General features: G+C 37.0%; 1 protein-coding gene and 2 pseudogenes across 4 annotated transcripts; 1 reads left to right on the top strand and 2 right to left on the bottom strand.

The window, feature by feature from the left end:
* Nucleotides 1-6,689: 6,689 nt before the first annotated feature.
* On the bottom strand, nt 6,690-7,795 carry LOC306660215 (ATP-dependent RNA helicase DDX50-like; annotated as a pseudogene). The gene has a single exon. The product of its transcript is annotated as an ATP-dependent RNA helicase DDX50-like (transcript).
* Nucleotides 7,796-7,797: 2 nt separating this feature from the next.
* LOC306660214 (ATP-dependent RNA helicase DDX50-like) lies at nt 7,798-47,070 on the bottom strand (annotated as a pseudogene). The gene is made up of 3 exons: nt 47,026-47,070; nt 8,477-8,697; nt 7,798-8,391 (listed from the first exon to the last, which is right to left on the bottom strand). The product of its transcript is annotated as an ATP-dependent RNA helicase DDX50-like (transcript).
* A 30,665-nt stretch (nt 47,071-77,735) lies between these two features.
* On the top strand, nt 77,736-279,913 carry MCU (mitochondrial calcium uniporter). Of its 2 annotated transcripts, none has more exons than XM_079137123.1 (8): nt 77,736-77,906; nt 229,258-229,327; nt 247,815-247,985; nt 249,052-249,156; nt 258,740-258,900; nt 260,801-261,004; nt 276,516-276,632; nt 278,007-279,913. In XM_079137123.1, exons 1-8 carry the CDS (start codon nt 77,760-77,762, stop codon nt 278,025-278,027), a joined length of 996 nt encoding a protein of 331 aa, XP_078993249.1. In that variant the 5' UTR covers nt 77,736-77,759; the 3' UTR covers nt 278,028-279,913. The 2 variants fall into 2 exon arrangements, with proteins under 2 accessions (XP_078993249.1, XP_078993248.1); XM_079137122.1 differs by having other exon boundaries at nt 77,738-77,906; nt 278,003-279,913.
* Nucleotides 279,914-285,210: the final 5,297 nt, after the last annotated feature.

Here is a 285,210-nt window from a genome sequence, read left to right as displayed (position 1 = left end):
AGGGGTAATAATAAAAATTTTAAAATACAGTCAATATAGGTAGGTAAATTAGGTTAAATCACAAAAATAAGGGCCAGTTTGGGTCCAGAAAGTTGGAGGCAAATGACCTCTGAGAGATTAAAATGTTAATGCTTTCAGAGCCCTTCCTCCACCCTTACCAAGAACCTGCTCCTGTTCTAACCTATTGTTAAGTCTTTCTAACAGGTTCAACTTATGAGAGAACCAGTCCCAAGAGATCACTGATTTCCAACACCCATTTCAGTCAGAAGACCATGTCTATGTCAAAGGGTTCCAGAAAGGACTAACACCCGGCTGAAATGGAAGGGACCTTACTCACAACATGGACTCAACACATCTGAGTTAAGACAACAGAAAAATGGACAGCCCTCAGAGACCCCAACCACCATCTAAAGATAAGACTAAAAAAAATGTTAATCATGTGTTTTTCTCTTGCTTGGACTGTCAGGAATACGAAATATATCAGAGATAGAATCCAGTCTGTTAAGCTAATGGAGTTGCACACTCATTATAATCACCTATACACTACTAATAAATCAATGATTTGATTATGTACAAAAAACCAGTGGGGAATGTGATAAGCTGACAGACCTGACTCCATGAGAATGTTATAGGCCAGACTCTAAGGGAAATGACTAAACAGACTCCATTTTGCTCTGAGACTCCATGTTATGTAGGAAATAAGCTTCTTCCATGGTAACATCCCACCTCTGTGCCCATCATCAGTTACTTGGTGTGACATGTTTAATAATATACAATGGCAACTCCTATGTAGTAAAGAATTGCTCTCTTTTGATTCCTATTGCTCCTAAACAATGTACCATGTGAACAATGATTATGTGGATGTTAGTAACCATTCTTTAGTTTGTACCTAGGTAAGGGTCATTTTGACCCACTTCCCCCTCTGTTGATGATCTCATGATGTTAATGTGTAATTTCAAATCATAGCAACAGACACTTATGATTAATGTGATTTTTGGTATAAGAACCCCTACAACCCTGTGGTCGGGGCTGTTCTCCCAATAGCCATTTTTGGGGGCATTGTGTGAGACAGTTAGCCGGCCAGCTTAATAAAGACTCTCAAATTTGGACTTCTCAGTGGTTATCAGTCTGTTCTTAAATTGCACCCCATAACACCCACAAAGATAGCCACAGTTAATTTTAGTATCCCTCTAGACTTTATTCTATGCTTATGGTAATGTATGTATCTGTATATGTACATTTTTTAAAACTGGAGTTGTAATATAATATAAAGCTGCTCCCCTGCCCTTTATGCTGCAGTCATTTCCCCGCCTCCCAACTTCTTGTCAGTCTGTGAACATCCTAGCTAGCTATTGGTTCATCAGTCAGTTTGCAAGTATCCCTCTCCGTTGTTGGTCCCGTTAACCCACGGAATTTGACTGCTTAAGGATAACTCCCCGCCATTTTCTCTCTCTTCTTCTCCTCACATTCATGCTTTATCTCTCCTACTCACTTTCTTTCTCTCTCCTCACTTTTCACACTCTTGTGTGCACTCTCTCTCTTTTCCTCTCATTTTCTCTCTTACCCTGCAGGGAGACACTCTGTTTGCTTAATAAACCCTCTTATGTGAGTTCCTGTGTCCAGAGTGGTTTCTGGGTTCTTACAGGAGTTAATTCTATACAATAGGAGGTTTTTTTTCTTATTTAACAGATACATTTTTGTTAATTTAATTTTTATTTTATTAAACCTGTGCCAGGTATGATGACACATGCCTGTAATCCCAGCAATAGGACAGGCTAAGGCAGGAGGATCCCAAGTTCTCAGCTGGTCTGGGCAGTGAAGCAGGACTCAGCCTCAAAATAAAAAATTAAAAGGGATTTGGATGTAATTCAGTGGTAAATCACCCCTAAACCCAATCTCCAGGACCACAAATAAATAAAATTTAAAAATAAAATAAATTTAAAAAAATACAAAGATGTCTAAAAATTTCACTTCCAACTTTTGTCTCTCAGACGCCCAAGTCTACTCGTAGGCAACCAGTGACATTTGTTTTTCTGGATCTTACAGTCTTTTCATATCACTATATAAAGGCCTCCCTTAGTTTTTAATACTGTTTCATAGCATTCCATTGTATATATGTATGTATGTGCATATATTTGTGTTTATGTGTATACAATATACATATGTACCTATGAGACTTTATTTCATCCATCACCTGATTTGTGTAATCAGACATTTAGATTGTTTCCAGTTTTTGTTCTTACAAATAATCTGCAGTAAATAACCTTGAAAATACAACATTTTGTCTCTGTGTGAGTCTATGGAATAACTTCCTTGAAGTGGAATTCTGAGGTGAAAATTTTCACAGACTGAATTCTCTGGGAAGCAGATTTGGAACAGAAATTTAGAGTTCAGGATGTTTTCTAGGGGGAGTGCCCTTGGGTTCAACAGCTTTGGAAGAGGAATTAGGCAGAGGGAGAAGTTGACCTGTGATGCACCCAGGGCAGCCTCCATCAACCTCACAGGGAAGCCCGGGAGCCGAAATGACTCATCAGAGATGTCCGGCATTGGGAGGAAATGACAAGGCCTTTATATCAGTTGTAGGATGTGGGCTGTCTGCTTGTATCCTTTGCACACTTTCCTGTTATGCTGAAATGTTTAAGTGATATGTAGCAACTCTTTATGTTAGGCAAATTAGCCATATTCTCAGCTTAAACCCTCCCAATATAGCTGTTGATAGTATTTTGTTAAATTAGCATTTTGTGTTTACACAACTATGACTCTGTAAATGTTACAAAGGAGTCATATGGTTTGCCATACTTATACCATTTTGTATTTTACTTCAGTTCATAATTGACACTTGACTCATTACATTACTTAAACTCTTTTTTTGTCACAAATTCTTCCTTCAACTTTTCAATAGATTTACCCCTATAGTCTGTACTACCATCATCTCTTGCCTAAATTATTAGGATAATTGCTTCCTTATTAAGCAAAACAATTGTTTCCTTATTATCTCCAGAGCTCTTTCCACCATTATCTGCTAATAGTTTATTCTCAAATGGCAATAAATGATCCTTTAAAAATGTAAGCCAGTGTTTTCACTCCTACCATGACTTTCAATTTTCCTAAGGGTCAAAGCCAGTTATCATAGTATATCCATAAGGCCCTACCAGATCTAACATATCACCCCAACCTGTGACAACCTCTGACCCCAACCTCTGACCACCCCACCTCTGACCTTATCTCCTACTGCTCCTGCATCTCTGCCTCTCACACTTCTCCACCCGAACTGTGGGATCCTTCTACCTGGAGAGGTTTTTCATATTCCCACATGACTAATTCCCTGGTCTTGGCTGAAATAAATGTCACAATGAAGTCTACCCTGATTATCCTATTTGAAATACATACTTTACCTGTTTCTCAGCAATTTTAACCCTCCTTTCCCTAATTAACTTTCTTTCTTTTTCTTTTCCTTTTGCCAGATGGGGGTAGAAATGAGAGGAATCTTGTTAAGTTACCCAGGCTGACCTCGAACTTGCAATCCTCCTGCCTCAGTCTTCTGTGTAGCAGCTATTATATGCATGCACTACCACACACAGCCCCTAGGTAGCTTTTCCTTTTTGCCTAGTCTTCATTGCCTTCTAATATATTATACAGTTTTTTTTTGTTTGTTTGTTTGTTTTTTAATCTTCCTCTGCTGGAATGAAGACTCCATGAAAGTGACTCCATACCTGTTACTCAAAGCAAGTACTCAATACGCATTTATTGTGGATGAATATATTTTTCTCTTAAAATTCTGAAACTCTTCAGAAAAGCTTTCATTTCCAAATTTTGTCCCTCTTGGAGTCCCCTCTTTTTGTTCCACTCTCTACCATTTGTTTTCTTTGTCTACCTTATAGTTCTTGTTAGGTCGGATTTGAGCGGCTGCATGGGAGGGAGCAGGACAACTGGCAACCCACTGCAAGTGCAGAGAGGAAGGCAGCGCGCCAGAGTGACCCATCAAACTCAAGACAGATAAACCCCACTGACCCTTAGGTCCACCTATCACTCACAGGACCAACTGGCCTATTTCAGCCTGTAAAGATCCTGGGCAGCGAGGGCCATGTGCGACTTTCTCAGGCTCTCCACCCTGACCTTTACCCCAGAAGGCTGGGAATTTCACCCCAGAGCCAAATTCCAATAAAATTTGGTTCAGCGGCTTTTGTCCGACTCCAGTTTGGCCACTCGCCCTCGAGCTTACATTTCTCATCCATGAACTTGCTTTTGTCACAGGAAAGCGGGAAGCTGAAACTCTGAACCTCGATTCTTTAGTTTTGACTAAAGAAAATTTAAAGTCAGACACCAAAAGTCATGCAAGAGAACTTTAATATAAGTGAAAGTAAAGTAAAATCAAAGTGAGGCTTAAGCAGAGAACACGCACAAGACAGAGTGGGCCATTTCTGAGCACAGGATGACAAAGGGGACGATGCTGTCTCCAAATTTATTACCAAGAGAACTGGGGAACACCTTCTGTATTCTTTGCCAATCATGTGTTCAACTCCTCCTTCACATCAGGTTTTTGACCTCAGTCGGTCCTCTCCAGAACTGTTATGGCAGCCATCCTATTAAGGGAGTTTTCAGCTACAAGTCAATCCCATGTTAATGTGGGCACTGGGCTCAGTGGCCAGTCAGAAATTATCTTAGTGTGCCTGCACTACTAAAGGAATTTTCCTTCCCAGACAAATGGAGACACCTATAGACATAATTCCTAGCCTCTCTCCAACCTCAATGGACCCTGTCAAGAGTTAGTTCTGTTAATCCTTTTCCTTTGACATATTTTCCCATTAGTTCCTTTGCTTCTATTTATTTTCTACAAATTAACTACCACACTTTGCTTTCTCAGTCACTTCGAAAGTAGTTTAGCTAAGACCCTAAAGTAATTTAAAGAGCCTTGTCATGCTCATTGCTAACTACTACCTAACACTTCCATTGATGTGAGAATTCCTTTCACCTCTTTTCTGTGGTTCTCCTTGTATCTGGACTCTTTGTCTTTCTTGTTCTTGCTTTTTTCCCTTGGTTTTCAAAGAGCATTTCTTTTTTTTTTTTTTTTTTTTTTTTTTTTTTTTTTTTTTTTTTAATCCTTCCTTTTCAGTGGTAGTCCATTAAGAAAGAATGCAAGGTTTTTGCAATGTTGTATGTCTGAAATTGTGTTTAGTTCATTCACCTGTATGTTTAATTGATAGTATGATTTGGTATAGAAGTCTCAATTAGAAATACTTTTCTGCTGGACGTAATCCTAGTGACTCGGGAGGCTGAGGCAGGGACATCGAGAGTTCAAAGCCAGTATCAGCAAAAGTGAGGTGCTAAGCAACTCAATGAGACTCTGTCTCTACATAAAAAAATTAAAAAAAAAAAAAATAGGACTAGGGATGTGGCTCAGTGGTCCAGGGCCCCTGAGTTCAATCCCTGGTGTCCCCTAACCCCCCCCAAAAAAAGAAATACTTTTTCTTGAGGATTTTTTTTTTTTTCCAGGAAGCAGGGCTTTATTCTGCAACACGGAGGAAACATGCTTTGCCCACCTGCCCCAGACATAAATTGTTATGACTCAGGTACTGGCCAGCAATGCCCCTTGTGGACCCCAGACAGGGTTCTAAAGACAAACCAGAGCAACTGTGCTACTGTCTTCTAGCTTCCAGCATTGAGCTCAAGAAATACAATGTAATTTTGATTCTTGATTGTGGGAGGGGGTTGTTTGCTTATTTGTCTTTCCCTAAGTAAATTCTTAGAGGACTGGGAATGCAGCTTGGTGGGAGAGCACACAATTAGCATGCACAAGGCCAGGGGTTTAATCCCCAGCAACACCACACACATATACATACACACACACACAGGAAGAAAAGAAGAAAAAGGAGAAAAAGAAAGAAAAGGAAAGTTCTTCGTCTTCTCATTTTATTCCCCAGCATATGATGTGCCATGTGTAAACACAGCATTGTCTTTAGACATTCCCTTATTTTTATCCCTAAAATAATTAAAATTTAATGTTTACATTTTTGTCACATTTCTTTCTCTGTCAACCTGGAATCACAACTCACAGTCACAGGGGAAAAGGGAACTATTTTGTAATACTGTTTGTCTTCTTTCGCAGTACTATGGATTGAATTCAGGAGGGCTCTGTCATTGAGCTACAGCCCCATCCTTTTTATTTATTTATTTTTAAATATTTTTTTAGTTGTAGGTGGACACAACACCTTTATTTTGTTTTCTTTTTATGTGGTGCTGAGGATTGAACTCACACATGCTAGGCAAGCGCTCTACCACTGAGCTACAACCACAGCCCTATTTTTTTTTTTAAAGAGACAATAAAAGAGGGTTTTTTCTTTTATTCAAAGGTATAACTGGATAAGTAAATTTGTTTACAACCATTTTTGTGAAATACTTTTTTAAAAATATGACCAATTTCTTTGTAAACAGCAGACACATACCTCAACAACGATGACCTAATTTTTGGTGGATAATGTACATGATGAGGCAGAAATAGGCAAGCTCACACTGGTAGATTAACTGTCAAATGCTCAGTCAAAACTCCGTTTATGGCCCCCGCTTCTTGATCAATTTCTCTTTCTACTTCGTCTTCTACCATCTTATTGACTTCCTGACCGACTCCCCTGTGGACTCTGTCTACCTGACCGGCCAGACCTGCAACTTGACCAGACTCTTTTGTCTGGAATTAGAAGATGTATTTCCATCATAATATTCTTCAATTTCAGGTAATTTGACTGACACTAAGAGTATCTAATCTGAACCATGTCACTCTGCCTGTAACCTTTCTGACCTGGTTGTAGGAACATCAAAGCAAACACCCATATTTCCTTTTAGGAGGCACATTCTTGTAATTTGGGACATAGCATTACTACTTAGCTTTCTGTTAAGTTCTTTCCAAGCACAGCTGACATCTTGTATTTCTTCAGGGCTTTCCAGAGTCATAGTCACAAATCCCTCATCAGAGGTGATCAAAGACCTTGGTTCGAAGCTTGATGCAGCAGAAGTGCGGGCTAATGCTGCAGCCAATGCATCCACTGCCCCTTTCTCTTCTATCTCCGAGCTGATGGTCGGAAAAAATCAACAGCAGCAAAAGAAACAGAAGCCAGAGAACTGATGGCATCCATGCTTTTAGATTTAACTAAATCCATTGTGGAAGGAACACCTACACGTTTAAAAGTAATTCCTGTTTTTTGTTCCATGTATCTTGATTGACCTCTTTCTCTTGGTTGATAAAAACATATGCAAATCCTGTCCGGCCAGCTCTACATGCATCCAGAGTGATGGATATAGGACTCAACATCCTGTGGAGGAAAATTTTGAATCACCAGGTCAACCTCAGGAATGTCCAAACCACAGGCAGTCACATAGGTTGCCTCCAAAACTTTAAAACTACCTTCTCTGAAGTCTTTTAGTGTATTTTCTCTTTGAGACTGTGCAATGTCCCCATGCAAACACTGGACATTCTGTTTTATGTGTGGATTCCTTGCCATTTCAATTACATTCTTCTTGGTCTCACAGAAGATAATTGCCCTCCCTTCAGACTCTACTATAGACTTGAAGGACATCTCCAATAACTGCTGGTCTCTGAGACCAGTGATGCTGGATAGCCAAATGTTCCACAGTAGTTGCAGCCTTTTGAGACATTTTTTCCAACAAGGTCAACCTGTTCGTATCTGGATTTCATGTATTTTTTTGCAACCTTGTATACCCACTGTGGGCAAGTTGCAGAAAAAAGTAAAGTCTGAGGATTGTCTTCAGAATCAGTTTTGTAGGATTCGTGGATAAAGTCTGAGGATTGTCTTCAGAATCAATTTTGTAGGATTCGTGGATAATATCTTCAACTTGTTCAGCAAAACCTAAATCTAACATTTGATCCACTTCATCAAGCACAACATGGTGCAGTTTAGAAAGATCCAAACGGCCGCTCTGCAAATGGTCTTTGATATGACCAGGAGTCCCAACCAAGATGTCAATACCATTTCGAATATGATTAATTTGCTTTTGATATGATGTACCACCATGAAAACACGCCACACTGAGTTTCCTAGTTAAAGTCTTTAAAGTCTTTGGCTACTTGATTTACCAGTTCCCTTGTTGGAGCCAAAAGAATTATCTTTGGTGAGTGACTTTTTAAAAATTATTTCTTGATTTCTTTGGAGTCTTCCAATCAAGGGTATGGCAAAAGAGAATGTCTTTCCTGTTCCTGTCCGGGCTTGTGCAATTAAATCTTTTCCTTCATATACAGGACCAAAGGTTTTAACTTGAATAGGAAAGAGGTATGTTACCCCTCGACCTTTCAGAAGCTTTATAGTTTCCTCAGAAATAGAGAAATTAGAAAAGTCTCCTTCTTTCTGTTCACATGTTAGGGACTCCTCTAATTTATTATCACTTGATTTATGAATAGAACTTTCTAAGGATGATACTCACTTTGATTTTTTTTTTCATAGTCATCAATATTTCTGTTTGGAAGAACTTTTCTTCTTGACTTATAAGATGTAGAAAATTCATCTGAAAGTCTGTTAAATCCTTCTTCAGTTTTTTGGGCTTGGGAGCATCATCCTGGTCATCTGTAACACCATTTTCTTTTGTTTCTGTTTTCTTATCTGAGTCACGATGGCACCTGGACTTCCTCCTATCACTCCAGCATTGTGTAATGTGTTTTTGGCTTATCTTATTTAAATCTTCATAACAACCCTATGAGTGAAGCGCAGCCAAATTCCTTATCCGAAATTCCAAAATCCTCAAAGCTCTTTTGGTTTTCCTTCCTCTGGCTCTCAGACTCTTCCAAGGGTGCTTCCAGCTCCATAATGTTCCCCCAGAGGAGTTTCCCAAGTATTACTGGCGGCCACCAACTCCCTCAGGGCACGGTGACCACTACTACCTATGGGCAGTGACAGTGTGACAGGAAGTGGGGGCAGGACAGCTGCCCTGCCAGGGCCACGTGTCCCAGTGCCTTATTTTTAATATTGACACAGAGTCTTGCTAAATTGTGGAGAAACTTACAATCCTCCTGCCTCAGCCACCTGAATAGCTGGTGTGCACCGCCATGCCTTGCTTAAAAGTATCATTTTGGATATCATAATGTTTAACAGTTTGATGTCATTAACAATGTAATGAAGGGGAATCTTTTTCTGATTGTGCTAGATATTTTACACAGCAAGGGAGTTAAAAGTATTAACCCCCCCTAAATTCAAAATGGTGGCCACATTTGGACATAACCATAATCCCATTGCCTGTAAGAGAAACTTAAGCTATCCTGAGTACTCCAAAATGCCAGCTCTAAATATAAATAAAATATAAGCTTCTCTTTTTTGACAGCATGATTTGACCAAATTGAACCAATCAGCTACAGAAAAATAAACTTATATAGCTCTACTTGCCCTAAAAAGAGTGTACATTTATAATAGCCATTCACAATAAAGATCAATGCCATTGCACATTTATGTTTTATAAGCTACACTATTGCCACTGTGAGTCAAACTTCTTACTACATTTAGTTTGAATTCTCCCCATTTGTAAACTTGCAAAACAAACTTTAAAATTTTTCAATATGATATGCCTGATTTTTCTGACAGTTTAGTGGCAGAAATGGGAACCCCAAAAGAATCTTCCTGAACCCTGAGACCAGATGGATCCCATTGTGCATACTGCTTTCTTTCTGCACAGAGTTCTGGTTGTGCCTTTCTTAGATCCAAGCTCTGCAATGTTTGCATTTTAAGCTTCTTGGCTTTATTGTGATACCTATGTTTCTTGATAAGTCACTCTTCTATTTATTAAAGGGAGTAAAGCTCTGATTCCCTGGGTTCCTAAACAGCAATAGAACTACTGGGCCTCCATTAACTAGAGGTGCTGTAAGGAACCTAAAGCAAAGATGGGTTCCACTTTGTCCAAGACATTTTCTCCACCTTTCTCGAAAACCCCCTGCTTCTTGCACGTATCCAGCTACTATGGAGGCTGAGGCAGTTTGATTTCAAGCTGCAGGCCAGCCTTTCTTAAAATTTGAAATTAAAAAAAAAAAAAAAGAAGAAGAAAAGAGCTGAAGATGTAGCTCAGCAGTAGAGGGCCCCTGGGTTCAATTCCAGTACCACAACAAAAAAAAACTTTGTCCTATACATATTTCCACTACAGATCAGGAATTTGTGCCTTTTTGGGAAAATGGATAAACTTCACAAAGGATTATTTGGAATTGCAGTGGCCACTGTAAGCAAACTTCAATTTAGACATAATACTTCAATTTAGAATAGCCTCAGAACCTCTCAGAGACAATGTGATATATTCTCTGGTAGGAAGGAACTTCCAAAGACAGAGTAACTCAAAATAATCTCTCTAAAAAAGAATCTTTGCAGCACATTAATAAAAAACTAAAGGCTACAACTTAGATTGACTATAGTGCCTTCTGCTAACCTCTTCATTGCTCTCTATCCTCTGCTACTTTATGGTTCTGAATCTACTAAATCCTTTGATCTCTCACCCTTCCCACCTGAGCCTCCTCAATACTGCCTTACCCTAAAAATTAGAACCTCAAATAAACTTCAAATTTTGCAGTGCCTGCAACAGCTGAATGTAAACATTGTGTCTTCTCCAGAATTCTGAACCATCTTAAGGACTTCCTTGACCCTACAAAGGGCCAAGCAAATTTACAGAAAATTTTAAATGGTTACAAGAGCTTATGACTTGGAGTTCCAGGATTTATATCAATCTGTTCATATGATAGTGAACACAGGGGCTGTTTGAAAGTAGCTAGGAAAAAAAAAATCCTAGGAATAATCCAACTAGAAACCTTGAAGATCTTACTAAACACGTCTCAAAAGAATGAATACACAGGTCAAGAGAAATGGGCCAACTATTATTATAAGCTACCCTGAAATATTTCCCATAAATAGACTGGGTCATAATCAAATCCTCAAACCAAAAAAGGATGAATCTTCTGCAGACTATTACATTTGTCTAGAAGTTTAAAAAAAAAAAAAAAACATTCTGGCCTTAAAAATCAAGATGATGAAGTGGCTTTTTCAGCACATTTTATTAATGGACTGTACACAGAAATAAATAACTCACTGAAGAAACAGAATGGATAGTAACTCCCCTAACAGAACTGCAGCACGTAGTAGAAAAATTTGAAAGGACATTAGAACATCAAGGGCCCCTGGGTTTAATCCCAGTACCCACTGAACAAATTAATGGCCCTACAATTACAACCGTTGCAGGAACCTTGACTTAACTTTTAAAAACCCGGGCAGAGGATATAGCTCAGTGGTAGAGTGCTTGCCTAGCATATGCAAGGCCCTGAATTCAATCCCTAGTAGTGCTAAAACCTAATAATAATCAACAGTATTCCTGGACAGTAATGCCTCAGGGACACTCATACTTTTTGCAATTTATACACCAAGATTTCAAAACCCAGAAATTTCCCAGAAATTCTACCTTGCTTTTAATATAGAGACAATTTGCTTCTTTGTATTGCATCTAAAAAAGACTCAGAATTCAACTTCATATATCTGTTACAACAACTAGTTTACAAGGACTATAAGGTAGGATAATCTTCAATGCTCACAAGAGATACTACATTATCTCCATCACAAATTATCTGCAAAAGGAATGTTTCTGTCTTCAAAAATGTTAAATACTATCCAAAATTACTCTGGACTTGTGACTAAGAAATTACTCAGAGGATAACTTTTATTTTTCAGTAGTCCTGGGTTCCTAATTTTTCTTTGTTTCTCCACTCTAGGAACATAAAATAAAATTAAAAGAGCACTCAGGAAACTTGTTCTTGGAAAACCAAACATGAAGAGGCCCTTACTTGATTACATTGGTTTTAAAAATCTACCACCACCACATAAAAATATACCCACATTAGGATACCACAACTATCCTAAATCTTCACATTGTCCCCATGAAAAAATATTCAGGTTTTGGTTATCCTCTCTCAAGGACATAGAAGAAAACAGTAGACCTGATCGGACCTGTGATTGGACCTGATAGCCAAATTGTTCAAAAGTAGTAGCGACAGCTACCAAAATTGTAGAACCTTCCTTGGAACTTGTTCAGGGAAATGAATTATATCTGCAAGTTCTTCAGGCTATAGACGGTATACAAAAGATTGAATATCAACATTTTTCAGGCAGCAGACTTACATCATGTAAGATTCTCCTCCTCGCTCTCTCAAGTCTATGTATTCTTCCATAATTCTCTGAACCTGCTACCCTTTTATGAATTTGTTGTTGTTGTTTCATTTGTTTTGTTTACAGTACTGGAGATGAAACCCAGGCCTTGCACATGCTAGGCAATAGTACCGGGTTATATCCCCAGGTCTTTTTACATTTAAAAAAATTTTTGAGACAGTATAACACTAAATTGTACAGGCTGGCTTTGAATTTGCAGTCCTTCTGTCTCAACCTCCTAAGTAATTGGGATTACAGGTATGTTATCATCCATGCTTTTGTTTTTGCATTTGTTTACCTTCATTTGCCTGATGAAAGGGAGACTCACAACTGTGTCAAATTGGTTTCCCAGAATTTGACTCCTAGACTACATTTATAAGAAATATAATTTACTACCCCAGAATTGGTGCTCTATATTGATGCTTCCTTGGCTGAAAACTCTGAAGGAAATAACTGAAGATGGGTATGTAGTTACAACTCAACACAAATTACTAGAAAAAAAGTGCTCCCTCATTTTAACTCAACTCAACCAGCAGAATTACTCAAGCCTATAAAATAGCTAAAGACTATCAGTATACATACTGAGAGCAATATGAATTTATAGTTTTTGATTTGGGTATATTGTGGAAACAAAAGGTTTTCTAGCATCAAATGGTATACCTATAAAAAAGTTGCTGATCTCCTCTCTGCCTTGCTATTGCCTTCACAAATAATTATTATAAAAATTGAAGCTAGGCACATTGGCACAAGCCTATAATCCCAGCTACTCAGAAGACTGAAGCAGAAGGATTGCAAGTTTGAGGCTAGCTTCAGCAACTTAATAAAAAAGACTGGGATGTAGCTCAGTGACAGAATGTCCCTGGGTTCAAGCCCTAATATCCAAAAAAGAAAAAAAAAAGAAAAGAAAGAAAACTTTACTCATAAAACTAACCCTAAATATCAATAGTTTGTGGTTGGTTTTCATGATAAGGCTGCCACCTCTAAAATTACCCCATCAAGTAAATTGTGTGCCCTGAATAAGGTTCATCTGAAAGACATAAAGAAATCCAACATGCGTCAGATATAGTAGCATTCACCTGTAGTCCCAGCTATTCAGGAGGGTAAATCAGGAGAATCATGAGTTCAAGACCAAACTGGGGCAACTCTCCAATGAGACTCCCAACCACCATCATCAAAAAAAAAAAAAAAAAAAAAAAAAAAAAAAAAAGCCCCAGAATGACAAAAATAAGCCCCAGAAATTGAAAAACAAGATTGGATAAGTAAAGAATACAAGACCACTGAGGGATTCTGGGAGGACCCAAAAGGCCACTTCTTGCTTCCAGAATCCCTACAAGTATCCCTCCTCTGAGTATTCCATTCTCTTACTCACCATGAGGTTTATAAAATGATTCTATACAGCACTTTTGGTAATATGGGTATTTTGATAATATTAATTCTGCCTTTCCATGAACATGGGAGATCTTTGCATCTACTAAGGTCGCCTTCAATTTCTTTCTTTAGTGTTCTGTAGTTTTCATTGTAGAAGTCTTTCACCTCTTTTGTTAGCTTGATTCCCAAGTTTTTTTTTTTTTTTTTTTGAGGCTATTTTGAAGGGGATAGTTTTCCTAATTTCTCTTTCAGTTGATTCATCCTTGGTGTATAGGAACACAATTTATTTATGGGGGTTAATTTTATATCCTATACTTTGCTGAATTTGTATATGAGTTCTAGAAGTTTTCTGGTGGAATTTCTTAGATCTTCTAAATACAGAATCATGTCATCAGCCAATAGGGATAGTTTGAACTCTTCTTTTTCTATTCATATGACTTTAATTCCTTTCTTTTGCCTAATTGGTCTGGCTAGAGTTTCAAGGACTATATTGAATAGAAGTCATGAAAGAGGGCTTCCTTGTCTTCCTCCAGTTTTTAGAGGGAAGGCTTTCAATTTTTCTCCATTTAGAATGATGTTGGCCTTGGGTTTAACATATATAGCTTTTACAATGTTGAGGTATATTCCTACTATCCCTAGTTTTTCTAGTATTTTGATGAATGGACGCTGTACTTTGTCAAGTGCTTTTTCTGCATCTATTGAGATAATCATATGGTTCTTGTGTTTAAGTCTGTTGATGTGATGAATTATATTCATTGATTTCTGTACACTGAACCATCTTCGCATCCCTGGGATTAACCCCAGTTGATTGTTGTGCACTCTTTTTTATATGCTTTTGTATGCAGTTTGCCAGTATTTTATTATGAATTTTAGCATCTATGTTCATCAGGGATATTGGTCTGAAATTTTCTTTCCCTGATGGGTCTTTGTCTGTTTTCAGCATCAGGGTAATAGTATCTTCATAGAATGATGTTCTTCATAGAAATAGAAAAAGCAATCATGAAATTCATTTGGAAAAAATAAGAGACCCAGAATAGATAAAGCAATCCTTAATGAGAAAAGTGAAGCAGGAGGCGTCACAATACCAGAACTTATACTACAAAGCTATAATAACAAAAATGGCATAGTATAGGCACAAAAACAGACATGAAGACCAATGGAACAGAATAGAAGACACAGAGATAAAACCACATAAATACAGTTATCTCATACTGGACACAGATGCCATGAACATACACTGGAGAAAAAATAGCCTCTTCAACAAATGGTGCTGGGAAAACTGGAAATCCACATGTAGCAGAATGAAACTGAACCCCTATCTTTCAAACTGCACAAAACTCAACTCAAAGTGAATCAGGGACCTAGGCATTAGACTAGAGACCCCATGCCTACTAGAAAAAAATGTAGGTCCAAATCTTCATTATGTCAGCTTAGGACCTGACTTCCTTAACAAGACTCCTGAAGCACAAGAAGTAAAATCAAGAATCAATAAATGGGATGGTATCAAACTAAAAATCTTCACAGCAAAAGAAACAATCAAGAATGTGAATAGAGAGCCTACAGAATGGGAGAAAATCTTTGCCACCTACACCTCAGATAGAGCATTAATCTCCAGGATATATAAAGAACTTAAGAGGGCTGGGTTTGCGGTTCAGTGGTAGAGTGATCTCCTAGCATGCATAAGGCCCTGGGTTCGATGCTCAGCACCACATAAAAATAAAATAAAGATTAAAAAAATAACTTGAGAAACTTAACACCAAAAAAAACCCCCTAGATAATCCAATCAATAAATGGGCAATGGAACTGAACTGGCACTTCAGAGAAGAAGAAATATGAATGATCAACAAATATGTGAAAAAAAATTCAACATCTCTAGCAATTAGAGAAATGCAAACTAAAACTACACTGAGGGCTGGGTTGTGGTTTAGTGGTAGAGCACGTACCTCACATGTGTAAGACATTGGGTTCAATTCTCAGCAACACATAAATAATGAATAAAATAAAGGTCCATCAGCAACTAAAAAACAAAACAAAACAAAAAAACACACAAAAAAACTACACTGAGATTCCATTTCACTCCAGTCTGAATAGCAATTATCAAGAATACAAGTAAAAATAAATGTTGGCAAAGATGTGGGGGGAAGATACATTCATACATTGCTGGTGGGACTGCAAATTGGTGCAGCCACTCTGGAAAGCAGTATGTAGATTCCACAGAAAACTTGGAATGGAACCACCATTTGACTCAGTTATCCCACTCCTCTATATATGCCCAAAGTACTTAAAATCAGCACACTACAGAGATGCAGCCACATCAAAGTTTATAGCAGCTCAATTCACAATAGCTAAACTATGGAATCAACCTAGGTGCCCTTCGACAGATGAAGTGATCAAGAAACTGTGGTATATATACACAGTGGAATATTACTCAGCCATAAAGAAGAATGAAATTATGGTATTTACTGATAAATGGATAGAACTGGAGACTACCACACTAAGTGAAATAAACCAATGCCCCCCAAAACAAAGGCCAAATGTTCCCTCTGATATATGGATGCTAACACACAATAAGGGTTGGGGAAGGAAGAATAGAAGTGCACTGGATTATACAAAGGGGAATGAGGGGATGGGAATAGCAAAGATGGTAGAATGAATCAGACAGAACTTTCCTATGTTCGTATATGAATACTCGACCAGTGAAACTCCACATCATGTACAACTGCACGATGGGATCCTAATTAGAATAAGTCATACTGCAGGCATGTATAATATGTCAAAATACAGTCTACCATCATGTATGTCTAAAAAGAACAAATAAAAAATGATCCTGGTTCTAACAAAACATTGGTGAGGAAACTTCAAAAGTGATCACCCAAATCTATAATCAATGTCTGCCTTGTCATACCCATAATCCTGGGGAAAAAAAAAAAAAAAACAGTGAAAGTGGTTACAGCAATAATCTCCCTACCATGAGGGCTGTTTGAACATAGATGAACTTCATTCAGTTGCCCACATCTACAGGTTATCAATATAGACTTGTAATAGTTTGCATGTTCTCAGGATAGGTAGAATCTTTTCCCTGCCAAAAGGATGATGTAATTATTATAGCCAAAAAATTGCTAGAGAATATTTTTCTACTTTGGAGAACTCCCAGTGAAATATAAATTGAGGAACACACTCTACTGAATAAGTGATAAAATAATTAAATAATTTCCTTCAAACATTGTTATTACCATTGTCCTTATCACTCCCAACCCTTCTAGAAAGGCAGAAAGAACCAATGGTATTTCAAAATTAAAATTAGCAAAACTAATGGAGAACACAGGATGATTCTTGATCTTCAATACTTTATTTAACTGTCAGTAAGATCTACACCTTTTAGAAAATGACTCAATGAAATTGTCACTGGACAATTTCCTTAATGATAGAACCCTATGTTCATCCAGGTCTCATAAATTGACATTACCCAATATGGTACAACACTAATGATGTATTTAAAAATTTATTTCCATCAGCTTTCAGAGATGCTTCACATGATGAGGACCTTTTATCCCTCATTTTGGAACCAGATAACTGGTTTGAAAAAACATCAATGGGGCTGGGACTGGGGCTCAGTGGTAGAGTGCTTGCCTAGCATGCATGAGGCACCAGGTTCAATTCTTAACACTGCATATAAATAAGTAAATAAATAAAATAAAAGTTCCATCAACAACTACAAAATATTTTTTAAAAAATCAATGGAGGGGTATGAAAAATGGTGGAATGAGACAGACATCATTACCCTATGTACGTGTATGACTACACAAATGGTATGAATCTACATCGTGCACAACCATAGAAATGAAAAGATATACCCCATTTGTGTACAATGAATCAAAATGTAGTTTGTAAAAATAAAAAAATAATATAAAAAAATCAATGGAAAACTAAACTCAAGTCTTGCTGGAAGAGACCATATCAAATTCTTTTAACCTTGCATACAGCAGTCAAGTTGCAGGACACTGAATCTTAATTTCATGTTTCTCAATTAAAAAGAGCTCCCCATGCTGGTGTGTGGCACATGCCTATAATCCCAATGGCTCCGGAGGTTGAGGCAGGAGGATTGCGAGTTCAAAGCCAGCCTCAGCAACAGTGAGGTGCTAAGCAACTCCATGAGACTCTGTCTCTAAATAAAATACAAAATAGGGCTGGGGATGTGGCTCAGTGGTCAAGTGTACTTCAGTTCAATCCCTGGTACCCAAGAAAAATAGAGAGAGAGAGAGAGAGAGAGAGAGAGAGAGAGAGAGAGAGAGAGAGAGAGAGAGAGAGCTCTCCCCAAGCCAGGTGCAGTGATTCACGCCTGTAATCCTAGCAACTTGGAAGGCTACAGTAGGAGGATCTCAAGTTCAAGTCCACATTGACAACTTAGTGAGACCCTGTCTTAAAATTAAAAATAAAGATGGTCTGGGGTGTAGTTCAGTAGTAAAGTACCCCTGGATTCAATCCCCAGACTGAAAAAAAAATCAAAAGCTCCCCCAAACTCCTGGATCAACCCATAGCCAACTTAAAAATTAAGTATATCTAGGGAAATGCTTTCCCCAGAAACAGATGACAGCATGAAGTAGACAGGTTCCACCCAACAAACAAATCAAGAATCCACTGGGTTTCCTTTTATTTTGCCAGGAAATAATATTCATAGTCCTGCTACTTTCCAAACTAATGCAAAATGTTGAGTTTCATATTCCTACTCCCATTAAGGACCTTCATTGCATAGACTGAATATCCATTAAAGTCTAGTATTTAACATATAGACTCCCTTACTAACCATAGTGATTACTGGGTACATAGCCATTTAAATGCCTGGAAAGAATTTCAATTAACAAAAGAAGGGAACCAAACTATGTGAAATGCATTTATAAGTATGTCAAAATAAACCCCACTGTTGTGTATAACTATAACACACCAAAAAAATTAAAAAATATATTGGAACAAGCTCCCCCACATACTTGGATGACCAACTCAGGAAAATACATTTATGAGGAATTTTGGCATCCTTTCCCTGGGAAACCAAATCATTCAGCTAATACTGTTTTGACATTGGGAGGAAACACTGGAAGCCAAAGGATGACCTATAACCACTATAAAATTTGTTAGTGGTAACTTCTCTCTATGCATAGAAAATCTTAACAGTTCTAGACCTGACTTAGGTGAGAGCCAGAGTCACTCCGTAATCAAACCCTTTGGTTTGACTCAAATGATAGAGGCTGGAATCCTAGATTTAATGACACAGATCTAAAAACAAAGTGACATACTTTTAAAGACCTTGTTGGAACCAGACATTGGTTTAATGGAAACTCTAGGAAAGTGGAATGCCTCTATGATACCATTATATAAGTTTAATGACAATTTTGAACATTGGATAGATCAAAATTCAGGCATATCTGGAAAGGTAACTAGTCTTACCTAATTGGTAATAGTACACATGAATTACTTTAGCAAATCCATAGAATTACTATCTGCTCTTGTCCTGGTTTAAATCGTAGTCATTCAAATTGGCAGTATATAGCTGGCCCTGGGTTCAATCCCAGCATTGAAAAAAAATAATCTAAAGAAAGAAAAGAAAAAGACATGCAGATCTTGAAGTGAAAAAATGGGACTTGAATTCTAAACTGCTTTGTAATAAAAGTTCATGAGTTTTAGAAGGCAATTTCTGCTGGGCATAACCACACCATCCCCAAACCAGAGAATGGCACTCATATAGTGGATAGAATTACTTTCTATTGTCACTTTAAGGGAGTCCATGGAGGTTTCTCCAGAGACAGAGAAGACCTCTAATCGAACCTTCCTGGCTCTTGACATAACCAAGAAAAGAATTTAAGGACACATGAGTTATGAGCAGCAGAGCAAGAGATTTATTATAAAGGAGAGTGGGAGTGGGGGTGATTACAGAGAGAGAGAGTGAGTGAGTGGCGCCTGTCTAAGTCTGGGGTTCTATTATTTATAGAATAGCTGGGGACTTGACTAGAGGTGGAGTCAGGTCAGGGTTACACAATTTCCCATCAGTTTCCTGTGAGCTTGCACATTACCCTTGTGAGTTTTAATTCTGCTACTTAGTTCCTCCAGATGCCTTGTGGTTATCTTGTGGATTTGTTGCTTTTTCCTCAGTCATTGGCAGGCTAAAGACAAGTGTATGGACTAGGTTCCTTTCCAGTTGTTTGTTTTACATTTCAATGGTTCATGGGGCTTTCTCTTTTGAGTCGGTGTTTTTTTCTGTATTCCTAAATTTCTATCTCACTGTGACCAATGACCCAGGAGATATTTTGATCACTGAAACAAGACCTTAAAACTATACAATAATTTACATGCAAATTTTCAGTAATATTATTTCAAAGTACATATTCTAATCTTAATCATCCATTGATCTAATTTTCTACAAATTGTTTATATTTGCTGTCATCAGTTGAGTGGTTAGGCTGGTAGAGTTTAGAGTACATTCTTTAATTATATCAGTTTGAATGCAACAAGAAGCAGACCCCAAGATGGGAGTAGATGTGCAAGAGATTTATTGGAGGAAATACTTGTGAAAAATAAAGGGGAAAGGAGCAGAGTAAAAGGAAAGAGTGATGCAGGTCCTATAACTAGATTTCTAGGCCAGAGGCCAAACTCCAGGTCCCAATGGATCAGTATGGCCACCCATCCCAAGAGGTCAATTGACAGATGAAGAGACATGATGTGAAGGCAGGAAAAAAATTTATTCTCAATGTGGCCATACAGGGGAGAAAAAACCCAAAGGTCTAGTGACTGAGAGTCTGTCTTTTTTTTCAAGGGGCTAATAGCAGTCTTGGGTTATATAGCAAGGATTAGGGGCTTGCATAGCTGGTGATCTTGGTCAGGCCCTTGTCTGTTTGAGCTTTATCTTGGGATCAGTCAGGCAGGGCCTTGTCAGGAACAAGAAAGCTGCTACCACGTGGATGATACCTTTGTCTCTTGTCCAAGATGTTTATCCATTATGCCTGTTGTTCCTAGAATCCAAGGTAACAGCAGGAGAGAATGATACAAAAAAAGAACAAATCACAAGGGCAAGATGGAGACATTTACATGCTGAGTTGAGAAGGAATCTGACCCCAAGTTGAAGGTCATGCAGTATGAAAGCAGAGAAGCCAAGCTTTTATCCTGTTTTTAGTTACCCATCAGACATCTGCAGTCCTGAGTAAAGAGTCAGGGCTTTTAATCAAAAGCAGCCTTTAAGTTCCTGTTACACACCTGTGACAGGAGAAAGGGAGGGAAGATTGGCTGGGAAGTGCTCCAGATCACAAAGCAATTCAGAGAAAATATCACCCAGGTCAATGAGAAATCCCCAAGAGGAAGCTGACAATCAAAGGAATCCTCTTTTGCTGGTGAATGAACTGGTATTTGTTTGCAGTACTAGGGATTGATCCCAGAGGCACTTTACCATTGAGCTACATCCCCAGCCCTTTTTATTTTTTATTTTGAGATAAGAGTCTCACTAAGTCACTGAAACTGACCTGGAACTTGCAATCCTCCTTCCTCAGCATTGCAAGACTCTGAAATTACAAACATACACCACCACACTGGGCCTGAACTGGTTGTTCTATCCTGTTGTTCTCAGTTTAGGGCCAGGAGCAGCCCAGGGAAAACACTAAACACTGCCTAGTGTGAGCACACATGAGTGTGTCAGTTGTAATGAGCTGTGCCCCCTTCTGCAAGTTCTCCTGAAGGGAGACCCAAGTTGGGCACCTCCATGACTATCACAGCCTATCTCTTGCTTTGCACTGATCCATTTCTCATCATATGTACTGGGAGCAGATTTTTCATGGTTTCGTGAGTTTATTTTCCTAAGTGGAAACGTATTAGTGGGATGAACTACCAGCTTCCCATTACAGCTGTTGGTTTCAGGTTATAACTTATACTCATTTCACTTATTTTCTATCAGTTCAAAGGTTCTCTTACTCTCAACTAATACCCCCACAGGTCTTTTGCATGAATCAGATGAATCTAGCCTGTTCTATTAAGTATATGTCCCAAATTTGGGAACATTCTTTCTGATAATATGTTCATGAGGTAGATAATATAAAAAGTTCCTTCTAAGACTAGCCAAAGACTCCATCTTGCATGCCCGCTAAAATTTTGGATCATGCTTTCTAAACACTGGTATTGAAATTTGAGAATAAGAAAAGTAGATAATGAATTAGGGAATATTTTGTTAATAGATCCCAAGAGGCTACTATTTTAGTCAGCTTTTGCATCACTATGACCAAAAGACCCAGTTAGAGAAGGAAAAATTCATTTTGGCTCACCATTTCGGGGGTTCAGTCAATGGTTAGCCAGCTCCTTAACTCTGGATCCAAGGTGAGACAGAACATCATGGTGGAAGGGCATGGCAACAGGGAAATAGCTCAGCTCACCAGGGATAAAATATATAACCCAAAAGCATGCCCCCAGTGATCTACCTCCTCCAGCTGCACCCTACCTACCTATAGTTACCACCCAGCTAATCCATACCAGTAAATAGTCCATCGATTAGGTCATAACTCTCATAATCTAATCATTTTACCTCTGAACATTCTCGCATTGTCTCACACATGCACTTTTGGGGGGAGATCACATATCTAAACCATAATAGCTAGTGTATTGGAAACGATTTTTGACTAACTAGTAGGTATTTTACTAGTAGGTATTTTATTGTTTTCTATTATTAAACTCAAATTCCTGAGAGGAAGAAATCTCTGAAATAAAAGTATTTATTTAACCATTGCCTATGCTGGCCAGAAAAGAACCATGCCCTAGGACAAATTCCTGAAACTACCAGCTATCTAGCCAGCAGGGTTTGATAACAATTGGAGGTGTGCTTTCATGATCTATAAGCCAAAAGCATTTTTATAATGAAAATTTGGAGAAGGAAATCATACGTTGCTTATATTGAACCTACATTGGCAACAGATAGTAGGGCAGCATAATGGGAAGTTGGGAAAGTTTGGGAATAGGAGGACAAGCTATTAAAGAAAAATACTTGCTGCTTTTGGATTGGTTGGGTTTGCATCAAGTTGTGATGGTGCCTGGGGGTCGGCCATCTGAGATCCTGAGTCAAGGTTTTAACACACGTTCAGGAATGTGGAATTATCTTTTGTTGGTTTGACTCTCTAGAAACTTAACTGAGCAGCTGTTTCCTTATCTTCTCTCCCCTCCTTCCTGAGCCCTTAAAATTCAATTGGGACATCTCAGAATTTTTCTCTTATCACTATGGTGTTATGTAATTTTCTACTAAAAGAATATTATTTGCCCATGTGGATTGTAGTTGGGAGAAGGAAAACAATTGACGTGCCATACTTTTATAAAAGGGGCTCTGTTCTCTTCCATCTTTATTGCAAGTTCTCTTTAATAGACCTGCCTATTTAAATTACTTAGTTCCTTTAGGCTACTTCCTCTAACTGCATGGGTCTTAGTTCCTCAACTGTAAGCTGTTATGGCCCTGGTACACTATGCAAATTAATCAGGAATACTATTTATTATAACTAAGTTTTAGAAAGCTATGAGGACGAGTTGTCAGTATCAGTTAAATGACTAAAAGTTTTTGGCCCACACAAATATTGTGTAATGACAATGACTACTTAGAGGGAGATTGTGTAGAAAAAACAAACTTGGTTTCTTCTACTATGCTCTCATGATACCACAATCAACGCAGAACACTTCTGTGAGCCCAGATATATATATGTGTTTCTCCACACCATGCAATTTTCCACAGATTCTTCACCAGACAATAGCTGAGTATCCTCTAATTTAAATCAATTCTGACTTCTCTGCCTAGAGATAGCATCAGATCCCACAGGAGAAAGGCTCAGTCTTACAAGACCGTCCCCCACTTCGGATGCCAGTCACAAGCCCCAGGTTGTTTTACCTACACTTTTGACCAACCAGCTATAAACTGAATTTCTCGCACCCCCTCTTAGGCTTGTTGAATTTGCTAGAGTGGTTCCCAGTCAGGTAGAATAGAAGAAATAAAAATATTGGTAGAAAGGAGACAAAAGAAAGGACAAGGAAGTATAATTTTAATTCTAAAGTTCTGCCATGCCTTTTGAGGCCTGTCACTCCAAAGTTAGTTTTTCTTGCAGGCCTGTCGCTCCCAAATTTCTGGGAAATATGTAAAATTTAAAGTTACCTTTAATTTGCTCACTTAGAAAAATTTTCTTGTGCACTGTTAATTAGCTCATGGAATAAATGGATTAAGCAAAAAGTGATACAACATTTTAAGAAATCTATAATTTAGGGGCCTTTCAACATTATCTACTGAATGGAGACCAAGTCAACCTAAGGATCCTGAGAATTGCCAGATTGCCATAAATTTTTTTGATCATCAGACTGATGTCATCCTCACATACCTTCATGTCTGCCCCTCACCAAGTTTTATGGAGGCTTAATTACATAGGAATGGTTGATTAAATCATTAGCCATTGGTGATCAGCTTAACCTTCAATCCTTCTCTTCACCCCCAGATATTAGAGGGATGAGACTAATCATAATTTGGTCTTTCCTGTAACCAGCATTCATTCTAAAGCTATCTAGGGCTTCCAGCCATCAACTGCCTTATTAGAATACAAAGAATATTCATATTATTCTGGAGACCTCAAGATTTTTAGGAAATGGGGCAAAACCCAAATATGTAATTTTCAATATCACAGAGATGAAAGCCATACCTTTGATTAGCAAAATAAAACATTTTCTTTATACTATTGTGAAAATAATTTTAAAAGCTAAAAGTACTTATAATTTCTCACACACAAACCACATTGGTATAGTAGAATCATTAACTTTTAAAACTATTAAAATCTATGCAAAATAAATGGTATGATAATTCAAGAGAAAGAACTGTGTTGGATAAGTCAAGCTAATAACTACAGAAGAAACCATAGAATTTTAAAAATCATGACTTTGCAATTTCTAATGAAATAATGGACCTAAGCAATGATTATCAATAGATGCTGAAACCATTAAGAGACATTTTTGTAGAGAACTTAAAATATGCTCATCTACCTGAAAAGAACCCACTGGTCAAAATTAACACCAGTAAAAGTGAGACAGCCGGACAAGGTGGCACACGCCTATAATCCCAGAGGCACAGGAGGTTCAGACAGGAGGACTGAAAATTCAAGGCCAGTCTCAGCAAATTAGCAAGACCCTAAGCAATTTAATCTCAAAATAAAAAACAAAAAGGGCTGGGGATGTAGCAAAGTGGTAAAGCATTCCTGTCTGGGTTCAATTCACATACCTGCCCACCCCCTCAAAAAAAGAAAAGTGAGATAGTCCTGATATCCTGGTTGGGATCCTAGAACAGAAAAAAAAACTAAGTAAAATCAAAGGAATCTGAATAAGCAAGCTATAATGATAATGTATCAATATTGATTTATTAATTGTAATGAACATACCACACTCATGGAAGATGTTTGTAATAGAGTGGCAGGACAGAGGGCAATTTGGGAGTTGCGTTGCCTGCTGCTTTTTCTGTAAATCTAAAACTATTTTCAAATATTAATAAAGATCAGAAAACTAGATATTATGTTCCTCCCAATGTAATTAACTAGGAAGTACGTAGAACCACCTACAAAGTATTTATTTGAAAAGGGTTGAACTTGAATCTACAACAGTTAAATGAAGTGACTGGTTTAGAGGAAATATGTTGAGTAGATGATTATGTTAATGCCACCAGGTTGGGACTGATCCTAGCTCACTGCTAGTGATGCTGGAGATGGGAACTTCTGACCTGGTGTCAACAGAAATGAAAGCAAGTCAGCCAGGGGTACCAAGGCACAGGCAAAGCTTTAATTGAGGAGTTTTACCTCAAGGAGATAGGAGACAGCATTCAGAGAGAAAGAGATCAGGTTGTCCCCAATAAGGGAAGGGACAGACCTTTTATTGGATTGCTAGGATGGGCTAGGGGCTGGTTGATCATTTTCTCAGTTCTAGTTTTGCCAGGTTGTTCTGGAAAAGTCCTTGTCATTTGAGGGGGCAATCTCCATTTGTTTTACAGGCCATTTAGCTATCAGATGTGTGATCCTGGGGTCAGGTGCAATTCAGTTTCCCTGAGCATTTGCTACTGCTTAAGAGGACAGTCTCAGCATGGGGTGATCTGCCGGCAAGATCACTGCCGGCAAGTTCCTGGAAGGGATAGGACAGTGATTGAAGACTTCCAGGTGCCACTCTGGGAGTCTGGAACAAGAAGTTGCACAAGCTGGTAGTTGACTATCCCTGCAGATCTAAAAAGTATCTCAGTTACTGTTATCTTAGTGTCTTCAGCCTTGTGGGGGGATGAGACAGGTTAGATAAATTTGGTTCTAATAACCTTGTATTACCAATTTTTAGACACTCTTAAGAGATTAACATGCCTATGTGTAGAGTTGAGCAAGAGTCTGACCCAAATTTAAGGCAAAAGGGACAGACACAAAGTGAAGGGAGTTGCCAGCCCTTTATCCTTGCTTTAGTTATCCATCACCCATCAGCAGGCCCATGTGAAGTCAGTGCTTTTTGTTGTTGTTGTTTTCTTTTCCATTCCTTTTTTTTTTTTTTTTAGCAAAGGCATCCTCTTTTTTTTTTTTTTTTTTTTTTTATTGTCAACAGATGAGATACAACTTGTTTCTCTGGTTGTACATGAAGAAGAGGCATACCATTTGTGTAATCATACGTTTACATAGGGTAATGATGTTTGATTTATTCTGTTATTTTTCCTCCTCCCCTCCCCCCCCCCCCCCAAAGGCATCCTCTTTAAATCTGTTATCATTAGAGCTTGGGCTTGTCCAGTTTTTGTGGTACTTTTAATGGGTATGGGTCAGGAGTTGAGACCTCAGTAGTGCATCTGCCCTGTAGTGGCTCTGGACTGTCTCAGTATGATACTGAAAGCTCCAGCCTTGTCTCCATTGCTAATCCATTAAAGAGGACAAGGTTTTGAGAAAAAGGGAAAAAAGTGTTATTGATTTGCTAGCAAATGAGAAATACAAGGGACTCCTGTCCCAAAGGCTGTGATTCCAACTGGCAGGGGAAATAGTAGGCCTTTAAAGAGGGGATGCAAAGGCTAGAAATCTCCAGCTGTGCCCCATAGAAGTCATAATTCATATTCAACAGTAGCCTTAAGAGATAGCCATTTCTTAGATCTGCTGGTGTCAGCTCCCCAGTCTGGATTCCTTCATTCCTGTGGTCAGTGAGCTGAAGGGCAGATAAACTAGCCTAGAATGGGCAGAAGGTTAATCTTGCTTCTCCTGTGGCCAGGAAGGGGGAGAAGGAGAAGAGAAAGAGGAAAGTGTCAATTTAAAAACAAGCCACCAGTGGTCAAGCAGCAAGGTTTATATTCAAAGCATGCAGCAGACCTGTTACAAGTAAACACTTGTCTACCATGTACAAAGCCCAAAGTTTCGATCCCCGGCAGCACAATCAATAGATCAATCAATAAATACCTCAAGGATATAATCAACCAAATGCAGGATTTTTCATAAATGACCCAGTTTCTTAAATAAATGGCACAAAAGGTTGGGAGAGGAAAAACTGTAACAGAAAAGAGATTTAGTAACCAGTTGTAATGTGTTGACCTTGCCTGAATCTTTTTTTTTTTTTTTTTTTTTTTGGTACCAGGGTACCAGGGATTGAACCCTGGGGTGTTTAACCACTGAACCACATCCCCATCCATTTTTATGTTTTATTTTAGAAACAGGGTCTTGCTAAGTTGCTTAGAGCCTCCCTAAGTTGCTGAGGCTGGCTTTGAACTTGCAATCTTCCTACCTCAGCCTCCCTAGCTGCTGGGATCACAGGCAAGCACCACCATGCCTGGCCCCTTGCCTGAATCTTGATTCAAAGAAGTCTACATAAATAGATACTTGGGAAAATTTTAACACGGATGAGGGATTAGATAATATAAAGGAATTATCCAGGCATGGGTGCACACACCTGTAATTTCAGTGACTCAGGGGACTGAGACAAGAGGGTCATGAGTTCAAAACTAGACTCATCAACTTATTGAGACCTGTCTCAAAATAAAAAATGAAAAGAACCAGGGATGAAGTTCCGTGGTAAAACTCCCCTGGGATCATTCTTCAGTATTACCAAAAAAAAGAGATGTGGCATTGTGGTTATTTTTTTAAGTCCTTACATCCTAGATGCCTATCTGAAGTATTTCAGTTTAATGTAGAAGAAACAGAAACTTTTTATAGTTTTTCCACATGGAAAAAAAGATAAAATTAGATCCCTACCTCATAGCATACACAAAAATAAATCCCAACTAGATTAAAGATCCAAAGTAAAAATTTCTATCCTGCAAAAATTATTCTAAACTACATGAAAAGGCAAACCACTTCCGTATATATGCTATCAAGAAAATTGAATAGTCAAGCATTTTTAAAACTATCAAACATTAGAAATCACTGATCTGTACCATTATAAGAATGCAGTCACCAGTCACCATGATTTATTCATACAATAGAAATTATACAATGTTAAATGCAAAAATATAAACCTCTAAAATATGTTGTATTTTTAAAAATTAATTTTCAAGTGTATGATAATGCCAGTTATATAAAATTTGAAAACACAAATACTATCTTGTTAATGAATACAAGTAAGATAGAAGTCTGATAGCATAAGAATGGAAAGAATATATGCCACTTTGAAGGTAGTAATTATCATGAGGAAAATGGGAAAGAGGAAAAGAGACAAAGGGGAAGCACTTTTGCTTATCCAGAACTTTTTGTTTATTTACAAAAAATAAATAAATTAAAAAAAATAAAGACCCTGGGTTCAATCCTTGGTACCCACACAAACAAAACTTAAAGTAAATATAAAATCTGCATGGTGAATTTATAGGTATCAGTTATATTATTTTCTGTTTGATATATTTCATAATGTAAAAAAGTAAGAAATGTTCAAAGTAAAAATAAAAGAAGAACACACACTTCAATATTTTCCCATAAATCTGATTGACATGGTAAAGTGATGCTGAAATGTGATCCAGGATCATAAAGGGTCTAGAATAGTAACAAGTATCAAATAGAGGTGGTGAAGCTGAATGGGTGTGACTCTCAGTCAACAAAGTTGTGGCCTCAAGAAATGACACATTGGTTTTTAAAATAAAATTAAAGTGGGTCTGGGGTTGTGGCTCAGTCGTAGAGCACTTACCTGGCACGCGTGAGGCCCTGGATTCGATCCTCAGCACCGCATATAAAGAAATAAAAAAATAAACAAATAGATAAAGGTCCACTGACAACTAAAAACATTTTAAAAAATAAAATAAAGCTATAACCCTATTCTGAAAGGTGGTGAGCACTTTAGTCTTGTCTCCTGATGCCTCTTTCCCGTTTCTATTACTGCAGTAACTGTCTTGATAATACCCCCTCCATTCACGGCCTTCCTTTGCCTTACTTCCCCCTTTCCCTAACTCTCCCAAAATTAACTACTTGCACTCCAGTCTTTGTCTCAGGGTTTGCTTAGAGAGGAAATTCAAATAAAAGCAATTAATGAGAGCAAACTCACCTCAACTCATCTCTTTGTTCATCAACTTAAGAGATGCTTAGTCCATGATGGACTCCCTGGATTTGCATGGAAGAACACATACCAAAACAGTGTTACAGTAATGACTCTTAGATCAAAAGTGGATATGGTGTTAGGATATAACTTAAGGGTGTGTCGTACTTAATGAGGTTTTCAGCTCCCATTCAGATGTTTGGGAAATCTGCTTACAAAGTAGACAGGACACTAGTTTTGTTTGTTTTATAGTGCTAGGAATGGAACCCAGGTCCTCACATATGCTAGGCAAGTACTCTACCACTAAGCATCAATCCCTGCCCCAGAAGGAAGTTTTATTAAAAAAATAAACTAACAAACTTAGGTACTATGGACACCTTGTGTATTAGAGTTTACCCCACTCCCACTTCTTTTCCCCCTGGTGCTGGGGATTGAACCCCGGGGGGATAGAACCTAAGGAAGAGTTTACCGCTAAGCTATATTCCCATACGACCAGCCCCTCCTTCCTTCCTTCCTTCCTTCCTTCCTTCCTTCCTTCCTTCCTTCCTTCCTTCCTTCCCTCCCTCCCTCCCTCCCTCCCTCCCTCCCTCCCTCCCTCCCTCCCTCCCTCCTTCCTTCCTTCCTTCCCTCCCTCCCTCCCTCCCTCCCTCCCTCCTTCCTTCCTTCCTTCCTTCCTTCCTTCCTTCCTTCCTTCCTTCCTTCTTTCCTTCCTTCCTTCCTTTCTTTTTCTTGAGACAGTCTGCCCAGGATGGCCTCTAACTGGTGATCCTCCTGCCTCAGCCTCCAGAGGGGCTGAGATTACAGGTGTGTACTCAGCAAATGTTGCCTTTTCAATCTAGCAAGTGTTGTAGCTTCCTGTCTACCTCCTTCTACCTACTTTTTCCCCCCAGGCTTATTTTTTAATTCAAATGGCTTTGGATTCATTGGGATGGGCCCAGTATTATATATCATTATGTATTCTTCTCTCAATTTGATAGAAAATTGCTAAATGTTCACTATGTACAAAATACTGTCTTAGGACACTTAGGACTCTTCAAAACTTGATTTCTTTCTAAGCTAAAGCATGTAGGCAGCAGTATTAACTACGTACAGATGAAGACCCCACTTCTTGCATATCTGATTTCTCCATGTGAGCATTAAATATTTATTTTCCAAGGGACTAGTACTACTTGACCAGGGACTGTCAAAGCACCTGTGTTTGTCCTGCTTACCACCATGACACGGGAAGAGTTCACTTGCTTTAGTTTCTTAGTAAGTTCTTTTTTTTTTTTTTTTAATAGATGCATACAATACCTTCATTTTATTTATTTTTATGTAGTGGTGAGGATTGAAGCCAGTGCTTCACACGCACTAGGTAAGCACTCCAGCACTGAGCCACAACCCCAGCCCTCTTAGTAAGTTTTAATGAATCTAACTCCACAGCCCAGTAATTCTTGGGAAGTTGAATACCACTAGCAGTCTTAATTAATGGAACTTTTAGTTTTAAACCAGTCAAAAATTAATATTAGTTTTAAAGCATTTCTAGATTTTGAGAAAAACTTAACACATTATCAATCTTGTTATAAACTCAGACTCTCCATAAAATATTGAATTTCATTTATAGGAAAGTGAATAGAAAAATACTGAATGCTTTATGTTTTTTTTTAAGTCTCTCTTTAACAATGCGCTTTTATTAGAAAAGGATCCAGGATTAACATAATCCAGTTACTTTAAGTCTCTCTTTATAAATAAGTACTTTTTATATTTTCAAAATAAGAATTTGGAGTAATAAGATCCAGAAGAACAACTTAGCTTATCACCTATCAGGTGCATTTGCTAAGCTCTTTTTCATGTGCTAACCATAAAAAGTACCAGTTTAGGACCTTTGAGATAATACCTAATTTAAGACCAAGCAATAATAATGACTGATTACCTAAGAAGGGCCCCACTCTTTTTTTACGTCCCCAGACACCCCATCCCCAGAACCTGGGATTAAACCCAGAGGTACTCTACCACTGAACTACAACCCTAGCCTTATTTTTAAATTTCATTTTGAGATAGGGTCTCATAAAATTGCCCAGGCTTGCCTTGAGCTTGTGATCCTGCCTCAGCCTCCTGTGTAGCTGTGATTATAGACCTGTGCGACTGCACTCAACTATAATAGGTTTTAAAACTGTTCTGAGTAAGATTAGAAAAGGAGAAAAGAAAAAGTGGGAAATAATCCTAAAGCAATATTTAGTTAAATCAGAAACAATATGTAAGAAAGAAACTACTTGTAGCTGATATGGAGTACGTGTAGTAAAGTTAAATTCTTTTTTTTGCTCAGAATTGTATTTAGGAGGAAGGAGAGTAATGGTTATATCCATTCCAAATTTTACAAATAAAGTCCTAAAATCCTGAAATTTTCGGATTTCCTGTGGTTCTCTGATAAAGTATGCATTGTAGTATACAAAATGTTACCACCTGTTTTAGTTTCCTAAAAATAAAGTTTTGCTTTATCCTGCAAAGATGGTACATATTAGTACTAGCTGGAGGCTGAAGCATCTACCTGAATCCTGTCATGAACAGAGGGACAGGACTCTGAGCTGGCATTTGAAGAGCTGGGTTATTTTATCAATGAGTTTGTAAACTCTCTGAGCCTTGGTTTCTTTATTCAATAATGGGGATAATTCCCTGGGGAAATTGGAAAGTCAGACTGAGATAATGTATTTGAAAATGCACTGTAATTTATAGAATGCTACACAAGTACTTATTGTTGTATCCATAAATATTCATGGAGTACCTGATAAAAGAATAACATATTAAGCTATATGAAAATCAAGGAAAAGAAATTGAACTTGAGCTTAAGAAGAAAGAGACGTTGACCAACATTTTTTAAAAAATTAAACTATTAATTATTTTTTTTGTGGGACTGGGGATCAAACTCAGAGTCTCATGCATGCTAAGCAAATTCTCTACTACTCAGCTACACTCCCAACCCAATATATTTTATCTTTTAGCTCGGAGTCATGATATTTGATGGGACCTTTTGGGCTTCATTATAGGGGTCCATAGTAGGCACAGAAAAATAATGAAGGTTCCGGTATGGACTGAATTGTGGCCCTACCACCAGCAAATTCATATGTTGAATTTGTCCCAGTATGAGTCATTTGTATATGGGGGTCTTTAAGAGGTAATTAGGTTTAGGTGAAGTCTTGTGGGTAGGGCCCTTAAGAAGGGATTAGTGCCCTTATAAAAAGGGACATCAGAAGGCAAGCTTGCTAGGCCTCCCTCTCTCTGCCATGTGAGGTCACAGAAGGCATCCATCCGCAAGCCTGGAAGAGAGTCCTCACTAGAGAACAACACTGGCGCCCTGTTCTTGAACTTCCAAGTCCCCAAACTATGAGAGATGCATTTCTATTGTTTAAGCCACATAGTTAATGGTGTTGGTTATTGCAGTCCAAACTAAGGCAGACTAACTTCTCAATGCTCTCTCCCCTATTTCCATAGTAATAATAGCTAATATTTGAATGAAAGTTAATTATACGCATTGTCTTATTTAATCCTCATAATAATCTTGGGGTGCAGGTATTTAATATTTATACATGTTAAATATTTGTACATACTTATGATTTACACTATGATAATTTGATACGTGTATACAATGTATAATGATCAAATAAGTATAATTAGCATTTCCATCTCCTCAAATTTTTATCATTTTTTTAAAAAAATTTTTGTAGTTGTAGATGGACAGTATACTTTTTTTTAAGTATTTTTTTTAGTTATAAGTGAACACAATACCTTTATTTTATTTTTATGTAGCGCTGAGTATAGAACCCAGGGCCTCATGCAAGCTAGGCCAGTGCACTACCAATGAGCCACAACCCCTAACCCAGCATGCCTTTATTTTATGTTTATTTAATGCAGTGCTAAGGATTGAACCCAGAGCCTCACACATGCTAGGCAAGCGCTCTGTCACTGAGCTACAGCCCCAGTCCCAAATTTTTATCATTTCTATGTACTAAGAACATTTGAACTCTTCTAGTTACTTTGAAGTACATTGTATATTGTCATAGGCTATATTTACACTATTGCGCTGTAAAAAAAAAAAGAAAGAAAGAAAGAACTAATTCCTCCTATCTAACTGTACTTTGGTACCATTATCCTATTATCCCTATTCTTCCTAGTCCTTAGTGACCACTGATGTACTAGCTTCTCTGAGATTGATTTCATTTTTGTTTAAGCTTCCACAAATAAGTGAGAAGCAGTATTTGTCCATCTGTGCCTGATTTGTTTTACTTAGATAATGTCTATAGTTTGTGCATACTGCTACAGATGACAGGATTTCATCTTTTTAAGGCCAAATAATATTTTGTTGGGTATATATACCACATTTTCTTTATCCGCTCATGCATTAAGGGACACCTCAATTGATTCCATATTTTAGTTATTGTGAATAGTGCTGCAATAAAGGGAAAAGACAGGTAATATTAATCTTTTACACATAAAGGAATCGAGACTCAGCAGGTGTCAAGTTATTGGCCTTGAGTCCCACAGTCAGTAAAGACCAACCCAGATCGTTGGAGTCTAGGTGTAGTGCTTTTAATTTCCATTTAGTGAAGCTGTCTGCTTCTGACATTTCTTGGTCATTCAGAAAAATCTCATTCCTGTTTCCATCTTAAAATTCACAGTTGTGTAATAGCCCAAACTGGAAACAATCCAAATGTCTATTCATATGTAGACAGACAAACCAATTGGGGTCTATTCATTCCTACAAGGAATACTACTCAGTAATAAAAAAAAAAAAAAGAACTATTAATACATTCAACAACATACATTAATCTCAAAATAATCCAACTGAGTGGGGAAAAAATAGGCAAAAAAGAATATATCCTATGTGGCCCACTTACAGAAAATTCTATAAAGTGCAAACTAACCTGTAGTGACTAATGAGGATCATGCTTTCATGGTTACTTACAGGAAGAAGTGATTAAAATATGGTACAAAGAAATTTTTGGAACATAAGGAAATCTTATTTTGTTTGTGGTCATGAATTCTTATGTCAAAACTGATCAAATTGTACACTTTAAATGTGTGCAATCTCATATATTAATAAATTAATATAGTTGGGGAGGGTGGAGGACAATTAAAGAAAAAATGTACTACTGTCTTAATTTCCTGTAGAATGGTCTGTGATTCTTTCAAAGAGTAGCCTATGTTTTCCATAATCCAAGAAAACCCATTTAATTAGGTCAGTTTTATAATTTCTCAATTTTGACAGTAGGTGGTTTTCATGACACTGGCACCTTTATTTTTAAACGTGGACACTTTACAAAAAGCTGAGGAGAGTGTTATAATTCATTTTCAGTAAGTGGCCTACCTGTCTCAAATGTCTTTATTTGCAGTATTTCTAAAGAGGAATAAAGTCTTCTAATTGTACCCAATATTTTCGTAGGCTTTTGGAGTTGCAGGAAACAGAGAATTACGTATGGAATATTATAAAGGAAAAGTGTCTATTGTAAAGTCCACCAAGGCTAAAGCTGGCACAGGACCTCAAAGTGGAAAGTCATCAGGATCTGAGGCAGGTGGAGGGGGCAGCCGCTCTCCCGTCTCTTGTCAATAGCATGTTCTCTTTCTCTTACATGGCAACTCTTCCTGCCTACGAGTCTGCTGTGTTCTCCATCTACTCATTGCTTTATTTCTGTTTATCTTGCTATGCCCAGAATATCTTCACTGTGCCCCACCAGATTCCCTCTTTGCCCTTTCCCACCCTGCTCTGTTTCCTGGAAACTTGGCCTGTATGGATCAGATTAACAGAATGAGGTCGATATATTTATTCTCCTTGGCCCCTTCTTAGAACGTCCCTTTAGGCAGCTGTAATCCTCATTCAAAGGCCTCTGCTTCTCTCAAAATGGCTCACTCTCAACACGTTCCCTTCCTAACCTCCCCTGCATTTCATCCCTATAAGTCTCCCTTGCCGGGGAGATTGGACTGGGTTTCTCCACAATCCCTGACTTTCTGCTGTGTGCTGTGCTCTGCCCACGCATTTGTAATTAGTTCTTGTGCAGATAAATTCTCCTCAAATTATCCTAATTTCCATATGCCATTTTTCTTAGTACCCTCAGTTATAGAATGCTCCTGGACTTAATAAACCCATCGTAGCTTGAAAATATCACAAGTTAAGCTGCATTTAATATACCTATCATATCAAACACCATACATAACTTATCTTCGTATATCATTTGTTAAAAGAATTTTAACCTTTATTTACCTAATTTTTTTTTTTTAATATGGTGCTGAGGATCAAACCCGGTGCCTCATCCATGTTAGGCAAGCACTGTACCACTGAGCTACACCCCGAGCCCTAGCCTATCTTAAAGATGCTCAAAACAGGGGCTGGAGTTATAACTCAGTGGGAGAGCGCTTGCCTAACATGGGTGAGGCACTGGATTCGATTCTCAGCAACACATAAAAATAAATAAATAAAACAAATTTATTTAAAAAATTAAGAAGATTGTTTTCTTAAAAAAAAGGGGGGGAGGGGCGTGGAACAGGGCCAGGCTCTGTTCAACAGGGACATGGAGTCGGAGGCTGGCGCTGCGGCCTCTTCGACTGCGGATCTGGCCATCCCCGAGGAGCTTCACTCCTAAAGGATTTAAAACATGCAAACATAGTAACCTTACAAGACATCATTTACACAGATAAATCTTTGACTCCGGTCCGTGAGTATCTGATGTTTCTATACCAAATTTTACATGGATTAACTTGTTGCCACAGAAGAATGGTGTTGCATGAGACTTGAAACCACAGAACCTTCTCATTAATAAAGAAGGGAAGACTGATCCTGGGCCAACAGGGTGAAGATGTGGACCTACATTTTCTTCTATAAGATGAAGGGTCTCTGGTCTGATTTCAAGGTCCTTGATCCATTTTGAGTTTAGTTTTGTACAGGGTGAGAGATAGGGGTTTAGTTTCATTCTGTTGCATATGGATTTCCAGTTTTCCCAGCACCATTTGTTGAAGAGGCTATCTTTTCTCCATTGCATATTTTTGGCCCCTTTGTCTAGTATGAGAAAATTGTATTTATTTGGGTTTGTGTTCATGTCCTCTATTCTGTACCATTGATCTACCTGTCTATTTTGGTGCCAATACCATGATGTTTTTGTTAGTATTGCTTTGTAGTATAGATGAAGTTCTGGTATTGCGATATCCCCTGCTTTGCTGTTCCTGCTAAGGATTGCTTTAGCTATTCTGGGTTTCTTATTCTTCCAGATGAATTTCATGTTTTCTTGCTCTATTTCAGTGAGGTACGTCAATTGGGATTTTAATTGGAATTGCATTGAATCTGTATAGCACTTTTGGTAGTATGGCCATAGACTTCCTTAACAGGACTCTCATAGCACAAGAAATAAAAGCAAGAACCAATAACTGGGATAGATTCAAACTAAAAAGCTTTCTCTCAGTGAAGGAAACTATCAGCAATGTGAAGAGAGAGCCTACAGAGTGGGAGAAAATCTTTGCCCCTCATACTTCAGATACAGCACTGATTTCCAGAATATATAAAGGACACAAAAAACTCTACACCAAGAATACAAAAAATCCAGTCAACAAATGGGCTAAGGAAATGAACAGACACTTCACAGAAGATCATCTACAAGCAATCAAGAGACATATAAAAAAAAGTTCAACTTCTCTAGTAATAAGAGAAATGCAAATCAAAACTACCCTAAGATTCCATCTCACCCCAATTAGAATGGCGATTATCAAGAATACAAGCAACAATAGGTGTTGGAGAGGATGTGGGGAAAAAGGTACACTTGTACATTGCTGGCAGGTTTGCAAATTAGTGCAGCCACTCTGGAAGGCAGTGTGGAGATTCCTTAGAAAACTTGGAATGGAACCACCATTTGACCCAGCTATCCCACTCCTTGGCCTATACCCAAAGGACTTAAAATCAGCATACTACAGAGATGCAGCCACATCAGTGTTCATAGCTGCTCAATACACAATAGCCAGATTGTGGAATCAACCTAGATGTCCTTCAATTGATGAATGGATAAAGAAACTGTGGCATATATATACAATGGAATATTACTGAGCCATAAAGAATAAAATTATGGCATTTGCAGGCAAATGGATGAAATTTGAGAATATCATGCTAAGTGAGATAAGCCAATCTCAAAAAACCAAAGGAAGAATGATCTCACTGATAAGTAGATGATGACACATAATGGGGGTGGGAGGGGGCAAGAATGGAGGAAGGAGGGACTGTAAAGAGGGCAAAGTGGGGTGGGAGGGGTGGGTGGAGGGAAAAAATAACAATGAATCAAACAACATTTCCCTATGTTAATGTATGATTACACAAATGGTATGCCTTTACTCCATGTACAAATAGAGAAACAACATGTATCCCATTTTGTTTATAATAAAAATAAATTTTAAAAAATAAATAAAAATAAAAAAGGGAAATTAAAGGTAAAAAAAAAAAGATGCTCAAAACATTAGTCTAGATTTGGGCAAAGTCATTTCGCACCAAGTCCATTTTATAATAAAGTGTTAAACTCATATAATTTGTTGAATACTGTAATGAAAGTGAACACCAGAATGGTTGTATGGGTATGCTTTTGTACAATCATAAAGTCCAAAAAGTCTAAACTGAACCATGGTAGGTCAAGAACTACCTACATACATTTTCACCTGGATTTTGTTGTTGTTGCTTGGTTTGGTTTCTTTCTTTCTTTTTTTTTTTTTTTTTAATACTTTTTAGATGTCAATAGACCTTTATTTTATTCCTTTATTTATACGTGGTGCTGAGAATCAAATCTAGTGCCTCACACATGCTAGGCAAGCGCTCTACCACTGAGCCACAACCCCAGCCCCTTGGTTTGGTTTTTTGTTGCTTTGTTCTGGTTTTTGGCAGTGCTGAGGGTTGAACCCAGGACCTCATGCATGCTAGTAAAGTACTCTACCAATGAGCTACAACTCCAGCCCCTATCCAAACGCTGTTGTGTTTGTTTGTTTTACTTCATAACTTATGCTTTAGATTCACCATGGATTTATTTTACCCCGTTATTTGATATTCTCTGAGTAACAATTCCAATATCTGTGTGAAAAAAAAAAAAATCTCAGGCAGTTGGTTCACTTCGTTTTGTCATTCCAGGCTTTGTGAGAGGTTACCAGCTAGCCTAAGGACTGGCAATTCTTAAAACAGGTGCTTTTCTCTGGGGTACACATCTGGTAAAGAGTCATTCTGAAACAGAAAAGTAACGTAGTAAAAGACATAGATTCCCCTGCCACCAGAAACCATGAATGAGATGACTTAGAAAGTACTCTAAATATGGCAGGTATAATCATTGACATGAATAAAAAGTAAAGATTAATAAAATAGTCTGGTTTTTAAAATAACTTTATTTAATTTATTTATTTCTGTGTGGTGCTGAGGATCAAACCCAGTGCCTCACACATGCCAGGCAAGTGATCTACCACTGAGCCACAACCCCAGCTCTTTTCTTGTTATTTTAACTAAGCAAATGTTTGTTAATATGCTAATATATTTTCTCTTAAAGCCTTTATACATTAAACTTGCTTGTCCTCATCATTTATGATGACCCTAAGGAATTCAAGACTTGAGGACGATTGAAATCATGGTCTTAATAGGGTAACATAGGTAACTGATATATTAGAAATGATACAGGTTTTAGAGTCAAATAAGCTTGAATCAAAACCTTGAAGCTGCAACTTATTTGCTTTATTTCTCTAAATTTTCATTTCCTTATATGTAAAGTATAATTATATCTACGTTATAGAGCTATGTAGATAAATGAAAACATATCTAAGGCATAAAACAGAGTAGATACTGAGTAAATGTTAGCTATTGTGATCTCTTGTGCTTATTTTAGTTAAGTATTCTCAGCAAAGTCTTTTTTTTTTTAATATAGAAAGTTTTTTAAAAAGGGGGAGAAGAGAATAAGAAAAACAGTCATTGTTCCTTTCCCTATCTTGTTCTGGTCAGCTGCAGGTACATAAGACCTTCTAACTGTTGTGAGTTCAGTAGTGCCCAAAATGAGTCAGCCCTCCCCATGCCTAAGAGTACCTTAGAATATCATGTCCACCAGCATGAGTCTGAAATCAATCTTGCTTTCCTAAACATATCCTATATGTACACTGTATGCCTTATCCTCATTTTTCATTGTTTTGACCAGTCAGTACAATTTTTACTTTGATTGCTGATTTGCATTCCTACTTTCTCTCTTAGGATCAGAGTCCTAACTTGAACCCTAGGCTGGCTATCTCGGGCCAAAAAAAAAAAAAAAAAAAAAAAAAAAAGTCTGCTTAGTCTAGCACTTGGCAGGCCCTTCTCCCTGGGAGCAGATCCAATCTCAGTATCCCCAGTTGATGGATAGATGCTAACTTCAAACTAGAAAGACCCTACCAACCCTGCTAGTTCTAATTCTTATTTGATTAGAACCAGTTTGACAAATAGGTTTCATACCAGGTAACAGTAATTTACTGGTAGTGCTTGGAGCACTATGTTGAGAAGAGACTTCTATGAGTGAAGTAGAAAAGACCTAGAGCTGTCCCATCTTGGGGACAGCCAGGTTGGGGAGTGTGGAAGGGAAGAATAATGGTAAATACATTTGCCAGCCTTGGCTCAGAGACTCCTGCTACTTGATCCCTGTACTAGATTAGAATCCTTATATATTAATGCCAACTATTTAAGTCGGAGGGTTTCTACTTTGAAACACTGTGATTTGGACTGAGGTTACCCTTATAGAGGTGAGTGGCCTTTCTAGCAGTCAGGTGGCTGTAACTGATAGTCTTCTCAAGATAGGGCAGTCTGCTCTGCAAAACTTCTCCTCCCTTTAGACCTAGGGCAGAGGTAACAAATTCTCACTGTTACAAGCCCCATGTTCCTTTGTTATCATTTGAGGTTCCCCTACAACCTTGTAAATGGTCTCTCCTCAAATTTCCCTATTTTGAGTGTGCCATCTGTTTCCTGTCGGTACCCTGAGTAACACAAGCACTTACTACGTATGAGACACTGAGGATGCCACAGTAAACGAATAAAAATTTCTGCTTTCTGGAGACTACGTTTTAGCTAGTTTCAAAATACCTTGCATGTTGATAACCTTGCCTGTCTGAGTTTATATGTCTTTCATGTCACTGGTCACAATAAAAAACAATGCACACATGTGCCTGCAGGTATGTTTTTGTGTATACTTTCATTATTAGGACTTCAGGAAATCCTAAGGGTAGGAACTTTCTTAGACTTCCTCAAATGTCTCATGTGTTGTCTTCATTTATTCCGTAAATATTTATTAAGTACCTAAGTATTCAATACATGTTAGCTGGCTGTTGCTGTGTTCTGGATATCAGACTATATGCTGAGGGTTTGGGGGTGGGTAGAGACAGAGAGGGTAAAAGTAAGAATAATTGTGTGAGAAGTAGACTCATAAACAATCACTGCACAATATAAAAAAGGTTATCATGGAGGAGGTCTGTGGGAGTATAGAGGGAGAACCATGTTGGGGACTGGGGGACCTTCTTGGGGCTGATGTTTGTCCTGAGCTTGGGGTGGGTGAGACATACTTTGCCAGAAAGAGGAAAAGGAAAGGATGTTTAGAACGAGGAAAGGATTTGTGAAATGTCCTAAAGGATCGCTAATAAGTGGATGAGGACACATAATGGGGGCAGGGAGGGGTTAGTGTTAGGATTAGAGTTAGGGTTAGGGAGGGGGGCAAGAATGGAGGAAGGAAGGACTGTATAGAGGGAAAAGAGGGGTGGGAGGGGTCGGGGGAAGGGAAAAAATAACAGAGTGAATCAAACAACATTACCCTATGTAAATTTATGATTACACAAATGGTATGCCTTTACGCCATGTACAAACAGAGAAATAACATGTATCCCATTTGTTTACAATAAAAAAAAAAATGAAAAAAAAATGTCCTAAAGGTATCCGAAAATGACAAATGGATTGCTTTGTTGTAACTGGAGTACCACATTGGGAATGATGGCAAGAAATGAGACTAGAAAAGGCATGGGGGCTCCAGATTCTGAAGGGGAGCCAGTCATGGAGAGTTGGGAATTTATTCTAGTAACAGGAAGTCCCGTGAAAGAGTTTTAGATAAAGAAGTGAAAAAATCAGTTTTATGTTTTAGAAAGCAAAGTTTAGAAGATGGAGGTAGATAAAGCAGTGGGGGTGTTTAAAGTTTAAAAATAGGATAGAAGGGCTGGGGATATAGCTCAGTTGGTAGAGCGCTTGCCTCGAATGCACAAGGGCCTGGGTTCAGTCCCCAGCACCACACACACACACACACACACACACACACACACACACACACACACAGCAGGATAGAGGAGCTGGGGTTGTAGCTCAGTTGTAGCATGTGTGAGGCACTGGGTTTGATCCTTAGCACCACAAAAAAATAAATAAATAAAATAAGAGTATTATGTTCCTCTAAAACACACACACACACACACACACACACACACACACACACACACACAGGACAGAGAAAGAATAAGGACCTCAACTAAAGCAATGGTAATGGGAACAGGAAGGGGAACAATTTCATTGGTGTTTAGAAGACTAGGTAAGTGTGAACTTTAGTTAATAGCAATGTGTTCACTAACTACAACAAATACACCATATTAATGCAATATGTTAATAACAGGAGAAGCTGGGTGTGGAGTGCAGGAGAACGCTCTGCACTATTTTCACAATTCTGTCTCTGGGTAGCTGGTTTGGGAGAAAATATTGGGAGAGGAGGGGCGATGTTCCACCATTTTTTGTTACAATCTTTTAGCATTGTTGGCCTTTTAAAAAGTTATATAATGAGTTGCTTTGACATTTGAAAACTATTTTTTTTTTTAGCAGTACCGGAAATGGAACCCAGGTACTCCAGCATGCTAGGCAACCACTCTACCACTGAGTTACATGCCCTGCCTAATAATAAAAGTAAAATTTTTTAAAGGATAGAAAATGTTTAGACTGAAATACTAAAATGAGGAAAGAATGATATTGACACTAATAATCCAATAGATAAACTATGGTAGTTAAGAGAAGGCAAATGAAATGTCTCTTAAAAAGGAAGGAAAGAAGGAAGGGAGGAAGGAAGGAAGGGAGGAAGGAAGGAAGGAAGGAAGGAAGGGAGGGAGGGAGGGAGGGAGGGAGGAAGGAAGGAAGGAAGGAAGGAAGGAAATAAATTTGCTGGATTTGGTAGTATGCTTCTGTTTCACCCAGGGAGGCTAAGACAGGCAGATCATTTGAGCTAAGGAGTTCAAGACCAGCCTAGACAATGGAGAGGTCCTGTCTCTTTAAAAAGTCATAAATAAATATATAAGGATTTGGGTGTATAGCTCAGTAATAGAGCACTTGCCTACGTGTAAGGTCACAGGTTCAATCACCAGCACCAAAAAAAAAGAAAGAAAGAAAGAAAAAGAAATTACATTGCCTCTGAGAGTCTACATAAATAATAACCATGGATTGGAGCAGAGACATGTAAAAAGATACATAAAAGATATAAACTTAAAAGATTTGACATGCTAACTAAATGTACTCATGGTTAAAGAAAGATTCAATGAGTGTGGATCATTCAGCTGAAAAGGTCTAGGAAACGGGTCCTTAGAGGCAGATGTTAGTGAACCCCATCTAATGTTGGCCAAGGGAAAAGGTTCCCTTTAGTAGGTCAATTTTCTGTTATGGAAATGATCCATAAACCTTCCAAATATTTAATGAACTTCACTTTCTCCATGCTTACCCAGCAATGTCATAATTATTATTTACCTTCCCATATATAATTTTCTATAGGAAGAGAAAGGACACAAGTCTGAGGACACAGTGTCAATTCTCTTGGCAGTTAGACTTTTCATGATAAAATAAACAATCCAATCTAGCATTCTTATTTTGTGTAGTAGTCTCTGTAAGCTAGGTAAATGTCAGTCAGTGCTCTGAGACTCTTGGCACCATTTTGTGGCTGACATATGAGGCCTCTGAGCTTGCATGATCCTAGTCTATGAATTCACAAAGGTAGGGGTCAGACAACTTTTTTTTTTTTTTTTTGATCCTGGGGATTGAACCCAGGAGTGCTTAACCACTGAGCCACATCTCCAGCCCTTTTTAACATTTTATTTGGAGACGGGGTCTCATTGAGTTGTTAAGTGCCTCGCTAAATTGCTGAGGCTGACCTTGAACTCACAATCCTCCCACCTCAGCCTCCCAAGCTACTGGGATTACAGGCCTGCACCACCACACCCAGCTAGTCAACCAGCTTTGCTCTGGGAACACCCTGACCTATGTACCATTTCTTTGAACTTCCTCACCTACATATGAAGGGATATTTTAATAATGGGACACAAGACGCACATCTCATCATTCTAGAACTATAGTTCTATATAATGTCAGGTTTTTGTTTTTTTTTTTAATTTTTTCAATTCTGATACTCAAGAGTGAAAAAGGCTACCCTACTCCAGGACCCATGATTAAATCAGATGGGTGATAGATAAAAATCTCCTTTTGAGTTCCCATGAATGCACTAATCTGACAAGATCTGCTGAAAATCAGTGTCTGCTTACACCCACATAGGTTGAGTGTTTGAATTCTATAAGTAGGGCAGGTCAGGACAGAATAATATCCTAGTATAATTGCAATTTCTTTCTTTTTTAAAAAATTTGTTTTAGTTATAGGTGGACACAATACCTTTATTTTTATGTGGTTCTGAGGATTGAACCCAGTGCCTCACATATGCTACATGAGTGCTCTAACACTGAGCCACAACCCCAGATGCTAATTGCTATTTGTTTTAAAGTGCACAATTATAAAGAGAGTTAGGCTCTTGAAAGGGGGCAGCATCAGGTTTGCTGTCATCTCTTTGAACTCTTTATGGTCCTGGCCTTGCTATTAGAAGTGTAATAAATGGATGAGCGGCATTAACAACACTTGGAAGTTTGTTAGAAATGCAGAATCTTAAGCCTCGGCCCACCCTAGTCTTACTAAATTAGAATCTGTAAATGCACTGTAAAATTTGAGAGGCGATGATCCAGGGCGTGTTTTTTCAAGTTGTAACCCATTAGTTGTCATGAAATCAATTCAGTAATTCTGCCATGAGCACTTTTCTTTCTTTTCTTTTCTTTTTTTTTTTTTTTTTTGGTGCCCAAGGCCTTGCACACGCTAGGTAAGTGCTCTGTCATTGAGCTATAACACCGCAAGCCCAAACACCAGCATTTTAAAAAAAGAAATAGAACAGAAAACACCAGAATTCATTGCATGTATGAGATTCAGTTATTGTTTTGTGAAACACTTATTTATTATAAATATTATTTTATTTCATGAGTTCCGATATAACATGTGGGTCCTGGTCAAAAAAATTTGAACACCTCTGGTTTAAGGCAGTGTTTTAAACATTAAAAAAATGTCTACATTGGAATTCCCAAAAGTACTTAAAAGTTAGACCCACACTGAGGAAGGAATAAGAATTCATTTTTCAAACAAATACTACCAGGTAGTTGTGATTCTGTGTGCTACATCTGAGAACTACTAGTATGGCAGTGATCACAGACTTAACATGCATTTGAATCACATGGAGGTTTATTAAAACATAGGTTGATGGGCTTCACTGCCAGAATTTCTAATTCAGTAGGTCTGGGTGGGGTGGCGCCAAGGATTTCATTTCTATTGAATTCCTAGGTGATGCTGGTGTTGTTGGTTTAGTGACATCTAATTACAACTATGCAGGACTTAGAGAATCAGGACATTTACTTCAAGATGAATTATTTCTCTAATCTATGCCTAAACCCATCAATCTAACAAACACTCCTATTAATTTCTGAGTATATCACTTACTGTGGTTTGAATGTGTCCTCCAGAGTTCATGTGTTATGAACTTAATCTCCAATGCAACAGTTTCAAAAGGTGGGACCTATATGAGCCCTCATGAGGTGGCACATGTCTGTAATCCAAGCTACTTGGGAGGCTGAGGTCGGAGGATTACAAGTTTGAGGTCAGCATGGGCAACAAAACAACATCAATCTCAAAAGAAACAAAACAAAACAAACAAAAAACAGGTGGGGTGTAACTCAGTAGGAGAGTGCTAACTTGTGCAAGGTCCTGGGTTCAATCCCTAGTACTAGACAAATAAATGAATAAATAAAATTAAAACCCCTCATGAATAGAATGCCCTCATTGCAGGAATTGGTTTATTATAATGAAAGTTGCAAGTGGCATCCTTATGAAGGATAAGTTCTGCCCACTCTTAAGAATCCAGCCAAAAGATATACACCTTTTGCCAATTTTTATTTTCTGCAGAGTCTACCTTCCACAGCCCATCAAATGTACTCAGACAGAAATGTGATAAAAATTCAGAATTTGTGAATTTTTTGGAGTAGGGTACTAGGACTGAACTCAGGGGACCTTAACTGAGCAACATTTCCAGCCCGTTTTTTTTGTTTTTGTTTTTTGTTGTTGTTGTAGATGGACACAATACCTTTATTTTATATATTTATTTTTATGTGGTATTGAGGATTGAACCCAGTGCTTCACACATGCTAGGCAAGCACTCTACCACTGAGGCACAAACCCAGCCCCAGCCCTTTTTCATATTTTATTTAGAGACAGGGTCTTGCTGAGTTGCTTAGGGCCTTACAAAGTTACTGAGGAGGACCTGCAATCCTCCTGCCTCAGCCTTCTGAATTGAGATCACAGGCATGCACCACCTTGCCCAGCAGAATTTATGAACTTTTAAATTCACTGTTACTTTTAGACCAGTGCTACTCAGAGTGTGGTCCCTGGATAGACAGCTTCAGTCTCAAGCTTGTCAGAGATTCAAATTTCCCCACATCACCACAGACTTCTGAATAAGAACCTCTGAAACCAGCGCTGCTGTTCCGCTTTAATAAGCTCTCCATAAGGTTCTTATGCACTATGTAGAGTGAGGAGCTCTGTGCTAGATCATTTGCAGTTGTTGGAGGTCCAACTAATACCCCTACCCATCACACTGAGTTTTAGCTACACAACTGGGGAACCCAGCAGCAATATCAACTTTGGGGGTATCAGCAATATCAACTTTGGGGGTATGACCATTGAATTTCTGACATCATGCCTACCACAGAAAATGCACCCCTTAACTTTCTTTTGGTAATAATTTACTTAAAATTTTTTTTTCTTAGTTGTAGATGGACACAATATGCTTATTTTATTTATTTATATGTGGTGCTGAGAATCGAACCCAGTGCCTCACAGGTGCCAGGCTCTACCACTGAGCCACAATCCCAGCCGCTGTTTCACTTTTTTCTACCATTGAGTTGCAGCTCCAGCCCTTTTTGTTTTGAGACAGTGTCTCCCCAAGTTTCCCAGGCTGGCCTCAAACTTACCATCCTGCCTCAGCCTTTGTAGCATCTGGGATGACAGGTGTACCACCATGCCTAGCAGTCCTCAACTATTAACAAGTTACCCATACAGTATTTGCTAGAAATGTCTGTGTATATGTATTACAGAAGTTTCCAAAGCAAGTTACACATCTGCATATTTATAGCTCTTGACGCTTATTACCAAAAATTCTTTTCCTCTTTTCCTGATTCCATGATTTTTTTTTTAACCTTCCAATACATGCCTGGAAGTTAAATATCATGGAAATCTGTTCAACCCAAGGTTGTGAGTGGTGAATCTTAAAATAGAATAAGTGTTTTTAAAATCAGAGTTTCAATGGAGACCTACACTGGATGTATATTGACTCATGCTGAAGTCGACTCATTCCATTTGGTTGCTGGAGAACTTTCGTTTTAAAAAATATTCCTGAAAATAAATTATTTCCCTATCCCATTACTACATAATTTCCCCTAATAGAGGGTGCTTCAGCATAACACCTAACATCCCATTAAGCTAACAACACCCAAGACAATCTGAACATGTGTATGTGGGCGTGTTTACTGCCTTTTTTTTTTTTTCCCCCCTTCGGGGCTGGGGATCTGAGGCAGGAACCACCATCATAGGACAAAAGTTTGGGGCACTGAAATAAACCCCTGGGCACAATAAACTTACCTTTTGTAGCATGGCACGTTGTGTTCTTTTTAACAGATCCGTCATGAGTCCTTGATAAGACATCAGAAAAAGAATTTTTGCATAAGATGAAATTGTCATGGGGGCGTATCCTAAATAAACCCTCTAACTTCACTTGTTCTTAGTCAACTTAAAAATCACTAATTTTGGAGGTCACACAGTTGAGCAAAACATTCTTAGGTTCTCACTGACTTTGCTGTAGATAACACCTCTGGTGTGTGTGTGCTGTGGTGATAATAGCTGCCTAGGTTACTTTTCAAGGTCCTGAAGGCTACCGTTGTGTTGAAAACACTGACTTTTCACTTGACCTAAAGATGTCTGGTGCTTGACTGCAGGACATCTGTCTGATGTCTGTCCCCATTGCAGCCTCAACTTTTGGTTCAGAGTCCACTAGCCCTGCATGCACACTGGCTGATTGCCAGCTGGTGCTGGTATGTATTTTCTTCTAGACCACCCTTTTGCTTTTTCAACGGCTATAGCAGCCCCCTAAAATCCTTCAGGCCTGTCAGAGACACAAGGTCAGATGTCTGCACAATGACATCAACCGCAAGACTTGTCAAACAGTTCCTGGGACAAGTTGACTGTGACCACCTGGTGGCCCAAGCTTTGAACAAGAAGAAACATCTTTTGGAATGTTCCCCTGGCCAGTGGAAAATTACTGGATGTGAGCCCACCCTAGGAAATCAATGAAAAGCTTACATCTCCGTTTGTTCAGGGAACAGCCTGACCCCTCCATCAGTGCTGTCTCCCCACAGCTGAAGCCCCAATTAAAATCTTACCGGTGTGTACTCCCAAAACTTGGCTCAGTTTTGTTTCTTCTGTCACTTAGTCAGAAGTTCCTGTCTCCCATAACAGATCAAACCCAGGGCTTGTGCATGGCAGGCAAGTCCTATACCACCGACCTATATCCCAACCTTATTTATTGCTTTTCAATGCAAGAGGAAAACAAATAGTCTTTTAAAACCCATAACATTTGTTTTTTTTTTTTGCCTTTAATGAGGAGAAATTAGTCTTGGCAATATTCTTTCTTGTAATTTGTTACCACAATCTATATTGATGAATTTTGCTTTCTACACCCAATTAGAGCATTGTAACCCCTAACTCTGCAGTGCATACTCAGCAGCTACAAATTGCTTCTTATTTGCAACTACCTGCCAGTGTGTTATATCACCATTAAAGTGTTTGACATTATTGGTGACAGATACATCACAAAAGGCCCAGAGTTGTTGCAAAAAGCATAGAAATCTTAAAATACTGTGAGCCCCTCTGAGCCAGATGGCTGTAGCTCTACAGTCTCTGGTTGTTAAATTAGCAATGAATTGTGTTATGGTTAAAAGCATGGACTTTGCCATTAGGCAAATCTATGTTTCAAATCCCAGCCTAAGTATTGATAAGCTGTGTTACTTTAATCAAGTCACTTAAATTCTCCATCTTCATTGTTCTCATTGGGGAAAATGGGAACAGTAGTAATTAGGGTTATTGTGAAGAGTAAATGATATAGTGCATATGAAGCATTGATAGTGTCTTGCCTAAAATAAGTGCTTAATAGTTGTCCGCTATTATTACTCTTAATAATAATGTTATTATGTCTCAGACCACAATGATTTATCCATGGATGGTACTAAATGTTTCTAAATCTCCAAATGTAAATCCATCTGCCCCGCTATCTTAGTTCAGACTGCTATAACATATTACCATAGACTGGGTGGCTTATAAACAACAGACATTTATTTCTGTTCTGGAGGCTGAATTTCTGAGGTCAAAGTGCTAGCTAGCATAGTCAGGTTCCAGTAGGGCCCCCTTCCAGATTGCAGACTGCCATCTTCTTGTATTTTCATGTAGTGAAACAGAGAAAAGCAAGCTCATGTGGGACTCTTATAAGTACACTAACTTCATTCAGAGCCCTTGTGACTTCATCTAATCCTAACTACCCCCTAGAACCATCACATTGGGAAGATATGTTTCAACATAAGAATTTTCAAGGGACACAAAGATTCAGATCACAGAACCTTCAGACCTAGAACTACTTTATTCTTTTTATGCTGATTCTTCTTCTCCTTCCATTGCATTTTTATCCTTGTGGAAAAATTCACACTTCATAATGTTTATAATTATATGATAGTAACAATATAAAACTCCTGGCTACAGGGAACTTTATGCTATGGATAAGGCTTGTTCTCTTGTAACCTGGCTAGCTTTAAATCTGTTTTTGACAGAAATATTGTCCTCTCTTCATACCCTCCTGCTGTTTCCCTCCTGTTGGTTTTACTTCAAAATATTTCTCTCTTATGCTTTGGTTTTAGGTGGGTGCAGTAGTGCATCAGAAATGATTGTGGAATTTTTGTGGGTGAGATGAACTTACATTTATTCCTTGTTTTAAATACATCAGTAACTGCTTCCATAGTATGATAATGTCCAACACCCCAGGAGTGATCTAGCAACTCTAGTCTTGGAGTTGGCCTTTGAAGTTGATTTCGTTTTGGTGCTGGATATTGAAGCTTGTGCATGCAAAGTACACACTCCACCACTGAGCTACATCCCCAGCTCCCTGAAGCTCTTTGAAAATATGACTTTTTAAACAGCTGTTGAGCTACAACTTGAAACTTAAAAAAATAGGAGAGAATGACATGAACATCAGAGAAAAAGGTCTGCCTACCCATAAGTAATGTTGAGTTCTGCCTTTACCTACAAAATAACCTGATTTGAAAATTGAACTGGAACTAAATATCAAAGTATTTTGCTGGATTCTCTGAGAAGAATTTGGTATATTCAAAATAACAACTTCACAAAATATTCCAAAGACATTTGAAGAGTCTTAAATTAAAATAACTCCTAAAGATGATAACATATCTGAATCTTTTCTTATATGTAACCTAATGAATAACATGCATTTGTATTCTTTCATTCAATATATAAAAGATTAAAAATTACATGGTGGCAGATGGGTAGCTTACTACATGAATCATTGAAAGCACAATAAGTCAGGAATGTTGACGTTTGCCTAACAGAACAACTCAAATCCTACACAATTTTTTAATAAAATAAATCCAGCAGAGGAAAAGTAATGTGTAATTTTTGTAGCTTTTTTTAAAAATTGAACTTTACTGAGACTCTCAGGATGATGAATTTATATGTGCTACCTTGTTAATTTTGTGATACTTGAATGAAAGGATGACTTATTTCTGTATCCTTATTACCAAGCACAATACTCTCATTAAATACTCATGAGTGATTAGATGAATGAATGAGAAAGAGAAAAGGAAAGGAAGAAACAACGAAGGAAAGGAAAATTAATGAGTGAATGGATATGAAATCATTTATACTTTTAAAACTGGATAAATAGCTGGGCATGATGATGCATGCCTGTAATCCCAGCTACTCAGGAGGCTGAGGCAAGAGGATTGTAAGTTAGAGGCCAGCCTGAGCAACTCAGCAAGACCCTGTCTCAAATTTTTAAAGAATTTTAGAAAGGACAGGGGATATAGCTCAGTGGTAAAGTGCCCCTATTTTCAATCCCCAGCATTGGAAAATAAGTAAATAAGTAAATTAAAGTAGATAAATGATAAGAATTAAAGTGATTTCACTGGTGAAAATCAGGTCACTATAAAATGCATATTACAAGTGTTCTATACTCAAAATATCCACTTTCCCCAAAACTGATACTGAGCATGTTCTATTCTTTAGGCCTTTCTCAACCCTAGCTACTGTTTCTGTTTGTTGTTTTGGTGCTGGGGATTAAACCCAGGCCTTCTGTACACTGAGCTACACTCCTAATCCCAAATATGATCTCCCTATGTTGCTCATAGTTCCTATGTTGGAACTCCTGGGCTCAAGTGATTCTCCTATTTCAGCTTCCTGTACCTGCGTACAGTGTTTTTTTGTTTGATTTGTTTTTGTGGTACTGGGGATTGCACCTAGAATTATTTTGCCACTAGGCTACTTCCCCAGTCAGTCCTATTTAATTTTTAGTTTAAGACAGGGTCTCACAAAGTTGCTTAGGGCCTCATTGAGGCTGGTTTTGAACTTGCGATCCTCCTACTTCAGCCTCCCAAAGCACTGGGGTTTTTTAATTTGTTTTTTGTTTTAAAAGTTAATGGAAGAAACAACATGTATCCCATTTGTTTACAATAAAAATAAATTTTAAAAAAAGGTAATGGAATTGAACCCAGGGCCTCAGGTATGCTAAGCAGGCACCCTAATATTGAGCTACATCCCTAGCCCTACAATTATTTTTGTGTTGTTTTGTTTTAAATTGTTTTTTAGTTGTATGTGGACACAATACCTTTATTTTACTTATTTTTATGTGGTGCTGAGGATTGAACCCAGTGCCTCACATATGCTAGACAAGTGCTCTACCACTGAGCTATAGCCCCTTCCCCACCTACAATGCTTTTTAAATGATATCAATACCCTGTCTCACCCTTCATCCCCTGCCAGTTTTTGTTTTTAAAGGTGATTCTTATGTGTAGCCAAAGTTGAGATCACCATATTAGGGGCTGGGGTTATGACTCAGTGGTAGAGTGCTTGCCTAGCATGTGTGAGGCACTGGATTTGATCTTCAGCACCACAAAAATATAAACAAATAAAATAAAGGCATTGTGTCCATCTACAACTAAAAAAAGATTAGAAAAAAGAATCACCATGTTAGGAAATTATAATTACTATATTCGTTTCTTTTTTCTTTCTTTTCTATTTTTTTTTTTTCAATAGTGGGAGTTAAACCCAGGACCTTAAGCATTCTATGCAAACTCTACCACTAATCTATAACCTTAGTCCTTTTTATTCTTTTATTTTGAGACAGGGTCTAGCTAAGTTGTTGGGTTGGCCTTGAACTTGTGATCCTCCTGCCTCAGGCTCCCAAATAGCTGGATTTTTAAGTGTGTGCCACTATGCCCAATGCTATGTTATTGATGGTTAAAAAAAATAGCTTAAAGATACATCAGCCAGGGCTGGGGTTATGGCTCAGTGGTAGAGTGCTAGCCTAGCACATGTGAGGCACTGGATTCAATCCTCAGCAACATGTAAAAATAAATAATAAAATAAAGGTATTGTGTCCTTCTTCAACTAAAAAATATATTTAAAAAATATATACATTAGTCCAAATTTGGTTTACAGTCTCCTCACAAAACTTTAAACTCAGTGGTAGCTGTTTTCTATACCAAAGATAAACACTAATAAGACACAGAATTAATATATTTTTAAAAAATTGTTTTAGTTGTCAATGGACCTTTATTTAATTAATTTATATGCAGTGCTGAGAATCAAACTCAGTGCTAGGCTCTACCACTGAGCCGCAACCCCAGCCCCACAAAGTGAATAACTTGTCTCGATCGATGGACTGAATCTACTGACATACAACAAGAGTTTGTTCGTTGCTAAGTGAACTGTAAAAAGAGTTTTACTTGAAATTAAAATATGTACCGAGATTGGTTTGCCCAGTGTTTACTGTAAGGGCAAGTTAAATAATACAGTTTAAAGCTCAAGAATGCTGTAGAACACCTTCAGTGTGTCTAGGTAATACAGTTTTCTGTTAATATCAAGTCATAGATATTAGTACTCTTCTCTACTTGCCTGCAAATCTCATGACTCATCTCAGTTGGTTTCTTTCAAGAATAGGAGCTTACTATGGTGTTCACAGAAAAATGAAACAAGAATTTTGTGAAAGTCAATTCATTTTCTTTAGTCTCAATTACTGCAAAAAAATTTCCAACCAGAGGATGACTCCAGACTCACATTTTAGAGTTGTTGTTGATGCCTGAAGATGTAAGATCCATGAGGCTATGTTTGCTTGCTTTTTGTTTCCTGCTCATCCCGGTAGGATATAGGCTACTGGGCACAGGAGAGATACTTGATGAGTATTTATTGAGTGAATAAGTATTGTGGTTTAGATATTGAATAGTGACTTCCAGTTCCCAAACAGTGAAAAACCCTGTGCTAGCTCCTTTTAAAATTCATTATTCCTATTACGAGAGTCCAGAGTGAATATTGTAATTGATATGTTATTTTAGTCTCTTTAGAATCTTTCCCTCCCTTCTTCAGATGATAAAATTCCTTTTTCCTATTGGGAAATGTGCTAGTCACCTTTCTATCACTATAGTAAAATACCCGAGATAATCAAAAGGGGAAAAAGTTTATTTAGACTCACAGTTTGGAGATTCCTCCTCATCATCCGTGGTGCTATTGCTTTGGGCCTGTGTCGAGGCAGGAGTGTATGGCACAGCTAAACCATTGCTATCGTGACCAGGAAGCAAAAGAGAAACTCCTAAGACCTAAGGACCTCCCTGCAAGGTTGCACCTCCCGAGGGTTTCATTTTGGGGACCAAGCTTTAATACATGGGCCTTTGGGGACACTCAAGGTCCAAGCTATAGCAGAAACCAACTCAGTATAGATTCTCTCTCCTCCCTGACTGTCTCCTAACTCAGACCTGCCCCATCAGAAAATTACATTCCTTGTTGGTTGCTGATCCAAGTCAGACAGTCTGCTCTGTGACTTCTCTGCTGGAGCTAATGAAGAAGATTGGCTCTATCTGCTGGAGTTCAAGGTGGTTTGGGTTTTATTAGAATCTGGATCCAGGGGCAGTTCTTTCCCACACTGAGACAGAACCCATATATAGTAGAGGGCAATAAGTGCTAAGCAGAACTGAAAGACAGAGAGTGAGAGAATGAGACTTTTTACTCCTTACAGGATATTTACTCTTTTTTTTTTTCTTTAACAATAGAAATATCCCCTTTGTTTTTGTCTGATTATGAAAGTGAAAAATGCTCATTATAAAAAATGAAGAAATACAAAAAGTATGGAAAAAAAAAGGTATCTTGGATTCAACACCCAGATAGCTTTCTGGTATTTGTCCTTCCATACATACAAAAACTATGTATTTCTCTCACTCTCTCTCTCTCTTTTATTTTAAGCAAAAAGTGAATTCATGTTTTTGTAAACTTCTTTTAACACTTTATTAATTATAAGTATCTTTAGACTTTGCCATGGCTTGAATAAGGGTCCCCAAAAATCCATCTGTTAAGGACCTGGCCCCTAGTTCATGACAATAGTGGGAATTGGAGAAACTTTGAGAGGTGAGGCCTAGTGGGGGGTCTTTAGGTCACTGGGTGTGCAGTCCTCAAAGGAGATAATGGAACCCCAGCCCCTTCTTCTTTTTCACTTCTCAACTATGAGGGGGGTAGTTTGCTCTACCGTATGCTACTGTCATGATACACTGCCACGGGCTCAAAGCAACTGGACCAAACAATCATGGGCTGCAACCTCTAAACTGTGAGCCAAAGTGAAACATTTTTCTCTGTATGTTGATTATCTCAGGTATTCATGACAGTAATGAAAAACTAATACCCATGTCAATAAAGATAAATTTACATTATTGTTTTTAAAGACTATTTAGTACTCCATTGTGTATACTAAATATAGTTTACTCAACCACTTCTGTTATTTCAGATAGTTCTTAAAAGTTCTGGTTTTCTGGAAAAGAAAGCAATAAATCTTAACATTGACTGACTCTTAACATTTTCCCCTGAGAATTTCCTTATTCTAAATTTTCTCTGCATAACATTTGAACATGTGCAGGTGAATGAGAGAGGAAGAAACAAACTTTTATGAGCTGTTGGAAGCATAGAAAATAGTGCGTTTGTAACTTTGAGAGCTTATGAAATTTTAAGCTTATTAATTTTGTAGAGATGAAAAGTACACATCTTGTTTGGTTAATTTCTTGAATAGTTTCCAGATTCACTGAAAAAAAAGTGTTTACATAAATGCCTGTGCCATATTTTGGTGATGACTGTATCATTTTCTGAATGGCAACCAAGCCTCTAATTACGCGGGTGTGGCTATTCAGTTGCATGAGTAAACTCCGTCCTACCACAGACTCCATTTATGCTTTATGAAGATAACAAAGCAAGGCACAGCAACTGGAAATTAAGTAATAAGAGATCTAGAAATGTATAAACATTCCATTTAAAGAAACATGACAAATCAAAAGCTGGAGATATAGGTTTTATCAGCAAGAGGGAAATTATAAAACCAAAATGAGAAAATGAAATCATATCTTAAAATACTTGCTAAATTACAAAAATGATATAAATTAGTAACTCTTGAACACTCAACATTCTTTTCCAATATGGTAGGCTTTTTTATTTTTGTTAACCGAAAGCCAATTATAATGGAAACCAAGACTATAATGAAGTATCTTTGATAGAATCTTATTGAAAAAGAGATGTGGGCCACATGAAGCTGCTCTTTATGAGTTCCCACTCATCTTTAAGCTTCCCATTTACGAAGAACAGCTCTGGTCTTATTGGGCAAGTCCAATTTTTAAATTACTTTTGGAGCGCTAACAACTTTGTTCCATAATAAACTTAGATATTGTTAGGAATAGTTATGGATGGGACTCTAAATCTTTGTCATAGAATTCTAGGAAAACACTCCAAATTGAAAATTCCTGCTGTCTTTCATCTGCAACATACTCATATATGACAGAAAATGAGAGTGGAGACCTTAGAGCTCCATCTAAAGCATGAAAGCTTTGTAGGTCATGTTATAACAATGAAATTTAATTTTCATTTAAGTTCTAAAAAACAATTACCATAAACTATGTAAGCTCTCAATTTCTATGACTTTCAATAATTTTGTCATTTTTGAAGAAAAAATAAATTTGAGAAAGAAAATTGCTCTTTTTTCCTTTTTAAAAAAGCTTCTAGAAGGTTCTAAGTGATTCGTAGGCAAATTAATGCATGTGAAAAATAACTTGAATAGGACAAGAAGCTCTATTGTTAAATTGTTCACAAAGCCTTGGCTTAAATTTCAGGAGCATTTGAAAGGTTTATTGCAAGATATATATAATATACTCAAAGGCATATTAAATTTATATTTTTCAATCCCTTTATGTTTTACAGTCTTGGGGTTTATTTGTTTCAAAGAGAAATCGTTTTTATTCCAAATAATAAAATAGTTTCCCAGGGAGAACTTTGTATAGACATTTTTGTCACTTTTAAATCTTTAAAAATTGTTTCCCATCAGATTCTGAAACATTTCAAGTGTTTCAGATAATATTGCAGAATTCAATAGCACAGGTCAACTGTATATACTTCTTTCCTTACTGTTAACCTAATTAGTAGTTGTTAATATAGTTACTAATATCAGTGAGATAACTATAGTTCTAACGAAAAACAAGGGACTACACTAGACGCCCTGGTGCATGCATGGTAATCCCAGCTACTCTGGAGGCTGAGGTAGAAGGATCACAAGTTTGAGACCAGCCTCAGCAACTTAGTGAAACCCTCTTACAAAACAAAAAATGAAAAGGGTTGGTGGTGTGTAGCTCAGTGATAGAGTGCCCCTGGGTTCAATTCTAGTACCACAACAAAAGAAAAAGAAAAGGATTATAGTTTTATCAAAGTCCTTGTACTATCTATAATGATTCTCAAACTTGATCTGGGAGAATAGGATGCAAATAATAGAAAAGAAAAAACTTTTTAGTTATGAAAAATGATCATACCCTTGGATATAGTAGTATAGCAAGCCTACATTAAATTTAAAAATAAAAATAAAAATAAGAACATAGTACAGACACTGTCCTATTGTTTATATGAATTTGTTGTGTCATACAGTAAAGAAGGAAGGAACATTCTGAAATGCTTATCAATTTGGAAAAAATAGTTTAGACAATCCCTTCATGCATCAAAATAAATTCCAGAAGACTGAAAGTAGATATAAAATATTAAACAATGGAAATATCAGAAGAAAATAGAATTGAATGTGTAGTAAGTCTAAGGAGGGTGATTGATTTTTATACTTAGAAGCAATTTAAAATAACTCAAAGGAGCTGCATATGGTGGTGTACATATGCAGGTGGTGTTCCTCTAATCCCAGCTACTTGGGGGGCTGAGGCAGGAAGTTTGCAAGTTCAATACCAATTTCAGTGAGTCTTGAACTTATCGAGGCTCTAAGCAATTTAGTGAGACCCTGTCTCTAAATAAAAAGGACTGGGGATGTGGTTCAGTGATTAAGCACCCCTCAGGAAAATAGGAGAAAAGTTTTTTAAAGTGACCAAAATAAATATGCAATAGAATGGGAAAATATCTGCAAAAATTATAAAGGACTGATATCTTTCTTATATAAATAACTCATAAGTTGAGTGCTTGCTTAGTTTGCATGAAGCTCTGAGTTCTATCCCAAGTACCATAAAGAAAAAAAAAGAGAAACATTAAAAAATAAAAATAAAAAAGCTTGTTTTTTGCTGAGTGAGGTGGTGCATCCCAATAATTCTGAGTTAGGATGATCCCAAGCAAGAGATCAGCCTGGGCAATCTAATGAGACCCTGTCTTAAAACAAAAAATGTTTTTTAAAAAGGCTGGGGCTGTAGCTCAGTAACACAGAGCTTACCCAGTATGTGCAAGTTCCCTAATTTGAGCACCCTCCCCAACACACACACACACACACACACACACACACACACACACACACAAAGAGTTCATACAAATTGATAAAATTACACTAAGCTCCAAAGAAATGGATAGGGAGGTGCATAATATTAGTGAACAAGCATGTAGGGAAAAAAGGTTCAGTTTTATTAATTGAAGAAATGCCAACTAAGATAATAAAATATCAGATTTCACTTAGGAACTTATTTAATATTTTAAACTGACATATCAAAATAACAAGGGTCTTGTGATACATAGCTAGTCTTTTTAAAATACATTTTTATAACTCTTTATTTATTTATTTATTTATTATGTGGTCATGAGGATCAAACCCAGTGCCTCACATGTACTAGGGAAGTGCTCTACCACTGAACCACAACCCCAGCCCCGTTGCTAGTCTTGATAAGTCTTTACCCTTTGACCCAATAATTTCACATCCCCATAACCATAGATATTTCTGGAGAAATAAGACTGAGGCTTAAACAGAGTGATTCTGCCTAATATGAAGTTCTATTGAGGTATGGAAAACAACTTTATGAAAACATCATAGTTTAAAAAGATTACAGCTTTGAAACAAAAAGTCAGTGAGGACAGATGGAGGATGAATACATTGAGTAAAAGGAAAAAAGATGAGTTTGAGGGAGGGGAGGAAATGCTGGGAGTGATACTGGCCCAATTGTATTGTTATTGTGTGCATGTATGAATATGTAACAACAAATCCCATTACGTAAAACTATAATGTGCCAATAAAAACTGTGGAAAGTGAAAGGAAGGAAGGGAGGGAGGGAGGGAGGAAGATGAACACGTTTGCAAACAGCGAAGTGAAAAAATTTGGGGGAAATTGGAGATTAAAGATTTTTTTGCCATTTGCAAATATTTTTTGGGGGGGTAACTGGGGATTGAACTCAGGGGCACTCAACCACTGAGCCACACCCCCAGAGACAGGGTCCTGCTGGTTGCTTAGTGCCTCGCTTTTTGCTGAGGTTGGCTTTGAACTCGCCATGCTCTTGCCTCAGCCTCCCGAGCCTCTGGGATAACAGCATGCGTCTCCACGCCAAGCAAATTTTTGTTGTTTTAATTACCATGTTTATAATCGATAAACAAATTTTAATCCTGCTTTTCTTGAAAAACGGATCATTAAATGCTGTACTCTTCCACTGTTGTTTATCTTCTAGTGGCCTGGATGTTAGACTTCCTGCTTTCCCTGCTCCAACAGGCAGGATGGCTCACTCCGTCTATTTTCCTCCACTCATTAATAGTCCTTGGACTCTACCAGCCTTTCTTGTAAAATAAAAACAATAACATAAATTGTACTGTTTTTCTAGCTGTCTCACAGGAATAATCAGTGTCTTTAGTATCCTCTGTGCTGCTTATTTTAAAAGGCCTAATAGAAAAGTCTCACTGATATTAACTAGTTCCTGTTTTCTCCTCATTCTGTACAATATCAGACCTACAAAAAAGCAGCCCAAAGCTGTTAATCTTCCCTGTTAACACTTCATAATTTGGTCCAGATTTAATTCTATGAAGGCCTTGATTGAATGTAGATGCTCATCTCTTGGCAATTCCTAGTTTGATGGGTAGGCAAGGCCTTTCTTTTGCTTTGTGGAATTTCTTGCATGTCCCTTTCCTACTGTTTCCTCAGTATTCAACCCCTGCTTACCTGAACATGAAATTACTCCTATATAACCATATTTTAATACTCTGTGTGCAGTGTTTGTCCATGTGTATATTTACAAAATACACAACAGTCCTCTACCATTACCTTCAAAGCTGGGACCACTGCTTCCCCACTCACAGATTTAACTGGCTCTGGGAGTGGGTGTGAAGAACCTTCATTTGTAACATTTTCCAGTTTCTTTATTACAAATACTCATCCCATGGTCAGTTTTTAAGATATTGATCTAACATCAGTGAATACCATTATGTAGTATTTCTACCATACAGATACAATACACGTACATAACTTCAAGAACCTAGATTATAGTAAAATGTAGTGAAATAATTAAGAAGTGATAACTTTTAGCCTGGGGATGTAGCTCAGTGGCAGAGCAGCACTTGGGTTCGATTTTCAGCAAAGAAGAGGAGGAGGAGAAGAAGGAAGAAAAAGAGGAAGAGGAGGAGGAGGAGAGGGAGTAGGGGAGGAGAAGGAGAAGCAGCAATGAGTTTTCAGTATTTTTACCTTTGTTTTAATATGATTTACCAGCTTTAAGTTTATGCAATTTTAATTTAATAATGGCTGTGGTTAATACCTTAGAGTATTCCCAAAATTCAGCAGTTGACTCTCGTATAAGCCAGCACACACTGGTCTTAACTTTGCACGAGATTCTGAAACAAAACCCTAGTTTAGTAATTCTAACAAGTTTATCTTGTATCTAGAACAACTCTGGTTCCAAATAAACAGAAACTAGATTCAGATTAGATTATCAGTACTCACTGAACAGTGCAATGTGCCTGGCATTGTGCCAGGTTATGGGGGTGCAAGGAAAATTAAGAGTCCTCTCACAGTCTTCCCCATGTGAATGAACAGTGCCTCCATTATTCTAGCATCTCAGGCCAAAAATCTTAGTGTCATCTTTGACTCCCCTCTTCCTATTTCAAGACCATTAGCACATCCTGATGGTCCTACCTTCAAAGTATATCAGATTCTAACTACTTCTCGCTCCTCCTCCACTACCAGCCTCTGTGACCTGCCATTCTTTCTTCCTTGGATTATTGCGATTGTTTCCTAAATGGTTTTGCTTACATCCTTGCCCCTCTGTGGTGCAGTCCAAAAACTCAGACAGATCCTTTTAAGCTGAGAGTCATTTTGTGTTTTCCCTCTGCTTTGATAGTTTCTTCTCAAAGTAAAAGCCACAGTCCTCACAGGAGTCTGCAGGGTTAAATATTACTGGTGTCCCTCTGCTTCTCTGACACCATTTACTGCTCTTCCTTTTTCTTCACTCTGCTCTGACTATGCTAGCTTTCCTACTACCCCTCAAATGTGCCAGATAGGATATGGTCTCAAAGTCTTAGCATTTGCTGTATTCTCTGCCTAGAACACTTTTCCTCAGATACCTTCATGACTTTCCCCCATCCTGGTGTCTAAGCCTTTAATATTATTGTTGTTGTTGTTATTATTATTACTTGGGATTGAACCCAGTGCCTTATGCAAGCTAGACAAGCACTCTACCACGGAGCCACACCCCCACACCCTAAGTTTTGTTTGTCTTTTCTGAGAAGCCTTCCCAAGCCATCTTGCTCAAAATCATGCCCCCATCCTTGATCCCCATTATTCCTGCTTAAATTTTCTCCATAGACTTGTTTCTACTGACATACTATTTATTTTACTTGTTCATTGTCTGTCTCACAACTAGAATATGAGCTGCACAGAGTCTGTAACCTTTGTATTGTTCACTGCTGACTCTATACTGTGTAGAATAGTGTTGGGGATATATAGATGTTCAATACATATTTTTTGAATGAATTAAGGTATGTCCTCAAGGAGTTTATAGGTTTTTACAGGAATGTTTTATAATTGAAGTACTTGCATTTCCTGCCTTTTGATTTGAGTTTCCTTGTTACTAATCCCCGATACTTGTTACCAAGCATCTATAGTTCTGCAAGGACCTCTCTTATTTACCAGCCCAGTCCTACATCTTGTGTCTTATTTGGCTGGAATTTTTGTTACTTAGGTCCCTCTATTCCTTTTACCCCATAAATTGATCTTTCAGTTTCAGACCCATCTTTGAATTAATAGCATTTATGTGCGGGTCTGAGGATGTTTTTCTTTAGCTGTCTGATCTCTTCCTTCCTTTCATTCTTTCTTTCAGTACTGGGGATTAAATCCAGGCCCACTAGAGCAGGCTAGGCTGTACCACTGAGTTCTATCCCCAGCCCTGAGCTTCGAATCTGATATACTGTAATGTGTAATGTGACAGATTGTATAACAAATACATTATCATTATAATCTTCAAAAACTAAAACGAAGCTCTTTCAACGAGACCCACCAACATGGGCCATGTTCCTACCAAAACTGAAGAAGTCAGCCCAGTTCATCAGAGAGAAGTACTTCACTTGCCTAGGCAATGACTTCCACACCAACAAGCACTCGTGCAAGGAGATCACCTTTATTCCCAGCAAGAAACTCCACAAGATTGCAGGGTATGTTACACATTTGATGAGAATAGGTCCATCAAGTTGCAGGAGTAGGAGAAGGTAGAAAGGGAGATAGAGGGAATTATGTTCCTGAGGTCTCAGCCCAGGGTCAGAAGATCATTAAAGTAGATCCTGACACTAAGGAAGTTCTGAAGGTTTAGGACTTTGGCAGTCTGTCCAACTTACAGGTCACTCAGCCTACTTTGGGGATGAAATTCAAAATACCACTAGAAAGTGCTAGGGAGTGATATTTGTCAAATTATATTATTATATTGTGTGCATGTATGAATATGTAACAACAAATGTACAATGATAATGCACCAATAAAAATGCACAAAAAACACTACTAAAACTATTAGAATCTTTCTGCTATGCTGTAATATTTTCAGTCAACCTGGGACAACAACAACAAAAAATTAAAATGAAGCTGGACACAGTGGTGCATACCTGAGGATTGCTTGAGCCCACAAGTTCAAGACCAGCTTAGGCAACACAAAAAGACCCTACCTCAAAAAAAAAAAAAAAAAAAAAAAAAAAAAAAAAAAAAAAAATTAAATTGTACAGTGTGAAGATAATAACTCTTTTAGCAATTGAATAGAAAACTTACCTTTCAACCTTCCTGTTATCTACATAAATAGATAAAAATCCTTATAACATTCTTAAGTTAGACGCACAAAAAAACTAAACATATTAGAAGCTGTCAACTATTGTTAGAGTTTAAGATCCCTCTCTACCTACACACCTTTCTCAGGCACTTTGCTAAAATCCTGGAATAGCTAGGATCAACTGAGTGGTATCCTCAATTGTTAGCTGGTATTTGCTACCTAGACAACATGGCTATAGACAGCTCTGAATTAATAAGCTGCCTCTTCACTAGGAATAATAATGTGAATCAGGAGAATTTTTAACTGCCAACAGTCTTATGGAAGAATTTTGTTTTCTTAAAGTGCATTCTGCATAGCCTGTTCTATTTCTGCAAAGGCTTTGCAAAAAATACAGCATAAATAGTACTCTTTTCCAAATAGAAATAAGTTAGTTCAAACCGAGGGAGCACTAAGTACCTAAAAATACCAGTAGAAATAATAAAAAGGATATTTATCTTTCTGTATCAACATTCTAGACAGATCGTAATCTTTTCTAGCCAGGCACATGGTACACTCCTATAATTCCAGCTACTTGGAAGGCTGAGAGGCAGGAGTATTGCAAGTTTGAGACCAGCATTGGCAACTTAATGAGAACCTATTTCAAAATAAAAAATAGAAAGGGATGATTATGTAGCTCAGAGGTAGGGCACTTGCTTATCACATCAAAGTGTTGGGTTCAATCCCCAATACCATCCCCCAAAAATCTTTTATACCATCAATACCATTTCTCCAATCATTGCTCCATTTCTGTAAGTAAACTGAGGGAAAAGAGGAGATATTTTTATTTTATTTGTTTATTTATTTATGCAGTACTGGGGACCAAACCCAGGACTCTCACATGCTAGGCAAGTGCTCTACCATTGAGCTACATGCCCCATCCCTAAGTAAATAATTTATCATGATTTTACAGTTAAAGAAACTGAGGTACCAAATTAGACAGTTTGTATCTAAGACAACAGTGGTATATCAATTACAGAAATACAACTTTAACATCTTTTTTCTTTAGCTCACAGGGTGTTTTTCCCAAATCATTCTGCATTGCTAACATAAAGGAGACTCCAAGTAATAATATAAGATGGTCAGGGCAAAGTAATAGTAATGAGTCAGAGTTAGAATTGAAAATAGAGTCCAATGAACACTTCTTATTCATTATCCTGCCATTATTGACAGGACTAAATTACTGAATTTCATAAAGACAATGTCAGTCTACTGCTATGAGAGTCTAACCAGCATGAATTCAGTTAACTTTTTATAAGAGATGGGCAGAATAATTCCTTTATTTGGCTTATGTAAGGGGGGAAATCCTGAGTTGAAATTCTTTGTGGATTTTGTCTTCATCTATTTCAATATTTACTTGTGTGATATAAAAGGATCTGGGTTGACTGGAGCTCATTAGGAGTCAGGAAAAAAAAGACACTACAAGTTAAAAACAATCATCTCTTTGCTTAAAGACAGTGTGAATCAGCAAGCTGAAGAGCTCAGCTTTTCAGTGGGTTGGCTATTCCATTGTGTCAGTCTGAGGAGTAATGTGGTCCATCCCAAACTCTGAGAATAGACCCGGGGAGGAGAAGAAAAAATAGAAGAGAAGGGGGGGGGGCATCTTTTGTCCTACATTTAAGACATCTGTTGCTTAACCTTGTGGAAATGGATGAACAAGAGTAGTCATAATTCAGAAATCAAGAGGTTTTTTACCAAATGAAAAAGATTCTGAGAGATGCAATAAAGTGAAATGAGTTCTCATTATGTAAGCTGACACATGGTCCTTTTCTCAGGAAGGCATGTGTTTTCAAGGGCATGGGCATTTTGTCCTGCCTAGAAGGACTAGTAAGCTCACATAGTCTTTGTCATTGGTAAAACTTCTCATATGAATCAGAACTCCAGGAAAGTAGGGTCCCAATAAACAAAGATTTCATTTCTTCTTAATTCTTAATATTTTATTTTGTTTTGTTTTGTTTGCTTTACAGCACTGGAGGGTCTCAGGTATGGTAGGAAAGTTGTATAGCTGTACAACCCAAAGCTTTCTTTTCTTTTTTTTTTTTTTTTTTTTTTTTTGTGGTGCTGGGGATCGAACCCAGGCAAGCTCTCTACCAACTGAGCTATCTCCCCAGCCTCTGACTTCTTTTTTTTTTTTTTTTTTTTTATTTCAAATGCCACATAGTATTATGTGCATTGTCTTTGCCTTTCATTTTCTTTTTGGCCTTTACAACAAATAGGAGTTGAGGATTCTCTTTTTGCAGGTGGGGAGGTGATTGAGTGACTGCTCAAGGTCTCACAGATTGCAGAGCAGAAGACTTGAATTTAGAAACTAGGTTTCCAAAACTACTTCCATTATTCCCTTTAGTAGATCACAAGGCTATGGTGATATTTGAATTTTCAGCATTAAGGCAATTTCTAGATAAACCTTAGGTTTCTTGATGGCCTTTTAAAATATTGATATAGGAATATTGGTTTTGCATCCTTATTTTCCTCATTGTGTATTTCTTAAGCAATGTATAGATATCAGACATTAGATTGTGGGTCTTTTTTTGCAATAAGGTAAAATGCAATTCTTCAAGTGTCTAGGTACCACATGCTTGTTTATAGGGGTTCCTCAGGGGTACTATAAGTTGAACTTGATGTTTGCAGGTAGAATTCTGAAGTTAGAACTGTGACTTGCTATAAATAAAGGATTTCCTATACTTCCTTTAAAAAAGGTAGAGGACACAAGTGAATTAACAGGACTACAAATTTCTGATGTTAGTGAAGCCTATTGCTCTCAGTAGGGACAGTCTTTAAAACCTTAGGGGGGAAAAACAAGTACTTTCAACTTATTCCCTAGAAAGTTTATAATTATTGGACATTTCCTACCTACTACTAGTTCATAAATTATGTTAAACCTAGACTTTAACCCAACCTTTATCCAGTAGAATATTATCTCTTGCAATTTGATGATGAAATTATCAAAAGCATTAATGATTAAGTCTTATGGAACTACAACTGGAGAACTTCAGGTAAAGTCTCTGCCTTCTGTAACCAATCATTCAATAAATATTTGAGTGTTCGTCATTATGTGCCATGTTGGGTGTTAGCAAGAGCTCAATATAATTTATTCAACAATGATAGAATAGGTAAAGAAAACAAATTGTCGAAAGACATGGCATTTATCCAAAAGGTATACTGAATCATACTTAAAGAATGAATGTATTAAAGGAAAAACATTTATTTTCTTTGTAGTACTGAAGATGGAACCCAGAGTCTCACACTTGTTATGCATGTTCAACCACTGAGCTACAACCTTAGCCCAAAGAAACTATTTTTAAAAACACAAACTCTTTATTTTTATTTCTGTATTTACCCTGAAACTATCCCCTATGGGCTCACAGTGATTACCTCTGAGCTAATAGTTTAAGGTTCTACAGGATTTACTCTGAGATCTTTGTATTTATTTATTTATTTATTTTTGTGGTCTTGGGAGTTGAATCCAGAGGCACCCTTCCACGAACCTATATCCCCATTTTTTTAATTTTTTTTTTTTTAGTTGTAGATGGACCCAATATGTTTATGTATGTGTGTACGTATGTATGTATGTATTTATTTATTTTCATGTGGTGCTAGCAGTGCCTCACATATGCTAGCCAAGCACTCTACCACTAAGCTATAACCCCTGCCCCATCCCCAGCCTATTTTGTTTTTTTGGAGGTAGGATCTCACTAACTTGCCCAGGCTGACCTCAAACTTGTGATCTTTCTGCCACAGCCTCCCAAGTAACTGGGATTACAGGCGTGTGCCACCTCGCCCTGCTACTCTGAGATCTTCCTCATGTCCTGGAAGTGTTTTGTACCAGGGAAGGTAGTATGAAGTAGTGCTGGCTTCACTGTGTGGACTCTGTCCAACACCCTGAATCCATAATTTGGCCTTACTACTTATCAGTCAGGAGATTTCTAGCATCTTACCTCCCAATGTTACAGTTTTCTCTTTGGAAAAATGGAAATTGGTTTAGTATTTTCCTCATAGGGATATCATAAGGATTTAACAAGATGTTATAAAATTAATTTCTCACCACCCCAATGCCTTGCTAATAGCAAGTACTCAATATTATCACTGACAATATTTCTTTCTTTCAGCTTTTAGAAATTTGTGTGTGTGTGTGTTGTTGGGAATCGAACCCAGGATCTTGCCTGTGCTAGACAAGAGCTCTACCACTGAGTTACATCCCCAGCTTAGAAAAACACTTTGAAATTTAGACTTAATTAACCTTCTTGTGACCTTGTCAAAGGGTCTGATTCCATATGCTGCCTGCCAGATGGCCCACTTACAAATGAGACACCAAGACACCCACAGCTTACCTATGATAAATTAGACCAATGAAGGTCAATTCTGTGTAGTAAAGTATAGGATTGGTATAACTGAGAATGTCCAACTACAAAGAAAAAAAGGATATAGAAAAGAGAAGAAAAAAAAGAAAGAAAAGAGAGAATGTGCTGCTATGCAAACTCTAGGAAACCCTTTTCTGTGAAGGGGTGTGGTATAGTGAGCCGAGATAAACATGAGTCAGAAGGCCACAATTTGACTCAGCTCTGCACTCAGTACTTAGCCTCTTTGAATGCTATCCTAGTTATGTGCCTTAGGGAAATTATTTAAACTCATTTTGTCAGTTTTTTTTTTTTTTTTTTTTTTTTTGCCTCATCTATGAAACTGGAGTAATAGTATCTACTTTGCTGAGTGTTTTGTGATGACAGGGACTGCAGAGAGTAGGAGCTCTGTAAATCCAGTGAGGCCTACAGCAGGCACTGTAGTGTTTCCCTTCTCTTTTTTCTATGATCGTCTTGGGAAAAGAATAGCAACAGCAAGGGTGAGAGGCAGTCATCAACATGATGTGTGTGCTTGACACAGAGTCTGTCACAGCTGGTCCTTCAGCATACAAGTGGGTGGGGCCTAGAAACTGAGTATGTGTTCCATTCTCCAAGATGTTCAGAAGGGACTTCTTTTTCTAATTTGTGCACAGGTGTCCTGTTCTCCCTCCACCCTACCCCCATTTCTGTACCACTTCCTTACTTTCCATTCCTTTCAGTCTTCTGCATGACTTCACATGGCCATCGTCCGGACTGCACTTCCCACTCTAACCTACCTCACGCCTATTAGGACATCCTGTACCACATGACCCTGCCATGCCTAATCTCTCCAGAGTCCTCGAGGACTCCTCCAGTAGATGATTGCTGATTGCATTAATAAATTCCAGCTAAAGTACGGACGAGAGCTTTCTTTAGTTTTACTGTCTGTTGGCATTTCAACAGAGGTTTCCAGTGTTCCCTTCCAAAGGAGGAAACAGTTGAGAGTTTGAGGTATCAAGGCAAAGATAATGTAGAAAAGCAGTTTGAAAACAGAGGGAATTTTTCAGCCCAGTACACAGTACCTGACCATGTATAATTGGCATTGGATACAGATCAGGAAGTACCAGTGTTACACATTTAATGACCAACCCTTCCTGTGCTATCATCAACCCATCCCTTCAGAGTCAACAAGAACTTTGGACCCTATGCTAACACCCACTTTGAAAGAATAGAATGTAGGGGGGGCGGATTTTGTGGTATAGGAAAAAGAGAAGTGCCCTGAGGGCTAGGAAACTCGGGTCACTGCCCTGCCCCCACCACAAAAAGCTTTGTGGCCTTAGGAAAATTGGTTATGATCTTAGACCTCAGTGACTTCGCTGTGCACCTAAAGACTAAATCAGGGAAACTTTCAGGTCTTTTTCAGTTCTAACCTGTTTCTTTTTTCTCACTACAAACTGAATGGCCTGGAGGGGGAGAAACAACAACAACAACAACAAAAACCAAAGCTGGAGCTGGGGATGTAGCTCAGTGGTAGAGTGTGTGCTTAGTATATGTAAGGTGTTGGGTTCGATTCCCAGCAAAACACACACACACACTCACACACACACACACACACAGATCAATGCTGAATTGTAGTCTTGAATTATGTTGGACTGCTTGTGGAGAGTGTGGCTTCCAGAAAGGCAGGGTACTTTCATGATGTTGGTGGTGGGATCCTTTATTCTGAGTGTGGGTAGTGAATATGGACAAATTACTTAACTTCACTTTTCTTATCAGAGGAATACTAAAACCTATGTGGTAATGTTGGCAGGGGGATTAAGTGAGTTAAACCATATAAGTTCTCAGCACAGAGCACAGTGCCTGATACCTGGTTAAGTCCTCAGTACTTGGCAATGGCGTTATTCATCCTAGCTCTGTTGTTAAATTAGTTCTTGTCTGTCCAACTTATTCACTTTATAGGGCCTCCTTCAATTTTTTTGGTCTGATCAGAGAATAGACTACGTTTATTTCCAAGGTGCTATTTCTATCTTTCAATCTGTCTTTTTATGTTTGTAATAGAAACTTCTATTTTAGAAATTTGGCCAATTTTGAATTTATAGTTCACTTATCCCTCTCATATGTACATAGAATAGTTTCTCAGAAAAATTTCCAAGTCTGACTTATTCCCATAATGGATAGGAAAGTTATTGCCAGTTACCAGGATTTAAAAATTATACAATCTTAATCTTAAAACCCTTGTGACTACACATCCACAATTGCGAGAAGCAGCTATAACCTCTAAGGCTGAGAAAGCAAAGGGAATGGTTGGAATTATTTAACCATAGAAACTTAGAAAAGGGACCCTCACTAATAATGATTTATATTAAGTTGCGATTTCTGTCTCCTGGCTGTTCTATGACTGATTACAGTGCTTGTATCAATTTATACTCCCACCAGCACTATGCAAGAATTATGGTTGTCTAATATTATTGCCAAAACTTGGTATTTGTCATCTCTTTAATTTTATTTATTTATTTATTTACATTTCTATTGGTGCATTATAATTACACATACTGGTGGAGTTGGTTGTATTGCTTTCATTTTAGCCATTCTGGTGGTCTTGAAGTGCCATTGAACTGTGGTTTCTAGTTTGTAGTTCATTGACTGATAATGAAATCAAGCTCCTTTCCATTTGTTTACTGGTTGTTCGGATATCCTATTACATGAAGTGTTTGGTGAAGTCTATTGCCTGCTATTCTATTGGGTTGATACCTTTTTCTTATTGAGTTGTATTTCTTTGCGTATTTTGGACATGAGTTTGTTGTTGAATATACCACCCCAGTTATCTGTGGAATGTGTCCAAGCAGCCATACTAGTTCAGAATGTACTTCCTTTGTTTAAGTGGCCCTAGGGACTGAATTACTATGTTGTTCTTATTGAAGTAACTCAATGAACATGAGTAGTATAGTAGAGGCTCTGTAATTTTCCCTATTATGAGGAAATAGGAATATGTATTTTGTTTATGCTTTATTGGTTCATTCCCTAAGTCTCTTTGAGCACATGCTTATTGAGCATTAATTATGTGCAAGGAGTTGGGTCAGGTGTGTCAGCTTGCTTCTTCCTGAAGTAATAGAACTCAGTCTGGGAACTTTGCACACATTGTCATTGTAATAAGACTCTTACAGACAAAATTAAAACATTCTTCAGGAACCTAAAAAAAATTTGAAAACAGAACAACGCATAATCACAAACTATCCAAGGCCAATGAATATCGGTACCTGAAAAAAGTCTTGAGCAAATGTTAAAAGTGGCCTTCTAAACTTTTTTGACTCATGTTTTTATTCATTTAATCAAATCAACTATTTATTAAACATTTATTAATTAAGAAACTAATATCTCAGGGCTTCTTTTCTTCCACATACTCATCCTGGGTGGTATTGTCCACTCCCATGACCTCAGTTACCAACAATCTGTATGCTGATGACTCCCACATCTATTTCTAGAGCCTGGATGTCCTTCAGAGACTTAGAGTCAAACATCTAACTGCCTGATGAGTATTGTTGCTCAGATATCTCAAGGCACCTGATAAACAATATTTTGAAACCTAACTCATCCTCTTTCTCTAACAAATCATTTCTTTCCTCTTGTTTCCTCTTTCAGTGTATGACATCCACCCAGTTGCCCAAGCAAAACACCTAGAAATCTTCCTCCATACTTTACTCTCTTTCATCTACTCCCCCACCATATCCTTATCAATCACCAATACCTTTTTTTTAGTTGACAGATAAAATCATATGTCTTTATTAGGCACAACATGATGTTTTGAAGTATATATAGTGTAGGATGGCTTGATTTAGATAACCAACCTATTTATTACCTCACATAATTATTTTTGTGGTTAGAACACATAACATCCACTCTGCATTTTCAAAAGTACAATATGTTGTTATTAACTATAGTCAGTGTGTTAATCAGTAATACCTTTTGATCTAACTTCGTAATACAATATCTCTCAAATGATTCTATTCTTTATTTTCCCTTAGCCAATGCTACAACTCATACCAGGGGGATTTCATGCCTAGATTTCCTCATCTCTTTCTCTGCCTTTAGTTTTTGCAGTCGCCAGTGTAATATCTCCCTTTTATAAGACCCTTTAAGACTTCTCTTTGGGTAAAGTTCAGATTCCTTAATATAATCCTGTATAACCTGTCTGTTCCTGTTGCATCTCTGGTATCACAACTCAGAAGCCTCCCTTGCCATTTACTCCTCCTGATGGTTCAGCTCTTGACAAATATTGCTTGCCTGGAGGTGATTTCCCTGATCCTCATGTATCAGTTAAGTGCCCTCCAGCTTCTCTAATCTCTTATTATCACATGTTAAGCTGTAATAATGAAATAATAAATTTGCTTTCCCTCTCTCTCTCCCGTTTTTTTTTTTTTTTTTTTTTTTTTTTTTTTTGGTGTGGTACTGAGAATTGAACCCAGGGCCTTGTACATACTAGGCAGGCATCCTAGCTACATCTCCAGCCCTTTTAATTTTGAGACAGGCATCTACTAAGTTGCCCTTACTGGTCTTAAACTTCTGGGCTCAGTGATCCTTCTTCCTCAGTCTCCCTAGTAGTAGGACTATAAGTATGCACCACCACACCCAGCTTCAAATCTTTATAATCTTTCTCACATCCTCTTAATTTGGTTCTATATTATGGGATGAAATAATAATGGTATTTCCAAATTAACTCAGTATTCTGTTAGGACAGTGTCATATGCTATCTTGGCTTTAGAATCCAGTGGTTTTATGTGAAAATTTTCTCTTCTTGTCAGTAAACAAAGGTTTTGATTCAATAGACTACTTCTATTGAACATGCCTAATTGCTTTGGGGCCTTAAAGTAATGGCATCTATTAATGCCATAACTCTACTTAAATTTTGTCAACCTTTTGGGTTATTCCCCCAATGCTGACTAACCCTAAGAACCTGATTTAACCTAAGATATACATTTTAATGAAGCAAGATATGAAAAAAGTAGCACAATGTCTTTTTATAATTTCCTAGGACTGAAGTTTAGTTGACACTCTAGATGGTGAATTATCTAGGAACTATTTAATAGAATTGTACCCTATTACATCTTCTTAGTAATGTTGGATGGGGTAATTATTACATTGGTAGATGTTTAAAATTTATGTTAATTCTCAGAGATTACTCAAAGGAGCTTTCATCCTTTTACATTGTATGTAAATGTTGGTTCATAAAGTTATAGGAAAAATTGATTCCTTTTTTTTTTTTTTTTTTTTTTTTTTTTTTGGTACTGGGGATTGAATCCAGGAAAACTCTATCTCTAAGCTACACCCCCAACCCTTTTTAAAAATTTTTAAAAATTTTGAGACAGGGTCTCACTAAGTTACTGAGCTGGTCTTAAAGTTGTGATCCTCCTGTCTCAACCTCCTAAGTCACAGAAATTACAGGTGTGCACCACTACATCCGATAGATTGATTTCATTTCAAGGTCAGGGTTAGGATGGTTAAATGAATGTTTCAGAAAAAGAAATACATATTATAGGGGATGCAAGTTTTGGAAAATTCCTCCTGTCATGTATTGTCTGGTACCTACTAACCATTCAATATATTTTTTAAAATTGTGTGAATGAATGAATGAATTGTATTCACCTATGTTTTGTCCTTCTACTCTTATCCAAATTCTAAATTAATAGTAATTATTTCTGAGCCTCCACTCAAATTTTAGATAAGTTTGCTCCAAGTTTTGGCAGCTGAATGCCTCTTAAAGTGCTTAATTAAGAACAATTTGTTAATGATTATCATCTCTGAATAATTTCTTCCTCTTTCATTCCTCAAGCTGTCTTTACACTTTCCATATCTTAGGCTAGTTTTATTAAATAAACGAGAACTAGGCTAGTTTTATTAAATAAAAGAGAACTAGGCTAGTTTTATTAAATAAAAGAGAACTAGGCTAGTTTTATTAAATAAAAGAGAACAAAGCTTTTTTTTTTTTCTTTCTGTCGTTTAATAAATAGGACCTTTTCTATCATTCTTTCTTTGATCCTTTCCAAATCAGCAGTGGTTGCCGTAAGTGACGGCTGAGAGACAAGATGCCAAGTGCAGTGGCTAAATTTAAAGAGCAATGTTCGCACCTGTTGTTAACTGGCAATGACCAATCTCCCGCCCACAGTTTCCTCCACCCCCTGCCTCCCGCCAACTGCAACCCATATCCCATAATCTCTATGTGTTCATGTGTAAATAAGTACTGATGAAGCATCTATAAAAATATTGAGAACCCATAAAGCATTTTGACAGTAAATTAGCTTAGTTTCAGAGGAGCTGAAATTTGGGCCCAGTTTAGCATAATATAAAGATGTATCTGACCTTGAAGTAGGCAGACTCATGTGGCTAGGTAACACCTCAAAATTATTCTTTTTAGACTGCCATACTTTGTGAAATTCTTCTATATGTCAGCATCAGAGGCTCCTATAAATGTCTGTATTGTGCAAAAGAGATAATCTAAGGAATAATTGGCATAATCTAGATTTAGCTTCAATTTTTTGCCAAATTGGTAATTCTAATCTAGAAGAGCTCTGTAGGAGAAAGATAGTAACATAAATAATACACTTGGAGTCTTGAGAGAGGGGAGCTGTGGGCCCAGCCCACCAAATTAGGCTGATCAAATAGGTCTAATAATAATCATAGAATGGGACAGATCTCACAGACCGGCTTAGATACAGTAACAAATAAATCTGATGGAAAGTCAAACATCAAATTACCAGAGCATGGGAGGAAAGTTTAATTGTATCTGGACACTGAACACAGAGGAGGCTGAGCTGGTATTCAAAAGCAGAGTAGGACAGATGGTTATAGGGCAGTAAGGAGCAAAAAGTTTGAGGTTGTCAGTTCTGGGGGATGTTTGGGGTATGGAGAATAGAAATCTAGCAAGAGGATTGATGAGAAAGGTGAAGCACTTTACCAATTTGAAATTTTGTTACAGTTCAGTCCTGTTAGGGAAAGTTCTTTTGACACTTTTGAATACTCTGGAATGGGTTGGTGTTGGGTTCCGCAAGAAAGAAGCTGAATTCCTATGCTCTTAGGAGGTATAGTTTGAGTGCAAAATTAGTGTCCTGACTCTTTGGATCATTTCAGATAGTGACAAAAGACTTTCTAGAACCAAAATCCAGTAGATAGCAAAGGCCATACAGGTTTGCTGCTACCACATTTCAGATCTATAAAAACATGAACAAAGACAATCCTACTTAAACAAGCCCTGCCCTTCCCAACTTAGTTTATGCTCTTTACAGAAAAGACTTAAAGATTGGATGTTCTTGTCCTAAACTAATATTAGATTATAAGGTCATCGGGTTATAAGATGAACATGGAATCAGTCATCCTTGGGAAAACCAGACATGTACCTCTTGTTTTAAAGGGAAAATGTAAATGTATCTCTGATCTCAAGTGTTAAGAGAAAATGGGAGTGTTGGAGGAAGAAAAAAAGAGAAATAAAAACATAGAAGGAAAAAATGAGTGCGTGTTTGTGTATTTCATGAAGTGAGAATAGATAAAGATATAGATAGGAAAAGATATGTAGTGGGGTTTAAGAGTAGCTGAGGGCTGGGGTTGTGGTTCAGTGGTAGAGTGCTTGCCTAGCATGCGTGAGGCACTGGGTTTGATCCCCAGCACCACATTAAAAAAAAAAAAAAAAAAAAAAAAAAAACTAAATAAACAAAATAAAGGTATTGTGTTCATCTGCAGCTAAAAATATTTTTTTTTAAAAAAAGAGTACTTGAATTCTTCTCAGCTTCTCAGCCTAGAAATGTTTGTGATGCAGAAAAGCTGACAGAAAGGAGCACAGGAACTAGGAAGTCATGGGAACATGAATGGTAATGATGGAGAGATGGTTGTAGATGGGTAGGTGTAGAGAAATGGGAATAATGACATCTGGAAAAAGAATGTAGGAAGAATAGCCAGCAAACAGGCATAGGCTGTGGTTCACCATAAATATTTGAAAGCTATACCCTTTCCATTTGCCTTCCCCACTCATACACTTTTTTCTTCTTTAAGAACTACTGATCTCGCTTGAAGAATAATTCACATTATCAGTAAACACAGCCCCCAGACCTCTGAGCAAATTCCTTCATGCTTTTTTGCTCACGTCAATGAACTGTGTGCATCACCTACACACCCTAGCTATTCTGGAATGCTTAGGCAAATACTCCATTGAGTTGAGTCATACTTGAGAGCTGACTTCAGTGTACATTTTAGAAGGGAAACTAGTTAAGGTTTCATGCTCCAGGAAATCTTCTCTGATTAGTTTTAGCTTACTTGTGTGTGTGAGAGAGTGCTGGGAATCAAACTCAGAGCTTTGTGCATGCTAGGCAAGTACTTCACTTGAGCTATAGCCCCAGCCCTGAGCAATCTGTTTTTGGTTTGTTTGGTACCAGGGATTGAAACCAGAAGTGCTTAACCTCTAAGTCACATCCCAGCCCTTTATTTATATTTTATTTTGAGACAGGCTCTCACCAAGTTGCTTAGGTCCTTGCTAAGTTGCTGAGGCTGACTTTGAACTTGTCATCCTCCTGTCTCAGCCTCCCAAGCCACTGGAATTACAGGCATGCACCACTGCGCCTGTTGCAAACTGTTTTTAAGAATGGACTCAGAAACAATTATGCAACCATGTGAGTTTTACTGATCATATTTTTATAACCATAAAAATAATATGTAGATAGGAATAATTTAAACTATTCAAGAGGGTAGTGATCCCTTAAAGCTTCCCAGAGATAACATGTTTTCCTATTAATTCTTCCAGAAATCACTATCTAAATTATTTATTTGTATATACATGCACACACAAATATAATATGAATGAAGTAAGAATAAATATAGATAGCAATAGGAAACCATATATAGTGGGATTTAAGAGTAGTTGAGCCCTTCTTAGCTATAATGACTAGAAATATTTGTGATCCAGAAAACCTGAGAAAAATGATAGAAAAGAACACAAGAACTAGGCAAATACAATATATGTATATGTATACACACACACACACATATGTATATACATCTATATATGCTAAGTTGGTGAGGGTTTTGCTAAGTTGCTGAGGCTGGTCTTGAACTTGCAATCTTCCTGCCTCAAGTTCCTGAGTCGCTGGGATTACAGGCATGTACCACTGAACCTGGTGGATAGTTCCTTTTTAAATGGTTGAATAATAAAACAATGATTTAAAATTTTTTTGTGTTTGATTACTTTGCCATTCTTTATGAATATGAATATATTATCTCTAGAATGATCGGTATGTCTGTGGCACATAAATTCCATAATTGGAAAAACAGGAGAAAGACAATTACAGTAAAATTTCTCAAAGCACAAAGTAGGGTTGGAGGGAACAATCTAGGTTCATAACCAGATTGGACAAAGGCACAGAAGACAAAGACAAAACTAAAATCCCTGATGATCTTAGTAAGAAGGTGTGAAGGGGCGAGAGAAGAAAAAAATGGCACAGCATGGATAAATACATAGAATGCAGTTGGGATAAAAATAGGTAGGTGGAAAATGTAACTGAAGTTGCTCCAGGAATGTCAAGGATTTCTAACATGGGGTGGAGCGGAAAGAGGGTGTTATTCTGTGCAGCTGTTGAATGGGGTGCTCATTCCTGAGTTTTCAGTTTCCACTTGTTGGGCAGTAAAGCTTTTTGGGTGAGTGGCATGATAGTTTCACCCAGAGAAGCCAATCATTTTACTGTTCTAGGGCTGGGTTTAAGAATAAAAGGAAAAGTTCCACTTTATTATCTGGTTATTCTTTTTCTAATTTTTTTTTTTTTAGTTGTCAATGGACCTTATTTTATTTATTTATATGTGGTGCTGAGAATCAAACCCAGTACCTCACACATGCTAGGCAAGCACTCTACCACACAGCTATAACCACAGCCCTATTTGGTTATTCTTTTTTAAAAAATATTTTTTAGTTGTAGATGGACACAATATCTTTTTTTTTTAATTTTATTTTTATGTGGTGCTGAGGATTGAACCTAGTGCCTTGCACATTGGAGGTAAGCATTCTACCACTAAGCTATAACCCCAGTCCCCTATTTGGTTATTCTTGACCAATAAATTACCATTTAGGAAAAACTTTGAAGAATATTATTAGAACAAGTGGTAAAATTTTCTTTGTGTGCTTTTGTTGCTAGTTTTGTTTTAATTTCACCTAAGGCTATTTTACAAATTAGTTTTCCAAAATTTAGGATAATACTTGTATTTGCTATCATACCTGTTTTTCTGTTTCAGATTTTAAAAGGAGGTATGATAATTAACCAGATCATAATAATAAGCAGATAGCAAGGAAGTCTCTTCTGAGGAAATTCTGAGTCCATATTATGAACTTGTTTCTTGTGGAAGGAAATATTTTCAAGAGAAAGTAATTAGGAGTTATTCCAAAGACCATCTTAGCAGAATTATGAAACTCCATTTAAAAATCTTTACATGGTTTTTAATACATTATCAACTGGTCCTTTCTATAGTTTAAAAAATGCACACTGGGTCAAGTACGGTAAGATACAGAGTGCTGTTTCTGGAGAGTGTGAGAATATCAGTATAAGGATGCTGTAAAACAGAGTATTCGAAGTGTATGTAATCTGTTGGCATGTACTTATTCTGGGACTTCCGTATTGAAATCATTCTATTCCTCCTGTATTATGCTACACATCACAGTCATTAGACCATTTTATGCTGCAAAGTTAATTTCAGTATATCCAAATACAACCAATTATGAATTCTAACTCTGGCATGTCGTTGAGAGTTACAGCATACCCAGTTAGTGGTTATCAATTTGGTACCCATTTGCTAACTTTGGAAGACTCACAACTCAACTTGGAACAAAGCTTTGCATAGATATCTATTTCCCTAGTTACCCTTATCCTAGCTCTATCTTGTGAACATTAGCCAAATCGAACATGTCATCTCTTATTGCTCTATTATGAGGGGCTCGGGTGCCAATTACCGGTTCCCTAGAATTTGCCTGTAATTGACTATGTCCCACAATAGGTAACTCTGGAAGTGACAGGCAGCCTCAAGTGTGGTTCTCCCGCCAGTCCATTGGGCTTTGCAGGAAGCCCCGCCTCATCAACTCAGTCAAGGGTGGTAGTTGGCCCGGGGTCGGTGAGTGGCGGGTCTTAGCTCCGCCCCAGCCGTCCGCTGCGCTGCCTGGGTCGGCGCCGTTTCCAGTTGAGAGATGGCGGCCGCCGCAGGTAGATCGCTCCTGCTGCTCCTCTCCTCCCGGGGCGGCGGCGGGGGCGCCGGCGGCTGCGGGGCGCTGACTGCCGGCTGCTTCCCCGGACTGGCGGTCAGCCGCCACCGGCAGCAGCAGCACCACCGGACGGTGAGCGAGCGCGCCGGGCGGCTCCGGGGAGGGCGGGGCGGCGCTGGCGTGTCGGAGCCGCGGGCGGGCAGGCCGCCGGGGCAGCGGGCGAGTTACCTCAACTCCCGGCCGTTCCCGAGGTTGCAGGGCACAGTGGAGCCGCCGTGCCCTTCAGGCGCCTGCGGCGGCGACCAGGAAGGGAGGGCGGGCGGGAGGAAGCCAGGAGGAGGAGGAGGGGCGACGGCGGGGATGTTCCCGCAGGACTGGGGACACCAGGGCGGGGAAGGGACGGGACTTGAACCTCTCCCTGACCCGCCTCCGTTCTCGGTCCCTCCTCTCTTCTTTCTTAAGAGCTCTGCCCCAATGCTCCGAACTGAGCCCCATGCAAGTTGTCCCCTTCCTTCCTCCTCTTGGCGGGTTGGGGTGCCCTAAGTTGCCGCGGCTGCCTTGTGTATGTGTCAGAAGAGTGGCAGTGCCATGCTGCTGGAAACTGTCCCCAGAGAGCAACCCAGGACCCCAGCGGGGCTGCTCACTCGTCCTCTCTCGGCCCTAGGGGAACGACCAAGAAGGAAAATCAAACTTTATCCCCCTCTCTGACTTCCTGCATATGTGTGTGCAAGGGGACCAGCTTCCTCGAGATGGATGCTGCATTGCTTCAGGAGACAAGCTCCATCCCCTCGGGTCCTTAAAGGTCCTCAGTGGTTCTTTCCGAGGGCTGGTTTTTAAGCTTCAGGAGTGCCTGAAGAAGGAAGGATGGGCAGCAGGCACAGGGGAAGAGAATATGACAAGTTGTTCCAGAGGCAGAGATTTGGTGGTTGTATTAACCAGTTATTGCTGGGTTTCATTGGCTGGCAATGAAAGGGCGTTTCTATTTGAACAGCCTTGGGGTGTGTGCCGGGAGGGATGGGTAGGAGGGAGAGGGTGAGAGATTTCTGTTTTCATTTGCGAGAGATCGACTTGGCATGGAGTTCATGACCTAACAAGTCAGCAGGTTCCCTTCCTTTGGACTTTCTAGACCCATATGTGTTGGGCTCTGGCCAACTCTGAGAGAATGAGTGTAGATTTTATGTCCTAGGGCTAAGTTGTGTAGTGTGGTAGTTAAAAAAGAAGATCACTGCAGACAGCTTAATGGGAGGAACTAGTGCCTTTAGCTCTCAACAAACACATCACCTGTCTTGTTCTGATCACATAGCTCTTAAGAGGACAAAACTGGATGTTTTCAAAGAGGAAATCCTTAGACCCACGATAGCATAAATTGTCTGAAAGAGCTATGAAAAGAACTGATGCTCTGCAAATGCAAGAGAGTATTGCCATTATTAGTCATAGTTATGGACCCTATCTTCATTCCTGTGAGAAAATTGCACTTTTTCATATTTGGCATACAGGCATATTGCTTTGCTGAAGCTTTTGGGTGAGAGCCGAGCTTTTTCTTCAGTTTAGATTTGCGTGTTTCATAGCCTTGAATTATGTGTTTTGTTCTCTTAAAAATATAAGGCTGTCCCAAATCTGATTGCATTCCTCTCCCTTCCAAACTATTTAAAGACTTCCCAAGTTGTCTTTCTCTCTGTTTTTTGATAAGACATCTTCTGACTTTGCACCGTTTGTTTTTAATACTGTTTGGGTGTGGTATTCACGTAGCATTTTAAAATTGTGCCTCATGGATTTTCTACTGTGTGAATCCATCAGGCTGTGAGTGTCTTCCTTGTGGGGATACTTCATGAAAGTGTTCTTCTGTGCTATTCTGGGGTGGGTAAAACTGATGTGCTGAATTTGTAACTGAAAGTACATTTACAATGAAGTGTTATTTCTGAAGGACAGAAGTGTTGTCATGGGAATGGTGACTTGTAAATGAACTTAGAATTCTAAGATTTTGAAAAAAGTTGAACCTTTTTAAAATGTGTAAATGGATTTTTAATTTTTCTGTGCTTGCTCTGAAATCGTGTGACCAGTTGTCTCCATCTATTCTACGATTCCTCACAAGACAATTTGAAAAGTATCTGTTAGAGATTAAATTTTTGGTATTTCTTGCCTGAAATTGAGATCCAGAAAGGCTAGAAACTTGGCCAGGATTAACATAGCTGACATATAACAGTTTTAGGACTCCTACTCACTCCAGATATTAAGACCTCCTTGTTGTGTTCTTTTTAATATAACTGCAATTGCTCCTTTCCATCTCCGACCTCTATTCTAAGATTAACTAATTGTTTGTTACAAAATTATTGGTATTTTGAAGTCCCATGAGTGGGAATTCTGTTAGTAGGTGTGATTTGAGGCACATGTGTTAGGTGAATGTGGGACTAAACAACTTTCTAGAAAGAATAGATGTTCTTATAAAGGTACATGAGAGACACTAAGGTTGATTCTTGTACAGGAGACATCCTGTGTGTGTGCAGCAGATGGCACTCTGCATTGGCCTGGATCACAAGTCCAACTTGTGCCACTTTTGTTCTGCTGTAGTAGGTATGGTAAATTAGAGCAGGGGGACATAATCGATTATAGTACTGCTTACTTTTTTGTCATCTTTTTGGAAATACATCTTTTCTAAGTTTGGAGAATGAGTTCAAAGCAATATAGTAGTTCAGCTAGTTGGTAAATTCAGTTGTAAAGTTAGAAACATAATTTACCTTTTCCCAACCTTCATTAAAACATCTTTCAAATTTTTTTTTTCCCAGTACTGGGAATTTTACCCAGGGTGCTCTATAACTCAGTGATACCGGTGCCCTTTTGCTTTTTATTTTGAGACAAAATCTTGATAAGTTATCTGGGCTGGTCTTGAATTTGTGATTCTTCTGCCTCAGCTTCCTGAGTAGATGGGATTATTGGTTAGTAGCTGGGATAACAGGTGTGTGTCACCATGCCTGGCCTTTTTTTTTTTTTTTTTTTTTTTTTTGAGGTAGTGTCCATTAGATGTTTGAGTTGTTGCCCATGCTGGCCTCAAACTCCTGGGCTCAAGAGATCCACCTCCCTCCGACTCCCAAGTAGCTGTGACTGTAGGTATGTGCCGCTCTACCCAACTTTAAAGAAGCCTTTCAATTGAGTACAGTGACTTTTTCAATATTTTTAGCACCATCTAGTGTAATTTTCTCCTTCCTGTGTGAAGAACCTGTTATTGCTGTCCACATTTTGACTGTAACTGAGACTGATATAAAATGTTTGCTGTTTGCCTGTCTGTATGGTAAGTGAAGGTGGCTGCTATTTTCAAGGGAAACTGCCTTTCATTGTGGGCTGAAAATTCTTTGCTAAATCAAACTGTCTCATCTCTGATTATGACAGTGTGACCATTGGCATTTCCTAGTGATCAACTGCTGTGTGTATTACTTTATCTCTTACTTAAGTCTGTCATTGTACTGTTACGGTTTGTTGCTGTCCTCTACTCTTTGCGGGTTTTTGACAGTGATACTGTTTCAGTTTAGACTGAAAGTTTTAATGAGTTTATATTGCCTGACACCAGTCCGAGTTCTTTATTGAGTTTTCGATGGTCTGGCCCAATCGACCTCTGCAGCACAGATCCTCCACTGTACTCAAGCCAATCTCTGCACTGTCCCTTACGTTCATACTAACAGTTTATGTAGTTTCTGTAGCTTAATTTCAGTCTTCATCACTTCTAATCTCTCCTCAAACCTCTAATGTCTATTTTAGGGTAAAGACTCTGACCCGCAAATTCTATTTTGGTTTGTTTTGAGACAGTCTATGTTATTTATTTTGTTATTTATTTTTGTTATTTATTTTGAGACAGTCTATGTTATTTATTGGCCTTGATTGTCCTGCTTCAGCCTACTGAGTAGCTGGAACTACAGGTATGCACCTAGATTACAACTCCTTTTGAATCTAACATTTTCGCTAATCCCCGTTAGATTATGTTTGTGGTTCAAAACAGCTAGGACTAAAATTCCTTTAAGTAGAGGTGGGTTCACAGTTCAGGTCTGAATCTTTATTTGTGTGATTCCTGGCTCTTTTTTTTTTTTTTTTTTTTTTTTTAATCTTTGGTACTGGGGATTAAACCCAAGAGTGCTTTTATATCTGGGCTATATTCCCAGCCTTTTTATTTTTTATTTTGAGACAGGTTCTTACTAAATTGTTGAGGCCGACCTGGTATTTGTATCCTCCTGCCTCAGGCTCCTGAATAGCTAGGATTACAGGTGTGCACCATCAGGCCCAGTGATTCCTGCCTCTTAATTCCTTTTTTTTCTTGTTCTGTCTTCTCTGAATTCTCATGGGATTTATTATCTTCAGGACACAGATTGACACTGTCGTGTTCTCTCTTGACATCTTATCTTAGTGGGGAGATGAAGCAAAAATTTGTATCTTACCCCTCTCCCCAACTTGTTTAATAGTCTTTTGCTTAGGTAGCCAAATTTTGATAATTGCTTTAAGCTTGGTATTGCCAGTGCTATCTTTGGTTGTATATTATACTTCTTTAGGTTGAATTGGTGGAAAGAAGTGGTACCATTGGATTAGTTTTATAGTGTTCACAAATTTTCTGTCTGTAGTCAGCAAAAGTATGATAATTACCCAGATTATTATAAATATATACTTTTTTTTTTTTTTTTTTTTTTGGGTGCTGGGGATCGAACCCAGGGCCTTGTGCTTACAAGGCAAGCACTCTGCCGACTGAGCTATCTCCCCAGCCCCTATAAATATATACTTGAATCAAATTCCAAATTTGTAATAGGATTTTGAGGGCTGAGGTTGTGGCTTAGTGGTAGAGCATTTGCCTAGCATGTCTGAGGCCCTGGGTTCAATCCTCAGCACTACATATAAATAAATAAATAAAATTAAGGCATAAAAAAATACAGTAACTACAAAAAATATTTTAATACATTTTTTTTAAAGAAGCAAACATCTTTTTATTCATTTTAAATCTTGAAAATATTTGAGTGAATGAACTTGGATACATTCAACATATTCTGATTATTTGAACTTTTCTGAGTCTTAAAGGATGCCATTGTATGCTTTTTATGGAACTCTAATGGGAAACCTAAATACAGGACTGGAGTTGTGGTTCAGTGGTAGAGTGCTTGCCTGGCATGTGTGAAGCCCTGGGTTCGATACTCAACACCACATATAAATAAATAAAAAAGTAAAAGATCCATTGACAGCTTAATATATATATATATATATATATATATATATATATATAAAACAAACAAACAAAAAAAAAACAGCAGCAAGAATAGTGTAATTAACTAGACATGTTGGCACATGCCTGTAATCTCAGCAGTTCAGGAGACCTAGGCAGGAGGATTGCAAGGTCAAGGCCAGCCTCAGCAACTTAGCAAGACCCTTTCTCAAAATTAAAAATAATGAAGGACTGGGGCTATATCTCAGTGGTAGAAGGCCCCTGGGTTCAATTCCCAGTACCCGGACAAACAGACCCAAACAAACAATGGTATATTGGAAATCGGGCATTGTGGTGTGCTTCTGTAATCCCAACTATTTGAGGCTGAGAAGGAGGAGGATCACAAGTTGAAGGCCTGGATAATTTAGTGAGACTGTTTAAAAAGAAAAAAAAAAAAAAAGGTTGGAAGTGTAACTCCGTTGTAGAGTGCTTCGCTAGCATATGCAAGGCCTTGGATTCAATCCCTAGTACTACAAAAACAAACCCAATAACAGTACATTGACAGCCAATCGTTTTCTGTGTGGGGGACTGCCTCCCTGTTTAAATCAAAGCTTTCTACAAGATCTTCATTAATGCCATTTTAAGAATAACTTCTGGGATGCTGTTTTTATTCCTTTTTGCATTCTAGCTTTGTGCCCCTACAGGTTTTCTTAAAAATTGTTTTTCTGTGATTAAGTTTAAGATTACTTTTTAATATCTTGGAATATCTTCTCAGTCTCAGGTTTTGAATCCTTTATTCAACTGATTAATGTCCAACCAGGGTTCAGGGAATGTATTAGAATTACTAGAATAACATGTTGTGAGGAGGGGCTGGGACTGTGACTCAGTGGTAGAGCGCTTGCCTCTCATGTGTGAGGCACTGGGTTCAATCCTCATCACCACATACAAATAAATAAATAAAAGAAAGGTATTGTGTCCATACACAACTGAAAATATTTTTTTAAAAAGAATAACGTCCTGAGGAAAAGGAAGATGTTACTGTGGAGAATTTGTCTACAAAATTCTAGAATTAGAGCTCAGTCACTTTTGAGGGAATGAGTGCAAGTGTGATGAGATGGCTTCTAGTGGAGCTGAAAACGGACCATACATCTGGTTTTCTCAGTTATTTTCTTACTAAATTACACAATACTGGGTTTAAAAAGAGAATTTAAAAAGTCAAGTTCTTAGAGTAAGTACCCGTGTTAGTCAGCTTTCCATTGCTTTGACAAAATACCTGAGAAAACCAACCTAAAGGAGGAAGCGTTTATTTTGACCCGTGGTTGCAGCCCTTGGTTACTTGTCTCCATTGTTTCTGGGCCTGTGGTGAGACAGTACATCATGGTGGCAGAAAAGCGGGGATAAAATACATAGCCAGTAATCCACTAAGCCCCACTTCTTAAGTTTCCATTGCCTCCCAGTAGCCCATTGAGGGTAAATTCATCCAAGAATTCAGCCATCGGTGAAATTAGAGCCGCCATGATCCAGTCATCTCCCTGAAGGCTCTACTGCTGCTCTGGGGGCCAAGGATTCAACACACAAACCCTTTGGGGAACATTTCATATCTAAACATTTCACCCGTGTACCTGAACTCAAACTCAGTCTTGATAAGTATTTTCTGAATTAGATCAAGCTGACTGACACCTGTTTAAAAAAAAAAAAATCTGCCCTCTGCAGGTTGAAAACAAAAGGTAAACAATTCATGTATTTCATTGCACTTTGTTAAATGCTTGCAGTGAGACAGCTTGTTTGAAATGAAAGTTGACTTCAAGCAAATTAATTTAAATTAGTGAATTATTGACCCACAAACCATGTATAGGCTTGACTTTTTTATGTTGATGAAAATATAACTTGGTAAATTTTGTCACCAACTGGGCCTAATAGCTTGCTAAAGCTAAACTTTTTCTGATACAGTTCTGGGATAACTGGATAATATGACATTGCATTATGCCACCTCTCTTAAAAATAGTCTTTTCCGAAGTTTTTTTTTTTTTTTTAACAACATCATATTTATTAACTTGAAAGAGTGTTTTACTTTTCATGCTTTGTTACTTAAGTTTTCAGTTTTTACATTTTTTTTAAAACTTGTTATTTATCATCCTTTTTGTTGTTTGAGGAATTCTTGTAAATCACTAGAAAATTGCTGAGGAGTCCATTAGGTATATGATGTTGTCCAGAGGACAGTCAAAAATGTGCAGTCCTGAACTATATTGCCTTACAGCTAACAAGATCCTTTAAAAATTCCTTTTTCACCTTCTAAGACAGATCTTCGTGTGTTTCTTACTTAATCTGCAATAAGTAATGTTACGGGATATTTAAGAGTATTAATGTCTGCTTTAAATTTTAGTTCAGAGAAAGTTAATGTGACTGATAATTTGTCAGATAAGAAGAGAGCAAATTTGTTAGCTTGAACTACCTGATCTCTATAAACACAGGCACATTGAAGAAAGCATCTAAGATCTGAGGGCATTATTCTTTTAATTCTCATCATAACCTTAGGACAGGTATTATTATCTTCTTTTTATAGATGAAATTGAGGATGATACAGATTCACTTGTTCCTAAGTGTCATGAGCTGTTCTAGTGCCAGGATGCAAAGATGGACAGGACAAATGGCTTTGGATTTAAGCCAAGGTCTGGCAAGAACTAAAGCTATACCATACTGAGTGTCAGTGTGAGTCCTCCTTCCTCTTCATCTGCTCCTTCACCCTCATTTCTTTTTCAGGTATCTACTGCAGTTTTCTTCCCAGAGATATCCATGTACTGACTACATTTCTTAAATCTCTTTCCTCATCCTCCCTTGGGGAGTGGGGGGTCTAAGGTATTTCCCTCCTGGGGATCCTGGTAGTTAAGTTTGGAATGCTAAGCAGTCCCAGTAAACCTGGCAATTATTGAGTATTGCTTGAATACCAAACTTTTTTTTTTTTTTTTTTTTTAAATCACTTCTAGTGTATTTCACAATCCCTTAGGCAAAATACTGCTCTTGTACAGATGAACAATGAAGACCTGGAAAGGTCCAGTAACCTGGAGTTACTCATTCAGAAAGTATCCATGGAACTCATTCTTTTATGAGACACTGTGCTAGGCACTGGTACCATAAGACTTCACAGTTTAGCCAGGGGACATTGTGAATCAGTGCAACTGTATTGCTGAATTTTTTTTTTCCTGATGGAGGCTCTCGGGGAGCACTCAGAGGGCCCTGTTGGAGCCGTGGAAGGACTCGGAGGAAACATTGCTTGAGCTGAAACATGAGAAAATACAGCACGTGGCAGACTGGAAAAGTGTGGTTGGCATGAAGGAGTAAGATATATTTGAGAAGCAGTCAGTAGTTTGTTACATGCAACCAGATTATGGACAAGAATAGTTGGAGATTAGGCTGGATGGTAGTAATGATATCAGTGATAGTTAATATTTATCAAGTACGCAATGTGCCAAGCTCTTTACATTGGTTATCTCCCTTAATCCTTGCCTTCCCCTATGGCATGGGTACTGTTATTATTCTCATTTTACCTCAGATTGTTTAAGTGATGTGCGTAGGATCGCAGCTGGTAAGTGACACACAGTAAATTACTTGTCCAGGATCACACAGCTAGTAAATAGCACATCTGACGTATTAACCCAAAGAGTCTGACTCCAGAGTCTGACATTTCACCCCTGTGCTGAGGGGGAGGGATCAGACTGTGATAGTGAAGGAACTTGTAAAGCAGTTGAAATTTTGTGTGATGTGTCAGTTTTTCAATCCACATAGAAGTACATTTTGCATTTTACATTAGGACCCATTATGTGTGCACATTGTGTGCAGGTAAAACTAAAGAAAAGTCTCAAGAAAGTATGCATGAAGCATATATAGATTCTGTTTTATTGAAGAAATACTGGTGGGGCTGCCCCCTAAATTGATTTTACAACTTAATCTACCATCTGGAAAAAATACCTCTTGTCAGTAGATGAGCTGTTGAAGATTTTAAGTAGGAGAATCACTTGATTTAGGTTTGTACTTTTAGGTAGGTCACTCTGTCAACAGGTGTGAGGGTGAGCGGAAAGGATGGGACCAAAGAGGCAGAAGAGAGCGGTAAGGGGCAGCTCAATGGATCAGGTAAGAGATGCCTGAATTAGGACAGTAGCATTGGGGGTAGTGAAAAGGGAATAGAAAAGATAGAGATTTCAGAAATAGAATTGATAGAACTTGATAACTGGATACGGACTATCTCTTAGCTAGTACCAGGGAGAAGGGCAATTCAGTTTAAGATCTGACTTTATTACTCGGGCACTGAAACTTTATTTCTTGACCTTCTTTGAAGTATTCCTTTTTATAGTAATGTTAAAATGCTTTATTATCTTCTCTGTGCCTCTAATTTTATATTTTAAAATGTACTGTTGTGCTTTAGTTATATTTAAGAGATTTAAAAATTTATGTATCAAATCAGATGCCCACCTTATTCTCATGTTCCCACCTCCTCTCCGTTTCCCCATAGAATTTGGAAGATTTGCACAGCAGTGAGAAAAGGTACACACAGCATGAAACGCACTCAGCAGATCATCGTTGAAGGAGTGCATTCTGTACATCACAGTCTTCAAAGCTTGTGTAGTAGTTCTTAATATTATGTTCATTGACTAGAGGAATACTTTTAAGTAATTGACTTTGTTCTTGTTGATTCTCCATTTTTGTAATATATGAGTTGATAAAGAGCTCTAATTGCCTTGTTTTGATTCACTTTAGGAAATATTGACCTTTTTTTCCCTTTTTAATTTGTTTAATTGACACATAAAATTATACTATTAATGGGGCACTTTGTGATTCTTTGATCCATGTATACATTGTGTAATGTTCAAATTAATGTAAAAACATCCATCTCTTCAAACATTTATTATTTCTATGTGGCAAAAACATTCCAATATTGTGTAATATTTATCTACAGTCACCCTACTTTGTAATAGGACACCATTTCTTTCTTATTTTAAGTAGATTTTCCTAAGTGTGCAACCTTTTCTTCCTAAAAATTTACCCATCTTCATTTCCACATTAGAAATGTAAATACATGAGATTCCTATTGCTTCTGCCATCCCCATCTCTTAAGAGGTATAAACATTAAAATAAAATGATTTGGAGTGATTGTTTAGCATTTTAATTGACTAGGTACCTTACTGGATTGGTTTATTTAGAAGGCATAAATTCTTAGTCCTCTAGGCAGTATAATACAAAAATAGCTGTTTCTTTGATAACCGTGAGTTTTTAAGAGACATTGCAGTTTCTGCTCTACCAGAAGAGGTTCTATTTGCAATTTAGTTGGTGAACCTTTTGGAATCTTATGAGTAAAGGATTGCTGTACCATCACAGAAAATTTTTGTTAGTTCTAAAATAGATAAATAAATGAAGAGGTGATAGTTGTGAGGTGTGTGTGTGTGTGTGTGTGTGTGTGTGTATGTGTGTGTAATTGAATAAAATAAAAGTAATTGAAGAGGATTAGGTGACATATGGTATATAATAGTTAGGAATCTGAGTTCTATTCCTCTCTCTTCCATTAACTTGGTATTTGATCTTGGGTGCTGGGGTATAATTCAGTATTAGAGCACTTGCCTAGCATGTGCAAGGCACTGGGTTCAATTCCTAGTACCACAACAAAAATAAAACAAAAAGAGGCTATTTGATCTTGGGTAAGTCACTTAAACTTTTTTGACCTTATTATTTTTGTCAGGTAAATAAGGATGCTTGATTAAGTGAACGTAAGGAACTTACTTCTTCAATTATAAGATACATTTCATTTTTTATAATGCTTTATAAGTATCTTTTATATTATTTAATTGGTGGCTTGCATGAAGTCATAAACCCGGATGTCATGTATTTGCTTATTTGTACAAGGATCAAGAACTTGAAGAAAGATAAATAGCCTTCCAGTTCCTTTTCAGGACATTCTCCTTAATTGCTTCTGATTCCTTGATGAACAGTTTATCCTGTATTCATTCACCTTTAAATGGTTCATAGTCCTTTAGTCCCATCTTTTCTTCTTTGTCCCAAACTATTAAAGGAGTGGAGGAAGAGGTGAAGATGTGAGTTGGGAGAAGAGACAGAGGAGTTGCGGTTGGAGTGTTGAAGTGAGATTGCATTGCATCGATGAATTAATTGAGTTGTGCTCAACAGACTGAAGTAGAAAATGTTCCTGCTTTCTTTTGTAGTTATGCTATTGGAATTCTCAGGGTAAAACCTTAGTAAGTGGTTAGTTGCCCCTAGTACCTTACAGGCATAAATCATCCAGCTCCATGGAGCCCAGTATAGTATCAGCTTGTGGACACTATCAGTGTTGGATGGTTTATCAGAATTGATGAGTTAAACAGTCCTAGATACCACTGTCTAAATCCTTCAACTCTTGGGAAAATACAGCTGTAAATCATATTGTTCTCTGAGCCCAGACACTACAGTGGCAGAGATCATAGAAATGTCAAGAAGGAATAACCTTTCTCATTCACACAGCAGCTAGTAGTTTTAAAAACAGTTCACATAATGCTGAAACAAGCTGGACTACATGAAAAGCCTAAGTAACAGTAGTCATGAGAAATGATTATAAAGTGGTTATTTAAAGGCAGGCTAGGGATGTAGCTTAGTGGTAGTGTGCTTGGCTAGCATGTGCAAGGCCCTAGATTCAATCCCTAGCACAGCAAAGAAAAACCAACAAGCAAACAAAAATTGAAAGCAATTTAAGGAATGATAGAATAACATGTACCTGGCATGTATTGGTTGGGGTTGGGCAGTGCTGGACACTGCAAGAGAGAGAAAGGAACTATTTGAAAATAGTACTGCCAACTCCAGATTCTTTACATATATATAGTTCCAAAGATGACAGATTTTTGGAGGTGTTTATTTTCTTTCTTTCTTTCTTTACTTACTTGCTTACTTATTTTTTAAATGTGGTGCTAAGGATCAAACCCAGTGCCTCACAGGTGCTAGGTGAGTACTCTACCGCTGAGCCACAACCCCAGCCCATGGAGGTGTTTATTCATTTAATTTTTTTTTTTTTAGTTGTCAGTGGACCTTTATTTTACTTATTCATATGTGATGCTGAGAATTGAACCCAGCGCCTCACACATGCTAGACAAGTACTCCACCACTGAACTACAACCCCAGCCCGGAGGTGTTTATTTTTTATCTAACCTTCTGAATTTCCATTCTGCCATTACTGTATTCTGTATCTTGTACTGCCAGAATTCTGCTCACTGCCATGAAGCAGTGCTGTGGTAAGTGACATTACATGTGTACATATTAGTACTTTGAGCACTTTGGCCTGCTTCTTTATTTTATGCCTTTTTTTTTTTTTTAAGTATTGGGAATAAAGCCCAGGAATACTCTACCACTGAGCTACATCCCGAGCTACATCCCCAGCTGTTTTTTATCTTGAGACAGTGTCTTGCTAAGTTGCTGAGGCTGACCTTGAACTTGTGATCCTCCTGTCTCAGACTCCTCAGTAGCTGGGATTACAGATGTTGGCCATCACATTTTATTCTTTTTTTTTTTTTAACCTCCCCCCCAAAATGAAATATTAAACAAAAAATTAAAAATTTCAGTTCTGACTTAAGCATCAAAGCGAATTGTTTAAGCACAGTTTAGATTATAAAACAGGAATTTAGTATATCATGGTATTATAGAGTTTTGGAAAATTCATTTATTTTATAGAGAGCCAAACTCTAGTCAGTGCTTTCTTTAGTTTTACTATCTCATTCTATATTGGTCTTTGATTCAGAATGAATTCAGGTTTTTAGTATGACCAAGTGCCACAAAGTTGGATGAGCTTTAAATGTATAAGATAATACATTAATGTATAATGTAACTAGAGCTGTTAGCAGTAAAAGGAGAATGAAAGGGAACTATAATAGATTTCTTGTCTAAAATGAGTATTCTGGGTGGATTAAAAGCAGAGAAGCTGTGCTCTGAGTTACGGATCTGAAGGTCACATCACAGCCAGGATCAGAAAATCATGGCATGGGCTGGGGATATAGCTCAGTTGGTAGAGTGCTTGCCTCATGAGCACTAAGGCCCTGGGTTCAATCCCCAGCACCGGGAAAAAAAAAAAAAAAAAAAAAAAAAAAAAAAATCATGGCACTAGTGGAAGAAAAGATGGAAGAAACTGCTGATGAGCATGCTCTCAAAGGAGAGCACTTGGAAAGGCCATTCTATTACCGGAGGGTTTTTTTTTTTTTTTTTTTTTTTCCTTTTAAGGGTGGAAAGGAAATGACATTGTGTACAGATAAACATACAAGGGGAAAAGTCGTCTTTTTAAATTATAAAGTATATCATGTGTATAAAAACAAGTGGAGTAAGATAACGTATGCCCTCTAGCTTGAGAAATACCGTAATTGTGTCCCCAAGTACTCTTCCTTAGTCCTCTTTCCTGTCCTCTCTCCCAAAGTAACATTCTCTTAAACTTGATGTTTACCCTCCATGCATGTATTTTTCCTTTTGCTGTATATGTTTGTATCCATAAGCCTTTATATAGTATTGTAAACATGTTTTACAACTTTATTTAGAAGATATTATACTATGTATCCTTCTGTAGTTTATTCTTTTTGCTTAATATTTAAAATATAGTTGATACATGTGGTTCTGGTTCATTCATTTTTAACTACTTTGTGGCATTTCTGTCTCTATTCCATATATTTAATCATTATCCTGTTGTCTGAATGTGTTTTTAGCTGAATATTTTGAGGGACAGGAAAGGGAAATCTATTCTGTCATTTTTTAAGTTGGACAAGGAATGTTGTTTTGACTTTGAGAAAGGCCAATTTCCTTTTTTGGTGTGCAGTCCCGTTTATCAGAATCCTGGGAAAACCCTTTGTACTTCCCCCAGAGGAGGCAGAGAAGGGTAATGTTTCATTACACAGATGAATATGTCTTGCACAAAATGCAGAAGAGCATCTGCTATAATACAGCAAGCTCATGAGGCATTGAGCTGCTGCAGCAAAAGCTTGGTTTACTCCACTAAAATCCTCAAATTTTTCAAATCAGACAAGCTGTGAATGGAAACTTGTTGGCATTAATTCATTGTTTCTGAGTGTTTGGAATTATCTGCTATTTGGATACTATCTGCTTAGTTTGTAAAAGGATATGTGCCTGTTATGGTAAAAAGATTGTTCTTGAATTGTGTTATAATTTTATGGAGCAAGCCAGAGGAAAAATGAGGTCTAGGAAAGAGGAGAGATAGTTGGTGTGAAATAAATATTTGTTTTAATAATAAACATATATCAATCCATGTTTATTCTTACTTTGTAGTTATTGTTTTAAAAAGACAATCTCTGATAAATTTTATTTTCTTGATTTTATGCTGTTGTCTTTCTTTTGCAGCATCCTTGATAATGGTTTGAGCATTTTTACAGATACATAGTGCAGAGGTTCATTCAGGTTGTCCCGCCAAATGATTTGCTATATTGTGCATTAACCAGAAATGCTGAGGCAGCTAGGGAAACACTAATAAATGGGATGCTTTCCAGGGATGGTAGCTAAGGCAAAGCAAACACAAGCCAAAAGTGAGAAGAAAATGTTTCTTAGGCATTCAAACTGTAGTCTGGCCAGATATGCCATTAACACTGAATATCTTCTTCTAATTAAATTAATTGGGACCTGGGCAGTTTGAAATACCAGATTGTGTGTTAAAAAGAGTGGCCAGTTTTAAGCATATTAGAATTATGGATCATGCAAGAATAGTCTTTTGGTTAAAACTTACTGAGAATGAAAAAATTGTCTTTGGCTTTTTTTTGATAGATTCTGGAGCCTCAAGAATGATTAAACTCAGGGACCTGTTTGTTTCTTCCATAGTTTTGAGAGAAAGGATACTGAATGCACCTGCAGCAAAGGAAGAGTCTTCTTTTGGTTGTTGTTTTTGTTTGTTTTGTAAGAATGATTACATGGAGGAGAATGATTAAGAATTAAGAATGATTTTTTTTTTTCTGTTGTTTTTCTTGCTAATCACACTTTTTTTTTTTTTTTTTTTTTTTTAACCCATGCATAGTATAAGTGTGAAGAAAGGAGACAGTGGTATGGGAAAGATGTCTTTTATTTTTGTTCTTGTTTTGGAATGTTCTCCAGTCATTTCAAACAGAACCCCTATTCTACAGAGTTGTAATGATGAGGGAAATAAATTGGATTTTTTTCTTTTTAATGCACCAAGATTTCTCTGGTTTGTAAATGAATATGAATAGCCCAAGGGCTTCTGTTGTCAGAATTCCTTTTACTTAAAAAATGTTTTTTTTTCTTTGTTCCTCAACATTTATTAGAGTTCCATCATTTTTTTTTTTTTGTAGATAGGGTGAATTTTTTTTTTTCAAGGGTTAGAAATATAGATCAATGGTAAAGCACTTGCCTAGTGTGCATGAGGCCCTGGATTCCATACCCAGCACTGCAAAAATAAAAACAAAAACAAAGCAATAAAAAAGCTAGTTAAGACATTTCTAAAAGTATTAGTTTATGTGCTCACTTTGGCAACACACATATACTAAAATTGGAACGATACAGAGAAGATTAGCATGACCCCTGTGCAAGGATGACATGCAAATTTGTGAAGTGTTCCATATTAAAAAAAGAAGAGAAAAAAAGTATTAGTTTATGAATTGTTGTTCTCAATTTTTACATTTGCTTGGGTTTACCATGTGATAATTTTGAGAAATAAAGTATATAACAGTTTCTCATAATCAATCTGGATTAATTCTAGGTTACAATTTATCTTCTTTTAGAAGTACCCTCTTGTCCTAAGGGTCACTGTAATAACTGGTAGCTAAGAATAACCTAAACAAGGTTTTTCAGATTTTCTTTTCTTATCTGGCATTATATGCTTTGGTACCCATGTTAGCAGGCTCAAGAGGGCCTTTACCTTTGACATTGACTTTACTTTTTTTGTTCTTTTAGGTCTTTCACTACCATTCCTACAGTGGTTGGCAAGATATCGTTTCCACCTCACTCTCCATGTACCATGCCAGTGACATCTTAGCTGCTAGAGTGTGGAGCTGGCCTGTGGGAGTCAAGTAAGTGCCTTTTTTACTATTTGGCATGGTTTTTGCTTACTTTGCAAAGCCATGTAGAGAAATTTCTTAAGATTAGTTTTTAAAAAGGCACTTGCTTGATCCTTGTGGGTTGGCTCTTTGCTCCAGCCTGCTGTTGAACACCTGGTAGCTAACTTGGAGCTAAGTTTAGTGTGGTGACTATTGCAGGATGGAACATTTTTGCTAAGGTATACCTAAACGGATGATAGATATGATCTTGGATTGAACATTCATACTATGAACAGCCCAATCCCAGAATAAATCAGAGCTGTTAGCTTAAATAGTTAGTTACTCTGGCCTCCTGGAAGTTTAACAGGTTATGAATGAACAAGAGTCTGTTGACCTAAACCAACAGGGTTGTATGAAAACAGAATAGCTCTTCCAGGAAACCAATGACCTTGATATTTATCTTAATTATCTGGCTCAATATATGGAAGAAGTCATGGTTAATTAATCAGGTTTGTGTTTCTGTGTTTGTGTTAAAGTTGCTAAAACCTGGTATTTTACTTTTGCAGGTCATCTTGTAAATTTTGCCTATATAAATTAACACATCCCCTGTTATATCATAACAACCATGTAAGGGAGAGTGTTTTCCTGCTCTGTCTTAGGTATTGGTGATGTGACCTGTTCACGCAGGGGAAACTTGAACATTCGCAGGTATGTGAAGATCATAATTCATAAGCATTTTCTTCCAGCAAAAAAACAAAAACAAAACAAAAAAGTTTATTTTAGTGTGAACTTATGATGTGGTTTTACAAAAACTGTCTTTCCAGTTGATTTTCCTGCCCCCTTTGAGTGTAGTACTGAGATTGGCAAATGATAGCTTAGACTGCTGCTTGTTTTTGTAAATAAGCTTTGATTGAAACACAGGTTCATTCATTTACATGTTGTCTGTGGCCTTCCTTGTATTACAACAGAGCAGAATTGTTGCCACAGAGATCGTACGGTCTCTAAAGCCTAAATATTTATTATCTGACTCTTTAATAAAACGTTTGTCAACTCAACTGTAGAAGAACCAAATGTCCAATTGTTTTTAAATATAAACTTGCTAGAATCACAGTTGAATAGGCTTCTCAGACCTATGTCAAAATGCTGTTGACTAGCAAATAGATATTTTCATAGTGGTATGATTACTAATACATTCAAAAGCTATGATGCAGCTGAGCTTATCTTTCATTATATTCTCTCTTTTTTGGCGTTCAGTGGTAGGGTATTGTTTTTTACATCCTTTAAAGGTTTTATAGAATAGAAAAGGATAAAAGATTTAACTAGGATATTTGGTATGGCCAAGAAGTGATAATGGAAGGACCTTCTAATTCATTTTAGACTTATTATACTTAAAATAGATATGCAGTCATGGATATTGAGGACCAGAGGTGTTTAAGGATCACAGAGTAAATCAGTGGTAGAGCTGAAACTACAGTCAAAGTTGCCTGCCTTCTTGCTCATGGTTCCTTCCATTAGGTCCCACATCATATTAGTGGCTGCTTGTTTTCTTTACTAGCTGAAAGGCACAATCTATTTCTTTTCCTTTATTTCCCCTGAAGTAAAAGCAGACTTGATGATTTAAACCACAAAGTTAGGACTGTTGAAATGTTGACCTTATTTGGAATTTGGATGATTTTGTTTTATTGTTTGAAGATTACTGGAGGATTGCTTCTTAATGAATCATTAAATGCTTTTAGTGTATACTCAGAAAGCTTAGATTAGATGGCATAAAAAAGGAATTCTGAGCCTTCTTCATAATTTTATAGCTAGGAAGGTACAAACCTTAAATTGCTTAGATAGAATATTCCATTTATTTATCTATGTATCTAAGCCTATAGATGGAAAGTGTGTGTGTATATGTGTGTGTGTGTGTGTGTGTGTGTGTATGTGTGTGAGAGAGAGAGAGAGAGAGAGAGAGAGAGAGAGAGATATTATAAAGTTCATATGGATTGCATTCTGAACAAGTTTAGCAGGTGCCTTGCAATCTTCAGTTTGTGTTGCATGGTTTAAATGGACACTTAAAAATAAATTTTGTTTTAGAACAGTTTTAGACTTACAGATAGCAAAGTAGAACACAGTTTCTATACCCGCCTATCTTTCCTGTTATTAGCATCTCACATTGCTATTGCATATTTATCACAATTAATGAACCAATCTTGATATATTATTTTTATTAACTAAAGTGCATACTTTACTCAGATTACTTCAGATTGCCTTTCCCAATTCCAGGGTTAAATGATTTCCTCCTTTCTTTCCTTTTGGGATTGATAAGTCAATTTTTATTAGCATGTTCATTGAGGTAGAAAGCATTTATATGATCACTTGAAAGTTAGATTAGTTCTGAAGTTTACTTCAGTTTCTAAGATTTGGTTTAAAAGAGTACAGCCTTAAAAGTTAAAAGAGTACTGCTGCAAAGTTTTGACTTGTGACATTGATATTCTCCTGCAACATGATCTAAAGTTGTTACTTTACCTTATTGATAGTAAGGGCTCTTCAGTTGTTTGTTTCTAAATTTTAGCATCATCAGTTCCAGAAAAGACAAGATAAGCTTGGTTACTTCTGTTATTAAATGTCATAGGATAAATTGCTGGTAGAAATATTCTAAGTAAATTGCCTCCTTTGGGAACCATGTAGATCAACTATCCTACTTCAGTGCACGTTTCTTCCTTCTGAAGAATCATTAGTCATTCACATTTCACTATAAAGTTCTTAAAATATTTCTTTCTTAAATGTTCTTTAGTTATTTACTAAAGTTGAACACATGCATGCCCTATGACTCAGCAGTTCCATTCTTAGATTTATATACAACAGAATTGTGTGTACATAGTCACCAAAAAACATGGATAAATGTGTTCATGAAAGAACTGATAGTCCAAACTGGAATTCTCCAAATGCTTATCAACAGTAGGATTGGTCAATAAGTTGTGACATAATCACACAAGGAATGCTAAACAATGACTAGAATGAACAAACTACAGTTACATATAAAAATGGATGAATCTTACAAATATAATGAACAAAAGAAGCTAGATACTAATAGTGCATACTCTGCAATTCCATTCACATCAGTTTCAGAAAAAGGGTAAAAGTAATCTCTGTTATCATAAGTCAGAAGATTGATTATCCTTGTGAGGTTTGGGGAAGTGTTTGGAATGGGGTATGAGGGAGTTGCTGGGATGCTAATAATTTTGTGTTTCTTGATTTAGGTACTAGTTACATAGGTGTTTTCATCTTGTGAAAAATAAGCTTATATACTTTTTTTTCCCACTTTTTAAATTGTGCATTATAATTGTACATACTGATGGGATTTGTTGTTACATGTTGGTACATGAACACAATATCCAGTATAACAATGTTATTTGGGCAATATTACAAGTGTATATACTTTTCATGTGCATGTTATTCATCACAGAAAAAAACCACACAAAAATATTAAGAGTATTAGAAATTATAAAAATCACAAAATTTCACTGTGAACATTTAAGGGATGTATAGAGAAAAAGTTAAACAAATTAATCTTATGTCTTAGAATAAATGGGGACAGAATTATGAATTATGAATGGTGCCATTGTATTACTGAAGCTGTTCCAGTCCTATTTGTGTTATAAGATAAATAAAGTAGGTAGGGTTTATGGCTTTTTAAAAATTCTTCTTGTTCTCGGGTTTTTGATGCTTCAGAAGAGGACTTCTTTTCTTCTTGGTCTGTGTTAAGTAGAGTCACCAAGTAACAATGTCCATCCACTCTTTTACTACAGTAAAATCCAATACATCAGGTAGTTGTGACTGAGGTGTTATTAGTGTGTACATGCATGGTGGGGCGATCTCCTTCCTGCTGATTGTCTTTGTTATATCAGTGAGTGAGCTTCAGTCTTGCCCCTGTGTATATTTTAAATGTTCTTTTGACTTACGGCATCACTTCACACCTCACAGAATATAGAGTCCTTTTTCCAAATGGAGCTCTTTTGTAACTTTCTTACTGGTGCCTTTGGTTTTCCCAGTTATTGGAGTTAAAATTAATTTTAGCATTTCCATTTTCCTTTGTAATCTTTTCATACGCCTTCTTTTAAAATTGTGGTAAAATAATATAACATTTACTATTGCTATTTTTTAAATGTTCCGTTCAGTATCTCACCCTTTGATTTATTAACTATATTATCCTTGTCTGCTTTTCTTCTCTTGTTTATCTTGCATTTTGCTTTCTGATTATCAATACTCTCCCCATGTTAAGTTTTTTTTTTGGTGTGTGTGTATGTGGTACTGGAGATTGAACCCAGGAGTGCTCTACCACTGAGCTACATTCCCAGCCTTTTTCATTTTTTGAGACAGGCTCTCATGGAGTTGCCCAGGCTGGCCTCAAACTTGGAATCCTCCTTCCTGAGTTACTGAAATTACAGGTGTGTGCTCCTCTTGTTTAGATTCTTACCATGTGTCTAGACTTTGGCTTACATAGGATCTCAACTTTCAGTGTTTCTTCTGTAATCATCCTGCCAGATTTATCTGAAATCTCACTTAAAAAGGACTTGGAGAATAGCTCAGTGATAGTACACTTACTTAGCATGCCCTAGGCCGTGGATTTAATCCCCCAGCACCACACACACAAAATAAATAAGTAAAACCCCATTCACTATCTCATTTCTCCACACACAAAACTACGGATCTACTACCTATAGAACTTAATGTAAATTCTTCCTTAGTCTGATATTCAAGACTTTCTGTAATTGAATTCCAATCCATTTCCGTCTTTCATAGTAAAGATTATGTTTTCGATAAACAATGACTGCTTGTTAACTTCCAAGCTGATGTGGCAATATATATGTATGATTTTATATATCTGTTTATCTATTTATTTATTTATTTGGAATGCAAGAACTTTGCTGAAAGAAAGGTGCAGTGAAACTTGTCAAAAGCTTAAAAGAACAGGGGAACTTAGACACCTCCCCTCAAGCACAGGACCAAGTGCAGAGGGGACTCCTTGTGGATGTTGTCATCAGACGGTGTGCCTGCTTCCAGCTGTTTGCCGGCAAAGATCAACCTCTGCTGGTGGTAGGGGAGTGCCTTCCTTGTCTTGGATCTTTGCCTTGACATTCTCAATGGTGTCACTGGGCTCCATTTCCAGGGTGATGGTCTTGCCAGTTAAGGTTTTCACAAAGACCTGCATTGTCGGCGGCTGCAGCATTCTGTAGCAGAGCAGCAACCAAACAACCAGCCTCGATGGAACTAAATTTTATTTATTTTGAAGAGCAGTCTTTTTAAAAATATTTTTTATTTGTTCTTTTTAGTTATATGTAACAGTAAAATGTATACATGGAGTATAACTTCCCATTCTTGTAGTTGTACATGATGTGGAGTTACACTGGTCATGTATTCTTTTATGAACAGAGGAACTTTATGTCTGATTCATTCTACTTTCTTCCCCATTCCCAATTCCTCCCTTCCCTTCCCTTCATTCCCCTTTGTGAAAGCAATCTTTTAAAGTAGGTATCATAATTACTACTACTAAGGAAACAGAGGCAAGAGGGTTCTAAATAACTTGCCCAGGCTAGTAAGTGGTGAATTAGGGGTTCAAGTATATGTGTACATACTCCTCAGTTGTTAACCGATCCTCTCTTGGTCTTGGGGTGTTGGGAATCCAATCTAGGGTCTCCCACATGCGGGGCTGGTGCTCTACTACTGAGCTATGTACCTTCCAGCCCTGCCGTTTTTCCTTTTCTCTCCCCCTCTCTTTTTCTTGAGATTTTATGTCAGTACTCAAAATCCTCCTGCCTTAGCTTCCTGTGTAGCTGGATTACAGGTGGCACATCCGCACCTCCCCATGCTCTTGAGTGCCTCATGTAGGGCACTCCTTTACCCCAGAAGCACTCTCACCTGTATCTTAGCTCTTGCACTCTGCAGATCCACTGCCTAGTAGGCCTGCCCTTGTTCCTTTCTTCCCTCTTAAATTCTCACTTTCTTCATCCTTGAAGATATAACTGAAGTCCTGTATGGTCAGTTTTTTGTCCCTCCCTCTCCAATTTACAGAATACTCATTGGCCTTCCCACACATTTTTTTTTTCATTGCCTCAATTGTGCATTTTTAAAAAAAATATGGATTTAGATATTTGATAGGAAAAAATATGGAAAAAAAATATGGACCTTAGATTTTTGATAGGAACCTCCTTGAGGAAAGGGTTTGGGCTACAGATTTTTTTCCCCATCCTCTGCAGGGCTTTATATGTAGAAGCTGTTAAATAAATGCATGCATTTCTCAGTTGAAATGATAATAGAACCCTTAATAACTAAAGAGACAATGTACTTCAAAGACTCTTGGTTCTTTGAGCATTTTCTCCTCCTTCTCCTCCTCCTCTTCCTCCTCTTTTCTTCTACCATTACTAGACTACTACTGCTAGCAGCAGGAATTGAACCCAGGGACACTTAACCACTGAGCCACATCCCCAGCCCTTTTCTTATTTTTATTTTTTAAATTTTGAGACAGGGACTCACTAGGTTGCTTAGACCCTCACAAAGTTGTTGAGCTTGGCTGCAAACTTGCAATCCTATAGCCTCTGCCTCCTGAGCTGCTGGGATTACAAGTGTGCACACTGTGCCTGGCATTGTTGTCATCTTTTTGAAACAGGATTTCACCTCATTGCCCAGTTTTCTATCCTTGAGCCTGTGACTCTTGTCTTACCCTCCTGAGTAGTGGGGATTATAAATTTGTACTGCCACACCTTTGGGCTTCTTGAAGTATGAGTCCAGCTATCCATCTTATTTTAGAACCAGGACTGAGATGCTGAGGTAAGATGATGATAATAACAAGTATTATTATTAATAGTTATTAATATTAATGTAACTATTATTATTGTCATTTTTTGAGATAGTGTCTCACCATGGTGCTCAGGCTGGCTATGAACTGTTGGGCTCAAAAAGTCTTCCTACCTCAGTCTCCCAAGAAGCTGGAACCATAGGCTCACTCAGAATGAAAGACTAAATTCTTAAAGTGACTTCTATGTAGCAATAATAAGCTGATTTTCTGGGGCAGGCAAAGCCTCTAATTTATAGCACGTTCTTCCTTTCCTAGTATGATTACTCCCACACTAGCTGATTCAAAGTTCTAGAATGTACAACAGTCTGCTCTCCAACCATTGTCAGCTTCAGCACACCACTGCGGAACATTTGGCTCTCTGACTCCCATCTGCCGCCACTCTTCCTCATACTCACTCTGTTCTTGCAATGCTGACCTCCTTGCTGTTCCTCAGACGTGCTTGACATGCACCTACCTCACAGGATCTTCGCATTAGCAGTCTCCTGTAATTAAAATGCTCTTGTCTTAAACACACGTAGGTTTGCTTATTTCCTAGCTCCCTCAAGTTTTTGTTCAAATACCATATTCTCAGTAAGGTGACCTTTCTGTATGAAAATTTTATTTTACTGGTTGGTCTGAGATGATTTCTAATATACACCTCAGTGTTTTTGTACCTGCCTAATGTCTTCCTGTAGTGATGCATTATTGCTCTTTCTAGGCAGTATTATCTATGGGTGGGGATAATATTTGTATTTACTGTTGAGGCTGAAAAAGAAGCTTTTCATTTTTGTTGAAATGAAAATATCTGTGATGCATATAGTTTGGACCTGTTATTGTTATTCAATTTCAAATTTCTTTCTTTTTTCTTTTTTTAAAATATTTTTAGTTGTTGATGGACCTTTATTTTTAATTTTATTTGTGTGTGGTGTTAAGATTCGAACCCAGTGCCTCACGCATGCTAGGCAAGCTCTCTACCACTGAGCCACAACCCAGCCCCTTTTCCTTCTCTCTTAAGTATTTTTTACAAGTAAACTCTAACCAAAGTTGAAAACACGATAGCCAGAGTTACTTTTTAAAAACTTAATCTTTAAAGCATAATCAGAATAAATTGTTTCTGTTTTAGATTTGATTAACAGAGGTCAGAGAAGAGAGTAGCTTGAACTAAAAGTTGTCACTTCTGCCCAACAAGTAATTAAGAAACAGAGAAAAAGTCTGTTTCTTTCTTTTTGGGGGTTAGTGGTGCTGTGGATGGAACTGAGGGACTTGCACATACTAGGTGAGCACTCTACCACTGAGCCACATTCCCTCCCAGTGTCTTTCTCTCTCTTAATGAAAGATTTGTGTTATTGTTAACTAAAGTTTTCTTTATTTCTTCCCTCAAAGCAATAGGACACTGGAGAAAAAGTATTCTTCCCATATCAAAGATTAATTGACTTATCTATTTTTAAAAGCTTTTTTTCCTTATTATAAAAGAAATACTATAGAAAAATTAAGAGGTACAGAGAAATAGAAGGGAGAAGAAAAACATTTCTTGGAGATCACCATTGTTAACATTATTGTGTATTTCCCCCCAGACCTTTCTTTATGAAGTTTATTTAACTTTTGAGTTTTGGTTTTATATAAATAAATATAAATATGAACGATATAAAATCAAGTAACTATATTTTGCTTCCTTTGCTTAGCATTGTCCAAATATTTGACAAATCTGTTGTACACATTTAATGGTAGCATAATATTCCAAGGAGTGACTATATCACTGTTTGTGTTTGTAACATACTTTTCAAAAGAGATTTTGTGGGGCAAGAGGTGTAGCTTAGTGGTAGAGCCTATGCTTAGTGTGAACAGACCTTGAGTTCAATCTCCAGCACTAGAAAACAAAAACTAAACAAAATAGACTTTGTTTTTATCTGTACATTTGAAAATGATAAAGATGGACATTCTTTCCCTATGTTTGCTTGATGATACTTTTATTTTATTACTGTGTAAATGGAACTAGCTACTGCCCTGACAATGTTTTTATGCACTCATAAGTGACAGGCACAAATCACAGTAAAGGTGTTCACGGCATCATTAACAGTTCATCCACTTGAGATGCCATTCTTGAGAACTCTTCCATTTCAATGAAAACTGTGGGAGTCTTCTAAGGCTTTTGGAAAGCCCATCCTCCCATCTGTAGATTTAGTAACTAAGAATATTAAGGAAGAAGCTTATGATTCTTTCCTATAGGTGTATGGATACACAAGTTGAGTTTCCTACTCCAAAAATCTGAAATCCTAAATTTTCCAAAATATGAAACTTTTTTGAGCACTGACATGCTGGAAGGGAAAATCCCACACCTGATCTAATGTGACAAATTCCAAGTATACTCATGCATTAAATATATGTAAAATTGAGTTGAGGTTGTTCTTTAAACTCCTGTCTCTCTACCAGTACCACCCAGATGGCCTCCCCATACTGTGACCCTGCTGCCACCAGTATCTTTGCTGCTTATAGAGAAACTGAGCTAGTGGGGTTGCTGCCTGGGGCCTTATGAAGAAGAGGTTACAGCAGGAGTTGATGACCCTCATAATGTCTGGTGACAAAGGAATTTCTGTCTTCCTTGAACTGGATAACCCTTCCAATTGGATAAGGACCAACCATGGAGCAGCTGGCATAGTATGTGAAGACCTGAAAATACTCTTTCCCTAGAATTCCTCAGTGGCTACCCTTATACTGTGCCTGTGGTGAAGTTTCTCACACCCAGCTACCACCCCAGTGAGGACACCAGGGTACCATCTGAAGAATAAGTTATCTGCCTTATATGGTGTCAGGACTATCATGCTGTTAGGATAACTCATCATCCATAGCCCTTTGTTTGTTTTTTGCGGTACTGGAGATTGAACCGAGGAGTGCTTTACCACTTAGATACATTCCCAGCCCTTTTTATTTTGAGACAAGGTCTTGCTAAGTTACCCAGGCTGGCCTTGAACTTTTTTCTTGCCTTAGCCTCCACCCACTGGGATGACTGGTGTGTGCCACCATGCGTAGCAGCCTTTAACTATTAACCAGTTACCCATACAGTATGTGAATTTCTTCCAACTGGTTCCTGAGCACACATTTGCTTAGCAGGAGAAAATGTTTTTCTTGAGTATCTCCTGTATGTGAAGTGCTATTCTAAATACTGGGTTTATAGGAATAAACAAGATATACAGTGTCTCTGTCCTCATGGAGTATATATTCTTGTGGGGAGAGTTGACCAATAAATGAAATAATTAACAAGACAATATCACATAGTAAGATGCTCATGAAAAATTTTATGCCAATCCTTTGTGTTCTGAGTTGCAATCTTTTTCAAGTTTGTAATTTTTTAACATTGTAAGTCCTTTATGTCTAACTCTACACATACGACTCTTAGGTGCATCTTAAGGGCTGTATTATATATGAGAGTAGTGAATATTAGTCCTGGAAATATCTGAAGATAGCTGTTTAGATGAAGGTTAGATTTAATTCATTCCTTCCCTTTATGAAGAAGCATATTCAGCTAAATATGTGGAAGAATTTTCTTTCATTGGATTATCCCTGGTAATTGATGGATTTTTTAATAGATCTGTAATTGGAAAGGAGATTCCAACCCTTTCCCCAGTTCATTACACAAAATAGGCACTATTCAGTGGTGTTGAATAAATGAATCTCTGGATCGTTTAGAAAGTTGAATAAACTGGTTTCTAAGAACTCTTATTTTCATATTTGTATTTAAAAATATTAATTTCTGTATGTACACGACTTTCATATAACTGAATTTTCTTTCTGTATCTTGCTTAATTACCTCTCTCTTCAACTTGTTCAAAGATAACTATGTGATATATATATCACATATATATATGTATATATATCGTTCCATATTTTCCCCATACTTAAATAATGATCTTACCTATTTTTTATCTGCCTATCAACACACTTCTTCAGGCACATGTTATATATATTGTTTATAGTTTTATAAAACTGAATATATTCTGCATTCTGTTTTGCATATGGTTATTCTCAAATAGTAATAAGTAGTAGAGCTTTCTGTAAGCCAATAATAGCTCTAAGTTATTGATTTAGTGACTGTGTAACATGCCATTATGTATGGGATTATGCCATGCTATGGCTTTACCCTTATTTGACAGATCCTTTACCAATTTACTTTTTTTTTAAAATTTATTTTTATTGTAAACAAATGGGATACATGTTGTTTCTGTTTGTACATAGAGTAACAGCATACTATTTGCATATTCATATATTTACATAGAGTAATGATGTTTGATTCATTCCGTTATTTTTTTCCTCCCCTCCCACCCCTCCCACCTCTCTTTTCCCTCTATAAAATCCCTCCTTCCTCCATTCTTGTCCCCCTTCCACCTCCCATTATGTGTCATCATCCGCTTATCAGTGAGATCATTCCTCTTTTGGATTTTTGAGATTGGCTTATCTCACTTAACATGATATTCTCCAATTTCATCCATTTGCCTGCAAATGCCATAATTTTATTATTCTTTATAGCTGAGTAATATTCCATTGTATATATATACCACAGTTTCTTTATCCATTCATCAATTGAAGGCCATCTAGGTTGGTTCCATAGTCTGGCTATTTTGAATTGAGCCGCTATGAACATTGATGTGGCTGTATCTCTGTAGTATGCTGATTTTAAGTCCTTTGGGTATAGGCCGAGGAGTGGGATAGCTGGGTCAAATGATAGGTCCATTCCAAGTTTTCTAAGGAATCTCCACACTGCCTTCCAGAGTGGCTGCACTAATTTGCAGTCCCACCAGCAATGTATGAGTGTACCTTTTTCCCCACATCCTCTCCAACAACTATTGTTGCTTGTGTTCTTGATAATCACCATTCTAATTGGGGTGAGATGGAATCTTAGGGTAGTTTTGATTTGCATTTCTCTTATTACTAAAGATGTTGAACATTTTTCATTTATCTGTTGATTGCTTATAGATCTTCTTCAGTGAAGTGTCTGTTCATTTCCTTAGCCCATTTGTTGATTGGGTTATTTGTATTCTTGGAGTAGAGTTTTTTGAGTTCTTTATATATTCTGGAAATTAGTGCTCTATCTGAAGTATGAGTGGCAAAGATATTCTCCCATTCTGTAGGCTCTCTCTTCGCATTGATGATAGTTTCCTTTGCTGAGAGAAAACTATTTAGTTTGAATCTATCCCAGTTATTGATTCTTGCTTTTATTTCTTGTGCTATGGGAGTCCTGTTAAGGAAGTCTGATCCTAAGCCAACAAGGTGAAGATGTGGACCTACCTTTCTTCTATAAGATGCAGGGTCTCTGGTCTGATTTCAAGGTCCTTGATCCATTGTGAGTTGAGTTTTGTGCAGGGTGAGAGATAGGGGTTTAGTTTCATTCTCTTCATATGGATTTCCAGTTTTCCCAGCACCATTTGTTGAAGAGGCTATCTTTTCTCCATTGCATATTTTTGGCACCTTTGTCTAGTATGAGAAAATTGTATTTATTTGGGTTTGTGTCTGTGTCCTCTATTCTGTACCATTGATCTACCTTTCTATTTTGGTGCCAATACCATGCCATTTTTGTTACTATTGCTTTGTAGTATAGTTGAAGTTCTGGTATTGCGATTTCCCCTTTTTCACTCTTCCTGGGAAGGATTGCTTTAGCTATTCTGGGTTTCTTATTCTTCCAGATGAATTTCATGATTGCTTGTTCTATTTCTGTGAGGTATGTCATTGGGATTTTAATTGGAATTGCATTGAATCTGTATAGCACTTTTGGTAGTATGGCCATTTTGACAATATTAATTCTGCCTATCCAAGAACATGGGAGATCTTTCCATCTTCTAAGGTCTTCCTTAATTTCTTTCTTCAGTGTTTTGTAGTTTTCATTGTAGAGATCTTTTACCTTTTTGGTTAGATTGATGCCCAAGTATTTTATTTTATTTTTTTTTTGAGGCTATTGCAAATGGAGTTGTTTTCTCATTTCCCTTTCAGCTGTTTCGTCGCTTGCGTATAAAAATGCTGTAGATTTATGTGTGTTGATTTTATAGCCTGCTATTTTGCTGAATTCATTGATGAGGTCTAGAAGTTTTCTGGAGGAGGTTTTTGAATCCTCTAAATATAGAATCATGTCATCAGCAAATAGTGACAGCTTAAGTTCCTCTTTTCCTATTCGTATCCCTTTAATTTCTTTAGTCTGCCTAATTGCTCTGGCTAGAGTTTGGAGGACAATGTTGAATAGAAGTGGTGAAAGAGGACATCCCTGTCTTGTTGCCGTTTTTAAAGGGAATGGTTTCAGTTTTTCTCCATTAAGAATGATGTTGGCCATGGGCTTAGCATAAATAGCCTTTACAACGTTCAGGTATGTTCCTACTATCCCTATTTTTTCTAGTGTTTTGAGCATGAAGGGGTGTTGTATTTTGTCAAATGCTTTTTCTGCGTCAATTGAAATAACCATATGATTCTTATCCTTAAGTCTATTGACATGATGGATTACATTTATTGATTTACGGATGTTAAACCATCCGTGCATTCCAGGAACGAACCCCACTTGATCGTGGTGCACAATTTTCTTAATATGTTTTTGGATACGGTTTGCCAATATTTTGTTAAGGATCTTTGCATCTATATTCATCAAGGATATTGGTCTAAAATTTTCTTTCCTTGATGTGTCTTTTCCTGTTTTGGGTATGAGGGTGATATTAGCTTCATAGAATGAGTTCGGTAGGGTACCCTCCTTTTCTATTTCCTGGAATACTTTGAGAAGTATTGGAATGAGTTCTTCTTTGAAGGTCTTGTAGAACTCAGCTGAGAATCTGTCTGGTCCTGGGCTTTTCTTGGATGGTAGATTTTTAATGGCTTCTTGTATTTCATTGCTTGATATTGATCTGTTTAAATCGTGTATGTCCTCCTGGTTCAGTTTGGGCAGAGCATATGTCTCTAGAAATTTGTCAATGTCTTTGGTACTTTCTATTTTGTTGGAATATAGATTTTCAAAGTAGCTTCTCATTATGTTCTGTATCTCAGTGGTGTCTGTCGTGATATTTCCTTTTGCATCATGTATTTTAGTAATTTGAGTCTTCTCTCTCCTTCTCTTTGTTAGTGTGGCTAAGGGTTTATCTATTTTGTTCACTTTCTTAAAGAACCAATTTTTTGTTATGTCAATTTTTTGAATAGTTTCTTTTGTTTCAATTTTATTGATTTCAGCTCTGATTTTAATTATTTCCTGTCTTCTACTACTTTTGCTGTTATTCTGTTCTTCTTTTTCTAGGGCTTTGAGCTGTAATGTTAGGTCATTTAATTGTTGACTCTTCATTCTTTTCTGGAATGCGCTCCATGCAATGAATTTTCCTCTTAATACCACTTTCATAGTGTCCCAGAGATTTTGATATATTGTATCATCATTCTCATTGACCTCTAAGAATTTTTTAATCTCCTCCCTGATGTTTTTTGTTATCCATGTTTCATTCAATAGCATATTATTTAGTCTCCAAGTCTTTTTTTTATTTTGTCATTGATTTGTACTCTCAGTCCATTATGATCTGATAGAACACAAGGCAGTATCTCTATTTTTTTGCATTTCCTAAGGCTGCTTTGTGGCATAACACATGGTTTAGTTTTGAGAAGGTTCCATGTGCTGCTGAGAAGAAAGTGTATCCGCTCATTGATGGATGGAATGTTCTATATATGTCTATTAAGTCTAGGTTATTGATTGTGTGATTGAGTTCTATGGTTTCTTTGGTTAGTTTTTGTTTGGAAGATCTATCTAGTGGTGACAGTGGTGTGTTAAAGTCGCCGAGAATTATTGTGTTGTGGTCTATGAGATTCTTGAAATTGAGAAGGATTTGTTTGATGTACAGGGATGCACCATTGTTTGGGGCATAAATATTTACTATCGTTATGTCTTCCTGATTTATGGTTCCCTTAAGCAGTATGAAATGTCCTTCTTTATCCCTTCTGACTAACTTTGGCTTGAAGTCCACTTTATCTGATATAAGGATGGAAACCCCCACTTTTTTACTGAGTCCATGTGTGTGGTAGATTTTTTCCCATTCTTTCACCTTTAGTCTGCGGATGTCTTTTTCTATGAGATGAGTCTCTTGCAGGCAGCATATTGTTTGGTCTTTCTTTTGAATCCATTCTGCCAGTCTATGTCTTTTGATTGATGAGTTTAAGCCATTAACGTTCAGGGTTATTATTGAGATATGATTTGTATTCCCAGTCATTTGGCTTATATTTGGTTTTTAATTTGGCTTGGTTTCTCCCTGAGTGTTTTTTTCCTAAGGTAGTTCCTCCCTTTGCTGACCTCCATTGTTGTTTTTCATTTCCTCCTCATGGAATATTTTGTTGTGAACATTCTGTAGCACAGGCTTTCTATTTTTAAATTCTTTCAACTTTTGTTCATCATGGAAGGATTTTATTTCGTCTTCAAATCTGAAGGTTAGTTTTGCTGGGTATAGGATTCTTGGTTGGCAATCATGTTCTTTCAGAGCTTGAAATATGTTGTTCCAGGCCCTTCTAGCTTTTAGAGTCTGGGTTGAGAAGTCTGCTGCTATCCATATTGGTTTCCCCCTATATGTAATCTGATGCTTTTCTTTTGTGGCCTTCAAAATCCTATCTTTATTTTGAATGTTAGGCATTTTCATTAGAATATGCCTTGGTGTGGATCTGTTGTGATTCTGTGCATTTGGTGTTCTGTAAGCCTCTTGTATTTGATTTTCCATTTCATTCTTCAGGTTTGGGAAATTTTCTGATATTATTTCATTGAATAGGTTGTTCATTCCTTTGGTTTGTATCTCTGTGCCTTCCTAATCCCAATAATTCTTAAATTTGTTCTTTTCATGTTGTCTCATAGTTCTTGGAGATTCTGTTCATGATTTCTTACCATCTTCTGTTTGGGCGACTTTATATTCAAGATTAAATTTTTGTCTTCATTGTCTGAGGTTTTCTCTTCCAAGTGGTCTAGTCTATTGGTGATGCTTTCCATTGAGTTTTTTTATTTGGTTTATTGTCTCCTTCATTTCAAGGATTTCCGTTTGTTTTTTTTTTTTTTTTTTGAGAATCTCTCTCTTTGTTGAAATGATCTTTTGCTTCCTGCAGGTGCTCTTTCAGCTTATTGGTATTATCATTCATTGCCTGCATTTGCTCTCTTATCTCATCCTTTGCTTCACGAATCATCTTAATCAGGTATAATCTGAAGTCCTTTTCTGACATTTCTTCTAACATGCTGTCATTGGATTCTATTACTTTAGAATCTAGATTTGTTTGGATCATTTTCTTTCCTTGTTTTTTCATGTTGTTCATGTATCTTCCCCTGTAGCAGTGCAGATATGGGGTATTGCAGATTTCCCTCTATAGGCTTATATTGGCCCTATAGGTTTCCAAAACCCTTTCTTTAAGGGGGATCAATATTAGCAGTGCCCAAATCAGACACTATGCAATCCTAGACCAAATAGCCCCTATGGGGACAATAACAAAATTGTCATAATAAACAAAATGAGTTCAAGTGTTATCTTCGGTAAAACAAACAGGTTTGCAGTAAGGTCTGCAGTTTCTAATGGAGGACAAAGAGGATGCAGAGGGGTATAGAATATGGTTGTTAATGGGATAAGAAAAGAATATACAGAAGTTCTAGAAAATAGAAAGGGTGAGAGTGTAATCAAAAGAAGTTGGATGTTAGCATGCAAAAAAGGGAGAAAGAGACTCTGAGGGAACAGGTAAGCAAAAGGAAAAGAAAGCAAGAAAGTAAAGAAATAAAAACTTAAATTTTTTTAAAAAGGAGAAAAAAGAAAATCTACTGTATAACAGTCATATTCTAATGAAACCTCCCAGTGTTCAGTAGCCTGATGCATGAGAGGTACCTGACAATGAGCTTCAAGCCTCCAGCAGGCATCTCAGGATGGGATTTGCCCCACCTGAAGGTCGGAGGTATGGCTTCCAGGATTATCCAAGATGGCTGCTCTGGCTTCGAAATGTGTTGGCAAATGGGGAGTTGCAGCTCAGGGGTGAACATGGTCAGCTAGAGGTCCTGGAGATGCAGTTGGTCTGGCAGGGGTCCTATGGGTCCAGTGTGTTTGGTGTAGTTGTGGGATCCTGGAGGCCGGGTGCAATCAGTCGGTCTGGGTTCCCGGTGATAGGACTCTGTCAGTTGGTCTGGGGTTCCTGGCAGCAGGGAGCAGTCAGTTGATGTGAGGGCCCCAGGCGCAGGGCGTGGTCGGTCGGGCTGAGGGATCCTGGAGATGGGACTCAGTCAGTCCGGCCAGGGGTCCTACGGGGCCTGGCTGTTGTCTCAGAATGGCGACAGCCACATGTAATCAAACCTGCAGGTACTGTGACAGTGAACTTCCAGGCGACAGCAGGCAGCTGGTGCTCCACTGGTGGTCTGTGGTCAGTCTGCTGGCAGCTGTTGGATGATCGGGAGGTGAACCTCGAGCGTTGGGTGATGGATAGGGGTAAGGTATGCAATGGACAGGCGAGAGGCAGGCAAATGGCGGATGATAGAAGCCTGACAGTGAGCGTCAAAAAGGGTGTCGATATGCTGGCAGATTGCAGGTGATCACAGCAGACAAAAGGGGTAAACACCAGGGGATCGATAAGCAGCAAAAACCGCCTCACCGAGAAACAGATATCCTCTGTTTGAATCTGGCCTTACGGAGCGACAAGGAACGCAGCCTCCCTCTAGTCTGCCATCTTGGTTCTCCCACCAATTTACTTTTTAAAAATTTAAAAAAAAATTTTTATTTGTTCTAGTTAGTTGTTCATGACAGTAGAATGCATTTATACATTTTGATAGGTCATACATAAGTAGAGTGTAATCTCTCTACCAATTTACTTTGTTTCCCATTTTGTCACTGTGTACATCATAGTAAGTACCTTGTTCATATCCTTATATACTGGTAAAATAAATGTATTTTATGACAGTCACATGTGGGATTACTGTTTCAAAGGATATATACATATGCTCATTTAATAATTACTGCCAGATTGCTTTCTAAGACCAACTTAATCCATTAAGTCCGAAGTTTTCAGTTCTGAGAATACATCAAAATTGACACAGATACATTAAAATAGGTTGGAAATCATAATCTAGAGCTCATATATATGAAAGTATATTAAAATTATTATATTAAAATTATATTACAATTTAATTATATTTTTAATTATATTACATATTATATAATTTTGTGTTATATACTGTATTTAAGTTTTATAGGTATTCCACATCTGGGATGATGGGACAAAATAGGTTAAGAATCTTTCTAAGATCCCTTCGGTTCAATGTAAGACCATAAAATATAATTATATAGCCTTTTAATGGTTGTTAGTTATAAGAATTGTTGGATTCGTAAGAGAATATAAAGTGTTCAGTTATAAAATTGATCATCTTTCTGTGTTTGGAGTGGTCATGTTACTTTAAGCAAAATAAAAATTATTTTGTCAGAACTCTAGATTACATCCTTGGAATCAATGTAATATTCTGATACACTAAAAGGTAAATGGAGTTAAGAGAAATTTTAAAATTTGACTTTGAGGATGGGGTTTGGGAAATAAAGGTTATTTTGGTAATAGGTTTTTATTTTTAAATAGAATATTAGCGTGGTTGCAAGAGAATTAATTATAAGAATCTCTCTAGTAGTCTCTCAGCTTGAACAGATAAATATAGAGCATCGATGTTCAGAGAGGGAACTCCATAGAAAATGTGTGGGTAGCTGTTGTAGTTTTACACAGCAGATAACATCTAGAATAAAAAACAGATGAAAATATTCATTGAGGATTAGTGTTCTTGAAAAATCATCATACAACATTCCCCAGGTCTAGCGTTCAGGGCCATTTATAATCTTGCTCATCGTGCATGTCTGTTATTTCCTACTAAGCCCAGCACTTTCCCCTAATCCTGTATTTCTCTGTTTGCCACACTCATTCTTGGTGCCATGCTTTAGTTTTTGTCCCTCGGAAGGCATGTATCCTTCTTTTTACACCCCTGATTGCCGTCATCTTTTCAGTATTCCATGCAAGTGTCAACTCCTTCATAAAGCCAGTTTGACTTCTCTGGTCTACACTGTTGCTTTTTAGCTTTTAACTCCTTTAGCACTGATGTTTTGAATTTCTTCATTCTGGTTCCTGAGCATATCTTTGGCATAGCAGTAGAAAATTTGAGTTTTTTCATGAGTATCTTTTGTATGTGAAGTACTAATTCTAAATACTGGGTTTATGGGAATAAACAAGATAACACAATGTCCCTGTCCTCATGAAGTATATATTCTTGTGTGGAGGGACCACCAATAGATGAAATTATTAACAAGACAATAGTATGTAGTAAGAAGTGGATAAAAAAATTTATGGTAGGTGCAGTGATGTGTACCTGTAATCCCAGTTACTGGGGAGATGGAGGAAGGAAGACCACAGTTCAAGGCCATCCTAAGCAACTTAAAACTATCTTTAAAAAAAAAAACAACAACCTGGGAATGTAGCTCAATGGTAGAGTTCTTGCCTAATATGTATAAGGCCCTGGGTTCAATTGCCAGTATTGCAAAAAGAAAGAAAGGAAGGAAGGAAGGAAGAATCAGAGCTCATTGTGAATGGTAGAACCCACTCTAGTTAATGTAAACAGGAAAAAAAAAAAAAAATATATATATATATATACACACACACACACACATTTTTTTCTTAAAATAAGAATATTTTTAAGAAAAAAATATTTTTCTAATCATGTTAGATATCTGACAGAGTCTTCAGAGAAACCAGAGAATTAGTCTTATAGTCTGCTTATTCAGAAACAATGTCCAAATTATACCACTGGACTAAAACATTGAAGGCTCTACTGCTTTTGCCCCTGGGAATAGGTTCTAGAACTTACTCTCTCTGCTAAGCATGAGATGCAACTGCCAGGATCTCTGCTATTTTTACTTCTGAAAGAGAGCTGTTATCACTCTGAAATGTTCTTCAGAAAGGATTCCTCATGATGTCTCTGTTATATCATTTTGTTTTCTAATTGAAAGATCATGTCAGTGTGTTTGGCAAAACACAGACCACATACATGCTTCTTGTTTGCAAAAGAGGCTGCTGGGAAAGTGGATTTTTAACTTCTATCTTGGGGATCAGGCTTTATGAAATGAGAAATTCTCCAAACGAGGAAGGCTATTTAAAGGTACTGAGTACTTAAAAACCATGGGAAATTTGATATAGTAGAAAGTGATTGGATTTAGATTTAGTAGTCAGACAAGGCTTCTCTAAGGACAAGAGATTTAAGCTGACCAATGACAAGGAAGGTTATGAATGAAGAATATTATCAGCGGAGGAAACTAGTGAAAAGCCCTGGTTTGGAATTGGGGTGATGCACAGGATGTTATATGAGCTTGGTCTGTTGGAGGAAGAGCAGGTTGGCTGGTGTGCTGTGGCTGCAGTGTGAGAGTGAGGAAGTTAGGAAGGAACACAGGAAGGAAGGTTTGATGGGAATTTGAGGACCCTCACTTCTTTTTTCTTTCTCTGAGATGCCCCCCCATTGAGAAGGCTGTTGGATGCCCTGGAGTGACCGAAATTATTTATATATTATTCAGGAGGAGAACAGCATAAGGGGATCTAGAAAAAATAAGAAATACTAGAAAGATTGCGGCTAGTGAGTAGGGGTATAAAGCCTTCTGCTTTTATTCCAGTGTGTTATCCTGGTGGGCCTTGAAAGAACTTTCTTTGTTTTTCTTTCTTGATGTCTGGAAACAGTGTATTGTGGTTGCAGTTACTTGTACTGTGCTAATTCTCATGACTGTATCTCAAAAGACTTCAGCCCCAATGTATACTGATAAATCTTTCCTATTAAAGCATTGCATTATATAGTTGAAAGCACCCAGAAACCACTTCAGACGTGAAAACTCACACAAGAGATTTTATTAAGCAAACAGGCAGAGTTTCTCCCTGCAGGGAGAGAGAGAGAGAGAAAATGAGAGGAAAAGAGAGAGAGAGAGAGCGTGCGCATGCAAGAGAGAGAGTGAAAGCCAGGAGGAGAGAGCATGAAAGAGAGGAGGAGAGAGAGAGAAAATGGCGGGGGAACTATTCTTAAGTAGTTTGCAGGCTAATAACAGACCAGTGACTGATGAGAATGTTCACAGGCTTCCAATCTGAACCAGTGACTACTAAGAATGTTCACAGGCTGATGAGTGGACCAATGACTGGCTAGGATGTTCACCGGCTGACAATCTGGACCAATGACTGCCGAGAATGTTCACAAGCTGATGAGTGGACCAATAGCTGGTTGGGATGTTCACAGACTGACAATCTGGGTTGTAAAATGATGTCGGGAAGGGAGAATAATAACAGATCTGATGCCAACAATAGTGAAGTAAAAAAGAAATCAATTCCCCACAATCAAATGAGTTAATTTTATCTTTGGAATGCAGAACAATTATCACTCTGAATATAGGGGACTCTGCTTCTTCCTCACTCTTTTCTACTTGTGAAACTCTGCTTCTAACACTAGGACGCACAGTCCAGGTTTATTTCTTAGTCTCATATTGTGAAGTGGTATTTGCCTTTGGTGGCAATAGTTACTCATTCTTGGCTTTGCAAATATTTTGTGTCAGATAATTATTTGTGCTTGGGAGTCTCTCTTGTGTATTGCAACATGCTTAGCAGTATCCCTGACTTCTACCCAGTAGGTGCCTAGCTTGTTCCTCCCCAGCTGTGATAACCAAAAATGTTTTTAGACCATTGCCAAAGATCACCTGTGTTTGAGAACCAAAGAGACTTGTATCTCTTTGGTCTTCTTTCAAAACTTACTCTTCTGTTTATCCTCAGATATCATCAGATAATGATATCTGATGACTATACCCTGTAAATGCAGAAAATGGCTCCATGTGAACACTTTCTGAGTATGACCTCTCTGTCCTATAGTTTCATTGTTGTTTTCTTTTGAGCGGTGGGGGTGGGGAGGACAGAGCTTGCTATGTTGCTCAGGCTGGTCTTGAACTTCTGGGCTTAAGTGATTCTCCTACTTCAGACTCTGGGTAGCTGGAACTATAGGTGCACACTGCTGCCCCTGGCTCCAAAAACTTTAAAATGTTTTAAAATGAGAAGACAAGGGTTGGGGATGTAACTCAGTGGTAGAGCACTTGCCTCACATGTATGATGCCTGGGTTTAATTTCCAATACCACAAAAAGAATAAATAAAATGAGACGACAAAACCTCATTTTATTATGTATGTATCACTTAGAATTTTCCAGTAATATTTTTGTAATCTCAAATAAGATAACCTATGCAAGAGTGCACTGTGGGCGATGTAATGGATAAAATGGTTAATTCTGGAAAAACTATTTAGCCTTGCCTCCATTGTGCCGCAGCCACATGGTTTCTGACTTTGACCCTAGCCTTTTGTGTAAGGTTTCATTAGTTAAGCCAGTCAGGTTGAATGGATACAACCTATTAAAGGATCATAAAATCAATTTATTATAGTGGCAACCAAAAATTTTAATAAGTAATATTAAAAATATCAGAGTTCATTGTGATAAGTGTTAACTATCACAAGGATAAGTGTTGTTTCACAGAACATGCACTTCTCTGCATTTGTGTGTGTGCTGAGTCTTGTAACAGTTATATACTGTATAACAATATTTTGGTCTGTGACCAATTTCATATACAGTGGTGGTCCCATAAGATTGTAGTGACATTGTAGCTGCCTTAGTTTGTGTAAATACACTCTGTGATGTTCACACAACAATGAAATCACCTAACTTCAATTCTCAGAATGTATACCCATCATTAAGCAGTGCATGACTGTTTATTCTTATTGTGACTTTCAGTTGAAAAAGAAAATCATTGGTCTAAGCTAATCATGATAATTCCATGCTTGCCAGTGATTGATTCAGGAACCCAAGTAGAAGCCAATCTGTACATGGAATTCCCTTAGTGCAGTTATTGATTCTGGAATGGGCATATGATCTAAGCCTAGTCAACCTGAAAGAAAGGACTTTGGGCAAAGGAACATCCATTTTGCTTAATGTGTACAGAGAAACTGGTAAACCCAGGTCTGCTGGTTGCCACCTTAAAACCACAAGAAAGAAATAGCTGATGATGTTAACCATGAATGAAACTTGGGCAATCCAGAGGCAATTTGGAACTGCTATGTTCACTAGCTTTAAAGCCTACTCCTTCTGGTCTTCCAGAGACATTTTCATAGTGTTTCAACTGCTTCTGAGATTTTTTTCTGTTTGTAACTTAAGAAGTACTGATTGATGGGTATAAATGAGGGTAGTGGTGTTTTGGAATAATTGCTGGAACTTTTCTGTTTTACACCCTGGATTAAAGTCATACTTGATCCTCTTTTCTCATCTAATATTTGGACTTGGCAGTGAGTTACTTCAGATCTCATATAAGACAGCTGTGTTGAATGCAATATTTAATATTTTTAGAAAGTGCTACTTTATGAATCCTGAACATATTATATATAAAATCTCATTTTAAGGGCTCTATTAGCCATACGGTTTTTGTTTTTTTCCTGTCATTTATTGGGTTTGAAACTCCATCTCTAAAATTTCCTTTTCGTTTGTTCTCAGAAATGCTTTTGTTTTCTGAGCTCAAAAGAGCTATGCTTTTCTTTTACTGGTGTGTTTGCATTTATTTCTCTGCAGAATATTCAAAAGGAAAAACTCATTTGCCTCAATATTTTTACAGGACTCCCCCCAACCCAAAAAAAAAAAAAAAAAAGAGGAAAGAAAAAGTTAAGGATATATAAATAACAACCAGTGAGAAACTTAAAAACACTCTCTTTGTTCAGATTTAGGGCTTTTAATCCTTTCTTGTCAGTGTGCACACAAGAAGTGGATATTGGAAAGCTGTAACTTGTCACAGGTTCACAATCTTTTTTTTTTTTTTTTTTTTTTTTCTGTACTGGGGATTGAACTCAGGGCTGTGCTTCTGAGGCAAGCACTCTACCAGCTGAGCTGTCTCCCCAGCCCTCACAATCTGTTTTTTTTTTTTTTTTTTTTTGGCGGTGCTGGGGAATGGAACCCAGGGCCTTGTGCTTGTGAGGCAAGCACTCTACCAACTGAGCTATCTCCCAGCCCCGCAATCTTTTTTTTAACAACAGTTTTATTGAGGGTTAATTCATTACAGTATAACATTTACCCTTGTATAAAGTATGCAACTCAGTGGTTTTAAAGATACTTAGAGTTCTGCAGTCATCACCATTATTTAATTCCAGAACATTTTCATCACCACAGAAAGAAACCCCCCTGCCCAACAGCATTCACTCCCCCTTCTCCACTCCACCCAGCCCTTGGCAAAAACTAATCGATCATATTTCTTTTGGATTTTCTTCTTTTGGTCATTTCATTCGAATGGAATCATAATGTACTGGCTTCTTTCATTTAATGTAATGTTTACAGGGTTCATTCATGTAGAATGTTTGGCACTTCCTTCTTGTTTCCTGCTAAATGATAGTCATTGTACGGTTATATACATTTTGTACTCACATTGTATGTGATCATGACATCAACTGATGTCATGTTCATCAACTGATGGACATTTGGGTCATTTCCTATTTTTTGTTATGAATAATGTTGCTGAGAACATTTGTGTACACATTTTTTGTGGACATGATTTCATTTTTCTTAGGTGTATACCTAGGAGTGGGATTGCTGAGTCACAGGGTTATTCTGTGCTTAGCTTTGTGAGGAACTTAGGAACTATTTCACAAAATGTTTGCATCATTTTTTTTAATCCTACCAACAACGTATGAGAGTTCCAGTTTCCTTATATCCTCATCAACACACTCATGCTTGTCTTTTAATTAGTCCTCATAGTGGATGTGAAATGGTATCTCACTGTGTTTTGTTTTGTTGTGGTCCTGGGAATTAAACCTAGTGCTTTGCATATGCTAATAAGCACTCTTTCTGCCACCCTTCAGTGTGGTTTTGATTTGCATTTTCCTAGTGACTAATGATGTTGAACTTACTCATGTGCTTATTAGCAACTTGTAGCTAGTAAAAATATACCTACTTAAAACCTTAGCCCATTTTAAAATCAGATTGTCTTTCTATTGTTGAGTTGTAAAAGTAGGGATGTCTTTTTTAAGCTTCCTTTTATTTCATTATGAATCTAGCATCCATTCATTTATTTGAACTGATAACCCATAAAATCTTTTTTTAAAGAAGGCAGTTGTGTATCCTTTTCATCTCATTAATATTTTTTGAATGCTGATCACCAAGATAGTGGCATAATTTTAAAAAATTGAAATGAAGATTATTGAGGTGCAAAGACAGATAAGTAGAAGAAATGATAAAGCACTGCTAACATAGATCATGGAATCTGGTGAACTAATAATATAAATCCCCAGAATGTCTGTGGAATCTGATTGAGCAGGGAATGGCTGCTAAATGACCAGACAGCTGTTGTTGGTCTCTGGCATACTCTTTAACCCATTAAGTTCCAAGTTTTCAATTCTGTGAATATTTCAACAAAAGTGATACAGGTGCATTAATATAGCTTATATATTATTATATTAATTAATATTTTTTTTTGTTGTAGATAGGCACCATACCTTTATTTTATTTATTTATTTTTATGTGGTTCTGAGGATTGAACCCAGTGCCTCTCAGGGGCTAGGTAAACTAGCCTAGCCTCTCAGGGGCTAGGTAAACTGAGCTGAGGGTAAACTTGGTAATTCTCCTGATTCCAGCCTCCTTATCTGCTGGGATTACAGATGTGCACCACTATGCCTGGCTAGTTTTTATAGGTGTTCCACATCTGAGTTGATGGGAAAAATGGGTTTTAAGCATGTTCCTTCCTCAGGAATATAAGAAATGCCTGTACCTAGTATTGCAAGGTTTTGTGCACAACAGTTTGTGTGTTTGTTCTACCTTCTGCCATTAGGAATGTGGATATTTAAATAATTCATAATTGGTTTAATGAGATCATGAGAATGGTTTACATAGCCATCATAATTCCAACTCTTATGGTAGCAAATGTAGGCTATTGATTGGCTTGATTAAACTGTAGAAGAGAGCATCTATGAGACCAAAACGACCCTTATGAATGCTTTTTCTGTGTGTAGTGGTGTTAGTATTGGTTTATACTTTCTGTAAGAGTATTTATGCCTGATTAATATATTAAATGGGGAAAAAAAACAACGTAAGAAGAGTATGTGGCGTATGTGTAAGAAGTGCTGAAGGAAAAGTAGAGTGGGTTGGAAAGAGCACAGGCTTTGGTGCCAGACTGGGTTTCAAATCCTAACTCTTATTTCCCTGTAGGTGACCTTGGTGAGTCATTTTTATCTCTCAGATCTTTAGTTTTGTCATTTATAAAATGGAATGGATAAAATCTATCTTGAAAAATTGTGAAGGTAAAACAAGGCTTGTATGAAAAGCATTTAGGCTAGTGCCTGGCATAACAGGCACTCATTTGAAGGTAACTGCTATACAAAATGTTTCAAGTTACTTTTTGGGAAGGTTCAGATAATTTTATATTGTTTAAATTAGAGCATCTACTCAATCTTAAAAGCCTTTCTAGTAATTTAATTCACAAAAGGTTATATAAAGCAAACCTGGTTCTGGTTTTTAAAAGGATTAACTTTTTATTATAATGATATGCTTATTAAAAATTATTTAAAAATTATAGTTTACAAAATTCAGAAAAAGATCAATAGGGCTATGAACAGAGGCTTTAAATGTGAATGTGGTCCAAGTAGACAAAAGTCCCTCAGAAAGGAACAACAGTTGTGATAACTGGAATTTATGAGTCAGAGCTGGAGGAAGAGTCTGTAGAGACTGATGAATACCATGAAAGAAACATGCTTTACTAAGAGCTAAAATGGACATTTACAAAAGACCAATCAGGAGACTATACTACAATCAAGAGTTACTTTATTATCAGAAAGGACTCCAAAGGAGATAAGGCTTCTAAAGATTATTCTGCTAACAAAAATTTTTTAAATTGTAGATTAAAAGGAATAGGTAAGGATAGGATTGCTACTTACATTCAGTGATGTTAGATAGCAAGGAAAGCACAATTCCTTACTCTTATTCACATTTCTGATTTGGAACTTTCTTTTACTTGAAGGATGGAAATGGCACTTAAAAAGATGATAATAATAATAACAATAAAGAGTAGTCTAATCTTGGAATAGTAAAGAGCCTTATAAGGAAACATAGAGCTAACCCAGAAAACAAACAAACAAAACAACAAAAAAGAACTCTATAGTACTTGAAACTTGCATATGAGATTGTGGTCTCTGAGAAATCTTAGAAAATGAGAGAAGTGATAGAAAATTTAAAATTAGTCTGAAAACAGGGAGAAAGTAGATTTTAGACCAAAGAAAGAGTAGTGACAAGGCAGGATTCTAGAATCTGATTTAAAATGAATTTGAAACTGGTGTGGTGGTATATGCCTGTAATGCCATCAGCTTGGAAGACAGACAGGAGGATTGCAAGTTTGAGGCTAACCTCAGCAATTTAGTGAGGCCCTAAGGAACTTAGTGAGCTCCCGTCTCAAAATAAAAAATAAAATAAAAAGGACTCAGAATGTGGCTCAGTGCTAAAGTGCCCCTAGGGTTCAATCCCCAGTACCAAAAAAATAAAACAATAATGACAATAAATGAATTTGAAAAATCTTAAATATTAGTAGGGTGCATGCTTGTTGTCTCAGCTTCTTAGGAGACTGAGGCAGGATTGCTGGAGTGCAGGAGTTTGAAACTAGAATTCCCAAAGGAAAAAAAAATCATAAGTGTTGGACTGGTTCCATGGTAGAGCTCTTGCCTAGCATGTACCAGAGCCTAGATTTAATTTTTTTTTTTTTATCTCTCTCTCTTTTTTTAAGTTGGCAATGGTCCTTTATTTTATTTATTACATGCGGTGCTGAGAATTGAACCCAGTGCCTTGCATGTGCTAGCAAACGCTCAGCCACTGAACCACAACCCCAGACCCTAGGTTTAATCTTTAATACTGCTGAACTCACACAAAAAGTTGGGTTTTTGAGGAAATGAAAGTTGCAGAGTATCCTAATATTCTTTCTGAACAGGGTTGTGAAACCATTTGTAGAGTAAAATGCTATAACCACAATATAGTAGTACTTAGCCATATGTGACTTGAAATGTACCTAGTTCAAACTGAGATGTGTTGTAAATCTAAAAGGCACACTGGATTATTCATATGTTGAAATGAGAATATTTATTATGTTAAACAAAATTGCTATTAAAATGAAATTTATTTTTATTAATGTGACTACTAGACTAAGTATGTGACTTTTTTTTTCTTCAGTGCTGGGTATGGTACTCAGGGCCTTGGTCATGCTAGGCAAGCACTCTGCTGCTGAGCTGCATCCCTAGTCCATCACATTATTTCTATTGGATAGCGCTGTGCTTGAGGAGTAGTTAATACTTTAAAATAGTAGTTATTCTTTAAAATATGGAAATTTAAAGTTAAGATATTAGATATTGAAAAAAGGTTTTAGCAATTTCCTTATAAACAAGAATTGTACATTCTTATACATGAATGAACTTATAATTGGTTGAAGACCAAAAGAATTCTAATAAAAAAGATGCAGATGTCTAATGGTGGGAAGTTCTAGTGGTAGTGACCATGGTCACAGCAGACAGTGGGACATGGTAGCAGTGGGTCAGACACTATACCATCTTTTGTTCACACTTTTTAAAAAATTAACTTTTAATTTTGAGATAATTATAGATTCACATGCAAAATTGTAGGAATTACTATAGAGAGATCCAGTATGCCCTTAACCTAGTTTCCCCCAGTGGCAACATTTTGCCAGGCTGTTGCTTATCACAGTCAGGATGTTGACATTATCTACAGCTCTTTTTGGATCTGTGTTACTTGTACTCATTTGGGTGTGGGGGTGTGTATTTAGACCTCAGTGCGTTTCTGTCACACGTATAGGCTCCTATGTCCAGCACCACGGTGAAGACACAGAGCAACTCAGGGATTTAGTTTCTTGCCTTTTTATAACCATGCCATATTTTTTCCAGGCCCAACCCCTGGCAACTGCTAATCTGGTCTTCATTTATATGTATAAATATAAATATATATATATATTTGTCATTTAAAGAATGTTATGCAAGTTGAATCATGTAATATGTAACCTTGTAAAATTAGGTTTTACACTCAGCATGATAGCCTTATAGGTTTTTTTCTTTAAAAATTATTGTGAAACATCTAGCACAATATTTAACCAGTCATAAGTGTATAATTCAGTGATAGTAAGTGCATTTACAAGGTTGTGTAACTGTCACCTTTCTGTATACCTAAAATCTTTTATCATCCCCAACAAAAACTATTAAGCAATTACTCCTTCTTCTCCTAGTTCTTGGTACCCTCTACTTTCTAGCTCTGTTAATTTGTCTATTCTGTGTATCTCATATAAGGAGAATCATGCAGTATTTCTCTGTGTCCAGCTTAATTCACTAAGAATAATTTTCATGTGGCTTGGGTTGTCTTGCTTAGCTTGTGCAAGGTACTGGATTCAATCATCAGCACCACATAAAAATAAATAAATAAAATAAAAGACCATTGACAACTATAACTAAAAATATTTTTAAAAAATGAGAAGCAAAATGTTTAAAAAGAAGAATAATATTCTTTGGCTCCATATATATTATTGCATGTAGCATAATTTTACTTTTTATAATTGATTATAAAGTTCCAACTGAGTATTTTTGTGTTCAGCTTTTTATTAATAACTTGATGGGATATTAATGACTTGGTTAGGAATCCATTGTATGACCTGGAGTTGGAAATCATAAGTCATAGAGTGTTTTTCCAAGGAAGGATTGAAAGTAGTTTTCAGACTGAACTGATCAAGATGTTTTCATCATTGATAAGTGTAAAATTCCACACATTCAAAAAACAATATAATTGTAGATGGATGCAGTGTGGTTTAATAGCAAGTATCATGAAACATAATTGAAGTGTTTCAGTTGACAGCACGTTCAATGTGAATCTACTCTATGATTTAGGCTCTATTAATAGAAGCATAGCATCTAGAATGAGAACTAGTATTGTTCCAGACTATTGTGTGTTCATATCTGTGTATCTTATTTTAAGGGTATACATTTAAAAATAGAGGTCTATTCTAGGGAGAAACCAGGATAATCTGATAGGAAGGTGATAGCTATTTGGTATTAGAATAAAACCTCCCTAAGGAGTGGACTTCCTTGGGAGATAATCAGGCCCTTATCACAGGATTTGTTTAAGTGAAGGTTGGATGAATACTTGGCAGGGACATTTAGAGAATATTTTAGTATCACCAGCTTGGGGACATAGAGGTGAAGAAGGTATTTGATTATTCATAATACCTTTGTGAATTCTTCACTTTGAGATATCAGAAACTGAGCTTAAAGTGTTAATAGTGGTTGTGTTTGGGGGATTGGACTGCAGATTACTGCCATTTTCCATGTAATGTATTTCTATGTTTAATTTTAGCTTTTACAATGAATATGTATTACTCTCTAAGAAAGAATTTGTAAACAAATACTCTCGACACAAATTAATTTTTTTTCTTGGTCCAGCACAAATTTTTTTTTTTTTCTTGGTCCTGGGGGGTCAATCCTAGGACCAGTGTATACTAGGCAAGTGCTCTACCACTGAGCTACATCCCCAGCCTCCCAATTATATTTCTACATGACTTTCATGCTTCATTGTTCCTAAGCATAAAAATGGATACCTCTGTGCTGAATGTGGTACACACTTGCAATCCTAGTGATTTGGGAGGCTAAGGCAGGAGAATTGCAAGTTGGAGGCCAACCTGGACAACTTAGGGAGACTGTCTCAAAATAAAAAACAAATAAATGAAAATTAAAAAAAAAAAGTGAAATAAAGAAAAAGGACTGGGGATGAAGGTTAGTTTGCTCTGTCTTTGGATCTTTAATCATGTACAGGTATGATCAGATTAACTTGTTATGCTTTTCTTTTGTCTTTTGGTATAGGGGTTTTAACCCTTTATGATGGGCATGAAGGAGATGATCCCCTTTTCTGCCCCTTCTCATGTACTGAGATGTGTATGTGGAGGTTGGATGTGTGGATTTTTATTTATGTTTTGTCTTTAGAAGACTGATGTGCTTGATGTTTACTGTTATTCCTTTCTGTAGCTCTCTGGATGGTGACAGGGAAATTTCATTGGGCTTTGGCAGACCATTCTTCTTACTCAGATTCCCCTTCAGCCTCCAGATTTTAATTGTTAGATAACTAAATAATATAATCCTGACTAACTTCTGTGATTCATTTTTTCCTTTGACTGCTACTGCCTAGCACCCCCATCTAAAAGCTGTTCTAAAAAGAAGCGGGAATGGAAAAAATTATGGCATTCTCCGAGGAAAATATTTCCTTCTAAACAGATGTCTTTTGTGTTCCTTCAGGTGGTCTGTTATATACCCCAGAGACCATGGGGCCTTGTGCTTACTAAGAGAGCCTGCCCTCCCACACTTGCCTCCTGTGTTTAGAAGCGTTGCTAAGCAACTTTAGTAAATAGGTGGTAACAAAAACTCAGAGCCACACTCCTCCCTCCATTATTATCTTAGTCAGTAACTGTTAGTGTAGAATTTTCATTATTTAATTCATTCAGTTTTCTTACATCCTTTTATGTATTTTATTTTTTGACTTTTATGTATATTGTTCCTTGGCTCAGGAATTAGAAATTGAAATGGTGACGGTGACAAGTGGTTGGAGTGAACAGAGCTCCTGAGAGTTCTGCAGTGTGACTGAGAACTTGGAAATGTGTTTTTAATAAGGAGATCTTCACATTTATTAAGTAGATACAGGAGATTAGGATTTTCCTGTATGTGCACAGGATGGACAAATAAACTGACAGAATAGAGTTTATTATCCCATATCAATTATCAGTTTTCCCAGATACTCATCAGACCCTTTCAAAATGAAGATATAGATTTTTTTCTGAAAAGCTTATTGGATTATAGGTTCATCATTTTTAAAATGTAAATTAAATTTTAGCAATACATAAAAATTATGGGGACTCTCACATATTTTTAAAATCTGTAACATTTTGTCAGAGATTTATACACACATACATACATATATACATACATACTGGGCATTGAACCCAGGCCTGCTTTACTTCTGAACTAGATTCCAACCCATTTCCTCCCACCTTTTTTTTTTTTTTCATTTTGTTTTGTTTTCATTTTGAGACAGGGTCTCACTAAGTTGCTGAGACTGGCCTCTAACTTGCCATCCTTCTGCCTCACCTTCTTGGGTTGCAGGGATTACAGGCATGTGCCACCATAGGGTACCAAGGAGATTTTTGATGTGTTTCCTGTGCCATGGCTTAACACTGCTCTTTTGATGATTTCTTTTTGACCCAGGCATTTAGCAATCTGAATGATGGACAATCTTGGATACCGTTGCTTGATGTCAACATAATACTGTTTGGTGTTTGACATGGTAGTGCTAGGAGAAATTGTTCTGTTAGCATTTGGTTCATTCAAAGAGCTTTCACAGACTGATTTCATTCAATATTTATAAAGTTTCTGCTAGACTCTTAATAATTCACTACAGTGTGCCCCAAAACTTTGTGGTCTTGTTAGTGAACCATGTGGGCATATAATTAACAGCTTAAGCTCTGAATGGCTGTAAACATTTTCTTTAGTATGACTCTTCATTTGTTTTCTTTAAATTTCAGAAGTTCTTAGTTGGTACCATAGTAGTTGTTAATACCACAGAAATTGTATAGTCTAAATTTTCTAGTCACCAGTTTGCGTTCTCAGACACATTTGTTTTTGTGTTTTTGTGGGGTATTTTGATGCTGGGGAGGTTTTTGTGAAGGTATCTTGGTGCTAAGCCCAGGGCCTCATGCATGCTAAATGTACATGCTACCACTTAGCTACACCCCCAGTTTTTTTTTTTTTTAAATCTAACAGTTGTAAGTATGACCACAGAGTGTAAAACCATCATCACAATTAATTTCAGAACATTATTATTACATAAAAAATTCTAAGCCTGACATGGCGATGCATGCCTATAATCCCAGCTACTCAAAAAGTTGAGACAGGAGAATTATAAGTTCCTGGTTAGCCTGGGTACCTTAGCGAGACCCTGCCTCAAATTAAATGGGGGGAAAAGAGCTGAGGATACAGCTCAGTGGTAGAGCACTTGCTTACCTGTATGAGGTCTTGAGTTCAATCCCTGGTACCATGTATACACATGCAAAAGAAACTTCATAATCATCAATAGTTACTACCCATTGCCCTCTCCCCTGCCCCGGTGTCCCGGCAATCACGTACCCACTTTCTGTCTCTATGTTTGACTATTCTGGACACATTTAAACAAATATTCCTCCTATCTAACTGTAATTACATTTCCTTTGAACAGCATCTCCCTGTCCTTCCCTCCCTGCTCACCCTCAAAGCTCCTGATAATCACCATTCTACTCTGTACTCCTATGAGGTCAGCTTTTTTAGATTCCACATAGGAGTGAGATTGTGTGGTATTTATCTTTCTGTGCCTGGCTTATCACTTAATGTATCCTCCAGGTTCATCCATGTTTTTAAGTAGTATTCTTTTGTGTGTATACACCACATTTTCTTAACTGCATCTGTTGATAGACACTTGGATCGATTCTACCTCTTAGCTGTTGTGAATAGCTCTTGCCATACATATGAGTGTAGGTATCTCTTAGACATACTGATTTCATTTCCTTTGGATATTAATAAGTCTTTGAGGTAAGAAAACAAGATATAGAAGCAGAAGCTTTCTGTTAGAACAATATAGGAACAAAAGTGGTAACAGATGAGCAGAGGCCTCAATTCAAGAAATATTTATTTTTGTTTGATGTTTAAAAATTCTTTTTCTATTAGTTCTGTGAGGTCCCATTGCTAGTCACAGATTTCAAACAGCATATAGTATAGTTTTAAGAGATTTATAATTTAAAACTTTAAAGGGAAGGAATGGGGAGGGAACCCTTATCTATTATGACATCCTATGTGAATTTCTTACAAGGAAGGCTGGTGGTGTTTTCCCCTTTCCTGTTTCTTACCTGAAGTTCAAGAGTGGACTGTCACTGGATGTAAGCATCAGGGCAGCAAGCTGTCTATCACATCCACAGCAACTCTGTGTTATTCTTTTGCTTTTAAGTTGGCATGGGAGCAGGGATGAGCGGCAGCTTAAATGGGAGTTATCTTTAGGTACAGTTGCTGCTTTACTAGTCTTTAGAACTTACAGGCTTCTGGGAACTTGTGCAACTGGAGAAATATTTTTAAAGAATGAGGACACCTATACTAGAGCGAGGGAAGAGTTACATTCTGGTATAAATAAAAATGACTGGAAAAGCTTTCTAGCTCTGTTAATGGAATAAAGCTCAATTATAGAAATCAAAAGAATTTGAGGAAAGCAGAGGGGAAGTTGGAGTAAAGTTATATGAATGAGTGCCCTGGGGGCACTGAGAATACTCTCCACTCTGCCTCCTTAGTCCTACGTCCAACAAATCAAAAATAGCTTCTTGGAGTAAGGAATAGAACCAAATGTGTACAGTAATGGTGCATACCCTTATGTGCTGGATTTAGCTTGAGGATTGAGCAAATGTTAGAAAAGAGTCACAGTCCTCTGATTCATGCTATTTGTTTTAGGTAAAATGGGGCAGGAAGACAAAGAGCCTTTCTAGAAAGTTTAGGCTAAGCAAAATAATGTGGATTCTTAATAGATGTGAAAAAGAAGATGATGTGTGGCAACAGCCATGACTGACATCTGAGCCTCTCATCTGAAGAGTTAAGGTTATAAATAACGAAACATAAGGAAACGTTATGTGAGACTTATACTTTCTTATCTGTGGAAATTCTATATTTGACACAGTTTATAATGGTCATCCTTCTGTTTAAAATCCTTTGCTGCCTGTTGCCTGGAGAATAAAAGCTTAAAATCTGTGAGCTCTGGTATTGAAATCCCTTGGTGTTTTGACCCCAGCCTGGCCTTTCAGGCTCCTTTCTCCTTTTGGCATCCTAGGCCTTTGCTGCGCTAGTTTCCTGAGACAGGCCTGTGGTTCTCTGTTTTTGTTCATATCTTTTTATGGTAATGCCCTCCTATTCCTTTTCTTCTGTGAAAATGCTATTCATTCTTCAAGGCCTCAAGCCCTTTTGTCTATACCATTATCGGAACACTCTTCTCATTATTTTATTCAACTAGAGCCAAAGATATGTTCGGATATGTATTGGAAGACAAATACTATGTGCATCTACACAGTATAAATACTATGGCTTAAATGTCATGCCACAGTGTTGTTGGATGTATTAGATGCATAGTAAATTATATTTAAATTACTGAAGTAGAAACTATGACTTGGAGGGTCTAGGAGTCAATTTACCCTAAAACCTTTTTGACTAATGACTAGTTGACGATTCCCAAAAAAAGAAAAGTTGGGAATGACCAGTATACATTGCAGTGAAGCTCACATTCAAATTTAAGATAGATTATTCCCTTTTACTTGCTTTAAAAATACCATTTTGGATTATGCTCAGCACTTAAAATTTTTTTTTAATTGTAGCTGGATAAGGTACCTTTATTTTATTCATTTATTTTTATGTAGTGCTGAGGATCGAACCCAGTGCCTCACATGTGCAAGGCAAGAGTTCTGCTCCAGCTCAGCACTTTTTTTTTTTGGTACTGGGGATCGAACCCAGGAGTGTTCTATCTCTAAGCTACATCCCCAACCCTTTTTATTTTATTTTGAGACAGGGTCTTGCTAACTTGGCCAGGCTGGCCTTGGACTTTTGATCCTCCTGCTTCAACCTCCCCGAGTAGCAGTTACCACCTTTCCTGGTTTACCACAGTTTGAGTCTTGTTAGTATTGCATCGTGTAGGATTTTTAAAGAAATCCTGTGCTGGAAATTGGAAAGTGATAAAGTTAGACTGTGTCGATGCTTTTCCCCTTTGAATTCTAGTTTGAAGGTGTTAAGTCCCATTCTAGGTGAATGGAGCATTTTAATAGCCTCTTGGAGCAGGCTCTTTCTTTATGAAATGGAGGAACATTTTCCATTTTAAAGAATGCCACCTTCGTAGGCTCCCACAGTCTGACCTTGTTGCAGGAGTAGGGTTTGAGATGTGTGGTTAATCAACCCCTTTCCTCTGAAAGTAGGCTTAGTATATGAAGTTGGCTAGGGGAGAAAATTAAGCTTGATTCTGTGCCTCCATTTCAATCTGATTAGTTTAAGTGTCTCTTCCCCTTGTTGGAGTAATAACTTTCTTGCTTGCTGTTCTGTGGCCAGCTGGAAAAGAATTCTGCCCTCATCATCTTCTCCTTTCTACTGTGAAGCTTTCTCTTCTTTTTTTCTGAAAACAGAAAACTCTAATTTCTGTGAGAGCATAACAGGGAAATGATTTTCTATTAGAAATGATTTTGTCAAGTCGAACTTCTTACTAATTTTGTTGGAATGTCTTGAACAACAGGCTTCAAAATTGTGCTTTTTAATTTTGTGTTTCTGACTGCTATCCCCATGTGTATTTTGCATACTGCTTGTTTTCTGGATTTCTGATTTCCATTCCAGAAAGGTCATAAAAGCTAATGTAGTACATGAATGAGTTTGAGCCAACAGGTACTGTGAGTCATTTGCTCCTTTGCTGGGGCAGCCAGTGTGCTGCTGTTAGGTGTGGTTGTGCCTCTTAATGAGCTCTGTCACAACAGATCATTTCAGTCCAGTTGTGGCAGTGGGGAAATGAGGCATGGTTTTGAGATAAAGGCTTTTCAGATCTAATAGGCAAGACTTCTTGAAGATGTGAAAAAATTCTAGCTGTATTTGACACCATGTAGGCTATTTCTAGGCTATATCAGTAGTTGTTAATAAAAAATTAATGTATTTATTCATATATTTAATTGTAACAATAATTTTCCCCTTCAAATACAGTGGTTAATGACCTTAATAATTGAGCTCTTGAAAGGACAGCAGTTAGTTGTCCATGACTAGATACAGGTTTTATTTGGCATAAACAAATTATGTTAAAAATATGAACTGGGCATGGTGAGGCAGGAAGATCACAAGTTCAATGTTGGCCTCAGCAACTCAGTGAGGCCCTAAGCAACTCAGCAAGACCCTGTCTCTAAATAAAATGTTTTTAAAAACGGCTGGGGCTGTGACTCAGTTGTTAAGTGCCCCTGGGTTCAATCCTTGGTACAAAAAAAAAAAAAAAAAAAAAAAAAAACCAAAAGAAGTCCCTGTGATTTATAGAAGTTTACTAAAAAGAATAAACACATGGGAACAGTCTTCTTTTGATAGCAGGAGGTATTTCCATACCGGGAGGAATGAGAAGCATCTGTTCTGTGAGAGGTATCCCATGTTCCCTGTGGTCAGTGGTTACTAATGTTGACGTTTTCTGTTTTGCTTCCAAGTTGACTTGTGTATTTTTTGTATTTAAAACTTCTATTTCCTGCTTTCTGCCTTCAGCCACCTGAGCAGCTGGGATTATAAGCCTGTGTCACTGTGCCTGGGCATCATAAACTTGCCCAGTATTTTATATATACTCTGTTTTGTTACCATTTTCCCCCACAGATTCTCAGCAATTTTATATGCTCTTCAGTGTTCTTCTTCCCCTTCTTCTTCCTTGGTTTCTTCAACTTCTGACCTTTGAGTAGTAAATAATGCCCAGAAATGAATACAATTCTCAGAGTCACAAGTTCTGGCCACCCCTGGTCAGTGTCTTCAAGTATAAGTTAGCACCTACAATTTTCTTGTGGTTCTTGAGTGCTTGCCTGTTCATTGGCTGGAGTGATTGTATGAAAATCTTACCTAGTAGCATGCATATAGGATTGAGTAGACAATAAGCCAGACTTATGACTTTTCCTAAAACTTTTACCCATAAAGGTATGCCATCATAGATTTTATTTGTTTCAAGGCAGGGTTTTGCTGTATCACTCAGGCTGGCCTCAAATCCCTGGACTTAAACAGTCTTCCTAAGTTAGCCTCTCAAGTGGCTGGGACTACAGGGGCATGCCACGATACCCAGCTGAGGAATCATTAATTTTAAAAGAATTATGGCCCATGGGCAGGGCCTGGGCTTTAGATAAATTGTGAGAATTGATTTTACTCATTTGAAGAGGCAGAAAGCTCCAGAGAACCCAAGTTAGGAAAGGTCTGTCTCCTAAAGATTAAATAGAAGGGCAGCTTGCTCTTTGCACAATTTGTGGGGGTACAAAGCTATAAATACCACTAGGGGTTTTAGTCAAGGCAGTCAGGGAAAGGGAGAAACAAGTACCCTGTGGTGGATTTTGTGTGTGTGGTGGGGAAGTGGGGAATGTAATTTGATCATTACATTGAATTTATGACATTGTTTGGTGATTAGCTGTCTAGGTGAGGGTTTTTAGAGTTTCTTTAATATGGGCATCTTTATGAGGTGAAGATGGTAATCCTTTATTCATTCAGCGAATATATATTGAGTGTCTACTATATGTTGGGAATTGTTCTGATTATTGGAAGCATATTTTTCTTGTACTTATTCATTTAAGGTGCTAAACAAGTCATGTTTCTCCTTCTAGAAGCTTGCAGTATATGCATAAATTAAAGTATTATGGACTTAGAAGCAAATGAAGAAAAACTTTGAGTACACATTCATTTTGTGTGATTACCTAGAGGGGTAGATGCTTTCATTGGAAGAGTGGCTATGAAGAAATCATGAAAGATTTATATGCATGGTAGAATTTGAAACCAACTAATTAGACTTGAAAATAGCCTTAGTTCTATATAGTACCTTTACTACTACTTGAAATTCTCAGTGCCTGATGGCAGCTGACTCTGAGAAGCTGAACAAAGTACTGTTCTATGATATAATTAAATCACAGCTCATTCCCCAAATCCAGCCATTATTTTTGGTAGATTTTGCTGTAGCTTATCATCTTTATTTCTCCCCCTTAACTCTCGGAATGTGTGCATAATTGGATTAACATAATTTTCATATGTAGATATTTTCAAATTTCCTTTCCTTTTTCAACCCACTTAACATAGGAAATGTTTTCTATATATTTTATACATTCTTTGTGTATATTATGAAATAACTGTGTAGTTGATCTTTTGGCTTCATTTTTCCTATCCTGGATCCAAAGTAGCTTTTTTTAAAAAAATTTTTTTGAATGGTTAACTTTTGGAAAACCTTAGCAGAAATAGAGCATTCTTACTTGGTGACAGACTGAGTGCAGACTTGATCACTGGACTCATTTCATTTTGCCCGTTAACTCCTTCAATGCAAAAGGGTTTAGAGGAGAGGAAAAAAGCTAGGATTTTTGGCTGATTGGTTGCAGCTTTGGACAGAATATACAACAGCAAGGATGGACTGATTGCATTTTGCTAACCAGTTCCTTAAATTCAAAAGAGTTTGATGGGAAGTAGAAAATGGTAGAATTTTGATTGAGTGGTCACAGCTTTTAGATAGAACATAAAAGCAAGTCTGGTAGTCATTTGAAGAAATAGGCCCACTCTTCTTTCCTAAAAACATCTAGTTCTGTCGGCTTTCCTGAGTCACCATGTAGACTTATTACTGCCAGATCTGTTGTTGGAAAGCATTGCAGGAATATTTAGATAGACCTCTGGGTCAATAGTCAATCCCCACATCACAGCTGAGGTTTCATATTTTCTTTTAACCTTTGAGTGTTTAGTGTAAGATGAGTTTTCTTAACATAATCTGCCTCTCATCTTTTCTCTTGAATGTGGATAATAAGATCTGTACATTTTATCATATTGATACTATAAATTATTTTGAGATTAGTCTATGTGAGTTAAAAATCTATTTATAAAATTGAAAGACTTACAGAAAACATAGATCAAAACAATTTAATTCAATTTTTTTAAGGGAAGCAGATTTATTTCTAGAGGTTCAAATTCTATGAGCCTTTAGAAATAAAGGTAGTTACAGAACCTAAGTTTTCTTCCAGCAGAATACTGTTCAGTGTTTTATATATAAACAGCTACCTACACCATGCCACTTCATCACATAGATGTGGCAAAGGCAGGTATTTTGTTAAACAGAATATCCTCGCCATACAACGTAAGAGTTTTTACTGGTGCCTTATAATTAGACATAATAGTAGGATTCAGAGCCACGTTCACATGTGCATGTAACATAATTTGATTAATCTTTCCCCAGTACCCTTCCTTTCACTTTCCTTCCCCCTCCTCATTCAGTTGCTCCACTCCACTGCTCTCCCTTCTATTTTTGCTCTTGTTATTTAAATTAGTGCATTATTTGTATCATATATAATCATAAGTATGTATATATGATTCACTGTGGTATATTCATACATGGGCATAGCATAATTTGGTAGATTTCATTCCTCAGTACTTCCCCATGCCCTCCCCTCCTTGCTCCCTCTTGATTCCCTTCTGTTCTCTATTGGTCTCCTTCTATTTTTATGAGATCTCCCCCTTAAAATTTTTTTTTTTTTTTATTTCTTTTCCTCTTTCTCTCTCTCTTTCTCTTTCTCTGGTTTCTACATATTAGGAAACCTTCAACCCTTGACTTTCTGAGTCATACTTATTTCATTAAGCATGATGTCCTCTAGTTCTGCCCATTTACCAACAAATGACATATTTTCATTCTTCTTTATGGCTAAATAAAACTCCATTGTCCACATTTTCTTTGCCCATTTGTCAGTTGATGGACACCTAGATTATTTCCATAACTTAGCTATTGTGATTTGGGCTGCTGTAAATATTGGTATGCGTTACTATAGTATGCTGATTTTTGATCTTTTGGATAAATACAAGGACTAGGATAGCTTATCTTTTGGTGGGTGCATTCCTAGTCTTTTGAGGACTTTCCATACTGCTTTCCAAAGTGGTTATACTAATTTGCAGTTCCACCAACAAGGTATAATACATAATACAACTTTTTAGTAAGAGCCTTTTTTGTAAAATATATTTTTTAGTTGTAGATTGACACAATACCTTTAGATTTTATTTTTTTAATGTGGTACTGAGGATCGAACCCAGTGCTTCACATGTACTAGGCTCTATCACTCAGCTTCAACCTCAGCCTTTAGTAAGATAAGAGTGAAGTTTTTTGCTTTACCATGTATCATATTTTACATGGCCAGAATTTCTTATCACAGCCTATCTTCTGTGAAGTCTATGGTAAAATATATGTAACATAAAATTAATCGTTTTCACGATTTAAAAAGTATCAAGTTCAGTGTTGTTAAGTATACTCACATGGGTTGTGAGCCATTATCCATCTCCAGAACTCTCTAACATTTCCTACTGATGACGATTTTTTAGTGTTTCTTGGTCTAAGGACATCCTGCCTCCTTCTGTCTGTTTTTGTTTCCTTGCATCCAGTTTTTTTTTTTTTTTCCTTCAGTCTGACAGTAATGGACTTATTTCCCCTCTGATTTATTCAAACCCAAAAATATTTTTTGAACATTGTTTATATACACAGTAGGGCATGTTGAAACCTAAAGTGGTAAAACTATCAGCTATACTATTTGCAAACAGGACAGTCTGATATCAGCTACCCTGGCCTCACTGTAGTTTTTCAAAAGTCACAAAATATTCAAATTATGGTCAGACTTAAAAGAAAAAAAAAATACTGAGTCAGAAGCTCCAAGTCACATCACATACTTGGAGAAACCACATTTTCGAATGGTTATTTAAAAAAAAAAAAAAACAAAAACAAAAAACTCTTGTGCAAGTGTACTTGGATACTTAGTTAATTTTAAGTATCAAAAAGACAAAGGATCTGGAAGAGGGAGGTGACTCATGCATGTAATCCCAGCTACTCAGGAAGCTGAGGAAGATTGCAAGTTCCATGCCAACCTGGGCAGTTTAGTTACACTCTGCCTCAAAATAAAAATAAAGGGCTGGAGATGCAGTTTGGTGGTAGAGCACTCTTGTGTTCAATCCTCAGTACACACACACACACACACACACACACAAAATACATAAATGTCACTTGTGTCAATATAAATATTACGTCCCTTTAAAATTAGAAAAATCTTCTAGATAGATTTAACATTTAAATTGTATCTATTGGAGTAGTGTTTGTCATAAGCAATAAGCCTGAAGTTCATTATTTTCAGGCCTCTTACCAGTTTTAGGACATGTAAGAAGACTTCAGTGTTTGAAACAATCATGTACCACACAGTGGTGTTTTGGTCAATGGCAGATTACTTCTAGTAGTCCCATAAAATTATATCACCTAGTGATATCATAACTGTCATAGTTTGTGTAAGTATTTTCTGTTAGCACAGTGCTGAAAGGGTCTAATGAAACATTTCTCAAAACATATCTCCATCCTTCAGAGACACATGACTGTAATTGAAAATACATCCAGAGATTACATTAACCCTTTTATATTTGGGGATTCTTTGCTAATTTATAATTGTAACATTAAGCAGCCATCTGAAATATAAATGTAATGCAAAATTTGTCATAACTGTTTCCAAGTAAGGTAAGCCAGGGTACAGAAAAAAGAATTTATTTGGCTCTTCTAATGTCAACTCTTAATATATCAAGATGAGTAGTCATTATGTAGGGGATTGGGTGGATGTGTTTCAGTCTGCTTAGAAGTTTGATAAACATTTAATGGCAAGTTGCTAAGCGTGAGAATTTAACCTCTTTGAAATTTGGAAATATAAATGTAATTCTGAACCTAACAGTAAAACTGTTTGGGCTTCTTCAGCCTAACACAGGAGATGTGACCCAAAACTGCTAACAGTATAAATCCAAAATATAAGGAAATGTTTGGGGAAAAGTGCTTATTTTATTTTAGTCACTGGAGATTGATCCCAGGGCCCCTGGAGTGCCTTTACCACTGAGCTACATCCCAGCCCTGAAGATGCTAATTTTTACCTGGGTGCCATCTGCTTGCTGCTTTTAGCCTTAGTTCAGGACCTCTGTTTTCTTCCTCATTCCTCCTTGTACCTCTCTGGTGCCTCTCTGGTGCCGTGGGTTTTCCAGGCTGCACTGTGTTCTTCTAAGCTCTACCATTGGTTACTTTGAGATATTTCAGGGATCATACAATGTCTATACAACAGTTAAATTAATAACTCAAAAACTAAATAATTCCTGAGTGATAAAATGGAGGAGTAGCACGTTTAAAAAGCATTATGAGGGCTGGAGTTGTGGCTCAGTGGTTGAGTGCTTGCCTAGCCTGTGTGAGGCACTGGGTTCAATCCTCAGCACCATGTAAAAATAAACAAATAAAAGTAATATGTCCATCTATAACTAAAAATATTAAAAAAGAAATGTTATGAGTTTTGGCTTCAGTTTTCTTTGTATTCTTTAAAAAAATCTGTTAAGAGGGCTTGGTAGAGCACTTGCCTAGTATGTGCAAATTTCTGGGGTCCATCCCCAGATCTACAAGAAAACAAAATGAAACAAAATGAAGCCATTTAGTGTCCTTCATGATGAAAGCAAGGATATCTAGTTTGTCTTTTCTGATTTTTTGCTTCAGCAATCATTCCTCATTTTCTGCCTTCTTAGAGTTTACACACTATTTTGTTTTTATTATTTATTTTGATATGGGGGTCTCACTATGTTGCTTGGTGGGCTCAAGTGATCCATTTGCCTCAGACTCCTCAGTAACCTGGACTAAAAGCACGTGCCTCCACACCCAGCTTGTTTTGATGTTTCATGGACTGAATGTGTTTTCTATGTAAATTCAAGTTGGTGGTAAATTTCAGCAGCTGAAACATTTAGTAGTTTAAAACCAAATCAACACATACTTCATCTGTAAACCCTATATCTTGGTTGAGCCGGCAGTTTTAACTTTGGTATACCGTATCAAGGTTGCCATACGTTGTTAGCAGAATTCAGTACCGATAGCAATATGTTTGTAGCTACATAGTGCATAAGAGTTTAACTTTGGAATTATGATTTTTGAACTCTGTTTCTGGGTTCTTCTTAGTCTTTTAAAGCCTGTTGAGGGGGTTATTTTCTTTGATGTATCTTAGTAATGAGGCACCTTAAATAAAGAAAATAATTTGTAGGTAAATGTGGTTAAGTGCACATTAGTAATAGCCATTTAGTGTTCTACTATCATCGCTTGATCATGATATAGGAAGCCTTGTCTTTGGCAGATTATTTTGCCAGATGTACAGTATTTTCTTCCCAAATGGAGCAGCTCAAGTCACATGAGTCTGACCTTGATCTTAATGGAAGTCAGTTTATATAGTTGGTAAAGCTGCTAAGTAGAAACCACAGATTTCATGAAGATAGTTCCTTGCAGTTAGTTTCTTCCTTCCTTCCCCTCCCCCTCCCCCGCCCCCTCTCCCTCTCCCCTTCCCTTCCCCCTCCCCTCTTTTCTCTTCTCTGGAGATTGAACTCAGGGCCTTACACATTATAGGCAAGTAAGTACTCTTCCACTGAGCCATGTCCCCACCCCTCCTTGCAGTTTCTTATGGGACAAACTTTTTCCTTTTGCTACTGTTGTACAGTGTTCTTAGGTAGTGAAGAAACTTGAGAAAGGATGGTTTGTTGTAATTGGGAGTTTGTTCTGTCTCAAGGAAGGCAGTGTATTCTAGGAAAAAGAACAATGAATTTGGCCTTTGTTTGTTTGTTTGTTTTGTTTTGTTGGTACTGAGGATTGAACCAGTTTTTGCTGTTCTTGTTTTGAGACAGGATCTCACTAAGTTGCCCCTGCTGGGCTATAACTTGTGACCCTCCTGCTTCAGCAGCCTCCCAAGTTACTGGGTTTATAGGCATGCATCACCACATTGGGCTCTAATTTAATTTTTAAATTCCATATGTGTAGGCCATTGCCCAGACTTTTCTCATTTGTTAAATGGAGATATCTCTTGCCCTGAGCACCCCTGGGAGATGTTAGACTAGATAGGCAGACTTAAGGCTCCACATTTACTGCCCTTATAGGAATAGTAGCATTTGCTGCATAAAATGCTACTCAACAAGCCAAAGGAAAGCAGCAAGTATTGCCAAACAGATATTATTGATGAAGCTTGTTTATTCCACTCTCAATACTTATGCTTCCACAAGTTTTCAAATGATGGTTTTTCTTTTCTCTTTCTTTCCTTCTTTCTTGACAAGGTCTCGCTTTGTTGCCCAGGCTACCCTCAAACTCATACTTGTGATCCTCCTACCTCAGTTTCCCAAGTAGCTGGGACTCTAGGTGCTCATCATCATACCCAGATTAATTATGGTTACCTTATGATTGAGTCACTTGTGTGCATCACCTCTATAATACTATGATAATGCTGCTCTAATAAAATTCTAAAAATTTAATGATGTATTTTATAAGGCCTTGCATTTGTAGAATATTTCTATTCTTTGAAAGCATTTTGACAACTTTTGTTTAAAGTGTATTAAGGGAACTAAAGTAGTGATTTTTATTTTATTTTTTGCATAAGAGTATTGGTAGAAATAATTATTTCATTTATAAGTTAATTAAAAAATTTCCTTTTTGTGCAGTATCTCAGAGAAGACCCAAACAAATTAAATGATATGCTGAGGACATGACACTATTTAGTAACAGGTCTAGATTTGAGTCCAGAGCTTCTTGGTGTCCACTTCATCAACAAGAATGTTTAATGGGCTGAATAATCTACAGTAAATATGGAATGTGCTTTTTGTGCTTTATGCCTGTGTACTAAGAATATGTAGGCATTGATAAAGTTGAGAGACTGGTCTTGCCTTAGTACCGTATCAATAAATGTATAGTTAGCTTTCTGGTGGTGATAATAAATATGGATAGCAACAATACAACAACAAAATTTGAGAGTACATTTTGGAAGACAGAGAGACATGAGGGATATACAAGATCTGATACTGTTCTTGGGTGTTTTGTTTCTTACCTGTTGACTTGGTCATAAAGCTTCATTCATTTACAGTATTGGAGGCCTATTGAAACCTCTGCTCTGCAGGCCTATGGCAAATGTGTGTTCCATACAACCGACATATGGCTGCTGTGAGACTATAAGCTTGGAATTTATGGCACTAGTTTTAAATATCCCATACATTATAGTATGGGTGGAAGGAGGCTTTTCTTTAGGGCCTGGGGTCAAATAGCTTTTTTGAGTTTGAAATGAATTAAACATTTTCTGAAGAATGCTGTTTTCAAATGCCACTCTGTGTAAATCTGGTGGTTTGAGTGTGTTGTGTGGATATAAGACACAGTCTGCTATTGAGAGGTTCTCATTTTAAGAAAGAAGGCTCAATGCCTGAGCTGACTTTTCTTTTTTAAGTTAGCCAAACCTGATAATTTTTTTTTCTTAGATTGGATACAAGTTGGTCTTAGACCCCTTAAATTTGCATTATTTACAGATCTCTCTAATGAGAGATAATTTTTCTCTCACAATTTAGAACACTCCATGAGCATGTTATGTAGCTCAGTGGAGTGCTTACCTAGCGTGTGCAAGGCCCTGGGTCATTCCTAGCACTGCAGTAACAAGCAAACAAACGAATAATGAAATGATCCATGAGTATTGTTGTCTTCCTTAAAATAAGGTATACCCCAAACAAGAATATATTATGTAAAATTTTTAACATGCTGATAATATTAATAGCAATAATATAATTTAGCATTCATTGCACATTTACTGAGAGGCACCAAGAACTTTTTGTATTTACTAGTCATTACATAGAGTACTATAATTTATAAAAACGCTTCCCTGTTATCAGCAGATTTATTTCAACTACCCAAGAAATGTCTTTTTTCTTTTTCTTTTCTTTAGAGTTGGGGATCAAACCCAGGACCTGTGTATGCTAATAAGCTCTCTACCCCTGAGCCCCCAGAAATGTCTTGTGAAGTAGATGGTATTTATTTTATCATGAGGTTCAGAGAGATGGTAATATTAACAGTTAAAGTTTATTGTGCGTTTATTAAGTGCACCATGGGAAACACTTAAATTGTGTCATTCTATGCAAGACTACACTGTGAGGCAAGTGCTGTTTTCAACCGTAGCTTTCAACTGAGGAAACAAATGGTTACAGTGGTTAAGAAACTTGCCCTAGATTACAAAGCTAGTAGTAAGTAGTGGCACAGGTAGGCAGAGTCACCATTACCTATGAGACACTTTTGTTTGAATTAGAAAAAAGGTAACCCATGTGGTGAACCGATTAAAAAGCCATACTTCCACCAGCGAAACTCCACATCATGTACAACCACAAGAATAGGATTCTAATTAGAATAAGTCATACTCCATGTGTATGTAATATGTCAAAATATACTCTACTGTCATGTGTATCTAAGAAGAACAAATAAAAAAAATCAATACAAAAAAAAAAAAAAAAGACCAGACTTCCTGTGGTCTGGCATCCACCCTAAGCATTACTTGGGAGACTGGTTAGCTGCCCCTTCTTCTAGCACATGTTGCCTCCACTCCAGGTTGGATGTCATTATGGTCTAAATCTCAGCCCCATCTTGCTTCCTTAATGCCTTTCTACTGTGCAAAAACTGAACAGTCTTAAAACCAGGATTGCAGTCCAGGTCTGACTCCAGAGCTTGTCTTCTTTTTAATGGCATGTGGTAAATTAATGGCAAAATTAAAACTTGAACCCAAGTTTTTCTGATGGTAAACATTCTCCTCTTTCTCTTTTGTACTCTTCACGTTGGTTGAATGATACTGGAGTTCTGTACTAACCCACATTTAGTGCCTGGGTAGACAGACATATACCCACTTGTTGTGTGTTAGCATTTGACCTTTGTTTTTTTTTTTTGGGAATTGGCTTACTTCACTTAGCATGATAGTCTCCAGATCCATTCATTTACCAGCAGAAATCATAAAGTCATTCTTTTTTATGGTTGAGTAATATTCCATTGTGTAAATATACCACATTCCTTATCCATTCAACTGTTGAAGGGCCCCTGGGTTGTTTCCGTAGTTTAGCTATTGTGAATTGAGCAGCTGTAAACATTGATGTGGCTGTGTCACTGTAGTATGCTGATTTTATGTCCTTTGGGTATATACTGAGGAATGGGATAACTGGGTCAAATTGTGGTTCCATTACAAGTTCTCTGAAACCAATTCTTAAAGATTTCCACAGTCACATGGTGTTCTCTATTCATTTTGTTTCAAAACAATAAGGTTTGTACTGCATGGTGTATAGATCCATGTTTGGATTGTTAACATTTAAGGACTGCATTTTCAACAGATGCTTTATGATATAGCCTCTAACAATTATTTATGCATAAAATTTGGGGGGTCTTTAGTACATTTGGGGAACCTCTGAGGCAAAACTGTGTAATACACTGGGTGAATGGGCATTTCCTGACTCTTGGTGGCTATGATAGTAATGATTATTGCTTCTGTATTCGTATCAGTCCACCTTCTGAGCTGTTTGAAATAGTACTTTTGCTATTGTCAAAGAACAGCTCAAGCTGAAAGGCTCCCCGGTTTACCTTGATTAGGTTGAAGACAGCATATATCTAAGAAACTTTTGTCATCAGTTTTGTACTCTGACCTTCCCTGTCCCTTTTCTCCTCTCCCTGCTTCTTTTCCTCATTTGAGCATGTGCCCTGAGAAGTCAGTTTTGATCTCAGACCATGACCTCAAGTTTTTGCTTTTTACTTACGAAACAACTATATGAAAGCAGGTAAGTATATGAGAAAGTTAATGAATGTTTCAAAAAACAGCATTTGGTCCATTGTCATGTAAGTGGTTTTCATTAGTTATAGTCTCTAGGAAAATAGAATCCATTTCAGATATTTGCAGAAGAAGGAATTTATTACAGGAAAATTATAACAGGTAATACAGGAGCTGAGAGCCAAGTAGGAGATGGTGAGGTGATTTAGAGGTTAGCAATAGGATTACCACCATCACCACTTCCAGCTGAAGAAACACAGGGAGGTGCAACATTATTGCACAGGAAGTGCAAATGTTGTTTCAGGAGAAAATAATTGTAATTTGTTTGGGTAAAGATGAACACAATGTGCTCCATCTTTGTCTTTCTCCTCCTCTCACCCAAAGACACGTTCAGAAAACTCTGTAAAAATTGCTATTTTTGAATATAAGCGTTTCACTTTTTCACTGAGGTGCCAGCCTGTGCATCAGTGCTAAGGAATAAAAGTTGTTTTTAAAAAAGTTGTACAAATTAGAATAATATGTAGTTTTTACTGCTTTTTTTTTTTTCTAATCTCTGAAGAGAAGGAAAGACTTTATGCCTGACTAGCAAAAGTGGTCTGAAGAGATTATTCAAAGAGGTATTTGGTGACATTTACCACATATAAGGCAGTGTTTCCCCCTCACCAAAGAAGTCTGCCCCTCACCCACATGAAGCAACCCTCTGCTCTGTATCATGTCCACAGATATTCTTATGTACTAACACATCCATAAGGTCTCTACCAGCCGGGGATATATAATTACTAGAGCAGTCTATTCCTCTTTTCTAAAAGCATAAGTAGACAATTTTCAATTTTTGGCAATAATTTCTTTACTTCAACTTACTGTGCTGGATTAGGTTCACTGATGAATGTTGGTTAAGCAATAGGTCAATTATTTGGCTAAATGTGCCAGTTTTTTTACTTTCTCTGAAAGCAAAAAAGAAGGGATTTACTACAAGAAAATTATAACACCATAAGGCTAATTAAACTGTTTTTCAAGGCTCTATTTTCTTGACTCTGAAAAATGTATTAGTTTTCTTTTAAAAAATATCCCTTTTGTATACTATTTAAATTTTCTACTTGAAAACAGAATTTTAAGATAGATTTAAGAAATGATGTGAGAAAACAATAATACGTTTAGAAAAGAAGTTTTTAAGAGGCAATATTTAATGGAATGAACATCAAAGTTAAAAGGCTCAAATTTGTCATTTCTGTTGTGTTGATGTTTGTTCCTCAAGTCTCCATGTAGGATAATAATTCTACTCATTTTAGGAACTTAGCATGAGGTTTATCATTTTATTTATTCATTTATTTTAGCATGAGGTTTTAATGAAGTCTATAAAATTTTCTTTAAAATAAAAACTTCTCAGTAAAAAAAATCAGGTGATACTCCTCTTTGTTAGAGACTCAATGTGTGTGTCCTTCCCCAGATTCATACTTTGAAGCCCTAACCCTCAATGTGACTATTTAGAGACAGTGCCTATGAGGTGATAAAGGTTAAGTGAAGTCATAAGGATGGGGTCCTTATCTGATAGAGCTAGTATTCTTTCTCTTTTTCTTTATATCTCTCTCTCTCTCCCTCTCTCTCTCTCTCTCTCTCTCTTTCCTTTTTTTTTTTTTTTTTATGTACCAGAGGTTGAACCCAGGAGCACTTAACCACAGAGCTACATCCTAGCCCTTTTTTACATTTTATTTTGAGACAGGGTCTCACTGAGTTATTTAGAGCCTTGCTAAATTGCTGAGGCTGACTTTGAACTTGTTATCCTCCTGCCTCAGCCTCCTGAGTTGCTGGGATTACAGGCATGCACCACTGTGCCTGGCTAGCGGGTATTCTTTCAAGAGTAAGACACACCAGAACTCTTTCTCTTTGCCACATGAGGACACAGCTAGAAATTGGCTGCCTGCAAGTCAAGAAGAGGGCCCTCATTGGAAATGAACCCCACTGGACCTTGATCTGAGACTTCTAGAGCCCAAAACTTGAGAAAATTAATTCCTGTTGTTTAAGTCACCCGCTCTGGCGTTTTGTTATAGCACTCCAAGCAAACTGAGACATTTTTGATATTTCATTAAGTTTAAATCCTGTAAAATTTGAAAATTAGATTCAAGAAATGGATTCCTGAGAAAAACATGTTATAATGCTTAAAAGTTACATTTTAAAAGAAAGGAATATTTAGTGAGCACTACTCAGTATCACTTATTTATTTATTTATTGTGCTAGGGATTGAACCCAGGACCTTGCACAGGCTAAACACATAGTACCATTGATCTACAACCCCAGCCCTACATGCATTTAAAATTTAGTCCTCACAAGAATTCTAGGTCATAGATCTTTTTGTCCTTGTTTTGTAGACAGGGCAACTAAGGCTTGCCCAAGGTCTTAGTAAGAGATAGTGCTGATATTCAAACATAGTTCCTCAAAAAGCTTTTTAGTTATGCCCTTATTCCTTCTGCTAGTTGTATTAGGCTCAGTAGAATGCTAGGTAGAGTGCAAAAGTTAATGCCGTCTGACAGCATTAGCATTGGGAAAAGATTTTAGACTTCATCTAATCCAACTTTCTCATTTATGGAAGAGAAAGCCATGGACCAGAGAATTAATGAACTGACTTAAGATTATAGAGCTAATTAGTGAAGTGTGAAGATCAATACTGCTAATGTTTTGCAGTTCATTTTTTAGCCTGTTTAAATGCCAGCCATTAATAATGAGAGGCATCGAAAGATGTTGTATAAGAGATTTAAGTTGTAAGAATGAGGGAAATTTCTCCTCTGTTCTCTTCAGATTTGTTGAAATGATCTGACAATAGGTTAACAGGAGAAAAAGCATCCAGATTTATAACATACATGGAGTCATCATAGGAAGCTAATGCCCAATAACTCAATGAGATTTAGAAATTCATACAGTCTTTTCATAAAAGAGAAGGAGATGGAGGGATGAAGGCATTTTGAAGAATAGTAAATTATTTTTAGGGGACTTCAATGGGTCAAAGAAACACATAGTAGTTTATAAATTATTCTCTATGGAAGTTGAATGAACAGGTAATAACTCATACCAGAGTTGGTCTAGGTATGATGACCTGCTTCTGCCTCCCTTCCTATGATATGAGTTTAATCTTCTCTGATTAATATAATCTCAGGAAGAGAGTTGAAGGCAGTTGTGTTCCTTTTTTGGTGGATACAGTCTTTAGGTAGTATTTGCTTATTTTCTAGTGTCTGCTGATTACTAAGGACGCTTAATTAAAAATAGCATACCAGGGTATCATATTTTGAAGTGACATTTCCTGGACTCTCTCAGGTTGAATATGGAACCAACCTTAATCCACAGAATGAAGCTAAATTTAGAATCTTTCTACTTTGTGTCTCCCAAAGAATGGAAGTAGTGTTTGGTGAAAAAGACACCCAAGACTGGTATGATTTATAAACTCATCTTTATCTTGGAAAATGGATTCTAAATTACAAAGAAAATGAAGTTATCTTATGACCAGAATACCTTTTCTCACATTGTCACACTTTCTATTATTTTATGATTGTCACTGTTTTGCCTACATTATAGGTATCTGTCACAATGAGAGTTCTTTGTCAACTGTGAAGGCTGACTTTTCCCAGATTTCATTTTTGGTTAGTAGAATAAGCTATATAATTGTTATGATCTGAGAAATTTACTTCTTTTTACTCCAGTTGACTCGCTCTGAACTTCAACTCACAACTCCATTGCTTTCAAGATACTTAATGCCTCTCAGTCCCCCACCCCCAATAGGGATAATATATAGAGGCAATTTTATAGGATCATTATAAAGATTAAGATGCTTATAATACAGTTAATTAGCACAGAAATGAGCACATATTATTACCTGCCAAGACTGTTAGCTGATGTAATTGTGAACTGTAGTATTGACTTTGCCTCTAAAGAGAGGAAAATAATGTCAATCGTAGAGGGTTATGAAATAGCACTTTGATATTTTCTGAATATTTCTAAACTCTCAATTCAAGGAATGAAACTTTAATACTTATTTTGTGAGATACTTAGGAGACCTAAATTATAAGTGATATGAATAAGTAAAATAGTTCTTAATGATCTTAGAACTGATAAAACTAAAAATGTTTCTAATGATGGTATATATTGTGATTTAAAAAAATGGAATCTGATATGAAACAGGAACATCATTTTTTTTTGAAAACTATATATGTGTAAGTTCCGTGGAAAGACTGGGTCATGTTGACTACTTACCTGATAATAAAAGAGGCAAAGCAGAAGAAGTGGACTAGTGCTAATAGATCTCTGCCCAGAGTTACTGATGAGGAATGATATTCCATATTGCCAATTAAGATTTTGAATTGAAGAAAAATGTTTTCATTTTAGTAATAGGATCGTTGGAATTAAATTATGAACTTGTATCAATTCTGAAACTCTATTGAACAGTTCTGTGGACAGTAAATATACTGAGAATACAATTTTAAGTAAAATAGGGTTCCTGTCATCAATAATATTATGCTTTATTCAGGGAGCAGACAGAGCAATATTATAACATCACAGAACTGTCTCCAGATGTGTTAGTTTTTTATTGCTGCTATAACAAATTATCAGAAGCTTAGTGACTTAGAATAACATGAATTTATTACCATGTAGTTCTGTAGGGTTGTGGAATTTTAGAGGATCATAAGTCTGATAGGGTTCTCAGTGGGCCAAAATAAAAGTGTCATCAAGGCGCTGTTCCTTCTGGATCTTTTAGAACACAGTATGTTTCCTTGTCTTTTCTGGTTTCTAGAGGTCATCTGCATTGCTTGGCTAACTTTCCCTTCTTCATCTTCAAAGCTGGAAATTATGGTTCTTCTTATGCCGTCATCTCTGGTTCTTTGCAACTGGGAAAGGTTTTCTGATTTAAAACGATTAAATTAGACTGGGCCCACCTCGATTATCCTGGATGAAGATTTTAAATCCTCAAATACTCAACCATCATCACATTTGTACAGTCCTTTTTGCCTTTTATGATAGTATATTCACAGCATATATATAATCTGAATATACAGAGCATTGATATATTTTGGGGCTCATTATTTTGCTTACTACAACAAGAAAGTTCAGAAAATTCTGCACCTAACCAGGTTTAGGTGTTTAGGAAATACTTGCAGGAGATCATCTGAGTCTTGAATTGAGTGATGTGGAGTGATGGCTAGTGGTGGGTATCAAGATGAGTGTAGGGGAAAAGCATTCGAGTGAACGGGACTGTAGGACTATGCACAGAGGTAGGAAATGGAACTGACTTCTTAGAATTTATTAAGGAACCAACCACACATTTATTCAAATATAATGTGAGATAGTGGAATGGAGATAAAGAGAGATGGAAAGAAAGCCTTGATTATGGAAGACTTTGCATACTATGCTTTAGAATTTCAGACAGTTACATGGCATTGAAGGATTTGAAGCTGGTAACATCAGATTTACTTCAGATCATTTTCAACTGTGTTTATGGGAATAAGGCTGGAGGTGAAGAGAGCAGAAAGGCTGTCAGCTTTTTCACTGCTGTGACCAAAACACTTGCCAAGAAGAATTAGGGGAGAGGACCCATGGTTTCAGAGGTCTCAGTTCATACATAGATGGCTGACTCCAGTCCTTGGGGCCTGAGATGCGGGAGAACATTATGGCAGAAGTGAGTGGTGGAGGAAAGCCCCTCAGGACATGATGATCAAGAAGCAGAAGGAGTACTGCATTCATAAAGGTCAAAATATATACCCCAAAGGTATGCCCCCAATGACCCGTCTCCTCCAGCCACATCCCATCTGCCTATAGTTAAGACCCAGTTAATCCTTATGAGAGGATTAATGCACTGATTAGGTTAAGGTTCTCGTAGTCGATCATTTCACCTCTTAAGTTTTATTGTATTGTCTCACAAATGAGCTTTTGAGGGATACCTCTTATCTAAACCATAATAGTATAGTTCAGGTATCTCTATAATTCATTTAATTAAGTTTTTGACTTAGATGACTGGGTCGTACCACAATAGGAAAATATAGAAAGAAAAGCACAAAATATATAAGGTAATAATACTCTCCCTCCCATCAATAAGAACCTTATAGTCATTAACCTAAATTGATCATTTTCTTCTTTAAAAAACTAGCCATTTACCATCAGTAAATAAGCAAAACCATTTAAGTTGAATTGCTAGATTTTCTGTTCCAAAGAACAAACCTCCCCTTTGGCATCCATTCCATATTTACATAATGTTGACTGGACACATATTTTCCTTTTCCTGCCCTGTAGCTTTCAGTTCCATTCAGTGATTTAAGGAATCAGAGCATTGTAGAAGTCTATTTCAGATAACTTTCTCTTCCTTCGTTGTGCTGTGGTGATTGAGCCAGTTTTTGGCTTGCCAAATAGTCCATTATTCAATTTAATGGACAGTATAATCTTGGCTATCAAAATAACTTGTTACTTGACTATAAAAAAAATATTCAGGGGAGGTGCTGCTGATCAGGAGTGGAATTTACATGTAGACATGTTATATTTTTTTCCTTGTGATTACACAGCATTTTAACATATTGCCTAACTAGGAATTTCAACTAGTCTAAGTTGGTCTAGTAGCTGAGATATAGCATAACATGCTGTAGTTTGTTTCCAAATATTTTCTGTTTACCAGCTGGACTAAGAATTATTGTGTCCTACTCAAACTATAAAACATTTAAATGGCGATTATACTTTTTCATTAGGAAGACCAAACATTAGGGGATTATTATAATTAGAATTTAAAAGAGTTGCATTCCCCTACACAGATTTAGGGTTATATTTTTGGTATTTCTAATTGAAATATGGGCCACAGTGTACTCAGAATAACTAAAACTATAATTGGTCATGAGTTTCTAAGTAGATTTATGACTTTTTGACTATATGAAGAAAATTAGCTTTATGGATGGCTTGAATTCTTATAGTACAAGTTGATTGTATAATATATTTGAAAGACGTACTATATAAAATTATTATGACCACAGATTGGTAGAGTGGGAAAAAATGTGACATATTGATATGATTTTTGCCTTTAGAAAGAATTGAATATTAAGACATATAGAATGAAGTTCCTAATAAAAACATTGTGTTTTGCACAATGACCTCAGTCCATAAGAATTTAGTTGTTGCTAGCATAGTATAATTTATGACTGTTTGTTTACAAATGTATTAATTAAAAAAGTTTTGTCCATAAAATGTTACCAAATCTGCAAGTCGGTTTCATTAGGGGTGTTATAAAAGATGAAAGTGATGAAGGATGGCACTTTGAGTAGTAGAGAAAGGTTGATTAGCTTTTTGTTCTGCTTTATTCCAGCTTCTCCTGTTATTTCCTGGGACATGTTTTGTATTTCAAAGATTATTATTTTAATAACCTGCAGGGTTTTCCATTACAGATATTATTAAGGCTAATATCTCCATTAAGAATAAGGAATCCCTTTTCTCACCAGTGAGTTACAGTAGCTCTAAAACTTCCCAGAAAAAAAAAAATTCAGACTGTTTTTCATTGCTTGAAGTTTATATGCAGTGGAATAAAATTAACAGAAGGTTGGAAATGACATGCCATTTAAAAAAAAATGTTTATAGACCTTTATTTTATTCAGTTATTTATATGTGGTTCTGAGAATTGAACCCAGTGCCTCACACATGCCAGCAAGCACTCTATCACTGAGCCATACCCCACCCCCTTGAAATACCTTTTGTGTAACTCTTTTTCATTGTCTTTCTTTTTATATCCAATAGAAAAATTATAACAAGACTAGATTTTCTTGAACCTCAGATTAAATCCAGCCTCAGCCATTTAATTTGTATTACCAATTTTTGTAAATCAAGGTTTGCAACATTCTTTGCAGCTCAAATAGGAGCTTTTTATGATGGCCTCTTATATTGCTAAGTACAAAATATGCAAAGCATGTTTATTCACTACATTTAGATCACTGAAGTAATAAATTAGCAATCTGTCAAGTTAGGGCTACTTGGACACCTGGAACTTAAAATTCTAGGAATATATGAGTATTTTTCAATTTTACTTTTATATAATTTTTAAAATAATTCTTTTTTTCACATGTACTTTTAGGAGACTAGATTCTTGTGGGTAGGGTATTAAAAGGGAATGTTCAATGTTTTAGTCCATTTCCTGACACTTTTATTTCTCTGTAAAGTTGGTCCTTCATAAATTCAGCACAGTGGCACATGCCTGTCCTCCCAGCAACCAGGGAAGCTGAGGCAGAAGGATCGCAAATTTGAGACAAGCCTCAGCAACTGAGCAAGACCCCTATCTCAAAATAAAAAATAAAAAAAAGGGCTGGGGATGCAGCTCAATTAATAGAGCACTCCTGGATTCAGTCTTGAATAATAATAAAAAAAGTTTCTTTAAAGCCTTCTGGTTCTATATTTCAGACACTTCCTGATCAATTATGGTTGAAAGCCAGGTTATTTAATATTGTGGTTCTTAAAATGAACTTATATGTACTAATAGCTATTTTCTTTTGATTTAAATACAAGTCATTAAACACTTTCCCCAAGACCAGTAGGTATGAAACGATAATTCAGAGATTGTTCTTCTGGGGAAACTTTTATAGAATCTGGCCTTAATTTTGAGTTTTAATCCTTTTAAAAATCAACTTACTGATGATATATAATTTACTATACAATGAAACCTGTTCCACAGGTACAAGTAATAAGTTTGACAAGTGTGTGTGTATCCATGTATCCACTACCACAAATTTCTATCACCCTGGAAGTTCCCTTGTGTCTGCTGTCATTTACCCCTGACCTGCTCTCTGCCATTACAGATTAGTTTTAGATTCTGTATATAAGAAGCGTTATTTCAAGCAAGGACTATTTTATATCTTCGTTATTTTAATGGATTACTTTGGTTTAGGACTTCAAGGTTTCCAAAACATTTTCCTTCTGTTATCTTGTTCAGTGATCCTCTCATTTCTGAGATTGTCTAGGAAAGGTATTACCTGCAATTAACAGTTAAAAAAAGTAAGGCACAGATATTGCAGGTTTAGTGTCAAATTGGCTCACTTAATGCAGTTCTTTTGTCTCTGCATATTAGATTCTGACAGATTTATAAGGGGTGGAAATTAAGGAATTAAGATTTGTGTTTGAGTGCTGGATTTGTCCTTTTTTTTAAGTGACATTGGTCAAAAGGTTTAGTTATTTAAGTTTTTTTTTTTTTTTTTCCTCTCTCTCTCTCTTCTTTTACTGTGGGGGAACTGGAGATTGAATCCATTGGCACTTTGCCATTGAGCTACTTTCCCAAATTCCCAGTTCTTTTAAAATTTTTTAAAATTTTGAGATACAGTCTTGCTGAGTTGCTGAGGGTCTGGCTAAATTGCTGAGAGTGGCTTTGAATTTGGGATTCTCCTGCCTCATCCTCCTGAATGGCTAGAATTACACACATGAGTCACCATGCTCTGCGGTTATTTAAGGTTTCTGAAATAAAAATTCAGAGTTGTTATAGAAATTAAAAGGGAATGTATGAATGGAAGTTCATTTGATTCTGGGAAAGATTGTGCTGGTTATTTCATGTTGTTAGTCTCTTGACTTTTAGGCAGATGTTACATGATTGGATCAACTTGAAAAAATAATTTGTAAGGGAACATAGAAAATGTCAAGATTCTCAAAATGACATGTACTTTCTCTTGGAATGAAAAGTTTCCAAGAGGAAAAAATAGGATTGGGAGATAAAGAGCAGTTCACTTTGAAAAGAAAAAATAAAATAGAAATGATTTGTAATTCTTTTTTAAAATTGTGGTTTTTGCATAAAATAAAATTTGCCATATAGTATTTCTTAAGTTGTATCTCTGGAATTTCTAGAATCACTTTAGGTGAAATTATTTGACTATGAAGTCACTTTCATATTTTAATAATAATTGCTTCTTGTCCAGGATATGAGATAGATATGTCATCTTTAAAAACCTGACTTGCTGGGGTTGGGGTTGTGGCTCTGTGGTAGAGCACTCACCTAACGATGTGTGAGGCTCTGGGTTCCATCCTCAGCACTATATAAATATAAATAAATAACAGATATTGTGTCCATCTACAACTGGAAAAAAAATCTGCCTTATAGTCAATAATAAATAATATGGTTCCAAAGAAGTTCTATACAATGGCTTCTGGAATATATTTCTTGTTTTAAAAACTTTTATATAATGTCAGTTAATTTAGAATTTAATTTTCATGTTAGAATTCTGAAAAGTTAGAAATTGGGCAAGTCAGTGTTGAACTCTGTGTTCATAGTGAATGTATCAAGCCTGTTTTATAGTATTGTGTATCTAAAGAGCAACTGTAATGTTGACTCTGAAAGTTACTTGGAACTTTTTTTTTGTTAGGGTACTGGGGATTCATCCCAGGGATGCTTTACCATTGAGCTACTTCTCCAGTCCTTTTTTATAGTTTTAAATTTTGAGACAGGGTCTTGCTAAATTGCTGAGGGGGTAAGCCTTGAAGTTGTGGTCCTCCTGCCTTAGCCTCCTGAGTCTCCAGAATTACAAGGGTGTGCCACTGTGCCTGGCTTTTTGCATGGAATTGAAAAGATGACAGTTGTAGCCTCTTAAATAGTTTAGTCCACTCACATTGATTATTATTAATAATGTACCATATTTCATTGCCCTTGACCCATTTTATCCCATTGTCCCAGATGTGGAACACAATATACAAACTTAAATATAGTATATAATATAGAACATAATTTTACACCAATAAGAATGTATTTGTATTATAATATAATAAAAGTTAATAATATATAAACTGTAATTATGGTTTCCAGCGTATTTTAATGCACCTGTATTAATTTTGTTGAAATATTCACAGAATTGAAAACTTGAGACTTAATGGGTTAAAATGCCATCAGTTGTAAGATACACCATTATTTTGTGTTGCAGCATGAAAAATTATTAAAATATAACAATGCTTTATCATACCAATTTTTATCTTAAATTTACTGAAAATTTTATTTATAGTTTAAAAAATTCATATGCCAGGGATGGCAGTGTAGTTTAATGGTATAAAACTTGCCTAAAATGACAAAGCCCTGTGTTTGCTCCCTAGCACTACAAAAAGAAAAAAAAAAATACATATTTACAAATCACTATTGACATACTTAAAAATGAACATGTAAGTGAAATAAATTGCTAAAGTAATTCAAGTCTCATGATTCATATTCTCTCTCTTTAAATATGGCTATCTATTTTTCCATGTAGTATAATCCTGTGTTTTTGGAAAATGTACTGCTGCTGACACCTGTTCTCCACTTTTTAATGCTGGCACTTTCTTGATTTCAGTGTCAACGGAATGTCCAAACAACAAATAACTTTTATTTCTTCTGAAAATAACATTAAGTGGTTTGTTGAAGGAAATGAAAAGGTTTACAGTTCACCAATTATGTCATGAAAGACAAAACCAAGATCCTGCTTGCACAGGCAGCAATAACTGTCTCAACTGACAGCTTTGTTGTCAGAGATTCCATTGAGGGTAGCTAACTGCATCTTGATTTCAAAGTTGTTAAATGTGTGGGGGAAGGTCTTACTTATTTTTATTTCTACTAACTTGTTGATTTTAACAGTTTCATTGAGATGTAATTACAAACCATACATTTTATGCATTTAAAATGTACAGTTCAACAGTAGTTCACAGAGTTGCATAGACATCACCACAGTCAATTTTAGAGCATTTTCATCACCCCATAAAAAGACTCTGTACCTATTAGCAGGCAACTGTTAATCTAATTCCTGTCTCTTGATTTATCTTCTATGGACGTTTCTACACTAGAATTTGCTCTTGAGGTGGAAGTGTAGGTTATCGATATGAGATTTTCTTTTTTAATATAGGTGTTTATAACTATAAATTTTCATCTGAGCACTGCTTTGACTGTATCCCATAAATGTTATGTTCTGTCTTCATTTTCATTCATTTTATAGTATTTCCAAATTTCTCTTTTAATTTTTTTCTTTGCTCCATTAGGAGTTTCTTCATTCCCACATATTTGTGAATTTCTCAAATTTCCATCTGTATGAGTTCTAATTTTATTCTATTGTGGTCAGAAAGCACATTTGCTATGGTTTCAATTATTGAAATCATATAATCAATTTATTAAAGTTTGCTTTTTGGACTGGCATTTGATCTCTTGTGTTTTTGTCCATTTTTCTTTGCTACTTTTGTATGCAATATATTAATGTTTTCTAGTGTAACATTTTAATTCTTCTAATGAGTTTTTTCACTAATTATTTGAATTATTTTCTTGCTGGATGCTCCAGGACTTACAATACATCTTAACTTACAGAATCTATTTCAGGGCTGGGGAGATAGCTCAGCTGGTAGAGTGCTTGTCTTGCAAGCACAAGGCCCTGAATTTGATTCCCAGTACCGCAAAAAAAAAAAAAAAAAATCTATTTCAGATTTATGTTAATTCCACTGAAGTACCAACATATTACTCCTATTCATTTGTTTCCTTTTTTCCTTTTGTGCTGTTATTATCTTTGATGCTGTCATTATTGTACATCTTATGCCTGCATATGTGCAGACCTAACAATGTTTTAACTGCCCCTTTATATTATTTTATACTTTTTAGAGAAACTGAGAGAAGAATGGAGAGCTAGTATCTTTTTATAGTTTGTTATATTAACCTTCTGATTTACAGTTACTGGTTGTCTTGCATTTTTCCAATGACCCATCAATGAAATCAGTAGTGGAATTTCTACTTGTGGTATCATTTTAGCACTCAAAAATTTTGAATTTTGGAGTATTTAAGATTTTAGATTTTTGGATTAGGGATTTCAGTCTGTATGTTTCTTTGTTGACAGATTTTTGTTTCAGCACTTAGAATATCATACCACTGCTTTCTGGTTTTCATTACTTTTATAAGTCTGCTGCTAATTTTTTTTTTTTTTTAATTTCTCTTAAGTGATGGATTTTCTCTTACTGTTTTCAAGATGTTTTGTCTTTGACTTTTACCAGTTTAACTGTGATGCATCTTCACGTAGATCTTTTTGTGTTTATTCTATTTGTAGTTTTTTGGGCTTCTTAGATATGTGGTAGATTGTTTTAATTAAATTTGGATACTTTTTAGCTATTACATCTTGAAATAATTTTCCTGCTTCTTTCTCTCTACTTCTGTGGAATAAAAAGTGTTCTCCTTTGTTGCTGTCATGCACATATTGATATGCTTAATGGCCTTGTTTTTCTCTGAGACTGGTAACATATGCTCATCCCTTTTTCTCCATGTTCTTCAAGTTACATAATCTCTATTGATCTGTGTTCCATTTGCTCATTTTGTCGTGTTCTAGTTCATATCTGCTGTTAATTCCTGCTAATGAATTCTTCATTTTGGTCATTGTATTTCTCAACTCCAGAATTTCCATTTTTAAAAATAATTTCTGTGTCTTACTGAAAGACATTTATTATTTTTACTTGTTTGTTTGTTGAGCCCACAACCTCGCATCTGCTAAGCCCCTGGTTTAACACTGCATTCCCAGCCCTTCTTTACTTTTTAAAGCAGTGTTTTCCTTAATTCTTTGAACATATTTGTAATTGTTGCTTTGAAGACTTTGCCTGTTAAGTCTGACATCTGGGCTCTCAAAGGCGATTTCTGTTGCTTGCTTTCCCCTCCTGTGTATGGGTTATCCTTTCCTATTTCTTTGCATGTCCTACCATTGCTTTACATACATTTAGATAACCTATTGTAGCAACGGAGGATATTGATCCACTCTCAACTTCTGCACCCAGCTGGTTTGTTGTTTACTTGTTTATTTGTTTAGTGATTTGGCTGGATCATTTTAGTGATTTTCTTTTTTTCTTTTGTAGTTTGTAGCCTCTGATATTGTCCCACAGGAGTTTGACTGTACAAAGTTGCCTTGGGGATGATGGTGATTTTGGCAGGATTCTCTCTGGCTGTCTCTGTCCCTTTTTTTCCTCATAAGTTGATGGCCTATATGGGCATGGTACCCAACAGTAAACCTCCACTAATTGCTAGCTAATTGCCCTGTGCTTATCACTAATGCCAGTGGCATTCATTCTTCCATACTCTGATGCAATTCAATTCAGGACTCATTGCAGTACTTTAGAGACCAGCCTTTGAGGTTTGTTCTGAACCTAGGGATACTCTTCTTAGCTTTCTGTTTCCTGGTTTCTCTGGTGAAATCCTAGCAGTTCTATGGTTTAGTTGTTATTCTCCTATTAATTGCTCACCACCAAAATCTCCATTGTTTTTCACAGTGCCCACAAGTTTGATCCTTTCCTCACTGTGTTCTAAATCAATTCAGTTCCATTGGGAAGATTCAGGTTTTTTGCTTTCACACAGAGATTTGGTGCATTTTCTTGAATAAATGTGTTCTTCATCTGCTGTATGCTTTTTAGGACAATTTCCAGAGTTTAAATCATTGTGCCTTTTTATTCTCCCATTTTTCAGTTATAGTTATTTTGTTGGGTAGATGGCTCACAGAGCTCCTCACATTGCCATTCTAGAGATTATTTCCATTTCCATTTATTTTTACCATCTTATACTTTCTAATTTCCCAATTATTTCTATGCTTTTTTCCCCTTTTTGGGATACTGGAGTACTGGAGATCAAACCCAGGGCACTTTACCACTGAGCTACATTGCCAAGGATAGTCTCTAACTTGTGACCCTCCTGCCTCAGCCTCCCAAGTTGCTGGGATTACAGGTGTGTGTCACCACACCTGGCTCTGTGCTTGTTTATTTGTTTTTGTTTTTTGTCTTATGCTTTTCTCCTTTCTTGCGTTTTCTTTCTAAAACTATGTCCTTTATGGTCATTTTCCTCTTTACAGGTTTATAGGTTATATGTTCTTTATTCTATTTATATTTAATCTTACAATTTTACCATGTGTTCTGATTTTAAAGTCTGAAGGTAATCTGTGTCTGCCTTTACCTTTTCCCCCTACACCCAGAGACCTTAGTATGCTTTTTACATGGATGTTAACATTACCATGGGAACACTTTTGAGTATAAAACTTGTTGGCGTCGTTGTGCAGCCACCACCCCCACCCGTCACCAGGCCAGCCTGTCTCAAAACTTTCAGAAAGGGCTAGGGATGTAGCTCAGTAGTAGAGTGCTTGCCTGGTCCTGTGTATGAGGTCCTGTGTTCAATCCCCAGTACCATAAACCAAAATAACTCCCATTACCCTTCCTGCTAGCCTCTGGTAAACACTTGTTCTACCTTCTGTCTGTGAATGTGAGCTAAAATGCTAAAATATTGCCTCCTGATGTGGAATCATGCAGTATTTATCCTTGTGTCTGGTTTCTTTCACTTAGCATGTTTTCATGGTTCATCCATGTATAAGGCTGGATATAATTGAATGCATACCTTGTATTTGTTTACCCACTCATCCATAGTGGACATTGGAACTATTGTGAATAATGCTGCAGTGAACATCAGTGCACAGAGACCTTTTTTAGTCCCTGTTTAAAACCCCCAGCCTGGATAATCATCCAGACTGGGGGACAACTTCTTAAGGACTCTGCTTTTCACTTCTCAATTCACTCTTATCCCCAGGGGGATTTTTCTGATTTTCTTATGTGCTGGTTTATGCATTTTGAAGGATATTTTTTTTACATTCTTATTCTCTATGTTTTGTAGTAAAGGGTTTTAGTTTATGTAGTCTAAAATATTTATAAGAACAAAAGTACTCTTTGGTCTAATTTTGAATATTTTGCACATGTGAACTACTGCTAGTTTATATCAAGGGTGTAGTGATACCCTTTTAATCCTAGGATTAAAGAAATCTTCCTTAATTTATAATATTCCCTTCTTTGGATGGCAGGTAGTTGCTATAGGGTGAGAAAGGGTTCAAATTCAATTTAAGCCATGTTCCCAGTACTAAACAGCCTTCACCTGAGAGAAAGTAAATTGATAGTATATAAAATTTCTTTTAGCTGGGTGTAGTGGGACATACCTGTTAATTCCATGACTTGGGAGGCTGAGGCAGGAGGATCACAAGTTCAAAGCCAGCCTCACAACTTAGGAGATCCTGTCTCAAAATATAAAGGGCTGAGGATGGAGGATGTGACTCATGGTTAAGTATCCTGGGTTCAATCCCTGGCACCCAAAAATTCTTTTTAAAATAGTTTCTTACAACTTATTTACAAATTTATAGGACCCAATCTATTTATAAGCTGTATAATGATCTTCTATTATTTTTTTACATTCCCGACAAAAGTATAGTAATATGATGATGGTGTAAGATGGGAAGAATCTCCATAATTACTTAAGGATTTTTATTTTTACATATGCTGTGAGCTCATAAAGAGCATAAAGCAAATACTAAGAGCATATATAGCTCACTGTTTCCTAGTATGCCTTTATAGTTGAAAATACTGGAAAGATATCACCATTTATCTTTGGAACTTATAGGATATGGAATGCAATGAAGTAAATTTTAGATTTAGGGCACCTGTGATTAGCTCTTAACAGCATTAGTCTATTTACTGCTATTACTTTTTGTCAAATAGAAAAAGCCTTTAGGCATAAGGAGCAGTAGGTGAAATACTCAGCTTCATTACTTCCAGAGACTTGATGGCAATGTATTTGCACATTTCATGTTTTTTTTTTTTGGTACTGGGGATTGAACTCAGGGCCTTGTGATTGCGAGGCAAGCACTCTACTAGCTGAGCTATCTCCCCAGCCCCCCACATTTCATGTTGAGTCACAAATCTTTGCCACTCTTGAAATCTTTTAGCCACTTGTTTTTCCGGAGGCATTGACCAACCAAATGTAGAAGTATGTAGTGCTTTCAAACAGATTATTTTCTTTCTTTGGATATACTTATTGCTATTTCAGGGAATGGATGAGAAAATTTGGACTTTGAATGCCTAAAAAGCTTTTTGAGTAATGATTACTAAAACTATCCCAGATTGTCAACTATGATAGGCTGAATAGTGTCCCACAAAGACACTCATGTCCTAATCCCTGAAACCTACAAACGTTACTTTATGTTGCACAGGGTGTCGCCTTCCTAGTGATCAACCCCCATCCTGAAGCTTTCTGGGGGCCACCAGTCACCTCATCAGGGTATAAAAGAAATTCCAAGGGTTTTAGAAGCTGTATGCCAGGGGCAGAAACCAAGTATACTGCTCTTATACCACAATGGCATATTGAAGGAATACAAATGACATCGCAGGTTTGTGAGAAAAAATGCTCTTCTGTGTGATTTCTCAGTTTGGCAAGGGCATAGGGGAAGAATGCACACTCTGTTCTGATATGATGTAGTGAAACAAATTGTTTTGCTTTGAGGGGTGTTTTGATTTCGTTTGTGCTTTAAATCTACTTTACCTTTACATGAAGAAAATCAGTTACACCTGCTTATACTCTCAGTTCATGGCATGTCGTTCTGTGTAGTTCTTAACCTACATCAGGATTTGTTACCTGACATGGCGCTAAGGTGATAGAGAAGACATTTTGAGAGAAACAGCAATGAAAGTTGTAAGGGAGTCTCCAATCCCCCATCCATTCTCTACCTAGTTGTCTTTTATACCTTAGAGGTTATGAGATGTTGGATTTACTTTGGTGAGAAGCCCAACATTGAGGGAAAACAACCCCGTATTTTTCTTGCTCTATGTACTTCTAAGTTTGATATTTTTGGAAAGAATACTCTTCTGCCATGTATTTGTCCATGCATGATAAGAGGTATTAAGAAACTTTCAAAAGTGATATTATAAAGATTTCATTTATTCACTAATTAAATTAGATTTTTAAAAAATTCTATCCCCAGCACTGAAACAAAAGCAAAAAAAGAAAAATGTGAAACATATATTTAGTGTAGTAGTCACATTAATAAAATTTTTAAATAAATAAAAATTTAATAACATTTTATTTAACACAATAAATAAAATATCATTTCAACATGTAAAATACTCTGAGGTATATTTTAGACTTACAGCACATCTCAATTTGAACTAAACACATTTCAAGTCACATGTGGCTAGGTACTACTATGTTAGATGGCACAGTTACAGCATCTCACTCCAAAACTGGTTTCACAATGCTTTTCAGAAAGAAAATTAGGATACTCTGCAACTTTCAATTCCTCAAATATACAGTTTTTTGTTTTTTGGGGTGTGTGTGTGTAGTGGTGCTAACAATTAAATCCAGGCCCTGGCACATGCTGGGCAAGCACTCTACCACTGAACTATACCTCCAACCTGATACTTATGATTTTTTTTTTCCTGTGAGAAGGGATCTTACTACAATATGAAGCTGGCCTGGAACTCCTGGACTCAATTGATCTTCCTGCCTCTGCTAGGATGATAATAACATTTTTTATTGTATTATTATTGTTGTTGTCACTATATTGCCTCATGCATGGTAGGAAGCACTCTACCATAGAGCTCCATCCCCAGCTCCTCGTTTTTTTTTTTTTTTTTTTTTTTTTTTTTTTAATGTAAGTTAAAGACAGTAAGAAAACTTCCCAATGGAAAATATCTAGAAAAATAACTTCTGAACAGAAGTCACAAAACCTTGAAATTCATCTTCCAGCTACCTTTGGCTGTCAGCCCCTAATGACTCTTGGAATTCTACACTTTTTTCCTTAATAGTCTTCAGATACAAAAAGAGAGGTATTATATCCTAAAGCCAGTGCAGGGCACATTAAAAAGGACCATTCAGAAAACCAGAGAGATCTTAGAAATTAAAAGTATGATAGTAAAAGTATTCTGTAGAAATTTTTAAGTGATCAAGAACATAAAACTAACTAAAAGATAAAACTAAAGAGACAAATATAGGAAAATTACAAGGCCAGTTTAACTAGTTCTTAATCAAATGAAGTTCAAATAATCGGAATTCCAGAAAGAAAGAACAGAAAAAAAATGGAAAAGAAATTATGGAAGAAACAATTCAAGAAAACTTTCCATAACTGAAAGACAGGTTTCTAAATCGAAATGGTCTACTACTTGACAAGCATAGTAAGACACAGATCATCTCTGTGAAGATTCTTAATTATGATGACAAAAAGACAGTTATATATAATTTAAGAGAATAAAACATTTCATAGAAAGGATCAGAAATCAGAGCACCAGTCTTCTCAGCAGTTGAAGCTAGTAGACAATTGAGAAATTTCCTCTAATTTTTGAAGGAAAACTATTTTTAATCTAGAATTCTGTGTTTAAACTTTGAGATAGAGTGAAGGAGACTGAAAACATTTTCAGGTATGTAAAGTCTCCAGTTTTTCATCTCAAGCACTCTTTTTCAGGAAGTTACTGGAACATGTGTTCTATCAAATTGAGAAGTACTCCTAGAAGGAGATGGAAAAAATAGGATCTTAGAGGTGAAAGAAATTTTTAGAATGGTGTCAAATGTACATTCTGAAATGATAGGTATTCATTAGATCTGGAGAGTGACCGGTCCAGGTTGGAGTGGTTTAGAGAGCTTCAGGAGAGATTTCTTTAAGAAGAATTGGTAGAATACTTAGTATTCAGATGTATTGAGAAGAGATTTGCATAAGAAGAGAATTTTGGGTAAAACTAATGGCTTAAATACATAGAAAACTAGGCCAAATAATAACTAAAGAAACTAAAGTTGTGCAGAAAAGAAAATGTAATCCTAGGGTTCTGTGTAGCAATGTAAATGTTGGACATTTATATAGTCAACATGATGAAAACAGAATTATGACATAACTATTTAGAGAGGACAAGTTGAGTGCATCAGGTGGGATGTACACAGGTGTGAGGGAGCTGATCTTTATTTTCCATAGTAGGAAGTCAGTCAAAATCAAAATGTTGAGAGCTAGAACTATGTTATTTAGTGCTATGAAAGAAAATTACAAAGCATTCAGAGTGATCACCTGTGGTTATTAGGAAGATGCAAAATATGGGGTTTAGAGGTGGAAATGATGGTCATGGATTTCTGGTTTTTACAAGTTTGCAGATTATGTGAAGTTTCAAATTATGTAGACATACAATTGATGAAAAAGAATAGTTAAAGTGAATTTATATTTAAAGACCCATGTGGGTTAGGGGTGTAGCTTAGTGGTAGAGCTCTTTCTTGGCATATGTAAATGTGTAATGCCCTAGGATTGATCTCCAGCACTAAAAATAAAAAACAAAATAAAGCAACAATAACAAAAACCCAAACAAGCAAAAAACAAACACAAAAAAACCATACCAAAAACAGCGAGGACCATTAACATATCTAGATGTAAATAAATATCAGTTCTGTTATATCTGTGGCCAAAATTAGCTATGGAATTAATGAAAGTGTAGGATTTGTATACTGAAAACTAGAAAACATTATTGAAAGAAAGAAAGCCTTAAAAATGAAAAGCTGTTTCATGTGCATGGATCAGAAGATTTAATATGGTTAAGATGGCAACATTCTCAAAAATATTCTCAAATTATTCTACAGATTCAACATGATTGCTATCAAAATTCCTTTTCCTTTTTTGGATAGGTTGATAAACTGATATTAAAATTCATATGAGAATTCAAGGAACCCAGAATAATGAGAGACTTTCGAAAAAGGAGAATAAACTTAGAGGACTCAAGCTTCCCAGTTTCAAAGCTTACTACAAAGCAAGAATAATGGAGACAGTATGGACAGATGATAGAATAGAGAATACAGAAATGTCATTATGGTTATGATTAATTTATGGTTAATTAATATGCTAGTTTTTCATTGCTGTCAAAATTCCTGAGAAAATCAACTTTGAGGTGTAAGGATTTATTTTGGCTCATGGTTTCAGGGGTTTCAGTCCATGGTCAGTTGGCTCCATTGCCACCAACCTGTGGTGAGCCTGAACATTGTGATAGGGCATGGTGGAGCAGAGTAGCTCATCTCATGGTTGCTGGAAAGGAAGAGAAGGAAGGGCATAGTATTCTGGAGGAAAGTTAGGGAAATTTTTTATGTAGAATCTGGCATATTGTTATTGGTAATCTTGTTATTCAGTTTGGTAACTGAATTATTTGAATTTGGTAAGGAGTTTGGGAATAAAAAATTGTTGAGACTGAGTGATACCCGAAGGGACCTCTTTGTTTAAACTTTGTATAAACTGATTATGTTCATAGTCGGCCTTAGGCTGTCAGAATTTTCCCCAATGCTTACTTTGCCTGCTGTCATTTTGTTTTCTGATAGAGCTTCCACAGTTTCTTAGATTAATTTTAAATGACTTTGTGGACTCAAAGTCAATTTAAGATTAGTTGTGTTATGGGTGGTGAGGATTCTCCAAAGTAAAAAATTCATGAAGCACACCCTGTGAAGCATCAGCCAGTTATTCCATTTTTGGTTAGAGAAATCTTTGGGAGCTTGGAAATTTCTGGTTGTTTACAGAAACAGATGGTCATGTGGTTGTGCATAGGCAAATGTTTTGTTTTCCTGAGAATTAGTTGAGACTACATAGGAGAGCTTAACCTGAGCTAATTCCTAGGCAAAGGACAGTGATTAGTCGCTTAATTCGCAAAACATGCTTCAGAAAAATAGGAACTTACTTTCATGTCAGTTCCTTTTTCCACTTCCCTTAGTTGCTGTGATAATATTTAAAGGCTTTGCAGTTTGACCAATGGGGTAATGATCCTGGAATTCATTTTAGTGACACGCTTTGTGTAGAAGATCCAAATAGTCAGTTTTCAATAGAATAAGGACACTGTGGTTTATGACCATGTATAGGCCGTACTCCTTTTTATCCTTATCGGGTATTTGGAATCATTTCCACGAGAGAAACCATGGGTGCTGCCAGACTGTGCAGAATCCAGTCTACAGTCCCTGGATCAAGGTTCTCTATACTCTGACCCTGAAACCTCCTTCACTGTTGCTGATTCCATAGACATATCCTGCGCACACATTCAAGTGGGGGAACACAGAATTGACACTATTAAAAGAATGCCTCATCCCCTCTTAGCCCACCTGAGAACTCCTTTGTGGAGTGCCTATAGAGAGATAGCCCTGCTTGCACTTGTGCATTTTCACTTATAGAGTGCCCCACTACATTTTTCCCTTCACTATGTTTTTTCTCTCATCCAAGCTCTTCCAAATGCTCTCTTGTTCTTTTCCATTTAAAAATCCTACTTATTTTAAGAAGTCAAACTGAATTTGAACTACTTCAGTGGAACTCATTTTAACTTTCATTTTCTTATTTAACTTTACATGGATATGTGTCTAGTTTCCCTTACTGGCTTATAAGTTTCTTGCATATGGCTTCAAATATTAATCATATCTTGGCTGACAGGTAGCAAGACCAGGAGTAGCAGAGGTTATTGGGACTAGTCAAGTTGTCTTCCCATGAGCCAACATCCTGCAGAACTATCTGAGGCTTTTAGAAATATTTATGACTGTGATGACTTTCACTGAGCTTAAGGCAAACCTGCAGCCTGCAGTTCTATAGGAAAATGTGAAGGGAGTTCCCAGTCATAAAAAAGGAAACAATAACTCAATTGATTTGAATTTTTTGCAGAATGCACTTTAAGTATAATCAATATTCACCCTAAGTACTTCATTAAATAGTTTGAGTGAAACCACTACATTGCATATGGTCCACATTGGCTAGAAATTGTCAATGTGTAGACTGTTTTCAAATTGGATTTTATTACCTGGCATAGGTAATAAACTACCTATACCTGTACTACAATGTTGGGATATCTGTTCATTTTCTTGCAAAGGAAAAACAGGTCAAGTTGAAACTTTCAGGATAAAGAGAGAGGATTTGGGAAGAGGGAGCTGTTATAGTCAAAGTGTTAATATGGAGCAAATACAGTTTATTTTCTCAAGGAAAAGCAGAGAGCAGAGATCATGCCAAGAAAAGTGCATAGGTTTGGGTGGAGTGGGGAAGAAAATGTGACAAGTCCCTAAAATCAGATGCACGTGGGAAGGCTCTTTGCTATGATTAGCTGCACATGGTTGTTGGTTTTTTTTTTTTTTTTTTTTGAGGAGGGGGATGCATTTTGTGGTATTGCCTTTCTGCCTTTCTTAATGTCTTTCTGTCTCTTTTTTTTTTTTTTTTTTTCTTCTTTTACTTTGTTCTCAACTCTTTAGTTTCGAAAGCAGTTGAAAGGAAAGCTTATTAGAAAGTCTAGAGCCATAGACATTATAGAAATTACCAGCCCCCCAAATCAGTATCCAATTACTGTATTGTTTTGTTGGTTCCACATAATTAACCCTGCTGCTTAGGCAGCTTGATTCAAGGGAAGCCCAGTAAGACCCAGCATGTAGTTCCCTGTTTAACCCTTTGAGTTTGTGCTGCATTTACCTGGATCTAAGAGAGGGTGACATTTTCCAAAGAGTTCCTTCCAGTCTCCCTCAAGAGCTGATGTGAAGAATATGCCTAATTCAGACAGACAGACAGAGAGGGGCAGCACTGACTGCTCCGAATGTGACCGAAAGGCGAGTGCAAAACGTTTTCTTTTCTTTGCTTTTACTTTTTCAGATCCTATTAAATCAATACTGTCGCATTTGGAAAGTGTTGCTTAGGTTTCTTAATCTCTTGAAGCAGGTCTCTTATGCAGATAGTAATTGTGGTTTTTAAAGCTAATATAAATGTGATTTATTTACTTAAAATCAAGCCACCTTGTAGCTATGCATGATTTTCTCAAGCATTCTGTTGAAAGCAAATGCAATTTTTAATTGGCTAGATTTAGTTGTAGGAAAGGTTAAAGCATTTAAGTAAGCTTGCTTGCTGAAAAGTCCCATAAAGCAATTCAAGGCAGGGATTAAATCTCTGGATGTCCTTGTCTGTCAGGAAAAGCCCTCTGTGTTCGCAGTAGCTCCTGTAAATGTTAATGTGGCGGGGTGCGGAGGCGTGAGGGAACAATCTCATTTCGGTGCACGGTGCTGGGGAAAGCCTGCCCCTGGGTGTGCGTGGGTGTATGTGAGGGCCGGCTGTGCCCGCTCCCTCTGGCTGAAATGTATTGCAGAACAGCTTATGCCTTTTCAAGGGGATCCCTCCTACCCAGAGCAATTTGGTAATTCCTAAATGCTCATCATGCATTTTCAGCTCTTAAATAATAATGCCCTTCTTGGAGTGAGAAATGGCACATAGGAAACGATCTTAAAAACACTAATCAACCAGTTCATAGTTATGTCTTTTACTCGCTTGATAGAGGTTCAAGCAGAATCTTGCTGTTGTCAAGGGAGTTGGGATTCCACACCATACAGGGGATGCTTTTCTTTTCCTTTACCCAGGGCTGCTCTGCCTCTAGATGTTTAGCATGCAGATGTGGTTTCATGATCCAGCAGGAGACTCTTCCCAATTTCCACATATATCACATAGTCAGCAAAGCAAGTGGTCGAGGTGGCTGCTCCAGACAAACCTGATGGTGCTACTGCCTGCAGTTTTCTAATAACCTTGGTGCCTCTGCAGCAAGGTTAGTGGTTGTGCTTACTTGAAGCTACAGCTCTTCCTTCTTTCTCTGCCTTATTGCTCTCCACACTGCCTTCCCTGCTGCCCCCTACCATTTAGATTAGTAAACTTGCCTTTGGTATGTAGAGACTAGACAACACTTAAAATGACATATAGAAATATATGCATAATAGAAATATATCCCAAAGTCAAAAAAAATATTCTGTGATTGTCACAGTTAGTGGCAGATTAAGGAAACAGAATATAAAATAGCCAAATGTATGCTAGAAAGTCATGCTTATTGAGTAGGCATTTATCTGACAGATTGAAATGATCTTCTTTTGTGTGTTGGCATATAGTCCAGAACTGCAATTTTTATTCACTTTTAGTGTTTATGTAAAATTCTTCTACTGACTCATTTCATGAAAATGAAGTCTCACTTTATCTCTGACCTGGGTGTATTGTAAGACCCTACCAGGGAATAATTTTCATCTTAGTTTAATTTCTAAGAGAACATAATTTATGTATAACCACTTAATTTAGTGTCAGTTGTCAGTGCAATAATAGAAGTGAGCGAAGAGAATCCTTTTGGAAAGTAAATTTTTATAGAAATCAAAGGAGTGTTGCTCAGCAACTCTTAATTAATAGGAGTTTCCTGAATATATACTATGGGAATATATTGAGCATTTTAGAGATTCTAAAGAAGAATAACAGTATCCTTGCCTACAAGCTATTTCTTACCAGTTGAAGATGAAAGTTGTCCATGTAACAGTTAGTGAACAAGAATGTATTAAATAAGGTATTACACTGTGTACTAAAAGTTTAGGAATATGATAATACATAATGTATCAATTTATCTAAAGATAACATTTTATTAGATGTAAGGTTAGTGTTCAGAGATGACACCCAGTTTAATTAATGTAGTTCTGGCTAGCTGTTTGGGAGATTCTGGCTTGTTTGTTTCCATATGCTTTCCAGTCTTGTGTTTTGTTTGAATACATCAAGGTGGAGTGAGCAGCCACTATTTTTGCTACCTGAAAATGAGTCACAGTAGAAAGAGATATGTGTAGCATCAGATATTTAGATCATAGTTGGACTGATCTTGACTTTGTGACCCTCTCTGAGTCTTACTTGTCTCATCGGAAGAGTGGGGATAATATTAATTCATAGTGCATTGTGAGTAGTTGACTTATGACAGAGGCTAGCCAGCCAGTCTGTCACATCTCCTGTTTTAAAAGGTACTGCAGTGGAACAGGTGGTTTGTTGGAGTAAATGTCGCATTTGCTAAGTAAGGACTACAGAGTGTAATGGGTAAGTATGTCAGAATCCTATCCTAAAAACAGTTTAGAATGAGGTGTGATGTCTTGGAACCAATTTTGCTGTTTTCACAAATCTCTTACATCTTATCTTTTTCTTTGAGTGAAAAAATAGGACTCCACTTAGAGTCCTGGCACTAGTTTACTTGTGCTTTCTAGAATGGTTGTTGTATCTACTCCTTGAGACTTGTAAGGAGAGGGTTTGGAGTATTAGCTGAGTTTAAACAGAGAACAGGCTTGTAACTTCTCATTCTTTTTCTTTGGGTGACTTGACAGATCTAAGAAGGGCATTGAATGGCTGGAGACTTTGAAAACAGCTAAGATACTTAAGAATAGTGTGTAGACCCTCTGATATCTAATAGAGTTAGTTGGCTTAGATTTGAGGAGTTGTTACATATTCATGACAATATAGCATTTCTCAAATGTTTATAGCTTCTGTGATACATTTAGAGCTGCATTAGCTTTGGCTTCATGTCAAGTTTAGGAGCTTATAAGAATTTATAAGGCTAGCTTTTTATCAGTTTATAGTCTAATCTTGTTTTGAGCTCTCTCTTGTTTTGTTCCATTCTCAAAGTACATCCAGATAAAATAAGATTAAACCTTATCTGACATACAGTATTAGCTCTTCTTCTTACCCCTTCTACTGTAAGATCAGTGAACTTTATCTCTAGGATTCCCAGCTTTTCCTTTCCTTTTCCATGCATCCCTGTTAAGCCACACTCCTACTTTATTCTCCATCAAATTTGTGCCCAAGTAGAAGATTATCAACATGTTAGTATTTGTAACACTGCTAGACTTCTGAATTAGATTCATATTTCTTATCATGGCACAAAAGTAGTTTTAAAGTCATTTCAGGTTTGACCAAGCTGCTTAAATCATACCATGAGATATGGAACACTGGAAAAGAAATTTGAAAACCACCTTAGTATCTTGAAAAGAATGTTATTTTCTCTTCTCACTGCATGGCCTACCACCTATTTTTGTTTTCACACTTCTGATATATTTGGTAGCTTTGGTTCTGATGTAAGCAGTGGTTCTATTCAGCAGACTTATAGGAACCTGTTCTGTACCATCAAATCGTAGAATACTTAAACTGTAAACTGTAGGTCATAATTCTGAACTCTGAGTTTTTCTTGACCCTACAGCATTGCAGTCCTGACATCTGCATTTGGTCTAGTCTAGTATTTGTCTTTCGTGTTGCAAAATTCAGCAGTGGATATGGGAGGAAAAGATAGTCCCTGATCTGTACCCAGTGAATGTGGACCTTTTCCAGAGAGAAAGGAAATAATTTTTAGGCAATTCCAGGGCCTTCTATTCTTCTTCTTCCACCCCCAGTTGAAGGTAGAGGAAGAAGCTACATAGGAAGTCGTGTGTATTTTATTCCTTCCAGAAACCTAAGCAAATATATGAAGATTGTTAACTGAATGAGATCCAAGGTGAATCATATGCACTCCTCTTTGAAACTGTGGAGACTCTGCAAGATAATTCTGATATGTTCTGGTTTTTACTTCTGTTGTTTTGCAGATGAATGGAAATGAGAGTGTAGTAGAAACAGAGTTGAATATACATCTCCTATTAAATTGAATATCTGTTTGCTTGATGAAATAACTCTGGGTATACCCGGGAGTCCCTGGTGCTTATTTATTTATAGGTCTGTATCTAGGGAAGGATGCAGCTCCATAAGAAAAGCTATGAGGCATGCTGTATGCCACTATGCTCAGAAAGCTTTAATTACAGAAGTACCTTTGAATAACGGCACTTCAGTTGAAATGGAATCTCTGAGGATCTCAAAGCCAGTATATATTTTAAATCATAATAGTGCTTTTCATTTTGATTATAGAGAAATGAGAAACAAAGAAATATATTGTGATTTGACACAGATCAGATATTTGGAGGCATTTCAAAATATTGAAAGCCTTGCTCTGTTGGTGTATACTTTTAGTGGATACTCTTCATAGTGATTGATTCTGCCCAGAAGGAATAGTGTTCATATGATATACTCTTGTTAGCCTTAGTAGATGAGGGGAAGGGGTGGCAAGACCATATTAAAATTTGAAGGGAAAGAGCTCTTCACCATCAAGAGGTAAAAACTGGTGGTGCATTTTGTCTTTGTTGCCCTCCCTTGTCCCTAGTGGTTTCAAACTAGTGTTGTGTCTTATGTCATTTTAGATTCTTTAAATGATGCAATGCCTATTATGCCTTAAACTCAAAATGTAGGTCTGTAAATTTCAGCTGCTGTGTATCTCTTACCATACTTAGAAGTTGTGCAAAATGGACAGAATAGAATTTTTACTTGCCAGGTGCAGTGGTGCACACCTGTAATCCCAGCAACTCTGGAGGCTGAGGCAGGAGGGTTGCCAGTTCAAAGGCAGCCTCAACAACTTAGCAAGGCCCTAATAAGCAATTTAGCAAGAACCTGTCTCAAAATAAAAAATAAAAAGGTCTGGGAATGTGGCTCAATGGTTGATCACTCCTGGGTTCAATCTCTAGTACACACACACACACACACACACATTTAACTTAATGTTGGGTATGGGCTGCAAACCATAATCATTGGTATTTATCATTTTACTTCTTGCTGAGTTTTAACTCTCTTTACAGCCTCCTCACATAAACCACAGCCCGGAGTATGGAGTCAGTTTTTCTTGGTAGCCCTTGGATGAATTCTCTTATATAATGTTTTTCTCCTTAAAAAACAATGTTGAAAAGGCTGTACCTTTTCTTTCTTGAAGCTTATTTTTAATTATATTACCTATTTAGATATAGAAGTTATTTTTATTTTTATTTTGTTCCATCAGAAAGCCTTTCAGCCCAATGTTGGTTCTCATAGTTATTGAAATGCCACTAATCACAACTGATCTGAATGATTACTATTTGAATGCAGATGTATTGGTTGTAAAGTTATCTCTGCATTTTTATGTAAGAATATGAGAGTTTCAAGATGGCGGCCTAGAGGGTGGCTGCATTTCATGTTGCTCCAGGACTCAGGATTCAAAAGAGGAGATATTGAGACGCTTGGGACCAACTCAAAGCAGCCGGGTGACTCTCACCCATTGGGAAGGCGTCCCGGATGGGACGGTGGTCCCGGAACGCAGGAAACTTTGTGAAGTAGACTGCCGGCGAGACGGCCCTCCCCCCGCTGGAGCAGTGAACGCGGACAACTGGGAGCGCCGTAAAGGAGGCCGCTCGGCACAGCGCTGGGACTCGGAGCAACCACTGGGGCTCCGGCGGCTGCCCAGGGGAAGAGTGGCGAGGAGAGCTGTGTGGACTCAGGACACCGGGGCCGGCCCTGAGGAGGAGGAGGAGGAGCGTGGCCACTTGGATTTGGAGTGACTGCACCAGAGCTACAGGTGGTTGCCAGAGGAGAAGCTCCGCTGCGAGCTGTTTGGACTCAGAACGACGCTTCTGAACACCGGGGCCTGCCCTGAGGACGAGGAAGAGGAGCGGGGCCGCTTGGATTCGGGGTGACTACACCAGAGCTACAGGCGGTTGCCAGAGAAGGGGCTACGTGGCGAGCTATTTGGACTCAGACCACTTCTGAACCCCGGGGCCTGCCCGGAGGATAGGAGGAGGAGGAGGAGGAGGAGGAGCGCGGCGGGTCCTTTGGACTCGCAGTGACTGCATTAGCGCTCCAGGCGGCTGCTCAGAGGAGAAGGCGAGTGGTGAGTTGTTTGGACTTAAAGTGACAGCTCCTGAACACAGGGGGGCTGCCTGGAGGGGAAGCGTGGTGGGTCGCTTGGTCTTGAGTGGCCGCACCAGAGCTCCGGGCGGTTGCCCAGAGGACCCGTGCTGCGGGTCACGTGGACTCAGAGCCACTCAGAGCGACCGCTCCTGAACACTCGGGGGGTTATCTGGAGAAGGAGGAGGAACGGGGAGGGTCACTTCGACTCGGAGTGATTGATTGCCCAGGGCTACGGGTGGTTGGTGGAGGTGGAGGCACGCAGTGAGTTTCTTGGACTCCTAGTGACAGCACCGGAATACTGGGCGGCTGTCTGGAGGAAGAGGCGTGTGGCGGGTCTCTGGGATTCAGAGCGATTGTACAGGGCCCCAGGTGGCTGCTCAGAGGAGGGGCCGCATAGCCAGGCGATTAGGTGCAGAGCAGGGTTCCAGGATCTAGGAGGCTTCTGGGTGGAAGAGCCCCACAGAGACAGGCTTAGGGCGGAGCGAAGGTTCCAGGCCTGCGGGCAGATTCTCTGAGGAAGGGCAGCCTAAGGAGAGTCATCTGCAAAGGGTGAGGCTCCCAGGCCCAGGAGGTAGGGCCGGGCCCCTGGGAACTTTGCAGAGGAAGGCAGCCCAGCCCAGGCAGTAGCTGTAAATTGAAGGGAACCTGTAGGAGGGAACTGACCAGCGAGACCTCCCCACCAGGTGAGTCTTCCCTGCTGGGTGAGGTTTCCCCACAAGGACGGTAAAACCAGAGACTCAGGCCCAAACAGGCCTTGCCTCAGCCCGCAGCCTAGGTCCCCTTTGGATGACCATTGGTCAACAAGTGGAGGCACCTCTGCCCACTAGCAGGGATTATACCCCACCTGAAGGCCACCACTCCTAGAGAGGCAGCTTCCTTGTGGAGCACCGCATTATCAACTTCCTCCAAGACTTCAGCCTACTGAAGGCTAAGGGAGGATATATATAGAAATCTTCAGGGACATTGTAAGTCAATAGAGGAAATCTGCAATATCTCAGCGGTCCTCTGATACCTGAACAATATGAGAAAACAAGGAAAGAAAATGCTGCAAACAAATCTAGATGTTACATCAATAAAACCCAATGACAGCATGGCAGAAGAAATGACAGAAAAGGAGTTCAGAATGTACATAATTAAAATGATCAGAGAAGCAAACGATGAGATGAAAGAGCAAATGCACGCACTGAATGATGAGATGAAAGAGCAAATGCAAGCATTGATTGATCGCACCAATCGACAGTTAAAAGAGCAAATACAGGAAGCAAAAGATCATTTCAATAAAGAGTTAGAGATATTGAAAAAAAACCAAACAGAAATCCTTGACATGAAGGAAACAATAAACCAAATTAAGAACTCCATAGAAAGCATATCCAATAGGATAGAACACCTGGAAGACAGAACCTCAGACATTGAAGACAAAATATTTAACCTTGAAAACAAAGTTGACCAAACAGAGAAGATGGTAAGAAATCATGAACAGAATCTACAAGAACTATGGGATATCATGAAAAGGCCAAATTTAAGAATTATTGGGATTGAGGAAGGCCTAGAGAAACAAGCCAAAGGAAGGAACAATTTATTCAATGAAATAATATCAGAAAATTTCCCAAATCTGAAGAATGAAATGGAAAATCAAGTTCAAGAGGCTTATAGGACTCCAAATACACAAAATTACAACAGACCCACACCAAGGCACATTATAATGAAAATACCGAACATACAAAATAAAGACAGAATTTTAAAGGCTGTGAGAGAAAAGAACCAAATTACATTCAGGGGGAAACCAATACGGATATCAGCAGATTTTTCAATCCAGACCCTAAAAGCTAGAAGGGCCTGGAACAACATTTTTCAAGCCCTGAAAGAAAATGGATGCCAACCAAGAATCTTATACTCAGCAAAACTTACCTTCAAATTTGACGATGAAATAAAATCCTTCCATGATAAACAAAAGCTAAAAGAATTTACAAAAAGAAAGCCAGCATTACAGAACATTCTCAACAAAATATTCCATGAGGAAGAGATGAAAAACAAAGAAGCAAATCAGCAAAGGGAGGAATTATCCTAAAGGAATTGTCAAATAAAGGAGGAAACAAGTTGTGTCAAACAAAAATAAATAAAATTTAAGAAATGAACCAAATGACCGGGAAACCAAATCATATCTCTATAATAACCCTGAATGTTAATGGCCTGAATTCATCAATCAAAAGACATAGACTGGCAGATTGGATTAAAAAGAAAGATCCAACAATATGTTGCCTGCAAGAGACTCACCTCATAGAAAAAGATACCCGTAGACTAAAGGTGAAAGGATGGGGAAAAACATACCATGCACATGGACTCAGCAAAAAAGCTGGAGTATCCATCCTCATTTCCGATAATGTGGACTTCAAGCCAAAGTTAGTCGGAAGGGATAAAGAAGGTCATTTCATACTGCTTAAGGGAAGCATAAATCAGCAAGATATAACAATCATAAACATCTATGCCCCAAACAGTGGCTCATCCATGTATGTCAAACAAATCCTTCTCAATTTCAGAAACCAAATAGACCATAACACAATAATTCTAGGTGATTTTAACACGCCTCTCTCACCACTGGACAGATCTTCCAGACAAAAGTTGAACAAAGAAACCATAGATCTCAATAACACAATCAATAATTTAGACTTAACGGACATTTATAGAATATACCATCCAACCAAGAGCGAATACACTTTCTTCTCAGCAGCACATGGATCCTTCTCTAAAATAGACCATATATTATGCCACAAAGCTAATTGTAGCAAATACAAGAAGATAGAGACACTACCATGTATTCTATCAGATCATAATGGATTGAAGTTAGAAATAAATGAAAGAGTAAAACACAGAAACTATTCCAACATCTAGAGATTAAACAATATGCTATTATATGGTGAATGGATAACAGAAGATATTAGGAAGGAAATTAAAAAATTCTTAGAGGTAAATGAGAACAAAGAAACATCATATCAAAATCTCTGGGACACTATGAAAGCAGTACTTAGAGGGAAATTTATTTCATGGAGCGCATTTAATAAAAGAAGTAAAACTCAACAAATAAATGACCTAACACTACAGCTCAAAGCCCTAGAAAAAGAAGAACAGAACAGCACCAAAAGTAGTAGAAGACAGGAAATAGTTAAACTCAGAGCTGAAATCAATGAAATGGAAACAAAAGAAACAATACAAAAAATTGACAAAATAAATAGTTGGTTCTTCGAAAAAATAAACAAAATTGATAAACCTTTAGCCACACTAACAAAGAGAAGATGAGAGAAAACCCAAATCACTAAAATTCGGAATGAACAAGGAAATATCACAACAGACAGGATTGAAATACAAAACATAATTAGAAGCTATTTTGAAAATCTATACTCCTACAAAATAGAAAATTTTGAAGGCATCAACAGGTTTCTAGAGACATATGAATTGCCTAAACTGAACGAGGAGGACATACACAATTTAAATAGACCAATTTCAAGTACCGAAATAGAAGAAGTCATCAAAAGCCTACTAACAAAGAAAAGTCCGGGACCAGATGGGTTCTCAGCCGAGTTCTACAAAACCTTTAAAGAAGAGCTCATTCCAATACTTCTCAAAGTATTCCATAAAATAGAAGAGGAGGGAACCCTCCTAAACTCATTCTATGAAGCCAATATCACCCTGATACCTAAACCAGACAGAGACTCATCAAGGAAAGAAAATTTCAGACCAGTATCCTCAATGAACATCGATGCAAAAATTCTCAACAAAATTTTAGCAAATCGCATACAAAAACATATTAAAAAGATAGTGCACCATGATCAAGTTGGTTTCATCCCAGGGATGCAAGGTTGGTTCAACATCAGGAAATCAATAAACGTAATTCACCATATTAATAGACTTAAAGTCAAGAATCACATGATTATTTCAATAGATGCAGAAAAAGCATTCGATAAAATACAGCACCCCTTCATGCTCAAAACACTAGAAAAAATAGGGATAGTGGGAACATTCCTTAACATTGTAAAGGCCATTTATGCTAAGCCCATGGCTAATATCATTCTAAATGGTGAAAAACTGAAAGCATTCCCCCTAAAAACTGGAACAAGGCAGGGATGCCCTCTTTCACCACTTCTATTCAACATCGTTCTTGAGACTCTGGCCAGAGCAATTAGACAAACCAAAGAAATTAAAGGGATACGAATTGGGAAAGAAGAACTCAAAATCCCTGTTCGCTGATGACATGATTATATATTTAGAGGAACCTGGAAATTCCACCAGAAAACTCTTAGAACTCATAAGTGCATTTAGTAAAGTAGCAGATTACAAGATCAATGCCCATAAATCCAACGCATTTTTATACATAAGTGATGAATCTTCAGAAAGAGAAATTAGGAAAACTACCCCATTCAAAATAGCCTCGAAAAAAATAAAATACTTGGGAATCAATCTCACAAAAGAGGTGAAAGACCTCTACAAGGAGAACTATACAACACTAAAGAAAGAAATTAAAGAACACCTTAGAAGATGGAAAGATCTTCCATGTTCTTGGATAGGCAGAATAAATATTGTCAAAATGGCCGTACTACCAAAAGTGCTATGCAAATTCAATGCAATTCCAATTAAAATCCCAATGACCTACCTTACAGAAATAGAGCAAGCAATTATGAAATTCATCTGGAAGAATAAGAAACCCAGAATAGCTAAAGCAATCCTTAGCAGGAAGAGTGAAACAGGGGGTATTGCAATACCAGATCTTCAACTCTACTACAAAGCAATAGTAACAAAAACGGCATGGTATTGGTACCAAAATAGAAAGGTAGATCAATGGTACAGAATAGAGGACACGGACACAAACCCAAATAAATACAATTTTCTCATACTAGACAAAGGGGCCAAAAATATGCAATGTAGAAAAGATAGCCTCTTCAACAAATGGTGCTGGGAGAATTGGAAATCCATATGCAACAGAATGAAACTAAACCCATATCTTTCACCATGCACGAAACTAAACTCAAAATGGATTAAGGACCTCAGAATCAGACCAGAGACCCTGCATCTTATAGAAGAAAAAGTAGGTCCAAATCTTCACCTTGTTGGTCTAGGATCAGACTTCTTTAACAGGACTCCCATAGCACAAGAAATAAAAGCTAGAATCAACCACTGGGATAGATTCAAACTAAAAAGCTTTCTCTCAGCAAAGGAAACTATCAGCAATACGAAGAAAGAGCCTACAGAATGGGAGAATATCTTTGCCAATCATACTTCAGATAGAGCACTAATCTCCAGAATCTATAAAGAACTCAAAAAACTCTACTCCAAGAATTCAAATAATCCAGGTGACAAATGGTCCAAGGAAATGAATAGACACTTCACAGAAGAAGATCTACAAGCAATCAACAAACATATGGAAAAATGTTCAACATCTCTAGTAATAAGAGAAATGCAAATCAAAACCACCCTAAGATTCCATCTCACCCCAATTAGAATGGCGATTATCAAGAATACGAGCAACAACAGGTGTTGGCGAGGATGTGGGGAGAAAGGTACACTCATACATTGCTGGTGGGGCTGCAAATTAGTGCAGCCACTCTGGAAAGCAGTGTGGAGATTCCTTAGAAAACTTGGAATGGACCCTCCATTTGACCCAGCTATCCCACTCCTCGGCCTATACCCAAAGGACTTAAAATCAGCATACTACAGAGATACAGCCACATCAATGTTCATAGCTGCTCAATTCACCATAGCCGGACTGTGGAACCAACCTAGATGCCCTTCAATTGACGAGTGGATAAAGAAACTGTGGTATATATATACAATGGAATATTACTCAGCCATAAAGTATGATGATTTGCAGGCAAATGGATGAAATTGGAGAATATCATGCTAAGTGAGATAAGCCAATCTTAAAAAGCCAAAGGACGAATGATATCGCTAATAAGTGGAGGATGACACATAATGGGGGGGAGGGAAGGGTTAGTGTTAGGGTTAGAGTTAGGGTTAGGGAGGGGGCAAGTATGGAGGAAGGAAGTACTGTATAGAGGGTAAAGAGGGATGGGAGGGGTGGGGGGAAGGGAAAAAATAACAGAATGAATCAAACAACATTACTCTATGTAAATTTATGATTACACAAATGGTATGCCTTTACGCCATGTACAGAGAAACAACATGTATCCCATTTGTTTACAATAAAAAAAAATATAGAGAAACAAACAAACAAAAAAAGAATATGAAATTATTTAAATCCATTTAAAATTTTCTCCTTCTGAGCATTTTCTTTTCTTTAGGAAATTTTTTTTTAAATGACAAAAGTACACATTTTTAAATGACTATATCTAAAAAAGATTGCTACATCAGTCCCCTTTATCAAAAGGACCCACATGTATAGTGATTTTAGAGTGGCGCCCTTGAAGTCAGGTTGGAGCCATGGCTCTACCCCTTCTCATGGTTTTGATCTGGCAGAGTCATCCAGTATCTCTGTGTGGATTTAATGATATTAATGGTAATACCTCGTTAGGTATTTGTTTGTAGATTAAACGATATCAGTACATGTAAGGTATAGTACATTACAAGGCTAGTGCCCAGTAGAGTTGGTGGCAGTAATGATTATGCTACTTTTCAAGAATTATTGCTAGGCTTGTAGCCAGGTACCTAGAAATATGCAGTCACAACGGTGAGGCAGAATCTGCCCAGACCCCTCACTTAGGCAAAATAAAGCAACAGATGGGAAGCCAGATGCTGAAACCATTCGAAAGGAGAGCACAACAAACAAAAAAGAAGAAATGGAAGAATTATTAAAACATTTTTGTAGAAGCTCAGTAGTCTGGGACTTTTGTGACCATAAAAGTTTACTTTGTTAAAAGAGAGATCTTCAATCTGGTTATCTATTGCCTTGTAACAGATTAAAATTAGAGACTTAAAACAACATTTTATTATTACCTCTTACTGCAGGATGTTTTTTTGCTTGGGGAAATCATATGTGTTTGCAATCAGATAATGGTTGGGACTTCCTTAACCCATGTCTGGCTGAGGCTGGCTGTTATGTGGGACCTCTCCTGGGACTGTAGGCTGGAATATTTCTACATGTGCTGTTCTTGTGCAAGTTAGATTTTCTATCTGCATGGTGGCTAGTTTCCAAGAGTGAACATCCTAAAAGAACCAGGTCAGATTGTGTTTGCCTTTTATTACCTAACCTTAGAAATTATATATTATTATTTCTTCCACATTCACAGGACTACCCAGATTCAGGGAATTACAGACCCACATCTTGATGGGAGGAATACTAGCTTCATTATATTGTCAGAAGAGTATATGGAATGGGATCCATTGAAGGCCCTCTTAGGAAACACAATCTGCCAGTCTGTCTTCTGACCATGAGAATTCTCAGATCTCCTGCATACAATATACATTCTATCCTTCTAAGACTCCCAGTGCTCATTCTATTGTACTACCAACTCCAAGTTCATGATCTTTTCATCTAATTTAAATACATGCATGGATGAGACACCAGGTGCAATTCCTTACATCCAGCTCCTCAGAGCTATACCTTTTGATTTGAAGACTTGTTAAGGGACAAGTTATCTGTACCACATACACATGACATACAGTGGTGGGACAGCATAGGACAACCAATATACATCCTCCTATTTTTTTTTTTTTTTTCATCCTTCTGTTCTTGAAAAGGGAAAACAAGATATTCATAGCAGTTACTGAATGATAAAAGTTCTGGAATCCAGCCAGACAGTACCAGTTCTTTGAGGATTAATTTTTCAAGTCCAGATTGTTTGCTGAGGTTCTTGGCTCTGTTCTTTGGGCCCTTTATTCTGCTGAGTCATCCTTGCTTTTGCATGAAAGTAGCCCATTTTTTTGAATAGTTTTCTTGACCCATTTTTTGCCTCTACAAGTTTGGGAGGTCCAAAGGCTTTCCTTCATTTTGTTCTATTTCTGGCCCTTTCATTCCACAATGATACAATTTCTTTTAAACTTTTGTGGGTTTCTTATGAATCAGTTTATAAGTTCATTCCATTAGACAGACGCACACCCACAGATCTCAAGATAAGCCTTCTTTATCTTGAGCTTTTAAGCTCCCTGTAAGATTCTGTGGGATAGATAGCACCTTTCAATTTTTTAGAAATCTTATTGTATAGTGGAGACTATATCTGAAATATGTCCTTAAGATGTTTAGATAGCCCTATTTTTCTGTTCAGAAGGTCCATAAACCACCACTATATATCTTTCTGAGGTCTTAATGAAAGATCATAAAAGGCCCACTTTAGATCTGATATTTACCTAGAACTTATTTCTTCATTTGAGAATAGTTCGCCTTTCAAGAGACTGAGAATGAGAAAAAGGTTTTCCTGGTTTTTGTTTTGCTTTGTTATTTGTTTCTCTCCTTCCCCATATCCAGCATATTCTAGACGATTTATATTTCCTCTGAATTTTCCTTGAAAAAAAAAAAATGGCAGGCTTCTTTGTTTGCTTGCTTTTGTTTTATAACTTATCTCTTCCACTTGTATTTTATTATAGACAGATGGAAGAAAATGAGCAAAAACTTCAAACTCTACCCCAAAATCCCTTCACCTAGACTATTGAGTTCATTAGGTCCATTTCCTCTTTTCCACATTACTAACTTCCAATTAACATGTTACTCACTTTTCTTTAAGTCCTGACAAGCACCTTCCTCAGGCCCACACTGCCTCCACCCACCACCCCGTCCCAGAATCAGAGCCACACGTCTGAAGTTCTTGATTTGGCAGTACCCTACTTCTACGATTATTGACTCTGGGTTACCACAGAAAAGTAGTTTTATATTCAATGTGCCTTAAGAAATATGAGTAAATTTTAGGAAAAATTTTCATGAAAACTATGAAAAATTTAAATGTGTATGTGATCTTATGATTCTGTTCTTAATCTTATTTTTTAGAGATAGAGAACTATTAGTGCATAATTTGTAGGACTTCCTTCTGAATAATACATTAGTGGAGGAAACAGGGTATGTGTACAAATGAAATAAGATCAACCATAAGTTGGTGTTGAATCTATGCAATGGGAGCATAGAGACTCATTATACAGTGTATATGTATGTATTTTAAATTTTTCACAATATAAAGTTAAATAGTTTCATGGAAAACTCAGCTATGTAGAATATTCAGTATGTGACAATGCCAAGTAAATAAAATATTATATGTTACTTTTAGCCATCTATAGTTATACATTGAAATATTTATTACTTAAAAAAAAAAACAGTTTATGATTACTTCGCCCACAATACCTACCACAGGGACTGAGTTTCACCTGGCATCATTACAAAAAAAGTCACTATAGAAGGTGACTTTCAAGCTATTCTCCTAAAGCACCCTAACTTCTGAGAGAGAGTAGTGTGGGACATCCTTAGCAAGACTGAAATTTCTTTGAAATTCTATGTTTTACATTTGAACCTTGCATACATATTTAATTCCTCTATATAGCAAACATACATGCTTATTATAATATTAAAATGGCTTCTATCATAACTCCAGGAAAAATATATACTCTAAGGAGTTGTGCCAATCCTCTAACACCAAATAAGTAAACAGCACACTGTTAAATATTTATTACCTGATTTGATCACAGCTCCTGATGATAGAAATGCTGGCTTCCGAGGAGGCGCCTATGATGTGGTGTCCATTTCTTGGCACAAATGAAGAGTTGTAAAAATGCCACTCTGTAACTATTAGGGCTCATTGATCTACCAAGAGTTTTTCACAGAACACCAGGAAACCCAGGTATATGCTGTCAGAACCATTGCTCTAAACTACATGCAGTACTTTTAACATTTCTCACATATAACCTTTTAAAAGAATTAGAGAAACTTTCTGTCCTATCATATTCAAAGCCAAAGCTTCAGCAGGAAAATGTAGATAATCCTATTTCATTTTTGACTACAAAATGCCTTGTTTTTTATGTATTTCTAGTTTCCTTGTAATATGACTAAACAATGTTTATATTTGCTACTTCTTAGAATGTACTGAGATTTTCTTTGACTTAAATGTGGTCAATTTTCATATATATTCCATAGGCATTTTTTGCTTTTGAAATTGCCAGGGTACAGAATATACCCACATACCCATAATCCAGTTTATCATCTAGATTGTTTAAGTGGCCTCTTCCTTATTGTTTTTGTTTACTTGAACCATGGTGGTTTGACAAGTGAAAATCTCCTGTTTTATTTCAGCATGTTATACGTTGTCCCTCCTGTTTTTCTACTTTATGATAACTAGCAGATGTGCTGTTTTCGCATAGACATTCATAATTTTATCTCTTAGTTGTGTATGATACCTCTGAGGGGGCTGCCTTAAAGATCCCCTTATTGTGTGACCTTGTAAGTTATCTAATCTCTGTGCACTTCAGTTTGACAATAAAACATTACTACTACATACTTCAATATGTTAAAGTTTTCATTTTTTTATTATTTGGCCCTAATTACAAAAGAAAGACTGATATATAAAATTTGCATAGTACATAAATGCACAAAGAGAAAAAAATACCTATAATGCCTAAAAGAAAAAGAAAACTACTCAACCTGACATCTGATTATAGTAAACTAGTGTACAAAGCAGGGAAAAATAATTACCCAAAATCCCAGCATCCCAGTCAGGTAACTACTGTATTTTTATTCATCCCTCCAGTATTGGATGTGTTTAATTATTTTTAATGTTCACAAATTTTTTATTAGAGAACTATGTGATATTTGTAAGTCAGACATTATGGAAGTGTTACAGAAAAAGTGAAAGGCCTCTCTCCTTAGAGACAGTGCTATTAATAGTTTGATATAGATTCTTCCAGATTTTGTGCGTTTGAGATACGTGGATATAGTTTAAGCACAAATACTGAATAATACTGTATTTTAAATACAAATGTAAAATCAAACTATTTTATTTGATAGCTTGTAAAATTATAGCTATGAAACATTTTTAAATTTATCACCTGAGGTCTTCATGGTAACTTTCATAGATTTACATATGGCTCAACCTCATTCTTTTTAATAACCATGTAGTATTTCATTGTACAGAGGTATAATAATCTATTTAGGTAGTTTCAAAATATTCATAGTTTACAGTGATAACAGTGAACATTCATTCATTCATTGGATAAGCACTCAGTGTATGCCAACCACTATTTTTGGTGTTGAAAACACTGTGGTAAACAAAACTAAGTCACAGCCTTCGTGAAGCTCTTGGTCCTATAAACATCATTCCTTTGTATACTTTTGACAATTTCAGTACGGAACATTTTTGAATTGTTAAGCAAAGATGTCACATTAGAAACTGCTAAATCCCTTTAATCTGTTCTAATCTGATAGAAAAATACCCAACTCATCTCATTGTTTTTAGTAATTGTCATTATTAAGATTGAACATTTTAAAGACATTTTCGTCTTTTATAAATTACCTATTTTTATCTTAGGGATTGTAGGGAATATGTGATAAGAGTATAATAATACATTGCATTTAAAGACATTAGATCTCCGACATTTGGTTGAGTGATTGTAGTTTCTATTATTACTAGCGATTTTTTATAATCAGTCTGACAAATAATGTAAAAAAAATGGAAGTCCTCTTTTCCATGTGTGAGATTTATTTACTGAATGACTTAATGAGTTCATATATCTTTTTAAAAACCTGTCTAAAAATTACAGCCTTTGAATGGTTCTGTTCATCTGAAAGGCTGAAAATCACTGATAACAAAAGCAAACATCCTCTAACAGAAAAACTAAATAAAAAAGTTGTACTTTCCTAGAGAAATCTTGGAATTGAATTGTATTTGGATGATTTTTATTAACCCTGCCAGCATGGATTTTTTTTTTTTTTAATTGAGATAGAGTTTATATAAAATAAAACACACAAATCTTAGGTTTTGGATTATTTTTCAAATAATTTCACTGAAAGGAGAAACCAGATAATTTAGCATATTATCAATAATTTGAAAGGATGAGTTTGGATGGAGACCCAAAGTATTATATTCATGGCACTTTGAAGAGTTTAGTCTAGAAAAGCTGTAGTACTTTTAGTACTGTGATACTAATACTGTGATACACATACTAATGTAACTATTAGTGTGTGATAGAAACTTAAAATACTTTAGAAATGATGATGATTCTAATAGATTCAATAATGTTCAAGATAATTAGTATTAACTCATAACATTTTCGGTCCTTCTTGCTGAAAGTTTTTTGAAAAGATAATCAATTCTATTGATTTTATAGGTATAGAGTAGCGAATGTTATTCATATTTGATTATATTGCCAGCTGCTTCAGGAGCATCATTATGATTATAAATTTATTTTAAAATAATCTGGGATTATAGTATAAAAACCGTAAGAACAGAAATGTTCGTTACCATTTTCTAGTTAGGACCTTTAAGATCATATAATCCAGTTTTCCTATCACAAAGGGAAAAACCAAAGTTCAGGAAGAGGTGAGAGATTTGAAGGAGGTCAGTACTGGAACTTTCTGGCCTCTGAATCTAGATCCTTGTTCTTCCCATAAACTCTACGTCCTCTTGACAAACTTGGACTAACTAACCACATACTTCTTAAAGGACCTGTGATACTTCTTTGTCATTTTGTTTTCTTAAAAATTGCTACTTTCCTTTAAAAGCAGAAAATAGGGCCATACTCCCTGCCCCCACCCTACCTACCTCCCTTGAGATAATCATCTCTCCTTGCTTCAGTAACTTCAGAGTTTTCAGTATTCAAAAACGGAAATTTCCTGGGCTGGGGTTGTGGCTAAGCGGTAGAGCACTTGCCTGGTACATGTCAGGCCCTTGGTTCGATCCTCAGCACCACATAAAAATAAACGAATAAAATAAAGATCTATCAACATCTAAAAAGAATGTTTTAAAAATGTAAACTTCTACAGTTTGAAGGTTGGTTCACTGTACTCTGAAGGCCTAAGGCATTTCCTGGTGGCCTTTTGAAGTTTAACCTGTACCTTTTCTGGAGGTAAATGGCTCTGGAGGCAGGTTCTTAGTGTACGGCCTCCCTTTTTTGGAGGTGGGGGATTCTAGGGATTGAACCCATCACCTCCCACATGCTAAGTACCTGCACTACCACTGAGCTATAACCCTGTCAGCCTTTGAGATAATCTTTTATCATTGCTCTGTAACTTAAGCATTTTCAGTATTTGAGTAGTAAGATGAGGGGTAAGAATAGACAATTTTTATTCTTATTTTTTATTCCCTAAAATAATTTTGTACTTAATTGAAATGCAAACCAACCCTGTTTGAGTTTCTTTAAAGATGAGAAAAAGAAAAAGAAAGAAAGGTTTAGAAGTTACTCAAAGCTAACAGCTCTCGCCAAGGTTTCTCTACAACATCTTAAAAGTTCTTCAGTGAACCTGGCAAGAACCTGAAGGAGGCCTAGAAGTTGCAAGTTAAATCAGAAACTGAATGAAAGAAAAATAACTATAAAGGCAAATACTTAACTGCCCTCTGCTCTCAGAGCCTGCCCCACACAAATGCATTAAATGTGTACATGTCTTCAAAATATGCAGCCTTTGCTTTAGAAAGAAAACACATTGATTCTTTTATCTAACCCTTAAAGCTTCACTGTTTTTTGTTTTTATGCCTTTATTTGAACAGTGAAACTGTTTATTTTCCTTATTCTGTAAATGTCTATGAAAAGTGATCTGTTAAATCTTTCACCAAAACATCACCAAACTTACTTTGAAATATTTATAACCCCTGAGTAATTGTGTTGGGGCACTTCTCAGTCCAGCTTAACCAAGGGTGGTTTCATTCCCTGTACAACCTCAGGTCATGAACCAGAGAATTGTATCTTATTTCATTTGTATTATTCATGACTCTGTTTCTGTATTTCTCTAATAATAGAATAATACTCTTTCCCCCTTTGCCTTTGTGCGGTTTGTTTTAAGAGGAGACAAGATTAACATGGAATACTTTTCAGGAGCAGAATTAGGTGGGGGTTTCCATGGAGGTGATCCATCCTGGCTTGTATCGTTGTGGAGAATTTAGCTTGTAGAGTACCTTGTTCGTTGGGTTTCCCTTGCTTGTGCGTTTGTTTCAGAAACCATTTCTTCAAAAAATCAGCAGCCATTCTCCCCTCATTTTTCCTGTGTTGCTTCATCCATATGGCTCTCATCTCCCCACCTTCTGCTTCCCCATTGTGATAGATGCTCAGTGAGCCCAAGGAGGCTGCCAGACTTCCACTTAATAATGCAGTAGTGCAAAGAACTGACAGTTACTTGCCACAGAGGAAAAAGAAGATACAGACTCATAAATCTGGCCTGCTTATTTGTTTCTCAGTGGCATCTTTGGTAATTCATTCATTTATGCAAGCTACAATAGTCTGAAAGAAAAGGGATGTGTTTCAGTACTTTTCAATTCTTATTCTCTATTTTTTGGGCATAAACTTCCATTTTATGTTCTCAATATTTCCTTGTGAAATTTGAAAACCATTATGAAGATTGAAGGAAAAATAAAGGTAAAAACAAAACAAACCCAAACAAAAGTTTGGAGGAATTGTGTAAAGACTCCCATGTTCCTGTTACCTCACTTCATCAGTTACCAACACATGACCAGTCTTACCATTTTATTCTTGCCCACACACAATTGTTTTATGCACATTATTTATCCTACCATTTTCCTGTAAGTGCTACAGTGTACTTTTCTAACAGATAAGGATAGCCACACTACCATCATTGAATCTAAAAATATCAACACTATTACAAACAGCATCAGATATCTAGTAGTTGTTCAGATATTCCTGATTGTCTCATAAATGTTTTCACTTAGTTCATTTGAAATAGAATCCAAATAAGGGCTTTACAGGCAAGTATGTGAAGGCCTTTTATTTATTCATTCAAATATCCAGTGATTATTTGGAAGACTGTCTTTTGTGTGCGGGGCACTGCTCTTGGTGCCAGGAATGTAGAGTGGAACCAGTTCTGGACCTTTTGTTCTAGTGATGTACATGTAGGCAGGAGGAAGAGGGTGGAAAAGATAAGGAAATCAATAAAAAAATTATTTCATAGTAAGTTCCAAGGATAGAATAGACCTGAATGTTGTGTTCAGAGCAACTGTTGAGGTACTTTAGATTGAATAGAGAGGATCCTTCTGAAGAGATAATATTTAGTGAAACCTGAAAGATCAGAAGCAGCCAAGCATGAAAAAATCTGTGGACAGAATATTTCAGGCAGGAAAAAGAAATGTTGTGAAGCTGTAAGGCCACAGCAACGTTGGCCCTTCCAAGGAACTCCTCATAAGGAGTGAGGATGCAGGGGTTCAAAATAAGGTTGGAGAGGCATTTAGCTCCTATGTAGCTATAAAACATATTCTTTTTTTTTTTAAGTATTGGGGTTTTTAAAATAATATATATATTTCTTATTTGTAGGTGGACACAGTGCCTTTATTTTACTTTTATGTGGTACTAAGGATTGAACCCAGGGCCTCAAGCGTGCTAGGTGGGCACTTTACCAACTGGGCCACAACCCCAGCCCCTAAAACATATTCTAAAATTAGTAAAATTCAAATGGCCTTACTGTTTTTTGATAATATTTTGCTAGAATTATGAGGCCAACTTGAAATATTACCACTGCTCAGATTCTTTTGAGTTTAGCATATATACATTATATGATGCAATGATTTGATTCTCCTGGTTTTTATCTTTCCTATTTTTAAATTTATACAAAAGCTTTGTACAGTCCATTGTGATATCACTTGGCCACGCAGAACTTCTTGTCATTAACACAGTGTAAAACCCAAATGTGTAGGTGAGTTTTTTGCAGCATTACTCCAGTTTATCCAGATTGAGCTTCTTTACAGTTCAGATAGCACAGCTCTAAAGGGGCACATGTGCTGTGATGTTTAATATGATTCCCTAAATTGCTGAGAAGCAATGACTATAGTATTGATTTTCACACGTAGTAGTAGCAGCATTTTCATTTATTATTTGGAGGTCTAGGTGAGGCTAAAAGCCTGACTATGGCCGCGAATAGATTACCTTATAAAATGGTACACCTGTAACAAAAAGGGAGAAAGAAGACACTCTTAACATTAATTTACAGTAACTTGGAAGAGGTTGAACATTCCTAATCTGAAATCCTAAATGCTCCAAAGCTTGAAACTTTATAGTGCTAGCCTGACACCACAAGTGGAAAATTCCATGCTGACTTCTTGTGATGTCACAGTCAAAACACAGGCACAACAGAATTGTGTAAATTTACCTTCAGGCTGTGTGTATAAGGTATATATGAAACATAAATGAATTTTGTGTTTAAATTTGGTTCTGTCCCAAAGATATCTCATAGGTGTATGCAAATATTCCAAAATCTGAAAAACAAAACAAAACAAAACAAAAAGCAAATCAAGATCTGAAACACTTTGATCCCAAGCATTTTAAATAAGGGATACTCGTACTGTTAGTTGATCTGAAACTTAAATGAGAATTTTTAAAATTTTTGTTTTAGTTGTAGGTGGACATAATACCTTTACTTTTTATTTTTATGTAGCGCTGAGGATCGAAACCAGGGTAGAGTGCTCTACTGCTGAGCCACAACCCCAGCCCTTAAATGAGAATTTTGAGGACTCTGTTTCCCAGTGTTGATGATAACATTTTAAAGATGACTTCCATTGTGTTGAATACACTTGTTCTGAAATCTTAAAAAAAAAAAAAAGAAGAAGAAGAAGAAAAGGAAAAGGAAAAAAAAAAAAAACCCTAAGGGGCTTCTTCTTAGAACTGATAACTTTTAATGTGTTTTATGCCAAGAAAACTAATGAGATTTCCTTAATTTCAGTGAGTTCTTTTTTATTTGTCCTTGTTATTAGACAAAGAGGTTAGTCATCAGGATATAATCAAAGACCACCTTTTGGGTTCCAAGTGACATAATTCTGAATTGCTCATTGAAACTGTGAATCTAATACTTTGTTCTGCATCCTTCTACTCCAGGTAGATAGATATTCTCTCTTCCCGTCTTCTCCCTCCTCATACATTTAAGCTTTGCTTAGAAAATGGACCTGATGGGCTGAAGATGTAGCTCATCCTTGTGTAGGTAGAGTGCTTGCCTAGAATGCAGGAGGCCCTGGTTCAATCTCCAGCACCAAATTCATTAATTAATTAAAAATAAAAAAGACCTGATGGATTTTTTTTTTTTTTTACATCAGTTTTGATTGGCTGTCTTAACAGATGGCCACCAAATGAGAGGGCTCTGAGAATCTTTTTTCTCACTCAGAAATGTGTATTATTAATAAAAAACATTCTGTTAAGATGTACTTATAAATCATTAGTAAGGTAAACTAAGAGAATAGGAAAAAAAGCAGAAGGAGAATCATTGATCTCCGTCCAAATTCTGTTTACTTAAACATTTAATTACTTTTCCAAATAGTCCAGTTACTTAAATACAATCTAGTCAATAAGCAACATGAAATAGGAAACTTTGTAACAGTCTATTGACAAGCTAATTTTACTTGATGCCAGATAGTTGATTTCTTTAAGGAACATTTAGTTTGGGGAAGAATAACCCAAATTTAAACAACAGTTGTGTTTTTTTTACAAGCAACACAGTGGATATTAGGTTTCTTTTGTTATTACATTCAGTACCTGGCCTACCTTTCCTTCCACCTGCTATCTTTGAAACTCTGCCAGATTCTCCTGCTTTGGCTTCTAGTACAGAGCTCATTACTAGCCAAATGAGAAAAGATTCAAGTGAATGTTTGCCCTTAAATTAGACAGTTCTCACGTAGAAATTTGTCTGCGAGACAGGAACAAGCATGGGCATCTGAAACACTCACTTCAAAGGCTTACAAATCCTAAGAAATATTTTACATTTTCTTCTTTTAAGAATGATATTCCCATAACATTTTATTGAATTTTCAGATGAATTCTTTGTATTTATAGGGTAGATAGCTGTTAACATGGAAAAAAAAAATAAGATTGATGATATACTTTTAAGGTCAGTTTTAGAAGGAAACATCTTTTGAGTACCTTAAAGAAGAGTTGGGATTGGTTTATTTCTGGAAAGCCTTGAAAAATTCTAAGAGTTTATGGCCTTATTCTTCAGCAAGTAAGAATCAGTGAATGTTCTGAAGAAAGCATAGTATTATCCAATCTCTGTGGAGGGTGACTGGGTACCCTGGAGAATATATCAGAAGGACAAAAGATCAGAGGCTATTGCAGTAGTTTGAATGCCAAGCACTCTCTGCTTGGTGCTTTAAATTTGTTAGTACTTTGACAGTTGTCTGCATCTATATTTATAGATGTAGAAACTAAGGCTTGAAGCAATTATAGATTGCTCAAAATCTCAAAGCTAATAAGTAGGGGAACTGAGATTCAAATCCCTATGTGACTTCGGGGCTTGTGTCCCTTTTTGTTTTCCCATACAGATAGATAGCATATTTTAATAGCTTTTTTCCCAGTAATTGTGACTGTTTTTATCTGATACTACACTAAAACTTGATAAAATATATGCTTGGGTGGGCAAGGGGGAACTTAAACAACAGGCCACTATTTTCTCATCATTGTGGAGCCTGGTAGCCCAAGATCAAAGTGCCAGTATTACTGATTTCTCAAGAAGTCTCTCTGGTTTGTGGATAGCGCCTTCCCACTGTACCCTCATATGACCTTTTCTTTGTGCAAGTCAGAGAGCAAAAGAGAGATAAGGATATATTCTGAAAGGTTAGTTGTATGTAATGTTGAATCCAAAACCAAATTACTAAACTTTTTTTTTTAAAAACTGGGTTAGCTTTATATCACTGTGACAAAATACCTAAGATAACCAAATTAAAAAGAAGAAAAGCTTATTTTGGCTCACAGTTTTGGAGGTTTCGGTCTATGGTTGGTTGACCCTGTTGTTTTTGGTCCTGTGGCCAGGCACTTTATCACAGCAGTAGTGTGTGGTGAAGGAAGCTGAGAAGCACTTCCTGGTAACCAAGAAGCAAAGAGGGCTTGTGTTCTAAACCACTGAATTACCCCAGTGTTGATGGTGGGGCAGACAGGAAGAAACAGAGAAGCTAGAAAGGTGTTGGTAGATTGGATGAGGTGTGGAGTTGGCTGAGTAGGAAGTGAAGACTCTAAGATAGTTATGAGGCTTAAGTGTGAAGGAATGACCAAAAAGTTGGAGTTATCATTAATCAAAATAGAAAATACTGGAGTAGAACAAGCTTGTTACTAGAACTAACTAATAAACAAATAGAAATCTAAATCTGAAGATCAATACAGAAGGAGCTCAAGATGATATTATTTTTTAAAATATTCTTTTTTAAAAAATGATTTTTAAATAACTTTATTTTATTTATTTATTATTATGTGGTGCTGAGGATCAAACCCAGTGCCTCACACATGCTAGGCAAGTGCTCTACCACTGAGCCACAACCCCAACCCAAGATATTATTTTTATTGAGATGATAACTTGAAGATCTGGGGCTGGGGTTGTGGCTCAGTGGCAGAGCACTTGCCTAGCACATTTGAGGCACTGGGTTTGATCCTTAGCACCATATACAAAAATAAACAAATAAAATAAAGGCATGCTGTCCATCTACAACTACAAAAAAAAAAAAAAAAAAAAAAAAAAAACCCAAACCAAAAAAAGTACCTTGAAGTTCTCAGAAAGATTGATCTCTCTAAATAGAATGAAGACACTTCACAGAAGATATATCAAGCGATCAATACATATATGAAAAAATGTTCAACATCTCTAGTAATAAGAGAAATGCAAATCAAAAATACCCTAAAATTTCATCTGACCCCAATTAGAATGACTATTATCAAGAATACAAGCAACAATAGGTGTTGGATAGGCAGAATTAATATTATCAAAATGACCATACTTCCAAAGGTGCTATACAGATTTAACGCAATTCCAATTAAAAACTCTATGACATTTCTCCTAGAAACAGAAAAAGCAATCATGAACTTCATCTGGAAGAACAAAAGACCCAGAATAGCCAAAACAATCCGGGGCAGGAAGAGTGATGCAGGAGGTATCACTATACCAGACCTTAAACTCTACTATAGAGCAATAGTAACAAAAATGGCATGGTACTGGCACCAAAATAGACAGGACCAATGGTACATGATAGAAGTCACAGAGACATACCCACATAAGTACAGTAACCTCATATTAGACAAAGATGCCAAAAACTTACAATGGAGAAAAGATAGCCTGTTCAACAAATGGTGCTGGGAAAACTGGAAATCCATATGCAGTAAAATAAAACTAAACCCCTATCTCTCACCCCACACAAAACTCAACTTGAAGTGGATCAAGGATCTAGGAATTAGACCTGAGACCCTTCACCAAAGAGAAGAAAAAGTAGGCCTGAATCTCCATCATGTTGACTTAGGACCAAACTTCCTTAACAAGGCCCCAATAGCACAAGAAATAAAAGCAAGAATCAATAAATGGGATAGATTCAAACTGCAAAGTTTTTTCTCAGCACAGAAAACAATCAATAATGTGAAAATAGAGGCTACAGAGTGGGAGAAAATCTTTTCCACACACACTTCAGACAGAGCACTCATCTCCAAAGTTTATAAAGAACTTAAAAAATTTTATACCCAAAATACAAAGAACCCAATCAATAACTGGGCTAAGAAAATGGGCAGACACTTCACAGAAGAAGATATACAGGTGATCAACAAATATATGAAAAAGTGTTCATCATCCATGGTAATTAGAGAAATGCAAATTAAAACCATCCTAAGATTTCATCTAACTCCAATTAGAATGGCTATGATCAAGAACACAAGTAAAAATAAATGTTGGCGTGGATGTGGGGAAAAAGGCACACTCGTACATTGCTGGTGGAGTTGCAAATTGGTGCACTCTGGAAAGCAGTATGGAGATTCCTCAGAAAACTTGGAATGGACCCACCATTTGACCAGCTATCTCACTCCTCGATTTATACCCAAAGGACTTAAAATCAGCATATTACAGTGACGCAGCCACATCAATGTTCATAGCAGCTCAATTCACAATAGCTAGATTGTAGAACCAACCGAGATGCCTTTCAACTGATGAATGGATAAAGAATCTGTGGTATATATACATAATGGAATATTACTCTGCCATAAAGAAGAATAAAATTATGGCATTTGCTGGTAAATGGTAAATATCATGCTAAGTAAAACAGGCCAAGCCCAAAAAACCAAAGGCCGAATGTTTTCTCTGATAAGTGCATGACAATATGTAACAAGGGGGAGTGATGGGGGGAAGAGAAGAATGAAGGAACTTTAGATGGTGTAGAGGAAAAAGGGGTGGGAGGGGGTAGGGATGGAAAAACAGTAGAATGAGACAGTATTACCCTGTCTATATGTATGATTGCATGAATGGTGTGAGTCTACATTGTGTACAACCATAGAAATGAAAAGTTGTACCCCATTTGTGTACAATGAATCAAAATGTGTCTGTAAAAATAAAAAAAATTTTAATTAAAAAAAAGAAAAAGAATACAAGCAACAATAGTTGTTGGTGAGGATGTGGGGGAAAAGGCACACTCATACATTGCTGGTGGTATTGCAGATTGGTGCGGCCACTCTGGAAAGCAGTATGGAAATTCCTTAGAAAACTTGGAATGAAACCAGCATTTGACCCAGCTATCTCACTCCTTGGCCTATATCCAAAGGATTTAAAATCGGCATACTACAGTGACACAGCCACATCAATGTTTATAGCAGCTCAATTCACAGTAGCTAGATTGTGGAACCAATCTAGATGCCCTTCAATAGATGAATGAATTAAGAAAAACTGTGGTATAGATACACAATGGAATATTATTCAGCCATAAAGAAGAATGAAATTATGGCATTTGCAGGTAAATGTATGGAGTTGGAGAATATCATGCTTTGTGAAGTAAGCCAATCCCCAGAAACCAAAGGCTAAATGTTTTCTCTGATAAGTGGATGCTGATACATAATGGGGGGAAGGGTAAGGGAAAAATGGAGGAATGTTAGATTGTGTAGAGGGAAATGAGGGGTGGGGAGGGGGCAGGGGAAAGGAAAGATAATGGAATGAGACAGACATCATTACCCTACATATGTGTATGATTACACAAATGCTGTGATTCTACATTGTGTACAACCAGAGAAATGAAAAGTTGTACCCTATTTGTATACAGTGAATCTAAAAAATAAATAAATAAATAGAATGAAGTATGAAAAGAACAGGGCAAAGGATAAACCTTGAGGGAGGAATATCTTGGGGACAGCAGGAAGAGCAAGAGTAAATAAAGGAGACCCAGAAATGGTGAAAGACACGTTAAGACAAGAAGTAAAATTAGGGATTCCTGGAGTGTCGTGGAATTCAAAGAAAATTATTTCAAGAGGAGGCGGTAGTCAGCCATATCAAATATTCCCAAAAGGCATAACAATATGAGAAATCATATAAAAAGCAATGGAAAGTAAAACTAAATTGAAAAGTAGGATCAGTAAAGGAGGGGTTGTGAGTAAGCATGTGGGGGCGAGTGTAGGTGCAGAGCTAGACGTTTTTAAGGTTGGAGAAAAGAGCCATTGAAGTTGGAGATGTAAGACAGAAGAGCTGAATGAAGGAGTAAAGGATGACCTTAAAGGAGCAGGGATACTTCTTCCTTGGGGATAGAATAAAAGAAGAGAAAAAAGGAAAAGAAAAGAAAATTGAGAGAAACTTTGCAGTGGAAGAGAGAGAAGTTGTGGGAATGATTTCAGAAGAAATGTCTCATTTTACTGGCCTCAGTAAAGTCGGAGGGGAGAGGCGGGTGGCAGTTGTGAACAGCTGTGGGGGAGAAGTCTGAGAGCACACTAGAAGTGTGTGAGAGCATCCAGCGCCTAAACCTCGTGGTCTAGCCCAGGCTGGTGGCATCAGTTAGGACATTTACCACCCCCTCGGCCCGCATAGCCCTTGCCTCATCCCACAACTGGTATCGATGAAATTGAGGTTAACCAAAAAGGAAGTATTGCGAAAAGGGAGCTCAGGAGGTCAAGGAAGCTAAGATGCTAGACAACATCATTAAAGTAAGGCTTGTACTGAGAAGGGAGGTGGTAGAGCCGGGAGGACAGACCTGGATGTGTTTAAGGAGAATATTGGAAAGACTCAGGTCACTTCCTGTGGTTACACCCAGTAGAAACCTCAGAGCTATTCAGCATGTGCTTTCAGAAACAACTATTTGTGTGTATTTTATTAGTTTACGTCTCAGGGTCACATTTTGAACCAACATAGTTTAAACTTAGATCTTTTACAGCTAGTTTCTTTTTTTTATTATTTTTATTTTTTTATTTTTAGTTGTAGATTGACACAATACCTTTATTTATTTTTACGTGGATCAAGATTAAACACTGTGCCTCACACATGGTAGGCAAGTGCTCTACCACTGAGCCTACCCCAGCCCTATAGCTAGTTTCTTTACGTGAAAATACATAATTTATAATATACGAAAGATAGACTGTCAAATTATTGCTAATACATAAGTCCAGATTGCCTTTTCAGTTTTGTTGTGTGGTTATTGCTTTGAGAAAAAGGTTATTGATGTTAAAGGAAACTTGCATTCTAAGACTCAATGAGCCAAAATAGCATTTGTTGAGATTCTGTTGAGGGGTGCATTTGTGTTTCTGAACTGAGTTGGCATTTCTATGAGATAGGCATTTTCGTGTGCCTGCTGTCGTCATTTGGGTGGAAGAGTTCCAATGTAACCAACAGACTTGGCCTTCTCACAGTCGGGTTACTAAGATTCATATTGTAGGATCATTTGATGTCTTTCAGATTATTCTTACAATTGGAGTTTGTTTTCTTTTCTTAACTAAGCAGTCACCTCTTTGCTTTCCTTTCAGCCAACACATTAGAATTCCAGAGCAGGACGAAAGGACTCTCTGACTCAGTTTAGTTTCATAGAAAAGGCCCACTGTTAATTAAAAGTTGTCTTTGCACTTAACAGTTTCCTTCAGTCTCAGTACAGAGGGTGAACATTCATGATGTTTTAAATTTTTGAAAAAGTAAATTTTATATTAACCAGTTTATCTTTGAAGACAAATTAAGATTACTCTTAATAAAACAAAATTTAAAAGATTTGTAGCAAAAGATGCTTTGGGCTTTTTCAGTTTATTTAGGTACCTGTAGAATTCTAAGTGATATCCTTTCCTTCATCACAGATATAACCTAAAACATTCTTCCATATCTTCCTTTATTTTTAGTAGAAAAAAGATTTTCAAACAAGCCTGTGTTTCTTGTCACTTAATTCTATGTATGCACAAATAGACTTGAAAGCAGTTTCCTATGTAAAACATAATTAGGGAATAGTATTATTTTGGATGTGCTTTTTAAAAAAAGGAAAGTGCAGTGCTTTTAATTTGTAATTTCAAGATTTCTTATTTTCTTTTTGCATTGTTTGGGGATCAAACCCAAGGTCTTACACACACTAGGCAAATGCTCTACCACTGAGCTATAGCCCCAGCCTTTCAAGGTTTTTTTATCCTTATGAGATGGGCAGAGCAAGAGACAGAACAAACAGAATAAAGGGGGCCTCTGGTCTAGTGACCAGAGAGAACAGAATTCTCTAAGGAGATAAGTTTGAATATATGATGCAAAGGGCCCCAGGAGCTTCAGGGATGGTCCCTGGTGAGTAATCTTTAACATTCATTATCAAAGTATGCTTTAAAATGGCATTGGGAATGAGGGGCTTTCTGACAATACATAACTTTGTATTGAAATTTGAAGCCAATTTGTTGCTGCAAAATAGTATAAAAAGGAAGCAAACTGTCTCGTCCAGCGAGTACAATGAAGATTCGGCTCTCAGATGGAGTTTTAAGGTCTTTATTTTTATGGGAGAGCTTCTGAGCCGAGTGCCTGGTTCTTCTTCCTCCACCGCCGCCGTCTTCTTCTTCTTCTTCTTCTCCCCGCGCAGCTCTCTCTCCTCTTCTTTTCCTCGCGCAGCTGCTGCTGCTCTCCGCCCGTGAAAAGTACGCAGCTTTATGGGATGTAACAACCAATCACCTAACAGGTCAGGCGTTTGGCTTGTGGACACTTAATGGTGGGTAATGAGGACATGTACTGATCACGAGCTAAGCTCGGACGCGGAGGAGATCAGTCAGCCAATAGAAAGCACTTCCTTAAAGTTGTTTTTCTTTGCGGTTGGGCTTCTCGGCGCCATCTTAGGGCGAGGCCAGCCACCACTGCGGGCCTTACAGGGCAGCGGCCTCCAGCAACAAACTTTGTTCTCATAACTATTCTGTGTAATGTTTTGTTAAATACATAGGTTTTGTTACTTGTCTATTAGTGTCCTGTAGGAAGTTTGTAGAGAAGGGGTATCCAGTCTTTGAGTAAATTCAAAATCTGCCTCTTGACAGGTCACTCATATCTGTGGCTTGGAGATTCAAGATGTGCTTTAACTGTCACATCTGCTTCTTGGATCCCTTTCATCACTGTCATTTCTAAGGTGTACTAAACATTAAATAGCATGAGGGCTCACTGTTGCCAGCATTTGGAACTCAGTCTAATTCCCAGTCCAGTGTCTTTACCCCACATTCTGAATATTTTGTATATTGAGGATGACTTATGGCAGGAATCCAAATAGATTCCCCAAGGGAGGCTGAAATGAGACAACTTTCCTTGAAGTATGTAGAACCTTTTAGAACCCAAATTCAAACAATATAGCTAGCTGTGGACTCCAGTGAGTGGCAGTTGACCAGCCAACTTGGAAATGAACATTCAGAAACAGAGTGTCTTTTATGAGCCAAAGCATCAACCAGCAATGTGATGTAAGGTCCAGGGCTATAAACAACTCTGAAAACTGCAGAAACCCAAACCTTTAATGATAGGAAGTGATGGAAAATCAGGCAAAACTTGGAAAAGAAGTGTAAGAAGATATGTAAATTTGAATACCATCTCTCTGGACATCTGCATTCTAGATAGCGTATTTTTGTGATTTTTTTTTCTGATTGGAAAATAATACGTGATTACTGCAAATAATTTGGCAACTGTATAGAAATAATCCTATGAAGCTATTTGGTATATGTCCTTCTAGTCTACACAGGAATATTTTTTAAAAATTTAGTTCCATATTTTGTGATGTATATTGAAACGAACAGAATAATACTTTGATGCCTAGATCCAAAAATTTTAAACCTTAAAAATCACCTAATCTAACCACCTGAAATTAGAGGAGATATTTGAACCCAAGTGGCAGAAGATGGAAGAGGAAAGATAATTATACATATATAACATGTCAACAAATGAGGGCCAAATCAAATGGAAGACTACAGCAAAGGACATTAGTGATGGCCAGGTGAAACCTACTCCTAGTCCAGTAAACTGGTGAGACCTACTTGCAAGGCACCGGTGAAGTCTTTATAGTATAGCATTCTGCAGCTCTCTTGATCTAGCTGAACTGACACAACTCACCTGGCTGGCTGCTTGAGCAGATCTCCAACAAATGTTGTTCCTGGCACAGCCTTTCTCTAAGCTGTTCTTCCACACTGCTGATGTTGGTGTTTAATCTTTCATTCCCTGATGCATTAAAACCTATCAAGCCTGTAATTTATTCTTTTAAAGATTAGTTCCTCTCAAAATTTAATGTTTGAGGAAGAGACTTCAATTAAAGGTAGCGAAGTGAAGGGATTTTTACTGTTCCCCTCTCTTTTGAAACTCACGAAAAGCAAGAAGTTAGAAGAATGGATGTTCCTCATTAGTGAAACCAGGCACAAGACTAAGCCCTAAAATATAAATAGTGAAGCAAAACTTGCTGAATTCAAGGCTGAATCCCTTCAGGATTCTCAAGCTGATATACAGATTTCTCTAAAAGTGTTATATTACTTTAAAGATCTATCTAAACGTGTTATATTACTTTAAGATCTAATCAGAGAGCCTTTATTGGAGTTTTGGCATTTAGTTTTTCATAGACTCACAAAAATTGTAGACATGATCTGGGAGAAAATAACAATATTTTTAAAGAATTTGTTTGACACAAGTTTTAAGCAGAGACAGTAGGATGATAGGAGATGAAAAAACAGTGGATAGACCTCAGTGATGGTTAAAAAGAGGTGTAAAAGAAAAAAAGGGTTAGAGAAATGAAACCCACGTTAGAAATAACAACAGAAGTAAACGTTATCAAAGACATGGCTGAGAGATTTGAGGAAATCATATAAACAAGAAACTATGAGATATAAAAATTAGAAAAAGGAAATCTAGAAAACACATGAGGTCAGCGAACTCTCTATAAAGGGCCAGAGAGTAAATATTTCAGGCTTCACAGAGGGGCTAGAGTGTGCCTGTGCTTGGTTGCCGATCTCTGTTCTTGAAGACTGCACCTGGAACCGAGTTAACATTTAGAACTGTAATAGGAGAAAACATTCTCTGAAATAATTAAAACTTTGGTCCATGAACAATTGATATAGAAAGACTGATACTAAGGCATGTCTGATAAAATTACAAAACTGGAAGGATAAAGAAAGAATTATCTGATCGTCTAGGTAGTAGGATAAGGGGCAGAAGTTGGACTCCCTTTAGCTTTCTCCCCCAGCAAAAAGCAATGTTAGGAAACAATCCAGGAGGCTGGGGTTGTGGCTCAGTGGTAGAGCGCTTCCCTGGCATGTGTGAGGCAGTGGGTTAAGATCCTCAGCACCACCTAAAAATACATAAGTAAAATAAAGGTATTGTGTCCATCTACAACTAAAATTGTTTTTAAAAAAGAAAACAAACGTCTGCCATGTTATGAGGTTAACCCAGGTTTTTTTGACCAGCCAGATACTTTTAAACATAAATACAACACATGGTCCTGCTGTAGTATGGAAAAACTCTACCAAACCCCCTAAGATCTTAATAAATTATGTCAGGATTAAATCTGCCTTATCAAAAGATGAATCAAAGAATTCAGAAATAAGCCATGATAAAAAGTGTGATAGGAATTAAATGTACTTCATTACAGAGTTCATACATTTCAGTGAAAACTATAATTTCTTAATAGATTTTAAACTTATGAACCTAACATCAAATCATGTGGGTAAGGAAGCTAAAAGAAAGTGTTAATATGTCCCATTCTTCAACATTGTGATGTTACTGAGTTTCTGATTACAAGGAATCAAAAAATACTCTTGGAGCTGAACATGGCTAAAAATTATGTCAGCTCTTAAGATTTTTTATAATCTTTTTTTTTAACTTGAGAGGGATCTTTTATAATCTGGTATTTCGTGATATAATGCTTATTAGCAAGTCTTTCATTTTATATCACATCCTTTCTTTTCAGATACTTCAATGAAAAACTTTTAAAATATTCTAATATTATTTGGGAAAGGGAAAAAAGTAAAGAGATTTAGTCAGCTATATAATAGCACTCTTAGTAAGCATTAAAACAAAAGGAAATTTCCTCTGTTTTCCTGCACTTCCATAACTGAAAACTGTTCCCTTCCAGCCATTTGGTGTTTTAAGTAGCTAGTACCAACTGGTTAAAATGAAGACCTAATCAGGTAAAGTGCTGAACTTCATTCAAAAACACCATCTAGGCAGCCAGGAAAATCAGCATGTTTATATGAACATGATGAGTGAGAACATAATGTCTTTATTTCAATAGCTGGCATTTAACAACTTAATTAACTAATAAAAAGTGTTATGTGGCTAACTCATTGCTAAATATTTTTCTGTTCCTTTTTGTTAGTGGTGAATTTGTAATTACTTACTGGGGTCATTTTTCATACTCCTTCCCTGACACACACTCTAAAAACAATGGAATCAGGTGGATCAAGACGAATAGTCATTGTTTGGTCGTTTCCCTTCAACTTCAGTTACTCGTTCCAGAACTGGTATAGCATCAAACATAAGGCCTTTCTATTGAAAAGGGACTGCCTTCTATATACGCATTCCAGATTGAGTAGTACAGTGACCGAGCGCCTTCCTTGGAGGGTAGACCCTCCGCACGTTTGTTTCTTGCCATTGTACTTGGCACCACTGACACAGTGCAGTATAGGGTCTGTCAGTTCTGGGCAGTTCCGTCTCTATCACATATCCTTCCCTGCAGATTATCAGTTTAACTTTATTGACCTTACCACCTTCTTATAGAGCCTGGGTTTGCTGGCTTGTTACACTATATTAGGAAACATAGTTACTTTGGATAAGCCTGTGAATCTGTTCTTTAGACTTGCTTGCAGTAGCAAATATTAAGTATTAGAATTACTATTGTCTTTAACATAACTGTTATTAAATGGCTACTGTAAATGATCATTAGAAGAAGAATATGACCCCGTTTCTGTTTTCAAAGGACTTAAAATCTAGCCCAACAAGTATTTTAAGTGTCAGTAAAAGCTGGAAGTATCTAATTTTGTATTAGCAAAGTGACAAGGAGACAGTAGTAGACACTTTAATGAACTTCAGTGACCTAGAGGGCTCTGAGTTTTGTCCCAAAGGAAATTAACATTTATTGAATAGTCTTGAGTGTACTAACTACCTTAAGAAAATCCGATCAAGTATTAACTCTTAATCTTTGAATGTGGATATTTTGACATGGGTTATTTATTATTCTTTTAGAATTTGTAAAATGGAAAAGAACTGCTTGAAAATAGGCAAAATTGACAGTGTTCAGTTTCCCACCTGGAAAGCAATTAGATGATAAGAAAATAATAGATAACTCAAAAGCCTTAAACAGCTTGTAATTAAGCAACTATTCTGGCTACACTGGATTTTTAAAATATGATTTAGAACAAAAAATTCCTCTGGGCAGTCTAGGTCATTATCCTCTCAAGTGACTTTTCATGTGCTTCAAGGTAGGATTAGCGGGAGGAGATGGGCTGACTGCTCTGCTGAGGTAATGATGTCACTCGGTGTTGAGCTAGCTCTGAGAAGCCACTGAAGTTCTTTGCATTCTTCATTTCTGTCATTTACATTTAGAACCTTGAACTCCTTTAACATACCCTGGCATTAGAATTTACTTGTAGCTCTTACTTGTTGCAGTTGTTACTGAAAATTAGTTATTGAATTATTTAGTAGTTTTGAATATAAAGAGGGAGGAGACAATACTGGCCATCCTCAGAGACCTTGTGTTGTCAAGACATATGAAAAGTGCTGTTGAAGAGGGTTGTTAATGATGCCATTCAGTGGCACTAAATGTGGTGGCACTTGCTTTTATACCTTGGAAATAAAAGTTACTTCTAACTCTTAAAGCTCTCAACCCTCCTTTTATAGAAACATTAATTCACTGTGTAAATAGATGCCAGTTTTGACTTTGTTGTGTCCCTGTAATGCTTTCTTCTGCTGGAAAGGCAGAAAAAGATATAAAATGTTGGCTGTTTGACGACGTTTGAAAATTTCAGGGGAGAGAAGCCTATGGAGATTTTTCTAAAAATCAACAAGAGAGAAGAATTTGGGTTCATTTTCATTTGACAAATTGGGATGATCCAGGAACAGCCGTATGACTTGCAAGTCTTATATAGTTTAATTAAAGAGCTACTTGAAGAAGTAACTTTTGTGGTCAAGTTGTACATTTTGGTGAGAAGGGAGAGTAGCAATGGAGAAATAATGGAGAAGAGAAAGCTTTTTAATTAGGCATATACACAAACATGTCTCTTTTCAATATTTGAAACTATGTTGTATGTTTGTGTATTCATTTAACAAACCATAGGCCTCCAGGGTTCAGAGAGCATTTCCTTTAGAAGCGCCAAAGGAAATGCTGGAGAGCGTTTTTCATTGGAGGGTGGTGGGAGTCTGAGCCAGCCTTCCGAACCAATGCCAGGAGGCCTCCACTCTCGGTATTGCAGGATGTTTTTTTTTTTTTTTTTATGATTGTTTATGTTTATTGATTTTGTGTTCTGCAGCTTTAATTTGTTAGTCCTATCAGTTGTTTTGTGGTTGAGTTTCTAGGAGTTTTTTTTTTTTTTATTGTAAACAAATGGGATACGTGTTGTTCCTCTGTTTGTACATGGCGTAAAGGCATGCCATTTGTGTAATCATAAATTTACGTAATGTTGTTTGATTCATTCTGTTATTTTTTCCCTTCCTCCCACCCCTCCCACCCCTCTTTACCCTCTATACAGTACTTCCTTCCTCCATACTTGCCCCCCTCCCTAACCCTAACTCTAACCCTAACACTAACCCTTCCCTCCCCCCCATTATGTGTCATCCTCCACTTATTAGCGATATCATTCGTCCTTTGGCTTTTTGAGATTGGCTTATCTCACTTAGCATGATATTCTCCAATTTCATCCATTTGCCTGCAAATGCCATAATTTTATCATTCTTTATGGCTGAGTAATATTCCATTGTATATATATACCACAGTTTCTTTATCCACTCGTCAATTGAAGGGCATCTAGGTTGGTTCCACAGTCTGGCTATGGTGAATTGAGCAGCTATGAACATTGATGTGGCTGTGTCTCTGTAGTATGCTGATTTTAAGTCCTTTGGGTATAGGCCAAGGAGTGGGATAGCTGGGTCAAATGGAGGGTCCATTCCAAGTTTTCTAAGGAATCTCCACACTGCTTTCCAGAGTGGCTGCACTAATTTGCAGCCCCACCAGCAATGTATGAGTGTACCTTTCTCCCCACATCCTCGCCAACACCTGTTGTTGCTCGTATTCTTGATAATCGCCATTCTAATTGGGGTGAGATGGAATCTTAGGGTGGTTTTGATTTGCATTTCTCTTATTACTAGAGATGTTGAACATTTTTCCATATGTTTGTTGATTGCTTGTAGATCTTCTTCTGTGAAGTGTCTATTCATTTCCTTAGCCCATTTGTCGACTGAATTATTTGAATTCTTAGAGTAAAGTTTTTTGAGTTCTTTATAGATTCTGCAGATTAGTGCTCTATCTGAAGTATGATTGGCAAAGATATTCTCCCATTCTGTAGGCTCTTTCTTCACATTGCTGATAGTTTCCTTTGCTGAGAGAAAGCTTTTTAGTTTGAATCTATCCCAGTGGTTGATTCTAGCTTTTATTTCTTGTGCTATGGGAGTCCTGTTAAGGAAGTCTGATCCTAGACCAACAAGGTGAAGATTTGGATCTACTTTTTCTTCTATAATCTGCAGGGTCTCTGGTCTGATTCCGAGGTCCTTAATCCATTTTGAGTTTAGTTTCGTGCATGGTGAGAGATATGGGTTTAGTTTCATTCTGTTGCATATGGATTTCCAATTCTCCCAGCACCATTTGTTGAAGAGGGCAGGGTGTTTTTGACCAACAAAGTAGCCCACTTTGACTCTTGGAGCTCCCTACCTAACTCTGATAATAAAAGAATATGTTACCTTCTTCTCTTCTGCCTAGGATATTGTCTTGGGGTATTGAAAATCTTAGCAATTCCCCAAATTAAGAACCTATTTTTTTAGACAAAAGTTTTGGCAAGAGTTAAGACCCACACCTACAGATGTGCAAAGACAATTGAGACAAAACTGGTCAGTCCTTTCATTAACTGCTGCTATTCCCATTTCCTAATCTTCTTTCCACCAATATGCTAAATACCCTAAGTTTAGATGTCTGTGAATCTCTAACTATAAAATGGGACTCAGGATTTTGCATTAAGGAGCTTCAATATTCTACGTATTGAGCACTTGTAATTCCCTGGTCTATAATAATTCCATCTACTTTACCATTTTGGGCTTTTAATAAATTCTTTCCTTGTTACCTTTTTATTTTGAAAATTTTCAAATCCACAGAGAAGTTGAAGAAACAGTAAAATAGACATCTAACTTCCTTCTCCCTAGACTTGCTGGTTAACATTTTGCTATTGTATCTACTGTTTTTTCACTGAGCCTTTTGAGAAATCATTGACATTTCATCCATAAAAGATTCTACCTATGTCACCTACAGGCAAGGATATTGTTCTACATAACCATGATACAGCTGTTCTATTCAAGAAATTAATGATCTGGGAATGGAGCTCTGTGGTAGAGCATTTGCCTGGCATTTGAGAGGCCCTGGGTTCAATCCCCAGTACATCCCCTCCACCCCAAACAAAAGAGAGTGAGAGAAGAAAGAAGACATTTAATACTGATACAGTACTATTAATTAATTATACAGTCTACTGAAAATATAGTGAGATAGTATTGTTGACTTCCAGAAAAATGTTTTTTCCTGCTCACTTAAGTGAAGAATACATTTTCCCCCTTGAAGAGAAGTCTGGGGGAAAGTACATACCATTTACTCTGAAATTCGGTGATATGTATCTGTTGCAGGGCAGCAAGTGTTAACTGTGATGTGGATATCTTTCATTAATGGGAATGTGTTGAAAGATGACAACTTCCAGCACAGTTATTGTATTGAAAAGATATCCATTTACTTTATACTTGTGCTTCAGAGAATATGTCATCTGTGCTATGCATGTGTATAATATATATGTGCTTGCCTTGTGTTCTTGTTTCTCTTGCTTGCTAATATTTCTAGAGATTTTGGCAGTAAGAAATAATGGATTACGTGCCATGTACTGTGGGAGCTATTCAATTTTATTTTATTTATTTTGGTTCTGGAAATTGAACCTGAGACTCTTTACCACTGAGCTACATCCCCAGACCTTTTTATTTTTTATTTGGAGATACGGTTTTACTAAGTTGCTAAGACTGGCCTCAAACTTGTGATCCCCTTGCCTCAGCCTCCCAAGCTGCTGGGATTACAGACGTGCACCCAGCCCTTTCCTTCCTTCCTCCCTCCCTTCCTTCCTTCCTTCCTTCCTCCCTCCCTCCCTTCCTTCCTCCCTCCCTCCCTCCCTCCCTCCCTCCCTCCCTCCCTCCTTCCCTCCCTCCCTCCCTCCCTCCTTCCCTCCTTCCCTCCTTCCCTCCTTCCCTCCTTCCCTCCTTCCCTCCCTCTGGGGTTTTTTAGATCTTTGTTTTATTTATTTTTATGTGGTGCTGAGGACCAGACACAGTGACTCACATGTGCTAGGCAAGTGCTCCACCACTGAGCTACAACCCCAGCCCCCAAATTTGTTTCTTAATTATTTTTTCCTGTTAGACAACCCTGCACTCAGGAACTGTCTAACTTGTTGGAAGCAAATAACAACTTTGGCTACTTCTTGGTTTTACCTTTTTTGTGTGTGTGGTGCTGGGGATTGAACCCAGTGCCTTGTGCATTTGAGGCAAGCACTCTGCCAACTGAGCTATATCCCCAGCCCAGTTTTACCTTTTTTTAAAAAAATAATTTAACCTTTTTAAAAATTTCTTTTTTTTTTTTTTTTTTTTTTTTGTGGTGCTGAGGATCAAACTCAGTGCCTTACCCATGCGAGGCAAGTGCTCTACCACTGAGCCACAACCCCAGCCCCTCGGTTTTACTTTTGACTTCATACATGTAGTAGCTGGAGGGTGATTATTTGCCATACTTGCTGTACCTTTGATTTGAAGAGGAATAAAAGGAATTACTATTTTGCTGACAAATGATCAGATATATATCCTTTGGGGTTTCTTAGTCCATTTGGTTAGAATTTCTTAATTGAACAACATCATGAAGATGAAAGTGTTTTGGTCAATATTTATTCCCTTCTATGTCCATATATTTAATTTGTCCTTTTAACAACTCTATATTGAGACTTGAATTTGAGCTTTGTATTCTAATTCTATTCCTAGATTCATGCCCATTCTGCCAGCTGAAATTAATTTTTCCTTTTTTTTTTATTTCTAAAGCAGTGTCCCATTTCTGTTTTCTATCTTCTTCTTGGTCATTACTCCTGTCTATGAGAAGTGTGATGGGTTCCTATACTGCAGGAAACAGACTAGAAGGGGAACAAAGATATATGAGGAAAGTCAAAAAAATTTATTGGTTTCAATTTTTTAACACTAAAACATTTGATTCCCAAAGCCTACATGAAATACAAAAATTGACATTTTGCTAATGAAGTGCTGTCCTGGTGAAAATTTAGTGTTTAGAGTGGCAACATATTATATTTGAAATGTTCTTTATGACCATTTGTTGAAGAAGATATTGGCATTCCAGAGGTAGAATAGCTCTCCAGTCAGCTAAGAAACAAAGTTAAGCCCTTTAATTATCACAAAAATTGTTAATTTTAACTGAGCTTGTATTAAAATCCAATAGTAACATCACATCCAACAATTGTAGGATACTTGCTGTTCTCAAGTGCACATGGAACATTTTCCAAAATTGATTTCAAGCTAGGCCATAAAGCAAATTCTAATAGATGTCAAAAGACTGAAATAATGCAGTGTTTTCTTTAACATGGCGGAATTAAACTATAAACCATTACTAACTGGCATAATGAATCATTTTCACTGGGAAATCTTCTAATATTTGAAATGTATATTAAAGAAGAAATAATAACCAAAACTAACATTAATTAAAATAGACACAGTTTTTCAATATAAGGAACAAAAAGAGGAAATATCACTATAAATCCTACAACCATTAAAAAATTAAGGTGTTTGGAACAATTTTATGCCAATAATGTCAAATTTCACATGAAATGAACAAATTTCTAGAACCACATGACTTACCAAAACCAATACTAAGCTTAATTTTTAAAAGAAAGCCCAGAAAAAAAAAAATAGACAAAGATCCAAGTAGATATTTTCCCAGTGAAGATATAAAAATAGCCAATAAGTGCTTGAAACAATACAAAGCATTTGTAGTCATTAGGAAAAGGAAAATCAAATTCACGATGAGATACCATTTTACATCCACTAAGATAGCTTTAATCAAAGAGATAACTGTTACAAGTGTTGGTGAAGATGTAGGGAAATCAGATAGAACTTTGAAGACTGACAGAGAAAAGCAATAGATAACATTTAGAGGGAAACCAGTCTGATCACAGCTGATTTCTCAACCCAGACTCTCAAAGCTAGGAGGTCTTGGAATATAGTATGTACCAAGCTCTGAAAGAAAATGAATGCCAGCCAAGAATACTATACCCAGCAAAATTAAGCTTCAGAATTGGCGATGAAATAAAAACCCTCCATGATAAACAAAAGGTAAAAGAATTCACAACTAGAAAACTTAAACTGTAAAACACACTCAATAAAATATTTGATGAAGAAGAAATGAAAAATAAAAGTGAAAAGCAGCAAAGGGAGGAACTACACTAGAAGAATAGTCAATCAAAGGAGAAACTAATTCAAATTGAAAACCAGAAATAAATCAAAGTAACAGGGAATAAAAATCATATCTCAATAATAATGTTAAAAGTAAATGGCCTAAATTCATTAATCAAAAGACTTAGAGTGGAAAACTGGATTTAAAAACAAGACCCAACAATATCCTGTCTCCAAGACTCACCTCATAAGCAAAGACATCCACAGACTGAAGGTAAAAAAACAGATGGGGAGAAAGCATATCATTCACATGGATCTTGTAAACAAGCAGGGGTTTCTATCCTCATATCAGATAAAGTGCGCTTCAAGCCAGAGTTAATCACAAGGGACCAAGAAGGTCATTTCATACTGCTTAGGGTGATTACATATCAACAAGACATAACAGTTGTAAACATTTATGCCCCAAACAATGGAGGACTGACATATATCAAACAAACCCTTCTTAACTTCAAGAATCAGTAGGCTATAACACGATAATGCTGGATGACTTTAACACACCTCTCTCACCACTGGATAGATCCTCCAAACAAAAACTAAAGAAGCCATAGAACTATAAATACAATTAATAATTTAGACTTAACAGACATATATAGGATATTTCATCCATCAAGGACTGAATATACTTTCTTCTTAGCAGCACATGGAGTCTTCTCTAAAATAGACCATATCTTAGGCCACAAAGCAACTCCTAGCAAATCCAAAAAAAAAATATGGAGATAATACCTTGCATTCTATCAGATCATAATGGAATGAAATTAGAAATCAATGATGAAATGTAAAATAGAAGTTACTCTAACACCTGGAGACTAAAGAATACATTTTTTTCCTCTTGTTTTGTAATGGGGATTGAGCTCAGGGGCACTTAACCACTGAGCCACATCCTCAGCCCTATTTTGTATTATTCTTAGGGACAGGGTCTTACTGAGTTGCTTAGTGCCTCACTTTTGCTGAGACTGGCTTTGAACTCACGATCCTCCGGCCTCAGCCTCCCAAGCTGCTGGGATTACAGGTGTGTGCCACCACATCCAGCTAATAATATGCTATTGAATGACCAATAAATAGTAGAAGGGATGAAATAAAAAAATACTTAGAGGTAAATGAGAATCATGACACAACTTATCAAAATTTCTGCTACACTATGCAGTCAATTCTAAGAGAAAAGTTCATTGCACTCAGCATATTCATTTAAAGAATAGAAAGTCACCAATAAATAACCTAATCTTACATCTCAAAGCCTTAGAAAGGGAAGAACAAATCAACACTAAAAAACAGTGTTTTAAATAACTAAAATGAGAACCAAAGTCAATGAAATTGAAACCAAAAGATTTTCAAAAAAATAGACAAGTTAGTTCCTTGAAAAAATAAAGAAAATCGATAAATCCTTTAACCAAACTAACAAAGAAAAAAAAGAGCAAAAACTCAAATCACTAAAATTCATGATGAAAAAGGCAGTATCACCACAGACACTACTGAAATATAGATGATAATCAGAGACTACTTTGAAAATCTATACTCTAATTAAAAAAATCATGAAGACACTGACAAATTTCTAGAGACACACAATCAGGAGGACATAGAAAATTTAAACAAATGAATTTCAAGCAATGAAATTGAAGACACCATCAAAAGCCTACGAAGAAAAACCCAGGACTGATAGATTTTCAGACAAGTTCTACGAGAATTTCAAAGAAGAACTTATACCAATACTCCTCAAATTATTGCATGAAATAGAAAAGGAGGGAACCCTTCCGAACTCATTCTATAAGGCTAGTATCAGCCTGATACCAAAACCAGATAAATACACATCAAGGAAAGAAAACTTCGGACTAATATCCCTGATGAACACAGATGCAGAAATTCTTAATAAAATCCTGGCAAATTGCATACAAAAACATACTAAAAAGCCCTGGGGTTGTGGCTCAGTGGCAGAGCACTTACTTAGCTTAGCATGCATGAGTACCTGGGTTTGATCTTCAGCACCACATAAAAATAGATAATAAAATAAAATAAAAATTTAAAAGCATACTAAAAAGATAGTGCACCATGATCAACTGGGATTCATCCCAGGGATACAAGGTTAGTTCAACATAAACATAATTCATCATATTTGTAGACTTAAAGACAAGAACTGCATGATTATCTCAATAGATGCAGAAAAAGCATTGACAAAAGTCAGTATACATGTTCAAAATACTAGAAAAACTAAGGATGATAGGAACATTGTAAAAGCTATATATGCTAAACCCAAGGCCAGTATCATTCTAAATGGAGAAAAACTGAAAGCGTTCCCTCTAAAAACTGGAACAAGAAGGGATGCTGTCTTTCACCACTTTTATTCAACATAGTCCGTGAAATCCTATCCAGAGCACTTAGACAAAAGAAAGAAATTAAGGAATACAAAGAGGAAAAGAAGAGCTCAAACTATCACTATTTGCAGATGACATGATTCTATATTTAGAAAAACCAAAAAACTCAACCAAAATCTTCTTGAACGCATAAATGAATTCAACAAAGTAGCAGAATATAAAATTAACACCCATAAATCAGCTTTGTTCCTATACACCAGTGACGAATCAGCTGAAAGAGAAATCAGGAAAACTGTTCCATTCACAATAGCCTCAAAAATAATAAAATACTTGGGAATCAACCTAACAGAAGAGGTGAAAGATCTCTACAATGAAAACTACATAACAATAAAGAAAGATATTGAAGAAGACCTTAAAAGATGGAAAGATCTCCCTCGTTCTTGGATAGGCAGAATTGATATTGTCAGAATGCCCATACTTCCAGAAGCGCTTTACAGATTTAATGCAATTCCCATTAAAATTCCAATGACGTTCTTTATAGAACTAGAAAAAACAGTCATGAAATTCTTTTGGGAAAATGAGAGGCCTAGAATAGCCAAAACAATCCTTAGTGAGATAAGTAAGGGAGGAGGCACACAATACCAGGCCTTAAGTTATACTATAGAGCTGTAGTAATGAAAATGGCATGGTATTGGCACAGAAATAGAATTGAAGAGCAGTGGAACAGAACAGAAAGCACAGACATATCTACATAAATACAGTTATCTCATACTAGACAAAGGCACCATAAAGATACATTGGCGAAAAGATAGCCTCTTCAGCAAATGGTGCTGGGAAAACTGGAAATTCATATATAGTAGAGTGAAATTGAACCCCTCTGTCTCACCCTGCATAAAACTCAACTCAAAGTGGATCAAGGACCTAGGCATTAGACTAGAGACCCTGCACCTACCAGAAGAAAAAGTAGGCCCAACTCTTCATCATGTCAGCTCAGGAACACACTTCCTCAATAATGCTCCTAAAGCACAAGAAGTAAAATTAAGAATCAAATAATGGTATGGCACCAAAGTAAAAAGTTCCTTCATTGCAAAGGAAGCAATCAAGAACATGAACAGAGAGATCACAGAATGGAAAAAAATCTTTACCCTAAGATAAAGAACTAATCTCCAGGATATACAAAGAACTAAAAAAAAAAAAATTAACACCAAAAAAACAATCCAATCAGTAAAGGGGAAAGGAACTGAACAGGCACCTCACAGAAGAAGAATAACGAATGGTCAAAAATATATGAAAAAGTGTTCAACATCACTAGTAATTAGAGAAATACAAATTAAAACCATACTGAGATTCCATCTCACTCTGGTCAGAATGGCAATTATTGAGAATACAAGTAACAATAAATATTGATGAGAATGTGGGAAGTAAGGTTCACTCATACATTGCTGGTGAGACTGCAAATTGGTGCAACCACTCTGGAAAGCAATATGGAGATTCCTTAGAAAACTTGGAATGGAGCTGAGCACAGTGGCGCATGCCTGTAATCCCAGCAGCTTGGGAGGCTAAGGCAGGAGGATCGTGAGTTCAAAGCCAGGCTTAGCAAAAGCGAGAGGCCCCATCAGTGAGACCCCATCTCTAAATAAAATACAAAATAGGACTAGGGATGTGGCTCAGTGGTTGAGGCCCCTGAGTTCATCCCCAGTATCCCAGAAAGAAGAAGAAGAAGAAAAGAGAGAGAGAGAGAGAGAGAGAGAGAGAGAGAGAGAGAGAGAGAGAGAGAGAGAAACTTGGAATATAACTACCATTTTACCCAATTATCCCACTCCTCAGCTTATACCCAAAGGACTTAAAATCAGCATAACCCAGTGATGTAGCAACATCCATGTTTATAGCAGCTCAATTCACAGTAGCCAAACTATGGTACCAATCTAGGTGCTCTTCAACAGATGAATGGATAAAGAAAATGTGATACATATATATGTGTATATACATATTTAATTACACCCACAATGGAATATTATTTAGCCATAAAGAAGAATGAAATTATGGCATTTGTTGGTAAATGGATGGGTCTGGAGACTATTATGCTAAGTGAAATAAGCCAATCCCCAAAAAACAAAGGTTGAATGTTCTGTCTGATATGTGGATGCTTATCTATACCAAGGGAGGACAGGGAGGGGAAGTACAGAAGTTCATTGGAATGAAGGGAGGGTAGAGAAGATGGGAATAGAAAGAGAGAAGACATAACTTTCCTGTGCTCATATATGAATACATGACCAGTGTAACTCCACATCATGTACAAACACAAGAATGGGATCATACGTATTCCATGTATGTATAATATATCAAAATGCACCCTACCGTCATGTATATGTAAAAACAACAATTTTTTTAAAAAACATAAAATAATAATAATAATTATAAAAAGATATAAAGCTAGCCAGTAAGTGCTTGCAAAGATGCTAAGCATTTGTAGTCAAATCAAATTCACAATGAGGTATTATTTCACATCTGCTAAGATAGCTTTAATCAAAGGGATGACTATTACAAGTGTTAGTGAAGATGTAGGGAAATTAGAACCCTCCCATTATTGGTGGCAGCGTAAAATGGTACAGCACAAAAACTTTTAAATGAATGTTCATAGTAGCATTATTTCTAATAGAAATAGTAGGAAACAGTAAGTGGAAAAACCCAATTGTACATTGAATAATGAACGAAAAAAAAAGTCATGTATCCATATAATGGAATATAATTTGTCAATGAAAGAAGTGAAGTACTGACATCTGCAACGTGAATAAATCTTGGATATGCTACGTCAAAGAAAGCAATCACAAAAAGACCACAAGTTGTTTGATTTCACTTACATGAAATGTTCAAACTGTGCAAAGCCATAGAAACAAAAAGTAGGTTGGTGGTTGTCCAGGGTTAGGAGTAGGGAGAAATGGATTGCTGAGGGATGTGATTTCTTTTTGAGGTGAAGAAATGTTCTAATATTGATTGTGGTGGTGTTTGTACAGTATCATGTAGATGTTAAAAACCACTGGATGGTACACCTTGAATAAGCAAATTATATGGTATATGTATTGTATCTCAATAATGTTATTTTTTAAAGACTCTCTCCCAAAGAAAAAACAATGCTAGGAAAAATAGAAATCTAATTAGTCTCATATTTATAAGAAAAATTTAATCTGTAGTTAAAGTCTTCCCACATAGAGGCTTGGGGAAACAATCTCCAAAGTCAAATATGCCTTCACTGGGGAATTCTTCAAAATGTTTACAGAAGAAGTAACAGCTATCTTTATCTCTTTCAGAGAATATAAAAAGTGTGACTACTTTCTAACTTGTTTTATAGACAACAAGGACCCTATAAGAAATGTCACCTTCTTTGTGAAGATGGATACAAACATTTAAAAAAAAAAAACAATCACCAATAGATGGGAACTCCCTTAATCTGATAAAGGGTTTCTATTCAAAATTATAATAGGTATTATAACTAGTATTGAAATATTAAAAGACTTCTCTAGAGATTAGAATCAGAACTGAGATAAGGATTTTTGTCACCATTATTTACTATTAGATTGTAAGTTCTAGCCAATGCAACAAGGGAAGAAAAAGAAATGTGAGTCTTAGTTTTGGAAAGGGAGAAATTAAACTGTCATTGGCAGACCACATAATTGTTTAGTTGAAAATCCAGAAGAACTTGCAAATAAAATATGAAAGTAAACGTGAATATTAGAGGGTGACTGGAAATTAAATGAGTGCACAAAAATCAACTTTATGTTGGACATGATCAGTTTGTGAAGATTCACCAAGCTATATTTATGATATATCTATGCAGAAAAGCTGCATAATATATTCCAATATAGTCTTAAGTCAGTTGTAGTTCTGTATGCCAGAAATTAGAAGACGAAATATGAAAAGTGAAACTATAATATCATCAAAAACATAAAAATAGTAATGAATCTAATGAAAGGGTGTGCCAAACCTCTGTAGAGAAAAATCACAAGTGAATGGAAGGACAGACCATGTTTATGGGTTGGAGTACTCAACATTGTTTAGTTGTCAGGTCTCCCCAATTTGATCTAGATACTCCCCATATTCCTGGACAGTCTTTTCAGTACCGCCTGCAGGATCTATTTGATATCACATAGGAAAAGTAAATTAATCTCAACTTCACCTCATATCAGATAAAACCTTGTAAGCAAAATATATAAATGTAAAAGAAAACAGGAAAGCCTGTTAGGGACAACATAGAAGAACCTCTTCATGACCTTCAGGAAGGAACAGAAAGCACTTCAATATATAGGAAAAAGTTGCTAATTGTAGTACACTAAGAATTAAAATTTTTTGTTCATCAAGTACCATTAAGAAATAAGAAGCAGACTGAGTGGGAAGGATATCATATGTGTGTTTGTGTACATATGAGCATCTGACAAAGGGCTCATATCCTAACTACATTGAGAATTTTGATGATAAAAAAAGACAGTCTGGGGGCTGGGGAGATAGCTCAGTCAGTAGAGTGCTTGCTTTGTAAGCACAAGGCCCTGGGTTCAATCCCCAGCACCCCCCCCCCCCCAAAAAAAAAAAAAAAAAAAAAAAAAAGTCTAACAGAAAAGTGATCAAGAAACTTGAGTACTCACAAGAGAATATCCAAATGATTGAAAATATTTCATTCTCATTGATGATCAAGAAATATAGCTACTTGAGGAGATAACTCTATGCACCTACCAGAATGACCAAAATTCAACAAAACTTACAATGTCAGGTATGCACAAAAATGTGGAGCATCTGAAACTCTTAAATACTGCTAGTATATGTATGAACAGGCACCTGCCACTTTGTAAATCTGACAGTATCTGTTTAAGCTGAATGTAGGCATGCACTATGAGCCATCAGTTCCTTTCCTAGCAGTATACCACAGGGTATGAATATATACTCCAAAAGACATAGAAAGAATGTTCACCACAGTGTTATTAGCCAAATCTGGGGAAAGCCTAAATGTCCATTTTGGAATATTCATATAATGGATGCACAGGTGTGCAGCAATAAAATAGGACTAACTACTGCTACCCTCAACAACATGTGATGCTGAACAACAAAAGCCAAATTCAAATCAGTAGATGCTGTGTAGATTCCATTTGTATGAAGTCCAGTCCCTTATCAGAAAATAGAATCTCTAACTTTTTTCTTTCCAGTTCCCATGAAAAAGCCTAACTGGTCAAACGGTTTATGGAAGACCATTTAAAAGATAAGCATTCTTTTTTAAAGAGTGGTGGGGGGAGCAACTTAGAAATATCTGTAAAAAAAAAAGAAAATTACAGAGAATTATATAACAAATACCCATATGCTCATCACTTTTCACTTAAATATTCACATTTTGTTATATTTACTTCAAATCTTTTATTCTAAGAAAAAAAATCATTATGATATAAAGCTACCTTTGTTCTCATCCCCAATTCCCAAACCCTTTCTCTCCAGAGGTAACCATCATTAAAATGATAATTACCATAAAAATACATACTTTCCTACATTTTTAACTTTTAAAATGATTCTTTTTTTTTTTTTTTTTTTTTGGTACTGGGAGTTGAACCCAGGGATGCTTTACTACTGAGCTACATCCCTAGACCCTTTACTTTTTATTTTAAGACAGGATCTTGCTAAATCGCTGAGGCTAGCCTTTAAATTTGGGATCCTCCTGCCTCGCCTCCCAAGTAACTGGGATGACAGGCAGGCACCCCTGCACTTGGGTCCACAACATGAATTTTTATCTCATAGTTCATTAGGTTAGAAGTCCTGTACAGGTTTCACTGAATTGATATAAAAGTATCATCAAGGCTGGATTTCTTTCTAGAGACTCTAAAGGAGAATCTGTTTCCCTACCTTTTTCATATTCAGAGGCCACCCACTTCCTTGACTCATGGCTTCCTTTCTTCAGCAACTTTGGGAGTATCCTGAGTCTCTCACACTGCTGTTCATCTGGTTCTCCATACTTGCATCTTCCTCTAAATTTTTTAGGGACTCTATGGTAACATTGGGCCTATGCTGATAATCCAGGATAGCCTCTATATTTTAAACTCAGTTCTTGATAGCCTGAATCCCTCTAGAATCCTCATTTCCTTTAGCCTATAACATAGCATATCCATAGTTTCCAGAAATTAGGATATGGAAATTGAGGAGGTTATTATTTTGCCTACCATAGAGGCTTAGAGGGAAATTCAGACCTTCATATAGCATATGAAGGTTTTGATGACCACATATTCTTTTTCCCTAGTCTTTATTTTCTAGTTAACTTCATTTTTCTTGGTCTTGGTTTTTTAATTTTATTTCAGAATTTTTAAAAATGCACCACCGATTTATGGTACACTTTTTTTTGTGGTTATATTTACTTCAGATACTTCACAGAACAGGCTAGGGATAAAATCACAATTTGATAAACTGAATCCTTTATATGCTTAGAAAATGAAGAGAATGGGAGCAGTGTTAGTAATGAGAATCTTTCTTTATGTGTGAATACAGATCTGCCAGCGTCTCAGACTGTGTAACGTTGTGAGCAGAATTTCATTCTAACAGACTGTTCTCCATGTGATCCCTAAACAGGAGCAGTCGTCTAGTTTCAGACAGAGTGGCCTGAGGACCATTCTGGATTGAGCTTTTTAGATTTGAATAATGTATGAAAATCATATTACTGTCTTATTTGATCTCCCCCTTTGAACTGCACATTAGTGATTTAACCCGTTTAAGGACTTATTCTTTTATAATAATTTTAAGCAATGTGTTCTTTATCTAAAGTCATACATTGGAACACCTTTGTAAAGGATATTTTTTAAAATAAAGCAAATTAAAATAAATCACCTTAACCTAAGGTACACAAAAGGAAGTTGTTGAAATTTGTGCATTTGTATAAAACCAGAATGTTACCAAAAAACAATTGTGTGAATGGTTTTAAACCTCCAATTAATTAAAGGTGAATTTGTCGTTCTTATGATATTGGTGTTGGATGAAGCCTGGAAGGACTGAAGGAACATTAAGAGTTCGCTGGTATGATCCTATTACTAGTTTTCCAGTTTGCGATTTCCACGAAGCAGGACAGTTATATTGGAAAAGTAAGAAGCATGTTCATTTTCTTTTTAATTAGGGAAACTAATAAATGAAAAAGGAATTCTAAGAAAACCAAGTACTTTGCTATGACTTTCTTTTTATGTCTTGCTCTGTGTAAGTCCGTTACACTTACACAACACGTGGGAGGGCGGAGAATGATTTTTTATAGCAGCTGTTGTGTCCCTCTTGTTGCAGAGAAATAAGAAAGGCCTGTAGTTATTTATATTCTGAGTGGTAACTGCATTCTTTTCCAATATTAGCTAAAGTTAGAGCAAAAAGGAAAATCGCTCAAGGCCTCCTTGGTTGGAAGTTGTTTACTTCATTAATATAGGAAAGATGTGAGATGATCTCTCACCATTTCTTTCCCCCTTTTAGCTTATGAAAGAAAAAGTTAAGAAAGCCCATAAATAAAGATTAAGATAAAGAACCAACCTGGGATGCAAATTATTGGAATTTGCTACTCATTGTTTTTTCCCCTTCTGTTCTAGCTTTTCTGATGCATTTTAAAGGTTACAGAAAAATAAATGAATCTGATATATTTTACCTTTGGGGAAAAAAATATAGACTTATTAGGTTAGAACATATTTTCTCCCTCAATTTTTTATTTTGAAGGATTTAAAACCGATACAAAAAAATTGCAAAAAGAATGTAGTGTATAGCGTATACTAAGATTCATCACCTATAATTATTTTATTTCTGTCTGCATACATAAAAATATAAATATCTCCATGCATCCATGCATATTATTTGTATTTTTTATTGACCCATCAAAAGTAAATGTTAGAGCTGGGCCCAGTGATGTACTTCTATAATCCCAGTGACTTCAAAGGCTAAGGTAGGAAGATCACTGGTTTGAGGCCAGCCACAGCAAGTTGGTGAGACTGTGTCTTAAAAGACCTAAAAAGAGGAACTGTGGTTGTGGCTCACTGATAGGGCACTTGCCTGGCACGTGTGAGGCACTGGGTTCGAACCTCAGCACCAAATAAGGATGAAATAAGTAAATAAAGATATTGGGTCCATCTTAAAAAAAAAAAAAAAATATATATATATATATATATATATATATATATATATGTAAAATAAAAATAAAAGACCAAAAAACAGCTGGGAATGTAGCACAAAGAACACCCTGGGTTAAATCCCCAGTACCACCACCACCAAAAAAAAGGTGTTAGACATGATTTTTACCTCTAAATACTATAGCCATGCTTTTCCTAAGAACAGCAACATTTTCCTGCTTTTGTGCAAAATACAAAATCTGTTTTTGATTTTTCTGGAATCCTGTCTATTACTTATGTTTTTATCAGTATTGGAGAACAAAGGAGGCAGTAAGGAGAATTATTAATAGCATCCACCCACTTCCTAAGTTATTCACCAGCGTGAGTCTTCCAGAAACCATGTGTGAAAACGAAAGAGGTTAAGTTTCAAACCTGAACAGCGTAATTGATAGATAAGTCCTGGAATATTAAATGGGCCCAGTTTCTCAAAATCACATATGATTGAGCCATTTCCCTAAACTACTATGTAGTGTGTGATGGTGTAGAATACATTGCTGTTGATTTTCATAACTTCTTAGGCTTTAGGTGTTGGAAGAATCTTCCAGTGTATGTTGTGTGATCCATTCATTTTACAGATGAGAAGAACTAAGATTTGAGGTCATGAAACTGGGGATGAGACTAGAATCTAGCCTTGCAAACTCTCAGTGCAGTGTTCTTTCTGTTTTGTCACCTTCATGAGCCCTAGTTGCTTATACTAGGAACTTGAAGAGAAAGGTGAAGGGTCTACAGTACTGGTGACTCCCTAATGTGCCCCTTGAATCTCATGCGCGTGAACTGCACCAGTGCTTCTCAAACTTTAAGATGTATGTGAATTTTATAGTGACCTTGTTAAAATGCAGGTCCTGGTTTAGTGGGTTTGAGGGGTGACCTGAGAATCCGATTTCTAACAAGCTCCTGGATGATGCTGATGCTGCGGATTCATGGACTACATTCTGAGTAGCAGGTTTTTTTGTTTTTTTTTGTTTTTTCTTTTTTTTTAAGTTTTCTAGAAGCACGACATTTTCATTGCCCCAAGGTGTCATCCAAGTAGGAAAAAGTAACTTTAAAAACGTTGTTGTTTTATAAAGTATAGAGAATAATATAACATACCTTTTTACCCATCATCAAGCCAAAATGAAATATTTTGAAAAGTTGTTTCCATTTTCTGACTTTTATGCCCCGTTAAAGAAGGAAGTTTTTAATTTGGTATGTTAATGTGTGATGTAGCTCTCTCTCCTATATTATGTCTAGACTTAATTGTACTAGAATAGGAAATATGAATTCAAATTATGAAAAAAAATTGCCAAGTGGAACTATCTATCAAAAAGAGCAAACAGATGAAGTTCCATTTATTGTTATTTGTTTCCTTCTTTCTTTCTTTTTGGTACCTTGGATTGAACCCAGAGGTGCTCCATCACTGACCTGCATCTCTAGCCCTTTTTATTTTTATTTTGAAGCAGGGTCTCCCCTGAGTTGCCCTCAAACTTGCAATCCTTCTCCTCAGCCTCCCAAATAGTGTGTGTGCCACCATGCTTAGCTCTATTTTTACTTTTTTTTTTTTTGATTTTTTTTTGTCCTGGGAATTTAACCCAAGGACACTTAACCATTGAGCAACATCCCCAGCTCGTTTTTTTACTTCTTTATTTTAAGACTGGGTATTGCTAAATTGCTGAGGCTGGCTTTTAACTTGGAATCCTCCTGCCTCAGCCTCCCAGTCACTGGGATCACAGGTATGCGCTGCTGTGCCCAGCTACTATTTTTACTTTCAATAAAAACATCTTTCAAGCCAACTGCATTTACTCATTTAACAAATACTAAGAGTTGTGTTAACATTCTGAATTTATTCCCTTACATATAAATATGTTACTTTGAATTGTACAGGTGATTATTTAAAAGTATAAATGCTATATATTTATGTGACATTGAACTTTTTAAGGATTTTTCTTTTTTGTTGTTGTTTAAAAATAATAGCCAATAGTACCTTTAATAACCATCTCAACTCAACATGGAGTGCATTTAAGCCTATAGCAGACAAAAATAAAGCAGATATATATGCATGTATATTATACATGTATGTAATGTGTGTGTGTGTGTATATATATATATATATATATTTGCACTTCAAATATTCCCCAAATGCTTATAGAAATCATGATGATCATGATTTCCTTATTTCTCAGAGCAATTTAGCAGTAAAATAACAAATTTATGTTAATTCCTTGAGGGAAAACTGGAACACAAAGTTATAAAGCTTGTCAAAGAAATTAAGGCATAAGGAAAAAGATAAAATAATTTAGTTAAATAGATATTTACTAAATTTCTACTTTCTCCTGGTGTATTGGGAGGTACCAATGTGTGAAGAGATGGATTTAGTCTTCAGACTGATCATAACTCTGAAGGGAAGGCCGGCTCTAAACAGGTGATTAGAGTACAGTGTTGTGAATGAGAGGGATATGGATGAAGTCTAGAAGCAATGCAAGAAAGTAGACATGAAATGGAACTGGGAAGTGTGACACATTTTAAAAGGAGAAACCGTGGAAAGGAGTTCTGTAAAACAAGATGGGTAGAGTAGAATCTAGGTAAAGGGTATAAAGATATTCACTGTAAAATTCTTTGCAGTAGGTTATAACAGTTTCATAAAATGTCAAATAAAAAATACTTGTAAAAAACAGGTGGAGTCACAAAGCACATTTTCACTTTTCCTTGTGAATAGTAGATTCATAATAAATAATAGAAAAGGAATGAAATAGAGAAGAATTTTCCAATTTTATGTGGATTAAGTTGTCATTTAAGAAAAGCAGAAGTTTCTTGCTCTATTATCACTAACAGTTCTGTTCTGGGATCCAGGGGTAAAGTGCATCTATAAAACAAAATGTAGTCACCATAGGGTATACCTTTGTTTTTGTTGTTGTTGTTGTTTTAGTATTAGGGATTGAACCCAGGGTCGCTTAACCACTGAGCCATACCAACAGTCCTTTTTATATTTTATTTAGAGACAGGGTCTTGCTGAGTTTTTCAGGGCCTCTCTAAATTGCTGAGGCTGGCTCTGGACTCTCTATCCTTCTGCCTCAGCCTCCCAAGCTGCTGGAATTACAGGCATGTGCCACTGTGCTCAGCTACCATTGGGTATAAAAATATTCCAAATGTTGGTGCAGACCTGACTCAGATCCAAGGGATCTAGAGTGTACAATGAATTTGGACTATGGTTCTTGCACAGTATTAACCACAGCCTGTCATTTGGGAGTAATACCAAAAAGTCTAAGATAAAAACATTGTTAAATTAAAAGTATGAAAAAAAGAAGAAAAAATAATGATTTGTACATTTAATCATGACTTTTGTTAGAACCTTACAACATATTCTAATGGGGAAAATATTGGCCCATGTTATAATACTATAGTAAATATCTTAGGTGAATAACTTTCTATTATTAAATTATATAATTTAATTCACAAAATATCAATACCACTTTTACTTAAATTGCATCAAAAACTTTGTCTCCTTGGTGACACATGCCTGTAATTCCAACAACTCTGAAGGCTAAGGTAGGAGGATCACATTTGAGTCCAGCCTGGGCAGCTCAGCGAGACCCTGTCTGAAAATAAAAAGTTAAAAAATAAAGGTCTGGGGATGTAACTCAAGGGTAAAGTGTTGATGGGTTCAATCTCTAATACCACCCAAGAAAAGGAGAAAAAAAAAGAAGAAGAAGAAAATAAAATAGACACTCTTTAGTCTAACTGTTCAACTCTTTTATGGTGCCGTAGGAAGATGCTCTTTTAAAACCTCATATATCTGCCTTTATTGTTGTAAGGAGTTTATACTGCATTATATCTCTGTGTTTAGAGAGAGTCGTGAAATGCCTTATACTTATTAAATTATTTTCAGTGAGACAATCACTTAAGGAAATTAAAGGTTTATTTTGAGTTCATATTTCTATAGAACATTAAAGTGTTGACCATAAACTGTCATTCAAGTGTTGTTACATTTATATTGTCACATCCTTAGGTGAAATTAGCCTCATGAATAGTTCGGTTGTTATTGTTAATTTAACACAAGGGAAAACTGAGTCTCAGGGATTGAATCTCAAGATATTGAGTGGTGAAACTGGGCCCACTCCTTTAACTCCAGTGTCTCCAGAACTCCAGGGTCAGAAGCCACGGTGCTTGCTTACTTTAGTATTTTGATAGATGAGAGGTAGTAAAAAACGGTTGCTGATGCGATCCTTCAACGGTTTTATTATATCAAAAATATGGAGAAAACTGACCCCATGATGTAGAAGTTGTTGTATGCCCATCTTGGTGGAGACCAGCTGAGGTAGTTTCACTCTGTCAACCACAGAATGCTGACAAGCTCAGTGTCCTGGAGATAGAGTCGACAAAGTTGATGAAATGTGGGTACTCTGGTCTTTATAAAGAAATTTTTGGAACAGTTTTAAAAACAAATTTTTGGTACTAAAAGAATCCGTTTTTGTAAGCATTTCATGTTATACTAAAGGAAATGTAACAGGGAACTCTTGTTTGATCTAAATTTGTGGCATTGTGAAGCTGTTTACAAGGTTTCATCCTTGGACAAACATATATAGTAATTCCATCTAAAGCTCTTTGATATAATTAATATAGTATACTTTGGTATGGCTTGATAAAGTTATTAGGTATTTAATTCTAATGAAATTAGATCCCAGTATCTTCTTAAGTAAAGGGAACTGAATTAATAAGGAAATAACTTTTTCTCCTCCCTCTTTCCTCCCTACGGTTCTTCCCCTCCTCTTCCTTTCTTTTTCACCTCATGTCTAATTGGCCATGAATACTTTGGGGATATTGACAAGTTATTTAAACTTGACAGCCCTTTCAAGTTGTTGGCAGAAACATACTGCTGAGTTTGCTCTTCTGAACTGTGAAAGGTGAATGTAGGAAAAGCTGCATAATTTTTAATAGTAGTAAAGGATTTTAAAGTACGGTATTTTGTTTTGTTGTGTTGTGTTGTGTTTTGTGGTACTGTGGATGTAGCCTAGGGCCTCACAGATGCTAGGCAAGTGCTCAACTATTTGGCTACATCCCCAACCCTGAAAGTTAAGTTTTGGCTTGAATTTAATAATTTGACCTGAGGACATGAACTGTCTCTTTATAATATTAAATTTTTATTTTTTTAAGTTGGCCTGAATCCCATGCTTTGGGGAAATTGAGCACAGTGTTTTGGAGTCTCACTCTACATTGATGATGCTGGCTTTTTCTTTTCCTGGGGTTAAGGTTGTAATACAGGTGGACATTACACATTCCTCTACTTTCACTCCCGGCCCTTGCTTCTCTTTGAAGTTCTCAAGTTACCAAAGACACAAACTGTTTTTACCAAAAGTATAAACTTGTATTTTCTTTCAAAGGGACTGTGTTGATACCACATCACCTTGTTCATTTAGCATTAATATTGCCTAGAGATTTATCCTTTCTCTGATTATCTTTGTATGTTCAAATACTTCCTTAGTCTTGATTTCTACCTTTAAAATATATGAATAAAACATCTGATTTGCCTGAATATTTTTGCTGCTTTTTAAAAAACTTGTCATATTTTTAAAACTCTCAGCATAAGTCAAGTATTTATTAAAAGTTTGCTATTAAATGTAAAAGAAGGGGCTGGAGATGTGGCTCAGTGGTAGAGCGCTTGCTTGTCATGTGTGAGGCCCTGTGTTCAATCCTCAGCACTGTGTATAAATGAATAAATAAATAAAAAGATCCATTGACAACTAAAACAAATTTAAAAATGAAAAGTAAAAGAAAAAACTAAAAAGCTTAGTACTTGCTTGTGACATTGAGAATAAAATGGTACCCATGAAATATATTCAACTAAGGGGAGTCATGGAAAATGGGAATAGAAATGCTTCTTTGGTCTTCAGCACTTAAAATATATTCCCTGGGTCTTTGTAGTTTTGTCTTTTTTGTTTTTCCCTTGGTCATGTTTGTTTTCACTATAATTCAAGAGATAAGGCAAGAGCAAAATAATTTTTGTTTTCATTGGCTTTATGAGACTGTAAGGTACTAGAAGATTTAAAGAAAAGGACCTATATTTGTGCTTGTGAACACTTAAATAATATATTGTAATTGTCAATGTCCTTATAGAAATGGACAGGAAAAGACTTTGAAAGCGAGTATCTCAAAACTACACAAATTTTTTCTACAGCAAGGATCAGAAAACATAAAGGACCAAATTATAAATATTTTAGCTTTTTTGAACCATATGGTCTCCATATCAACTATTCAACTCTCTGTAAATATGCAACTGTTGAATTCTGGAGTGAGAGAGTATGTTGACCAGCAGTAGATAGGAAGTAAACGAATGAGCTCTGCTATGTTCCAGTAAAACTTTATTTACAAAAACAGGTGGCAGCCTGCTGACTCACATTCTGTAGCATCTAAAAAATATGATTCATAAGCAACCATGTATTGATGCAGTTCTCTGTTCCACAAAACATCTCTTATTATTGTTAGGATAATGTGTAAAATCATGGCAGACAGAGGACTTCTGATTTTAAAATGGTCCAGTAGATGTATACTGAACTATTTTTTAAAATTTGTTCTAATTGGTTATACATGACAGTAGAATACACTTTAACACCTTGTACACAAATGGAGCACTGCTTCTCATTCCTCTGACTTTACATGATGCAGAGTCAACCAGTAATGTACATAGGGTAATAATGTCCATCTCATTCCACCATCATTCCAACCCACAAACCCCCTCCCCTCACTCCTGTCTACCCAATCCAGAATTCCTCCAGTCTTCTGCCCCCATCCTCATGGATTAGCATCCAATTATCAAAGAAAACATTTGGCCTTTGGTTTTTTGGGTTTGGCTTATTTTGCTTAGCATAATATTATTCAGCTCCACCCATTTACCTGCAAATTCCATAATTTCATTCTTCTTTAAGATTGATTAATAGGGACTGGGTTGTAGCTCAGTGGTAGAGCTCTTGCCTAGCATGCGTGAGGCACTGGGTTCGATTCTCAGCACTGCATACAAATAAGTTTCAAAAATAAAATAAATGTCCATCAATAACTAAAAAAAAAGTTAAAAAAAAAGATTAATAGTCCATTCTGTTATATATCACATTTTCTATACTGAACTATTTTTAAGTGAAGTGATATGAGGGTTGGATTTGCTTTAAGAAACTCTGAGGGTAAGGGAAGGGAAACTGAGTGTATATAGATGAACTGAGTTTGATAAAATATTGAGATATATTTTTTTTAATTTTTAATTTTTAAATTTTTTGGTACTGGGTTTTGAACCCAGTGTGCTTTACCACTACACTACATCCCCAGTCTTTTTAATTTTTTTATTTTGAGACAGGATCTTGTTAAGTTGCTGGGGGTCTTGCTAAGTTGATGAAGTTGGCCTCAAACTTGTAATCCTCCTGGCTCAGTCTCCCAAGTTACTGGAATTAAAAAAAAAAAAAAAAAAAAAAAAAAAGATAAAATATTGAAGCAGGTGACAGGTGCATGGGATTTCCACACTGTGCTCTGTACGTCTGGGAGTGTTTGAAATGTTAATATTAAAAAATTACTATATAAACTAATAATGTCCCAGTAAAGACAGGAGTTTCTTCCTTCTCTTTCATATACCTTAGAATAGGAAGGAGAATAAAGAACAGAAATATAAGCTCCATCTTTAGTGTAACCAGAGAGATCTCTGCAATTCCAAATCAAAGTATATAAAGAAAGGGTTCCAGATCCAGTAAAAGTCAAGTAGGTGTGTGGGGCGACCTGGAGATGGTATCTATGGTAGCAGATCTCCAACAGAGAAGTCAAGCATGGTTCTCCAAAGGAAGCAGATGACCTCAGACTTCTCCAAAGCAACATTCAGTGGTAACACTTGACCAAGCCCTCAAGGAAAAACTAATTTAGGAATTAACATGCCAAACTTAAGGAAATGTAGCTCTAAGGGCCCCTTCTGCAAGAAGTTCAGCCAATGAAGAAATTAAAGGAGAAACTACAGCCAAAGAAAAAACTGGCGATGACGGTGGAGTACATCGATCCATAGAATGGACACTGAAACAGATGTGGGTATTAGGGTTACAGAATAAAATGTACATCTTTAGAACCTTGAGTGTAGGAATGATATAAATCAATGGAAGTTAGAATGAGAGACAGAAATGACATGAAGTAATATGTATTACTTACGTATTGGGATGGAGGGAAGTAGGTAGATGGACTCAGAGTTGATACGTGGCTGAAGTGAAGGGTCCATTCTCAAGGAAGTAATATAATGAACTAAATTGGATAGTGAAGGGGAAGAATAAAAGCATAATTATTAGTTCATCATTGCTCATGATAAAGGATTTTTATATGTTAGTATAAGGTATATTTTATACAAAGTTACAGTTATCCAGATTTACTTACTCAACATGTATTTGATGAGGACTTGTTATTTGTCAAGCATTGTCAGTGACCAAAACATGTAAAATTTTTGCATCATGAATTGAGGAGGTGGTGACATGGAGTAAACATAACAAATAAGTAAATAATTTGTTCAAAGGTGTTAAATGTATGGGAGGCGGGGGAATACAACATAAAAGGGGTCAGGAATACCAAATGATGGGGGCGCTATTTTAAATTGTGTGCCCAGAATAGGCCTCACTTAGATTTGAAGGAAATATTTGGAAATATTTCAAGCAGTAACTATGCAAAGATTCTGAAGCAAAAGTATAAGTGTTCAAGATACAGGGATGAGTTTAGAAGGGCTAAAGTTCAGTGATTAAGAGGGAGATTGGTAGCAGAAAAACTCAAAGAGATAAGAGGACTGCTTAAAATAATTGACTTTTACCTGAAATAACTAGTAGAACAAAAAAGTAAACCTTCCAAATTATCAGAAGGCATACATGCATAATAACTAAAACACAATAAGCATAAACCATTTTAGTAAATTATTTTTAAGAAGAAAGCAACAAAAAAGGCATATCATAAAAGTTTATAACTGAAAAATTAAACATGTATATTATATGAATGTAAATAAATAAATGTAAATAAGCTAAACTTTCCTATTAAAATATTTCCAGATTAGATCACATAGAAAGCTGTTTAGCTGGATAGCTGGATACAGTGGTGCACACCTGACATCCCATTGACTCTGAAAGCTTAGGCAAGAGCATTGCAAGTTCAAGCACAGCCTGGGCAATCTAGACAGGATCTACAGGCCAGGAATGTAGATCAGTGGTAGAGTGCCCCTGGATTAAATACCCAGTACCATAAAAAATAACAATAAAAAATACCACTACCACTGACACACACACACACACACACACACACACACACACACACACACACATACACATACCAAAAAAACTATTTACAGTCATTTCTAGAACAAAGAAACTCAGGAAGGATAATGAAATTAAAGGACAGGTGCAGATATAACAGGCACATGTAAACTAAAAAAATGTGGGAGTTGTCTTATATTGGACAAGACAGTACAAAGAACATTCCACAAGGAAGGAGAACATACAAGATCTATATGAAGAAAATTTTAAAATGCTTCTTAGGGATGCAAATAGAGATTTAAATGGAAAGACTTACAATGTTGTTGGGTAAAAAGACTCAAAATCATATAGATAATTGGTTTTCCCTATTAATCCATGGAGCTGATGTGTTCTCAAAACAGTATCTAACATTGATTGAGCACTTAGTGTATGCCTGCTACTGTTCTGAATGCTTTATATGCATTACCTGTTTAGTCCTCACAACAATTTTATGTGGTCGATATTAGTGGTGGTACATCTTTCCATGTAGAAATCAGGGCACCAAGAGGCTCACGAAGTTGTCCAAGATGGCAGTTAGAGTCAGTTACTAGCCACAATCTGAACCCATGCAGGACAAGTTCAGACTCTACTTTTTTAACCACTGTACCATACCATTGTTACTTTTTTCAACTAATAGGATTGGTGTGCATGTGTATGTAACTAAATAAACTAACTCTAAAGTTTACATGGAGAAATGGATAATAACCAAGAAAAAAGTTAAAGAAAATAACAAGGGGGGCTGGGGAGATAGCTCAGTTAGTAGAATGCTTGCCTCGCAAGCACAAGGTCCTGGGTTCAATCCCCAACACCGAAAAAAAAAAAAAAATAAGGGAAAACTAGCCCCACCAGATATTAAAATAGATCATAGAACGTTGAGACAATGTGGTTACTAGGGCACACACAGATCACTAGATAGAACAGAAGTTCAGAAATAGATCCAGGTTCATATAGGTACTTGGAAAATTATGAAGATAGCATTTCTGATGAGTGAGGAAAAGAATCATTCATTATTTGGGACAGCTGTGTTGTCATTAAGGGATATTTGGATTTTTACTTGATTGACTAAAATTAATTCGTAATGAATCAAATATTTAAACCTAAAAAACTAAATTAGCTATGGACCAAGTCTCAAGTGATTTTAAGTTTATTAACATTTTTTATGAATGTCCATCACATTTCTGCATGTGCTTTTCAGTTGGCAGATGTGGGGATTCATGATGTCCCCACGATGGAGGTTAAGGTGGCACACGCTAGTTGTGTTGGGTACACTGCCATCGTTTCCTTGGGCTGATACAGTGGACAATAACAGGCTCTGAGACTTCCACACTGGGTTTCAGTTAGCGCCTTCCTCTCTTCTTCCTTTGATACCTTGTGAATCTGGGAAAGTAAAAGGTACAAAGGAATAAATAAAGTTTCTGGCAAATCAAAAAGCTTTAATTATAGAACCTTAGTTCCAGATCCACACCCACAGAGGCATTTCTCTTTGAGGGAGTGGTAAAGGTGAGTATGAGTATGTTTTTTCCTTCTAACACAAAGAAGTGGTGAGTGAGGACTCCGGAACTGAGGTTGCCTGTCCATATTTTTAAAAGGAGAGTGAACAGAAAGACCAGATACCTTCCCAAATAATGGCAAATTCATGATACAGCTCCTTAGTAACTATCTTGTACGTGGTAAGAGATAGGAAGAAAATGCAGGTGTGGAGGCTAACAAGAGAAATAAGCAAGAAAATGTAGTTTAGACTTGATAGCATATAACAACAATACTAAGCGTTTTCAGAAGCAGGTAAAAAATGATTCCTCAAGTATAATTCTAGTTTTAACATAACATTTGTACCTACATGTGTGTACCTAAATGTATGTGTATATGATCTTGAAAATACACCAAGAAGTTCTTCATTGCTATTATCTGTGGATGTTAGGCATTTGAAAGTCTTTATTTTCTTTTACCTGAATTTCTAAACTTTTCTACTATGGATGCACATTACTAATATACTCAAAAGCTATTTTTATTTCCTATATGCCCTTACTTGTATAACATGTGTTGTTCTGCCTGACAGTAGATGTGTCTTGTTTTTGTAGGTACACCAGAGGCTCTCTTCCTGGCAGAATTTGGGAGTTGTTTATTGCAGTACTGTTGTGCCCTCTGATGGTGAGTTTTGGCAAAGCCATTTTTCATGTCTAATTTTTTTCCTTTCTTTTGCTCAATTCCCATTCTCTAGCTGACATATAAACTAATAAATCAAAATCTTTCAGGTAAGGTGGAATTCGATTTCATAGAAGGAAAGATTAAAGAAGGGAAATAAAATTTGGATGACAATCTAGTGAATTTAGAGGAGAAACTGAGAAAAGAAGAGGCCCATCAAATCTTCGTAGATCATTGAATGTCCATTTATGCTTTAAAACCACGGACATAGTAATGTGAAGATCAGAGAAGCACCATTTCTGGTATTCTGTTTTCACATTATGATGATCGAACACTCTAGCCCCATCATGGCATCAGAGCCTAGACAGAAGCAATTCAAAGTCTGATACCCTCTGCTCTTGCTTGTCTTTTTCTTCCCTTAGGCCGAGGACTGTAATTCTCTTCTTTGATGTAGGAAAGGATGAACAGATGCTTGGGGGATCACATACAGTCCTTTGTAAATGTCTACAATGCTACAAACTGGCTACAGGATCTCGGCTTTGGTTGTTTTTATACTACTAGAGGGAAATATGTTTACTTTTTTATTTCGGCATTGGGAATCCAACCCAGGCCTCACACGTACCAGGCTAGTGCTCTCCACTGAGCTATATCTCTAGCCCTTGTTTACAACTTTTACTGTCATTGTACGTTTATGGTTTAGGCTGCTCAGTTTAGAGGTTGACTGTTAAATATGTTTCTTCAGTGTTGAATTGGGTTTACTAGAATTCCACTTTCAACCTTATTATTATTCATTTATAAGCATATTATTTTATAAGCATATTATTATTCATTTATAAGCATGGCAACCATTGAAGGAGTATCCTGCAAACTTACAAAGACAATTTAAACTGAAAAATCATGGAAGATGAATCATGAAAATCCTAGAATCCTCTGTCAGTGTAGATATTTGCAAACCTGTTTCTAGACAGTGTGTTCTTATTTGCCGAACTCTCTAAACATGAAGGAAATATCCTTTTGTGGTCACTCGTTTGTAGTATAGAAAGATTAAAAGAGAAAATAAACCAAAATCAAAACAAGGAAAATAGTAAGATGACTTTCTTTTACCTATCTCTGGAAGATATTTTAAAAACTGCTAAAGTAGTACCAATTACATACTGATATTGTTTATTACATTAAAAAGCAACAGTCCACTTTGTTGTAGCCAAAGGACAGATGTGTTTACCCCCATTAAAGACTCAGGTTGTACCCAGATGTCAGAACTCATCATGTGGCCAAGGGCCAGATGACTGTAATGCCACCTACTCCTTTCCAAATTAATGAGTAGGTATTTCTATCCCCTCTGACAATCTTTTGATGCATTACACCCCCAAAGGAAGGCTGTCAACATCTATGCCTACCCGACTCCCAGGTCCCATTACCTTCCTCCACGAGGAAGTTTTGTAGTTTCCCACATCCTCCCCAGCACTTGGCATGATCAGCATTCTCGATTATAGACAATAGTAGATGTACCTTATTATTTTGTCATGATTTTAATTTGCCTTGTATTGTTGCTTAATGATATTGAACAACTTTTCATATGCTTAGTAATCACTTGTTTTCTCTGGGAAATATTTGTTCAAAATTTTTGCCCATTTAAAAAATAGAACTGGACCTGGGTTGTGGCTTAGTAGTAAAGCACGTGCTTAGTATGCATGGGGCCCATGGCTCAACCCCCAGTACCAAAAACAAAACAAAACAAAACCATTGAGTTGTAAGGGTTCTTTATATAAAAACCGAAGAGGACTGGGGATGGTGCTCAGTGCTTAAATGCCTCTGGGTTCTTTATATATTCTAGAGAAGATTTTCATGTTGTTGTACTATGTTGATCATTGTTACGTACTACGTTTCTGAGGCTGGCCTCAAACTTGCAATCTTCCTGCCTCAGCTTCCTGAGTCACTGGGATCACAGGCGTGCACCACCACACCTGGCCTCATGTTACTTTTAAAAATAGTTTTGGGGGAGGGCTGGAGCACAGTGGCAGAGCCATTGCCTAGCATGTGTGAAGCACTGGGTTCCATCCTTAGCACCACATAAAAATAAACATAAAATAAAGGCATTCTGTTCATCTACAACTACAAAAAAAAAATTTTTTTTAATAAAAAGTTTTTGGGGAAAAGAGAAAAAAAGTGAAGTCAAGTTATGTTATAAGTGGCCATTGTTGCACACAGTTGGACATTCTATATTAAGGTCATCATCATATTGAGAGCACAGACATAGTCCACAACTATATATCTTTCATTCTAACTTTTAAGACTTGATAACAAAAGAGAAAAGAAAAGTATGAACCTGTTTAATCACCAAAAGTGATAGGACACAGAGCCTCCGTGTTTTAATGTGCCAAAGTTCTCACAGACCTAAATGTGAAGACATATTTTTCCATTTTAAAGTATATCTGACTGTTTGGACTTTTGGATTTTTGTTTGTTTTGTGGTGCTGGGGATCAAACCAAGGGTGTCATGCATTCTAGGCGAGAACTATACCACTGAACTACACCCCAGCACCAGTTTTGGACTTTTTTTGTAAGTAGAAATTTCAGCTTACCAAAATGGAGATAAAATTATTCCATCACAGGATCCTTTTCTTGAAGAATTTTATAAAAGATTGGCTTTTCATATTGCCAAAAAAAGCAGCCACATGAAATTGAAAGACTTTTAAGCTTTATATGCTGACATTTTTTGAACTGGCTTAGTTTGCCATAAAAGTAAATTTATGTCAGATTTTAGGTGATGTAATCTGTTTAGGATTGCTGTCATCTTTTCCAATATTTTGAAGTAAATTTTGAGGGAATTGGAAAGTACCTCATTTCTTTCCTGGATACAATTTGATAAAATGACTGATTTTGCACTAAGCAGTTCCTAGTTTTTGTCTATTAGTATGCATAATATTCCTAATATGTGACTGTCTTGTGGAAATTAGAAAGGCTGTTAACATTTATGACTCTTAAAAAGAATGTTAAATTTCTTTGCCAAAATAACCATTGGGGGGAAATTTTTTTTGACTGGAAGGATCTTGGTTCTCTCTGCACAGATGGTAAATCTTCCAAACTTGGCAACACAGAGATATATACTGCCTCACCCAGGACACAGCTCTGCCTATTGTAATATTGTATTGCTTTTTTTTCATTGACACATACAGGCATTGAAGACTTCCAGCAGGCGTGCAGGAAATCTTGCCTGCAACCACAGAAGGAGTCAATTTCATGAGAACAAGGTTTTTATCAAGAGAAAGAATCAAAATATAAAATTCATTTTTGCTTGCTTGATTTTTTGACAGATTTACCTTTTAAGAGAAAAGAATTTAATACAGAAGAAGTTTATTCATGGCTTGATTTACTTGGGGATATTTAGGACTTTATGAGTGTAAGCTGCTCATTCAACACCTTACAGTCATTATTATGGGCTTGGTAGAAGGATCATAAACCCTTTAGCTAAGCTGTTGCTCTGAGTTAGGTAATTAGAAATGGATAACCTTGTGAACTTTCTACTGCTGGGAGATGTATCTTAGTAGTCTAGTCATGAATGAAAAATTCTGCCAGTTTCTTTGTGGGCATGTAGAAAAACCTCAAAGTGCTTGAAGATTACCTCTCATTCAGAAAACCTCAGAACTGAAACTTGGATTTGTAATCTTTTCATTTGTGATATTGGATGGAAACAGTGTTATACATTCAATTCTAGGCGTCATAGAGAATCTTCAGGTTCCTTATACAAGCCTAGCCTAGCATCATGGAGCAACGTGAGCTGTGGGAGCTGTGATTGTCTGTTACCACATACCTTTCCCAGTTTTCATTGCTTCTTTTCATCAAAACATCAATGTACAGCTTTTTAGATACCAAAGATGATATTCAAGTTACCATGATCCCAAAACAAGCTGTTGTGTGACTTCTTTATTAAAGCCAAATAATAGCAACCTTATAATTGAAATATTATTTTGTACAGAATTAAAGTTTATTTTCTAGCCAGGTACAGTGGTACACACCCGTGAACCCAGATACTCCAGGAATTGAATATCACAAGTTCAAGGATAGCCTGAATAATATAGTAACAACCCTGTCTTAGAAAAGAGAAGGACTGAGGAGTAGCTCAGTGATAGAGTACTTGCTATTATGCATGAGACCCTGGGTTCCATCCCCAGTACTGCAAAAAAATGTTTTAAATAATTTGTTTAATTTTTACACTTTATTTTTCAAACAAACAAACAAACAAACAGGAAATAACCATTACTTTTGGTCTAAAAATGAGGAAAAGTCTTCAGTTTTTGTAAGTATTTAAAATATGGCAATATGAAGAAATTCAATTTCCAATTCAGTAAAATAAATTATATCTAAATTTTTTATGTAAAAATTGTTTGGATTTTTTTAGGAAATAGGACTTAGGGAGGAATCTCTATAGCTTCATCAGATTCTCAGAGGTCTATTAACCAAAAATATTAAGAAATATCAAATTAACTTGTATAACTTATGCTTTTTTTAAAAGACTATTTTTTAGAACTGTTTTACATTCTAAAATTGTGAGAAAAGTACAGGGATAGCTCTGCACTCTGTGCCCCCAGGCACGTTCACATCCTCCCCTTTACCAACACCTCCCCCTCAGAGTGGCAGAGTTGCCATAGTCGATGAACCTACATTGACAAATTTATCATCCACAGTCCATAATTTAGATTAGGGTTCTTGCTGTTTTACATTCCGTGGGTTTAGGCAAAGACAGCTCTCCGTCATTGTAGAATCATTCAGAGTAGTTTCACTGCCTTAAAAATTCTTTGTGCTCCACATATTCATCCTTCCCTCCTCCTAAGCCCCTAGCAATCACTGGTCTTTTTTATGGTCTCCATAGTTTTGCCTTTAACAATGTGACATGTGGTTGAAATTATACAATATGTAGCCTTTTCTGATTTTTTCTCTTAGTAATACACATTTAAATTTTCTCCACCTAGCCAGGTGCAATAGCACATGCCTATAGTTGCAGCTACTCAAGAGAGGCTGAGGCAGGGAGAGGGCTTGAGCCCACAAGTCTAAGACCAGCCTGGCAACATAGTGATACTACATCTGAAGAAAGAAAAAGGAAGAAAAAATGAAAAGGACAGATGTTTTTCTTAATGTCTTTTCATAGCTCATTTCACTTTAACACTGAATATTAGTCCATTGTCTGGATATGCTACAATCTATTCATTCACCTACTGAAAGAGATGGTGGTTGCCTCCAAGTTTTAGCAATTTTGAATAAAGCCTCTGTAAGCATCCATGTTCACATTTGTTTGTGGACATGAATCTTTAATCCATTTGGGTAAATACCAAGAAGGATGATTGGTAAGAATGTGTTTGGTTTTATAAGAAACAAACTATCTTCCAAAGTGGTTAGAACATTTTGCATTCCCACCAGCAATGAGTGAGAGTTCCTTGTGGTCCACATCCTGGCCAGCCAGGTTTTTAACTGAGACATTCTTTTTTTCTTTTTTGTCCTCAGTAAAATAAGTTAGTTTTATTCTCTTGACATTTAAAGAGATGATTGGAAAATTTCCCCTTTTTAGACTCTAGATTTTAGAAAAAGTAAGAAAAACTTTTAAACCAGACATACATCCATCTCTCTCTTTCTTTCTCTCTTTCTTTCTTTCTTTCTTTCTTTCTTTCTTTCTTTCTTTCTTTCTTTTTTTCGTTCTTTCCTTTCTTTTCTTTTTCTTTTCTTTCTTTTCTTTTCTTTTCTTTTCTTTCACAGGGAGTACTGGGTATTGAACTCAGGATAGGGTTGCCTCTGAGCCACATCCCCAGACCCTTTTTTTATTTTTTATTTTGAGATAGGATCATGTTAAGTCGCTTAGGTCCTCACTAAGTTGCTAAGGCTGTCTCAACCTCCCCAGGTGCTGGGATTATAGGTGTGCACTGCCGCACCCGGCTGTTGATAATTTTCTTTGAATCTTCTTGGGTCTTGTAAGGTATTAGTGTACTTTCATTATAGGTGAGGAAACTGAATTTCAGTTGTATTCAGTAATGTTGCCATAGATTATAGATTCAAGGTGTGTCCTTCTGATAGAATTGAGTAATATCAAATCTAAGATTCCAGTACCATAATTTTTCTACTGTTCTCTCCTGTCTGTACTTTAGACTCATTTTCAGTTTTTAGCCATCTGGAAATTAAAATAGACCAACAACCAAAGAATAATTGTTATTATTTCTCAGTAGCACCATCAAAAACATTATTTTTAAGGGGGAAAAAACTCAAAACAATATGTTAGGACAGGATTTCATTTTTATGAGCCAAATTAAAATATTTAATAATTCTTATAATAATACAGGTAGAAGAATGGAAGGTAGGGAGAGAATGACCCTTTTACACAGCACAAAGACTTTTGACATTAATGATGAGTTAATTATTTTCAGAAACTAATTTTAAGAGAACTAGAAATAGCAGGCTGGGGATGTGGCTGAGAGATAGAGCACTTGCCCAACTTGCAATAGGACTCTGCCTCCTACAATCCCCAATACCACCAGAGGGGGAGGGGACAGGGAGAGGGAAGGAGAGAGGGAGGGAGGGAGGGAGGGAGGGAGAGAAGAGAGAGAGAAAAACTGGAATTAGTAATGGGTACATTGAGTTCCAGGGAGGGAAGGAGGAAGGGAGGGAAGGAGAAGAGGAGAGGAGAGAGAGAGAGAGAGACAAACTGGAATTAGCAATGGGCACACTGAATTCCAGGTGGCTTAAGGAGTGTACAACTATTTAACAGAGAATTTTTAACGCCATATATTTAAAATTTATTTTTAAGTACTTTCACAATTCATGTCATTTAACCCTCACAATGACTTCCTGAAAATAGTTTTTACACAGTTCTGTGGATTCAGTTGCACAAATACTGATTCATTTGAGGTATGCAATGAAATATGTAGTTGATTTGATTAGAATCAATTTATATCAGTGGTTAGAAAGACTCAGACAACCAAATTCAACAAACAACTCAAGTTAATTTCTAACTTAAAAGTTAAGTTAAAATTTAATGTTTTAACTTATTAATATGGAAGGACATTTTCATTTAATTATTTACATACATTGCTGTAGTTTGGCTATGGCTTGTCCCCACAAAAACTCCTATTGAGGCTTAATCTCCCAGTGCAGCGCTGTCAGGAAACGGGACCTTTGGAAGGTGATCAGGTCATGGGGCTGCTGCCCTCATGAATGGATTAATGCCTTTGTTAAGGAACTGGGTTAAGTCTCAAGAAACTAGGTTAGGTATCTCAAGACTGGATTAGCTCTCATAGGAATGTGTTGGACTTGCAGGACTGGATTAATTATTACAAGACTGAGTTATTATAAAGGAAGGTTATCCCTGGTGTTTGACCTTTTTGATGATATCCATCATATTATAGTGCAGCAGGAACCATCTGCCCCATCTTTCCCAGGGGTGGTTTGCTACTGAGCTACATTCCCAGTCCTTTTTATTTTTTATTTTGAGACAGGATTTCACAAAGTTGCCAAGGCGGACCTCAAACTTGTAACTCTTGCCTCAGCCTTTAGAGTCATTGTGTGTGGTTAAACCGCTTATCTTTAGAACGTATCCAACCTCAAGTATTTTGTTATAGCAACACATATTGGACTTAAGACATGTGTTTCTCAAACTGATTATTCTTCAAATAATGAATAACAGTTTTAAAAAGTATATCAATATATTATAAATAAACAAAAATTTAATCCTTTTACATATTTAAGTAAATTATTCTGAGGTTATTTTGAAGTAAGCACATTTTATTTATATATATGAATTAGAGATATTCTGAGGATATTTTTGTATAATGTACAAGGAAGCTTTTTATCTTCATCAACATAAGTAGTTCTATTAAAATGGTAATTTTAACAAAAAATGGAGTTTTTGAATTACATTTATGAATATAGAAGTTACTATTAAAAATAAATTATTTGAAGTTTCTAGGTATGAAACTAGTAAAGAAAGGTAAGACAGTAAGAAGAATAAACTATATTGAAGGACACAGAAAGTAGGAATAAATGTGGAGTTATACCATGTTAATGAACATGACAGCATTACAAAGAATTATTCAGTTCCCCCAAATGAGTATGTAAACTCAATCCATTGCTAATCTAACACTCAACATGAATTTAAAAATTCATATGAAAGAATAAAACTATACAAACAACTAAGATAAATTCAAAATAGAAAAACAAAGGAGACATGGTTTACCTAAAGCACATATTAAAACATCTTTTTTAAGCTGAAATCCAAAATGTGTAATTATAATGCTCTCATAAAACAGAAAGAAAGAAACTATAATCAAAACAATGAAGTATTGGTGCAATAAAGATTCTTGGAGACAGGTGTGGTGGCACACACTTGTAATCCCACTGGCTCGGGAGGCTGAGGCAGGAGGATCACAAGTTCAAAGCCAGCATGAGCAATTTAGCAAGGCCCTAAACAGCTTAGTGAGACCCCTGTTTTAAAAACAAAAAATAAAAATGGCTGGGGATGTGGCTCAGTGGTTAAGTACCCCTGGATTCAATCCCAATACAAAGAAAGAGGGGAGGGGAGGGAGAGTATTGGATCAAAAGAGATAAATCTTATTTATATGAAAAGTTGATATGTGATAGTATCGGCTTTGTAAATCAGAGAAGAAAGAGCGACTATTCGATAAATGGTGCTATTATAATTGGCTTTACTATATCACAAATGTGAATTCTGGGTGGCTCAAGGAGTGAGTGTAAAACACATAATTTGAAAAGTGGGAATCACTTAAGAAATTAAAAACATTGAATAGTGTTGCTAACTCTTAGACTTCTCTTTTTATGTAATAGAGAAAATCTGGGTTTTCAATGGATAAATAATCTATTAATATAATAAAATTCTGTATCAGACTTTAAGTGAATAATATATAAATGTGATTCAGCTTGAATAAATCTGTACACAATGATGAGCATAGAAGGCAGGTTGTGTAAGGTTGTGTACAATGTGACCATTTATACAAAGAATGTCCGTGCAGTATGTACTGTCGTTATTTAATACTGTATATCTAATTACTGCAAAGGACCTTAACAACAGCAATCCTTTATTATCACTTGTGTTTCCCTGGATTAGGGATTCGAGAAAGGTTTAGTTGAAAAGTTTGGAGTCTCACACTGTTGCAGTCCCATGCCACCTAGCGACCCAATTAACTGAAGACTTGGTGGGGCTTAGAGGATCCAGGTCTAAGGTAGCTCACTAACATGAGTCTTGATAGAAGCACCACTTCATATAAGCTTCTCTATAGTGCAGCAGGTTTGTCCTCATGGTGACTGGCTTCCCCCAGAGCAAGTAATCCAAGAGAACAAGGAAGAAGCCATAGTCTTTTATGACATAGCCTTGGAAGTTACATACCACCTCTTCTCCCTTGTTCCTCTGGTTATATAGAGCGGCTCTGATTTGATGTGGGTTGAGACTACATAAGGGTGTGAATGCCCACTGGCAAGATAGCTGTCATGGAGAGTCATCTTAGAGGCTGGCTATTGTTAGAAATACCAGGTGTGTGAGGAATCAAACTCGTGCTCCGATCGCAAGGCAAACTACTTCTGCCGACCTAGCTAGCAAGCAGGCAGTCCGCCTTTTTTATTCCTAACGCATTACTGCCCCTTGCTGTGCTAGGAGCAGCTCCCGCGTAGCCTATGCAATTGGCTAATTTTAAAATAAGGGAGGGCAAAGGGAAAGGGTATAGTTAAAATGGCTAGGATGGAATCTTACTTCCCAATTAAGACTAAACACTATATTCTGAAAATGGACCACCATACTTTCTCTTTCATTCTATCACAGTAATATATATTATGCACTGAGAAATACGTGTGTGTGTGCATGTGTGCCTGCCTACTTACATACAAGGTGTGTGTGTGTGTGTGTGTGTGTGTGAGATGGGAACGGTAAATAGCATCTTCCAACTTCAGGATCATGGTTTTCTTTGGAGAAAGATCACGCTGCTTCAGTGTGGATAATTGAAACAGAGCAAGGCTAGAATGAAGCAAAGACTCTGTAAGTACAACACAGAGGATAGACGGAAAAGGTGGTGCTAGGCTGGAGTAAGACAGTGAGGATGGGAGTAGTAAGCACTGGCGGGATGAGAGGTTTTAGAATGAGTATGAAAAGGCATGACAGCTGGTTAAATTTGAAGAACACCAGGTCATATCTCTGAGAACAGTCAGAGATGGTAGGTAATTTTCTTGCTTGAGCAAAAAATAATGGTAGTGTTATTGAGTGAGATTACAAATAGTCAGGGGAAGATAGGTTCAATTTTAGGATTTTTGAGTTTGAGGTGTGCCTGTGGGAGCCTCACTGTCCAGCCGACAGTTGAATGCAGCTTTCGGATATCATCAGCATTATAGGGTAGTTGATAGTTTGGAAGGATATGAGATTGCCTGGAGAGTAGGTGGACTGAGAAGCACAGAAGCCTGAAACAAAACTTTTGAACATTTTTAACGTATAAATAGAGGAAGAATAACTGATGAAGGAAAATTAGAAGTTCTAGACAGAAAGGTAGAAAAACCAAGTGCAATATTATAGAAGCCAAAGGGAAAGTTTTTTTATAAAGTGAGGGAATAGTTAGCATCATTAGATGCTGCTAAAGTAAGCAAGTTAAGGGCTAAAATTACCACTAGATACAGCAACCTGATGTCATATCTCACCTTAAAGAAAAAGATTTTTTAGTCAAATGATGAGACCAATATTGTGTTTTTTTGGATTTATTCTTAGCTGTAAAAGAAGAGTGTCTATATGATTTCTTTGGCCTTCTAGCACTGAAATTGTATGATTACATCATACATTGGTGATTTAGAATAGTTCCAAAAGACTGGGGGAAGTATGTGGAGAAACAGACAATAGTGAGATGATAATCTCACTGAAATCTTCCATCATATGTAAGGTTCAACTCCACGTAGCTTTGCAGGTAACATCCCATGCACACCTCCTTGTTTTACCATGGTCCTTTCACAACAAAGCCTCAAGATATCAACAGTTGACGTTCATAAAGTGATGTGGAGATTTCACCCTTTATTTAGGTTTTAGTGGAGATTTCACCCATTATTTTGAACAGTAACAAAACCCCCCTATGTGTTTTTACAAACATTTTTTAAACATCTGACTGAATCACAAGCATTTATATTTTATTAATATTTTCTGTCCTTCTTTCCTCCCTTCCTGCTCCCTCCCCTTCTTCTTTCTTCCTTTCTGTGTGTGGGGAGGGGGGATGTCAGGGAGACATACATGTTGCCCAGGCTGACTTTGAACCTCAGCCTCCTGAGCAGCTGGAATTACAGATATAAACCACCACACCCAGCTTTTATGCCTATTTTTCTACTCCTGGTGCCTTAAAGGCATTTTTTAAAGACACATTCCTTCTTCACTCCCAAGTGTTTATAGCCCCTGCACTGCTCTCCTCGGTTTTCATAATCCCGTGGCGTTCTGTTTTATACCTAAATATGTTGTCATGTTCCGGCTCTTCAGTGTTCTTGTCGGATGCCTTGCAATTTCAATTGCTTTGAAGAACGTTGTTGATGAACATACTTATTCTTATTTTTTGATATGGAAATCAAAGCAAAAGATCAAAAAATGTAAACCAAAGAGCAGCTTGATGCAATTTACACTTTAAAAAGACTTTGGCTCTGGAGAACAGGAGCTGACAAGGTCATTATGGTAAATGCCTATTGTGCCTGTTCACTTCAACCAGCCATTTATTTTATATATTGTTAATCTTGGAGAACTTTGGTAATTATTCTTTGGTTGCAAGCCAAGAAATTTAACATTTACATTACAATCTAGTGTGTGGGAAGATGACCTGGGGATTTATTTCAAAAGCAGTATTATAATAAAGGTTTGTCAGCTGGAAAATGTGTTACTCCTGTAGAGTTGCTCAAAGCTTTCGTATTTCATTCCTTTGAAAGTCTTCATGTTCTTTAAAGGACGAAGTTCAACTGGGTACAAAAGACCTTCATTTTTCTCTATTGACTTTCTCTCAGTTATTTTAAAACAGTGACCCCTAGGCACTTACCTGTGAAACTGGTGTTTTAGTGAAGTCTTCCCAATGTTAGGTGTTTAATACTCACAAATTCTTATATTTTATTTAAATTCATCTCTCTCTACTTCTGGAGATCTGTGGTTAGTTGTAGTTAGAAAGACGATAATCAGGGTAAAAAAGAATACCAAGTAAATAATAATCACCTAATTTTATGACCCCACCATTATTAAAACCTATAGAAGAGAGAAATATTCATGTATGAGGGACTCAGCACTGGATTTATTTCTAAGGTTCTTTAGAGAAGAAAGGTGACTGATCTTTGAAATATTGCAAATTTTCAAATACTGCATGCTGTGTATTAAGTTGTTATTGTTACTTTTATTTATTGTTGTTATTATTTTGGTACTAGGGATTGAACCCAGGGCACTTAACCACTGAGCCACATCCCCAGCCCTTTTTTTTAAAATTTTTATTTAGAGACAGGGTCTCACTGAGTTGCTTAGGGCCTCATTAAGTTGCTGAGGCTGATTTTGAACTTGAGATCCTCCTGCCTCAGCCTCCCAAGTCTCTGGGATTACAGGTATGCACTACCATGACCAGCCATATTATTATTTTGACCTCTTCTTCCTTAAGAAACACAAATAATGCCATTGGAAGGAACAAGGCAATGGAGAGTCTGAACTTTGCTTCTTCTAGGTTTTATGTAAAAATTCAAATCCCGTATTCATGAAGTATTAACTTCTTTGGAAATTTCTATCCTGCTACAAACAACTGGAACATAGATAAAATATCAGAAGCAACTATTTTCAGACACTGTACAATAGGCAGCACAATCCTGTGATTTCCCCAAAGAAAATGTAAAGAAGTGGTTGACCCTTACATTACCTCAGCTTACAGCCTGAGGAAGCTTCCAAGCTGCAGAACAAAGATAGGCACTTTTTTTTTTTTTTTTTTTTTTTTTGGACTGGGAATTGAACTCAGGGGCACTCAACCACTGAGCCACATCCCGAGGCCTTTTTTATATTTTATTTAGAGGCAGGGTCTTGCTGAGTTGCTTAGGGTCTGGATATTTTTACTGAGGCTGGTTTTGAACTTGCAATCCTCCTACTCCAGTCTCCAGAACTGCTGGGATTACAGGCGTGCACCACTACGCAGAACAAGGATAGGAAACAGAGCCCAGCCCCCTAGATGAAATGAAGAAACAAAGATTAGAGCTTATGAACAGCAATGTACCTGGAATTTGTCGGACAAAAATCCAGAAAGGAAGGAACTATGAAGAGTTTCAGAAATCTGCATTGCATTCCATGAGGCTTTGACTAAAATTTAAACCACAAGACAAGGCTAGAACAACTTCCTAGGAAATTCATTTGTCAGGAACTGTAAAAATGAATAAATCTCAATGTTTCTATAGGGCCAGACATCATTTTCGTTCCTTCAGCTAGAGTAGACACTTGGCTGTTTATCTGAAAAGTCTACTCTTTTTTAATGTGGTGCTGGGGATCCAACCCAGGGGAGAAACCTCATTAAACACAGGGACCTTCAAACATTCAGGCATTCACCAGATTGGACAGGGTGGAGTGAGGGGAAGGGATAGGGGATAGGATTAGGAAAGATAGTAGAATGAATCAGACATAACTTTCCCATGTTCATATATGAATACATGACCCATGTAACTCCACATCATGTTCAACCACAGAATGGGAAGTTATGCTCCATGTATGTATGATATGTCCAAATACGCTCTACTGTCATGTTTAATGAAAAAGAACAAATTTTAAAAATCCAGGGAACTTCAGTAGAAACTCCAAGAACTAAAAAAAAAAAAAAAAAGAAAGAAACTCCCGAGAACTGCACCTGGAAGGTGGGGCCAAATTGGTCCTAGAATAAAAGACTCTTTTTACCTCTATCATGAAAGAGATTTTTGAAGTCTTGAAAGAACCAATATAATATATGTGTAATTTCCCTACATAACAAAATATAACACTCAACAGGGTAAAATTCAAAATGTGTAACCAGCAACCAAAAATGACTATGCATATGAAGGAGCAAGAAAAGACGCCTCACCCATCAGTCAATAGAAACAGACATAGAAATGACACAGATGATGAAATTAACAGCCAAAAATGTAAAATTGCTATTATAACTATGATCTTTATATTCAGGGAAGAAATGGAAAATATAAAAAAATGGAACTTATAGACATGAAAAATATATCTGCAATGAAAAACCATGAAGATAGAAACAGAAGATTAGACAATACAGAAGTAAAGTTCCGTGAATATGAAGTAGATAGCATTAAAACCATCCAGAATGAAACTGAGGGGGAAAAGCTTGAAATATATGAAGAAAGCCTCGGTGACTTGTGAGACGACATCACACACTCTAACATAAGTATGATTGGAACCCTGGGAGGAGTGGGAATCGAAAAACTTTTGAATAATGGTTAGATTTTTCCCAAATTTGTTGAAAATTCTAATCCCACAGATCCGAAAAATTTAACAGTTTCCAAGCAGAATAATTATAAAGTAAAGCAAAGCCTACCATAATTAAGTTGTTGAAAAACCACTGGGCTTGGTGGCACATACTTATAATCCCAGCTGCTTGGGAGACTGAGGCAGGAGGCTAGTAAATTGGAGACCAGCCTCAGCAAGTTGGTGAGACCTTGTCTCAAAAAAATAAAAAGGACTGGGGATGTGGCTCAGTGGTAGAAAGCCCCTGGGTTCAATCCCTAATACCAAAATAAATAAATAAATAAATAAATAAATAAATAAATAAATAAATAAATAAATAAATAAATAAATAAAAGTTGTTGAAAACCACTAACAAAGAGAAAATGTGAAAAGCAGGCAGAGGAAAAGGACAAATTACATAGAGAAACAAAGATAACAATATGCCAAACTTCTTTACTTGTGCATGCAAAAAAAGGCAATGTCATGAGTTTTTTAAAAATGCTTAAAAGGAAAATAAATCTGTCAGCTAGAATTTTTTGTGTAGTAAAACTGTTTTTCAAAAATAAGGGTGAAATAAAAACTTTTCCAGACATACAAAAGCACAAATAATTCTTGTCAGCATATCTGTGCAACAAGAATTATTTAAGGAAATTTTTTAGACAGAAGGAAAATGATACCAGAAGTAAATTTTAGACTTATACAGAAGGGCTGACCAGTATCAAAGGATAAATATAAAAGATATTCTTTCCCATTTAAAAATTTCTGCAAAAAATAATCAGTTGTCAAGGCAAAAGTAATGTTATATAGTTTATAATATATGTAGAGGTCTGGAGTCATGGCTTAGTGGTAGAGCACTTGTCTAGCATGTGCAAGACACTGAGTTCAATTCTCAGCACTGCGTATAAATAAATGAATAAAATAAAATCCATTGGCAACTAAAACAATATTTTAAAAAAATATATGTAGAAATAAAATGTCTGAGAATAGTAGCACAAAGAATGTAGCAGGGGAAATGGAAGTATATTAAATGTCTACACTGTACCTTAAGTGACTGGGTGTCATTTGAAGATTGACTATAATAAGTTCATTGTATATTGTAAACCCTAAGCAGGATTCAGCAAATCATGGTCCACAAGCCAAACCAGCTCATTGCTTACTTTTTGTAAAGAAAGTTTGTTGGAATGCAGCTGTGTGTATTTACGTATTGCGCATGGCTGCTTTTGCACCACAGTGGAAGTTTGTAGTTGCAACAGATCCCAAGATCTGTGAAATCTAAAATATTTAATACTTAGCCCTTTACAGAAAGAGTTTGCCAACACCTGCTTGATAATTACCCTTTTTAAAAAAATTTAAAGCAATCCAAGAAGGTATAATTAAAAGCCAATAGTAGAGATTAACATAATCATAAACAATATTCAGTTTATCTTTAAAAAAGGGTATGAACAGAGGAAAGTAGAAAAACAGTTAAGTCAAATCAGAAGTATGCAGCAAGAGGGTATGCTTAGCCATACTGACAATTACATTGAATGCATTTTTATACATATTTTAATTAAAACTCAGAGATTGTCAGTTTGGATAAAATAGCAAGACCCAAATGCTTTACATAGGAAACCCACTTTGGATTTAAAGACATGGACAGGTTAAAAGTAAAAGGAAGGTGAAAGTCCTTTCTGTGTTCTGTAGGGGATTTGTTTCAGGAAGTCTCTGAGACGCCAGAATCTACAGATGCATAATTCCTTTTGTAGCATGGTGTGGTATTTGCCTCTTACCTATACATCTCCTCCTTTATATTATACTTTACATTATCTCCAGATTACTTTTAGTACCTAATACAAAGTGAATGCTGTGTGAATAGTTGTTATACTGTATTGTTTATGGAATAATGACAAGGAAAAAAGTCAGTACAGGCAGTTTTTTTCCAAATATTTTTGGTATGCATTTGGTTGAATCGGCTAGATACAGAGGGCCATCCATATCAAGAAAACATCCACACAGGGACTTCTAAGCAAATAATCATAAAAGCTTTGTTTATAGTAACCAAAGACTAGAAACAACCCAAATGTCCTATCAACAGGTGAATGGATAAAGAATTTTGGTATGTCTACACATAGATATGCTAATCAGTAATACAAACAGATGAGCTGTAGTTACATACAACATCAACAAATGGCATAATCATGCTAAGGGAAAGAAACCAGATTCAAAAGGTTACATGCTGTGTGCTTTTATTAACAGAAAATGCTATAAAATCAAATATAATCTGTGGTAACAAAAATCAGGTCATTAGCTGAAATTGACTCTGGGAATTTGGGGGAATAATAGACATGTTCTTTATCTTAATTCTTATTTCAAAACTCATCAAATGTCCATTTAAAATAAGAGTTTTTTTTTTTTTTTTTTTTTTTTTTTTTTTAGGGCTGGAGGTATTGTTGAGTTGGTAGAGCACTTGTCTAGCATGTACAAGGCCCTGTATTCACTCTCCAGAACCACCAAAAAAAGAAGAATGTATTTTGTTATTTGCAAACTCTATCTCATTAGGGTTATTTTAAAATTCAAATCATGAAAGGTTCTAGAGTGAAGTTTTTTTAATCCACTGTTAGCCTTATAAATTACTAGATGGGCAAGGAAATAGGATGTAAATGACAACTATGGAAAGTTTGATGCTTTTGGAATCTCCAGACCAATTAATCTCACTTTTCCTGTAAACTATTTAATTTTGAGGGGTATGAATCTACAGGTGCATGATAGAATGTACCTTTTAATTCTTTTTTAAAAATATTTTTGAGCTGTCATTGGTCCTTTATTTTTATTTATTTATTTGTTTGTTTATATGTGGTGCTGAGAATCATACCCAGTGCCTCACACATGCTAGGCAAGTGCTCTACCACTGAGCCACAACACCAGCCCCTTTTAATTCTTAAAAGGAGCAAATAAAGAAACATTATCACTTACGTATCAGGCTGTATGCTGTTTTAAATGGTTCGTTTCATTTATTTCTCACAGTGGCTCGGTGATTAAGTGATTAAACCCATTTTATATGTGAAAATGTGAGACTCAGAGAGCTTACATAAACACCTAAAGATACAGAGCCAAGATTCAACCCCAAGTTTCACCCCAAAGCCTCTTTTTTTTTTTTTCTTCTTTATGCTAACAGCAACTTTTAATGTTTAGTTGCTTATGTGAAAATTTCTGGTTTAAAACTTTATTTTAAAAATTCATTTGAAAATTATTCTGAAAGGATATTTTGACATTCATTTTACTAAGACTCTGTAAATCAAGACTACTAAGGAAAAAAGGAAATAAGAATTTTTTTGCCATTCTATTATAGAAGATCCCTTTAATTCTATAACTTATAATATTTTCCTTCCTAACTTTTTGTTATAAAATCCTGAATAGTTGAGTTATGCCTTCTGGCTAAGCTCAGGATGATGTTCCAAAGGACTTGAAAGGAGTTGGTTTTGGTAATATCATATGTCATAATATCACAATATCCACATTGTATAAGAGAATGCTTCTTAGGCACGTTGGAATAATATTGTACTCTAAATAATGAGTTTATGTCCTTGAGCAAGAGTCTTACTTATCAGTGTAGTTTAAGAAGATATCATTCCCTAGCAATTTTCTAAAGCTCTGTAGCTCAAGATCCACCTCTTAAAGGCTGTGGAGTCTGGCCCTGCAGTCTCTGGCTACTTCATAAAATGTTACTGGAACCAGGATTTACATTCACCAGTGCCAAGAACTCAACCTCTTTTTCCTGGGAATGCCTCTGTTTGACACCCAAAAGACAATTCCATGCCTGTTTTTGTTTGTTTCTTTGTTTTTTCATATCCCAAAAATAAATTCCTTAGGTCTCTTTGATTTTCCATAGCCAGTTCCCTGTCTAACCTACAACTAAAGCTAAAGGTCATATTCTTAAACATTCTCTGAAAACATTTTAAGCCACACTAATAATAATAGACTCCCATGTAAAAAATAGTAGTGATATGGCTTTAACTTATATAATAATTTAATTATCATGTATTTGTGTATCTTTTTCATTCAGATGTGACAGTGGTTTATCAAAATGGGTTACCAGTGATATCTGTAAGACTACCATCCCGGCGTGAACGCTGCCAGTTCACACTCAAACCTATCTCCGACTCCGTTGGTGTGTTTTTACGACAACTGCAAGAAGAGGATCGGGGAATCGACAGAGTCGCAATCTACTCACCAGGTGTTGTCACCTTCATTTTTAATTTTCACCTACTCTTATTTCTCCCCAAACTATTCCTGGACGCACAGACACAGGTCACTACTAAAGTATATCATACTGTCAATTTTAGAAGACATTTTTTTTTGCTTAGCAAGTGCCAGAAAAGATGGATTTTTCTCCCAGTAGTTCTCAGGGTATAGTTACTCAGTTTTAGCAAATGTACATGCAGAGGGAGTCTCATTCCACAGCACCTCGCGCATAGTGCCGTGGGCAAGGATGAGCAGTCAAATCACATTTTATGTTATTGAGACCTTTTGTCAGTACTTTTGGTATGGAATAAATTTTCCTAGTAGTTGAACCCTCATCTCTGGAGAAATATTAGATCTTCTTTTTAGATTTTTTTTTTTCACATAAATAGAGTATACAATTTGAAAAGAATATAAAATAAGGCGCTAAAAATTCCCATTTGGTATAACATGTTTAATTTAACTATTTTTAAGTGCCTTAAATTTTTTTCTTTTGAAAAATTTCAAACCTATTTACCCTTTACCTGGATTCACCAGTTATTAACAATTGCCACATTTCTGTTTAAGTATTTTAAATATATGCCTAATTCACCTAGTAATGTAATTAGACCAACTTGGTGTACTTAACTCACCATATCATCCATCCCTGCTGAATCAATTAGCAACTAATCATGAGTATGCAGAAAAGCACCATATGCTAGACACATTGGTTTTTTTTTTTTTAAATTAACTTAGCCAGCTTCCATCACAAATGTAAAAAGTCCATACATCTCTCTCAATGACCCTAGATGTCCAGTGGACACCTAAAATATATAATCTGAAATTATTTCACTTGTTAATACAGTTGCAGGAAAAGCATTTTATTAAATCTTTATCTCAGAGGCAAAGAGCTTCAGATAATCTAAACTTTGTTGAGCCTAGAACTGGAATATGAACCAAAAGATCAATTGAAGTTTAGAAGGGAAGAGATCATTTTTAAAATCTGCTTTGAGGATTGCTTTTTCCTGACCATTCTTGAATAATTATGGGCATATGACAAATTTCATTTAAAATTTTCACAGATGGTGTTCGAGTTGCTGCCTCAACAGGAATAGACCTACTCCTCCTTGATGACTTTAAACTGGTCATTAATGACTTAACATATCATGTACGACCACCAAAAAGAGGTAAAAAAAAAAAAAAAAAGTACCATTCATGAGGCCATAGGAAGGGAGGAAGGGTGTTTGGGAAGAACTTTATTTTCCCCTGGATAACTTCGAGATAGACATATTTAAAGAATACTGAAAGTTACATAGTGATAGACTCTATTTCACTTGAAGAGCTCATTGAATACCTGACACTTGGCTAGTACAGTAAAACCACTTAGATTGCACATAGATTCTAGAATGCTTTGTTATCTGGTATTGCCAGTTTTTCACATAAATGGATATTCTGCTTAACTCAAACACCTTCCCTCCATAAAGGCTAGCAACCATATTATTTTTATAACATTAAAATAATACAAGATGGCTCAGGATGTAGCTCAGTAGTAGACCATTTGCCTAGCATGTGCAAGACCCTAGGTTTGATCCCAGCACCACACACACATACAAAAATAATAATAATGATAATAATTTAAGGAGACTGGGGATATGACTTAGTGGTGGAACACTGCCTAGTATTAATGAAACCCTGGCTGCTATCCCCAGCACCACAAAATAATAATGAGGAAAGTCTTAAAAAATTGGTTATAGGCTTCCATGTTCTCTTAAACATTGTAACTGGCATTAATCTTTTTATTCTTTTTTTCTTTTTTTTGGAATTGAACCCAGGGGCTTGGGCATGCTAGGCAATCACTCTATCACTGAGCTACATCCCCAACGCTTTTCATTTTTCTTTTGTGGCAGGGTCTTTCTACGTTGCCTAGGCTGACCTAGAACTTAGCCATCCTCCTTGCTCATCCTCCCTGGTAGCTAGGATTATAGATATGCACCACTGCACTGAACTCTGTTGTTTTGAAAAGAATATGAAATAAGATACTAAAAATTCCCATTTGATATAACATGTTTCATTTATGTATTTTTAAGTGCCTTAATCTTCAGCAGTCTGAAAGTCAATTATTGTACAGATGCTCCTTGGTTTACAGTGGGGTTTATAAACCTATCAAAATTTGAAAATACTATAAATTGAAAATATATTTAATACACCTACCTACTGGATATCACAGTTTAGCTGGTCTACCTTAAACATGCATATTAGCCTCCAATTGGGCACAACCATCTAACACAAATCATGCTTTATAATAAAATGTTGACTATCATGTGCACACACAGATGGGCGTTTTAGACACAACAGGATGTAAAAACCCAAACACAATATCCATAAAACAACAACGCAATAGACTGTAGAGTGTGGGTTATTTAGCCTTGTGATCACGTGACTGACTGGGGGGATGCAATTCACTGCTGCTGCCACCCAGCATCACAGGAATATATCCGTTGCATATCACTAGCCCAGGAAAAGGTCAAAATTCAAAATGTGGCTCCTACTAAATGCATATCATTTTTGCACCAACATAAAGTAAAAAAGGACCCTTTTTACAATAGTAGTCATCAGGAACTTTTGAATGTATGCTTTTGTATGAAAAAAGTAAGGTACTTAACCTGAGGTACAAATTTTAAAAGAATAGTGTCTTTGGTCTTTAATAATCAAGATAAATAATATTTTAATCTCCCTTTTTTTAAAATTTCTTCCCTTTTATGTTTGTTTGTTTTGGTTATATTTTTGGGGGGAGGGTTTGTTTTTGTTATTTTAGTACCAAGGATTGAACCTAGGGGCACTTAACCACTAAGCCACATCCCTAGCCAGTTTTTATTTTCTATTTTGAGACCCTCTCACATCTCTATGTTGCCCAGGCAGGCCTAGAGTGATCATCCTGCTCAGTGACCCATGGAGCTACAGGATGTGCCATTTCCTACTTAAAAATCAAAAACAAAGTTAGTGCAAAAAAAAAAAAATCCATGATAAGTAAAATATAAAAATTTAGAAGAGTCAATATTACCATTTTTCTTTTCATCCTAAGCTCCAATATGGCTCTGCACAGTATGGATGCTAAATAACCCTCTAAAATATCATTTTGAGTTTTATCTTTTTGGATCACTTCTCTCTTTGCCCTTGATATTCACTGTCACTTCCTACTGCTTCCACATTGCCACTATGCCTTCCATCAGCCTTCTAGGACTCTCTTGCTTTCAAATCTGCTTTTAATAACTGGATCTAGCCAGGCCTAGTGGCGCATGCTTGCAGTCCCAGCATTCAGGAGGCTGAGACAGGAGGATCATATGAGCCCAAATAGGAAAAGTTGTGAGTAAAGGCCTAAGTTTTAAGTACCTCTGTAGTCTGGTCATTCTCTTTCCAGTTGTCTGCCTTTCCTCCTTTCTGTATTGCTTTGCTGTTTTCTGAAATGTCACCATTCCTTTGTCTAAGATGCCTTTTCCTCCCACTTCCCCATTCCTTATTTTCTCATGTCAGAATCATCAATGTCAGCTCCTCCATGACATCTTGAATGACTCTATTCTTTCTTCCTCTGGCTCTCAACCAACCAGAAGTGGTCTGTCTCTTCTCTCAGTTCTGTTTGAGCTCTGTGACTTGTCTTCCCTGTCAACTCAGGTGATCCTTCCATGTTGAGTGAACGAAACTATTAACTGATAGCATTTGGTTGTTGAGAGACCAGATTCTCTTCTTTGTTCCAGCTGGTTGAGTCGGGTAACTAGATGGGGAAAAGTATACTTTCAATAATAAGACCTCACTGAATCAGATTTTAAGTTGGAATAACTGAACATATCGACCAGGGATTGCTAGCTGTCATCTGTGCTTATGTGTTATCCTTCTTTATTCCTAGAAATTCTCTAAAATGACAGAAGTACAGGTCCTGTTATACTCAGTGTTTTTGTGCAATACCTAAAGAATTCATTCTGTTTAGATTTGCTTTTGTATTGCTAACATTTTAACAGTTGACCAATACACTCCTATGTGTAGTGTAACAATCAGGAAAATCAACCTTCCACTTGTTATGTTGTCAGAAACTGAAGGTATTTTAAACTATGACTGACAAAGTTTTGTTTAATACTGTGTTTTTCAAACAAAAATGAATGTTTTTGTTTTGTTTTGTTTTTTTTTTTTTTTTTTTTTTGGTTTTTTGATAGGCTATCACCAGGGCAAATAAGGAAGGATAAGGTAGAAAATGAAAATGGAGGGATTGTTTATATTTGATTACGGTGTTGGCAGCCCTAACAGCTCTTGTTCTGTGTCTCAGAACCCTCTTTTATAGAAGTAGATACGGTGTGAAGTTTGTAAGTGTCCAAAGTCTGCAATTTATGTGGAAAACTGCAAATTGAAGGGCAAAATTTGGTGAACTCAGTAGCAATATTCTTGTAGAATTTTAAAAGACGTTTTACTTATGTATGCTATTTTTTTATTTACTTATTTTTGCATTGCTGAGGATCCAACCCAGGGCCTTGCTCATGTTAGGCAAGCACTCTACCACTGAGCTACACCCCAATCAACTTTAAAAGACTTTTTAATATTTAAATTCATACATCAAAATGCTCTTACCTCTATTATTAGCCTATGGGAGATTATACCATCAAATACCATCTCTCATAGACATTCAAATAATGTTAAGTCCACACTTTGTTTCCCCTGACTTTTAAATTATATTAAAGAAAACAATTTTAATAAAATGCAAAACAAGTTTTAATTTTGCTTGTACCACATTCCTGTCTCTTACTGAGGGAGCTGTCTGAGGCACCACCAATCTTTTTCAACTGAGTGCAATAAAGTAAGAGAAGAGTTTGAATTTCTGTATTTAAGAGGGCTGCAGAGCATTCTGATGAGTAAGTAGGTTCCCCTTCCCCACATTGTAACTGTTTAGAGAAGGCTAAATGGAGGAAAGAAATAGAAGGCAGTATAAAGGCTTTGGGTGTCAGATAAAGAAGATTAATACTAGAGGGTTTTATATACATGGATCTTGCCAAGTTGCTGTGACTGCCTTTGAGCTTGTTATCCTCCTGCCTCAGCCTCCCAGGACTCCCTGGGATTACAGGCATGTGCCATCTCACCTAGCACACACCTACCTACTACCTTTCTCTTCCTTCCCCCCCCCCCCCCCCCGCTCATTTGTTTTGTTTTGTTTCCCCTGTTTATGGGAATCTTGGAACTACAAATACCCTATGAGTGTTGTATATACTATAATTTCCCACACTATACCAGGCACTGAGGACAGAGGCTTATTGATGTATAGTTCAATATAGCAACGTTCCATGATCATGGGAGATTGGCAGTCTGTAGGTATGTGGATCCTTAAGTGTTGACAGACTAACCCCAAAATTGGAACAAGGGAACATGTCACAACAGTAAAGCTAGTCGCATGCTCCATAACATTCTTTTAGTACATAGCTGTGTTTAACTCTGACCACTGCAGGATTAGAGGAGTAACCTATATTCTCAATTAGGTGGTTCCATAATTTAGTTAAACCTAGAATGGAAGAAAGATTATAGAAAGGAGCACAAAAAGCCCTTTACCCCAGTCCGTATCACAGTAATAATTAACTACCTTTCTCCTGTTCTTAGACGAGAACATAACCTATATGACTAGAGAATAGAATTCTGTGTGTGCGTGCGCGTGCACACACACGTGAAAGAGAAATGAACACCCAGGACTTCATATATCTGAGAATATAACTTTTTGTGCTAGGGTCAGTCATTTTGATTGGTACCGATAAAGCTCTGCTCCCATTTACCCATCCAGAGGATATTAGAGACCTGTTTCCCTCTTAATGATATAAATTATTTGAGCAAAGGGTTGCATAGGCAAACCAAATACCAACAATAATGATTGCCTTATGAGAGCCCAAATACCCCAAATCCTTCCCAAACTATGTTTGTGGCTGAAAAAAAATCCAATACCCATTATATTAGCATGTCTCCCCTGTCTTTCTGTACCTTAATTATCCTGGAATAAACGGCCTATATAGAAGCATTTATAAACATCTAATTGCCTTTTAGTGAAGCATAACACTAATCATCCCAAAGTGCTATTGTTAAGCTGTTTTCAGATTTACTTTCCCTTTTCCTATAACTTCATCTCTAAATATGTGGGCAGATTTTTCAGGGCCACGGATTTGTGATTATTATTCTCCTCCACCATGACAGTACCTTGAAGCATTTTGTTCCTGTCAAGAAAACCTGACAAAATACAGTGTACACTCTTGAGTCTGCCAGGGCTTTATTGATGCACAATCAGAAAGATAACAACTGTATATTCAGCCAGGTCTAGAATTGGACATCTGTGAACTATCATGTGATTTATCATTTTCTATTTTTCATTGCTGTTACACATTAATTTTTTTATTTGTTTAGAATGATAGTATATTTATAAGGTTCAACTCCCAAAGTCTAAAAGGATTTGGGGGAAAAAATCATCTTCTTTTTCCTATTCCCCAGCCACCCATTTTTCCTCTGCATCATCAAGCACTGTTCTTGGTTTCTTAAGTCTCCTATCAGGTACTCTAAGCATTTGTAGGCAAATATGAATCCTTGTTTTTTCTCTTTTTATGCAGATAGTCACATACCATACACACTGTTTCTATCAGTCAGAATTCAATTGGGGAAACAAAACCACATGATTATTATGGAATAAAATATTTATGATGGGAGTAAGACCTGGTACAGTTGTAGACGAAGATGAAAAAGTAAGAGTCTGAAAGGGGGAACTTGGACAGTCAGAGAAAGGTCAATAATTTTAAAGCAGTGGCACAGGTGGACAAATCAAAACATGACAGGGAACCTGGAAATCCAGGTACATCCAGTTTTTAGGGTAGGACTGTAATGAAGTGCTGACAGAAATTCTTCAGAGTTATCAAATAGAACTTTCTGTGATGTTGGAAATGTCCCATTTCTGCATCGTCCGTTAGTCACATTTAGTTACTGAACACTTGAAGTGTGGCTAGTGTGACTGAGGAACTGGATTTTTTATTTTATTTTAACTAACTTAAATAGCAACATGTAAGAGGTTGAGGAAATGTTAGTCAGAATACAAAATTTCAGTTAGGAGGACTAAGTTAAGAGATCCATTGTATAACGTGGTGACTATAGTTAACAACAGTGTATTCTCCAAAACTGCTAAGAGAGTAGATTTTGCGTTCTCATCACAAAAACAGAAACCCACAAAAAAGTACAGTAGCTCAATTTAGCCATTCCAAAATGTATACATATTTCAAAATAACATGTAAATGATGAATATATGTAATTATTATTTGTCAATTTAAGATAAATAATAAGTTGAAAATAAATAGTAGGGCTCAGTGGCTCATGCCTGAAATCCCAGCAGCTTGGGAGGCTAAGGTAGGAAGATCGTGAGTTCAGAGCCAGCCTCAGCAACTTAGCGAGGCCCTAAGCAACTAACTCAGCAAGTTCCTGTCTCTAAGTAAAATATTAAAAAGGGCTGGGGATGTGGCTTTGTGGTCAAGCACCCCTAGGTTCAGTCCTTGGTACCAAAAAATAAAATAAAATAAAAAATAGATAAATAAATTGCAAATGTTCTAGTGGCTACCATATTGAACAGACATCTTTAGAAGGTTGTTTCTCAATTTGGCCCTATTTTGCTGTTAATCAACAGAATTAACATTTGAAAAAAAGAGCTGGACACAGTACAAAGGAGAGCAGGCACAGCTGATATCTGCAGACACTTCTGCATGTCTCACTACTAAACACCCTTCAGGTTTTATTTCACTTTCACCTTCCAGAGTCTCCCCTGAATTTCTCTTTTGCTTAACCCTGATTCAGAACAATACAGGAAGAATATTCTAGGAAACATAATACCAGTTTAGCAGATTAGCAATGTTTAAAAACCATTTAACTGCCAGGCTTGGTGGCACATGCCTATAATCCTATAATCCCAGTTCTTGACTGGCTAAGACAAGCAAATGGCCAAGTTCAAGGCCAGCCTGGGCAAATTAGTGAGATCCTGCCTCAAAATAAGAACAACAACAAAAGACTGGGGGTAGGGTACTTGCCTAGAACGTGCAAGGGTCTGGGTTCTAGCCCCAATACCACACACCCACACAAAATAATACAAAAACAGTAAACTATTTTTCTCACCTAATGGTAGACCATGAAGGTCTTAACATACCACTACATAAAGAATTCCTCATGCTTTTCCACAGCTGCTCTGTTGTATATTGTATGAATATCACCTTTCATTTAACTGCTTATTTTATAATTTACTGACAGATTTTGTGTTGTTTTCATGTTTTAATATAGTCAATAAGCAGCATCAGATAACTCTGAATGTATGTCAGGAAGCACATACATGCATACATGGGAAAATAAATCCATCTCTAGATGTGCTATGTCTAAGGGTATATAGATCAAAAACTTAAATTTTAAAAAAGAAAAAGATTAAAGTCATTGAAAGAATGAAAAGAGAAGTATTTTTTGCAATCTTGGAGTGAGAAAGAACTTTCTGACTATAACATATACCCAGAAACCAAAGAAAAAAATTGACAGAAAAAAATAAATTTTCCACACACACAGTAGAACTCCTACTATGAGAATCTTTAAGAAGTGTTCAGCGAATGGTCGTCTAATAGAGGCTTCACTTCCCTTGTGACACAAAAGACAAAGCCGAGTTCTGATTTTGTAGAACCTCATTGTCCAATCTTTGGTCATTTTTAACATTTCCCTGCTTCCTTAGGAAAAGGAGAAGAGAGTGTGTTCTGTTTAGTTCGTTCTTCTCTCCCTCCTCTCCGCCCTCAGATTTCCAAGCAAAGGCAGTGCGATGGTGGCACCGAGAGCTGAAATGGGAAAAGGGCGGGCAGAGAGTAGGAAAGTCATCGCACCACCAGCCAGATCTTGTCCCACCCCCTCCAGGCTCTTCATGAACCATTACTCGACCTTGTTAGAGAAAGGGACCATCTCTTACTTGATTTCTTTCCCCCTCTGTAGTGAGATCAGTACCTAGTACAAAAACGTTTCTTAATCTTGTCTTGCTAGGATTCGCATTCCTCACTCCTACATTGTGGGCATCAAGCTTACTCCTGCTGTTATCTGGAGGACAGCCTGAGAAAATATTTGTGAAAGCGTCTTGTCCACCATTGATCATTTACACCTGCTTCAGGAAGTATCTTTTTGACAGGGAACTGAGCAGTAGGAGAAATACAAATATCCGTATAGTAAGTGTAGTAAAAGCACTGGAACTGAGCTCCAGGTCTGGGAGTCAAGAAATGTGGACTCCACCACTTCCCACCAACAGTCTGGATAATTTCCTTTTCTGGTAACTTTGGAAAGTTTAAATCATATGTAAATGTGAACTACAACTGTGGTACAAAGAAGACCTTGTTGACTTAGGTGACCTCTGCAACTCAGAGTATCTTGCTTTTGTCTCTTCCTGTTACTTCAACATACATTAATTGAAGCATGCAAGATGCTGTGCTAAGTGCTTTATCCCATTTTACTATGTCAGCTCTTCTCTAGTTGTATTTCTACCCTTATTCAGATTTTCTTATTGATTGAATTTCTGTGATAACTATACTAAAGGACATCCTTGAAGAATATTTAAAGTATATGGTTAATTTTGACTGTGCCTTAGAAGAGGACTGACCTTATGCTATGCCTAACAAAATGTCACTTTTAAAGCTAATATGAATCTTAAACAAAAACTTTATATCTGATACTTTTAAAAAATTTTGATAGTTTAGATCACTGAGTTTTTATTAGATTTTCAGAACATAACTTTTAGATTTCTGAAAGCATATACTACTAACAGTAGAGAATATTGAAACAAGGAATTTAATCTTTTGCTCTTTAAGTTATTCTTATAACTTCTTGCCACTTAGGGTGTGATATTGAGGCCCATACACCTGTATATGTCTTTTTCAACAGGAATGGAAGGTGGTGTGGTAAGGGGAAGAAGCATGGGGGTTAAGATTATTATGATGATATTATTTTTATTTATACCTTTGTATTTGCCAATTTGAAATACTATATAATTTTTCTCAGGAGTTTCTAAAGGAAAAAATAAATTAAAATGGGAAGACCACAGATAAATTATAGATTAGCATTTACGTATGTGTGGAAAGATACCTAGGACTGAACCCAGGGCCTTATGCATGTTATGCTAGCACTCTACCACTGAGCTGCCTCCTCAGATCTTTTTTATTTTATTTTTGAGACAGTTTTCATTCAGGCTGGACTCAAACTTGGATCCTCTTGCCTCAGCCTCCCAAACAGCTGGGATTACAGTTGTAGTGTACTACCACTTCTGGCTATAGGTCAGCATTTTAAGAAGCATGATAATCAGATCAATCCAAAACCTCTCTACTAGTTTTTAACATTTGTTTTAATTTTATCTTACCTAATGAATATTATTTGTGGTGCTGAGGGTCAAACCCAGGGCCTCATACACGCTAGACAAGCACTCTACCACTGAGCTACATCCCCCACCCTGAAGATTATTACTGTTGGCATTATTTGTCTTTATATTTTTCTTAACTAGGTTTCCAAGAATAATGGTGAATATCACTTTCAAAATTTCTTAGTTACCTAAACATGAATTTACTTTCTAGATTTGTGGACAGTTTATTGTTTAAAAATAACTGTTACTTTAGTTTAACACTGAAAGTAGGACATCTATAATGGATGAATCTGCCTTGTAATCTTGTCATGTTTAAGGCATAAATTTTTTAAGAAAATTTAACCCCTTTCTTTCAGACCTCTTAAGCCATGAAAATGCAGCAACGCTGAATGACGTGAAGACACTGGTCCAACAGCTCTACACCACGCTGTGCATTGAGCAGCACCAGTTAAACAAGGAGAGGGAGCTTATCGAGAGATTAGAAAACCTCAAAGAACAGCTGGCTCCCCTGGAGAAGGTGACCATCAAAATCTCAGACCTTTCACCTGCAAATATACACACACATTCTTTTTTTCCTCTAAGTTTCCTGTAATTGAGTCATATCTGTCAAATTAGCCCACTAGTTTATAAGGCTGTAAAAGTTCTGATTAAAGCTAAGAAAGGACTGAAATAGAAATAGTTTGGAGCCTTGATAATGAATAGTTAGAGCTCCAAGGTCTAAAAGTGCTGCCTTTAATCAGATTTACCATCTTTGAAACAAAGATTGCAATGATTTCTGATCAGGAAAGGTTCTGAGTATAGAAGATAAACTAAGAATGAATTAGCTAAATTAAGAATGAATATTCAGATTGCAGCTCAGTGGTAGAGTACTTGCCTTGTACATGTGAGGCACTGGGTTCACTCCTTAGCACTACATAAAAATAAATAAAGACAGACTTTTTTAAAAAAAGAATCCTATGTGGAATATTATACAGCTCTTAAAATGATTATGTAAATCTAATTTACTACAGAAAACATTAATGATTATGGAAAGTAAATTCTAAACCAACGTGTATACTGTGATCTAATTTTTAAATGTATTATGCATATAGCTATATTATATATATATATCCATATTCACAATCAGAAAGAATGTATTTCAAAATGCTACTAGAGTAATAGGATTATGACTGATTTTTCTTAATATTTTTTAGGATGTTTTACACGGAGCACATTACCCTTAATTTTTATGATGATGCAAATACAGTCATGGTTTCTTTAATGACAGGGCTAAATGTGTCTCTAGGTGATTTCATCGTGAGAACATCCTAGAGTGTCCTTACACAGACCTCAGTGGTTTAGATCAATCACGTAACATGGCCTCTGGCTATAGTCATGAGATGCATGAGGTGGCTGCTGATATAACTGTAATATTTTTTGTAGGTAGAAGGAATAGCTTTTGAATAATGTTTACGAAGTAGAATTTACTGGGCTGGGGATATAGCTCTGTTGGTAGAGTTTATGCCTTGCATGCACAAGGCCCTGGGTTCAATCCCCAGCACCACCAAAAAAAAGGTATAATCTAGCAAATACATAAACCGACTGGTAACGTAGTGAAATATCATCATCATGTGGTATGCACAATGCACAACTGTATTACTGTACTTTATACAACTAACAGTTTACACCAGCCTCACCACACACACGAGTAATGCATCGTGCTGGGCGTTACAGCAGCTGTGCTGTCAATAGGGGATGGGAATTGTTCAACTCCACTATTTCCTTTTGGAACCACAATCATGCATGTGATCCATCACCGAAACACTGCAGCATATGACTATATTTCCGTTGATAAGGAAGGAGATAAATACTTGTAATATTGTGCTTTTTCTAATATCTTACAAAGTCTCGCATATGCCATGAATTATGCTAAGTATCTTTACATGTATTCCCTTATTTAGTCCTCAGGATGACTCTGTAATAAAGTTGGTGGTGTTCTACAGATCAGGGCCCTGAACTCACCCACTCTGAATCTAGACTTCTTGCTCTGATTTACCCTGCTATTCTGCCCCTAGTATAGTACTTGAGTTAAAACTGATAAAAGGTTAAATCTTGTACACGACAGTGAGAGACCATTGGTATGTTTTCATTTTTCTCTTACAAAGAAGATAATCCCATGGTTGAATGAAGAGCTGTTAAAACTCACCCCTATATTTACACTTACTATAGGGTGAAATTTTAATAAAATACAAAAACCTTAGTTGTCCCTGTAAGGTATTTTATTCAGTGAAAACTACAGTTGCTATTTACTAGAATTGAGTCTAACTTGTGTCTTGATTATAAGTCCTTTTTATATAGCAAGCAGAGGATACTTTATAAAAGACTTTTATATTGGTTCCATGTCAAATGACTTACAACTGAGCATGTTTGCCCAATAGGTACGAATTGAAATTAGCAGAAAAGCTGAGAAGAGGACCACTTTGGTGCTATGGGGTGGCCTTGCCTACATGGCCACACAGTTTGGCATTTTGGCCCGGCTTACCTGGTGGGAATATTCCTGGGACATCATGGAGCCAGTCACCTACTTTATCACTTACGGAAGTGCCATGGCAATGTATGCATATTTTGTAATGACACGCCAGGTAAGAACTCCTCTTCAAATAACTTTCTATGAGACAGTAATAAAGTCTTGATTGTCAAAGTAGTTCTTTTTTCTCTTATAGTCTTTCCATGACCAGTTCTCTTTAAATACTCATTTATCCTGCACACACACACACACACACACACACGTGCACGAGTACATGTGTGTCACTTATGTATCAGGCACTACTGCAGGTGCTAAAGCTGGGGAGGTGGGTATGTGGCATGGCTTCTGCCTCTCATGGAGCTCACAGGTTGTTAAGATAGCCATGTGTGCCATTGCATTCAGAGAAATAGAATCTAATAAGAATGAATTGAGAAGCAAAGGAGAATAGTGGCCAGGGTGGATCCTTGTTCACTGTGTTAAGCTTGTGTGTGTGTGTGTGTGTGATGTAATTAATTGAACAGTTGGATATCACACACTTTTTATAGAGTTCTTGGAATGGAAAGTCAATGATAAATAATCAAATATTAAACTAAACCCTGAAATACTTCTATGTATATTAAAGGGTAAATGTTTTCTTGTTCTTTTTACTTCATGGTCGAGAGATGAAAATTAGATACCTCATCACTTCACACTCTTACTCTCTTCTTTGTCAGCCAAGGCTTGTTTGCTGAACATAAGAATCTAATCTAAACCAAATTTTCATTGTCAGTGCTAGTTTAAGTATCTTAGAAATCCATATTGTCACTTTGGAAAATATGAGAGATTTATCATCTTTTGTGTGTGCATGCCACTGGGGATGGAAGTCAGGGCCTCCCGAGTGCTCTGTCCCGAGCTACAGCCCAGCTCCTGTCGTCTCTTCTTGTATCTGCCATGCCATCACAAATCCAACCTAGCGCTCCCTTGAATGACAGACATTTAAAATCACTAAGGCACATGAGAAATGTTTTCCTTTCCTTATGCATCAGCAGAAAGCTGAGGGGTGCTTCTCGGTTTTTTTGTAGCTGCTATTGAACGTGGCATTTTGTGTCTGTGGTTAGGTCTGTGGTCACAGGCCTGTTTATGTGGGGGAAAACGAAAGCACAAGAATGTTACTTAACCTTTCTGGGCCTCCCAAACTTGTCTAGCAAAGAAGAGAGAAAGTAAACTGCTCATGTCCCTCTCACGTTGGCCCAGAGTCTGACGCACGTAGTCCCTTGCCTGGTTTATATTGTCACTGGATGAACAAAACTGAACAGCCACATCATTCCTTCCTAGTCGCAGTTCGGGACCAGGTTCCCTTCCGTCTCCACTCCCTCCTTTTCAGTCTGGGAACTTCTAGCTGGTCGCTCTGTCCTTTCAAATGATTCTCAACTCCTCTGTGTAGGTACTGTGTATTTTAAACAATCAGATTATGGTCTCTGTTCCCCCAAGATGTCCGAGTCCCTGCCACCTCATTCCCACTTCGCACCATTCTTTCAACTGAGAAAGTCCCCCTGTGATTTCTTCCTGTCATATTTACTTAAATGCTGATCTTTTGCGAACTTTTGACTGTTCTCTCCAGCCGACTTCTGTCGCTCCTGCATCCCTGCATCACACCGCGCCTCCCACCTCACTCATCTCACAGCAGCTTTTCCCTCTGTCTAGATTCTGGTATCTTTTGAGGCTGGGCATTTGGTTTTATTCGGTGTTTATTTCCTCACCATGTAACATGGTACCTTACATCTGGAAGACTCTGAGTGAACTGAACATATAAAATAAATGACAGCCATACCTTCAGCCACAAACTAGAGCTTCTCCAGTTACACCCTGAATGTAGGCAGCACCTTTGATAGATCTCTCACCCATCAAGAGCAAAATGGTATTTCCTTGTAGAATTTGCATTTTCCTTGGTTACTGAGATGATTAAGCATTCTTCTGTGAAATGCCCATGACTTTTACTTGATCATTACTATGAGCTACCTTTTCCTGAGGTTAATTATGTGTCAGGCATTTTACATCAGTAACATAAATATGTACCTAAGTATATTTCATCTCAACCTTATAAGTATATACCCTGATTTTAAAGATGAGGAATTGAGGCTCAGTGAGGATGAATAATCTAAGTAGTATGTGTGTAAACTATAGGACCAGGAATTGAACTCAGGAACTGCCTCATAGGCTGTTCTTTCCACTCACTTATCTACTATCTTCTGCTAACTTTATTTATGAGTAGTTACCTCTGAAAACCATAATTAATCTGAATCTAGAATACAAATAGAAACATGTTGGAGAAATGATTAACTGCTGATGAAAAGTGTTTTGTTTTGTGAATGTTTTCTTGAACTACAGATTAATGCAAGGTGTTAGACTTGAACACAACGTCAGCATTTTTTCTTCTCATGATCACGTGGTAGGATCTTTATTTAATACCTTATCTGCCCTAAATGTTCCACTTCTGTGCTTCCCAAAACATTGTTGCTGCCCCCAAGTGACAAGTTGCAAAATAGCAGTAGGGAACAAGTTAGCCACTACTCAGTTATGAACCAGAAAACAACAACCAAATAAAAGGTAAATATTAGTTTCTTATGTTAGATATTCTTTTGCCTCACTGCTATTGTAATTAACACCATGAAGCACAGTGCCTGTCGTGCCTGTTCAATAGCATTTAAACTCTTCTAACCTGTTGCAGTGAGATGCTTCATTTGTTAGCAATCTAAATATATCCCAATAGTATATCAAGCTAAAAAAAGAATATATGATGGCCAGTTCCTTGAAATAATAAAACCCAGTGGAATGTCGAATGCCTGAGTACCACCTGAGTGCCAGGAGGAAGAGAATTGACGATCGGCATGCATGTAGCCACCCATCTCACCTACCAGCCTGTGCATCTGCAGCAGAGGGGATGTTGCCCCTGGGCGGTGAAAATTGTTCTGGGGAGTAAAATCACCTCACTGTTACAGTACATAAAAAGATATACATGTAACTACAGCATTAAATCTGCTTGGGGAAAGGAGCAATCAGGAAAAAAAATGTCTAGAAAAAGATTCTTGGGGGAGAGGGGACAGTAATGAAAAACAGAGTTAAGCAACAATAGCCTAGCATTTAATATCCTTCTTCTTCAGTTTCTCCAACCACCATTTGTATTCTGCTCCAGCAAACCACCTCCATGGCCATCCAGGACCTCCTTTGCTAGAACTGGATCACCTCTGATATAATCAGTGTACAAATTTCTGATCACAGTTTCTTTTCTTTCGAGCCCTTTTATTCCCTCACTCTCTCCTTTGACCTCATCCAAATTTTTAAGCTACTGACATCTTTATGTCAACTTTTTACCACAAAATACTGTCTGTATTGCTTCCTTTTCTAATTTAAACCAATTGCCAGTCTCTCCGTATCCTAGAGTCCCTGCCCCTTTACCTTCCTGCTGCAAGTATGCTACAAACTCCTAATTTGGGGTGCATCTGGCCCTTTATCCTGTACCCAGGCTACTAAACATTGCTAGAAAAAACATCATATCGTAGTGTAGAACGGGCCACTGCTTGTGCTTATTTTTTTTGTTGTTCCCTGTTTTCAATCAATCCCTTTCTGACTCTTATAACTCAGCTGTGTCTTTTTTTTTTTAAATAAATTTTATTTTTTTTTAATTTATTTTTATTGTAAACAAATGGGACACATGTTTCTGTTTGTACAGGGAGTAACAGCATACCATTTGCGTAATCATACATTTACATAGGGTAATGACGTTTGATTCATTCTGTTATTTTTTCCTCCCCCCCACACCTCCCACCCCTCTTTTCTCTCTATACAGTCCCTCCTTCCTTCATTCTTGCCCCCCCACCCCCCATTTTGTGTCTTCATCTGCTTATCAGTGAGATCATTCGTCTTTTGGTTTTTTGAGATTGGCTTATCTCACTTAGCATGCTATTCTCCAATTTCATCCATTTGCCTGCAAATGCCATAATTTTATTATTCTTTATAGCTGAGTAATATTCCATTGTATATATATATATATACCACAGTTTCTTTATCCATTCATCAATTGAAGGACATCTAGGTTGGTTCCATAGTCTGGCTATAGTGAATTGAGCAGCTATGAACATTGATGTGGCTGTATCTCTGTAGTATGCTGATTTTAAGTCCTTTGGGTATAGGCCGAGGAGTGGGATAGCTGGGTCAAATGGTGGGTCCATTCCAAGTTTTCTAAGGAATCTCCACACTGCTTTCCAGAGTGGTTGCACTAATTTGCAGTCCCACCAGCAATGTATGAGTGTACCTTTTTCCCCACATCCTCTCCAACACCTATTGTTGCTTGTGTTCTTGATAATCATCATACTAATTTGGGTGAGATGGAATCTTAGTGTAGTTTTGATTTGCATTTCTCTTATTACTAAAGATGGTGAACATTTTTTCATATGTTTGTTGATTGCTTGTAGATCTTCTTCTGTGAAGTATCTGTTCATATTCTTAGCCCATTTGTTGATTGGGTTTTTTGTATTCTTGGTGTAAAGTTTTTTGAGTTCTTTACATATTCTGGAAATTAGTGCTCTATCTGAAGTATGAGTGGCAAAGATATTCTCCCACTCTGTAGGCTCTCTCTTCGCATTGCTGATAGTTTCCTTTGCTGAGAGAAAGCTTTTTAGTTTGACTCTATCCCAGTTATTGATTCTTGCTTTTATTTCTTGTGCTATGGGAGTCCTGTTAAGGAAGTCTGATCCTAAGCCAACAAGTTGAAGATTTGGACCTACTTTTTCTTCTATAAGATGCAGGGTCTCTGGTCTGATTTCAAGGTCCTTGATCCATTGTGAGTTCATTTTTGTGCAGGGTGATAGATAGGGGTTTAGTTTCATTCTGTTGCATACGGATTTCCAGTTTTCCCAGCACCAATTGTTGAAGAGGCTATCTTTTCTCCATTGCATATTTTTGGCACCTTTGTCTAGTATTAGAAAATTGTATTTATTTGGTTTGTGTCCGTGTCCTCTATTCTATACCATTGATCTACCTGTCTATTTTGGTGCCAATACCATGCCGTTTCTGTTACTATTGCTTTGTAGTGTACTTGAAGATCTGGTATTGTGATACCCCCTGCTTCACTCTTTCTACTGAGGATTGTTTTAGCTATTCTGGGTTTTTTATTCTTCCAGATGAATTTCATAATTGCTTGCTCTATTTGTGTAAGGTACGTCATTGGGATTTTAAGTGGAATTGCATTAAATCTGTATAGTACTTTTAGTAGTATGGCCATTTTGACAATATTAATTCTGCCTATCCAAGAACATGGGAGATCTTTCCATCTTCTAAGGTCTTCCTCAATTTCTTTCTTCAATGTTTTGTAGTTTTCATTGTAGAGATCTTTTACCTCTTTGGTTAGATTGATTCCCAAGTATTTTTTTTTTTTTTTTTTTTGAGGCTAGTGCAAATGGAGTTGTTTTCCTCATTTCCCTTTCAGCTGTTTCGTCGCTTGTGTATAAAAATGCTTTAGATTTATGCGTGTTGATTTTATAGCCTGCTATTTTGCTGAATTCATTGATGAGATCTAGAAGTTTTCAGGAGGAGGTTTTTGGATCCTCTAAATAGAGAATCATGTCATCAGCAAATAGTGACAGCTTAAGTTCCTCTTTTCCTATTCGTATCCCTTTAATTTCTTTGGTCTGCCTAATTGCTTTGGCTAGAATTTCGAGGACAATGTTGAATAGAAGTGGTGAAAGAGGACATCCCTGTCTTGTTCCCGTTTTTAAAGGGAATGGTTTCAGTTTTTCTCCATTAAGAATGATGTTGGCCATGGGCTTAGCATAAATAGCCTTTACAATGTTCAGGAATGTTCCTACTACCCCTATTTTTTCTAGTGTTTTGAGCATGAAGGGGTGTTGTATTTTGTTGAACGCTTTTTCTGCATCAATTGAAATAACCATATGATTCTTATCCTTAAGTCTATTGACATGATGGATTACGTTTATTGATTTACAGATGTTAAACCATCCTTGCATTCCTTGATCGTGGGACACAATTTTCTTAATATGTTTTTGGATACAGTTTGCCAATATTTTGTTAAGGATCTTTGCATCTATATTCATCAAGGATATTGGTCTAAAATTTTCTTTCCTTGATGTGTCTTTTCCTGGTTTGGGTATGAGGGTGATATTAGCTTCATAGAATGAGTTCAGTAGGGTACCCTCCTTTTCTATTTTCTGGAATACTTTGAGAAGTATTGGAATGAGTTCTTCTTTGAAGGTCTTGTAGAACTCAGCTGAGAATCCGTCTGGTCCTGGGCTTTTCTTGGATGGTAGATTTTTTATGGCTTCTTCTATTTCGTTGCTTGATATTGATCTGTTTAAATTGTGTATGTCCTCCTGGTTCGGTTTGGGAGGAGCATATGTCTCTAGAAATTTGTCAATGTCTTCGGTAGTTTCTATTTTGTTGGAATTTAGATTTTCAAAGTAGCTTCTCATTATGTTCTGTATCTCAGTGGTGTCTGTCGTGATATTTCCTTTTTCGTCACAGATTTTAGTAATTTGAGTTTTCTCTCTCCTTCTCTTTGTTAGTGTGGTTAAGGGTTTGTCTATTTTGTTTACTTTTTCAAAGAACCAACTTTTTGTTTTGTCAATTTTTTGAATAGTTTCTTTTGTTTCAATTTCATTGATTTCAGCTCTGAGTTTAATTATTTCCTGTCTTCTACTTTTGCTGTTATTCTGTTCTTCTTTTTCTAGGGCTTTGAGCTGTAATGATAGGTCATTTAGTTGTTGACTCTTCATTCTTTTCTGGAATGCGCTCCATACAATGAATTTTCCTCTTAATATCACTTTCATAGTGTCCCAGAGATTTTGATATGTTGTATCATCATTCTCATTGACCTCTAAGAATTTTTTTATATCCTCCCTGATGTTTTTTGTTATCCATGTTTCATTCAGTAGCATATTATTTAGTCTCTAGGTGTTGGAGTAATTTCTGTTTTTTATATTGTCATTGATTTCTACTCTCAGTCCATTATAATTTGATGGAACACAAGGCAGTATCTCTATTTTTTTGTATTTCCTAAGGCTGCTTTGTGGCATAACATATGGTCTATTTTCGAGAAGGTTCCATGTGCTGCTGAGAAGAAAGTGAATCCGCTCATCGATGGATGGAATATTCTATATATGTCTATTAAGTCTAGGTTATTGATTGTGTGATTGAGTTCTATGGTTTCTTTGGTTGGTTTTTGTTTGAAAGATCTATCTATTGGTGACAGCGGTGCATTAAAGTCACCCAGAATTATTGTGTTGTGGTCTATGTGATTCTTGAAATTGAGAAGGATTTGTTTGATGTATAGGGATGCACCATTGTTTGGGGTATAAATATTTACTATCATTATGTCTTGCTGATTTATGGTTCCCTTAAGCAGTATGAAATGTCCTTCTTTATCCCTTCTGACTAACTTTGGCTTGAAGTCCACTTTATCTGATATAAGGATGTCTTTTTCTATGAGATGAGTCTCTTGCAGGCAGCATATTGTTGGGTCTTTCTTTTGAATCCATTCTGCCAGTCTATGTCTTTTGATTAATGAGTTTAGGCCATTTATGTCAGGGTTATTATTGAGATATGATTTGTATTCCCAGTCATTTGGCTTATTTTTGGTTTTTAAGTTGGCTTGGTTTCTCCTTCGAGTGTTTTTTCTCTAAGGTAGTTCCTCCCTTTGCTGACCTACATTGTTGTTTTTCATTTCCTCCTCATGGAATATTTTGTTAAGAACATTCTGTAGTGCAGGCTTTCTCTTTGTAAATTCTTTTGTTTATCATGGAAGGATTTTATTTCATCTTCAAATCTGAAGGTTAGTTTTGCTGGGTATAGGATTCTTGGTTGGCAACCATGTTCTTTCAGAGCTTGAAATACATTGTTCCAGGCCCTTCTAGCTTTTAGAGTCTGTGTTGAGAAGTCCGCTGCTATCCGTACTGGTCTCCCCCTATAGGTAATCTGATGCTTTTCTCTTGCGGCCTTCAAAATGCTATCTTTATTTTGAATGTTAGGCATTTTCATTATAATGTGCCTTGGTGTGGATCTGTTGTGATTTTGTGCATTTGGTGTTCTGTAAGCCTCTTGTATTTGATTTTCCATTTCATTCTTCAGGCTTGGAAAATTTTCTGATATTATTTCATTGAATAGGTTGTTCATTCCTTTGGTTTGTATCTCTGTGCCTTCCTCAATCCCAATAATTCTTAAATTTGGTCTTTTCATGATGTCCCATAGTTCTTGGAGATTCTGTTCATGATTTCTTACCGTCTTCTCTGTTTGGGCAACTTTATTTTCAAGATTAAATATTTAGTCTTCATTGTCTGAGGTTCTGACTTCCAAGTGGTCTAGTCTTTTGGTGATGCTTTCCATTGAGCTTTTTATTTGGTTTATTGTCTCCTTCGTTTCAAGGATTTCTGTTTGTTTTTTTTTTTTTTTGAGAATCTCTATCTCTTTGTTGAAATGATCTTTTGCTTCCTGCAGTTGCTCTTTCAGCTTATTGGTATTATCATTCATTGCCTGCATTTGTTCTCTTATCTCATCCTTTGCTTCGCGAATCATCTTAATCATGTATAATCTGAAGTCCTTTTCTGACATTTCTTCTAACATACTGTCCTTGGATTCTATTAATATAGAATCTAGATTTGTTTGGATCGTTTTCTTCCCTTGTTTTTTCATATTGTTCATGTATCTTCCCCTCTAGCAGTGCAGATCTGGGATATTGCAGATTTCCCCCTATCGGCTTATAGTGGCCCTATAGGTTTCCAAAACCCTTTCTTTAAGGGAGATCAATATTAGCTGTGCCCAATTCAGACACTATGCAATCCTAGACCAAATAGCCCCTATGAGGACAATAACAAAATTGTCATAATAAACAGAATGAGTTCAAATATTATCTTCAGTAAAACAAACAGATTTGCAATAAGGTCTACAGTTTCAAATGGATGACAAAGAGGATGCAGAGGGATGTAGAATGTGGCTGTTAATGGGATAAGAAAAGAATATACAGAAGTTCTAGATAATAGAAAGGGTGAGAGTGTAATCAAAAGAAATTGGATGTTAGCATGCAAAAAAGGGAGAAAGAGACTCTGAGAGAACAGGTAAACAAAAGGAAAAGAGAGCAAGAAAAGTAAAGAAATAAAAACTTAAATTTTTTCAATAAGGAGAAAAAAGAAAATCTACAGTATAAAGTCATATAGTAATGAAACCTCCCAGAGTTCAGTAGCCTGATACATGAGAGGTACCTGACAATGAGCTTCAAGCCTCCAGCAGGCATCTCAGGATGGGTTTTGCCCCACCTAAAGATCGAAGCTACTGCTTCCAGGATTATCCAAGATGGCCGCTCTGGCTTTGAAATGTGTTGGCAAATGGGGAACTACAGCTCAGGATGTGGCCGTAGTCAGCAGGAGGTCCTGGAGGTCGGGTGTGTTTGGGTGGTTGTAGGATCCTGGAGGCCGGTTGCAATCAGTCAGTCTGGGGTCCCGGTGATAGGGTGCAGTCAGTTGGTCTGGGGGTCCTGGTGGCAGGGAGCAGTCAGTCGATGTGAGGGCCCCAGAGGCAGGGAGTGATCGGTTGGGCTGAGGGATCCTGGAGACGGGGCTCAAGTCAGTCTGGCCAGGGGTCCTATGGGGCCTGGCTGTTGTCTCAAAATGGCGACAGCCACTTGTAATCAAACCTGCAGGTACTGTAACAGTGAACTTCCAGGCAACAGCAGGCAGCTAGTGCTCCACTGGCAGTCGGCGATCAGTTTGCTGACTGTTGTCGGATGATCCAGAGGTGAACCTCGTGCATTGGGTGATGGATAGGTGTAAGGCAGGCGATGGACAGGCTGAAATATTCAGTACTCTAGAGGCTAATGCAGGAGGATCACAATTCTATGGCCAATCCAAGAAACTGAGCAAAACCTGTCATTTCCTGGTGCTCAGGAGCCAATCTTTCTCCCCAGAGATCTTCAGCACCTGCACAACAGAGCAACCTGGGGCTCCCAAGTAGGAGCTAAGCTGTGTTTTTTTAAAAAAAATTTTTTTAGTTGTATGTGGACACAATATCTTTATTTATTTAATTTTATGTGTTGCTAAGGAATAAACCCAGTGCTTCACATGTGTGAGGCAAGTGCTCTACCATTGAGCCACAGCCCCAGTTTTTTTACATAAATAGTCAAAGCTGTGTCTTTTTACATCAATAGTCAAATCATGAAATTTGTAGAAGAGATTCTAGCATGTAGTTGCTCAGTTAATGCTTAATGCCCAAAAGAGAGAGCACAGAATAGATTTGAATAAATGTAGCTTATATTTCCATTTACATCCTAAATAAAAAGAGGTAAGCAACCTAGTGACAACAATTTAGGTGACAGTTATTCCTCAATGTTAGTGATTCAGACCTCAGTTTCATCCACAGACTCAGTTTCATCCATTTTTAAAGGCTTCCACAGACTCTTTTTCTACCATTCATTCAAGATCCATCCTCATCAATAACTAAATATTTACTTCTTCTGGTTGCGGTCTATGAGGTAATGACATGATCCCATTAGTGTAAGAGTTGTTAGACAAAACATAATACACATCTGCCTGAAAACAATAGGGAACTAACCAAATGACAAAAAACAAGCATCAAGGTAAGAAGAAGAGGAGTCTCAAGAAGGCAGACCTGGTGTTCAGGTGGGCCTCTTGCTCTGGGGACTTGTACAGATTTAGAAGAGTATTATGAGAAACCAGGAATCTGAGCCATGCTTGATAATTGTGTTAGTCAGCTTTCTGTTGCTTTGACAAAAATACTTGGCAAGAACAATTTAGAGGAGGAAAAGTTTATTTTGACTCACAGTTTCAGGGGTTCAGTCCATGGTCAGCTGACTTTATTGCTCTGGGCCTGAGGTGAGGTGGAGCATCATGGCAGAAGGACATGGAGGAGGAAGGCTGCTCAGCTGGTGGCAGCTGGGAAGCAGAGAAGAGGAGGAGCCAGGGGACAAGATGTGATTTCAAGGGCATGTCCTTAGGGACCTGCCTCCTCCAGCTATGCCCCACCTGCCCACAGTTACCACTCAGTTAGTTCATTTGAATTACTAATTCATGGACTGGGGAGATAGCTCAGTTGGTAGAGTGCTTGCCTTGCAAGCACAAGGCCCTGGGTTCGATCCCCAGCACCGCAAAAAAAAAAAGCCTATTGTTGACCCTTCATATGAATTACTAATTCATCAAATGAATTAATCCACTGATTAGGATACAGCTCTTGTAATCTAACCATTTCACCTCTGAACTTTCCTCCATTAACACAAGAGTTTTGGAGGGAGGGGACACCTCCTATCCAGACTGTAACAATAACCTTGAGGGACCAAAGCCACAGAGACTGATGTCTAGGGCTCACTTAACACTCTTAAGTAAAGTAAAACACTCTTGCTTTGGTTTGGAACCTCCGCAGGTCCCATTGCAGAAGGATAAGCCTGTGATAGGCCCTCTTGGAAACCACACCTCCTCTTTCATTTATTTTAATCCTGTAAGTTTTGAGGCAGTCATAGGATACTGGTAGCCTCAGAGTGCTAGTGCTCATAGGTTCTAGGCAGAAGTAACATAAATCATCTCTGGGAGGAGATTACATTATCCTAAACTTTAAGCTATTTTACTAATAACTTGGTAAATGCAAAATCATACAATAAAAAATGCACAAGGAAATTTCTATAGAAACAACAAACATTAGAAGCAGACACAGAAAAGGGATTAGATATTGGCATTTTCAAATATAGCCTTTAAAATAGTTATTCTTACTACACTTGAAGAGCTGAAAGTCAAGGTTGAGCACATTGGCAGATAATTTTCTTTTTAATGAACCAAATGAGTGGCTGGTGGTGTGGCTTGGTGGTAAAGCACTTGCCTCACACACATGAGGCACTGGGTTCAATCATCAGCTCCACATAAAATAAGTAAAGAAAGATATTGTGTACATCTACAACTAAAAAATATTTAAAAAAAAAAAAAAAGAACCAAAAGACAGAAATAGAGACCTGGAGTAAATCAGAGACTATTTAACTGTATAAATATGTGTGTCTGTGTGTGTGTGTGTTAACTATATATAAGAAACTATTCAAAATGATATGGGAAGACAAAAAGATATAAAATACAGGAAAGGGTAAGAGACACAGGATATAGTGAAAAGTTCTAATGTGAATTTAATTTTATTGGAGTCTTGAAGAAGAAGAAGAAGAGAGAGAATGAGAAAAAAACATTTTAAGAGCTAATGGCTGAAATTTTTCCAAAATGATGAAATACATCAGTTTACAGATTTAAGAATCCAAACAAACACCAACCAATATAAAGAAAAACAAGTCCACATCTGGACCCATCAATAAAAAAACTTCAAACACCAAAGCCAAAGGGGAAATCTTCAAAGTAGCTGAAGGGTAACAGAAAAGCTGGTTTTCAAAGGCAGTGTGCTGACTGCCCAGCAGCAGCACTGAGCCAGAAGTCAGTGCATTGGCGACTTCAGTGTGTGGGAAGAAAATAACTAGGGGAATTCTGTGCTCAGCAAAATACATCCTTTCAGAATAGGGGTGAAATAAAGGTAGTTTCAGACAGAATCTGACACCATCAGATTTGTACTAAAAGAAACACTAAAGGGTGTCTTCAGGCGGAAGGAGGAAGCTCACAGATGGAAAATGAGAGAAACAGGAAGGAAAAGCAATAAGAATGACAAATCTGTAAGTGGATCTAAGTGAATATTAGGTGTATGAAACAATTATAATTAACTCATGGAGTTTAAAGTAGAGAGAATGAAAATATTCAACAATGGCATGTAATTCCAGCATGGGCAAATAGAAATAAAGTGTTCTAATATCCCTTCATTGTTTGGGATGAGGATTCAAATTTGAACATGAAACCATAGCGGAGAAGAAGACAAGGAAAAATATGAAAGAAAACTGACATTATTCATAGATTTTGTACATAAAATAATTTTAAAAGGGCTGGGGGTATCACTTAGTATAGAGTGCTTGCCTAGCATGTGTGAGGTTCTGGGTTTGCCCCACCCACACCCCACCCAGCACTGCCAATTTTTTCTAATTAATTAAAAGAAATGTACAGATGATTAATTAAAATTCATAAATAAATTTCATGAGGGACCAAGTATAAGGACAATATATGTAAATCAATTGCATGTCTCTACAGTAGCAACAAACATAAAATGAAAAATTTTAAAAGAACTTAAAAAGATTTTTTTTTCTTTTTTTAGGATTTAATCCAGAACCTAGTGCTCGGGCCTCATGCACACTAGGCAAACACTGTACCACTGAACTACCTCCCAGTTTTTTAAAATATGTAGAAATAAATCATGCAAAATATGTGCAAGGCCTCTTTGCAGAAAAACATAAAAGAGACCTAATAAATGAAATGATACTATAAATATTGCCTGAATGTCAGTTCTACCCAAACTGATCTATTTGATTCAATGCAATTGTAGACAAAATCTCAACAGATTTGGGGATGCAATGAGAGATTGGAATAAGCTCCTTCTAAAAGTTATACAGAAATCTAAAGGACTAAGAAAAACCAAAACTTTCGAATAACATCTAGGGGAGAACACTGGCTCTGTGGCGTAGGAAGACTACACTTCAGTAATTACGACAGTGGCTCAAGGGTAGACAGAGACCAACAGAAAACATGCAGAATCAGATCCCGTCTAAGTGAACTTTATGATTTAAAAAAGATGGCACTGAGAAGAGAGTCTTGTTTTGTTTTGTTTTGTTTCTTCCCCGGAGATGGGGAAGGAATCCAGGTCTTCATGCTTACCTAGTCCTCTACTCTCCTACTGAGTGCTGAGCTACATGCACCCCAGCCCAGGAGAGTCATTTTCAATAAATGGTGCTAGGGAATGGTTCTGTGGATATTGAACATCCATATTACAAAAATGAAATAGCCCTATCTTTACACCTTAAACAACAAAAAAATGAATTCGAGATGGATCATAGATCTAAATATGAAAAATAAAACAGTTAAGTTCTTGGGAAATAATATAGGAGAATCTTAATGACTGTGGAATAGAGAATGACTTTTTACACAGAGTGAAAAATGCTAACCATAAAGGATAAGAATGAAAAGTTAGGATACATTAAAATTCTGATTATTAAAGGACACCACAAAGAGGATGAGTGTGGGAAAATCACAGTATGTATATCCAATAAGAAGCCATACCGTTCAGATCAGTAAGAGGATAGCCAGTGCAATAGGAAAAAAAAAAAAAAAAATGGCCAGAGATGTGAATGGCACTTCCAAAAGAAGATTAAAAAGGCCAGTAATAATTCAGTCCTGAGTTTCATGAGTGATTAGAACAATGCTGTATATCTCCAAGAGAAATAAAAATGTAATATCCACACAAAAACTTGAATGTGAATGTTCATGGCAGCATTTTTCATAATGGACAAAACATGGAAACAACCCAAATGCAACCCACTGATTAATGGATAAATGTGGTATATCCACACAGTGAAATAATATTTGGCAATGAAAAGAAATCAAATACTGACATATGCTATAAATGGATGAGCCTTGAAAACATTATGATAAGTGAAAGAATTCAGACAGAAAAGATCACATGTTGTTTGATTCCTCTTATATGAAAAAATCCAGAATAGGCAAACCCATAGAAACAGAAAATAAATTAGTAATTGCCTAAAACTAGGGTGTTAGGGAAGATGAGAAGTGACCATTAAAGGACATGGGATTTCTTTTTGAATATAAGAATGTCACTACAACATTCTTAAAGTTGTAGTAACAGTTGCAAAACTATGTGAAAATACTGGTAACCATTGAATATTATACTTAATAGGTAAAACGAATTATATCTTTTTTTAATAAAATAATAAAATAAAAATTTTTTTAATAAAATAATGCCACAGTACACACTAGAATGACTTAACAGTTTTAAAACCAGCAATGCCAAGTATTGGCAAGGATGTGGCATGATGGTGACCCTCATGTCTTGTTGATGGGAGTAGAGTTGGGACAATCTTTCTGGACACCTGCTTAACATCACTAGCTGAATTTGTACGCATGCATACCCTATGATCTAGGATTTCAACACTTACATACATGCTCAACAGAGGAGAGGAGTCCAGAAGTGTTTTTGGAAGCATTATTTATACTAACCCAAACTGGGAAACAACCCAATAGCCTATCAGTAGCAGAATGGATAATAAATCATAATGTAATCATACAACATAATATAGCATGGCAATGGAAATGAATAGATCAGAGCTACAGAAGAGGAATCTCAGTCTGCTGCAGTGACATAAGCTGGTAGTCCTAGCTAATGGGGAGGCTGAGGCAGGAGGATCATGAGTTCAAAACCAGCCTCAGCAACTTAATGAGACCCTAAGCAACTCAGTGAGACCCTGTCTCTAAATAAAATACAAAAAAAGGACTGGGGATGTGGCTCAGTGGTTAAGTGACCCTGGGTTCAATCCCCAGGACTAAAACAACAACAACCAAAAAAAAAAAATTTCAGAAGCAATTAAACAATATAGCACATTTCATTGTGTCTTTATGTAAGCATATGTATTGAATCTAATTAGTTAGTAAATGCTTATTTTGTGAGCATAGTATGCTAAGGACTAATAATTTAATTTTCCTTAATTTTTGTAGGAATATGTTTACCCAGAAGCCAGAGACAGACAATACTTACTATTTTTCCATAAAGGAGCCAAAAAGTCACGTTTTGACCTAGAGAAATACAATCAACTCAAGGATGCAATTGCTCAGGTAAGTTTTGTAAAAATTAAATCCCAACCCCATCTTGTATGACCTTATTATTATCCATAACCACAGTACTTCATATGGATAAACAGAAAGAGTGATCCAACCAACTTCTTCCTGTATAAATTACTCCTCAGTTAATAAAAATGACTATTTTAGCAAAAAGCACCACTGTAGGTTTTACAGCACAAGCAGTTGAAAAGATGGTACTTACCCTGCTAACACTTAGCACATGGAAAGTTTTAACTTTCCTACCATAACTTTTGAAAAGTTTGTTTCTTTTGAGTGATCTGTTTTTCAACTCTTTTTTTTAATCTTTCTACAATAAAGACTTCTCACCTAAAACGTGTGATAGTAATGGGGCAAAAATCCAGATAAGAAGGACTGTCAGGCACAGGTCAGAATTTATTGAACTAGAAGATGTTTTTTAAAAAGAGCAATGTATTTTATTTTTCATAGAAGCTACCTCTTTGAAACTTCTGGGTGTACCTCCTTCAATCTGATATCGTTGATTTTGGTGAATAAATGCTCATTCCTAATCCTCGTTCCTTTTCCCAATAATGTTTTGTGACCTTAGCAGTTTTTCGACAGTCCCTAGAAGAGCTTCCATCTCCTCTTCAATGCTTTAGTTGCTTTCCTTGGGACCTTCTCTGTCTTTTTTTTTTTTTTTTTTTTTTTTGGGGGGGGGGGAGTCCTTTTTGGTGATGAGAGATGCTTTGAATAGACTTAATCCATCTTCCTGCTTCAGCTTAACTGCACTTTGTCTTCTGTTGCTGCCTCTGATGATTCTCAGCTCACACACATCTCTAGAGCTCTTACAACTACAGATACTTCAGTGCCACCCAGGCATATTAATCCAACTCAAGGGTGAGGTCCAAGCATAGGGGAGGTTTTGAAAGTGCTGCAGTTGATGGTACTTCCTTGTTTTAAAATTAACTAAGTGAAAAAAATTTAACTGATATTAGATATATAAAGTCTCTGGATAAATAAAAATCTTGGAAACCACAAAATGTTACGGAAAAATGGAATGAAGACGTATTCATCAAAATCAAAGTAGCACAAGTTAGTTTGGTTCCTTGCAAAGATTTGTGGGTGGGCTTCTCACTGGAGAACTGCGATCAACGTGTGTGTTTTGATGTTCCCGGGAGCATCGCGTCCTCCCCCGTCAGTAGCGCTGACTTTTCTGGAGGCTCTGTGGAAGCTGAAACTGTCAAGGATTGTTTTGGATTCTCTCTTTGTTGTCCTCTGATTTTCAGAAATTGAGATGATGTCTTTGACTCAAAGTAATAGAGGAAAGAGTCTCCTTTTCTCAGTAGGCAATAATGTCATTAAAAGCTTCACTAGCCAGTTTTCCTCACCTTTTGTTTCTATTTTAGGCAGAAATGGATCTTAAGAGACTGAGAGACCCATTGCAAGTGCACCTCCCCCTCCGACAAATTGGTGAAAAAGATTGATCTGCAAAGAGCCTGTGAATCCCAGCAGAAAGAACACCTGTTTATAACTCTTGCCTTTTTAATTAAAGCATTGCAGGTGGAAGCTGGGAGCCATGTGGGGGTAGAGGGTTTTTACCTTTAATTATAAAACAAAAAGGATCTTAGAGAAGAAAGGAATGTTAAAACCTGAGGATCAGGCATCGTGGAACATAAGCTCCAAGGGCTTAATGAATATTGTCTTAATCAAGCATCTCAGTTTCTGGATGAAAGTGATGCAATTATATAGTTGAGAGATTCACAAAGAGAAAACAGTGCTGGGGGTGTTGGTTTCTTGCATCTTCTTTGCAGGGTCAGCAAAACAGTAACACACCAGCACCCCACCCAGCTCTATTTTTTTTTTTTTTTATTTAATGTTTCTTATTTTTGACATAGGAATAAATAAATATACCTGAAAAACAAATCCTCATGATATGTGGGTGGCAACAGAGTCTGAGCCCATATCATTAGCATTTATTTTAAACTGAACCCAGTCTCTGCACAGTTACCAGGAATCTCTCTCTCCAGTACCCCTTTTCTGACCACCTACCTGTTGGTTACACTAACTTTATCCAAATGATAATTGAAACCGACTATGACTGTTTGATAATTGACACTTTGGATTATCCCTTAATACCTTCTTAAATGTCTATATATCCCAGTGCTCTGGATCAGTATCTAGAAATCATTGGCAATACTGCATGAAGTTTCTCTGTTTTGTTTTGGTTTTTACTATAAGTCTTTCAGAGGAGGAAAAATTTCCCTCCTTTACATACCTATCCCATTGGTATCCACAACTCAGATCAGAGGAGGGGTGTTCAGCTGTATTACCAAATCAGGAAGATGTAAGGTTTACAAATTGGCTAAAAATCATGGCTCTGTAGCCACTTCGGAACCAGAATAATCTCATTGCTGTTAATCTGCTTGTGTGACAGTTCTGGGCCGCCCAGATGGCATTGCCGTGTCTGGGGGCTTTTAATCTTGAAGGACACACTTCCACACTGTTTGTGAGCTCTCCCACCTCCGCCACCCGGTCGTTATAAATCAAGGTGTGGACCTCAAAGAGTGCAGTTGACCTTTACACAGGAACACATTTCTATGGCTTCCTCCAGCCTACCCTCTATACCCTGTTTTTTCTTAACTTAAAATGAGAGAAAGAAAAATTGATCTTATACTCTATCAAAATGTTTTCTACCACATTTCCAGATGACATCTGCACGTGAAGAGTAAAAGGAATCTGTGTGCGATATCATGTTTTTAACTACTGTGGGGACAGGATGGCAAGGAGGACTGGGCTTGCTACACGGCTGATTGTCTCTTTCTTTCATATGACTCATCCCTCCTCATGTGGCAAGAAGTTTCTTTTTCTTCCTCCTTTGGGATCATTGTGTATGAAAAGAAAACCTTTAAATGACAAACCCAGACTCCAGGTGCCTTGCAGAGGTCAAAGGCCAGCCAAGACTGCTGCTCCCGCCACCACCCTTCACTGGCATGAGGAATGAAAGGATGCATGCCCGCTCCCCAGCCCACCTCCCACTTCCTTCCCTGTCCTTCAGCCCCTCCCCCATTTATTTTTGTTGTGTGGATTATTTTTAAACCATTTATCCTGTTTGTGTGCAGGGTTTTTAAGAAGAAACAGCACAGTGCAATGAGCAAATCCTTTTGGGGTGTGTGGGAGGAAGGGAGGGAGGACTCGGAGAAAAGTCCTTTAAACAAATAGCAAAATATTGAACATGTGTAAAATCCTGTATCATTTATGAAATATGTATAAAAAGCAATGTACCTTCTGGAACAATAAATACTTATTCAATTTTTGAACTATAACATCTTATTCTTTAAAACAAAACCAGAAAGGAAGTTATTGTCCTGTGATTCCAGGTGGAAAGCCTTTTACTTCTAAAATTAGTTTTATTAAAAATTCCATTACTAAATTTTCTTCTAAGACCCTTTATTTCAAAAACAGACATTTCACTAACTCTTCTTAAGATGGTCATAACTTTCCAGAGCCACTAATAAATCAAGTGATTTCTATAATCACTAACAAAGTGAACAGGAGGTGAGGATGTAGCTCGGTTCAGAGCGCAGGCCCAGCATGCACACGCCCTGGGTTCCATCCCCAGTGCATGAATAAATGAAGTCCACAACAGTGTTAAGGACAATACCCTTGACTCCTGACCTATAGGAAAAATCTCCATTATATCAGAACACCTTGCTGGCCCTTATTCAAGAATAAATGAAGATTATTGTTTTCAGGACTTGAATCAAGTTTACACACTAGCCAGTCAGGATATTAGATGCTGCCAAAGTTGGAAGGTCTGTCAAAAAGCATGTAGTAAGTGTCTGATGGCTTTAGTGCAGCGTGTGATAATACTGAAAGAGCTTGCATAGCTGTGGTCCTGCCCCCAGGCAACTTATAGCAGCCTAACAGACAACCCTGAAATATATATAAGGTATGAAGAGATAGAATTTTTATTCAACAAATGCTATGTATATACTGTGCACATTCTGTTCAACTTTCCAGGGAATTTTTTTAAAAATATTTTTTAGTTGTAAATGGACACAATATCTTTTTATGTGCTTATTTTTATGTGGTGCTGAGAAATGAATCCAGTGCCTCAAGTGACACAAGCACTCTACCACTGAGTTGCAGTCCCAGCCTGGGTTTTTTGTTTGTTTGTTTGTTTGTTTAGCAAAGAAAACAAATGATTCCTGCCTGTAAGGAGCATAAAGTTTAAGACAGTGAACTCAACAATAAAAAACAAAACTGAAAAATGAGCAATAGCCTTGAGTAGACATTTCTCCAAAGAAGACCTGTAGGTGGGTTTCCAACCCTCTGGAAGACAGTGTGGTGGTTCTTCAACGAGTGAAACAATGACCTCATGAATTTGCGATTCCACCTCTGGATATATGCCCCAAAAGATTTGAAACCAGAGGGACTCGATTAGATAGCAGTGCCTAACAGCATTATTCAACACAGCCCAGAAGGAGCAACCCAAGTGTTCTTGGGTTGAAGGGATAAATAAAATGTGGCATGTGCATACAATGAGCTATTTAGCCATAAAAGAATGAAATTCTTGCTGGTTATGGTGGCATTTGCCTGTAATCCCAGTGGCTTGGGAAGCTGAGGCATGAAGATCCCAAGTTCAAAGCCAACTTCAGCAATTTATGGACGCCCTAAGCAACTTAGTAAGAGCCCTGTCTCAAAATAAAACACAAATAGGGCTGAGGATGTGTCCCAAGAGGTTAAGCGTCCCTGGGTTCGATATACAATATCAAAAAAAAAAAAAGAAAAAGAAAAAGAAATTCTTGACTTACATTATAAATATGGATGAACCTCGAAGAAATTATGCTAAGTGAAATATGTCACAAAAGGACAAATACTTTATAATCCCACTTTAAATGAATTTAGCCAAATTCATAGAAATACAAATGATGGTTGCTAGAGAAAGGAGAGTTATCAGGTAATGGGGTAGAGTTTGGGTTTGGGAGATGAAAAAATTCTGGAGATGACAGTGGTGATGGTTATACCATAATGTGATTGTACTTAACACCACTAAACGAAACACTTAAGATTGGTTACTGTAGTGAATCCTATGTATATTTTTCAATAAAAAAAAGCTAGTGAGGGCTGAGGTTGTGGCTCAATGGTAGAGCGCTTGCCTCGCCCATATGAGGCACTGGGTTCGATCCTCAGCATCACATGGAGATAAATAAAGATATTGTGTCCATCTACAACTACAAAAATATTTTTTTAAAAACTAGTGAATTTTCACTAGAGATAGATTGTGGTCAGAGTTGAATCTAGTACTGAGTGTGGTAATGCAATTTTGCCAAGACAGCATGAACTTTTTTAGAGCTGGAAAAGGTAGAAGGATTCTGAATGTGTTGTCCCAAGCAGCAGTAATGCATCTCCTGGGAACTGCGAGATGTGCCAGTTCTTGTGTCCTTAGTGAGTCAGAATCTAGGAATGAGATCAGCAACCTGTGTTTAACAGGCCTTGATAGTGATTTTAATGAGAACCATTGATCTAGACAAACCATTGATTTAAAGAGCCGGAAACAGAGGCACAGAGAGGTATATGTCACAACTCATCTGTCAATACTGAAGTCAAATCCCAGACTGGCTGGAGGACTGGTGAGTGCGGTGACTATAGTCAATAGAACAGATGTAACCTGGGCTCCTGACTCATGCTACTGAGGTTTCCTGCTTGTCAGGGTGTCGTGGTAATCACGTAGATGTTTTCAAAAACAAATAGGTTGAATTTTGTGATCTATCTGGGAGAATTTCACAGAAAAGGGAAACTTTTTAGACTTTGGAGTTCATTTGCACAAAAGCTAAATGTTATTCATTGTTATCACTTCTAACAACCTTTTCTGTGCAAATGGGTTTCCAACTCTCTGAGTCTTCCATGACACACTTTGTGATTATTTCCTTAGAATAGATGTGAGGGTTAATTTAAGGGATGCTGTCGAATGTAAAGTCTCCCCTTATAAATTTTCATTTGCATGTGTTTTGTGAATGCATCCCACACTGAGCAACACTTCCTCTGAAATGCCTCCACTCCCACGACTCCATTCTTGGGCTTCCTCCCATAAATCTGCCTCGTTAGTCTCCTTTAACACATCCTGTTCTGCTGCCCACATCTTGATGTTAGGCTTCCCTGAGGTTCCACCTTCGACCTCACTTTCCAGGATGATCTCACCCACTCCCGTATCTCAGTTACCATTTATGTATGGTAGCTTTCAACTTGTCATTCTAGCTGAGATCTAGGACAGCAGATTGCTTTAGCCACCTCCCAACTGATCTGTTTCTGGCACTGCCCTGTGTACACTGACTTACTGACTTCCTTCAGTATCACCAGAGTATTTCTGGTTTTAAATTCTTTTTTCTTTTTCTTTTTTTCTTTCTTTCCTTTTTTTTTTTGGTACTGGTATTGAACACAGAGATGCTTAACTACTGAACCACATCCCTAGCTCCTTTTTATATTTTATTTAGAGACAAGTTCTCGCTGAATTGCTTATTGCCTCACTAAGTTGGTGCTGAGGCTGAGGCTGGCTTTGAACTTGCAATCCTCCTGCCTCAGCCTCCTGACCACTGGGATTATGAGGTATGTGCCACCACACTGGCTGTTTTTAAATTCAAATAGCACATATTTTAGAAAACTTGGAAAATATGAACAAGCACTAACATTAAATACAAGGGTGAGGTGACTCAAAGACACCGCAAATAAGCCATCAGCCAAATCCAAAATGTGGGACATTGCAAAGGACCAGCAGTTGGGTTTCTTCAGCAAACGATATGGGACAAAGGGAGGGAAGAATGTTATACATTACAGGAAATTAAAGTGACACACCAAGTAGAATATACGGTATAAATTGTGTTGAATCCTGACTAACACCAGCAATAAAAAATATTTGAAACTATTGGGAAATTTTAAAGATGGACAGGGTATTAGATATTAAGAAATTATTAATTTAGATATTAGGGAATAATTTTCATAGTTGTAGTAATGTCATAACTATGTAAAAAAGGTCATATCTTAAAAATGCATAGTTTTTATGCATAAGATTAACAAAATGTTAGTAATTATGCAGGTGGGTGTTCATTATTCCTTTGACTTTTGAATATATTTGAAAATTATCATCATTAAAAAAAAAGGGCAAGTCAACTAAAAAGGAAAAAATAGAAATTAGGAGAAGAAAAAAAAAATCCTACCATCCTGGGAATTCTTGTTTACAGAACCAAAGGGCTATCTGGTAAAAGTCCTTGACTCCAGCAATCAATCCTGGCAGCAAATCTGGGTTTATCTCATGCACACGTCCTCTGTTTCTCTGCAACGCATATGAAGTAGTCAGATGGCTTCTCAGGGACAGGAAACTGGGGTTTGGCCTTTTCTGTTAAAAGCACTGAGACTTTAGCAGCACTACCCTGCAATAAAACAGTTCCAGAGTCTCCGACTGCTGCCATCAAACCACAGCTTAATAAGCTAATGCTCAAATTACCTGTATTCTAGCACATCAGTGAGAAAGTAGCTAACTGCAAACTCAGATCAATAGGAATCCCTTGGTAGACTAAACTGCTTGCAGGGACCATTTTACCTTAGTCACTGTCAAAACCTGGTGATTAGCATGGCACCTGGCCCCAAGTAAGCACTTATGTTTAATTGAACTGATGTCTTTAGAGGAAAGAGGCCACAATAATTTGAATACCATTGAGTTCAGGGGAAAAAAAAAAAAAAAAAAACATGCTAAGAGATTATGAAAACAAGTTTAGGGACCATTTCTCAAAGACAGAATTCTTTCCCAGTCACTAAAAATCTAGTTAGTAGAAGTATCAGCCAAGGGGAGGGGGTATGAGAGAAGGAACAAAAGGGGTCCAAAGTGTCAGGTCAATGTAAAATTAAGAGAGAAGGGGCTGAGGATGTAGCTCAGCAGTTGCGCACCTGCCTACCATGTGCTAGGTCCTGAGTTTGTTCCCCGGCGTGCACGCGCACACACGCACAAATCTTGTTTCCCTCAGATATTTGTTTAAAATAGTATTTAAAAAAAAACAAGCCTCTTCCTACCCTTCTTTTTATCCTTCCCCTTCACATTGCCTTCAGGAGTCACGCTTGCTAACAGTCAGGTGTCCCCCACACAGGACTACCAGGGAATTGGCAAGCCCTGCACCTGCAATCAGCTTGGCATGTCTGGTGACAGGTGATATACAGCTCCCTATATTTCCCCCCTTTTGTCTAAAAAAATGAAACTCAATAAATTTGGACACTTCCAAAAAGACTTCCCAGAGTATTGTTCATTTAACAACTAACTCCTAAATTTAAGTTTCTACTCCTTTCTTAGTGTGAGACTCAGTGGAATAAATAATACTAAAGCATTTGAAGGCTTTTGGAAGAAAGACACTATGGAAACATGAGGAATTACCGCTTGAATTGGTAAAAGCACAAGTTAAACCTTGTTTCTTTAGAAGTTTTGAGATCAGAGATAATAATAAAATTGACGTAGGAGCATGTTTCCAGAGACTATCTAACCCATCCCAGATCCGTCTCTATTTTTTTTGTCAGCTCACTGACCATCTGACCATGACGCTTTCTAATGACTAGGTCCAAAAATCCAACC

Source organism: Sciurus vulgaris, assembly GCF_902686455.1.
Source record: "Sciurus vulgaris genome assembly, chromosome: 4".
Classification (NCBI taxonomy): Eukaryota; Metazoa; Chordata; class Mammalia; order Rodentia; family Sciuridae; genus Sciurus; species Sciurus vulgaris.
Note: the sequence above shows the minus strand (reverse complement) of the source record. Positions and strands in the feature narration are given on the sequence as shown.

What these genes read in the sequence shown, in the direction of transcription:
- MCU (XM_079137122.1), top strand. Translation starts at nt 77,760, where the DNA reads ATGGCGGCCGCCGCAGGTAGATCGCTCCTGCTGCTCCTCTCCTCCCGG. An exon ending in TACTGTTGTGCCCTCTGATG is followed by an intron (nt 229,328 to 247,814) that starts GTGAGTTTTGGC and finishes TTTTTCATTCAG; the next exon opens with ATGTGACAGTGGTTTATCAA. An exon ending in ATTTTGTAATGACACGCCAG is followed by an intron (nt 261,005 to 276,515) that starts GTAAGAACTCCT and finishes TAATTTTTGTAG; the next exon opens with GAATATGTTTACCCAGAAGC.